This window comes from Apteryx mantelli, chromosome 9 (assembly GCF_036417845.1).
Source record: "Apteryx mantelli isolate bAptMan1 chromosome 9, bAptMan1.hap1, whole genome shotgun sequence".
Taxonomy (NCBI): Eukaryota; Metazoa; Chordata; class Aves; order Apterygiformes; family Apterygidae; genus Apteryx; species Apteryx mantelli.
Window position 1 is genome coordinate 9,363,510 of NC_089986.1, and position 209,380 is coordinate 9,572,889.

Sequence of the window (209,380 nt, forward strand, 5' to 3'; positions counted from 1 at the left end):
AGCTAATATTCTCCATTGTGCAAGAAAAGTCCTGGTTACATCTCTGTTTACTTATGTTTCCCACACTGGACAGTGGTGGGATAACTGGGGCTTTTCCTTCAATATATGCTGCAGAGGGGTTAATAAGTAAGATTGAGAGCCCTCTCCAGAAGTAACTCAGGCACCCTCCATCTCCTTTAAACACTTCCATCTTTAAATGAATGCTAATAGTCTCATTGCGGTCCAGAGTTCCCCATCTTAGCTCTACAGGTCAGTTGCTGGCAGTCCTCGAAAACCCTCTGGCAACATGGCACTAGATACACTTTCGTTCACCTGTTCACTGCATCAGAAGAAGCAAAGAATACATAGATTAAAAAGTTACTTTTCCACGTGGACAATTGCTATCCTTTCCAGGAGGATCTTGCTATTGATTGATCAAGGAAGGAGAGGGAGGGGGCAAGGTATAAAGGACTGGGATCTAACCGGAAAGATTCTTAGTTCCTCCACGAATTTCCTATGTGACCTACAGTAAGCAACATATTTACTTAACTGTACTCTGATGTTATGAAATGCAATAGTTTAAAAAAATGGCAGATGCTTAAATATTGCAAACGTAACATAGGCTGGCTTTAGGATCAGAGAAAATAGTGGCAGCCTGAATTTTCATGGATGAGGACAGAAGCTTCTGGAGGATAATGTCTCTTTTAGAAGAGGAAGGACATTATGAGAAAAGTCTGAGTGCCCAAGTCCTCAGTAGTTTTTTATACTAAGGCATAGGAGATTTATAACAGCCCCATGCACTTGGGTTTAGATCATTTAGTCTGTTTTGCTAGCAAATATCACCATGTGCTGATAAGCTAAATTTCAGCAAACCTTGGATACAGTCAGCAGGGAATGAGGTTTGTTCTGTGTCTTAACTTCATCAAAGCTCATTCTTTCTTTCCTTTTTTTTTTTTTTGACTGAAGTACTGCAAATATTTCTGATCACAATCTGAATAAATAATCTTGCACAGCAAACACAATCTGCAGTCCCCGGTAGCTGCATTGCACCTTCCTGCATCCCACTTGTCTAGTAGTTTGGTGGAGTCATGATGACACATCAATCATTGCACAGGGCAAATTCTCTTTGTACCTCCTCAATATCTACATCAATTCCTTGATGTACTGCACACAGAGCAGAGTAAACCCGACACTATTACGCACCAGCTTTCCAAGCCACAGCATCTGAGCCAGTTATCATTCATTCCCATGTGCTGTAATTGCCCTTAGAAACCTGCACATCTTAATTTCTGGGCCCTAGCCCAGCTCTTGGTGGAAGTTCATTGCATGCCAAGGTCACTACAGCCCTTGGCAATCCAGCTCAAAAGGAAAAAGGAGGAAAGACTCCCTTTTCTGTGGATAAAATCACATTTCTGACACTTTCAAGTTATTTGTTTGATTGAAATAGGGCAATTAAACAGCCCCACTCTGGACTCAGCAGCCAATTCACTGAGCTTAGCTGCTGCAGCACAGCTGTGCTGGATCTGTTGTTTCAGGAGAGCCTCCTCCTCCTCCTCCTCCTCCTTCACCAGCATTTCAGAGAGTCTTTGATTTTCAATAGATACAGACCAAAATCCTGAGGTTTGGCTCCAGCTCCATATCCCACCCGGCTTCTGCAGATCGTGCTCACCTTAAAGAACTGAAGCAAACAATGATACAAGAGCACGACCATTCTGCACCTAATTGATAGTAATGTTAAGAGACTGATAGTAATTTGAACACTAATTAAGGAAGATAGTTATTGACTTCAATGGGAGACAAATCAGGCTTTTGCGCTTCTACTAAATAATGAGAAAGCACTGAGGATGCTGTCAGTGCAGGAGAAATTATCACAATAATAATGTGTTGAGAAAAATGCAGCTTCCTCTTGCTAAACGTACTGCACTTAACAGCATCAAGAACTTCACTAAAGGAGCAAGAACTTTATGCTGACAGTCCCAGAAAGTTAACTCATTTTTTTCTGTATGATTTACTGTTGTATTAATAGAACTTACAAGCCCCAGTAAACAGCAAATACAGGTTCATTAGGATGCCACAAACCACTAAATTGTATGGGTAACAGACACTTTTAAGATGCTTATATAAAATGTCATTCTCCCCCCCACCAGCTCATGACACCCTAAATTCTTTACCCCCAGAGCATTTGAGTAGAGACTAGTAGTTTTTAGTGCGAGTTAGTGTCAGCCCTCCTCTGATAGTACTACCTAATGCCCCAACACTTGGCAAAAAAAGTAAAGACTGTGCTTTGAGGAAGTTAAAACACAGGGCCCCCATTTCCTCCCATCTGTTTTGAGGATCACGACCTACCATCCCAGGTGCTGTGCAAATACAGCATAAAGGAAGGTCACAGCCCAGGTGAACTTGCACTCAAAGCAGGACATGAGACTACTGTCAGATGTAGCAAAAAAAAGAAGAAAAGGGGGAGTAGGCTGAGAGAAAACAGTACGACTGTGTATTTATTCAGAGACCCCATGATTTGATATATCATGTATAGATACATGATTTGGGAATGGTTTAACCCAAGTACCAGCCAGCCCTCCCAGCTTGGCAGAGCCCTTCAGTTGATCAGAGGAGCGAGTTGATGAAAGGGGTAAGTGGCTTAGCTGACTAGCTGAAGAGTATACAAGGTCTTAGAAAGGCTATCAGCACAATTGCTTTTTTAAGGACAAGCAGACAAACAAGCAGTTTTTAAGCAGACAAGCAACAATTAAACAAGTAGCCTGATTCTCCATTCATCCATGCTCTTCCTGCATGCAAACTAAGAGTACACCAAGAGGGAAATGTCGCTGTTACCACAGCGTTTCCCCTTGGAAACTAGCCAGAGTATTTTTGTAAAACAGGCCTGGAGGCAATCATCATGTTGATAGAGATGTAACATGCACAGCAGCCACCTCCCTGCTCTATAGCTCGCTGGTCTTGGGATGGGGGGTTACAGCCCCTTGCTCCCCTAGATAAATTCAGGGATCTAAAGTATGTATTTCTGAAGACATGGAAAGTTTAGTCCCTCTGAATATGGTTCAGAGGATTCTCAATCTGTGTTCTGTGTTTGAGGGAACTCAGCTAAATATTGTGTTTACAAATATCCTTCCCAATCATTTAATACCATGAGATTTCTCTTGACTGTTATTTTTACCTCGCTCAATACATATTTGATCCCTTTCTTAACAGAAGAGGGGAGGGAAAGGAGGGAAGAAGATGTTCAAATTCCATTCTATCAGGGTCCTCACAGTGTTACAAGAGCTCAAAAATCCATAAAATAGGCCATCATCTTTCAGCTGCAAAATCCATGTCACATGTCAAGTATTACTACAACAGTACAAACCTTTCCATCTTTATTGCCATGGAGCATATTGATTCACTGTTTCCTGGTAGCATTTATAACATTATGCACATGACTCTGAACATTGAGCAGAAAGCATGGAAATATTCACACCACTTTTTTGACTGAATGAGATTTTCAGCTGAATCATTGGGGCTGTACTTGTTTTCAGTGCTAGTGCTGTCATTTGTACAATAGTGGCTTTGGCTTATTAACAGAGTATAGTGAAAGCAGCTTATTGTTTTTCCTCCTTCTCTTCATTCTGCTATATTAAGGGGCATTTATTACTTGTCAATAAAAGATGTGTGCCCTTCCCTTATGAGAGGAACATTGAAGCAGGACTAAATGACTTCTGCCTTTGTGTACCGTCTCTAAAGTAACCAGGGAAGGGCAGGAACTGGAGTGTAATCATTCAATAATGCAACAAAATACAGGACTGAAAAAAAAGACTTAGATTAAATAATTCTTCGATGTCCCTTAAGTCTTCATCTATTTCTCAAAAGGCATTATGTACAAACCAAAAAACAGTATTACTTTTTGTATTAATAGAAGAGATGAATCATCTAATGCCATTCAACAGTTGAAACTAATATCAAGGTCCAAATTTCACAGCCGGCTGTAAAAAAAGCCAGAAAAAAAAATCACCCAGATCAGAAGTTGTTCATATTTTGGGAAAGATCCATGTTCAGATCCAAGGGTTGTGACTTCCTCCTCTCTCTCATTAGTAGCCAAAAAGAGAAGCTCCCCCTTTAAAGTCTTTGAACTTAATTCTTGGTGTTCTGATCTCTAAACAGTGAAATAGAGCCTTTTCATGGTATGCAAGATCAGTGTGTTTTGATGTCTTCTGCAGATCAGAGTTTATGTCAACACTCACCTGAACAGGTGAGCTCCACCTGATCCCTACATGCCCCCAAACCCTGGGCTTATTGCTACATAGCCAACCTGCACTTCGATTTAGTTCATGCTGCCAATAAACTTTTTGAAGGATGAGGGCAGGGTTCTTCTAGACAGAAGTCTAGAGCATCTTGTAGGACCAGCATCAATGTCACAGCATCAGTACAAGGCTGTAGGAAAACAGACAGGTCATTTGCCAAGGGTGAAAGACCCACCAGCACAGCATATGCTGGGGCCTGGCAGTCTGCTCCATGGTGCTGAAGGCCACCACCCATAGCCCATCAGGATCCAGGGACATATCAGGGTCTCCGTTCACCTCTGTGATCTTTGGAAGAAGCCCACTATGAAAACTGACTCTGGAGCAAGGCACAAATAGGTCCACTAATAATGTCAAATTTCTTTTCCATAAATCTGTGATTTTGGGGATATTCACTCAGTAGTACGGATGGATTAAAGACTGAGATGGCTTTTCCCCAGGAACCTTCCCTCACATCTCCTATAGGCTGCCCTCTCCCCTACCTCCACTCCTTGCAGCAGGGGGGTCTGAACGACCACATGAAGTGGCACCAAAGTGTTGGTACCCGTTTCAGTTTGTCCTAATGTTAAACTGTAAAGTACATTGAAACAGGAGCTCTTTTTCATGAGCAGTTCAGTTGTTTCTCCTGCAGAGGTAACAACCTAGGTAGAAACTGCTACTGCCACCTGGGTTTAATCCATCTGTGTAATCAGTGTTTTTGGAAAAGCATGGTTCCAAGCCTGTTAGCCCAGGACGTTATGACTAATCATGAGCGGGGAAATAAAGGTAACGGCACACATTAGGAGTATGAGTAGTACAGTCTCCAGAGCAAGGGGAATTAATTGTCTGGATCCTAATTCTTTGCAAGTTGCTGAAGTCATGAGAGGGAAAGTTGCCCACATCTTGCAGAATGAAGGTATGTAAAGTCAGGGTCACCTTTCACGGCAAAACTTCATAGGAATTAGATGACAGCCCAGCCGTGCTAGGAGTTTCTCCACATCACAGGTTTTGAACTGCAGCAGAATAATTCCAGCATCTGTAATTAGCACTTCCATTAAATTCTTGTTGCTCTTGTATTAATTTTGGGAGCCTGGAACTGTCAGAAGTTTTTTTTTCTTTTTAAAGGGGTGCTATCCTTATCAAGAGCTGCAAATAAAAGTTGATCTCCCGATTGAAAGTTTAGGGCAGCCCTCACTATTTTCTGCATCAGAAGACCAGTCTTTTTGAGTTAGCCTTTCAGTCAGTACTGTTTCATTGCCAAGGGTCTCTAATTGTTTCTGCCTCAGAGCTATTTAAAAAACACTTCACTTTTCACATGCTCCTCATTGAAGTCAAATACAAACATGCCCCTGTTTGTTTTCAGAGCCAGAGAGGCACAGTGACCCTAGAAAGGAGCTGGAAGGAATCACTATTGGATTTTTCCAAATTACCTTCTGATTGGACTAACGAATGCCCTGGGAGGTGTAAGTCCGATGTGGATATTGAGCCTTCCCCGATCTCAATATCAAAAGGCACCACTTGTCTTGCTTACCATTTTGCTCTGCTAGTAGAGGTAACACAGTGCAGTGCCCCTCGCCCCCCCCACCCCTTTCCACCCTTCCTCCACGTGCAGTTTGGTCCCACGGGGAATAGATTAACCATGCCTCTCCTAAAGCATCTCATACAAGGATGCCTGTTTCCATGTGAATTAATATGAGTATATTGATTTTAAAATATAACCAGGTTCCTCACTTTTGATCTAGCTGCGCATGCAGCACTGCCCCAGCCATGGGGGACCTGGGGGGGGAGGCGGGGGGGGGGGGGTCCTTGCATGTGGAACAGGCATCGTGCGGCAAACCAAATAGGGGAAATTTCTTGTGCAAAGACTGGCCACCTTGTGTTACAGTGATGAGGGCAGGCTCTCCTGTCTATATGCAGTCCATATACATTGAAATATAAATACACAACACGGATGGGGATGCCTGCTGATATTGCTCTTGCCTGAATTGTGGCTATTCAGGGCTAGAATCAGGTTCACGTCTGCAGGGCCACCAGGGGGTCAGATGGTAGCACGAGAGCAGGGGAAAGGTTTTCAGCTGAACATTTGCCAGGAAATCAAGAGTCAAACAGACTTAACCTAGTGATAAACCTATGTCAAACTTGTGCAATTATTTTTATTGGAAAAAGAAGCTTTAAAAATTAAAAAGTCACAAAATGCCTTATTTTGGATTCAAAGAAAGAATTCACTTCAGAAGGATGATTCGTTTCAGAATGTATGTATTCATTTTTAATTTATTTTTGTAAATATCTCTAAATAAAAGATTTACATTTAGAGGGCTGAATAACATTTTGTTAAATCTGTTTTTTCCATATTTTTCTAAATATATTTTTCCATATGTATTGAGTGACAATTCACAGCAATTGTTTTTTTAAGTTTGGGCAGTAAACAAAGAAATCAGCTATAAATCCAGTGAGGTGCTGAATGTTTTTTTATTCTGCCTGATGCTCAACATCTCTGAAGATCGGGTTCTATATTCCCTTGGTTACTTTTTAATTACATTGCAATAAAATTGCAAAGAATCTAATTTTGCCAGATGAAGCCCAAGGGCTCTGTGGAAGGTGATGGGGTCTAGCTATTTTATACACTAATTACACTAGCACAGGTCCTGGAATACTGTGCTATTTTTGTTCATTCATGAAAAAAAAGTGCCCTTTCATCTAGATCTGAGTGACTGCTATTTCATTCTCAAAAATACAGTCAGTGCACAGTTCATTTCTCAAAAAGCAGCTGCCCTCTTCTGTTTCTAGGGAATATTACCAGCTTTTGAAATCCTAATGTGTGTGATGTTGAAATGAAAATAAAATACCATCACTTCAGCTACCTCACAACAACTAACCAATATCAATAAAGCACAGACACCTTTCAAAAAAAACTCTGAAGATGAAGCAATATTAAATAAGAACTTGAAATAGGGGTTTAAGAAGGAGATTGTTCTGAATTTCTAAAAGTGTGTCTACACTGCCATCAGGAGGTGCGATCAGAGCATGTATAAGCTTGCTTGAGCTAAGGTTGAACTATCTAGCGCAGGCAGCGTGCCCAGCGAGGGTCCTGCCAAAGACAGGACAGGCTGACCGTCGTGCGTGGATGCCAGGCTGGGCATCCTGCACTCGTCGCACCAGGCACAACTGCAGCTAGGCAGCTAAGGGCACCTTTGATAGCTAGCGAAAGCTACATCCGCTTCTGCAACCCCATTTCCAGTTGCAGCTGGGACTTCAAATCCTCAACCCTGCTGAAGACTGATGGGACTTCCACACTCAAAAGACTGACTCCAACACTTCTGCAAATTTTACTCTGATAGCCTGGTTTTCAGTATCCACGCAGGAAACCATTGACCTGTATCTGTAGTGGGTCAGAGGCTGGTTGGTACTTACCAGACAGCACATCAAAGCCCACAGCAGAGTTATGGGACCAGCAGGCAGGTGGAAAAACAGAGCCCTGGGAATTAATACTGACTAGAAACACCCGAGAGCTGGAAGAGGAATCTGGATAATGTGCAGCTGTTGTCCTGCAGCATGACACACTTTGGAAGCAGAACAGTAAAGGGCAACTTGACACCAACTGAGAAATATAAGCTTGTTTTTTTTTATAGGTTACAGGACCTGACCCAGATCCCACTGAAATCAATGGAACTTTTCTCACTGCCATCAGAAAGTTTTGTATCAAATCCATACAGGTTTTCTAAACTGTTTTATTAAAATATTTGCAAGGATTTAAATGTATAGAATGTTTTTCCTTCATTTTTTAATAACATCTCTCAATTCTGTTGAAGGGTCTCAAAACCTTAGTAATAGGAGATGGACACTACCTAGGCTTATAAAAGTTATTTTGGAGTTATGAATTATGGTGTCCCATTTCCTCCAGAACTGGTCTCAGTTCTATGTTATTCTTGATTTTTCAGTCACTACAGCCTTTCCTCCAGGGAAAAAAGATTAAACACTTGTTAAAGCATCTTAGGAAAGTGACTTGTGAACTCACAACACGATCATTCATTGTCTCCATCTACTCATAAAACGGGTCAAAAAAATGTCTGATTTTCCCAGTGAAAGCCCTTAGAAGGATCAAGTGTGTCACTGCATATACGTGAGTATTCAGCATGGTAAGATTTGCCACTCGTGTATTGCACCTTGTATACGAGTTCAATTCTTATAAAATATCAATGAATGCAGTCACACCGCCCCTTCCCTTTCCCCAGACAGGTGGGCAAGATTGCCCTGAGGCAGAGAAATGTCTTGACTTGAGCAGAGTCACACGAAAAAAAGGTGGCGACTAGAATAGGTTAGGACTGAACAAGCAGTCATTCCCAATTCTCTGCTCCACCTGATCAGTAACTGACTTTCACAAGCTTTATTAATATCATAGACAGAGCAATGAGAATTAATGTTCTGAGAAGGAAGACTGAGGTTGTGTTATATTAGCAAATTAAATTCACAGAAAAGTTATGACTTTTTCCATTAGCAAAATCCATTCTTTTTGAGTACGGATTTGATGTGTGTTTTCCATCCCCATTTCTGAAGCAAACTGTGAACTAATAAAAACGTGCTCACCAGATTTTAGAAGAGCAGAGGAAAAAATAGTAGTATATCTGCATTACAGATCTGTGTCTCCATACAGACCTGTATCTTGAGGTAACTCTGAGCCTCCAGGACTTGGTGGTCAGGCACAGCCTCATGTCTAGCCCCCTTCATTCAAGGATTTGTGCCAGCCAGGAATATCTCTGCTAGGAGCTAGGCTCCCTCAAGCATTTTTTGACAGGAGATTTAACTGCACAGGGAGAAAGCCATTACCTGAGCAGAAGTCTGGGGCAGAAAAGAGGTGGAAACTGCAATCACCAGAGGAGAAGAAAAGCCCCGTCAGCACCTGAGCTTCAAAATACAGTGGGTGCAGAGGGGAGCTGCTCAGAAAGAAGGCTTTGCACAAGAATGCTGATTAAAACTAGCCTTGTGCTTTGAATGCAGAAAGCACTTCTGGATAACAAAATCTGCCCAGGCTCAGGGAAACTGGCTTTGTACATATTCTGCAAATAAACAAGATTGCTCCAAAGAAATATTTGATTTCCTCACCAATTTAACTTTGTAGCAAAACCATCCCACAAGAACCTACACTGTGGCTGGAGACTCAGGTTGAAAAAAGACAACAATATAAAGGTGGCAAAAAGAGGAGTGAAACTAGCTGGACATACCTCCTCCTCAGCTCAGCTCTGGACCAGCGCTCTCCTGGCAGCACAGCTCTCGCACCTCACAGTTCTCATTTTGCCTTTTCTGCCCCAAGCTCTCTGCGTGTACCCGTTAACTTTCTCAACATCTGCCTGCAGTCTCAGGGATACATTTCCACTCTGAGAAAAAGGGAGGCTGGTTGGAAATGGGCTCAGGGCACACAGGTGAAGCAGATGAAGTGCTAACATGTTTAGCCCTTCAAAGGCTTGATTTCTGTAAAGAGACAGTTTGCTTCTGTCATGCAGCAGCTCTACAAAAGCAAAATGCTGAAGCCGTGATGTTTCCACAGTGCTGTAGGTGGCACTAGATATATTGGCTTAAAGGCAGCACTTCGAACATAGATAAGTCCTTTCTAATAAACAGAAATTGGAAAAGCCCCCAGCATGAAAACAGTATCAGAGATTGAATCCTTGTGGGAAAGACGTGCAGTATTTGTCTGGCAAAATTGTTGCCAGCCATCCGACACTGCAATTGTAGAACATTAAGTTTTATCCCAAATGCCAAGCAGAAACGATGCTCCTCTGTGATGTGACACAGCTTCCTTTCCTTCTGGAGGAAATCTAGATCATCTTCGGCAGTTTCAGCTGAACAGGGAGTGACCCCAGTCTGTCTCCAAGGACACCTTCAAATATTTATAATTTGACTGTGTAACTACAGCACTGAGATGACATGTTTCTATATGGAACACCTAACCTGAGACAGGAACCTATGTCCCATTCAAGCAGAGAGAAGGGACTCTAGGCTGTCATTTGGATGTAGGCAGTTCAGGCAATCCCAGCTCTGTGCACAGAATGGTCCTGGATAACTCTGGCAAGGCTTAAAGGCTACAACTGCACCCATTGCAGTCCTGCAATCATATGCTAACAACTTTCCTTGTAGGATTGAATTTTGTAAAAGACTAACTCACTTAGGTTTCTAAGCCTTACTTTCAAAGAAGACTTAGGCACTTGCAGTCAGATTTATAGAAAGGCTATAGCAATTAAAAATGTCTGCTGAGATTTATGAAGACACTCAAGCAGATTAAGGTGCCAAATGCTTTTAAATGTTACTCATTACCTAAGGTTGTGTCCTAAGGTTGGAAGGATCACACCGGGGAACTTTAAATTTTCTGTCTCTTTGTTTCTATTCTCATTTCTTCCACTGATTATTATTTTTCTCTCTGGGATGTGTAAATTATATTCCAAGTACTACAGTCTATGATTCAGGCCCAAGATACATCTTTGGATCCTGATATTTTGGAGAGGCATGCTCCGATTTGGAAGCCCTGGGCAGAATCCATTGTGGGAATATTGCTTTGTATGCCAATGACAATAAATATTGGCTTGCATTTTGTAACCTCAAAGCTCTCATGAAGCATTTCAGACAGCCTGGCTGCTCATCCATCTGCCATTCAGTTTGTTGAACGGGCAGCCCAAAAGTTACAGTAATATGGCTTCACTTTCTCAAAAGTGTTTAAGGACAGCATTTCTTAAGTCAGACATTGCTTTTGAATTTGGTGAGAGGAGGAAGCAATGCTGGCTTTGTTACTGCAATTAGAAATGCAAGCTAAAAGTGTACATGCCCATTGTCAAGGCTGTTGCTGTAAAATTAGCATATATACTCTGCACCCAAATTAAGGACAAGAACTCCCTTGGAAGCTTATTATGTTCTAATACATACCCAACATATATACACATATAGCTATGGCCTGATCCATCCATGAACTTAACAGCTGTGTGAAGGCATGTAAACATCAGTGCTAATCTAGACTGACAAAGTTTCTTCAGAATCTGTCTCACATATTATATGCTAGGCAATACCCAAAAGGACTCTGGCCCAATATAAGTGTCTCTATATCAAGAAACCTGTTAACAGGAGAAAGACAACTCCAAGTGTCCACATCCAGCCTGAACTTTAGTGCCTCTCTTCACACTCTCCTCACCTGCAACCTCTGATGCTTTCTCCAAAGTTTTAAGTATTTGGCTACATCTTACATTTTACCAATTCTTGGCATGCCTTCTGTGCAAGTGCTTGCTGATATCTGACTAACACACAGCCCACTCTGAGGACTTGGGCTTAACCTAGCCTTGCTGAATTTTGCCTTTGTGGGAAGAGAGTAAAAGGGAAGACCCAGTCTGTTCAGCTATGCATAATGACCCCTGAGCCTTCTGTGCCCTGCCTGCTGCCCTAGACTGCAGTAGATCAACCTCAAGGCTAATACGAATGGTTATGAGTGTAGCTGGGAATTTATCAAACATTTTTTCAAGAACATAATTGCAAAAATGGTAGCTGAATGTCCAGCGTGTACATTGGGACTGTGGGATAGGCAATAGACTGGAGCTATTCACTGCTGCTTCGCATCTCCTCGTCCTCAGTTTTGTGTACTGCTGCCTACCTCCTGGGGTCATTGCAACCTTGAAACATCTCTCATATTTTTATTTATATCCTCCTGTGGCGCTTTTCTTTCTGCTTTACAATAACATTCATTAAAAATTATTGGCTTTTTGCTTAATGATAATCTGTGCTTCACCCAAGTAAACAAACTTTGAATCAATCCAAGAAGTTAAACAAACATTATTAATTATGTTTATATGATTGTGCGATTTTGCGACAATGTGAAGCAGAAATAGACTAGTCAAAAAAAAAAACCTTAAAGGCACAGCCATAGGGGCTAAGCATGAGTGTAGGCATGAGACATACGCAGTTCTCATGCTTGGATATCAAAGTGCTAACTACCAGACAGACCAGCAGAATGTACAGCAGGCCATATGCCAATAAATAAATAACTATATAAATAAATCCAAAAAAAATCCAATAAATCCAAATCCATAAATGAATAAAATATATAAATAAATGCAATATGCTGGAGACGAACTGCATTGTTCCTCTGTCTGACTTTGGACTTCATAATCCAAATATGCTGTATTGCTGACTGCTACTTGGGTAGCAAGTGCTCACCAGCTTTTATGAACAGAAGACACTTGTCTAAGACCACCAGGTATTCAATAGTTTGGCCATTTCCTAATTAAGCCCAACACGCTGCTGCCAAGATACTACAAACAGTAACAGAGGTAGTTGCAATAAGTAGCTACAGGAAAAGGATCTCTTCTGGACAGTGGATAATACCAGAGAGGAAGAGTCCCTCAAGGGATTGTTTCACACACACACACGCACGCACACACACACTTACACATGGCAGGCCAAAGGAGAGAAGAGCAAATCCCATAGACTGCTGAGGCTACAGCCAGCCCTGCTCCACAAAATCACTTCCAGTCTTGGCTGAAATAATCCCTAACTATACAAGTTCACGCAAAGTAAAAATGAGCCATTGTCATAAATAAAGATATCTCAATTTGCTCTCAAACTTTCTGGTCAGCTGCAATCAAAGATTTTGGCACCATGTTGTTGTTTTTACAAGTCTCTTAAGTCTGAAGTATTTTTACAGCCTCCTGAACCACCAGGAACTAACCCTCACATTTTCATCTCTTCTGGGAGATGGGGATTTTGCCATTTGACTTTCCACAGGTTTTAAATACCTACATTTCATCTTTTAAAATCCAGGGTAATAAACAGGCTAATGTAATGTTTTTCACACTATTAGTCTAATTGCATTTAGTTAAGTACATAGGCTGGCTTCTTCAGATAAATATTTTATTCTTATTTTATACTCCACAGACACATCAAACACAGCCTATTTAGTTTATTATGCAACAATGTTCATTTTTTTCTTGTAAACCTACACCTTGTTCTTTCATTCACACTATCTCTTTGTAAAAATGGGCCCTAATACTGAGAAACAAGGCTTAGGCTAATACTTTTTAACATCCTTATACACGCAGCAAACACCTGCTAAAGACACTCTCTAGTCCCGGATAATATACTCTGAATAATCTTCCTATCTCTCTTTACACTTGTGTAATTCCACTGACTTTAAATAGATCTGCTCTTGTTTCATACTGGTAGGAGAAGCGAAGCAAGCCCAGTGGAATAAGGCCAATTGAAAGAGTGTCATTCAATGAAGGATTAGGCCAACTAAATTCTAGGTATTATCTCTTTCAACAGTTTATTAGTACTTCAAAACAGACATGCAGTCCCTTCCCTTCCCTTCCCTTCCCTTCCCTTCCCTTCCCTTCCCTTCCCTTCCCTTCCCTTCCTTTCCCTTCCATTTGAAACTTCAAGAATACATTAGATGAATTACTGCTTTGTCCCTCATGGTAAAAGAGTAAAAATACTGGCTAGAGTCAGCAGAAGAGAGGCAAGGAGGCTCTGCATGTTCCTCCCAAACAGATCAGCCATTGTTTCTCAAATTTTAAATCCTAATGGTCTTTAATCATTTAATTCCTGCCACAAACCAGCTCTACCGTTCAGCTTAAATCCTGACTTCCAAAACCCACCTTTGTCATCTTGGCAAGCAAAATATATTTAGAAGAAGGACGTACATCTAGTTGTGGACCTATTCTTCTACATCTTCTCCCACACAGTGGGCATTCAGCCATGGAGGAATTGGGCTTGATCATCAGCTACTGTAAATCAGCATCTGTTATCACAGCAATAGTGCTGGAAGGGACTTGGAGAGATCATCCGGTTCATGCTCTGCACCATGGCCATTCCAAGTGTTTCTCCAAACTCCTTTATCTAACCTGCTTGAATATCTTCCAGATATGGAAAAGAGTTTATTACCTTCTTACTGTTACAACTATGACATACGTCTCATCTCCAGTTTGTCTTTAAGTTTCTACTGCTGTTGCACCATTGTGTCCCCCTCTCTGTTCAACTTTAATCTACCCACGGACGCAGAAATTTACTATGCAGCAGACCTTTTTCACCGGTACTTGTTGTGATACAAAAGAATGCATTCTTGGAAGAATTATTACTACTAGGTGCGATTAACTTTCCAGTGGGAGTTTTGCCATTATCTCAAGGGGATTTGGCCCTTTACTCATTTAGCAGAAACAGCATATGTATGTGGCTTTCAAGCAGACAGGTATGAGAGAGAAAACCACAAACAATATTGAAAATAAAACTGGCCTGATAATGCCAGGGCACAGATTGAAAAAAAGCAGAGCGTATATTTTACAGAGAGCGCAGTACATTTACAGAGAGAGTGTTTTACAGTCTGAGCTTGCAGGGAACTATCAGCTTGCTTTTGGGACCCCTGATAGGATGCATGCTAGAGGAAATTCCTATTTTCTGGTGTTATTCACATTTCAGAGACTGAGGAAGGAAATATGCATGTCATGTCCTCCTACAGTGATGACACAATGAATTTTTGATCATGCACCTCTTCTCCCTGGGGAACCTTAGAACAGCTCCTCGAGCTGAATGTACAGCAGGGAAGCAGACTGAAAAAGAGCCAGGCACCTATTCCTTCCCAGACTTTTGGCAGAGCTAATGAAAGATGCAATGTGACAAGAAGTGTCATATGCAATCAGATAGCCCTCTACGATGTCACGCCTGCCTGACTCACCATCAAATCCCTCATTAGGATCATGAGAACCAAGCACTCTCTCATACATCTGCTAGAATTGAAGCAAACTAGAACCTAGGCTCTTAACTTCCCATGACCAGCTACCTCCACATCAGCCCTGATCAGCCTCTCCGTAAGACGGGGGAAGGAAAAAAAAAAACCTCTTCATCCTACCAGTAAATAAAGACAGAATGTACAAATATAGCTAAAGAAAATAACTGTCTGTTCCTAACTATTCTCTCTTGTTGAAGCCACCTAATGATCTGCATATTATACCAAATTCTTCTTCCTCATTACATTTAGAAGTTTAAAAATCAGAAAACTGATTTCATTGTTTTGCCCACTTCTCATAAAAAATGCACGCACAATAAAGTATATACATCCATCTCAAGATGAAGAGGAATTGATGTATATTAATAGGGCTGGACATCTCTAGATGTCCTTGCCTAGCGACACGTCTGGAAACCGGTAGTCCTCGCGGCCTCTCGGTACGGACAACAGTCAATGTCGAGAGTCGGCGGCGCGTGCCCAGAGCAAAATCGCTGCCAGAACAAAAGCTATAGATGCCCCTCACAATCGAGAGCGATCAGTGCCTATCGATAGGGATCGATCTCAATAGGTATCTATACCTATCGATCCCTATTGAGATTGATCCCTATCGATAGGTGTGGAATTGCATGGGCTTCGATGCCGCTCGATCTCCAGAGGTATCGAGGTCAATAGTGGTCGATGCCTGCCGCAGCGAAGACCGCGCCCAGAGCAAAATTGAGAGCGGCCCCTCGACATTGAGAGGGAGCGATGCCTATCGATAGGGATCGGTATCGATAGGTGTCACAGTTCAATAGCTATGAGAGTGATCGGTATCAATCCCTATCGATAGGTCTGGCAATTGATAGGCTTCGATGCCTCTCGAACTCCAGAGGTATCCATGTCGACAGTGGTCGATGCCTGCCGCCGGGAAAATCGCGCCCTGATGAAAACCGAGAGCAGCCCCTCGATGTCGAGAGGTCGCGATGCCTATCGAAAGGGCTGGACATCTCTAGATGTCCTTGCCTAGCGATACGTCCCGAAATCCAGACTTGTCAAGGCCTCTCAATATTGACGGCAGTCAGTGTTGATAGGCTCCGGCGTGTCCCGAGAGCAAACCTGGTCCGAGAACGAACGCTCTGGACGCCTGTCGAGAGCCAGAGTTCTTGACGGCTATCGCCACAGATTGATATCGGTAGTTTTCCATAGCTCTTGATACCTATCGATATCGATCCCTCCCCCTGGTCCGGCAATCGATAGGCATCGCTGCCGGTCGAGTTCAGGAGGTATCGATGCCTATCGATGGGGCTGGACATCTCTAGATGTCCTTGCCTAGCAACGCGTCTGGAAACCGGTAGTCCTCGCGGCCTCTCGATACAGACAACAGTCAATGTCGAGGGTTGGTGGCACGTGCCCAGAGCAAAATCGTTGCCAGAACAAAAGCTATAGATGTACTTCAACACTTGAAAGATATCTTCAGAATAACACAGTGGAGTGGGGGAGGCATGCTGAAATCCCAATAAAATGTCCAACGTGTTAGACTATCTCCTAAACCTATATAATAATTGCTTTTACTTTAATATTTACTCTGCTTATTCTTTTTTTATCCTTTTTCTAAAAGGTAATGGCACAAGCAACGTCTGTTAAGCTAATATTTTTTGGGTATGATTTTGAGGTCTTCTAAATCAGAAATTCACCACTTTAGCCTGATTGCAAAATGAGGTCCCAAAAGATCTTAACATTGTTATTACGCCTCTTTTGTCATTCTCTGTTAATGTTGTCATCTCCCAATTGATTTTTCCTTGACAAATTGAAAAGAAATTGAAGATAAATATAAATATCACTGGGAAAAAAGGACAAAGGGAAGTGTAAGGAAACATACATCATATGTAGACAAATATCCTCCCACATAATAACTGCACATCATCACTGTACTGCTTACTTTTTTATTACTAAAACATCTTTCAAAGGAAATGCATCTGCTTGTGTTCTAGAAAGCATACTTGCCTGTTCTGGTGGTGTGGAATAAGGGAATATCAAAATCCTAGGGACAAAAATGCTCTCTCTTCTAGGAGTCTTAACTTCTGTCAAAAGTTTTGAACGCAGAATGCTTGTTATTAAACAAAATGTGTTAGCAAAGAAATATTACTGAATCTGTATTGGTTAAAAAAAGGAAGAATGAAAACTTGCAAGAAAGGCAGTTACTTTCTACAAAGAAATGAGTTCGGTTCAACTTTCAATGGAAATATTTTTGAACATGAAGTTTTCAGCTAGCCTTAGTTGTTACAGCTCTCCAGAATCAATATTATGATCAAGGGTATAAAAAAAACTTTTTAAGTGAGTGCTGCCTCCTCCCTCCAAATTTGCTCTATATGCATGCTTCCTTTTGGGCCAAGGATAGTAAAATCTTTCCAGTTGGCTCAGATCCTGCTCAAAAACATATATATGCCACCTGAGCCATTGCTATGATGCAGCCATTGTGATTCTCTGTATGTTGCCTTATCCTGCAATATACTTAGAGATCCCCCAGATTTTTTTGAATATAAAACATACTGCACAATGCCACAGAACCTTTCAAAAATACAAGAGGCCATTACAAGTCTGGAGAATACTTGATGTGACTGAAGCATGCAAACCTTAGTGATACACAGCTATGTAAAGCTGTCATTATTTTATCTAAGCCAGTGAATTATGATGCCAGTTCAAGACCCGTTCTTATATCTCTGAGAGCCTGATCCAGCCCCCATGGGAGTCCCTGAGAATATGCCTGCCCTGCAATTTAATGCCGTTAGCCTATTCTTATGCACTATCCATGCAGGTATGTGCTCAGAAATATCTATAGGCAGAGCTCCAACGCCCAGTATTCACTAACAGACAAGAGGGAAGCCCTGTATTTATTAATAGATATCCTAAGCTCAATGCAGGTGCATTGCCCATGTCCCGCTCCTGCAGGATCTTCCTCTATCCTGAGCTCAGGGAAGACGAGGGGAGACCTGCCTGGAATCACCGCCATGAGCCACAGTCACACCTTGCCTCCCGCGCCAGCAGACCCCAAGCACATCTCTTTGGTTCAGTTTAAAAAAAGTTTGGGTTTTTTGTAGTCTTTGCTACCAAGGAGTGGATCTAGAAGAATGCTTTCCACCTTTTCTGATTGTGGAACCCAACACATTTTGTATAGTTACTGACCCCTGCAGGATGTTGCAAAGAGGAATTGCTGAGAAATGTACATACATTTGCCTTTCTGAGTCATCTTGGGTGTGAAAGCCATACTGAATTGTCTTAAACTTTCCCAATGTTACTGGAATATTTCCTTTAATATCCAAGTAATGTTCCACTGTGTGTTTTTCATGCACTATCCAGGCAGCCAGATGAATACTAGAGCCGACACCTTTAGCACAAAACCCATAAACAGTCAGAGGAATTGCTGTAACATCACAGTAACCTGGAAGTTTTCCTCTGAAGCGCAGAATGGTTACTCAGTGTCACTACAGGAAACATAATATGTTATTATTTTGGTGTATTTAAAACACTATGATTTATCCTTGAGTGCAGGGTGGAAAAATTTTAATATATACACCATTTCGCTCTCCTCAAAATAAATATTACTCAACATGTGTTCTCTCTATTTGCATCCCTAACAGAAAACTCACTCATCCAATCAGCACTGAAAGTGGATTAAGATAAGATACCTCCTGCACTGCCAATATTGGCAAAATAGGTCTCCCCATGGCCAATATTGCACTCCCATCTTTTCTGAATGGTCTTTTCTTTCATGTTTGCTTTTTATCGAAATACCAACTGTGATTTAAAAATAAAGCAATTTACACTGTGTTTTCCATTTGCTCTTCTGGATTTAGCTGAAGTAGAAAACCTTGCCCAAGTGTGATTCAAAAGCTCTGGTTCTGAACACTAATCTGGCAGAAAAAAATAAGACCACCACCCCCCCCCCCCAAAAAAAAAAAAAAGCTTTGCCAAAGTGTTTCCATGAAGTGAAATGAAAGAACCTGTGAGACTGCTCATGATTAGGAACATCTGACAGGAGGCTGGCAGGGGTCTGGTAAAACCTGACTGAGGTCCACGAGTCCCTCAGGGAGCTGTGGGTGCCCGGGTGTAGGCAATCCGAAGGAAACTAAGAGTGGGACGAAGCAGGAAATTTTGGCAGAAAACCCTGAGGCATCTCAGAGCAATCAGTATCAATGTTTGGGAGGGAAAAGGTGAAGTACCTCAGGAGGCAGAGCCAGCATTTTGGAAGGAAACGCTGAGGTACCTCTGAGGGGATAGTGAGGGTGTTCTAGTGGGAAAAGCTGAGGTAACTTAGAGGGGACAGGGTGAATATTTTTGAGGGAAAAGCTGAGGTAATTCAGAGGAGAGAGGGCGAGGCTTTTGGCGGGAAAAGCTCAGGTAACTTGGAGGGGAGAGGGCAAGGATTTGGGGGGATATGCTGAGGTCCCCCCCAGCTCCTCTGGCTTCTGGCCTGGCGGAGCTGCAGCGGGCCGTGTGTAACCCAAGCGGTGCCAGCATGTCAGCGAAGCCCTGCAAGCTTCAGTCTTACTGAATTCAAGAGAAAGTGTAACAGCTGCCGAAAACTGAGCTGGCGCTTTTCTTCTTTTTTTTTTTTTTTTGCAAAGGCTAATGAACTCCTCTCTGTTCAGAGCTGACAGGCGCAGAAGTTCCCCTTTGCCTTTTTTTCCCCCCAAATTCAACACAAGGGTCCTGTCAAGAGATGGTGTTGAGAGTTATCAGCCTAATCTCTTGCAAATAATCAGCCTAATACTTCCAACCTCAATTCTTATCATTTTATGTTCATATCACTAAAGTTCAGAATGATGCTAGAGCTTGTCTGAACTAAGCATGAAGAAGTGCACACCACCCATATGCCTGGTGCTGAAAAATGATGCAACAGCTGCCTTTTGGAGACCTTGGAGCATTTTGAAGCGCTTGCTCACCTTCTCTTGTAGTTTAAGATAATGAAGCCTCTCTGCTCAGGAAGTCTCTGTCCTGTTTGTACCTACACCAAAAGAAATGAAATAAAGTTGTGTTTTTACTGTCCTGCTTCTGCTAACCACAAGCAGTCAAAAAAAAGCTGTGGTTTTAACCTCTCTGTATAGCTGCAGTTGCACTGACTCAGGGCTGGGGGAGTCCTGGCCTGGGGGCGGGGCCTGGGAGCGGGGCCTGGGGGCGGGGGCGGGGCCTGGGAGCCCCTGCCGTGCCGCACCGCACCGAGGGTCGGCGCCTGCACGCTCCGGGTCCTGGTGGGCTTCTGTAGCCTGTTAGAAAATGAAAGAGTTAGTGAACTTGCAGTGCTTTCTGACGCTTAGTTCTCTCAAACGGTGCTGAGACCGAAGCAAATTAAACTGAATTAATAGCACGTCAAAAAAAAATGCAGTCTAAAATACATTTTAAGTTGGAATATCCAGAAGATAGTAGCAACCACTAAAAATAATTTTTGCACCATGAATCTGGCTTAGCTAGGCAGGAGGGTGATTTGTTAGGTGAAAATGGAGAGATTACCTATGTGGTCCTTGGGGCAGCCAGTGTGGCTGTTAGAAGGAGGTGAAGCTAGTTTAAATGCAAAGTATGATCTATTTTTGTCTCACGGTTTAAAATTCATCTTTTGGATATGGACTGTTTAAAAAAAAAAAATCTACCCAGCTGTCCTCCCAGGCAGCCCTTTCACTCGGTGACAGCCTCAAAGGGGCTTTGAGGGTCAGCAGTAACTTTCACACCCGGATCCATTCGGTAGGAGAAATGGAGTATTAAGTGACTGTGGCTCTGATTTTTTCCATTTCCTGCGGAGTCGCATTGCGGAGGGGTTGTGGGCTGCCCCCAAAATGGCAAACCCTGCTGATTGTCCGTTGGTGCCCCTCTTCCTTGCAGTGGCCCAATCCCATGAAAAACTGGTGACGTGGGAGTTCGGGGACACAGCTCCTGTCCACACGGTCGCATCCATGCTCGGGGCTGTGCCTCAGCAGCTGCTGGCATCGCATGTCCTGCAGTGCCACAGCTGTACCACCCCGATCCCCTCCGTCGCCCTGGCTTGCAGCCAACATGCCCTGCACTGCACTGCGTGGCTGCAGTGCCGAGGAAGGCCACTATTCTTCTTGCACCTGAGCTCAACTCGGCAAAACCTGATTTCCTCTGCTTCAAGGCTGCAGCTCAGGATGTCCTTTCTGCTTAGGAAGTCATTTATGGTGCATAAGTATGTGCATGCACCTTCTTCTGGAGCCTCCAGTGATGAAATAGGAAAAAGGCACACTGGCAAAAAGAAACACAAATACACGTATTGGGCTCTGCTTGTCACCGTCATTTTACAGTTAAGGAGCTGCAAGTCCATGGTTGAGCCTGGGGCTGTTACTGAGCTTGTGATATCTGCACTACGGGAAGGTACAGCAGGGAACGGAGTCCTTCCCCATCTCCTGGCTCCCAGCCTGTGAGATGCTGAGCACCTCAACCCCCCTGAAACCAAGACAGCTGAGAGGGAGAACTGAGTCCTCAACTGGCTTTCAGCAATAGTTGAAAGTACCCTGAACCTCTTCCAGACTAACAAATGACACACAGAACTGCAGTCCCTTATCAGTGTTTTAAAACATACTACTCATGCAGTCACACTCAATGCTAAGGTAAAATCAATTCAGTCATGCATAGTCTAGCCATATCACAAGCAGTACAATACCAGACACGAAGGCTGTACAATGGTTAGAGCAAGATGATTTATTATATACTGAAGAAAAATTCATTTTCATCCACTATTCCCTCAGGGGGGTCAGTACAATATAAAGAAAAGAAGGACAAACGTACAAAACCAATCTGACAAGAAGGCTCTAGATGAAATACATTCAAAGCTCTTGCAAATGATGTTGCTGGACAGATGCAGAAGGAAATTAAATCGAGTCCTTCTTTCCCCCCACAAAACACAGACTGAAAAACCTCATATGTTCACATACAATATTTTAGGTCTGATTTATTAAAAAAACTGCACTCCTGCCTTTACCTGCAGATACTTCAGATAAAGATACATATTTTAACTGTGATACATCTTTTAAAGGAGAGATGCCCAAAGATATTGTTGGACCACATTTGTATGAAAGTGGATTTTATTTTCACTTCTAATGTTATGCAGATGGCAAAGAAGCTGGCCCAGCTCAAAACAATGGGAGCTTAGCCACTAACTTCAAAGAAACCAGGTCCATACTTCTCCAGTCTCGGTTAATCCTGGGAATATAAGGACTTTGCAAGACAAGATCATTCCTTTTGGAAACCTTGACATTTGTTTTTCCATAATTGGCAACAGATGTCCTTCTCATCCAGAGCATCCTTGTATATACAGTTGTAAAAAGGAAAAAAAAAAAAAAAAGCATATATGAGAAAATATCAGTATGAAATTCCTGAAGGGTTTAAAGGCTTGCTCCTAATCAACTAAAGACAATGAATTTTAAACTATTTTAGCTGGAGCAAGATCAAATCATTATAGAGCAAGATAAACATTCTTCCAAAAGCAAAACGGTAAGAGTGTTGTAACCGAAACAGGAGTAAGAGATAAATTTTAGCAGTCTACTTTGCCTGGGCCTAGCTAACATATTTAGCTAGGCTATTGCAATTACTCCTGACTTGGGCAAAATTCCCATTGATTAATGAGAGTGCTGCTTAAGCAATGCTGCAAAAGGACTTCATGCATTAGTAAGCCAAAACAGGAATCCGTGCTTACAGAAATACCTTTCCCTTCTAATGCCCGATAATGGGCATATAGAAAAAGAAAAAGACAAGAAGCTTTACAGATAAAAAAAATAAAAATGCATTTTGTTACACTGATGACCATCCTAAGCAACTCCACAGAAGTTTTCAGGGTTTCTTTTGATGTACACCAAAAAAGCAAAAAGTCAAAGAGACCAACGTTAGGCAAGATTATAACACAATTACTGATTAGTGCAGAATGCAAAGTAACAGCTAATGCGTAATACAAACAAAACAGTATCACTTTCAAACTCCTCACAAACACATGGCTTCCACACAGTTTACTTCCTTGCCTTAAAAGAAATGCTTAAAAGTAGTATGAAATTCATGGGTCTTTAAAAATATTGTCCCAAGTTACCACAGGAATCATTGGAGAAAAAAAGTTGAAATGGACATTTAAGAAAGAGCTACAAGGAAATCCCAATTTTGCTCGGTATGGAAAGAAACAAAGAAGATTCACTGGTTGGGTGGGTTTTTTTGCATCAAGGAAGAAAAAACAATACATATATGGGGCAGGAAAACATTTTCACAAATATAATAAATATCTATTCTGATCCAAAAGCAAAGTGCAATGTAGAGTTTTCTATTTAAACAAAAACAACCTATAATATCATGTCTTAAATATTCACAAGTCAATTAGTGGTCAGCACAGTAAAATAAATATGAACACACTGATTTATATTTTGTTTCTAGCAGCAAAGGTCATTAACCGACTGGCCAATGTGAGAGCTTCACAGAAGTCCTATTTCTTGGGTTTGGTATTTCATTTAACTTAAGAACAAGATTCACTGGGTGTGTAAAGTGGTACTACAGCTATACAGCATTCCCCCCAGCGCATCTGTGCCATATAAGGTTATGCCGGATACATTTTCAACACGCATTTTGAATGCCAATTTAGGCGGTGACTCTCACAAAAAAATATAATCAGGATCAGCCCTGTTTCTCTTGCTGAAGGGTTTGAGTTTGGATTGGCCTTAACCCTAACGATATTAGTGAGGTGGCGTGTTTTCTTTGTTACGTGACGCTGAAAAGGGAAAGGCAAGCTTTGGTCACTCGTAGGGAAGGGTCAATGGAGTTTTTGGGCAAAGCAAGTCTCAGCTGCTTCTCCCAGCAATAAATACCTTTACTCCTGCTTCAGAGATCTGTTGCTTCAGTCCCTACTTCATACCTGGGAGCACTTTGAAAATCTCAGGATGACAACATTCAATCCCTGTATTCTTGTGAAGGCAACAAACTGGCTAGATGCCTCCCTGTTCAGGGCAGACTCAGGCCATCCCTCAAAACCGGACTCAACCCCACACAGAGAGCAGTCTGCGAGCGCAACCACCCACTGCTCCCACACGCACTCTCCCGTATGCATTAACACACCAACACGTTGCGGCACGCTTGCACCAGCTGGTGGGGGGCTGCTCAGGGAGGTGGCCACACGGACAGAAGGCGATGGCACACAGAGCAAACTGAGTTTTCGACACTTTCAGCAGCCACGCTTCCAGAGAATATGAGCACAGCCACTGGAAATGCCAAATGAGGAGCAGATTGCTGAGCTGGGAGCCAGAGCAGCAACCCAAGGAGCAGCAACCCAAGGAAGAGGGTTAACTGCTGATTCTGGGACATGCAAAAGCAGAGAAAAATGTCTTGTTGACTGAAGCAACAGGCTAGACAACACCAGTACCTATAATTTCCCAAGCTCTTATTTCACAAAGAGCTGTTTTTCTGCCACTAATTGCAGCCTGTGGGAAATATCATGCTTTAAGTTACAGCAAGAGGAATGTTTAACCACAATGCAGGGATCACTCTGGTGAAACACACTGTGGTAAGGCTCATCCAGCTCCCTGTGTCCCTGCACAGTGGTGCCACACCAGGGAAACCACAAAAGACAGAACACAAGGAGAGAATCAGCCCTTCTTTGACTGCAAAGATGGGGGGAATAAAAGGCTGACAAGAGGTGTTGCAAGGGCAATCTTCAAGGCAGCATAAGGGTGACGGGCCAGCGGCAGAAAAGGAGAAACAGATGTACAAGCTGTCAAAACAGCTCAGTTAGTGCTCCGCAACCTGGGCATCTGTTCTCCTACACTCCGATGAGCTCCAGCGCACAAAGTCTATCTGATCAGGCTTTGCACAAAGGCGGGGAGGGAATCCCATTCAAGAGGACACCCGCTGCCCTGCCTGTATGTACAGGGCAGGGAGCAGCATGGAATGATGCAGGAGGTTGCTTTGGACTACTATGGAAGAGCTCACCCTCCCTGGATTTAGGAGGGCTGAGTTAAGGTTGCAAGGCTGGCTGATGCTCAGGTAGCTAGAGATACAATATTCAGTTTCTGAAGAACAGCTTTTACTTTTGAGCAGCCAAGTGTCACAAGCCTTTCTGAGGTGAACTAGAAAGATGAATAAAAAATATCCTTTTTTGTTTGTTTATTCATTTTTCTGTTTTTAAGGCAAGCAGAAAAGCCTTCTGGAATGCAAGAGGCAGGATCAGAATGGCAAGAAAAAAAAAGGAAAAAAAAAAAGGAAAAAAAAAAAGGAGGGGGGCTGCCTTCAACATCACACATTGGGGCAAATTTATCCCTGGCAAAGTGCTATTGAAATCAATGGAGCTGCATCTAATTCAACCTACTGCCTAAGAGGAGTGGGAGAAAAGCAGTCAAGCTTTCTTTATCCCCTCTCTGCACCTGCCACTGAAGTCAAGGAAGCTATACCAGTGTAGAGCTGTAGCAGCACAGTGGTAAATCAGGTCCAAAGGAGGCTAGCTACATGCTGCACTTGCCGCTGGAGCCAATGTTTTAGAAACATTGTGAATTGGATTCCAATCACAGCTCCTAACACCTACCCAAATGAGTAGAAAAATAAATGGCAGCCCTACTTCTGCTCTTTATCCCCTTTCCACTACTTCTAAGGAAAATCAAAACAGATGCACATCCTTTGGGTTTCTCTACATTTAAAGATTTGTTTAACAAGTCTCATGAATACTTCTGCTTGGCCAAGAAACTGTTACTCAAACAATTGTCACACCCAACAACTACATCCTGCCTAGCTTTGGAGTTTAGGTGGTCCCTGAAACAGTGATGTTCACATCAAGAAATGGAATTAAAACCCAGTCTGAGATGGGGAGAAAAAATGGATTCATTCATATTGGTAGCTCAGGTTCAAGGGAGCATTTCACCTCACCTCTGTAACACCCATTGGGCTTAGTTGCAGGAAATGGCATGGAAGTGGGACACAGCTGGTATCTGCTCCCCAAAGTTCAGGCAGCCCTGCTCTGCTATAGCAATAGAGCTGCAGGCCCAGACCAACACCTGCCCTCTTCTCCATCAGTATGCAAAGAAATTACAGCTGACAGCTCCTTCCAACCCATCCTCAACCCTATAGAGTCTAACGCTGAATCAGGGCAGAGCACACTCAATCTGAGTAGGTTTGCTTTCTGATTCACTTCATTAGACCACTGTGACCCACACAGGCTCTCCTCAGGGAGGTGAACTACACCCATGGTGTATTAAGAAGTCCAGCCAACTACAACACTGAAAATCTTTCTTCTCTGTTTGCTGTTTGGTAGAACAGAGTATTTCTGGATGTGGTTAACCAGCTGATAACTAATGTCAGATCTTAGAATGAAATCTTCATTACAGAAGAAGGAGAAGGAGATAAGACCGTCCAAGGATGAGAGGTGTGTGCAGTCTTTCTACAGGGGTGTGGGAAGAACTTACTGTGGGCTGTAATAGGGGCCACAGCAGCAATTTGTGGACAAGTAAACCATCTAAAAACACATTCACAAGCTCCATTCCTGTCCTTCTCTTCCAAGCTGCCCAGAGATTCACCTTGCTCCAGCGAGACATTCAGGAGCACTGCTCTCTAGCATGCCAAGGGGGGAGTGGGCTTTGCACAAGGTCCACCTGCGTGGCAGAATCACAGAAGTTCCCAGCACTTCTTGGGCTTTGCATATTCATGCAGAAGGCTGAGGAGAAGACAGAGTCCCCCCACTCGATACAATGAAGAGCCTTAGATAACTAGCAAACAAACATCAAAACACTTCATGTCCTGCACAGCGTCATCCTGCCAACTATGATAGAAAAAAAATCTAACCATACCATTAAGTTTGCAGGTGTTACATGTATAGCTCGAGAGCATACTCCTATCAAATGGAGCACAAAGCAGGGCATGTGGCAAACAGCAGGCGAGAGACAAGCTGCTCTATTTGCAAACTACTACCAAGGGTGGCGTGTCATTGTACATAGCCTAGGTTCTCCATCTCGTTCCTATACCGCTGTTCGGACACCTTGCTTTTATGCTGTTTGCTTTCTAAGTGCTGTCTGAACTCCATCTCCTCACTAGCCCCAGCATTGCACATGGAGCAGTAAAACTGGCCGCTGGGGGTGACGCACATGGCCAGATCCCGAGGAATCCTCTGGCGTGAGCGGGGATTGAAGTAGGGACCTGCGGAAACAACAGAAAAGCCTGTTTATAGATAAGACAGAGAAGCTTGAGGCAGCTCAGTGACAACTTCTAAGGCTGACAAACGTTTAAAAAGTGGCCAAAGGTTAGTTTCTTTAACTGATTAGAGTCTGATTCTTATTTTCCCACACAACTTCTCCACTGAGAACCAGACTTACAAAGGGGTAGCACATAGGGGAGTGGTACTTGCTGGTATTTTCTAAAGCACTAGAGTGGACTTAGATTCTTATTAAGAATCAATAGCGCCTTTGAAAATTAGGAGTGTAATCATTTAAGTGATGAGTCAATTCTTTTTTTAAATCCTCTAATTCCGGAATTAGAGCAGTCTTTTGAATGGAATAAGCCTATCGGTTTAAAATTATCACAAGACAATATTTAACAGAATTTTAAAAGATTTATCTTTTCCAAATGACAGTGGTTGGTATGATAGGATTAAACCAAGCTTCAATCAGGAAGCAGGGTTTCAGCTAATACGTGCTTGTAACACAACTTAAAAGAGAAACAGATGCTGATCTGGTCACTATAAAACACACTTTATGTCACAGAAAGGAGGCAAAGTTAGTATCTAACACCTGAGGAAGGATTCCAGGAACAGATGGTCTTAGAGGGAGGCTAACATGCTCTCTCATTCTGGACATGGGAGTGCAAGTACAGGTTGATGTGCTACAGTAGGAGTCAAAGCACCTGGCCACTTGCCAAGAAAAAAAGCAAGCAGGAAAATTGTCACCACTTAGAGCAGCCTTAGAGACAGGCAGATGGTAAATTAAGTTACAAACTGAGAAACCAAACTAACAAGCAGGCTGACAGAACAAAGTAACTTTAGCAGCTGAGAAAATGTAAACATACAGACAAGAAGGGACAGCAGAGCTAGGACCAGCTCCTTTCATGCCCCCTCGCTGCTAAAACAGAGCTTAGACAGAGAAGACAACCAAATTTATTTAGTATTCAGTATTATTCCAACTACAGAATTAAACAAATGAAAGCTCTCAGTTACCTGTGTTGTTTTGAACTGTATACATATTTCTTCTGTTCTGCATCATCTTATATTCATTCCCTTCTTTCCTTGCCCTCCGTTTGCCTAGTTCTGATGCATCCCTGAAGATTAAAGAAATATCATCAGCTGCAATTCAGATTTTTCTGAGGAAAAGCTTGCCAGAGACACTGTCACATGCTTTCAGATCAGCCTGAGCGTGAAGTTGAACAATACCTACGAGAATGAGTTATTCTGTGCTTCTGCAAGACGCAGCCGCTTGGCATGATTTTTCCCTTGGTAATGAGCCTGTGCCACAGCCGGAGAACTAAACGAGGCATCACAAAGCTTGCAGTAATCATTCTCTGTGGCCAAGATCACTCGGCCACCTGGCTTACTGGATCCCATCTAGCAGCAGAGGGAGAGACAGCATGTGAAACACAGAAGGTTAACTCACTGAAATATCTGAATATCTTGGAGGCCTCAAGGCTTGAGGCCAATATTGTCTTTGTCAGTCAATGACATAGCTGGAATTAGAGCACACTGACCAGGATGCTTTGCCCAGTGCTCCCTAAACTACTCTTCAGAGGTGAATTTAGCTTTCCTTGCCTCAGCCTCCCAGAGAATCTGCAAATTCCTCAAGGTCTATGCAAATCCCTGGCTTCAGATGGAGACAAAAGCAATCTAAACAGCCTGTACCTCTGCAATAGCCACACAGGCTTGTGACCTTCTCACCAATGAATTAACTCCTCTACTCTTGATTCCTGGGAGCTGATGAACAGTGACTTTCACACTGAGGGAGACCCAGAGAAATGTAAAGGTGCACCTCTTGCATGTATCCATCACATGCAGTCTTTCCACAGCTCCCTCTCTGTCCATCGTTCCCTGACCACACTAAGAGATAAAAGCAATTGTGGAGCTGCCAAACCTCTGACTCTTACCCTTCGGGTAGGAGGAGATCTGGATCAGCAGACAACCAGCAGCAACCGCTTCTCCTCAGTGTTTGTATATCACCCAGAGAAAAGTGCTTTGTAAACAGTGCAACAGCAGTGATTCATACAGCCGTGTCAGTGCTGCACTTGCCAAGTCCTTTTTTTTTGTGTCTCCTTTGATACTGTACAAGCTTACAAACACACGTTCATTACAACATCAATCCTCATGTGGCCTCAATGCAGCCTCCTTATTGCCATAGACCAGTTCCCTCACAAAGAGGAGCACCTGATACCCCAACTGGTGCAGCACCCATGTCCCACTACCCAGGGCAGGACCTGATGCCCTCTCAGGACTCCAAATCAGTTATGCAAGCCACAAAGTCCTTTTGTGTGGGACTAAGTCTCCCTCTGGTGGCTCTGGCACACATATAACAATCTGCCACTCTTAGGAGGTGCTTTTTGGCTTTTGTATAGACAACAGAGGCTTGTGTTTTTCGAGGTGACAGCCACAGCTTTGATCTCTGCTGCCCAGCTGTGGTTCCTTGTACATTCACACGCAAGAGTCAGGTTAGCCATTAAGCCCCATGACAACCAGAACCCATGAACTCCAGGGGAAGAAAGTAAAAGTCATTTCTTTTGCCTCTAAGATAGAATTAATCTGAATCATGGAGGGAGGGATGCCGCTCACCCTACACACAGGAAGGAGCACTGCAAAAGGAGCTACAAAGGAGGAATTAGCTAACAGCCCTGGGCAATGGGTGTAGAAGTACCGAAGCACTTTTTCCATGTAAGCTTCACTCACACAATTGCAGGATGACTCTGCAGGGTGGATGCCACACCCTCACATCCAAATCCAGCTCTAACAATGCTGTTTTATGCCAACCCTTGGGCAAACGTAATCAGCAGCACATCGGACTTACAAAGGAATCAAAGTATTTGCCATGCAGAAAGAGAACATTTCAAGTCCAATATTCTGCTGTGAAGGCAGATCGATATCTGTTTCTTCAAAGGAAAGCCAACAGCTCACAACAGGCCACTTCCACCATCCTATGCCATCACAAGAAAATTTTTTTCCAAATTCCTGTAGTAATCCTCAAAGCATGAGATCTAGTTATTCTTATTGGGGGTCAGGTCACATATAAGCAGCATGATCTCAATCACCTTCCCATGCCTTACCTGAGCTGGAAGGGAGACAACCTGAGGTGGGGCAGGCTCAACCGAATTACTCATTCTGGCAGGTGCTGGACAGCTATTGGCAGCATAGTAGTTTCGGAGTTTCTTACTATGGTTTTTACCCTGAAAAGAGAACACAAATTAATGTCCTAGTAATAGTATCTTTCCTACACTGAACAGCAAAAGGACTCCAAAGACTGAAATGAAAAAGTGGCCATGAAGATCGCACCTTAGATAAAGGAGGTGTTACTCAGAAAACAGCAACTCTCATCTTGAGAGATACTGGCACCCTCCCTTTTCTTCAACCTGCTTAGCACCTGTCACAATTGGGCCTCATTTTCAACTGATTTCCTCAAATCAGTAGGGCAACAATTAGTTCCTTGATCTGTTTCCATTTCACTTTAAACCAGTATTTTGTATTTTAAACATGAAATGGTAACTGTTCTACATAGGCTTTTGATAAGCCTAAACACACACACACACACTTTTAATGAGGCTGCAAACATGAGGTAAAACATGAGAATGAATTTCTAAAAAATACCTGCTTCATATTTTACTTTCTCTCAGCAAATATATACTATATTTCATTTTGGTGCTTTGAAAACTTGAGAGGTGAATAAGAGCATGTGTATGAACTGTGTATGTATATGAAGCTATATGCATAAATACAAATTACATTTTTTACTATAAATAAATTTTTCCCCCCTCTCACAACAGAAATACTGAAGAAATCAAATGTTAAGCTGTAACAGTAACTCAGTCTATCCCTTACTGGGCAGGATACTCCTTTCTCAGGGCAGACAGCAAACTTGAGGGCTGGGCCTGGTATCCTGAGGATATGGACAGCCACGCTTTTGGATCTGCTGGTGAAGAAAGTTACTGTCTCCACAACTCATGCAAGAATAGCACTAGGCAGAGAGGGTACTCCTAAAATGGGGTAACACAGGAACGTGACGTATTCAGCCTGTCAGCAAAGAAGCATATGCAAGTATTCCCTAACCTATTTCAGACAAGCCAACCAGACCAGCTTGTACAAATTTAATTGCTGATTGGAGCTGGCCCAAGTGATGCTGTCCAAAGCAGATGAAAATTTGCAAAAACGGCCCCACCAGCAGATCTGTGGTATTGGTAACCTCTGGTAGAAGGTTATAATGAACACATGGCAGCATGGCAGTGGCACAGGTGGGTCCAGCAGAAAACATCTATCCAAGTCTTACAAAATCAAGTCTGTGGAATGAGAAGTTCGTTTTTATTGCAAGAGGGTATGGGTGGAGAACAGGTCATGTAAAACAAAGGAAAAATCACAAGCATCTGCCTTTTCAACTGTGCTATCTTGGTACTACTTCTCTGTTCCTGCAGACAAAGTTTTTGCAACATGCTCCAGTGATTGCACTTAAAGCACCTGCAGCACGTCTGGACAACCAGCAAACTCAAGTGAGGTGACGATATGACTCCAGAGCAGTTCCAGCCACAGCTTTGAATCCAGCAAATATAGCAGAGGTAGCTTCAAATGAGCTCTCTCAGATGCTGCTGCTAGCCCACAGCCACCTCAACACAGCACTCAGACTTGAGAAGCTAAGCCAGTCCTCATGCATTAGCCCACATTTAGCTCTGTGCTACCACAGCAACGCTACTGGCAGCGCACGAGCTAGCACAGGTATGTCTGTACCAGCCGCGGTTGCAGCAGCTCTGAAAGCTGTGCCTGCTGCTGCTCTCCTTACCTGATAATGAGCCTGGGCTTGTTGTGCTGAATTCAGAGTGACATTGCAAAGCTTACAGCACAGAGGCTTACATAGTTCCTCCAGCATAGGGTCCTGCTCCACCACCTTTGCAAGCTCTTCTTCTTGTGCGTGATGAAAGGAAGGCCCCAGTCCAACAGATTTTGGTGGGGACAGTGGTGAGCTGGCTCTTGGCCTTGTAGCCACTGACATAGGAAGAGATGAAGGCTTCTCAGGATGAGGAAGAAGTCCGGCTTGCTGTAGAAGAATCATTGGCCAGGAAGACTGTGGGCACGTTACTTTTGAAGGAAGAGCAGTTGTCTTCAGACCTAGACCAGAAAGAACAAATGCTAAAATAAGCATCAATAACAGGAGCATCAACAACCCAGAATGCAGTTTTTAACACTTTGCCTCACAGGACCAGCAGCATTCCAGATAACCAGGACCAGATTTAAAGACAGGCATATAAGATATGGACTGAAGTCTGAAACATGGTTATCAGCACTCTATGGCACCCTCCTGGACACGCAAAAATTCCCAAGAAATCATAGCATCTACCCAGAACCAGATGCAGCCACAGCACACATGCCCAACTGCTCCATGACTGCTAGAGGATGTGACCTACAACACACACAGCACAGAAAGCTGCGTTAAAGGGAAAGAGAAGGATGCAACCATTAGCTGCATCCTCCTTTTAGAGTAAATCCGTATCTGTCCCAACGACAGTAGTTGCCTCTGGACAAGCAACCTAGACAGGCCAAGACCTCCAAGGGTAAGGAAATGTCTTTCTCACATTCAAGGATCACTACACCAGGCCCCCAGCCAGTAACCATTTGACCAGTGCTTCCTTGCTAATCCACACTGCATCGCCTTGCAGTGTTGCTCTCACAGAGACATTGCAATACCAGTCCCTGGAAATGACTCCTTTCCGGACATTCAGAAAAGGATGATTCTTCCCCAAAGAGCTGACAGTCTAAGGACAAGCTCACACTCTAAGACATAAACAAATATCACAGTGTATTTCTACCTGATGACTTAGAAACAGAACCCAAATACTTCAAAGCAGATTTCTTTTATAGAGACAGCTATAAAATACATACACATACCCTCAAACATATCCCCCCAAATACTTATGCAGACCTTCCTCAGGAAAAATATTCTAAAGTTAACTTTTCTTAAGTCAACAAAAAGCAGAAGAGTGGGAAACGACTCGAGCACACCTTGTTGTACGCAGTCAGCTTCCAAGGATTCTCTTCCCAGCTCTTCCATGGTCTTGTTGAATGACCTTGAGCTATTTCTCTGTGCCTCCTTTACTAACTATAATGATGCAACATTTAAAGCTGTATCTTCTTCTTCTGCAAGAATGGAGAGCTTATCCCATATTAACCTTTATTCAATTATTTCTGAGTTAATTCAAGTTCTTAGAAGTACCCCTACATTTCCAGCAAGGGGTTCTAAGGCTTATTTAATTAGTTTATAAATCACATCTAAAGCCTGGGCTGAACATTCCTACAATGATTCATAATATTACTCCTCCGCATTAAGGCATAGCTACTTTTGTTAATGTCATGTTAGCTTCTTATCACAACAGATCCTGTTCACAGTTATACTGGGGTAGAGAGGAGGGTGATCTTGGCCTTCGCAGATCACTTTCAGCTAAGACTGCCTTTGTAGCTACCATGTTTATGCCGCAGGCTTTGTTTGTTTAATTAAATGGTGAGCCACATCCACTTCTGAAAATAAGGGACTTCTAGAACGTTACTGGAAAGGTAAATGAAATTACACCTAGGAACTTTGTTCCTAAGTCGCTTTTGAAAATAGAATTTCACTTCAAAGAAATTTAGGAACCTGGAGGAGCAGATAGCTTTATCTGGGATAACTTTCAGGATTTTCAACGTGCTAAAATTAGCAGGAAACAAATACCTTGCTACATTCACGCTCTGGAAAAATCTGAGTTTATGCTTGCATTTTAAGATAATGCATTACCTTTGAAAGTGTGGACCCAGAAAGGTCTACATTTTATTAAAAAAATCAGTGGGATCAAAGCATCAAAGTGACAAAAGCACTTCTGAAATTTTTACCTCTAAAATTTCTTCTTGCTTTTCAACATCAGGCCCCATTCCCATAAACAGCTCTAGCAAACCTGTTCCCCATGCAAAACTTGAACTTTTTTAACCAAAACCAGCTTTCAAAATAACACAAGATTGAAGGCAATTCAATCATTCCTGATAACTAAAGATAAGAGGGGGGAAAAAAAGAGCGCACATTGTCTTGGGGAAAAGACAACCTTTTAAGCCAGCAATACAGTCACTAGAACTCTTTAGGTTTTTGAATAGCCTTCCCACAGGCAAGGCACTGTGAAATTCAGAGAAAGCTATACCTAAAATGAACCAAAACTTGACCATAAAGCAAAAATAGCCTCATGAAAAATTAACTGAAACAAGATAAAGGGAATCCACCACAGACCATAAAGAAGAAATAAAGGAATGGGATGAAAAAGTAACAATTGGGAGGGCAGAGTTTGTTTTACGAGACAAATTTTGAGAGGAAAAAATAGTTTTAAAAGTAAGCTTAGGGAGGGACTGATGCAAGCATAGAATCTAAGGAGCCAGCAGCGGAACGTCTCTCCTGCTGCTATTAGGAAAGGAAATTCCTCCAAAATATGAGTGCAATAATATTACTGTTAAGTCCCACTTGAATAAAAGAGACCATCAGCAGTATAAATTCTGTAGTTTTACCTAACTGCTCTCCAACTCAGCACAGGCTTTCCTGGTTAAGCACAACCATGAAAAAAAAATTCTTATCTTCAGTCTCCTCAACTAATACTTTGTAGATAGTTCAGTGGGGCTACTGGCAGAACAAGCTCATATTCATTATGGTTAAGCGTATCAAAATGCAGGCCTATCGTGGCAATTTAGATCAACCATACAATTTCAGTGTTTTATTCCACTACCATAATGGGCCTCTTACCTTAGAATGGGAGTAAATTATAGCTAAATACTTCACAGAGCTATATAAAGTGATCTAGAGTAAATGGCAACCGGGATCCACCTGCTTAAGTTCGCCTGAGTGTTTGTTGCATCAAGTCTTCCATACATAGCTGCCACGAATGGATTTGTCATACACAAGATAGGGCATGGCACTTACAGGATCTGCATCTTTCACAGGGGAAAAGGGTTAATTTAACATTCTTTAAGAAACAGTACATGACCTTACAATGAAAGATTCTTTACGTAAACAGCTGTCTGAAGTTAAAATTAAGGCTGCACAGGCAATTTTAAAATTAGAATTTCCTGACTTTGTGTATGCAATTTTAATGTTCTTCTAATGGTGATCTTTCATCAATGGAATTGTTCAAATTACATTGATTTCTTTTTCTGGGGTATTACTAAGCAAAAAAACAAATTCAGTTTACTTAAGTATCCCTGTAACACTCCACTCCAATCACTACAGACACCCTGCCCAGGAGAAGTTAATGGGACATCTTCGACTTCTCCTTTCTGTTAGCATGCGAAGCTGCAAAATGTTCACCCTATGGAACAGCAAATGAAGAAGGAACCTCCCTCCTCAAGGACTCCTGTGCATGACAGTTACAGCCCCAGGCAGTTACAGCCTGAGGCAGGTTAAGGACCTGCAGTTCCCCAGGGTGAGCTGAGGAGATGTTCTGCCGCAAGACAGTGTCTTGCAGCTCTCAGTCATGCCTCCTCCCACACACCGTATGGGCTAGGACATACTTCCACTCCGTACCAGGCCTCCCCAGGTGGCTGCAAGGGAGATGGGCATGCAGCTCCCTCCACAGCCTTCAGTTCGGGGTGCCACACAGCCCAAGGACAGTCCTGAGGGAGGAGACTCAGCCCTCTGTGCCCCAAGTACCATGGCGCAATACCACCTAGGTGTTGTCAGTGGCACAGACAGGAAGAGTTATGGCCTGGGCCTTAAATCTGAGCACCATTTGGTTAGGCAGGCACGTGCACAGCATGACCCTCCTTAGCAACAGACAACTCACAGTGAGACCTCCACGTGAAATACGGCATTCCCACAGAAATTTGTTTTTAAACGCTCATAAGTCAGTGGAGACAACTAATAACAGTGATGGAAATTTATATAAATGAAGAAAGAGTTGCTTTATTCAAGACAAGAAACATTTCTTCTCAAGTCAACTTGTATCTCAGAATACTGACATCACCGAATGTAACTTTCCTAGAAAGTTTACCTCTGGCCAAAGGCTAATCCTCTTGAACTTCACCCTGAAAGGCAGGGTCATCATATAAGACCACAGGACTGAAGACAGCTGCATTAAAACAAGTGTATATCACGCACCGGGGCCCACTAACCTGCCCTGGCCGGGGACACCTGCTGGGTACCCCAGAAACAGGGGGCTTTTGCTACCTCTTACGTCACGGGGGTATCGGGAACCAGGGTGCCAAACCTGCCGCCCCAGCACGCACTGACGCAAAGCTGCGACCCTCGCGGTCTCCCTGGCAGAGCCTGCGGGGGGAGGGAGGGGGACTAAAACCAATAATAATTGAAAAAAAATTGCACCCGACTACCCAGAATAAACGCAATTTGAACAAGAAATGGAGGCACCGGCGTGTACGCGCACACACGACACCCCTGACGCTTACCGCACACCGCCGCCGGCCCCAGACCCACCGCCGCTGCCCGCGGCCGCCGGAGCGCGGGGCCGCCGGAAGCCGACGGCGGCCGCCGCAGGAAGTGACGGCAGCGCGGCGGCCGGCGGGGGCGGGGCCTCCTGGGGGCGGTGCTGGATCCTTTCCCCCCTCCCTCTCCCCCCCCCGGCTTCGCAGGGAGCCGCGTCCCGCAGCGGCCGGGCGCCGCTCGGCAGCCCCTTAATCTGTCTCCTTTTTTTTTTTTTTCCGCACAACTTCATCTAAAACTGAGGGTTTCCAGTGGTTTCCCCTGTTTTTCCCCCAGTCGCCGGTAGTCGCGGTTTGACCCCGCTTCTGTTGAAGCAACCTCAGCGAGGCGCCCGGCCCCTCAAACGCGCCCGTCGGCATCACGAGCTGAAATGCAGCGCTCGTAAAGAAGCTCAAAAGTAGCTTCAAATCCTGCTTAACTGCTCAGTCAAATCCCGCCTCATGAGTGCACAAGCTGCTTTGATCTTTTTTGCTTCTGCATCTTCTGTTTCCAGCAGCAGAAATTACAGTTCACCTGAATTTGTATATATAAACACCTTCAGTTTGTACTATTCATAGTACTCACAGCCAAATCGAGCTCTTTTCCCTCAGAGCCACCCAGGGCGGCAAGGCAGGCCTCACGTTTGCAGATGGGCCCTCCTGTTCCAAAGCATTACGGTTTGTATCAATTTTCTCCCGTTTCTGTGGGATGGGAGGCAATAGGAAAGAGCAGAGGCGTCACCACAGTTGTACTGTCTTTGAAGCCGCGGCCAAGACTTCAGGGTTTGTGGTAGAGATCATCCAGCCCACTTGGGAATTCATCAGTTAGCCACACCAGTTGTTGGGATTTTTTCATAAGATCTTAAAAAAAAAACCAAAACAGTGTGTGTTTTGCAGACACATCACTGAAGATCTGATTCACAAACTGTGGCAATTTATAGCAGAAGCAGCAAACGGGCAGTTTACAGCCAGGTGCATTATGCACCACGGCATGTTTTGTTATGGCCTGTGGCGGCTCAGGGTTAGCTGCAGCAGCTAAACCCCACCAAGCTTGTGAATCAGACCCCGGTGCTGGGGCTGTGCACAGCACCATGAGGAGGAGACCGCCTTGGTGCCATCACCACATCCAAATCTGGCCCCAGAACTTGCTTATGCTATCTTTCCTCTTAAGAGGAGGATAAATATCACCAACAAAACAGTGAATGAATCATCCAGATACCTTACTGATTAATCATGCAGTTTCTCCCTGTCACCTCCTTCCTGTTATCATCTCAATATACTCGCTTGTTGTGTCTTGACTGTCTTATTAAGCTGAACAGCCCAACACTCATCTTTCAGACACCGAGAAATCAAAACAGTCGACAGCACACGTTTTAAGTATTAAATTATCTTTGTTTTCTCATTCATAAGGGTATTCATTTGGTAGGCTTACTCTTTTTTTTTTTTTAACAAAGTATTAGATTCTCACACAGCGGCTTCACTCCATCCGCAGCTCGGCTTTTACAGAAAACCTCAAATACGATCAAACCGGGAGAGCGGACCGCACCGTGCCGAACGACATCAAACCGGCCCCCTCGCGCGCTGTGCCTAGCACCATGCTGAGCCCAGAGGAGCGACACAGAGCGCCCTGATCAACGGGGCAGGAGTACCGCCGTCCGAGCCCGCGGCGCGCCTCACGGCTCGCGGACGGTTAGGCCGGGGGAAAACCGGGCCGTGACGTCACGCGCCGCCCGCGCGCCGCCCGCCCCAACGGCTCCCGGCCGCGCGTGCGCGCTGCTCGCCGCCCCCTCCCCTCCCCCGCGCGCCTCCCTTCCACTTCCGGCCGCTGGCGCCATCCCCATCCGGGGTCAGGCTCCGCTCCCTTCCTGTTATTGCCGTGCGGGAGGCGGCTCTCGCGGGGAGTGGCGGGGCCGCGCAGCGCAGCGCAGCGCCGGCGGCGCCGCCGCTGCTGCTGCTTCCGCCCGCGCCCAGGGGGACGCGGCCACCCGCGCGAGGGGGGCGCAGCGGCGGCCGGCGGGGCGCCCGGGGGGCGGCGAGCGCCGCTGGGCGCCGCCCGGCGGGGCGGCGGCTGGGGCCGGCGGAGCCCGCGGCAGGGCCGCGCCCGGCGGGGCCCGGCGCGGCGGCGGAGGTGAGTGCGGCGAGGCGGCTGCCCCGGGGCGTCCCCCGGCCGGGATCGGGCCGCTTGGCGGGGCGGCGGAGGGCAGCCGGGGCCGGCCCCCGGGCTCCTCTCCCGCCGGGGCTCCGGGGGGGAGGGGGCGCGGCCGGGGCCTCCCGGGGGAGCGCTCGGGCCGGGGCTGCCGAGCGCCCTGACCGGCTCCCCCGAGCGAGGCGTGCTCGGGCCGCTCATCCTCGAGGTCTGGGCTCGCAGGTCCCTCCTCGTAGAGAGGCGACCTGGGAAAAAGGGAAAAACGACCCGAGCGGTTTGTTGCTTTCAGGCATGTTTTTTGTTTTATTTTTTTTTCTCACACATATGTGTGTTGCTCTTTATTTGTTTTATGATAGCAACTAATGGCCAGTGGGGTGGAAATACTTTGAAGGGGAGGAGGAAGTGGAAAAAAAATAACTGCATACTCTCTTTCTTGATCTAAGAATTGCAGAAGGCATGCTCTGATTTCTGTGAGAAAGTGTGTTATTTTTCAAGTGCAGAAATGTAGACATTCTCTCTAAAAATGTCTTCACGCTTCTCCTAATAAAGTGTGTGGGCTCACGGATGAGGTAGTTAATGACATCGATGGAAGAACCTCTTCCAGCGCAGTGTCGGTGTGGGTTAGTGGCTTTCTGATCTCCTGTTTCCACTTGCAGTGGACTTACAGTAGCGTCATCGCAGTTATGCTACCTGTGAAACTGGGACAATACTTCTTGCCTATTTCATACTGTCTTAAGATGTTCCTTTTATTGCTCTTAAATGTGAAATTGCTATTTCTTACCAGCACTTACATACTTTGTTAACATTCAGCCTACTAGAAATCTTTGACCAAATTAATACAAATGGCATGTTGTTTTTTTTTTTTTTTGCTGCTTTCAATATTCCTAAAGTTATTAAGCTATCAGAACTATTACTTTTGTTGTTTTAATGGTACTTATTTCCCTGTGACTTTTCTTAGTGTGATTTCTTGTTGACTTTAACAATGTGATGGAACAGGTTGTTTTATAAGCAGTGCGCGTTAAGCTTAAGGAAAGTGTGTGTTTAAAAGTGAAAAATTCTGGTTCTGCAAATTTGCTTGAGTTACTTCTACAGTTTTAAGCATTCTGCAGGGAACTTGTAGAGGAGCAATAAACTGAATTCTGGACCTGGATTTCCTAACAATTAATAGGCAAAAAAATGAATTCAAGATTGTGTTCTGTTACCTACTTGTATTCTTTCATCTGAGCTTCAAGCTGTAGCAAGCTTTCAAGTTGTTCATGCTGGCTAATGATGTGGAAGTTCCAAACTTTTATCCCTCCCAAAACCCCACATCAACTTTCAGTGATGTCCTGGTAGTTGTTGTTTCATTTGCTTCGATACTGCAATTCTGTAATACAGTATTATAATCAAAGTCCACCCCTTGTTGTGCATAAACATCATTAGTTCCCAGGAATATTCCAGTACCCGGGGTGATGGGATTTAATGGCTTGTCCACTGCAGGGGAACTGACTAGATGATATTCCCATGGGATTTTATTTCAGAACAGCTCAAGTTTCACAATAAATAACTTTATTTTGAAACAATAACCCCAGCAAGTTGTTCCAGAGTAGTTACTTGGAAACATATTTTAGCCAATGCCTCCATGTAGACAAACCCCACATCAACTAAGCTCATAGCGGTTACAGAAGAATTTATGAAACCACACATTTTTGTGTGTGTGTGATCCATGAGATATTCTGCTTTTTCATTCAGACAATAAATATAGCAGCTCCAGAACTGCAATTGAAGTTCCTCTATTGGAGTAGATGTCCTGTATCTTATATGTCTTAACTTGATGTCCTTCTTAGCAACTTGGAGGCAGTGTTTCATGTTTTTCAAAGAGAGCTGTAAGTGCTGAGTTGAGCACACAAATCCCTGCCTAAATGTTTATCTGTTCTGTCACTTCAAACCGTTGTTCTGTTAATGGCAAAATTGTTTTGCTTCTTGTTACTGCTTACTTCCACCGATAATGAAACTGAAATTTTTGTGGGGAGTATTCTTTGGGAGAAGTGGTGTAGCTGAGCTGTTTACAAAGCAGTTGTGCTTTATTGGAAGTCATAAAACAGTCCAGGACTTAGTTAACTGTTTCTCTGACAGTCAGACTATTACTACTTTTGAAAGCAGATGGGAAGTAGTTTTTTCCTGCATAGCTGATTCTAAAATTTGCTGGAAGCTTTAGAATAGTAATTTCTGTGCAAGGCAAGGTTTTGATACTTAACCATCACGCTGTCTCTTTTACAAGGTTGTGGATCATAAGAGGTGTCCAGCTGTTGGAGGAAAATCACACCTTTAAAGAGTGTTGTGGGGGAAGAACAAACTTCCTGATCACAGTTGCTTCTCAGATTCAGATATGTAATGTGTGTGTTTTGTTTTTTTTTTTAATAGCTTGGTTGTGTATAATACAATTTTGAGCAACCTTGATGATTATCATAGTTTTAACTCAGACAATGAGGTTTAAGTTTCTTATAAATGGCTAGACAACGTGCTTAAGGCTGACATTTAATCTGCACAAACTTCTTCCTAAAAACTTTTCTATATAGAAAGGCAATTTATTATCTAAGCTTCTGAGCTTCTGGTGTGGATTCTCTGGTTATCAAATATCTGAACGTCTTTCAGATATTGGTCATCTTCAAATACAAAACTGTTGCCATTGCTTTTTGCTTGTTTTGGGGGAAGGGAAATTGGGATGTGAGTGGATTAGTTCCAAATCATGTAAGAAATATCAGCATCTGGTACAGCTAGGAATCAGATATAGATTTGCTATATCTAGTTCAGTGCATTATAACCTTTCTTAACCTTCTTAATTAACAGGATATATGAAAAATGTTGATTTTTGCTTGGGTGGGGGGAAGCTAGGTTTCTTTAGCTTTGATACTGATGAGGAAACACTCAGAACTGATTGTTATGACTTGTAACTGGAGCAGGAATAGTACTGCAAAGTTAGTCTTTCCAGTTTAGTCTTAAAATCCCATCTAAAACTGAGCTTTGTCTTATTACTTATGGTTTTATAATTACTGGAAGAACTCTGAGATGTAGTGAATCTCACAGTTGAGAAAAATATGCTATGTGTATGTTTTTAATATGTGTGATTGAGTTGGAAGAGGAGCATTAGGGAGAGAATAAGTTTATTTGTACTTTGGCAAAATGAAAAAAAAAGACTCACAGCTTGAAGTGTATGCTGAGGTAGATTAATGTTTGTTTGTTTGGTTGTTTTTTTTAACCTTCCTCAGAATTTTATGCACTGCATTGCTTACTTCTTAGTTTTGTCTGTTCTTTTTAAAAAGCCAGACATAAAGTTGCTCCAAGTCATGGTGCATGTCTGAAGCTGTATCTATGACTAGAAGAGGCAACAAAAATATTTATGCTGAAACTGGACCTTTAGGTTGAATCTGTCATGTCAAAGAGTTGTTACAAGTTTTTCTTTGTAGTATCCAAATTTGAGCAGCAGAGAGAAAATAATTTGTTTTTCTTGATATTTATTTGGACAGCAAACATATTTGAAGTGTTTGGAGTGCGGGGTTGGTCTGGATCACCTCCAGAGATTCCTTTCAACCTAAATTATTCTGTAATTCTATTTCTGAATAGTTAATGGCATGTTAAATGAAACAGAAATAATATCCTGATGTGTTAACTGTTTTTTCAGTTATATTCCTTTTTTTTTTTAACTCAGGGGATAAGGGAAAATTGAAACTGCAAAAAAAAAAATCCTTTTTTTGTATTGTGTTTTCATAAATTCTGTAAGCAAATTTGTAGACAAATGGAAATACTCCAGACTTAGTAATATCTGTATAACTCTGGATCTGTCTTCTCAGTCTAAGCAGTACTTAACTGTCCTGCAAGCGATGTAACTTTTTATTTTCTACAGCATGCTTCTCATCTAGAAAAGTAATGTTCTAGTTAATTCTGGATACAAACTTTATGAAAGATAGTCTAACAATTCTATGTATTTCAAACCAAAAATGTGAGGGACAGCGGAATACGTCATTTGTGTTCTCAGTTAATAACATCTCTCAAAGCTAGTAAACAGAGGGGAATAAAAACACTTGGCATGCATGATTGACCAAGTACACTTACTGAGAATGTTTATACTCTGTTTTTGAAAAATTAAATTCCAGTATCTGACCCCTGGGAATGTGAAAGAAATGTAAAGAAACTGGCTTACATTCACAAAGTTGAAGGAGAGAGAATGATGGAAGATTTGTGGGGCTCTGGTATATTGCTACCTTGCAACAATAAAAGTAAATTATTAGTTTTATAGTCTAGTTCATTAGTTTAAAACAGTTGGGTCAAACATAGAATTCCAGGTTCAACCATCTCTTTCATGTCCCTTTACTTTTTACCAGTAGAAGGTTAGGTATACCACAAAGAAGTGGTGTAGTTTTGGTCTACTGATAAGATGTTTTCTTTAACTTACATCCTCATTAATTTAATGTAGGGAGACTATTTTTCTCTGGCAGTTTTGCTTACAGCTTTTGATTAAAGAAATACTTTATAAATACTTATAAATGTAACTTCTGAGGGTTGTGAACCGCCACTTCAGCATGTTTGTCAGATACAGGAGACTTACTAAATCAGCTCAGACTTACTGTAAAGTTCACTGCAACTTTGAGACAGCTGAGTCACATTATTGGCTGTACATTATGATCCTCTTCTAAGGCAAAGAAATGTAGAGAAACATCCCTTTGGCGCTTTTCAAAGTCCAAAGCGAAGAGGAAGGGAAGAGAACTGGAAGGTTGCCTCCTAGATTGTACAACATGTCTAAAAATTTACCTGTGGTTAAGACTTAACTGATCTTGTTATTTACATACTAATTATTAAAGGGGCAAGCTAGTCAACTCTCACATAGCTGACTTACCAGTGCCACATGTACAAAAACACTGGTATTATTCAAAATGCAGTATCTCAGCCTTAGTCTTGGCTGTTCCTGTTGGGGACATCTAGAGGGAGGTATTAACAAATGAGAAATGCAAAAGTGAAATCTGTGCAGTTCAGGTGGAATTTTGTCTTTCTCTGTGCAAAGGCATCTGCAGATGAGCTTACTGTCAAAGATGGGGTTATGGAAAATCTTTGTCTGCTTTTTTAAACTAGCTATTTCTAGCATTTCAGAATAAAAGTATGCACTGTCCTTATTCAGCCCATAAAATAATGATATTGATGTTTCAGAAGAATGAGAAGTCTTTTGCCGGTACTTAATGTGGTAGTGAATGCCTCTTATTCAGTGGCTTCCAAGACTGTTCCTCATCATAACTCTTGCTGTTAACTTGCGTCATGGTTCTTCCAGAAGCATAGATTAAGCATAGACCTGATCAGGTTGCAGCCGTTATCTGAGAAAACGGTGTCTTAATCAATTGTTTAGCCCTGAGTCCTTGTGGAGGACATTCTCTGCTTTATATATATATATATATATATATATATATGTATAAATATATGTGCGTGCACACACATGAAAAAATTATTCATTGTTGCAGCCTAATTCCTTCTTTCAGCTATTAGTAGTCAACAAAGAAAAAAGCAGTTCTTGAACATCTTCAAAATGCAAGAAGCCTTGCGTGGTACTGAGAGAAGAAGAAAATGCTCAAGATTCAGCACTTCATCTGAGACTAATCAGCCATAAGCAGAAATACCTGTCTGTTCTGTGATCAGAACCTAATAGTTTGAACAGGATTTCCTGTACCTTGAGACTTTCTGACCTCTCACTTTCTAGAAAAATGAGACCAATCACTGCATAGATGCAAGTGAACTAAGCACTGAAAATACAATACTGCAGGCACAAATAAAGTAAGAATGAGCAGAGAGTAAAGACTGGTTACCAAGCAAACAGAGTAGAGATGAATTGTTTCTTTCTCAAACTTAGCTGCTACATCTTGTGCGGTGTGGTATGCTATTATCAAACTTAGATGCTTGTGCCATTTATTTAACTTTTCATTAAGGCCAGAAAACACTAACTGGACTCCTGACAGCAAACGTGGTTTTGACAGTTAAAGTTAATAGCACTAACATAAGGAAAAGTTTCTAGGTATACTTTCCTTTGGGATAGGGGAATAAAAAACTTTCATTCCAAATAATACTGTAAAATATGATTTTCGTGGTCATTAAACGGCTTTGGTTATGTAACATATCACTCATTCCTCTCTACAAACTGTGTTCATATTCCCAGCTATGACCACAATAATCGGCAAATGCTATGGCTGAATTATAAGAGTGGAGGTGATACTAATGAACCTGAAAATTTCTCTTCTGACAGGTTCTAGAAGGTTTATATGGACGTTGAGCAACCATTTGCACTTATCAGTTTATCAAGGCAGTCTCCACTGGTGGGAGGAAAGTGCTTAATACAATGTATGTCATCTTCTTGCAATTATATGCTGTCACCTCTGTGAAATCTCCTTCAGTTTTGCCATGAAGTAGAAGAGCACTTGTCCCAAGAAAACCTCTAGCATTTAAGTGGAAGAGCTAATTTTTAGCAAGACCCAGACAGCTTGAGTAGTCTTGATTGTGGTGTGTAATTGAGGATGTGTCCAGACAGAGTGCCTGTGAGTGGCATTTCTTAGCCTAGCAAGTCTGTTACAAAGATTGATTCTTTTTTTTTTAATAATAAATTATGTTTGTGCTTTGTGGTGTAAAATAGTAGCATGTGTAATTGAGATGCTCTCGTTGTAGAGAGTATGCTTAACCAGTTATGAGAACTTCTTAATGTGTGGGAGATACTTCTAAAGTAGATCTTAACGTTTAAATTGAGAAGTTTATGTTTGGCTGCTCACTGGGGTTGTGGTCAGTAAAAGTCTAACAGCTTGCCTTCCCCTTCAACTTGCTCTGAATTGGAGGATAAAGCACTGATGTAGCTATCATTGCTGAGCAGCCCTCCATTGATCTCTGATATCTCCCACTTTGGAATGTTTTGACCGTAGAGGAAGACTACAACTGTTACAAAAAGATTAAGGAAGAAAATGGGAGCCAATGAACAGTGACATTGCATAGTTTATACATGAAGAAAAGGAGAACAAAAGCTATTCCTTACTTTGGAAACTCTGCTTAAATGTATTGGCAAATTACTTTGCGATCCAGCTCTTCAACTCTTCTTTCATCACCCCTTTTCCAAGCCCTTCATTGTACATGAGCAGGCAGGATAGTATCTCAAGGAACTGCAAGGTGATATGAGAAGTATAACCATGATTACAGCTTCTAATCTTTCTTTCTTGTTGTCCTAGTATGTGGGCAAGTTCTTATATATATATATTTATATATATTTTTTTAATATATATTTATATATAAAAAAATAAAGTTGTGATATATCCGCTCTTCCCTAATTGGTGGTTTTTATAGATTGAAATTAAATCCATGCCATTTAGGCTTTCATAATCTTCTGTTCTATCCCAAGGTTAAAGTTCACCAGGCAGAAAATGTCTTTTTGAATATACACATCTACAGTAACATTAACAAACTGTTCCCAGAGAACCTTGTATTGAAAGTACTTCCTTGTTTGTGCAGATGTATAAAATTATTTTAATAGCGGTGACTGACAACCAACAGTATCTGTGTGTGTGTTTTTTCTTCTTAAAGAAAATTCAGTCCTTTTAAATTTGCCCATCACTACAGTTGCCTTTACAGGAATTGCAGTGATAGACTACATGTGCCATGGTCTCAAAGCATTTTACTTTGTACAGATATGAAAGTGACTTTTCAAGCAGGGAAGCTTAGAAACCTTTAAATTACTGTGTAGATGTTGCTAATGCTCATTGTATAAATACCTATGAGCTTATGTCACTTTCTTCTTTGGAAAGTTCATGTTGCTTGTAAATATTTTCTATTTAGGCAAATATTAGCAGTTTCTTTCAGATATAGTAAGCACAAATTGCTGGTATCCTGACCTCATCAGAGAAACAACTTGGGCAACAGTTTAAAATAAAGAAAAAGAGATGCACCATTAACAAGCTTAATGTCTCAGCAGCCCACACTTGCAGTAGTGCTTTAGCATTTGCAGAACATGGTTTGCAAAACAAATGCTTCTAACAGACATATACAGAAATGATAAACATTTGATTAAACAGGTGGAAGAACTGTTTGTCACAGTTTACCATAACTATTTTTTTTATATCTCAGGCTGAAACATGCAGGGCATAATGACATACGTAGCTGCAATGAGTGATGTTTGTTTGCACTGCTTGAAGGCGCATCTTGCAGATATGTTAGTGACTCAAAAGTCAAATTGTCGCTTTGGAGTTTAACCTGCAAATGCAGAGAAAAGTGCTATTCAAGGAGAGCTGAGTTGGGTCACCACATACAACAACAGTAAAAAAAACTTCTTGAAGTTTCAGGGAAAGTAGTAGAAAGATGTAGCAGTCAAGTTTGCTTACAAAATCGCTAATTATAATTTGTCAACAGTATTGTCCCTCATAGAAGACCCAATCTCCTGAGGTGCTTAGGTGCAACACCTCTAAAAAAAACCCGTGCCCTTTAGCAGGTAAAGTCCCGTAGGAGCATGTATTGGTGCTAAATGCTTTGTGTCTCTGCAGCATCCTGTTGTGCCCCTCACACAGTGCACAAGGGTGAGCAGTATAGTCTCGACCTGCTGATGTAGTCGGTAAGGGCTTGTTAATACTCTTTATGGAAAACTGTTAGTGCTCACCTTCCAGCAAGTTTATCATATATTGCTAAATAAATACCTAATTCAAGACCACTGAATGACTTTGTATCACAAACAAATCTACTGGGGGTCGTACTTCATTATTTTTAACTGACTTCTGTAAAGCCACTGACCTTCCCTGTGGTGATTATAGGTTGTGTAGAAGTAGGCAACTACCAGTGAGGAGCCAAGCTACTCGCAAAGAACTGGAGTCGCTTGCCTGCTGTCTTATTTTACATCTGCATAGGACACTTTGCTGAATTATTCGTTTTGGCCATTCATAGTTCAAGAAGGTATAGCCAGCAGAATCTAAATTTTTCACCTAGGTAATTCTACCTTTATATTAACTCTATCACAAGCTGCCTTCTCTCAACAGATAATTTTAAAAAGTGAATTAAGAAATACCTCAATGAAAAACATATTCCATTTTTTTTTAACTTGGAAGCTTAAAACAAAGAAAAAACTACTTCTGTGCCTCTTGCTGAGGTATGTGGATCCTTACAAGTGTTCTGTCAAAAGTAAAGTTGCATCCTCTGTTTCCTAGTAAATAAAACATAATGTTTTTTGTTAAGGGGATCCAGTAAGTCCCTTCAAACTAGACCCATATTTTCACATATACTGTTTGGCTATAGGAGTTAGGGAAGATAGAATTAATGGAAAGCCAATTTATATTTGGATTACAGAACAAAATTCTCTCTTCCACTTCACTGTTCTCTATGCTTGACATTAAAAAAATTGCAAAAATACTACTACTTACTGCCATCACAAAATAAAGTTTTTACATGTCGGATGCTTTAAGGACCTGGAGTAGTTCCTTCAGTATAGAAAAGTTCTTTTATCTCCATTTAAAGTTGCTCTCAGACTTCGTTCTAAGAAATGTTTCATGGGAAGTACACAGTGTGCTGCAAACCAAAATCTGTTGAGCTTGAGGATTTTTTGGGCTTCCCTTTGTAGTAAAGGAAAGGCTTGCAGGGTGGGTCTTTTGAGTGAAGTTAAATATAAGTTAGTAAGCAGAAGTTGGCCTAATCTCAGTCCAGTTTTCTTCTGAACATGTGCATTTCTCTCAGTGCCCTTCATCCATATGAGCTGGTGAGATGGACATTGTAGATTGAACCCTGTTGATAGTTTTGGTAGGCATGTTGACCTCGCTTTCTTGTAGTACATAGGCAAGCTAAGCTGTTTGAGGACTGCAATAACTCCAGTGTTTTACTGCAGTTCTTTCCCTGCCCTTCTAGGTATGGGTCACGGTAGAGGAAATTTTCTTTTTTAAGTAGAACTAGCGGCTCATCTTATTGCAGCAGAGAGAAGTGCTTCTGTAAGCCAAGGCGACGTGCCTGGGGGAGATCAGCACCAGGAATGTCCCGCTAACTGAGTTCTAGCTCTGCTGCCCGCTTGTTTGCATTAGGTAAAGATGCAGACGAGGCCAGAAAGCAGAGCACCTGGATTCTCTCTGCTCTGACTTCTTGTCCTTGTCTGTGTGCCAGCACTTCCTGTTTTTGAAGATCCTGTTTACTGTCTGGGTTCCAAATATCCCAGGAAGGTGGGAGGATGGGAAGAAACATAGAAAGAAGAGTAAACAGCATTATTTAAGGTGGAGATGCTTTTTTTTTTTCTAGCATTTGTTACCTGCCTAATCTAGTTTCATGAAAAACTCTAGAATAATCTTTTGTTTTTGTTGTCTTGTACCAATTTCCAAAAGCAGTATAGAGGATTTTTACATGACAAAAAATGAAATTGAAGCCGTGTGCTTTTACTTCACGTTCTCTCTGATGTTCATATAGTAAATGTTTGTCACCCGTATAAAACAGAGTATTAAAGAAAGATATGTAATCAGAGGAAAACCTTATAACTTATTTCTAATGGTAAAAAATAAGTTGTTGCTCAGATTTTGTTGCTTGTCTTTAAGGCTTTTGACTTCAGCAGCTTGAAGGAGTTTGAGTGCAGGTCACCGAGCTTTGGAGCGCACACCTAGCTATGGTGGAACAGCTCCAGCCAGAACACAGTCCGATGGGAGAATAACTTTCATCCCGCTACATGGCGAGCCAAACTAATGGTTTAAATAGTATGAGTGAGCAGAAATGTGAAATGTTGAGAGAAGATATTGGCTTTCAAATTCTTCGTGGTGCTTTATGACTACTATTTTCTGTGAATACAAAATCTGTCCCATTGCAGTAAAGCTAGAAGTGGAATTATTGAATGATTTTGGACTAAAAAATAAATAATTATTTCTAGGCTTCCCTTTGTTTACAAAAATAAAAAAAAAATCCGTTTTTAACTGGAAGAAAATGTTCTAGGACAGACATTCTGCTCTTCGTGTGTCATAGGATCCCTAGAGGAAAAGTACAATTATAGTGGGAGTTGTAGAGGTCACCAGCAACTTGCAAATGCTTCTTTCTCGTGATCCTGTGTTCATGGCTCCCAGATAGTGAGTGAAGTTATAAACAATATGCCTGCATCGATGGGGGAGGGTGAGCAAGAGGATTTGAACATAATCCAGTGTCAAAACCCTAGAATTTAGAAAGATGTTTTGTTTTTCTTAAATTTCAGGATCCAACAACAGTAAATTTGGGGGCTTTGAGAAGTCTCTTTTTTAAACTGTTCAATCTGTTTTCGTTTCAGATGTTTGATATTAAAATTTTTCAGTAACATACTTCCTCTCAGACAATACTTTATAGTGAGTTCTCTTTTCAGGATGATCTCCCCTTTGATTTTACTCATGGTATCTAAAATTCACTACGACCAGAATACAAGAATATTGTAGTCTGGAATGAAACAAATATCTCCATGTAAGATAAATATTATAAAGACACAACTCTGAAGCACAGTCAGACCATGTTCTCATATGTAACTAAACTAAAACTTAGTTTTGCTAATTTCTGACAAAATTTCATTATGCAGGAAAAAACAATGTTGTATTTCTGCTGTACTGCAAATTCTAAAGATGCTTCTACAGAGACTGCAATTGTAATTCTGTCTAGAACACAGCAAAGATGTTCAGCACTATTAAAAAAAAAAAGAAAAGCTGTAGGTAACTATAAATAAAACTGGTAGTGTTTGAAAATGCTTGCCTGTCTGTTTTAGAAAGAAACAAAATCCTAGGAAGATGTATTTTGGACAGCGTTAAATCCCTCTATTTGTTTCCTTTGAGCTGCTGTTCATGATCAGATAAGTAATCTGCATATCTGCTCCTTTTCTGTGAAATAATGAAGATGAAAATAATATGCAAGAAATACAAAGACATAACTAAAATATAATCATCTTATCCTGCTTTCTATTATAAGCAAAGCAGTACTGCTACTGTTTAAATCTGTGCATAGTGTTATAATAGAGGACAATTTCAGATGTTTTTGTGCTAGTCTTCTGGATTTTGGAAAAATCCCAGCTTGGCAAGCAGGAAGAACAAAAGGACAGTACTGAAAATATCTAGTCCAAAACAGTTTTACTGCTTCGCCACACAGCAGGTTTGGACAGACAGGCAACTCTGGCCAGTTCTCTTTATGGTGAGTTTTGAAGGGGCTGACACGTCTGAAGATGAGAATAAAACATTTTGTTCTCTAAAAAGTTTAGAATTTGGGGGCCAAAATGGAATATAAACTTTGCATTCTGAAAAGTATTGTTCTTGCCCCTGGAAAATTGTTTAGGGCTTTTTTTTTCATTATTTTGGGGGACTCCACAGAAATAAAGTATATCAGGGAAATATCTGTAGTTGATACTTCTGGCAGTTTGATGGAGAACCAAGCAAATGGTATAACCCGTGTGTGAGTGCACAGTAAACTGAACTGGAACACATAAACACAGTTGGAATGTTTAATGAGTAGAAGGCTTTTTTCTTTAGAAGAAAATGATAATAGTCTAGAGGAAATTTGTAACCAGAAAAGAAATCAAATCTACACACAAATCCTAACGAGCAGCTCTTTGATACAGAAGATACCACAGAATATTACAAGTCACTGTTATATCCTGTCTTTGAAAGCAATGTAATGAAATTTCTTACAATTGGAAAAGCTAATGGGCTTCAGTTAAGTATGAAAGTCTATTGAATGTCTAATTCAGTTTCAAGTATAGACTAATAAAGTTGTATCAAGTATTTAATCTGTCCTTTTGAATTGATTTTGAAACTTTAGCTGATTTTTATAGCAATGCAAGATTACACAGTTCTCTTTCAATTTTTAGGATGTGGTACTTTTTTGCATAAGCATCCACATTTAATATATTTAATACAGTGGTTCAGCACAGTTTATTTCTACTTCTTGCTTCCCTTTATATTTGGTAGATTTTTACTAGTTGGTACCTAATAGGTGGAAGAATTTCCTTCTTGTAAAGGCTGAAGAATAATTGAAGGTTCTTATGCTGCTGACAAACTAAGATAAGTCTCCTAAAGTGAACAAAATGATGTTTTTCCCCTAGACTGGCCCGTAGACTTGGGCAGTGGGTCTACAGCCTGCTTTATAAAATGGATGTATTACTATTAAATGGAGCATCCTTCTTTCCAGAACCTGCCCACAGATAATTTCCAAACAGAAAAAAGCCTTATCAGTTGACCATAGTATTTATATCTTAATTGCCAAATATTGACATCTGCTTGGAATTGGTAGAATGTTTGTGAGTAATCTCTAGATAGTGCAAGTCAACTCACTTCATCTAATCTGCAGAGTATCTGTAAAAATGAGTGTCCTCTTCTTAGGAAGGAATGGTTCTGCACATTTGCTAACAGAGAAATTCATAAAAGTTCATTTCTGTATGCTTGCTTGCTTGATTTTATAAGCTAGATTCCATATACACTGAAGGATAACAGTCCTTTCTTTTTTTGCAAGATATGCAAAACTTAGATCAGCAGCACTCTTGTTTCTGAGAGTCTTCTGGCCAAAATGTTGTGTACAGAGAATGCTTAACAGTGGGGAAAATACTGCCAAGGTGTTTCACTGAGCTATAGATGCACAGGGCTCTGGTGTGTAAGAGTACGGCAGAAGTGGCTACAACAGCCTCAGTTGTCTGTAGGAGAAAGTATATGTGGACTTTAGACTCAAGTTCATTTGTTTTTTGGGGGGGGGCTTTTTTTAGAGGAAAAATAGAATTTTTCTCTTTTTTATTTTTGTAAAATAGAAGTCCATTGTGTTGTAGCCCATATATTAGCAATGCTTCTCAATCAGTAGGTATAAATGCTGTTGTATTTAGTTTGATGGATTTGCCAGTAAGTAATATGTCACCGTTAAATTTTAGCCTGGGATATATTAATAGGATAATGTAAACAGGACTGTATGAGTGATGAGAGGGAGGAAGAATAACCATGCTCGCATGCACACAGCCCATCTGCTCTGTATTTGCATTATTCATGTTTGCTTGTGCAAGTGTGCTGTGGTACTGTAGGCTGTTGAGTCTGTTGTTGTGTACCAGCACCTTCTTTTCTTTAAAGCAAGACCTTCTGGGCACAGTTTGATCAGTGAGTGGCTTTGAGTTTGGCCTTTGTGGACGTCTGTGGTATCCCAAAACTTTTTGCAGGGAAAAAGGTTTAAGATATTTTTGGAAGGTCAGGGATTGCAGGTGTGATTATAGTGTTCATTTGAAGTGTTTGCATTTTCCCTCAATTGCATCTAAATAACATCTCTCCAGAATTCTCTTAAAATTATACTTTTTTTTACTGTCGAAGAACATAATTGATTCTATTTATTCCAGGCAGCCTTCCAGATTTGAAAGCGTGCAGAAACACAAGCTGCCAACGGTACTTCAAAACTGTTTCTGTTTACATTTTTGCTTTCCAAATCCAAACCCTGGAGGCGTGCTTACATGTACAAGCAAAATGAATGTGCACACAGAATGACTATATACACAGTTCCAGCAAATGTCTGTTTTCCAATTTAAAACGAAAACTGCTGCTTTGGTGCAGTTGCTCTAAAAGGAGTGATTTGTAGATTGGAGTGGCCTTTGGCCTATTTGTAGCAGTCTTTAAAGAAATAGTTGGCTTTTAACACTTGAATTTTTTTAAAAAGACATGGATTAAAATTTATTTTGAAAGGACACCTATCTGAAAGGACTTAGTTCATGTCTCCTCCACCCCGTCTCCATTTCTTTGTTAGTAATTGTTAGTGGGGAGGGAGAAAAAATTTGCTCTGGAAACACAGTTTTTGGACTGGCTCAGCTGTGCTGCAGTCCTGCTCCATCCCCTCTGTAGACCCTAGTGTTCACCCGACTCCATGGTGAACTCAATAAGACAGCTGAAACAGGAGAAGCTAACCCAGGGAAAGAAGAAATGAGTGGTTTTCTTTCAGTTTAATCCGTCTGACCCTTTAATGAGCTGGTTCAGGGAGCACCAGTGCCAGCATGGTGAAGAAAGAAAACCCCTGCTTTGGGCAGGGAGAAGATGGGATCTTACAATCACCAATTCAGAGAAGCCTAAACAGGATTGTAGAACTGCACTTAAAAACTGCTGGAATAAACTCAGTCTGTACTGTGAATATTTAATTTGATTGTGGTCCATTTATATTATCATTGTCTGTCTGGACAGAAAAGTTCTTATTTTGTTTGTTTGTTTTTTACTCTAGTTTATACCTTAACAGTAATGTGTTTCTGCCTATGCTCATAATTAAGAAATGTAAATATAAGCATGTGATTCAGCTTTATGGGGAGGGACTCTTTTTCATGCTTTGGCTGATCAGAAAGATGCTATTTAACCTTCTGTCTGTTTCTTTTTATCTGTAAACCGAAAACAGTTATCAGTAATTCAGAATTCTCCAAGTTACTCTGAATGGTGTTATTTTAGTTCATTTGTAAGGTTTTGTAATTGTAAGCTTTCCAAGTTTGCCTCTTTATATATGCTGAATGTGCTTAGAACTTTCCATTTCAGCATCTGCTCACTGAAACTATTGCAATGATGAGGAAAGTAAAATAGCTTCTATAGAGTCTAAGCTCTTTTTAAAAAGAAGTCAGTCCTTTATAGTAGCAAAACCACTTCTAAATATGCATGAGGTGTGAGTGGAAGAGCATTTTTCTAAACCAGCAGTGGCACTTTAGAGCACTGTTGCTATTTTGAATTCGTTAGGAAGCAATGGATTTGGGAAAATATCACTGTCATTCTAATGCTTCTTAAGAACTGAAGTGTGGCAAAAACAAGTACTGGAGATATTAGGATGAAAACTTTTCCTTTAAATAAATACAGAGAATAGAAGCCTGGAGCTGAGAGTCATGACTTCTTTCCCCCCATTGCTGAGCAAAGGGCAAGCATAGCATCCTTTCTTCCCCACAGTCAGAGCATTTGGAAAGCTCTGATGAGACAGAAGGGGCTGTGAAGTTAGATTTTTCTTTTTTCTTTTCCATTATTAGAGAAAAGAAACTAAGATAGAGGGGCATTTATAAGAGGATTTTTTAAGCAGATGACTAAGAATGATTTTCAAGTAGTAGCCTGATAGTTATCCTAGCTCTCTGCTTAAAGAACACTTGGTTGATGAAGGAGGTGTGATGGACTGCTCTCTAGATGTCAGTTGATATTACCCTCTCTGATATTGTAAATGTTGAATTTAAGGAAATTATGGGCTAAGTGTAAGTAATGCACTATTCAAGCTTTGCATAATGTATGATGGCCTCTGAGGTAACTTACTACTCTAGAATAAGAACTTAGGTCTCTGATATATCGTTCAGTGAAAATGTCTTAATGCTCTGTGGCAATCAGAAAAGCAAATTTAATAGGAATAATTAGGAAAGCAACAGAAAACCTTATTATGTCACTGTGTAAATGCATGCTCCATTTGCACCTTGAGTATGCTGTGAAGCTATGGTGGTTCCCCCTTCACCTTGCAAAGAGGATCTGGTAAAGCTGGAAGAGGTACAAAGAGGTACAAAGACGGTGGCAAAGATTATCAAAAACATCGAGTGACTTGAGCAGAGAAGGACGAAGTAGTCTAGGACTATTGTGGAAAAGAGGTTGTAGGGAGCAGCTGATAGTGCTCTGTAAAATTAAGAGCGATGGACACAGAAGAGAAGGAAGAAGAGTTTCGTTACAAGAAATCCAGGGCATCTGGAGAAGGTAGCAGGTCTCAGAACAAAGAAAAGAACACATCTTTTAATATGCAGCTAAAATTATAAGAGGTGTTTGAACAGTTTTATCTAAAATTCCTTGTGATGTTTGTAGTTTAAATTTTAATGTTTAAATTTCTTGTTTTCACTTAGGTTTATTCATCATACAAATTACTACTTGAAAATTTTCCATTATAAAGTTATCAAAAGTCTAAAAAATGCCTCCACGACCATCATCTGGTGAACTATGGGGCATCCACTTGATGCCACCAAGGATCCTTGTGGAGTGTCTTCTACCAAATGGAATGATAGTGACTCTAGAATGCCTCCGTGAGGCCACATTACTAACTATTAAACATGAACTCTTTAAAGAAGCAAGAAAATACCCTCTCTATCAGCTCCTTCAAGATGAATCGTCTTACATTTTTGTAAGTGTTACCCAAGAAGCAGAAAGAGAAGAATTTTTTGATGAAACACGGAGACTTTGTGACCTGCGGCTCTTTCAGCCTTTTCTAAAAGTCATTGAACCAGTAGGTAACAGAGAAGAAAAGATTCTTAATAGAGAAATAGGTGAGATAATCTGTATTTACACATAGTTAATCTATTTAACTGGTTTCTCCTCTTCAAAATACAAACCAAAGAATTAAAACAGGTTGTATTTGTCAGTTCTTGCATCTGTATTTGTCAGAGCTTGCATTCTGTAGGCACCAGTTGTTGCATCAAATGTCCGAGATGCTGTTGACCCTAAAGCCTGCATTTGTAAAATGTGAATCAATTTTTTTGCTATTCTAGTTTTCGTTCACTTATGAATTCTTTGCTTTTTGCAAATTTATAGTTCCGTATGGATTGGAGGATATTTTTTGCTTGTTTCCTATTATCAGGATTTCATAGTATTACAGAGCAAAAGCTCATTGTACCTGTTTTATTGTTTGGGAACTCAATCTTAATTTTTCTTGAACTTTACAGAATTGTGATAGCTAAGGGAAAGTACAAGAGGATTTAATTACAAGTCTTAAATCACAGTTGCAGTAGCACAGGTTTTACTACTGCTTTATCTTGCTCAGAAAGTAAGATATCGGAAATGAGGTGATGTTTTCCACTTTGCTACGAAAAGAGCTTTGGGGAAAAAAACCCTTGAGGTGCGAGGGAAGGGAGACAGGTTGTAATGTTTTGAATTGTCTCTGGAGAAGCTTATCGCTCTCCATTATCTATAGAGAAAACATAGGGAGACTAGTGTTGTATGTGTCAGTATCTATGTTAAGTGTCTAAATTCAGATACTACAAATGCACCCCTTCCCTCTTAGTTGCTAGCAGATGTATGTTGCCGTGGTAAAGACTTGTCAACTAGAAATACTTGTTCTGGGTGCTTCTAATTGTTAAATCATTTAATTGTTATGAATGTGTCATAGGTAAACTTTTTCTGTTTTGTAAAACTTAACCTGTTCAAGAACTTAAAGAGAATAAGGGTAGCTAACCATGTATCAGGACAATTAAAATTCCATTTGGCAGGCAATATTCATGCACAAAAAGCTGAATTAATATCTCTTGGGTTCTTGTCACGCTTTTAAATAATGTTGTTTGTCAAAAAAAATGAAGAACTGACATACAGTTGTAAGCAAGGATGATCATGGTTCTAATAACTATCAATAATTTGGCCTCTTTTGGAGAGACTTGGACACCACAGCTTCTCTGGCCCACTTAAGACACTTTATGTACCGGCTTCAAAGGGAGCTTTAACTGGTCCTTTCCTTCCAGGAGGGATGTTAGCGGTGACAATAGTGATATAAGGCTCCCGGGATTTTTAGTGAATGTACAGCCATTTTCTAACCCTTTTTGGGAATGCTGAGTGCACGTAGCTTCAGAACTCTGTTCTTTGAACAAAATAAAGCAATATAAATATACAAGTGGAAGCCAATGATGAATACAAAAATATTTTAGGTTTCATTTGTATGTTTGTGTTTTGCTTAAAGCATTTCTGTTATTGATGGAAAAAATCTTTAGCTTTAATTTAATTATCAGTTACAATTATTTCCTGTTGCTTCTTCAATATTGTAGGTTTTGCTATTGGCATGCCTGTCTGTGAATTTGACATGGTTAAGGATCCAGAAGTACAAGATTTCAGAAGAAATATTCTCAATGTTTGTAAAGAAGCAGTGGATCTTCGAGATGCCAATGCACCGCATAGTAGAGCATTATATGTCTGTCCTCCAAATGTAGAGTCTTCGCCTGAACTACCCAAACACATATACAATAAACTAGATAAAGGTAACATAAATATTTGCTGTAGAAACATAATGCTTTTTCAGTGGTTGATATCAAAGAGTACAGCTGGTGACTTAAGTAAATCACTGTTTTATGTAGTGTATTTAGTATACTGTATCAACATCTTGCACCTTGAGTTATTCTTACTTAAGATAGTTTAAAAGTTTATAGGTTCAAAAGAAAAACAGCAAAATTTATAATTACATCTTTTTGGTATTCTAGTAATGTCTTTAAATATTGAAATGTAATTTGGTAAATCAAGTTTTTTTTATGGGCAGAAGCAGCTTGTTAGCCTTTCATTTTTCTTTGCATAAAAAATACTTTCTCTGCTGGAAGGGGTAAGAGGTCGAATTTACACTTGAATCAAAAATAAGTAGAATGTACATAGTTCCTTCCAGAAGTTGTTATTCCACTCTGCCAGTTTGGGCTATTCGAGCTACTTTTGGGCTACTTCTTTCAGTAGTATTGCAAAAGCAATTTTCTGTCTTTTTGAAACTGTGTGCCGAAAATGTTATACTTAAAACATTTTCGTATTTATTCTAGGGCAAATTATAGTGGTAATATGGGTAATAGTCTCACCAAACAATGATAAGCAGAAATACACCTTAAAAATCAATCATGACTGTGTGCCTGAGCAAGTTATCGCTGAAGCAATTAGGAAGAAAACACGAAGTATGTTGCTGTCATCTGAACAACTGAAACTCTGCGTCTTGGAGTACCAGGGCAAGTATATTTTAAAAGTGTGCGGCTGTGATGAGTACTTGCTAGAAAAATACCCGCTGAGCCAGTATAAGGTGAGTAAAATAATGGATTTCCTTTGAAGCACACTAAAATAATTGAAATTTGTGAGAGAGGAAAATGATTAATTTTCATTGGCTTGCTGTTTCATTAAACTGATCTAAAAGGTAGAAACTAAGTGTATTTGCCTTTAAACTAGTTGGCTAATCCCTGTGCATATTTGTTGCTGTATGTACTTTAAAAAAAAAAAAGGTAATGTAAACTAGCCCAGTGTAATTTTTCTCCTTGGAATGAAGTAGAAGTTTATCTCTAACATTAGACCTAAAACAGTGGCAGATGCTTTCAGAGACATCCTAGACTTCTAACAGCAATAGATGAGTTATGATGCTTGAATGGGGCTGCTGTAATGCAAAAGGAGCTTTGATCAGATGTTAAATTATGAAGCAATCATTGTTACTATAAACCTTCTCTCTTCCCCCTTTAGGGGTGGGAAAAAAATGACAAACTCTTTGTTTTCCTGGTGCTTACCTCAGTAAACTTTTTGACCTTATTTCAGCAGTAGTAAACTTCCAGCACTGCTTAAATCGTTGTTAAATCTTTCTAGTGGCTGTCTTTCCTTCAGTGCTTGGTTTTGTTAGTGCTGTGACTTTGACACAGAACTGCTGACAGAAGAGCATCTGAGCAGCTCCGCGGCAGTAGGCGACAATGTTACCCTGTAGGTTTCCTGGCAGATGGCTGTTGCTTCCTCTTTGAGGAATGTATTGTTGTAATAAACAGCTTCCACTCCTTGATCTAAAATGGTTGACAATCTACTCTCCAAAGCAGTGAGAAAGAGGAGGGGGATGGGGTACCCTGAATAATGGGGAAAGAAACTGTGGGAGCTGGGGAACAAGTGCAGACATACATGACTAGCTTTGCACAGTCATCTTGGGATCAGGCACTAGACCTATCTGATCTAGCATGGTTTCTTCAGAAGTATCCAGTATACCTGTACTGTACCATGTTGCAGAAGAGCTTACTAATTACAATGCAGAGCTGGACTAGTCTTAACACATTGTATTTTGTAGTACTGTTGCCAACTAAAAGCTCTCAGGACTCAGTCCTGAATGGGCACCATACAGGCTTAAGGAGCTAGCTTGAGTCCGTCAAGATCAGTGCTGAGCTGAAGCCAATAAGTGCAACTGAACCAAAAATGAGTATCACTGTCCCTTGCCTTATGCTCTCTACATGTCACTAGGAGTATCAGACACCTGTGCTAGATCTGCACGGTAGACTAGTTCAGCAGCATACTATGCAAAAATAGCTAAACTGCTCCCAGAAACAGCTCTAATCAGGAAGCAGTCTGTTTTGTTTGAGCTGCGCTGTACCTGAGCGAAGAAGCCCTACCAGAAACCTGGCTTGCCATTCTGCATTGATTCCTTTCTGTGGCACAGCTAATTCATGGTGCAGATAAACAGATAACAGAGTCAACTCAGTTCTGTCTCCAGTTCAGTTTTCCATTGCTGTAGACGTTATTCATATCTCAACATCTGTATAAAGTGCTACTGTATGATCCTATCCAGCAAAATATTTAAACTGTTGGATGTTATAACTGAAAATGTTGTAAAGGGTGTTCACAAAGGGACAGCTTTAATAAGCTCTTTGAATATGCTTTTACATATTTTCCTGAACACTTTTTGGCATGGTTTACCAAGAGCGTACAATTAAAACAGACTAAATTTAGTCTTTGTTTTCTTGCAGTATATAAGAAGCTGTATAATGCTTGGTCGCATGCCTAATTTGATGCTGATGGCTAAAGAGAGCCTATATACCCAGCTGCCACTGGATACCTTTACAATGCCATCTTATTCCAGGCGCATTTCTACAGCTACACCCTATATGAATGGAGAAGCTACAGCCAAATCCCTCTGGTCTATAAATAGTGCTCTCAGAATAAGAATCCTCTGTGCAACCTATGTAAATGTGAACATCCGAGACATTGACAAGGTGAGGCAAATACTGTATGGCATCATACATCGTTTTCAGCCGCTCATGGGTCCCCTCCCGAGTTTTCTGTTCCATATGTATGTATAAAAAGATGTGTTATTTAACATGTTAGAAAATTAGGCCATTTAGTTATTTAAATTTAAGCACTCAATTCTGAAAAATATAGCCATGTTTTAGTATCTGAAAACTTCCATGTACTACTTAAAAATGTGTGAGTCTTGGTATTCAGCCAAATACTTGCTGTCTGATGGAGCAAAACTCAGTTTGTGTAGTTCACTTCAACTGAGTACGTAATAGAAAAAACAAAGTCCCTGTTATCTTGCATATTCTGTATAAGGATTTTGTTTAAAAATGTATTACAATAACTAGGAACGCTTTTGTTCAAGGGGTGCTGGATAGTGTGCTTGCTTTTGAAAAGGGAGGGTTGGGGGGGGGATCAAGGGGAAAAGGCAAATCGGGTCTAACCCCATCGAAGTCAAACTGCAACCCTGACTGTAACTTTCTCAGAATGTGTCTATTTGGTCATTTCTTTCCTTACAGTTTGACACAGGAAGAATTGAGAATAAATTCCAGTTTGTTTAGAAGTTCATTTTAAGTTGTTTATTGTATTTTTAAGAACTAGTTTTGCAATCCTAATGAAGAAAAAGACCAAAATATCTTTTCTAGAAGGGTAGGCTTATATTCTATGCTTCACACCTTGCAGAGAATGAATGGATTTGGGTTTGGGGGAAGAGGGCTGGGTTTTTTTGTTGTTGCTTTGGGGGTTTTTACTTGATAGAAATGTAAGGCTAATATGTTTTAGTCATTAGTATATGTTGATTGAAATGAAAACTTTGTTTGCAGCAACGTTTGTAAGATAGTACTAATACCAGCATGTTATTTTCAGATCTATGTTCGAACAGGTATCTACCATGGAGGGGAGCCTTTGTGTGACAATGTGAATACTCAGAGAGTACCTTGTTCTAATCCCAGGTAAACAAAGAATGACTAGAGAAAACCTGACTTCTAGGGCATCCTAAACGATAGTACTGAAGAAGTATAGGCTATGGTTAGCATTATTAAGGTAGAGCTCCTTGCTGGGAATTCCTTGCCTTAAGTTTTGTTAAGAACATTTTTACATGTCGCCACATTTATAAATAGAATTCATTAAATTCAAACACAAGTATTTCGTCTTGTAATATTATATGTAATAGATTGATCTCTTTACTGAACAGATCTGTTTCACACATGTATTCATAGTTGCCTCTGAACCCCCAATATAATTACTAGTTAATACTGTGAAATCAGCATAGCTGTGGGAGACTGAGTTCTTCTTTTGACTGTGGCTCAATAGCAAGTGTTCCAATTGCAGGTTCATATTCCGCCTTCAGCATGAAGCAATTTAATGTAGTGTAATCTTCAAATTTGTTCCAATGAGTTTGCACAGCATATCCTAAAGCAAAGCTATGGAGTGTGGAGAGATGGGAACTATTCATTAACATGGATGTCACTGCCAGCACTGGGCTGACTGTATTCAGTAAATGTGACTTACCATCAGTAAATTTGACCTACCATGAATTTTATCTGGAAAAATAAATCATGTGAACTTAAAAGTGCCTTTAAAGTGTAGAAAGAAGTTTTATATGAGCATATGAAACATATTTAGAACAAGTATCTAAAAGGTGTTGACTTTCTGCACTTACCTGACTAACGGGAAGCTGTGAAATTTCAGCATCTGCTAGGATTAGATGCAAAATATTTGTTCAGAAATAATTCTTGGCTTGCATTTTCTGTCAGACTTAGTGTCTTTGAAAGTTTCAAATGCTTTTTTTTGCCTGTAGATACCTACATTTTCAGTGAATGTGATTAGGTGTTACTAATTAGTGGGCCTAACAATATATGTCATTACTGAAAAATACCTTTCCCTCCTAGTTGCCCCATAGATAGCTAAGCTAGGAGTTAAACATAACTGTATTAGAGGGAAAGTCTTCTTGGAAAGGTGGTGAAGGGTATGGCTTGAAAACATGGATATAATCGCACGGGTCTGTATTATATGAAATGAACACATAAGAAAAGTGAATTTAAGTTTGTTATCTGCCAATTTCTTTATTCTTAGAGAAGGGCTTAAGGCAGTTATTTGCTTGTAAAATGCTGCTTTTAGCATTGGTTGTAGTAGTTACAGACACCATGGAAAATTAATGCTGTCCTTGGGAGCTACTGCCTCTTCCAACTTTGGAAGTTCCTCTTCAGAAGCACAGTTCTGCCAATTGAGAGATTAAGTCTACTTTTAAGATTTAAAAAACAATAAAATGTATATTCCCGCAGAATCAGTCAGTGTTCTCTTATTACTGTGGTAAATGGAACAACATCTGAGTTATTTCAGCAGTGCAATTCTAGAGTTCTAACAGGCATAACTGAGAGCAGACTGAATCCATTTGTTTCGCTTTATTATGGTTCAAGCTACTTGAATTAATGATAATGGAGAGATTATAAAGTAATGACAAATGAGGAAACAGTGGCTATGCACAAGGCTCCAGAATGCTTGAGGAGTTACCAAAATGAAAATGCCTATGTTCTTTATGGACTACCATTTTTCTACTATGCTAGAATCTCATGGGAAATCAAACCTACCATTCTGCAAACAGAGGATTTGAAGAAGCCCTTACTTTCACAAATAAATGACACTGTGTAATATAACACTATTACAATTCAGTCACTTAGAGGTAACATTTACCATGTTTCAGCCTTCACTGTGATTTTGCTTTAGTTAATAGATATCACATACCGCATTGCTGAAGCAGTTCCTTTCATCTTAATTGTTAATTGCTTCCTGTTCCAGTTACTTCTCTGCAGTTTAACAGCAACATAGAGTTAAGCATTTATTTGGAAAGTGTCCTGTTGTTGCCACCAGTTTTGTTTTTTCTTTCTTTATGAAGCTGTAGAAATATCATTTTGTATCATTATTGTTGAGGAATCTCATAATGTTTTAGTGTTGATACTTAACCAGTCCCCAATGTTTCAAGTTTGACTGTAAGTTAGTTTCAGTCTTTTTTATGTCACAGAACTGGCAAGATGTATTGTAGGCAACAAAACTTGAAGATGACAATCCATACATTCAATGATTCTCCTCAAATTTAGAAAAAAGGTTTGGAAGATTTTTTTTTTGTCTGTTTGTTTAGCTCTCTAAACCTCAGTTACAAAAGACTTTTCTCCAATCAAGTTCTACGTATATCAAACACTTAAAATATTTAGCAAAAACAAGTTGAAAGTCTGTACATTGTTCAGTAAGTGTAAAAATGGTGTTGCAGGACATTAGCAATATTGCTTTTGATTTCTGTATTAAGTTTCCAGCTAGGAAATATCTTTTTACTTTCTAGTATTTCTAACTTAGTTGGGTTCTGAAAGCTACGCCATGTTTTTTTCCCCATTTGCTTTTTTTCCCTGAAGTGAAAAATATTTCACAAGCTAAACTTAACATTAGTAAAACATAAGCAAATCCATTGTCTTTAGGTTATACCTACATTGACAGTTGCAGCTAGAGGGCTTGCAGGAGTGAAAGTGAATTAAGCGAATATACTTGTTACTAAGTTTTTGTTACTAAGAACTGAACTTAGCATGACTGTTCAAACAGTATTGGTGCTAGAAGGCTAATCAGGGAAGTTTTCATTCCCCAAGACAACAAATGTGGTCAAAGGCATATCGGAGGACCCTTCTTCAGTACGAAGGCATCCTCTTTAGATAGAGTTCAGGTAGAAATGTAACATGCTTTTTAGTGTAACTGTTGATTGCTTCCTAGTATCTTCAATGCTCTCTTTTAACCTGTTTTTTTCTGCTTTTTAAATGTTACAGGTGGAATGAATGGCTATCGTATGACATGTACATTCCTGATCTTCCACGTGCTGCTCGACTCTGCCTTTCAATCTGTTCTGTTAAAGGCCGGAAGGGTGCTAAAGAGGTAAAATACTTCATAGCTTTATCACAGTAACAAGCAAAACTACTTAAGTCAAGTTTGGGAAGATAGTTGGTAAACGCTGTCCTAGAAATGGGTCTTAGTGACATGTTGGATTTAGATCTGATTAAAGTAGTGATTTTTTTTTTTCTTTTATACTGTTCTGACTACCATTTTTTTGTGGTCAGAAATTAAAAAGCACTGAAAAAACCTTACCTGTTCAACACTAAATCATGTCTGTACTATATCGCTGGACAAAATGATCAAAGTTAAGTCTCTTGAAGTGTGAATTTAAGTTCCTAAAACCAAAAGTTACTTACCTATTGATTTAAAAACAACAATATTTATACTCAGATTTAGAGTTGCTTTTAAAGTAAGCAGAATTTGTGCTGCTCCAACATTTGAGGCAAGTTCCCAAACAGTTATTTTAAGTATCTAAATATAAAGCTTAATTTTAGCCACCAGCATGTTTAAATTCTGGGTTTGTGTGTAATACATACTATCTAGTTTTTGTCTATAACCAGGTTTTGCAGCAATAAATTTACAAATCTTGAGTTACTTGGGCATGGTGAAAATGCTAGCAGATATTTGTAAGTGTTTTGATATCATTCTGCAAAATGACTGGCATAACATATGGTGGCACAGAGGTTAGGTGATGGGGTAATAGTGAATGAGAAGAAGAGTTGAAGAGAAAAATATGGTACAACTTCCACAATACTGTTTTCTGCTAATCTGGGTATCTAATAACTCACTCTTGCATAAAAGTATTAGTTCTCCTGGCTCACCAGAAGGAGTTTAATATCAGAGATTGAGTTTCACAGCTTCAGATGCCTTAGAACAGTAAATTCCAATATGTTAAGGTATATTTGATATGTGAAGTATCACAGAAAAGTGGACCTAAACAAGTGTTACCAAAAGGAACCCAACAGAACTTCTGATATAACCCTACTTCTCTAATTATTTGCTCTCTTTGCCAACTTAAATTGATCAACTGATGTGGTATTAATAATAGCAAGATTATTTACTGTGCTGTTTTCCTGAATCCAATTGCTGCTTCTTCCCTCCCCATCCCAAGACTGCTTGAAAAAGTAGCAAGAGTTCATTCAGAACACACCTGTCACTTTAATTTTATGGTTAGACTGGCTTGTTTTTTATTAGCTAGAGTTTAAATGTAGGGAAAACAGCAGCTGTTTAATTTACCAAATCAAGAGTCTGATTTATCTCTCTACCAGATAGAACTTTGAACTACCATGAATATATATTTACGTTTTTAAAAATGTTTAATCTGCTTCTTATTTGAAATTGTACTACTGTGCTATAATTAATGGGTGAAACTGAGATATGATCGTTTAATCTCTTTAAGGAACACTGTCCATTGGCTTGGGGAAATATAAACATGTTTGATTACACAGACACTCTTGTATCTGGGAAAATGGCTTTGAATCTTTGGGCAGTACCTCATGGGCTGGAGGATTTGTTGAATCCTATTGGTGTTACTGGATCAAATCCAAATAAGGTAAATACTTGCATGCAAGCTTCTTCCTTAGGAGTTCCTATTCAAAATACGCTATATTCTGAATTGTATCATTCCACAGAAAAAGTAATGTAAATTTCCTTTACATAGGAAACTCCATGTTTAGAGCTGGAATTTGATTGGTTTAGCAATCCTGTAAAGTTTCCAGATATGACAGTGATTGAAGAACACGCCAATTGGACTATATCACGTGAACTAGGGTTTAACTACAGCTATGCGGGGCTGGTAAGGCAAACTCACTTTCCAAGATTAACTACTAAAATTTGAAAGTATTTTCATTTTTTAAAGTCTGTTAGTAATAAAGAAAACTTTTTCATGTATCCTGATTTATTGTAATAGAAGAAATCAAATTTTTGTCTGCTGTTTAGCAAAGTGAGTACTATGTTCTCTTTCCTTTATAGTACCAATAAAATGTATTAATGTTTCACTGGTCAACCAAAGCACATTAAAGAGAACTGTCTTACCATGCAAACTGTTAGGGACTTTTTGGCATAATTAAATTAATTCAGATGTATTTGCTTGAACTTCGCAAAAGTTGTGATTCTCCTTCAATGATACTGGTTTTTGTAGTTGCAGTTTGATGTTTGTAGGTAGGCTTTCTTGTGTAACCTAAATGTGCTTGTAACTTTTTACTTGCTGGTCTACTTTTTACTGACTAGTTAGGTCCATAAGTACTGTAAAGAACTAAAGACAGATTTTTTTTTTTCTATTTTTTTCTCGATACTCTAAGGGAAGTCCATCACAGTCAGGTATCTGCTTATGGTAGATATTGTGGCTGAGGAGTGCTGCAAGGCTCGTAACAAGTTTTTAAGGGCAGCTGGTTTCTTGGCACACTGCTGTAACTCAGATGAGAACGTAAACCATTTGAAAACTCAAAGCTAGATCTTTGTTCATTGGAACTGGACAGCAGAGAGTTGAAGGCATTGAAAAGCAATCTTTTGAATATCGGCCTCAAAGAAGAACTGAACACACCTTAATTTTTGAGTTGACTAATTATAAATATGTGCTCTTAAGTAGCACTGTAATTGCAAGTTTGTAAGAGATTTTCTTGTGTTTATGAGTGTAATATCAGTTTTTGACCAGATATGCCTTTGTTCTTGAGGTACTGAGCAACTTGTAGCGAACCCAGAGCTTCTGTTGGTCTTGTATCAGAGTGTCTGACAATTTAGTTATGTAAATACAGGATAGACTTCTAAGGTAGTATAAAAAGAGAGATACTATAGTTTGCTGGTACTGTAGGTGTGGAGGAAAAAAAAAACAGTAAAAGAAGAGTGCAACATTATTATCTGTGGTTTGGAATGGAGAACAAAAGCAAAGTAAGAAAACTATTACTGAGTTAAGTTTGAGGAAGCAGAGGAGAGGTACACATCAGAATATATAGTAAAAAATGGTGCAGTGCGCAGTTTGTACTGCTTTTTTGAAGACCTGTAATCACAAATGCAGATGAAGTTTTCAAATAGGAGTGGAACAGATATGCAGATAAATGATTAGGGGGTCTGTCTGAGTATTGGTAAACTTATCCTGACTGTCTCAGGCTGAGAACTAAAGTTGTGGGGGGTTGGGGGGTTTTTTTGTTTTTTGGGGGTGGTTTTGGTTTTTGGGGGGTAAAGTAGCTCCCTCACTACCTAGACTTATATACACTTGTTGTTTTGTTCTATCTGTAGTCAAAAATAGAAAATGGTGAGGAGAATAAGCTCTGACTTCAGTGGCAAAGTAATGATCAACTTACACTTTGAATTAAAAAAAAAAAATAAAAAAATAAAGTCTCAAAGTATTGCCGTTCCTTTTTTGTGGTAATCTTCACCATACTGTAGAAGGAGGTCATGGTGGTTAAATGTGGAGAAAGCGTATTTGCATCAATTACTAAGTTGGCAGGGAAACAGAGAAACTGGATATCACTGCTTTGTTCTCTTTCTCCTTATTCATACTGTTTTTCTTTCAGCCCTCCATGTTGTCTGCCAAACATCCTCTTACAACTCATCCTCTCTTAAGTCATTTTTCATTAAATGCTTAGTAAGTCTTCGTATCACTGGTGATCTCTTACTATTGTATTTGTTCCCTTTATTATCTTCTTTTAATGTGTGGTATCTTCAGGTCTGGAGCCAAACTTTCTATATTCAAGTACTGTGTGAATTTATGGCTGTTTGTTACATTAACTATATTTAGGGAGATAGAAGACAATGTGTTACACATCCAAAATCAAATACTAGATTACTGTGTAACAACTGCCATATTTGAAAGAGGAAAAAACGCTTGTCCAAAATAGTCAAAATCATTGAGGCAGTCACTGAAGTATGATTTCTACTTAAATATTTTCATTATGATACAAACACCATAACTATATTTTCCATTTCACCTTGAAATACATTACACTGCATTAAAAAATCAATTAATACATACTTATAAGAGATTGTTTATAGATCCATAAATATTTCAAATATGAAAGAAGAATTTTGAAATATTAGATCTAATTTACTGTCCCACAATTCATAGAATTTCAGTTTTTTCATGTTGAACACAACAGAATAAATGCATTTTCCTAGTGGGCTTCACATAAACTATGATCTTTATGATCCTCTATGCAGGTAATTTTTATACTTTTTTGACTTTCACTTACTATTTAGGATGACTCTTTCAGAATGAAGATAAATATGTACAATTTATCACTTGTTCAATATTAACTATTTAATCTTATATCAGGAGTAGAGTGATTATAAGTCATTTATCTATTAACTTCCTGCCATACTGACTTTGGCATTATTTTTTGCATTGTGTCCATTACCATAACATTTAGGAACATATTCTAGAATTTTTCCTATGCCTGCATAATGAGTAGTCCTGAAGAATTTTCCCCCACTTAAGTCCAGTCTGTGTGCTTCAGAACAGTAATCAAAAACCTGTTGGTGCACTAAGATATCACACTACTATCAGGGCGAGATATTGAAAATCCTTCCAATGGGTAGATTCATAACTTAATTTTGGGAGATGTAAGCTTGAAGGCCAGAATATTCTTGTCCCACATAATAGTAGTGAACCCATTGTGTGAATGCATAGTTCTTGCAGTTAAAGTAGAATACTTTCAGTCTTAAATATATATCATGTGGTGTCATCTGTCAACTGTTTTTACATTTATGTGCATTCTTAGAAATAACACCAATTCACCTTCTAAAGGGTGCCTTGATCCCCTACCTGGAAATCTTGGGTTGTTCCTTTCTCCAAAAAAAATTTTTTTTTGAACTCTAGACATACTGGAAAAACTCCTTCTATCAAAGATGTATGGATATTTCTGTTCCAAAGTATTACTTGAACCAGTTGAAATTTTCCATCAACAAAACTGCTAGGCAAAGCTCGGTTCATTTTTTGCCTAGTATCTTGTTTAATGTACTAAGTAAAAATTGTCTAGGGAAAGAGTAGAAGAACAAGTGCTATGGTAATTCTCCCAGTATGATTTCCCAGTCCCTGAAGTTTTACAGTTTAAGCATTTTGAACCATTCATTTTCTTCTGTATCATAAAGATGTCAAAATGTGAGTTCATTTTGAAAACATTGTCCAACCCAAGTAAAATCTTTTACACAGCTTCATCTTAAGCATCAAACTTGTTTATTACAGTTGTATTAAAAGGAATAATACAGATTCTTTAAGATTCCTGTTTTTTTGCAGTGTCTATTGGTTCTGTAGTTGAAACACTAGAAATTGCATCATTTAATATGTTGCTTTGTAAAACAAACACATGAACTCAGAGATGGAAGTTATAGGAGAAAAACTGAACTTGGCACACAGGCTATGAAAAATCAAGTAGATTTAGTTTTAATCTCTGCCATAGGTTTAAGCTGCTTCTAATAAATGAAGTCTAAGATAAATTTAATTGCAGGGTGTACCAGTTCCCTTGGCTGTGCTTTTGGGGGAATATCTTAAGCTAATTCTGGGTAATGTTTTCCAGTCTTCATCTGTGTTTAAGCTTTCCTGCAGTTTTCTACCTTTCACTCACCTACCTTTTCCCCCTCATACTTCGCTTTACCAGTTCTGACCCTTTTTCACCCCTTTCAGCAAATCTCAGCAATGTCAAAACTGGAGACAGAAGTAACCTGTTTCACTTTGTGCTATGCTAGGTGTTGTTATTCATTAGATGTCAACTGCTGCTATTTCTCCACACAGCTGATTCAGTTGAAATATATCTCTTCTTGTCCCAGTAGTGACTAAAAGTGGTAGTAGAAATCAAATCCCTATAAAATAGTCTTTCATCTCTCTTTTTCTTTTTTTAATATTGCAAGTCCTCACATGTACAGAGGAAATAGCAAGATAACATTGCATGACATAGGCTATAAATGTTGCTATGATGTTAAAATATATTACTTCATGTAGGTTGTATGACAACAGAATGCAATGTGTGGAGGCTAATGTACCTCTTTCTCTCTACAGAGTAACAGAATAGCTAGAGATAATGAATTAAGAGAAAGCGACAAGGAGCAACTGCGAGCTATATGTACCCGAGATCCTCTGTCTGAAATCACTGAGCAAGAGAAGGACTTTCTTTGGAGCCACAGGTATTTAAAAAAAATAAAAAATAAAAAATAAAAATAAACCTTACCATCACAGTGAAACTTCACTCCAAATTTGTCATGATTGTCTTGAGTTCTGCTTCCTTTTGTTTGTTCTCTACTGTTGGGGTTAGTGCTTTAGAAAAGGCACTTGAAGCATGCAGTATTGTATGAGTTAGTTCACAAGCCCATGGAGACAAGTTGTTGAAGTAATTTACGTTTTCCCCGTTGCTGTAGTCTTACTTTCCTACATGTATCCATGTACCACCTTATGATTTTAATGGGACTCTGCAGACAAAGGAAGAAAAAGATGCAAGACTGAACGGATGTAGTAGGTAGCTATCAAAGCAAAATGACAGTTTGTACATCTAAACTTTCCTTTTCTTTTACAGACACTATTGTGTAAATACCCCAGAAATTCTACCCAAATTGCTTTTATCTGTTAAATGGAATTCCAGAGATGAAGTAGCCCAGGTAACACACAGCACTAAAGAAGTTTTAAGTTTGAAGAAGCTTTAAAATACATTATTTTAAAGAAAACTTTTGGAACTTAAGGATAAATTATGTGTGTATGATATGTTGACTGATAATTTAGATGATTCAAGTTGCCACTGTAACTGGCTTATCAGTCTGTTTTTGTATGAAATCTTTTGTGTCTGATCCAGAGAAGATCTTTAGTTCTTGTTCTTAAGCTCAGTCTGAGTCTCACATTTTTCTCTTGGTGGTATTACTTGAATCCTTATTGTATTGCTGATTAGTCAATTACAATTAAATGTGAGGTTTTGTTTTTATTCTTTTTATAGTGGATAAAATAACAAAGTCAACTTGCAGCTAATACCAAGTTGTTTTAGAGGGGACTGGGAAGAAAGCTGCTTCTACTCAGAAGCAGTTTCTGTGTCTGGTGATACCTTTTAATGGGTCTGTATTACAGCTTATTCCTAATCAATGTAAGCGTATGACACGTGCCTGAACTTTCTTGTCTACAGATGTACTGTTTGGTAAAAGACTGGCCTCCAATCAAGCCAGAGCAAGCAATGGAGCTTTTGGACTGTAATTATCCAGATCCAATGGTGCGAGCCTTTGCGGTTCGGTGTCTAGAGAAGTACTTGACAGATGACAAACTTTCACAATACTTAATCCAGCTAGTACAGGTAATCTTAACATACTTCAGTAAATTTGATGTCTTAGATATATCTGATAACAACAGAGGTTTAGAAAATAAAGTAAAAGCCAAGATGTAATGAAAAAGAGGTCATGAAAAGTATCTGCAAAACGTACTTGCACTACAGATAATATAGCAGGAGGAGCTCTGAACGATGCAACCGAGTTCAGTTCAGTTTTGTAGTTCTGTGGTTTTTGTTGTAGATACCAGAAATGCTAAAATTCTGCAGAGATGCGGAACTGCTCTACTAACTGGAACAGCAGCTATTCCAGCTGTCCTAACGTATAGCAGAATATGAGCAGAAGCATCTTTTTAAAACTTTGAGCAAGTTGAGGCTAAAATACTTGGTATCAGTAAAGGAAGCATCAGATGCTAAGTTTCTGAAACACAAGCAACCTATGCACTCTGTTAGCAGATATTGTTCAAATCCTAACACATGTAAATATTAAAATACCAAAGTTGGTCATTCTGGATTAGAAAATTCTGTTTAAAACATAAGTTGTATTTTATTTAATTGTCTTAATTTGTATATTGTTCATAGAAACAATAACATCTGTGGCTGTTTTTTTTATTATTATTTCTTTTTATCCTTGACTAGGTTCTGAAATATGAACAGTATTTAGATAATCAACTTGTGAGATTTTTACTCAAGAAGGCACTGACCAATCAAAGGATAGGACACTTCTTCTTTTGGCATTTAAAGTAAGCTTAATGTCTTTTAAGTGGTGGTGGGATTCCTATAAGCTGTAAATGATAAATTGCTATAAAAGCTTGAAATATTAAATATCCCTTTTTCTGAAAATATTACCCCTTAAGCAATATAAAACAAACTTTCTTTTAAGAGTTTGAATGCATAGTTTGGTAGTACAAGGCACCCCTTGCAGTTGCAAAAAATAATAATAATAAGAGATAATTAACCTTGTACCTTGGATTTTTCTGTAATGGTGATTATGCTAAAAGCAGGGAGTCCAACTAAGATACCTAGAAGCTTCCTGTGTTGTTAGCTATTTATATCTTTGACAAATTACTGCTGTTTGGACTTTATTTTTTATGCCAGGTCTCCCGCCAGTCTTTTTTAGAAAATTATTGCCAAAATTTCAGCTGTTTCTGAAATTAAGCCAAAAAAATATTGGAAAATACATGTTTAAAAAAATGCCCATCTCTGCAGACTTCTCTGTAGAAGGCTCTATCACCTTAATGCTTTGCAAACAGCTGAGGCCTACAGAAAGCCACCCAATTTGTCCAGGTGATAAGCATTTGAAAAATTACAGTTCATACATGCTTATTAAAGACTTAATAGAGCTTGATAGGTATAATATGTCATGGTTCCTTCCTTACCAAGTATAACTTGGCTTTTTAAAGTTCCTGGTGTTGACAAGGCTGAGCATAAATCAGCCTCCACCTTACTGGATTGTATCTAGTCTCATCTAAAAATGCTGCTCTAAGCTGAGGTGTGGTCAGGCACAGAAATGGAAGCAAAGAATCTATGTTGTGTTTTCAGTTTTCTACTTTTGTTGGTACTTGTCAAGGGTAATAGAAGAAGCTACCTGATTAACGTGCATGAGGGGATGAACTTTAGGACTGTAGAAAGACTTGAAGTAGGTAAGAACAAGGAAGCTAAACGGACCACAGACTGGGATTAGCTGAATGAGAAAAGGATAAAATGAGAGAATTGAGCCTTGCTCTCAGCAAGAAACCTTGAGCTTGAACTGAAAGCTTGAGGCCAAGTATGGAGTCTCTGAGAAGCACAGTAGTAGAGAAGGACAGGATGAAGCAAGAAGGAATGGGATGGGCAGTAGAAGGAAAAAAGCCTGCGAACTGTACTGAATGAGTTGGAAGCCTGAAGTGTTAGAAGCCTGAAGCCTGGTTAGTCCAGTTAAAATAAGGTGAGTTGCAGGAAGTCAACATGAGTTACTTACGTGAGAAGAAGGACCCATAAGCAACCTTCAGAAAGAGGTTACAGGTATAGCTTCATTCTGGCACCTGTAAGTGGTCTTGTCTTTAAGCTATAACTGTTCTTCCTCTCTGTGTAGGTCTGAAATGCACAATAAAACTGTAAGTCAGAGGTTTGGTTTACTTCTGGAGTCCTATTGTCGAGCGTGTGGAATGTACCTAAAGCATCTGAGCAGGCAGGTGGAGGCTATGGAGAAGTTGATTAACCTCACAGATATTCTCAAGCAGGAAAAAAAAGATGAGACCCAGAAGGTATTATAAGCTGTCCACATACCAAAACTGTTGCTCTTGAGTAGTAGGAATTACCAAAACTGTTTTATTTGGTTAACTAGAGCAGTACTAATACTGTTCTCTTCAGTAGATAGTATGTTATCTTAGTATGATATCTTAGAAGCTGTAACATTTTCTGTGTGCACTGCCGTTGTCTACTTAAGGCAATAGAACTAAAGTTAATGGTTTCAATTTGAGTAATATGTGGCTAAGTGGAGTTGCTTATGTTGGCACTGCACAAAACCGTGCTTTAACCAAAGCTGAAATCTAATACTTACCTTCACTTGCATGTAACCAGTGTTCTCAAAACCTGAATGTGATTATTTATCAGGTGCAAATGAAGTTTCTTGTTGAACAAATGAGGCGACCAGATTTTATGGATGCTTTACAAGGCTTTATCTCTCCTCTTAATCCTGCTCATCAACTGGGAAATCTTCGGTATGGTCATCTTTTTGAAATTTGTTCAGATATTTAAGTAAATACTGTCAGTACATTCAAAGTTAACTGAATAAAATTTGTAGCAGATTAATTTGTAAAGAGTGAAGCAGTTTCAGTGTAATGCCTTAACAGACTAGAGAGCAATACTGTTTTTCTGTAAGGTGACACGAACTGTAGTCCTTTTTCCATTTGTAAAGAACCCACAGTGCCAAAGGAAAATTTAAGCCAGGTCTTCTACTGGGTTTAGCAAATGAGTAGCGTTGCACTTACCATTTTAAATTTCAGGTTGAAAATAAAAGCTCTCGATTGCGGGTTACTCGTGCATCCATAATTTGATACTAGTTCAAAGAGTTGGAAGGAAACAGGGAGAATATAGTCCTATTACAGAAACATGGTATGAGAATGAAATTATGCTTATTTCATACAAATCTTATCTCTTTTGGTAGGCTTGAGGAGTGCAGGATAATGTCATCTGCAAAAAGGCCCCTGTGGTTGAACTGGGAAAACCCAGATATTATGTCTGAATTGTTATTTCAGAACAACGAGATAATCTTTAAAAATGGAGATGGTAAGGAAAAAGAAGTGTATTCCAAATGCTGCATGTTTCTTTCAACACTTATTTTCCTATCTTACTGTCTAGTATTTTTTCTGAGCATATGAAATACATTTATTGAAGAAATTTTAAAAAATCATCTGAGCAAAGTGATTTTATTTTCCAGAGAAATTAAGCATGAACAAATAAATATTTGTCTCAAAGGCATGTAGAAATTGTGTATGTTCCAAGATGGTTTTTGTGGGTTTTGTTGGCTTTTTTTACCTTTTTAAAATCTGTTTTCCATATGCTATTTTTCATATGAAAAGTATGTAAATTTTCACTTGCCTAATTTTTTTGTAAGATCAGTTTATGGAGCTGGGACATGATATTTTTTAATACTTTTTTCCATATATGAAAATATCTTCAAGATACTGGAGTTGTATAATAATATAGCTGGTTGACATGACAATTCCACTGTCATGTTTTTAGTATATATTTTTAAACAACCTCAAAAACACTACTACAAATTTATATTCATTCTCAACTATTTAAAAGCTGTTTTTCTTTCTTATTTGTTGAGAGAACAAAACCTACACTAAATTAGGCAAGCCTCGTTTTCTTTAGAAGTACCTTGTGGGGAGGAAATAAAATATGATGTTACAAAGTGTTATTGTTCTGATGTTATGAAACTTGCAATCTCTTTTTGTATTTGACTATTCTAGACTTACGTCAGGACATGCTGACACTTCAGATAATTAGAATTATGGAAAACATCTGGCAAAATCAGGGTCTTGATCTTCGGTAAGCATTTTAAAGTAATGCTGTTCTTAATGTTTTTTGCATTGTTTTGTTACTAGAGATTACTTCTGTTCTCCCAAGGATAATAAATGTAATGCAACAAATAGGTATGTTTGTACACATTAAAGCAATTTTTAGAACCTTCAGATAGCAAAACTCCTGGTTTCTGTAAAGTGAAGGTCCTATTTGAAAAACACTTCAGTGTCATTCAAGTCATATAACGTGGGGATCTGTATACCAGGAATGGCTACAAGAGCTAACACTTAGTAGCCACTCTATCAGCTGCTGACCATATCTCTAGGATTTGCTTCGGACATATCGCTACACTCACAACCCTGCTGTTGAGCGGTGCCTAGCATAATTCTGCTCCCTCTTGTCCTGAGGCCCATCTTAAACATACAGCTCTTTCATGCCCTGTTGTCTCTAATAAACCCTGTAAACTTAAGCAAGCTTCATCCATTGTACTTTAGTTCTTTTACTATCTCCTTCTTGTAAACTAGCTGTGCCCTCAGTTAAAGTTTTAGGACTGGTGAGAGATCTTCAGGTTTGTAGAAAGATGCCCTTGTAGTTGGGATCTTCGTTTCGGTAAGCAAAGTAGGCACTCTCCAGTCTGATATGCATGAAGTTTCTCCACCTCAAAATAGTCTGTGGATATAGCAGCTGCTGCTGAATACCATTCAGTATAAACTAGTCCACTTTTGGAAGACTGAGGCTGACTAGGTGATGCTTCCAAATGTGTTTGCTGTACGGTCATTTTTTTTGGAGGAGGAGGTGGGGTAACAAAGCTGCCTCTGCACTGTGGAACCAGGCATGTTCTACAGTGCACCCAACAGTTCTCATCCCCTGATCATCTAGACCAAAGGCCCCACTGGCCTGCATCATCTCTTCTGCATCTGAGTGACTGCTTCATCTCTAATATTGTGATGAGTGGCATAATTCTGGCTTTGTCCAAGAACATGGTTTGCAGAGTCAGATTGCACAGCGCCCCTCTGTCTTGAAAAACAGCCAGCTGTTCTAATCTGCAAAATTACATCCTCTCTTACCTCTGGCCACCATTGTTTTTAAAGAGGCAGCATGGATATTGAGAAAAGAAGCTGAATAGGTATGGTGTAAGTGACAGGCTGATTAATGAAAAACAAAAAGTAAACAAAAAGTACCATCTCCCAGCTGTCCCTCTGCTAAACTGAAATGAGCATGCAGATGAGGCAGCTGGGAGAATCTGAATCTGGAGCAACCTACAGATTAACAGTGGAAAAAAGAAAATGAAGATCTAGAAATTGTGCCTCTTCCCACTAGCAATCTCTCTTTGCTAAGGCCACTGAACTGTCTGTCTCGGCTCTTGTTAGGGTACAGAAAGTCTGTTTGCTAACAGTCCAAAGTTGATGCTACATCCTTAAGAACACAGACTGCGTTCACTGTTTTTCTTTGACCTCCAAATCAGACCTTTATCCCAAAATGTAATGGCAGGTAGATATAAATGTACTTTTAGCACTTGAAAATTAACTGTTGTTACACCAAGGTGGAGAAGACCATGTCCATGGCAACATTAGCAATTGGCCCTGCCACAAGTTACTCACTGCGCTGATGTTCCATAGATTCTTAGGTCTAATACAAAGCCTCAATAGGTTTTTCTACCTTGGTATCACAGACAACTTGGATATTCCAGCATACCTAGACAGGTGTTTTCCTCTGTAGGGATGACACTTTCAGCCTAAAAAGGAAACTTCTTTTCTACAAGACTAATGATAATACACCTATAAAATATTAAAACAGGTTTTCTTATCCCAAAATCAGTAATGGATAGCACTGGATTATCTGATATGGATTATTAAACATGCCTGTTCCATGCTATTAACATGCTGGCTGTCTTAAAACCTGCTCTATAAAAATTAACTTTCTCTTTCAGGATGTTGCCTTATGGTTGTTTATCTATTGGTGACTGCGTGGGACTTATTGAGGTAGTGAGGAGCTCTCATACAATCATGCAGATTCAGTGTAAAGGAGGCTTAAAGGGTGCGTTGCAGTTCAACAGCCATACATTACATCAGTGGCTCAAGGACAAGAACAAAGGAGAAATGTGAGATTCTCTGTTGTTTGTCTTCCTGTTCATTTACTGGTTTTGATGGAAACTTCAAGAGAACTAAAGTTCATCAAGTGGGAAATTATGTCCAGCTGTATTTTTACTTGCTGTCTTCTTGGTCTAGTGCTCCTGCTTGTAGCTCTTTTAACAAGTTTGTGTTTGTTGCATGACTTCTTAGTAAAGCTGTAGTTGGAGGTAGAGGAATTATTAAGATCTAGCTTAAGTCTGTATTTTAGCAGTAGCTCATCAAAATGAAAACTCCTGCCTGTCTTCAAAAGACAGACAGTTTCTTTAATGGCTAGTTGGCTGTTCTGTGATCTAACTGTAAATACTTCTGTTTTTACAGCATGCTGAATTTCTTCCTCACTTTGTGTGATTCAGTGATAAAGCTTAGAAACTCTTTACCTCATTGAGCAAAAATAGTCGAAGTTGGTCCCTCCCTAAAAAGATGTTCTTTCTGCACTTTGGTAGTATTAGAATATCTGTAGGAAAATATCTCCTTTTTTTGTTTTCAATAGGTATGATGCAGCTATTGACTTGTTTACACGTTCTTGTGCCGGCTACTGTGTTGCTACCTTTATACTGGGCATTGGTGATCGCCACAATAGTAACATCATGGTGAAAGATGATGGACAAGTAAGATACTTTTTTGCAAGAGCATAGGTTAATGTCATTTCTCACTGATAAGAATTTATTTAAAAGATCCACCCAAATTAAAGCTAAATGAGCAAATTTTACTGTGATATTGTTTAAACAAGGGATTATTAATTTTAATATACCCTTCTGTCTTTCCAAGCTGTTTCACATTGATTTTGGGCACTTCCTTGATCACAAGAAGAAAAAATTTGGTTATAAAAGAGAACGTGTGCCATTTGTCTTAACACAAGACTTTTTAATAGTGATTAGTAAAGGAGCCCAAGAATGTACCAAAACAAGGGAGTTTGAAAGGTGAGTCTTTTTTTATTAAGCATCTAACTTCCAGAGTATTTTGTACCTCAGATGCACTTTGCTACTGGTGACCTTTAATAATTAGACCCTTCAACTGAAAAGTATTATTTGAATTGGGTTGTGATGGTTATGTTGTAATTCTTTAGTTGAAGATCAGCGATTCACTTGTAAATCAGCAGGTGATCTTTATATAATGTCATAGCACTTACACAGCCTCCGTTTCATAAGGTCTATCTCACTTCAGCTTTGCAGGGTCGGCACACATATGAATAAAGATATATTTTAAAAAGGCTGAACTTTTTTGTATTCGTGCTTGAAACAAAATCCCCTTGGGATAGCGTAACTGCACAAATTGAGAAATTTTAAGTGTCAGGCGGGCTCACTGATGGTGCTGCATGCCAGGGAGCCTTGTTGGTCGCTCAATGATGCTTCTCTTTCCTGTGGCCCCTGTGATATCAGCTTTCCAGCTGGCCTGTGTAGTTTGTGACATTCTGCAGAATGTGCTAAGAAAGGAGAGCTGAAAACATTTTCCATTGCTTTAGTCTTTTCTATTACCTGTCTTTCTAGAGATCGGCTTTGAGACATTCCAGCTTTAATCTTAAATTCATTAGGTTGTATGGAAAAAAGGAAAGACAGTTTTTAAAATATTTTAATTATGTTGTCTGTCTGAATGCTGCAACAAAGCTTTATTTGCATTTTTGCCTTAAATTGACTAAAAATGTCTAACTTTCTAGGTCTGGTTGCCTTAAAACTTTTTTTTTGGAGGTGAAAAAGAAATACACATCTAATACGACAGTAAACTGAGTCAATTCTTCTTTCTCTTATAGGTTTCAGGAGATGTGTTATAAGGCTTATCTAGCAATTCGGCAACATGCCAATCTCTTCATAAATCTATTCTCCATGATGCTTGGCTCAGGAATGCCAGAACTGCAGTCTTTTGATGATATTGCATACATTCGAAAGACTCTTGCATTGGACAAAACCGAGCAGGAAGCTCTTGAGTACTTCATGAAGCAAATGAATGATGCTCACCATGGTGGCTGGACAACAAAAATGGACTGGATCTTCCACACAATAAAGCAACATGCCTTGAACTGAAATGAAAGCAAAGAAAACAAGAACTGATAGCCCACTTTGGGGATACTGCACTGTTAAAACCTGTTAGCAGCAAAGACTGGTTGCATAGGAATTGCACAAACCACGAATGACATTAGAATTGACAGCAAGAAAAGAGTTGAACTGTTCAGACAATTGTCAAAAAATAATGTAAAACAGGGTTTCAGGTAGCACTAAAATTGTACACTTCAAAAATTAAGCTTTAGTATGATGTGTGACTTCATGTTATGCCTTAAGCCCAAAAAGGTAAACTTGAAAGAATGTTTCCTTTTTTCATTTGATAGGATAAATTAGAAGGAAAAAGAAAATAGTGCTAGCATGAAAAAGAGTCCATCATATATTACCTTAGATCTGGTACAACAGGTAAAGACTATGCTGGATTGAGAAGAGTGGAAAGCGAACTCAAGTGACAGTGAACATTTTTTAGATGCAGCATAGTTTAAAGGGAAGGAGTTTTAAGCTCAAAGATCTAAAAATAATAGTGAGGGGACAGTGCCTTTTAAATGTGCTTGGAGGCATTAACATATATGGGGTTTAGATGACCCTTTGATTTCTGGGTCTGTCATCTGCACAGTTTCTGAAAGCAGTAGGAAATAGGCCCATTCAATATGGTGTTTCTTCTGCTCAGTATTTCTAGGGGTGCAATTCATACCTTCACAAAGAAACTCTCGTCCCCATCCTCCCAAAAAACTGACTAACCTGGAAATTGAACGGTCAGAATTGGGTTTAGTGCAACAAAGAGTTGTAGTGTTCATCTTAGGTTTGCTTTAATCTAACTTGAACTGAATAGATTTTTTTCATACATCTTTTCCAGAGCCTAAAGAAAGGTGAGTTGTTAAAATTATTGAAAGATTATTTTTTTATAAAGGCTATTTATATAATAGGAACTATTATTAATATATATTCTTTATTTACATGATTTGTCCCATATTCACTCTTTTAATTTTGCAGCCCAGTTCTCTCTGTCCAAGACTCCCGTTTCCATTAATGTCACTGAAGGTGACCAGATATACTCCTAGGACCAAATTCAACCCTAATGAAAGAGGACACAAGTACCATTGAAGTAGTGGGAGAGACACCCACTAATGCCAGGGATGGCATTGGCCTAATTCTCTTCAAAAATTTTTGGGCAATACTCTTCACATTACTGAAGTTATATGCTGGCTATTCGAGGAATGTATGTTTAAACCCTCAGTCTTTGGGTCCACCATTTCTCCTCTTTCTTCCTCCTTTGGAAGTGGTTGTTTAATCCAGTAACTAATGCATCGGAAATAGTTGTTTAGATTTTCAGTATGATCAATAAGCAGTTCAACATATGGCAAATACGTTGGCTAGCTCACAGCATGTGGAGTTACCTAACATTTTATAGCTTTGTCTGTTGTGTGTGTGTGTGTGTGTGTGTATAATATATATTTGTAAATTTAGTCGTTGTCCTCTAACACAATATGATGTGTGCAATCAATTAAATTGGCACCACTTTTTGAAACTATCCAGAGTACCGAGGATTTCAGATTGCCCTTATGCACAACTTCAGGTATGACTGTTTTCCTAATTATTAAACCGTTTTTTTTTTTTTATTAGTGAAACCCATGATTCTGAGGGTGATGTTTACCCCAACATTTTAAACTTGCTAGATCTGCAGCACTTGGAGTGAATTCCAAAGGTCCGGAGCTTTTGGGGGTTCAGCTTATTCACTTGCAAACACACACAGGTGCCACTCAGTAAGTGCAATACCACATGTAATATAAAATATGCTGACAGCTGGTGTTAGATTAGCATATAAGTATATAAACAAACTGTACTTTGTGCAGGCTGTACTGATGAGGTAATGACTGGTTGGCTTCATTTAGCAAAATGTAATATATTTAAAAAATGTGCAATCAATTACATTATGAAAGACTTTGGGGATTCTAAAGCCAAGACTTTGGTCTTTCAAGACACTTTCATAGTCAAGATCCTGCAGTTAATTACTGTACACACAAATACTTGACAGTGTTGGAGAGGGGGGAACCTGCTTTTGTGAAAATTACAGAAGTTCCAAGAATAGTATGGGGAATGTGAAGTTTTATTTCCTTAGTTCTACTAAACATTTTGGAGTAGTCCAACAGACTTCCCATTACTCTTTATTGACTGTTACATATGCCTTTTTGTTCATATGAATTTTTTTCACTCCTGCTGACCTTGGTCATAGTTCCTAGAACACAGTTACCCTTGTATGTACTACTTTGCCATCAACACACACTAATGTTTTAGCTCTTTTAAAACATGGCTTAGTTTCAGTTAGTTTAAATTCTGTTTAGTTCAAAATCTGAAACCCTGTTGGCTGTAACTCTTTAATTTAACAGTAAAATTGTTACACAAATGCCACATCAAGTGCTATATTATCCTTATTTATCTGGTATTGAAACAACATTTTACTTTTTTTATGTAAGAGACAGTCTTTTTCAATCTGGACAGAAGGATCCTCTCAAATTTATTGGATCTTATGAGCCCAACTTTTTTTGTACTCAGCCCTTTCCTAGCCATTTATTCTGTAAGTGTGGGTATAAGTGTCTTTCAGTTCAAGCGTATAGTGTTTTGCACCCTTTTTGCACAAACTGAAAGGTATGAGGAATCAGGCTCTGTTTCTAAAAGTCACTGCAACTAAATGCTGTGCACAAGCTGTAGAAGAAAGGAAACTTCATAGTGATGTAGACGTTATGTGATTTGGGGTAATTATAGTGTTAAAAACAGTATGAGAATATCATGGGCTTTAAGCAACTGTTCTCAGCATAACCAAGATGGGCATTTGAAAAATATAATGTTTCAGTAGAAAAAAAATCCTTTTTTTCAGAAAGGAAAACAAGGCATTTAACCCTAAATACATTCTTCTGTTACACCAGTTTTGTGCTGACGTAACTTCCCTGAAGATAGCGGAGTTACTACTGACTTATATTGGTGTAAATGAGAGGATGTCATCTCTTCTTGGTTTCAGACGTAAGATCTGCTTGCAGACTGTGAAAGCACCTGTAACTGAGCTGTAGAGTTTTATAGAGATTGCTTGGAATTTAAATTTCTAATAATTTTTTAAAACTATTGACACTTAAAGGAGATTTGAAAATACTCCCTTTATTCTGAGAATCAGCTGCACAAAACACTAAGTTTATTTTGAGTTTGAATTGAAACTGAATACTTTCCTCCTGCAAAACTTTACAGGAGGCCTGCAAAAGCAAGGAGCCCAGGACTGGGCCATACATTTTATTACAAAGCCATTAGGTAATGGTGATTTAGTGAAATACAACTTTTAAAACAGTAACTTTTTCAACTGTGAAGCTATGTTTGATTTAATGACGAAACAGGCTGCTGCTGCTGCTTAGTTTTTCATGAAAATATTCTTTGCTTTCCTAAAGGTGGCAGAAAAGGTGCCTGTATTGACTTACATATGCACACTTTTCTGTTCTGAAGGAGTGCATTAGTAGTTTCTTCATAGGTTAAACACACTTTCAATATAATTTAAAAGAAGATTAAAGCATTTAAATAAAACCAAAATTGTTAGTAGTTTGGCATCTTGTGGAGGAGATATAAGCCTGCATATTAAGGGCAATATAGAAATTACCAAGCATGTAGAAAACTTTGTATGTGATGACCCTGCTGTTGGTGTTTTGGAGTTGTTGTTTTTTTTTTTTTCCCCAACTTTCCTTTTTATGTAAAATGTTGAAAGCCCTATAGTGGTCAGTAGCCCATGTTTGTTAACAATTTGAAGGTATTTTCTTTGCTTTGTCATTTTATAACTAGCATGTTCCAGTGTTTATGCTGAATAATTGTGAATTCCTCCTGTTCTGCATGTCTGTACAGGTTGCAGACCTGGGCTGGACCCATTCAAAAAACAAAAATCAAAAAAGCCACTTGAAATTATTATTTTGTTGATGTCTTTGACATCTTAACAATACTTCAATTTAATGAAAATGGTGTGTTATTACAGAGGAAATTGTAATTTGCTGCTTGTAAGATTTTTTTTTTTCTTAACTTCCATGTTTCTTTTGTTTTAGTTTTACTTGAATGGAAGAACCACCACACTTCTTTTGTTTTTCTTTTTTTTTTTTAATATTATATAGCTATGGACATTGTGTTGCAGATTGTTGAATCCCAATTTAATTTTGCAATACACCTTTCGTACAAATAATGAATTTGTATCTTTTTTCATGGTGAAAGTTGCCTCAGTTTAGGTAAGGCTCTATCTGTCCAAAATGTTGTGTAGCTCACTACACCTGCAGTTGATCATTTGGGTTTTTTACATCTATGTTAATTAAGGAAGTCAACTGGAACCTGGATATAAGAGATTTTTTTGCCTGTGTACAATAACCAATCTATAGGTGCTCAGAAATTCTGATTTCATTTATGCTGATATAACACTGACTTCATTAGCATTACTCGGAATTCACAACAGCATATGAAATCAGAATTAGACTACACTTATATTAAAAGTCCCAGATTGTTTATTCATATGATTCAGTATAAAAGCTGTTCTCTTGCCAAGAAGAATGTTTACTAGCTGCCCCATTAAACACTTGACAATTTAATTTGAAATCTTTCTTTATTAACTAGCATTTTCAGCTTTCTAATTCAGGATTACTGTGATCTTGTCTATAGTTACTTTTGTTTTTAAGACTTCCAGGACTTCTGTTGCTTGCTAGATTAAAGAAAGCTCTGTCCTCTTAAACTCTTTCATAGTATAAAGACTTGTGAAACCCACACTCAGGAAAGTTGTTCTCAATACAGTATTTGCAGTACAGTATTCTTTTTGACTTCTGAGCTTTATGGGACACACTTTTAAAAATGTGAGGTCTTCCTGTATTAGCACTCCTAACTCAGATCCAGAATTGTATCCCTCTGTCCCTATTTCTTCCCTCACCCCACCCACAAAGGGACATGCCTGTAAGATAAGAACGACATAAAGTATTTGTCAGAGAGGATTAACTGAAGCAATGCTCTGCCCGTACTTTGAAGTTAGCTTCATAGTTGGTTTGTATAAACATGTGTCTTAAGTTTAAGTGTCCTTATTGTCACTTCTGTATGTGATGCAATATTCATTCAGCATAAAGAAGGCCAAAAATACACCATTATATCTTGACTCCCTCTGACATTCTGGTGCTGATTCCCCAGTAGGTATAAGCTGGTTTAGGAACTATTTTGTTCAGTGTAGCTGTATAAATTTAGTTAGGAACCTGTTCCAGTATTTGAATTAATTATGGTCAAGCCTGACCTAATTCTATTACTAAAGTTATAGAGAGCCTAGTGAAGTAGAAGCTGTATTTCCTAAGAAACTCACATCTGCTATCGTTCAGTTAATCCATGAGGGCCAAAACATGGATATTCATAGCTGCAATCTCATTCTGCTTTGCTTTTTTGGTTTCAAGTATATTTAATTTCTTTATTAAAAGTGTTATATTTCCTGAATTATCAGCTGTCCCAGGTTGTAGAAAGTTGTCTTACTGTTTCATTTGTGGAGGGGGGAAGAAGAAAGGAGGAATAGATGAGTTCTCTTTTTGCCTTACAGCCACTATGGTCCAAATTTGTCGTGTTTTGTTGTGAAAATAAATGTACAATTCAACATCTAGCTGTATCATCCTTTCCCTTTCCCCCTCCCACTCCTGCAAGTTTTAAATGTGAGTATTCAATATACAGTATTGAAATCCACTTGCATTCTAAGAAATTCAGTATATGATAATGGTAGAGAAAAGGATTCTGAAAATAATGTAGGGCTGCGTTCTGATTTCCCAGATTCTCATGCTTGAAGTTTTGAACATATTTCTGTCATTGCAACTGGTACCACAATTGCAAGAATTTTCACAGAATCACAGAATTGTTGAGGTTGGAAAGCACCTGTGGAGATCGGCTGGTCCAACCTCCCTGCTCAAAGCAGCATCTACAGCAGGTTCCTCAGGGCTGAGTCTAGTCAAGTTTTGAGTATCTCTAGAAAGGAGAGTTCACAACCGCTCTGGGCAACCTGTTCCAATGTTTGACCACACTCGGTACAAAAATTTTTTCTTAATGTTTGAATGGAATTTCCTCTATTTCATTTCCTCTTGTCCTTTCACTGGGCACCACTGAGAAGAGTCCTGTTCTGTTGTCTTTGCTCCCCACCATCAGGTGTTTATACACAATGATAAGTTCCCTCTGAGCCTTCTCTTCTCCATGCTGAATGGTCACGGCGCTCTCAGCCTCTCTTCGTATGTCAGATGTTTCAGTCCCTTAATCATCTTCATGGCCCTTCACTGGACTTGCTCCAGTAGTGCCACGTCTCTCTTGTACTGGGGAGCCCAGAACTGGACCCCTCACTCCAGATGGGTCTCACCAGTCCTGAGGAGAGGGGAAGGATCACCTCCCTCGACCTGCTGGTGACGCTCTTCCTAATGCAGCCCAGGATGCAGTTGGCATTTTGGATAAATAGAGCCCAGGAGGGTATCTTCTCTTGATGCCTGTGTGTTATTTTGTTGAGGCTAGTGGCAGTTACATGTCTGCATCAAGAAGGGGGTAAACACCCACAAGTACCTGAAACATCTTTTTAAAATGAGACAATTATCTTGAGATAACCACTAACTAGAGGGGGGGGAAATGTTGCCATGTTTAGTTTGTGTCACTCTATGATAAAGTTCCTGTGGTATAATAGTTAGAAAGCAAGACATTTTTAGTAATAATGGGCCAAAAAAGTATTTAAGATACAGCAAGATGCATGTGTTGTCGTATTGATTATAGTCTTGCAGTATCCTTTAAAAAAAAAAAAAAAGAAAAAAAAAGAAAAACTGTGTATCTTCTTTCCCTTCTGCTATGCTACTCAAGTAACAAGAAAAGTTTGGCCTATATCCTATGACACTTTTTGTAGTTCATGTTCATCAGAAACTGTAAAAAAGTCTGCTTTTTATTTAACTTTGCAGTCTGTATCACATGCTGTTTATTAAAAAACTACTTTTGTTTGTTTTTATCACACTTTTGAGTGTTAATGTATATACTAACAAGTAAATTAAAATAATATGGTTGGTACACTTGTGAATTCTGAAGTGAGAATTTAAAGAGTCTTCAGTCTTGGAGTGATTTGGTGTTACAGCTCTGCTTTCCAAAAGGTTAAAGAAAGGAGATAGAAATTGCATACATCAGTTATTTGAGGTGGAAAAAAAAATAAGATAGAAATAGGATTTGCATTATTTATGGGTTATAGTTAAACGGGAAGTCTTAGATGCATGTGGTGTTCATTCTTGTACATGCTAATCCTCAAAATAAGTAACTTATTTTAGATGCGGTCTGTAAAAGCTGTGATAAAAAGGCAGATATTCTTGAAGAGTTTCAGCTGAATGATTCAGCAGAGGCTTTAAAATCAATCTGTTTTGTTCTTGAAAAATATCCTTCATGCTTTCATCACAAAAATTATATTAAAAAACTGGGTTTTGTTTGCAAGGCTACTTTTGAAAAAATAAGAAACATACTTTGGAAATTGTTCATTGGCAAATATAAGACCGTGTGGTTGCAGTGGAAATGCCCAAGTCTTTCAGGGGACTTGTTAGACTCCTTTGGACTTTAACTGCTAACAAATTGTTATCATGGGAGGGATCATCATCAGATGCTTCATTTTGGTAGTTGTTTTGTTTTGTTTTGCTTTTTACATTTTGGGGAGCTACTTGGCAGTTACTGCTGCTGCTAGAAAGACTTGGTGTGCGACTAGGATTGTAACCACGGTAAGTTCTTGCAGGAGCTCATTCCGCAGCTTTGAACTGGTCCTCAAGGAAAAAAAAAATCTACCTCCTGTTCAGAGGGGAGCTTGGATGTCCTGCAGAGAGCAGTTACGCTAACATACATCATGAAATGCCAGCTGTTCTAGGCACAAGCTATGGAAATTTTGGCAAACAAGGACTAATATAGTGAACTTTTCTGAAGCTTGGGGGAAGCTTGCAAGTGATCTAGTCTGGTGTGCTTGTGGTGGTAGTTTGCGTAACCGAAGAGACATTCTGTGTGTCTCTACTCTTGCTGGAACTTCCTAATCGGGGAGGGCGCCCAACCTGGGTGGCATAGTGCTGCTGTCATCCAGCTGTGAGCAGAGGTAATGTGAATAGTTGTGGCTGATACCAGGTGTAGCCTACTAGCCAACCAGTGATGAAGCATTACTCACGGATACTATAATGACAGAATTTACCCTCTGTAAGGAATACAATCTGACTGCACTAATTTGTTACCCTGATGCCTAAGCGGTGTTGAACTTCTACAGATGATTAGGAAAATAAGAAGAAATGTCTCCTCTACTGTCAGAAGTCAAATGTCACATTACACAGCATGTAAGAGATTCTCTGTTTTAAGAGCAAGACAGGAGCTCATGTAAAAGAGATGTTTTGTCACATGTAAGCCACAACTGGGTCATAAGCCTCAAGAGTGTGAAAAACAGGATGAACTATATTTATTTGCTGTGTTGTTCCTACACTTTGTTTAAAAGGTGTGAAAATGTATGAGCTAAGCTCTGCATCTAGGCAGTGAATTGAATTAACAAGATTCAAAGCAGTTAAGACCTGCGGTTACAAGAAAATATAAAGAAAACTTCTTGAGATAGTCCAGTTACAGAAGACAATGTCCAGAGCCATCAAGTAATTTTGTTACATGTTTTGTGATCAAATTAAGTTGTTCCCCCCCCCCCCCCCCCCCAGAAAGGGTGGTATAAATATGCTTACAAAATAGCTTCTTCAAAGCTCCCGAGTCACAGTTTTCAAAGCAACCTCTGCTTGGCATTTATGATAGCGTGATTCCCTATTCCTTTGTGGCATGTGATCATCCATTTCCCAGTTCAGCAATTTTCAATCAAAAACATTCCCCAAAATCTCTCCATTACTTTTTCCCAGGTTCCAGTTCCTGAACTCCTCCTCTCATCCTTCATGTCCATCCTGCCAGTTTATTTCTGTTCCAGTTCTTTCAGGATCTACCCATCCTCCCACTCTTTCTCTACATCCTCGTGTATCTGATGCTTGTTTCATATTGTTCAGCCCTTTGATCCCTATTTTGTTATTACATGACCTAACAATCTACTTTCTCTTCTTTTCCCTACCCAAGAACAGAAGAATCAGGTTTGTATTCAGAAGACATTTACTGATACAAAAGCAGGTGTGGACAGGAGCAGTACACCTCCAAAAATATTTTCCCCTTTGGGAGGGGGGAGAAAGGGAAGGGGGAGGGAACATTATACAAGAAGTACCTGAGAGATGCTGCATGCAGCTGGAACAATTTGCAGCTTCTTGGTTCTGAATCCAGCGTAAGGACAGCCTTGGCGTACAGGAACATGGGAGACTGAGCACTGTACATGTGATGAGGACATGCAAAACAAGCATATTGGACATAGACATTTACTAAATGACCCATCATACTATGACTTTTGCATGTGCGAGAAACAGATACTTGGTATTACTGTGTATTCTTGTATAACACTGTGTTTGAACAGACATATTCTGTATTGGCAAGGATTAGCACTTGCAAGTAGCCATGACCTCAACAGAATGCTATTTGCGCTAGGCTTTCCTAGGAGAATGCATAGCAAAATCAAACCCTCGGGCAAAGGGTCAGAGATGCTCTAGCAGCAAAACTTAAGTGGTTTGAAAGAACATTTGAAAGCAACAGTTATGCAAAATGATACTAAACTTTGCTGTCAGGCCAGAAAACAGATTCCAGATTTGGTAATAATGCTACAGAACATATTTCTGTCATGAGTGAGCTCTTGTCTCCCTTTCCTTCTCTTTCTTGCTGTATTTTTTATCTTCCAGTATCCAGTGAAGACAATGTGAAAAAGAGGTGGTGCAAACAATGCGTAGGATGTAACTTGTGTGTTTAGAAGGACTTAAAAGTATGTGCCTAATGCGCACAAGGGTTTACACAGAATTTCTGTTCCCTTGATAAAATTAACCAGATTGCAAGTTTATATGCATATAATCTAACGATTTGACTATTTCTACTGTTGTTCTGTTGTATATAAGCACCAGCAATAGGGACTGCTGATTGTAGAAATAATGTGCCAGTCAAACTCCTGTGAAATGTTTCACATTGCAAAACTAGAACAGGTGATGAAACAGCCATTGAGTCTAGCCAAAAAATAATTGTCAGAAAATCAATGAGGGAAAACATGTTGAAGCTAAAGCACTGACTCACTAGAGAGTTTGGTCCACAAACGTCTATGTGATTCTTTTTGCAATGCTGTTCCTATGTGCTTTCCACCTGTGTGACTCATGTTTCTGTGTGCAAATCCTCCTTAACAGGTAAACAGAATGTGAGGTTCTCTTTGAACAGAGCAGCAGCTGCTATTACAAAATACTAATTAATTTCAATTACTTCAATGATCTGATGTGCTCTGAAAGGATAACCAGATGGATTGGATGCTCTGTTTACTCATTTTTTCATTGCTGTCTATTTCTAACTCAGTGCTAGACAGAAATTGCATATTAGGAGATTACTAGTGATTGTTCCGTCTTTTCTTCACAAAGTATCTTACCTGAGGTTTTGTCCTCAGTTGCCTTCAGATACTGCATTAGGAGGATTGTGTCTGACAGATGAACCCACCATCATACTTGGCTGAAATGTGCAAGTCTTTGGCGATATGTGTATATACAAATACTGTTTTTACAGAGTAAGCTAGAGGTACTGCTGCCTGTGCCTTACTGCTGCTTTTGGGTTGTGTTGGAGAAAAGCAGGTTCAGACTCCACAGGACACCAGGCAAAGGGTGCTACAAGCTTTCAGTCATGTGGGCCTCCTGTGCATCTAACCAGTTCTTGTTCTTCCCAGGATAACTATCCTCATTCGCAGGACAGTTTCCCCTATACAGCCGTAAGTAAACTGCGGAGGCAGAAAAAGGCTGCAGTTCCTTCCCTAGGAGATGTGCCAGCACCAGAGGCCTTTGTTAACGCCTCTGCCTTGCAGAGAAACCATCAAGGCTGGATGACAGAATGAACCAATGGATTAACTGCAGTGGGATATTTCTGGACTTTGTATTTTTTAAGCAATGGTGCTGACTCATTTCTTATTACAGAAGAATAATTCTCTGGGCCTCATTCATTGCATGAAAAACTGTTTGCAAAGATGATCAGGTCTATCAGGTTAAATTTCTGTTTATCACAGTGTAAGGTGAGTCTTATCCTTTCTATTAACTCTGAAGTGGTTACAGGTGGTCACTACCTTGTTTAAAATGGACAGGATGGTTCAGGGAAAGGACATAATCAGTCTTATTCAGATGGAACTTTTAGACTTTGCTGCCATTATCAGGGCATGATTTTGTGATAATTTTAGGTCTTAATCCCTAAAGCATCAAGAAAATTATGGAAAACTTGTAAAATAATGCTGGTAAAACAGGAAAAAAAATGATTTTCTATGGGGATGGTTTCCTTCAGAACAGGAATTTCAGTGAGCCCTCCTGATTTTATGCTCAGAAATCAGTCTGCAGTCCAAACTGCATCAGAGGTAGTTCATCTGAAACCATTTTACAAAACAGCTAGAAAACTGATGCTAGACAACATACAACAACCTCAGATAATCTCCTATAGGTCCTTTTAAACACTAATAAATCCACTTTCATCAAAGGTCATTATCATGAGCTACACTTCCTGCTTTCATTTGAAGAAAAACTATACCCCATTCTTTTATTTCAGGAAGGATACATCCTTCCTAACTGAAATGAGCATAACCTGTTTTGCCAATTCAAATTACAAGGTGAAGACAACATTAATAAACCGTAGGCTTTTTTATATTTCTTGTTGGAATAGGTTCTGAGGGATTAAAACCTGACCCAAGTTTGTTTGAACATCCTAAGCATGTGGTGGTTTTGAAAGTGAGATTAATTTAGACTTTTCTCTCTAAAGTATTGATGCTACTGTTTGATGCCTGTGACTTTGAACTGGATCTATGGCTTCAAAGGCGATCCTCCTCAGACATTTCTTTCTTTCACTCGGAGTCTCACCTTATTAACTGACGTATGTGTTGTTGGGCTCTACTGCTTTGCGTAGAGAAGAAAACAGTCAAAAGGTACAGACTAGGTATTATGCTTAATGCGAAAGCGATTTGGTTAGTCTGATTTTGTCTCACTGAGCAGGATACTGAATCTAAATGAAATTTTCTCTTTTCTCCGTTGGCAAATTATGGATTGTAAATTCCCATTACTGCCCTCTGCTGAGAGGTAGGAAAGTGGTGGGGGTTCCCCACCTTCCCCCCTTTTTCAAGTATTTATGAAGAAAACTTTTTGGTAAATAGAGGGAGAAATATGTGGGCAACCACCCATTTGGATGGCTAAAGCCAGTTTACAAGAATTTTAACAAAAGCTGTCTTGGAGAAACACCAGATCCTATGGCTGGAATATGCTGGGATGCTGGTATCTTGTTTGACTAGTACTTCAGCTCAGGAGACAATGGGTACATCATATTTCTTTAATTTCTAAGGGCTCAGTCAATGTGTCTTTAATAGGATAGCTTCATATTCATACTGCTTACCATCAAAATTTCTGCATGGTCATATGAAGCTCTCTCTACATGGTACTAACCAAATCAGATCACCCTAAAGACATGTTTTCCAACTTTCAGGACAAAGGGTAAAGGTAGGATTTTATAAACAGCACAAGTTTCAACTTCCAGCTAATGAGTTAAACTGAGACCAGAAACAAAGTGTAACTTTATATTAATCATTGGAGCAACAGTATTAGGGATGTTGCATATTCTCTATTTAATTGAAAGCTTGATTTCAAAATTAGGTAACTTCAGGCTAAGCCAGAGCATAATAGCTCAATAAATGAATCACATGGTAAAATTCCATGATCTGTTTGAAGTCATCAAATTGAATGACTGTAATAGTCTCCTTTGTAAATAATAAACAAAGAACCATAAATAATGGCTTTTTATTTCTCAAATCAAAAAGGTGCTATTTTAAATATTATGCTTTGTGAGGAAATATATCACACATGATTTTTTACTTTTTCCCCACTGTGGCATAAAAAAGAGAAGAGGAAGTGAGCAAAAGGGGGAAAAAAGGTAGGGGTTTTTTTTGATTATAAGTTTGAAAAATCTTGAAAATGGGAAAGCTGCCTATTTTAATTTTTTAATGTATATATTCCTTCTTTCCTATACAGCAGCTTTAATGGGCAGCTTCTACATTGGCACAAGAAGGTTTTTTTACGAGCTTCTCACTCTTCCTATTGCATAAAATACAGACGATGCCTCCTCTGTGTGATGGCGGCACCCACCTGCCCTATCAAAGATGCGGTTATACGCTGCCAGATGCTTTACAAGCCTTTGACAACGTCTGCAATAAGGAAACGTGCCGGGAAGGTAAGTGGACACTTCACATGGAAGGAACATCCGTATGAGCGGTCTGCAAGGGCGAGATGGCGAGGCGGTGTGTGAGTAAACCTCTTCGGTACGTTAGCGCTGGCGCTCGGAACGGCCGGGGAGCGGGGGCTGCCTTGTGCCCCCCGCTTTGTAGCGAGGGAGGTGAGGCAGGGCTGCGCAGCGGGCGCTTCGGGCGGCCGGGAGCGGGGGGAGACGGCGTCCGGCCCCGCCATCTCCCACAGGAGCCTTTCCCTGCCGTGGCAGCGCAGCTGTGTGAAGAGCTGGGCCTTTGGTTTGGGTTTGTTTCTTGGTTTTTTTCCATTTGTTTGGTTTCTTTAGCCCAGGGTGAATTTAAAACGCCCTTTTGCTGCCGCTTCCCCTGCCTCTAGGCAGCCTGCGGGAGCTGGGCCCCTTCCTTGCTCGGCTCTGCCCCACCGCAGGGCCAAACGCGTGTGCTCAGCCGCGGGGGGGGGGGCTTTCCCGAGCCCTCTCCTGGTGCCTTACCTGCAGGAACAGCTGCCTCTGGCGCCAAGGGAGGCCGTTTCAGGAGGCGGCGGGGAAAAGGCAACGGCGATGAGGGGAGACGGCGGCAGCGCGGCGGGGGGCTGCTGGTGGCCGAGGCAGGCTGCTTCACCGCCCCCCCCCCCCCGGCTGTAATAGGGTTTTTGTGCCGCCGAGACCACACTCGTCTCCCGTTCCCGCCTGGAAAGTGACAGGGAGCCCCGCTCCTTCCGGGCTGCGCTCACAGCGCCGGTTTTAAACCTCCCGGGGGGGGGGGGGGAGAGGAGAGGCAGGCAGGCAGGGAGAGGGAAGGTGTTCCCCCTGCTGCTTTGGGGTCAAAAACGGGGCAGAAAGCGGAGAGGCGGCCGCCCCGCCATGGCGGCGGGCGGCGGCCTGGCGCGACGCGGCGCGGCGCTGCCGCCAGAGGGCGCCATGGCGTCGCCCGCCGCGCGCCCCGGCGCGGCCCGGCCTGGCCCGCCCCTTCCCCCGCGGCGAGCGCCGCGTCCGGAGGCGGCTGCGCCCCGGCGCCGGGCGCGGAGCGGAAGGTGAGTCCCGGCGGCGAGGCGGGCGGGGAGCGGCCGGCAGCGTCGCCCGCAGGCCCGGGGAGCCCCGCGGCTCCGCCAGCGCCCGCCTCCCTGCGGCCTCGCACGCCGCCGGCCGCCTCCCCTCCCGCCCCCATTTTGCCCCTCGGGCCGGCGCCATTTGACGTGCGGCGCGCCCCGGGCCGCCCTGAGGCGGAGGCGCTGCGGCGGCCCCCTCGGCCCTCGCCTGGGCTGCGGCTCTCCGAAGGGGCGGCCCTGGCCGCGGCGGGGCCCTTCTCGCGTCGTTCCCTCCCCCCCCCCCCCCCCCGAGAACAGTGACAGGTCGCCCCCGCGCCGGCGGTGCTCTTGCGGCCGGCTCCGCGCTCGGCCCTCTTCCCGCCGCCCTCACGGAGCGCGGGGAGGCGGCGGCCGCGCCTCGCCCCTGCCCCCAGCGGCGCCTCCCTCTCCCGCCGCCGTGCGCGGCCCGCGGGCGGCAGGGCGAGGCCTGGGGGCTCCTGGCAGCGCTGCCGCGGCCCCTGCCGTGCCCAGCCCGGAGGGACTCGCTGGTGCAAAACGTTGCTGCAGGACAACGTCCTAAGTGTTACTGATGCTTTGGCCCGTTCACGGGCAAAAGGTTGAGCCGCATTAATCGGCGTGGAAGTTGCTGCCTCGGTACGTTATGAAGCTGTTCCCTGGCAAGCAAAACCGCGATGGGACTATTGAATATATCTAAATTATGATGTGCTATTAAAGAACTGTTTCTCTGTGTTATTCTCCCGTTAAAATCAAATTATGGTGCAAACAAATTACTTTACCTCTTGAGAACAGCTTTTATCTGATGAGGGCATCTTTTTCCTGCCCTCAGTGCAGACGGATAGCGTTAGCTTTGCGAGATCCTGGGTCCCATCAGTGCCCTACTGTTACAGTAAACAACATTTTGATTTGCTGTCCATACTTCTTCACAACCATCTGGGCTAATATATGGCTTAAGCATTCTTGGTGTTGTCTCCATCTATGTATTTCTGTTGTGAGGAGCTACCGAGTGCAGCAAGAGCCAATTAGCCTGGGACAGAAGGAAAATAAGTATTCCAGTGTGTGTACCTTATGAATTGTGGTGCTCTAAAACAAAGCTAGTGTTAGTTTCTTCTGTTATTTTCTGGCTTCAGTTTCCGTAACTTTAGTGTTTGTAATATTTCTGCTCTTGATTCTGGTATGTTTTTTATTTTGCACTCAAGGTTTAAAGTGTTTTTAAAATGCTGCGACTCCACAGTTGATCTTCTCTTGCTGATGTTTTCACTACGGTTGGAAGCTGCACAGGCATCAGCTTCTTAGCTGCTGTTCTTCTTGCTGATACTGAAGAGTCTAGGGATTTTGGTAAGATGGGTACCATGACTTCTGTTAGTGTTTCTGACATTAAAATTTTGTCTGAAGTTCGCTGCCTTTTGGGTGATCCCTGGCAAAGGGCAATAGGATGCAGGAAAACTGCTTTGTCGGTCATGCTTGACTATTTGAGTGACAAGAGTTTCTGACCTGGCTGTGTTTATGAGTGAATCCCATTACTCGTGTTCTACGTCAGGAATATGAAATGAGAATTCAGTACTTGTGTGCACTTAGTGTGTTTGTAACACCGTAACAAAATTGGCTGTGGGGAGAAAGGGGAGTAGAAAAAAATCTTTTGTGTAATGTTAGGGTTTTCAAAATGTTTCTATTGTTTCCTAAAGTCGTGAAGGATAAACCTGCTGCAAACAAGTCTAACCACTTACTTGGATATTTTCACTTTTTAATTAATTTAGACTGATTCAAAATGAACGAACATCCTAAAAAGAGGAAAAGGAAGACTCTACATCCTTCTCGATATTCAGGTTGGTCCAGAGCTTGAATTATGCACACTTTAATAAGATTAATTTTTCTCAAAGTAATTACTTTGTTATGAGAACAGTCTGCATGTGATAATGTATGGAAAAGCAGTAACATAAAGAGTGGGATAAGATGCCTTGGCCTGAATATGTAGAGTATCTGCTCTGAACACTTGGGGGTAAAGTCACTTTTAGTCAATTTTGGTCTGTACTCCCTGCAAGTTGGGAAACTAGCTCAAGCTATAAAATGAAGATGTTTCTACTAACAGGCAGTGGGAGGAAATTATTGAAAGATTAGGGGGGAATATCAAAAATGTTCAGCACTGAACTAACTGTGCTTCTGCTGTCTTCAGTAGGAGCAGAGTTTTGACTGATAACAACTATATCTGATAGCTTGAACTTCGTGGGCAGCAATTGAAAGCTGTAGATCATTACAGGAGCGTTATCTGGCCAGCAGAGAGTTTTCACGCATTCTCACAACACAAGAAATAAAAATGTGGCCAGTGAGGAGAATTTTGATGAATGTTAAATACATATGCAGCTGTGTCAATTTGCTGGTATAAAAACTCTCTTATTTTTTTTGTATCTAGATTCTTCAGGTGTAAGCAAATACATAGACAATAGTGGAATTTTTTCTGACCACTGTTACAGCGTCTGCTCTATGAAACAGCCAGATATCAAGTTTTCTGATAACAGAGGTAAGAGTTACATTTTAGGGTCTTGGTACAATCCTTTACTAAGTGCATGAGACTGCTGTTCAGAAAAGTAAATGGGGAATACAAAATGTGCAGCAGGTGACTTTGAGCATCAGTCTGATCTGATATTCCTTAGACTGATGGAATGTTGTTTAATCATTATAACTGAAATACAATTTTCAAAGTAAAAAAAAACAACAAACAGTGACAACAAAAAGATCTTTCAGTTTTACAATATTTAGAAAGACTGTTAGACTTATTTAGCTAAATATTCATTAGATGAGTGATGTCAAGCTGACTGAACCAAGAGTTCAGATTAAATTTACCAGTAATTTCATTAAACTGTACTTAAGGAAAACAAAACACCTTTTTATACAGCATCCACTAGTTGATATAAAGTTCAGCATACCGGGCAGAGCAAATACAAGGATGGATTTTTATTGTGGTTTTTTTTTCCTTTCACTCTAATAAAATTAGCAGCAGGTTTCGAGAAGTCTTACAAAGTAAGACTTTAAAGACTTTAAAATATGATGACCAGAAAAGATTTGAGATAAGAAATATTTACATTTTTTGCTTCTTTCAAATTCAAAGGTTTCATTTAAGGCTTTTAACTTTTTTCCAGTATAATCAGTTGACTGTTTTTAGCTAAAATTATAGAGACAGAGTTGCTACCTTTTGAATTTTTTTGTTGACTTCTATATGTATGGAAGTAATTTCTACAGAACATATTGTTACTTTCTTTAATGTAGGTTATGATGCTATTTAGTATATAAATTTATGCAACTGGAGTAAGTGGTAAGTAAGATCTAGGGTTGAATTAAAGAAATGATAATGATAGAACAGATAAATAATGGCAAGAAAATCCTTATTTTATCTTTATAGGTAGATTCCACAGTCCTGTGCAAAGTCTAGATACTGATGATGATGGGAGTCCAGTGCACGCTGGGACTTCTCAGTGGAGTGGATCACATTCAAATGTTGTGGGGATGCACTATACAGACCCCAAAAAGAAAGACAAAGGTAAATGTAAATGTGTATTTGCAGGAGCAGCCCCTCCTTAGCTGCTGGGAAGCTGGAGAATACAGATGTTGGCTTTTAATGTAGTTATGTGTTCCTTTTTTGCTTTGACAGAAGAGATGAAGGATTCATAGTTTATGCTATTTATTTGCTAATTAAACAGAAAACTTACTCTGGCTAGTTAAAAATAACTGCTTTTTGCATTCGTAAGCTGATACAGCTAGTTGAAAAGTTAAATACAAACCTAGTTTTTTTGCAGAGTTTTTTAATCTTTTGCTTTTATTGTCTATTTCCTCTTTCAGAAAAAGCTGCTAATAATGGAATGTGCAAAGATATATGCGATTCACCTATATTCAGTGACAGCCCTACAGAAGAAGAGAAACCCCTTGATATTCAAACCGTAGAAATTTCTACAACAGAGGTTAATGCTGTAGAAGTTCATGATATAGAAACACAAACTGTTTCACCTGAGAAGCTAGAGGCTGAGGACCTAGAGGAAATCCCTGTTGAAACCTGTAAAATCTTTGAGAAGAACCAGGCTTTGAATATCACAGCTCAACAGAAATGGCCTTTGCTGAGGGCCAACAGCAGTGGCTTATATAAGTGTGAGCTCTGTGAGTTTAATAGCAAGTACTTTTCTGATTTAAAGCAGCACATGATCCTGAAGCATAAAACATGTACAGACACTCATGTCTGTAAAGTTTGTAAAGAGAGTTTCTCCAGCAAAGTGCAGCTTATTGAACATGTAAAACTACATGAGGAGGATCCGTACATCTGTAAATACTGTGATTACAAAACAGTAATATTTGAGAATCTAAGTCAGCACATAGCAGACACTCACTTCAATGACCACCTTTACTGGTGTGAGCAGTGTGATATGCAGTTCTCTTCAAGTAGCGAGTTGTACCTGCACTTCCAGGAGCACAGCTGTGACGAGCAGTATTTGTGTCAGTTCTGTGAGCATGAAACAAATGATCCAGAAGATTTGCATAGCCATGTGGTGAATGAACATGCATGTCGACTGATAGAGTTAAGCGACAGCTATAATAATAAAGAGCGTGGACAGTATAGTCTCATAAACAAAATCAGCTTTGACAAATGCAAAAACTTCTTTGTATGCCAAGTGTGTGGCTTTAGGAGCAGGCTGCACACTAATGTCAACAGGCATGTAGCTATTGAACACACCAAAATATTCCCTCATGTTTGTGATGACTGTGGGAAGGGCTTTTCAGGTATGTTGGAATATTGCAAGCATTTAAGCTCTCACTTATCTGAAGGGATTTATTTGTGTCAATACTGTGAATATTCAACAGGACAGATTGAAGACCTTAAAACTCATTTGGATTTTAGGCATTCAGCAGATTTACCTCATAAATGTACCGATTGTTTAATGAGGTTTGGAAATGAAAAAGATCTTTTAAGTCACCTTCAGATACATGACACAGCTTAATTAATGTTCTTTCCCTGTAATCGATTTGTTAGAATTGGAATTATTTCCAGTCAGTCACTAAAATGTGAAATTAAATACAACTTAACAGCAATTGTACAATGGAAAATACTAATGTTTTGCTCTTTATATCAACAAAACACGTATAACAACTTGGTGTTGTGAATTTTCTTACTTAGGGGTTTCTGTAGGAATAATCACATTTACAGTGTGATGGATCAGATACTGGGGGGAGGGATGGTGGGAGTAGTTGCATGTTGTAATAGCAGTTCTGAAGGTCATCCTGTATTTTCATGTTTAATGTGCAAGAGCAGCGCTCTCAAGAGTTTAAAAAGGGACAAAGAGAAAGCCAACATCTAGTTTCATGCTTCAGTAACTGTACTTACCATAGTGTTCTCACTTGCATACTGAACTCATGTTACCCTCCGCAGCAGCAGGTCAGCGTTCTTATGTTTAGCAAATTGCACTGACCTGCCAAAGATAAACATGTTCTAAAAATTCTCAGGCATGCAAGTCTCCAAATTCATATGTCAGCCTGCATTTCCCACCCCTACTTTTGATAAGCTTTCAAAATTGACCTTTTTTCTTGGAGTACCTATCCTACCTCATCATTCACTTCCTGTCTTTCTCTGTTCAATGTTTAATTTCAACTCCTATCTGTGGAACCACCCAGCAGTACTCTAGTTCCTCATGAACTCTCCCACATTTACTACAGACTTCCCACATTGTTTTTGTCTCCTTTAGTTACCTTCAGCTCCTCTCTTTCTTTTGATGCACTAGTGAGACGTGTTGCCTGTGTGTAGATTGGATCGATGTAAGCAATTGTAAGGGAATTTGCCAGGTGGTCCAGCTGAGAATGTACAAAGAGGGCGATCTTCATATGTAAAATCTTAACTTAGCTCTAACTAAAAGGGTGTGTGTGTCACCAACCTCATTTAGAGCAAGACTCTATTAGTTTATAATTATAATAATTCTGTAACTTTGTAATTAGCTTTCCACCACTGATAATTGGAGGACAGTTATTTTAATTCTGTAAATTTTAAACTTCTCCCATGTACTGGTTTAAAGCACTGGCACAGTACATAAATCCTATTAACTTTAATCATTTTCAAGTGATTTCGCACATCACATTCAATAGTGTTGTCTTTATAATATCTTTAAAAGTGAATTTTTAAGCTTTATTCGGTAGCCGTATTTCTGAGTGACTGATGCTTGGGCCGATAATAAGGACGAGATTGTTTAGATTGTGCTAGTTATTGGGGTGAAATTACCCCTAAATAAGTGGTGGAGTTTACATTTCTCTCTGTATTGATTGTAAATTTGTAATGTAAGATTGTCTAATGCAAGCTTCGTGTAAATATAATTCATGTATAAAACATTTCTTGAACAATGAGATTTAGTGTTAGTAGCAGTAAGGTGTGCACGAGTGTTTGCCCTGGATTTTTAAAGCTAAGGATAAAAATTGGCTGAATACAGTCAGCTTATGGAAGTTCAGTTTCTAGAGAAGTGTTTCTAGAGTCTAATATGAGCCAGTTAGCATATGTTGCTTTGCAGGAGGCAAGACCATTTCCATCCTTTTTAAATGCTGGGTTACAACTAAATCTGTGTAGTCATTGAGAAGAACAACTTGATCATATCATGATTGTATTTTATTAATTCATTTATAGACAGTGACAATGTCTGTAGCAGAATTGCTGACTTCCTATTTTGAACATGTTTATCCTAGCTGGCTTAATATGGTAGCAATAACATAGTTAACATAAAGTAATAATAAGAATTCTTTTAGATAGGAAAGTTAATTTTGCTCATATTGGTATAATTGAGGGGGGAGAATGCTTGTCCTTCTCTTACAAGCTGCTCCTGGTGACATGCAGGTGGAAGGGCACTGATAAATGCCGGAGAGAAAGCCACTTTTTGGGAGACTGACAGTAAGATGGGGCAGCACTGTGGAAGGCATAAGAGAACAGTGGGCTTGAGTGTGTCCCAGCCAGGAAATGTAGTTTTGTAAGCCCATGGAGCACTGACACCAAAAACTTGGTTGACTCCTGAATAACTTCATGTCTCTGATCTTTGACTTGTGTCCATTTCTCATCTGTTGAATGGGAATTAAAAGAATACATCATAGGAATGTTACGAAGACAACTCATTCATTGCAAAAATACGCATCACAGTGTCTGATTAGGAAGTATATTGAAGTTTGTCTTGGATTGAATTTTATAAATAAGGGAATAATGTTAGGGGTTTTTTTAATATCTATCAGAAGGTAAATGGAAGTCAACATGAGCAGGTGGACTCATTTCACCTTAGCAAGAACAGAAATAGGATATTTGCTTCCAAATGATTAGCATGCTAAAACATGCAAGTATATTAAGTAGTAGAAAAAATAAATAATAGAGTTAAGTCTGTTGAGTTGGGAGGCCAACTGTTGTACATGTCAAGGACTATATGTTGTTCCCGATTGAAGGAGTCTACAAGGTAGTTGTGAATTAAAGAGGAGAGTTTGGCTTATTTACATGAAACGCGTAAGTGAAAGGACAGTGTTCTGAGATTGCTGCATTGAGGTGAATTGAGAAGACTTGAATGCTGCTGGTCTGATACTGCCAGAGACTTGCGTTGTCTTTATCCCTATAGCTTGAGTAATTCTCCTTGGTCTTGAATTAGAGAAATTACCAATAGGAGTCAGAAGGGAATTATGCCAATATATTCTTTCTCTGAAACAGTAAATAAGGGGGTTAAATACAATTTTTTATTACAGTGAAACCTGCAAGGTGCACCTGTTTCAATAACAGCATTCAATCTGGAAGCTTTACAGAATCACAGACTGGCTTCAGAAATAATTTGTATTTGTTTTTTTGTCTTCAGGATTTTGAGCCTTTAGGTTAAATGTTTGTTGTGTATTTGAGCTTCCTGGATCATGTTTGTTACTGAACAAGAGAAGTTTTTATATGAAAGATTCTGCTGACTTCTAAACAAAATGAAAAACCAACTAATTATTGCAGGTACTTAAAATATAGTAAATTAGTAATTCTAAAATTATGTGTTCTCCATAATGATTATTAAGTGCTGTAGATTTTCCTTGTTGTTTGTGGTTGTTTTCATTTTTCTATGCTCTTTCATGGTGATGTATCAAATGTATAAATTAGCAGTGCTTTTGAACTCTTTAAACTATTTTAGCATTTGTCATTTGAGTTAACGGCTGACTTTGATTAAACTATGGTGCTGACAGTATTGAGGAATCCAAAGTCATGCTTCATTTTTTTTTAGATTTTTATGAAAATTTTCAAGGCCTTGGAAGCTGAGCATTTACAATCTCCAGTATGAACTAGGAGACAGCACAAAGCTTATGAGCGGTGCAAGATACTGTGTTAAGTACAAAGGACTTCGCTGAGGCTACAGCCTTACATTGCATTATGCAGAGCCTTCGAAAAGCCAGAAATATGCGTGCCCAGCTCTTACAGTTGTTTGGTAATTTATGCTGCTTCTCCTCTTCTGATTCTTTGTTAATTAAAACAGAAGTGTCAGCTCTACCCACTGGATTGCACCTAAGCAAAGAGCAAGGCCTGAAACGAAGCTGCAATCGCAGCAGACTACCAGCCTAGTGCGAGCCAGCATCGGGGCGCTCTGACCAAGGGGCCGAGCCTCCCGACGAGTGTGGAGGGTTAAGAGTTTAAGACAGTTTCATCTTTTTCCATGGTCCCGCTTGTAATTTCTTGAAGGGCTGAGGAGGTCCCCGAGCTGGGCTAGAGGTGAAGCGACGGCGGGCGACGTTGGGCTGCAGCTGCAGCCTTCCCCGCCGCGGAGCGAGGGGCGGCCCGAGCGCCCGGCAGGGCCCCCCCAGCGGGGCTGGGGCGGGCGGCGGGGGGTCTCTGCCCCCCCAGACGAGCCCCGTCTCCATTTCACAAGCAGCCACTGCGCCGCTGTCCGCGCCCAAGATGGCGGCTCCCTTCTGCCTCGCGCACTTCCGGCCCGCCGCGCCCCCGCCCGAAATGGCGGCGGAGCCGGGAGAAAGGCGAGGAGCCGGAAGCGGAAACGCGGCCCGCCCCCGTCCCGGTGGCGGCGGCGCGGCGGTTGCCGGGTGACGGAGGAGCGTGCGGCCAGCGGGGCGCTCCGTAAGTGACCTGCGGGCCGAGGGGCGAGGAGCGAGGGGCCCCGGGCTCCCCCAGCCCCGCCGGCAGCGGCGGCGCCGCCGCCGCGACCGAGCCGCCGCGCGTCCCGGCCTGGCGGCTGCTGCGGCCCCGGACCGGCCTGCCCTGCCCTCGCCGGGCGGAGCCGCTGCCGGGCCTCCCCTTTCCGTGAGGGGAGCCCGCGACCTCCGCAGAGGTGTGAGGCCGCGGCCGGCTTTTAGCGGGCGGGGCGCGAGGCTAAAAGGAGACGAGGCCGTTGGAGGACGTACACGGGGGGGACATAAGTGACGATGTACTTGACTGGAGAAGGCGAAGACGTGTCCCCGTCCCCCCCCCCCCCCCCAATGGGGCGTTGTGTGGACACCAGGCTGAAAACCGAGTCCGGGTGCTGGGCTTTAAATAGAGCCCCAGCTGGATGTTTTCCTAGCTGAGCTCGTGTTTGAAGGTTGGCTGTAACCAGACAAGGGATTTGAAGTGCTTTGGCCAATATCTTTCAGTATTGAAGTTTATATCAACAAGGGCAGTAGGGTGTTCTTGGTGATGTGAGAAATCAGAGAAGAAAGCTTAGTCTTTGCAAACTTTTTTTTTTTTTTTAATCCATTACCCCCCCCCCCCGATAACTAGGGGAAAGGTAAGAGTTTGTCAGGATAATAAAACCAGTGTAAATTAACTTTTATTAGCATTCATTGTATTTATTTCTTAGAATTTTACTGGGTGAGAACTCGTGTGGCTTTTCACTTGTGTTGGTGTCCTGAGCGTGTTAGTCACTTTTATGTAACTTTCCTTATAGTTGCATGATGGCAGAACCTACTGTCTCTCCACTCAAACACTTTGTGCTAGCTAAAAAGACCATTACTGCTATCTTTGACCAGCTGCTGGACTACGTCACTGAAGGAGCAACTTTTGTTGAAGGTTAGTTTTCATCTTAAACGCAAGGACCTTGTCTGTTGCTTTGAATTTGCTTTATGGTAACTCAGTGTGCGTTATGATATACGTTAATATGCTGTACATGTCAATGTATGCGTTCAAGAATAATCACTTTTTTTTTTTTCATTTGAGTGTGACATTTTCAACTTAGGCTAGAAGGAATTTTTAGGGTGTTTCCATATACAAAAGGCTGATTGAATTATTTGGGCTGGTAACCCAGCCTCCTTTCAGCAAGGGTGAAAGCTTAACAACTTCAGTATTAGCAATCTTGCAGTTTCTTTTGCACAGACAAGAGGCTAAACAAGTTCTCCCAATGTTCGGTATGAAAGTAGGTCAGCTCGACAGAGCACAGAGGAGCACTGGTTACACCCTCAAAAGTTTGGTAATGCAGAGGAGCATGTGTTGCTGAGCAGACTTGGCCGCTCATCACCCGGGTTAATTCTGACGGGAGGAGACAGCCCGGCCTGGCTACCATACCTGAGAGGTCCTGGCTTTCCTCTCCGAAGGAGGCAGGTGCCACCAAAGTGGGACAAAACAATAAACCCTGGAACGCAGCTCAGTCCAATGAAGAGAGTCATTCAAATTCTGAAAGTATTTCATGCTGCTTAAATGTTGATAGGTTTTAAAACCAACAGTTTTGCACTGTTGATTCATCTACAGTGAATTATGTCATGGTTTTATAAGTGCTTGCCTGGACCTGTCAAACGACAAGGGCTAATATCAGGGTCTGTAGTGGGTTTTTTTTGTGTTTCATTTTTTTACAGCTGTATAATTAAAATTCAGACAGGTCCATGTTGGCATGTGAAGTACTGATAATCTGTATCTTGTATCCTGGAGCATGTACTGTGTACATGATTGTTTTTGTGCTATTCTTTTTCTATGTCTAGCAACATACAGGAACCCAGAGCTTGAACACGTAGCAACAGAAGATGAGCTATCAAAAATACAGGCATATAAAAATAAGTTAGCAGTCATTGGTGAGGTGCTTTCACGGAGACACATGAAAGTGGCATTTTTTGGCAGGTAATGAACAAAATTACCAAATTTTAATTTCTTTTTTTTTTTCCTGTCATTTGGGACTTAGTGTCCATATTTCTAGGTTCTGGATTTAGTGTTCCATCATAAAGTTATTTTCTTAAATATTAATATATTAAAACACGTTCTCTTGTCTAATTGGAGCTAAATCTTTCTTTGATGCCGTCTGGTTCCATCACTGTATCTTGATTATGTACATCATGTTACATGTTTGTCATTGATAATCTGTATAAAATAATTATTCTGCATAGATGTACCATTTGACTAAGGAAGGTCTGAGATTGTTGTCATCTTCTCCAGAATGTTTTTGGGTTTTTTTTAACTCAATGGTTTTGTTTGTTTTAGTATTTTTGTTTTGCTGGCCTTTTGTTTATAAGAACTTTGGTTTGTGTTTGATCACGAGCAACTGTGGAAAAACTACTTCTTGAGCTGCTTTTGTTTCCACCTATAAGCAACTGAAGAAAGAACAGGATAACAAAGTTAGAGAAGCTTGCCTTATTAATCATTAGTTTGCTGTATCTATGTGATGATTATTAGGGATGATGTATTTATTATTGGCTTAAAAATAAATCTGAACAAAGTTACCAAGCTACGAAGTTATGCTTTTCTGAATCACTGATTAGGAAAAGTTCTAGTTCAGTCCTTGGTGGTGTTACCACAGACTATTGTATCTTTTGTATATTTAAGTAATATTTCCAAAGTTCTGAGTGTTTTAAATTCTCTTCTGTTCCAAAAAAGATATTTTCAGAATTAGAAAATTTTTAACTGTGGTTAGCTTTGGGTCATCTAATCTCTCTCTATATGTATTTATTGTACGTGGCAGGAAAATGGTGTTGAAAAGTAAGGTATTTGTTGCACCCAAAAATATGCTACTACATAAAAAATTAAATATTTTAAAGAGGTGCTGTGCCTCTTTGGTTGTAGTTATATTGTCCTTTAGTTTTCAGTCTGATCTTGATGGAACAGTTTTAAGCTTTCAAAGAGACACATTAGTTGGGTTTTAACGTTTGCAATTAATGTCTGCAGTCCAAACATTGTGCTCTGATGTTCTTATAAAATTTGGAGGCTGTAGAAATAGACTGGAAATTCGGATTACTAAATGCAAAGTGAGATACCGAATTATTAAGTCCTTCCAAAAGACTAAGGTTCCAGTGTTTTCAGATGCTTATGTGCCTGGTTAGTCCAGTTTGCTCTGGGAAGATTTCTATGCCTTTTTTTTTTTTTTAAACATGTTTTTCTCCAATATGGATCTCCATGTTTTAATTTTAAAAATTCCTTAATAGTACTAAGGAAATGTGTACAACAATAATCTCATTACCTTCACTTTGCTAACGGTAGTTCAACTATTAAAAATATACAGTAAAAGGACCTGGGATAAAGGAAGGGATTATATCTGAGCCTTGACATTTCACGGAGTTGAAAGAAAAATGCATTTACACCTATGATTCCTAGTAAAAGTTGCTTTTGCAAAGGGCAGGGGTTCAGCACAGGGGAAAAAGAATTAATTAAACTTTAACTTGGAGATGTGTCCTCAGAACAATCCAGAGTTTTTGAGAGAGACATTTGGAATATGTCTGTAAACTGTTGTACAGTGAGCACTTAACTGTTCTTCCAGGAGAAGTAGCTCGAAAAAACAAATTACAGTCTATGTTCACTGCACCCTGTTGTGTTAAGCCGTGAATCTTTATGGGTGAGGGGTAAAAGGTTAGTGCAAAGTAGCATATTGCTGAGGATGAACTTCAAATTCTTGCAAAATTTTGAGTTGGAGAACAGTGCCATTTAATCAATGGGTTTTAGTTAATTTAGCTACCTTTTCCCTCTAAAATGAGGATAAGACTAAGTCTCCTGATTGAAGAGAGCATTTACATTATGAGGATTATGTACAAGAAATAAATTTGAATGTTTTTTGTACACTGTTTCACGTCTTACGGTGGAAATCTTCATTCAGTTGAGGATATTGTCCATTGACTTGGTCTGAGTTGTCATCGTTGGCAGTGATGAGAATTCCCAGACAGCAGTGCTTTGCGATGTAGCTGAAGGCATTACTAACCGTGCTCCTTTTGCACCACATCTAATGCCTGGAAGACTGAATCAGAAGTAGTGGTTCTTTTGTGGCTGGAAGAGATCAAACAATGTTTCTCTGAAAAGAGTGGGCTAAGTGACTTGAGGTGGTAGTTTCATGATCGCTTAAGCAGCCTAAGTATTGACTGCCACCCCAGAGGGTAGTCCTGCTCTGCCCCAGGCGTGCAGACTTCTCCTCACATCCTCTTCTGGCATCCCTAAATTTCCTTTAGCTTTGTCGTTGGCAGGAACGTGGAACTGTTACCTGATCAAAAACAATTCTGACCAAAATGTTATGTATGTTTTCAGTCAGCTCTTTTCAAGGGAACACTAGGGTTGGCACAAAGAAGAGGGCAGGCTGCCCCTTTATGCGGGACATTCTGCAGTTAAATTGCAGTTTAACCATTCCTTTAAGTTGATCTGAGGCATCATTTTACACTAGATGCTTTTTTCTGCTGTAGCAGCTTTTTTCTGCTGTAGTCTGTGTGAGATGCTTCCCATATTTACACGTTATGTAGATGTGTGATGCCAATTGAAATGTATCAGAAAACTTCAAATATACCAGATAAAAGCATTCTTGCCAATACAGGTTTTGCTCATTGAGCCAGTATGTGTTACACAGATGAAAATGGGCTTTCTTGGTTGGATAGCCTATGTTGGCATTAAGAAAGGTTTTTGGAATTGTTATTCAAATGAACTTTTCTTGCATTCCCTCTTATTTCTGGCAAGCTATAGCTTGAAGCTATACCACCCAAAACAACTTGTATGATGTGGGCCTGATGCAGTTAAATGGGGTGCATTCATTTTAAAATAAAGGTATATTTAATTTTGCTATGCTTTGCTTGAAGTGATTTTATTTTCTTTCCCTTTAGAACGAGCAGTGGAAAAAGTTCGGTCATTAATGCAATGCTATGGGATAAGGTACTTCCTAGTGGGATTGGCCATACGACTAACTGCTTTCTCAGCGTGGAAGGAACGGATGGAGATAAGGCTTATCTTATGACGGAAGGATCAGATGAAAAAAAGAGTGTCAAGGTATGGTTTCTAAATGATTAATGCTGCTTTTCACAACTTTTATTTTCCAGGTCTCAAAAGGTCTGTCTTTTAACAATGATTTCAAGTCTTACTAAAATATAAGAGTAACTCATTCTGCATGTTTATGCTGTTCTTGTTCAGGAATGAATAACTGAATAAACAGAAATAATCCACCTCAAAATTTTCCCTGGATATTTCAGGGAAACAACTGATGTGTGTCTCATTGTAGGATGGCATACATTAAGTGATTGAGTTTTATAGGACTGACAGTAAGTTCTGTTACTTGTTAAAGATTTGCAGTGTGCCTCTAGTTTGGCCCTACAAGGTTTAGTTTATTTAACTGCTCGTATTTACGTGTATAAATGCTGATGGATATAAGAGGCAAGAAAATGATTCACAAATATTCACCAGAAAGAAATATGAACTTTAGTATCCTATTTAAGAAATATAAATGGATTATTAAGTGATAGGTTTGCCTGAGAAACAAATTAGGCTGGTTTACAGGCTTGTTCATGGTGCATACGCATGTTTGTTTTCTCTCTCATTAGACTGTTAACCAGCTTGCCCATGCACTTCACATGGATAAAGATTTGAAAGCTGGCTGTCTTGTCCATGTCTTTTGGCCCAAGTCAAAGTGCGCCCTCCTGAGAGATGACTTGGTTTTAGTGGACAGGTATGCCTACTGTTTTATTAAATGTTTTCTCGAATAAATTAGCCATGATAATATTTAAATAAGATACCAGTTAACTAACTGTGTTTCTCTTTTGGTTATTAGGTTATGAAATTATTATGAGGTCTTTCTTTTTTTTGAGAGTGCAGAGTTTGTTCTTTTGTATATACTGCTGCCTGTCATCACTCAGCGGATTTTGGCCTCGTAACAGTTGGAACAAACAAGTGTCCTGTGACTGAGCTGAATAAGGGACTAGCTTTTGGCTGAGTTTTACTTCCTCCTTTAAAACAAAGAATATGGAAATGCTGATAGGGTTGTTGCAGCAACTGTAACCCTTTGGCCTGTCCCCTGTCCTTCAGACTCTTCAGACTGATCAGGTGAAGTGTAAGGAGTCTGGACTTCATATTTAAAAGCTTCTGATAAGAGTTTCTATGCCTAGATTCCAAAGTAATGGTTGCTTTTGAAACGTAATTGTCAGTATGTGGGTTATGTTTGCCTGTGTGTTGGAACGTTTTTCCATAGTTATGTATTTAAAGGATTCTGAAAGGTGTTGCCCTTGCCTAAGTCAAATGTCAGTGTTCATGGCCACTCTGATGTATAAACTAGTAATATTTTTTCAAACTCTTAAGTGATCTATGCCTAAGGTAGGAATCTAGTATAGATTCTATTCTTATGAGTGAATTTGTAAATACGGTTTCTTCATAGCCAGCAAAATAAGTTCCAGAATGTATTCTGATAAATAGTAGTGCTTTTTGTCATGTCTGTGATCTTGCACCTTTGAAATCAGTGGGAGCTTGTCATTATTTTCTTGGGTGCAAACTTAGGGCTCATATTAGTTTTAGTAACTGGAGGAAACCAGCCCAGTTGGCAAAAGAAGATAGTATGTTTGATGAACTTCAAAGCTTATGCAGTTGTGCTGTCTTCTCGGGGACATCTGCATAACACAAGCCTCCTGGAAGCCCAGAAGTGATCCTTGCATGGGTATAATATAAAGCATGATTTGATCTGCACGGTTTTGCTTGCTAAAGGTGAAATGTAAAGGGAAAAGAAAACAGCTTGGAATCTGAGAAAACTGTGAAGCTGGTACTTGTGAGGAGAAAACCATCTTTTTACTGTTAAATGGAACAAATCTGAACTGGAAATAATTGAGCTGTGGCAAGCATGAGACACAGTGCTCTTACTTCTAATTTGTGATTTCCTTATTCACTAATTTGTGAAAAACTGACAGAACACTACAGTCTTAAATTCATTTTGATTATGTTGTTATGTTATGCAAACTGTGCATAGACCTAAAACTTATAGATAGGTCCATTTAAAAAGAAAAGAGAAAATTTATTTTATGAAGAACTGGCCTTCTCATTTGAAATTTAAAACTTGGGAGATGGGGAGGAGGACCATTCTGTGAGACTGTCTGGATTATGTCACTTTTCATGACTATATCAATCCATATATTTATTTATTTGAAGCTGCATTTTGGAGAGAATAGATGGTCTAATGAATGAGCAATGTTGAATAGTGGTTGGTTTGTGTTATGCCTGCCTTAAACTTGAGGTGAACATCAGCTTCAAGTTATAAAGCTTCATATCTTATTACAGGACCCTTAGGAAATCCCCCTGTATTTTTATCAGTTTCTAAAACTTAAGTATTCCTTTGCTGGATAATACTTCTTTTTACTATTTTCTTCAACAGCCCTGGCACAGATGTCACCACAGAGTTAGACAGCTGGATTGACAAATTCTGCTTAGATGCTGATGTTTTTGTCTTGGTTGCCAATTCAGAATCAACCCTCATGAATACGGTATGATGTGCAATGATTTTTAAGTTAGATCTTCATTTAAATATTCAGTGTTCCTTAATTGCTTCCAGTAGTCCTTCAGCAAAGCTTCCTTGAATTGCTGCCTTTAGATCTTGTGAACAGAATTGGGGGGGGGGGGGGGGGGTGGTAATCCCTTGTTATGGAAATAAGAACCTAGTTTCTTACCAGTTTTGCTTGCTCGGACTTGAGCATAGACTTTATCTTTTCTGTCTTAGTTTCTCTTTTGAGAAACTGCGGAAATGCTTGTCTGGCTTTCCAGTTTATTCATATTTGTGTCCTGAGGACATATTTTTATCATCAAGAAAATAAACTGCGAAATACTTCATATCCGGAAGTTCAGTAAAATATGCAAAGTATGTGAAGAAAACTGAATTTCTGTCCTGTTCCTTGTGTGCTCTTGCCTCAGAAGAGCATGAATTTCCGTGCTGTGTCTTGTGTTGAGGACTAGTGCTACAATTTGCTATCGATGGTCTTTGTTTTTCTTCCTGTGAAGGTGCTAGCAATGAGCAGTCTTTTTGCGCAATTCTGTCCTGCTTGAATGTGGAGAACTGAAGATATTTTAACACCTTTATTTTATAAAGCCTAGTTTCAAGAGAGAGAAGACTTCTATATACCTTGCAGCCTGAAAATTGTATGATTCCTAGAAGGGGAACATGCAAGGTAGCCAAGGGAGCTGTTGTGATGCTCAAACGACACGACCAGAGATTCGCCTTAATATTGTAGTGATCCCAGGTTTTGACTGAACTAAATACTACGAATGCAGATAATGTCAACATAAAGTTTCTGTGCTGTTGGAAGTTTGACTGCCAGAATGTCATACAATGCTATTGGGAAATCCCTTGCAGATTTTTATTAAGTAAGCCTGCTGTGAACAAATAAAATGCTCATGATTGTTTTGAGCATAGTTCTAATGTGCAAAGTGATGTTTCTTGTTGAGGCAGTTGTTAATATGATAAAGATCTGAATGTAAGAAGCCAATATTTCCTTGCATTCCAGCCAATTAGAATGTTTGAGTAGAAATCTGAGAAGAAGAAAAAATGAGTTTAAAAACACTGCATTGTGTTTTCTGATCTGAATCCACAAAGACTCCAATACAAAAGGCATCTGATTTAAAAAAAAAAAAAAAAGACTGCATCCAAGTCAGAGAGGATTTGGCACAACTGTAGCTTATCTTCTCCATTATCTCACATGAAGGACACTTTGAATTTTAGCATGGAGGAAGTCTAGTAGTTTGCTGTAGTTTAAATAAATAATTAAAAAAAAAAAATTAGGTTTTAGTGAGCATTCCACTACTATGTAGAAACATGGAAACAATAGGGACCTGCATGCCAGATAAAATTCAGTTTGGTGTAGTAAAGGAACAGAGATAAAGCCAAAGTCGATTTGGTTCTCCCATTTGCTCATGAAAATGGACCATTAAAAATAATCTGACTGAGATGATAAATATGCAGGAAATGTATGGATTGTAGGTCTGCTGGAAAATTCTGTTAATTTTATACTTGTCTGATCCTTAACATCCAGTCACATAAGTGGTTTTGCGCCTTTTTTTATTGTGACTTTGGCCAATTTTTTCTTTCCTTGCCAGACACAACTGAAAATTACAAAAGATAAAAATAGGTTAGTCTTGCAATTTGTCTGAAGTATAAAACTGCTGAGTTTTTTGGATTGCCATACCTATAAATCCTTACTTAATACTGAGCACCTTGTATTCAGTAGAATCCAGAGATAACCAGCGTTCAGGGTATATATTGGAGGGGAAGGAAGGAAGATCTTAGTTGTGATTGAGGCTTTGTCTTGGTAAACAGCTGTTTTAATGTTTCTCCCTTATTTAAAAAGAAAAAAATTCTTCAGCTTGGTAGACATAATTGAAGTTGCCTTTAACAATTGCGTAACTGCTCTAAAGCATTTGCAATTTGCTTTGCATTGTGGCAAACGCTAATTTTTTTTCTACATCTGCACAGGTTTTTCCTTCAGGTGAAGCACAAAGTAACTGTATTCTTGTCCTGCTTGGACATTAGCTTTACTTCTTACTATAACGTGTTTGAGAATATTTGGCAGCTGCTACAAAACCATAGACTTTAGCATAAACATGATTTTTCCAATAATCCCTCATAAATTTTCTTTAGACATGATTCTTATTTCTGCAGTGGTAAGCTTGTTTACGCCTACTTACTCCCTGAACGGTGGAGACTAACATGTTTCCAACGTTGTGTCCGGAATGTATGTTGGTGTCCTGCTGTAGATTCAAGAACCATATGGCAGCAAAGAGAGATTTTGTGTTTGAGCTGTGTTGAACAGGGGTTCACTCCATCGTGGTTCATCCATTATGACTGCGCTGATGGATGGGAGGTACAGGAAAGGGGCCTAAATATGTTTTCAGGAACATACATGTCTTATTTTTAATGTTAAAACATTCAGCAATTGTTTGGGGTGGTGTTATTTTCCTTTGGCTCAAGCCATATGTGCTCAGACAGCAAATATAACTTATTTGTAGTTCAAGCTAACATTATCCAGTTGAAGAATATAGTTGGATGGGAGTTTTTCTAGATATTAAACCAAATTTGGCAGGATGGACAAGAGTATCATTCAAATAAGGAAGACTTCACAGTTTTAGCCAGACATCTTTTTTAAAAAACAAAATGAGCAGATACAGTCATAATTTGTTATGTTGTCTTTTTCTGTTCCTCTCTTCCCCAACAGTATTTTGGATGTCACACAACTGCAAACAAATTTAATGGAGGGCTAGAACTATCAAAGAAGAGTAATTTTTGTGATAAGAAGTGTGTAAGCGCAAAAAAAGAGATTTATAGAAAAAACAAATTTTCTGTTTCAGTGTTTTCTAAACTATTTGTTTTGAAAGTGTTATTACTTTGTATCTATTTTAGAGAAGTTTGCAGCATCTTTGATTTTTAGTATTGGCATCAATTTTAAGACATTTGATCACTTTTGAACTATCATAAGCTGTTTTTGTGTTGGATATTTGTGGTTTTTAATACTAATGAATTATTTTTAATACAAAACTTTAACAAAGGTTGTTCAGCTTTAGAATCTATTACAGAAGAATATTTGACTGGTTTGGATGTCTGAGGAGTGTTCTGTTTGTGTTTTAATTCTTAGGAGAAGCATTTTTTCCATAAAGTGAACGAACGACTTTCCAAGCCAAACATCTTCATCTTGAATAATAGATGGGATGCTTCTGCATCGGAACCAGAATATATGGAGGATGTGAGTGACTTGATGGCGCTTGTTGTTTTCAGTCAGATTTCTGTAACTGAGAACATTGCTTTTTTTGTGTGTACATGTGTGTGTATATGTGTGTGTATGTACATATATGTACACGTATATATGTGTGTGTATATATACACGTGTCTGTATGTGTATATATGTGTATGTATACACACACACACACACAAACTTCCAGATGCATGTGAGCATGCTAATTTGCCTAGATAATACAGAGAACGCCAGGTTTGTCCTATTAATAAATGGTAAGGTACTTGATCAGAATATGGAAATAACTGTTATTGCTTGTTAGAAGCAAAAAGCAACCTGCAAATGAAATTAGGATATATGCAGTCACATAATACAATGCAAAGCTTGTTTAGAACCTTTTTCTTCCCCAGTAGGCTCATTTTAAATCCTCTTTGTATTACCTTTTAGTTCTGTAATGCCATCTGAGGATACAGATTATGCATGTTAAAGCACAGAGTAACTGTCAAACAGATCTTTCCAACTGCAACTTGCCTGCAATAATACCCAGTAGCCTGTGTATAGGGAATGAAGTGGTTACCTCAGTAACTGAGATATCTGACTGGTGTAAATAAAGGCAATTGTAGAAGAAAATATTTTTGCTTCCAGAGCAGTTTAAATGGTTATGGACAGCTGCTGCATCAGTAGGATTAGACGGCATCTGCTGTCTAAGGGTTCGTCGGCATCTGCTGCACTCTGTTTCTTACTCTGTTCTGATTTGATGGTGGCTCAATTTGTGACTTTTTCTCATGAGCTTTTTCCTTTTTCCTCAGGTGCGTAGGCAGCACATGGAGCGCTGCCTCACTTTTCTAGTTGATGAGCTCAAAGTTATTGATCCTATAGAAGCGAGGAATCGCATCTTTTTTGTCTCAGCAAAAGAAGTTCTGAGTGCCCGGAGACAGAAGGCCCAAGGAATGCCAGCGGGTGGTATGCAGGGATTCTTGCTTTTCCTCAAACATGGAAAAATATCGTAAAGCCTGATAAAGAGAAATGTTTAAGATACAATTACTGCTGTGAGGTGGTGTTCTCTCTCTTAAGTTCTCTTATGTTTTGCAGGAGAAGCACTTGCTGAAGGATTTCAAACGAGATTCCAGGAATTTCAAAATTTTGAACAGATATTTGAGGTATTTATGACGGACTTTTTAGAGTGTCTCTTTTCTTGGTGCGAAGGTAACTTTTGTTCATGCTTAGTTTCATTTTACTGAACATTACCTGTGTCAAGAAGTGGAGGAGTGTAAGGTATTCAAACCGTGTGACAATTTTGCCTTATCTTTGGTCTCTGTTCATCTGTTCTCACCTTGACTAGCATGTGGTTGTTAGAAGGAAGCGTTGTCCTGTGAGGGAAGGAATCAAAACTGGAATTTTAGCTTGTGTTTTAAGATCTTAACACCAATATAGTCAAAAAAATACAAAAAGAGATGATACTCCTAGAAATTAGTGTATTAGTATTATAACCATGAGCTGGTGAAATGTTTGCAGCTTGGTCAGCCTTATTTTGTTCTGAAGCTGTAGCTTTGTAATTAATAACTGTAATTCAGGATACAAACAGTAAGAAATTCTGTTTCACCAATACAAAATTGAATATTTACTTACATCTTTAAAGTCAGAGTTTTGAAATTATCTCCTTTATCTACCTCACAGTTCTGACACTCTGAACGCTAACACTATTTTTGCGTTCTTGCTGCTGTACGGAATCCGTTCTTCACCCCCAGTCCAGCTATATTCATAGCTGGAGTTTACACTTTCTTCAGAAGTAGGATTGTCTAGGCAATTGATTTTCTTTTGGCAGAATCTATTTATCTTGCTGAATTTGATAACTCTAATATTAAAGCCATTCCTGTGTATCTTAAGGAGACATCTTGGATATGCCTTTACTTTTTGGTGTGATATATATTAGCCTATTTCATGTAACATGAGTCTGAACAATGTGGATGACAGCAAATGCTCAAGGCTGCTTTTACATGCCTCAACTAGCAATTCTTTGTTCCATATATTTAAAAAGATCAAACTGCCTCTGAAAAATATTTTTCTCATGTTACAAATAAGCCTGTTTGACCTAAGGAGAACCGTATTATGTAATGATGCATATATATCAAAACTGTGTGAAAATAATAGCTTAATTCAGTCCTGCAAAAGCAAAAGCAAGAAGGTCTACAGTTTGAATTTAATCCTTAACTGCACTCTTGTGATAGATGACTGAGTTGTTGAAATGACTGGTTCAGACACCTGCAGGGCTTAAGTTCATGGGGCGTGACATTTCTTGCTCATGTTCCTAGCCATAGTCAAACATGCATTTTGTTTGTAATTTTTTGTCCTTAGCTTTATAATAGGAAGCTCTCAACCAGCAGGAAAAAAGTGGTAACTAAGCTTCTAAATTAATCATTATTCTTTAACATATTTTCCCATGTGCTGTACCTAAAGTTTGTTTTACAAAAACTCTTAAAATTACAATTAAGCACTCAACAGGATATTCCAAAAATTACAATGGCCTTACGATTTATTAAATTATTTGATACTATCAGCAGTCAGCACGTCTACAAATCAGATTCCACAGTCTCATGCCAGCCACCAAGATGAGAAGTGTCCCTGACAGGGTTACAACCATGAAAAATGTCTTTGGCAGAGGCAGGGACAGAGAACAATTCTGTGACAATGCTCAGTGGCCTAAAACATCATCTTTTCTTCGTTCAAGTTATCTATTTCATTTGCCGCACCCCTCCTGACTCTGACAGCGAGGGGAGGATTCTGTCATGTTTTTCCCTGTGCAGTCCTGTTTCTTCCACGGCCATTCACACTGATGACAGGATAACTGTGTGATCACATCACTTGATTTAGCACATGTTGTCACATTCTAAGGTTGCCCAAGCAATTTAAATTTTGAGTATTCGGTGTTGCGGCTAATGTCACAGCCTTGAATTCAGGTTTTGTGGGCAATTTCCTAAGTTCTAATAGCGTTTTATTTGCTTGTTAAAGCCAGGCTGATACTTACGGTTCACTGGGTCTGAAGTCTTCAGACCTAAAATTCAAATTACTGTCACTTGAGCTAATACAGTGACTGATAGCAGTAGTATGCCAACATAAGCTATGTTGGCTACTATTAGGGACACCTTTTAGCAGAGTATATTAACGAGGAATAGTGTATGTGAAGTAGAATTTTGTGTGATCGGTCTGGGAATAAAATCCTAATTGATACCATGCTTTATGCACTGGTAGACCAAATTTGGGTGTTATATGGCTGTTAGTAGCGTCTAAGCACTTCTGGGGGATGGGCTAAGGCACTTTGGATTTGTGTGACTCTGGATTGTACTTCAGTCTGTGAAAGGGGATGTACAGAGCACGGACGCTTCCGCCTGTTCAGGCACCCCGCTCGGTCTTTCCAAGTGTCGTGTGCATTATTTCATCTGGTTCCCATCTCCAGACTGTCTCCTCACCTCATCTATATAAGTGTCCGTGACTTCCATGTTCCCACTGGCTGCGTCTGCTGGTTTTGTTGCTTCTGTCACCTCGCTTTGGTCTCCACTGCATTAAAATTGGGCAGCTTCCTCCTCTTTACTTCCTGGCCTGAGAGGAGGAACTGTTACCTCTCCAATGCTTTCGCATTCCCGACTTTAGTATCAGTACCCTGTGGCTAAGGGCCCCAGTTTTGGGGGAAAGCCTGTTCATCCCAGGTCTGGTATGAGCTCAGTTCAGCTGGAATCTTTAGCGAATCTAGAAACAACCCTTCAGTGCTAATCTGTTGTGGTATGTGAAAAACTTGTAGCATTTTTGAAAGGCTTGTAACTCTGCATTTATGTGGAGTTTTGTTTCAGCGCAAAAGACGTTCCAAATATAGCTATAACATGTTCTTCTCCAAAGCACAGTGTTGTTAAAGTTACTGGCCAGACTTTAATATGTCTGGAAACACTGGAACCACTTGTTGTAAGCAGTGGTGAAATTAAGGTTTTAGAGGTGCATTTAGCAGCTTTAACAAGTGATGTTACTATATAGGTCAGCTGTATAACAGCAGGGAAAAAGGTATGCAGTCTATAGGACCCTTGGGTCAGGTTAGTGGATTGTGAATTTTTATCTTACGGAATAATGACAAATAATGTGTGTGTGTTTTCTGAAATTTTAGAATGAGATACACAGAAATACCTTATCAGAATGACGAAGAAGTGCGTGCGTAGCGAGCTGTGTGCAGTAGTTCTCGGTGGATATTCTATATAGAAACAAAAGCCATCCTGCCTCAGGTCACGGTGTTTGCCAAGTCACTTCATAAAGCTGGGAACGGAAGTGGGGTGGGGGGAGTGGAAGAGGGAGGCAGAGCAGAAGAGGAATTCTGGCTACCAGTTGAAACAAATAACACAGCCCGAATTAGTACACTATTGCGGAGTCTTCTGACAGTACTTGGGAATGTAATAAGCTGTGCTCTTACAGATTATCTTGCGGTACTGAGCGTGGGCTGCAAGGTAACTGATTTTGGTTAGGCCGTTGAAGCATAGCTTTTATCTTTGTTTTGATAAATGTTTATTTATAAACTAATAGCAAATGTGCAGCTGTCCTCCTCTTACCTTTTCCAGTCATATAACTAACCTTTGTGTTTTTCCTAGTGCTCTAACTTGGATTTTCTGATTGTGTTGTGAGTGACTGTCATCCTTTTATCTACTGCATACTAATGTTTGCGAAGACTCTCTCCTCTGTGTCCAGTCTAGCTCTAACAATGTGCTGACATTTATGAAGCTCTGGCCTTTCATTGCTGATTTCTAGATCTGCTTCATCGAGGAACAGGGGATATAGTTAACCCATCTTGTTTATTTTGTTTTGATCTATCATTTATAGATGGTTAAAATTTGTTATTACAAAGCATATTAAGGTGATAGGCAAGTCTTTTGAAAGCCACCTAAATGCTGTTTGTGCTATGAAAGGTGCCCCCACAGCCTAAAAACAAATAAAAACCTCCAGCTCTAGTATAAGGAAACTAGATGCTTACTTTCTTTCCCTTGAACACACCCACACACAAGCTATTGCTAGTATGTGGTGACTTAGTGCAGTGTGAACACCTGCACTGTTTAACTGGCAACATAACTCATTGTGGGCAGTTGCTTAAAAAAACCTTAAGTCTTAATTTATGGTTTATCACAATCAATTTGCTTTTGCCCAAACTGAACAGTTAGATATCTTTTCAGTGTCCTGTAACTTCTGAACCACTGTCCAATACTTAAGATTGCAGATTGATTAGAAATGATATCTTTAAAGTATTCTCTGCTAGTACATTTAACACTTCAATAATCTACGAATGAGTTAATATTTTAAGAACTACTTAGCAACTGTTATATCCTGTGAGATGATCCTTGTTTCTTATTCCTAATTGTATATTTTTTTCCTGGATGGTCAATATTGACTTGAGCATATCAAATTGTATTGATAAACTACTTCTTGAAACTAAGAATATATATTGCAACAAAGCAAGCTGAAGTTAAGCAATCCTGCCAGCATTAATATTAGATAGTCTGTAATTCCAAAGAGATCATTTGGAAATTTTTCTGAAGAGCTAGACTTATCTTAGGCATCTGAGTTTGTTTTTTTCTTTACACTATTAATTTATTTTAAAAACCTATGCACATTACTGTGAATGAACATGAAGGTACAGTTTTGCTGCTATGGATCCATTTGAAATTTCAGTTCTGTTGCCTTTTGATTTTGTGTTCTTTCTCCCTTTTTATTTCCTGTTGGTTTAAGTTAATGATAATAGCAGCAAGTGCTTTCTGGCAGTGAAATTCCTGAAAGTGTTGATATGGAATTGCAGTAATGTGTTGTGGCTTGGGCCCCTCGCAGGAGTGTATCTCGCAGTCAGCCGTGAAAACCAAGTTTGAACAGCACACTATCAGAGCTAAACAGATAATAGATACTGTGAAAAACATTATGGACGCCATAAACGTAGCAGCAGCAGAGAAAAGGTAGGTTGGCTGGAGGGCTGCTTGGTTTTGGTTTATCCAGATCCTCCAAAGAGCCATTTCTGTGGTGGTGACTTTCTTGGGCTATTATGGACTGTAAAATTCACTCTTCTCAACTGGTAAGAAATAAAGAATTTCCATGGTTTGTCAGTCTTACTACTATTCACTTGCACCACTCAGTCTTGTCCTTGGTCTGTGATTTTTTTATTATTATTATTTTTTAATGGGGATCTTAGTTTATTTTTATTTTTCATTATTGACTTACAGTTACAAAGGCAGTCTGAGGGTTTTAAAATTAGGGTTTTTTTCGAAACTGTTCCAAATTGTAAGTTTTTCTAGCCATAGCCAAGACTTTAGAAATGATGTTTGGGCCTGCTTTACCTATAGTTTTTTGTTAACAGTAATGCTGAGAAACTACATGGGAGGATGTAGACACTTTAATTTGCAAATGATTAGAATACCCAAAGGGATGAGAAGAGCTCATGTCAAGTTTGGCTTGGCCTGTGGTCCGTTTCAGATTGTATCCTTACGTATTTTTCTTCTCTCTTTGCTCACATAATCCTTTTATGACTAATAATAGTAGCTCATTTTGTCTCTCTGATAGTTTCATATGTGCTTCGAGATTTGTTTATGGATGTTTTTCCTCGCTTTTGTTGCTACCTTTGTCTCTCTTGTACCCAAGTATCTTGCTGTTGTCTTTAATCCTTTCCATCCACCTTCTTTTTGCCTCTGATAATCTTATGTATCTTTATGTTCTGACAGACTCCACTGTACTTGTCAAACATATTCACCTTCCTGAATATATGAGCTTTTACCAACTCTGTATTTACGTACTAACTTGTCTCACTTTGTCAGATCCTGTGAAAACATGCTGTGAAATCTGTTTGAGGTTATTCTGATACCTACTTCTTTCTGTCAGTTGACCTGTCAAAATCTGTCCTGTGACCCCTGTTAATCTGAATTGCCATTTTGATGTTTCCGCTGGCCCTTCAAGATCTAACAGCTTCAGGTTTTAAACAGTTTTTACTTAAATGATAGGTCCAGGACTTCTGAAGAGTTGTCTCTGACAAGGTTAGTTTCCACAGCCCCCCCCCTTACTTTGCGGGGTCATCGGACTGTCACTGTTAAGGAGTAGTTGAGTGGTGCTGGTGAGCAGCAGTAGGACAGTTTGATCTGTTTGTTCTCCCTCCCTTCCTCCCTCTTTTTTTTTTTTTTTTTAAATCAGGATAAGTTATACGTTGAGTATTAAAGGTCATAAGGTTCCCTCCCCCTGTTCTTTAGTGGTAACTAAAGTACATGTTACAACGGTAACAATTCCAATTCCAAATGCTCCTTTTGTAAATGTATTAAAACCCAGTAGTGTGAGCTGTATTTGATCAATGAAACCTTTAAATGCACCTGTAAATTTAATATCAATATCGCACTCATTCTGAAGGAGTGCTTCTGCTTTGTTCAGCCAGTGTCACGTTGGGTTCTTTTTGGCTGCTCAGTAAACCATAAGTGAGATGGGTCATGCTGGATTATACTTGGTTGTTTCACTGTTGAGAGAATACCTGCTGGTGACGGTGGTTTCCTTTCTGCTATTTTAGAGTCCATTCAATGGAAGAGCGAGAAGATCAGAAGGATAGGCTGGACTTTGTTCGAAATCAGTTAAACATTTTGACAGAAGATACTAAGGAAAAAATCAAACGTGTCACTGAGGAGGTAGAAAATAAAGTAAGTAACACAAAGAGGGTAGTTTTTTAGTAAAACAAGAAAGAGGTTATTTTCCCATCTTTAAATTCAGATTTAACTGGTAACAGGTTGGCAGGGCAGATGCTTTCCAGAAGAGGAGTGAATTATATACCAGGTCTTCTATTAATGCTAATCAAATTTGTATACTTGAAATCACAGACTGGGTGATTCTGGTCTTAACTCTTTCTTTCAAAGTTTCCAAGCATTCTTGTCTTCCAGGTACAAGAGTGCTAGGCAAGTTGGCAAATAAATTGGTGAGTCTGTCAGCAATTAAATGTTGAGCTACCAATTACTTTTTTTAAAAATTACTGTAAACGTTAGCAAAATGGCTAGCCACAGACAGTCTGAGCTTCAGGAAAGTTTGATCTGAAATTCCTTACTGTCTATAAAGAGATATGAAGCAAAAGTTCAGTTTGAAGAGTATGAAATGATTTGAGTAGGCCCATTTCAAGTGATAGGTAGCATATTTTGGGGGCCTGTTTCTTTCCTGAATTTGGGGATAAAATACACATACAGGGAGGTGCTTTGTGGAAGTGTGCAAGTGAATGTAGACTGCTCTGTCGGATTATTGTCAGTCTAGGCAGCTTTACTGGATTAAATACCAGAGTATTTGATAAATAAGACATTGTTTTAATTCAGACTAACGGTACTATTTTATATGCCCCTGCAAGAGATTGCTCGCCTATTATCTACTTTTTGTGCATGTATTCTGAGCATACGAGAGAGAAACCCTTTGCATTCCCAGTGTGTGCTGGGGCGTATCTGTGCTACCCGTGGCCTCCAGCATCCTGTGGCAGCTGCTGTACTGTTCTTTTGAACTGTCTGCAATTGTATGGGAAACCCTACAGGTTTTCTCTCTGGGCGTTGAGTTTTTTTGTTGTTCTTTAATAAGTTGATGGAAATTTTCTGGTTGGCTGGTATATGTAGTTTTACTCCTAAATTTGTTCCCGCAAAAACGAAGCGGGAAGAGTTTATTGAGACCTGGAAATGCCCTGACACTAACAGGATGTGGCAGGGTGAAAATCTCCCAGATTCAAGTGTTTCCGCTTCTGTAAAGCAATTTCTTCTGGTGACAGATGCATTTATGTGCCCCCCTGTGTTCATGAAGAACATGTTTGAAATGTCTAGAATGTTCATTTTCCAGAGAAGACTCAAATGACAGTCCTACCTGAATGCCATGTAATTGGATAATTTATTATAGCAGTTAGTGGAGTAGCCTGTCTTCGCTCTGGCTGGGAAAGGTAGGAAAAACTTTTTATGCATTTATCGAATTCTTCCAGGTCTCCTCTGCCATGACTGATGAGATTTGTCGGCTTTCGGTTTTGGTTGATGAATTTTATTCAGATTTTCACCCTTCTCCGCAAGTGTTGAAGCTCTACAAGACAGTAAGTTTTTGTGCATGGTTTCATACCAGGATCTGTCTTTTCTTTAATTTCAACTTCTAGGTTTTCATAATTTGTGTACCTGTTCTTGCAACATTTCACTTAAACTTTACAGGATTTTTCTTTCTGATATATGCATATCTCTTTATCGAAAAACTAGAAATGGTTGTAAATACACTTAGTGTTTGCAAAGAGATGAGTTTAATTGTTCCAACCCATCTATTTAACAGACTGGTTACTGAAACTTTGTCACTCAAATCAGATTTGTAGTCTTTTGTTTGTAGTAAATAAAGATCTTACGTAAACAGTTTTGACTACTCCTAAAATAAGATAGATCCAAAAATAAAGTGAGCCTGCAAACACCCAGAGCTTTGAAGTAGGTTGTTTTTTCAAAATAACTTTTTTTTTTAAGTCAATTTTTATTAAATCTCTACAAATTACACCTCAAAGTTATTATATTTTAAAAAAAGCATACACCTATAAGTTTCATCTTTTACCTCTTATGTTCAGGCTTTGTTGTTAATGAATGTCCGTCAAAACTCCCACCTGTTTCAGTCTTGTTGTTCAGATGAGAACACTGTGCTTTCAGGACAGTCTGCTCTACTCTGGCTCTGCAAATGTCTGTAGCAGACCTACATGGGAGTTGATGAGTTTAGTTTATCTTTGTGCAGACCAGTGAAGTTGGCTCCTGTCAAATGATAATAGTATTAAGTGTTTGCAGGGCAGTATGGTAGCATTCTGCTCTCGGTGTCACAGTTGTATTGAAAACACAGACTTTTTTGTATGTTTTTAATGATTACAGTCCTGGAGAAATCCTCTTGTGTCATTTTAATTAGGTAAACAATAATGCATTGCATTTAACATATCTCAGAACTGTATAATCTAACTGATTAGCTAACCAGGAATTTATGAGTGTGTTTTCTTTATGAAACTTCAGGAACTCAACAAACATATAGAAGATGGTTTGGGAAAAAACTTGGCTGATCGTTGCTCCAGTGAAGTCAATCAGTCAATGCATCAGTCGCAGCAGGAGATAATTGGTAATATGAAAAAGGAAAAACGTTAAGATTTGGGGGCTTTTTGTCTCCACTCCTAGCGGTCAGAACAAGGTGCATTGTAGTGCAGCAGTACACCGTTAAAGTGTGTGTTCTGCCCAAGACAGTGTTAATCCAGGTGTTGCCCTCACAACTGCTCCCAGGATGCCAGGCCTATCTGTGACTGGGCTGTAATGGGCCATAATGACAGCTCTCATCTAAGGAAATCTGCGTTTACAACCTCCTAAGTGTTCTGATATGCTCAGAAGAATTTTTAGTAGTCAGTTACCTTGGGAAGTAGGTAGAAATAATGATCATTCTCATCTGAAGAAAGCAGAGAGGGTGAATGACTTAGCTGGCATCACACACTGAGTCCATGGAACTGAAATTAAACTCAAGATTTCCCAGCTCATTCTAGAGTTGCTGCCTGTTTCCTTATCTTCTGTAAAAGCTTGCATATGGCTGGCTTAGAGGAGGACAAATTTAAAAAATTGCTTTTAAAAGAATTTTCTTTCTGATCATGATTTAACATTAACTGTACAAAGTGGTAAAGGAAAAGCCATCCTAGATCAAGAGTGAGCATCTGTCTAGCTCAAATAGCCTGTCTCTGATAGTAACCAGTAATAGATGCTTGGGGAAAAGAAAAATGAGCCAGGGTAGATATACTGATCCATCCCCAGCTTCCAGAAATTAGCATTTTAGGGACTTCTGAGACAAGATACTGCATCTGGATTAATGGTTTAAACATGTAATAAAGGACCTGTCCTCTGGGAGCTTGTCTAATCCTTTTATAAACCCATTTATACTTCTGGCTTCCACAACAGGTGTATGAAATATGCTGATTGTCAGATAATGTTTCTGCAGCATAATCTTCTCCCCAGGCCCTTTGAGATTATGAGTTCAAAACAGGATAGTGTCACAAGGCTTCTGTGGCAGGGTCCTGCTTTAGCACTCCCTAATTTTTTATGGTTATTTCATTGCATATTCACCTGTCTCCCCTGCTCTGTTCTGATTCTGGTAATAAAATATTCAGAGCAAAATCGTGGAATTACTTGAAGCCTTTTGTGATTTTCTTCAGTAATGTAGCCTTTTTTGTTTGGTGCCACAGAACTGCTGGAAACACGAACTTGTTCTTAGTCCATCCTGATCTTAGGACCGTTGTTAGAGGTCTTTCAGTTAGGTTGACCGTTTTTCCAGTGGTGCCTTCTCTACAACTTGATTTTGTTTGCCTGTTTTCTTTTGTCAGAGCAAGGAATTGTCTGTTCTGTTAGGATCAATGCTGCTGAAATGCCTACTGATTTAAAAAATAATAAAACCAAAACTGATCTGCCGGTCAATTTAGATGCGGGTAGTCCACAAAGCTGGACAACAGTGCAAGGGTGCCTGCCACATGTGAATATGCTGTAAAGGTTCTAATACCTCATCTTTACTATTCTATTTATTTCTAGAAAATCTGAAACCATTGTTGCCTTCTGGTGCTCAGAATCAGCTCCACTTGCTAATTCCATGCAGGAAGTTTGACCTTAGCTATGATCTAAATTGTCATAGTTTGTGTGCGGATTTTCAAGAGGATATCATGTTCCACTTTTCCTTGGGATGGACTTCGCTTGTAAACCGTTTCTTGGGTCCTAAGCATGCTCAGAGAGTACTGTTAGGACTAGCAGATCCAAACTTACAAGTGAGTGCTTCAGAGATCAGGCTGATATTGTATTAAGTACACTGTTCTGCCTTGGTGAGAACGCAGTGATTTACTGCAGTTGTTCCTACTGCTCACCTGCTTGCTGCTGCTTTCCCCTAGTCCCTTTGTACAAGAACATGTTTTGGTGAGGATTGTTTTTATTGAATTATATTCAGGGCTACTGGTTCTATCCGGGTTAAAATGAAACCAAAAAAAACTTTTCTTAAACTTTCTGTAGCTATTTTCTGCGTTTTGTTTTCCTTTGAATTGAACCTTTTGGTAACCTTTTCATGTGGATCCTCACAGCAGAGTAGAATTACTCATTCTGATTTAGTAGAAAAGAACCTCCACTGCTTATTGCGAGCCTTGTTCCGACTTCGGTGCTGCAGCTGCTTTTGAATAAAACCCTGAATATATGAAAATAAAATAGATAAAACTGGTCTGCGATATAGTTCCATGATGCTTTTTACTCAGGCTGCCATATTCCACTCTTCTAGATCCCTCGTCCTTTACCTACAACCCCGTCTGCTGCCAGCCTTCCTGCCATAACTCCAGAGAACGTATCAGATGATGAATTTATGGTTTCTTTGATAACGAGTTTAGCTTCACTCACATCACGGACCTCTATGAGCATCATCATTGTTGGCGGAGTGGCAAGTAGCGTTAGCAACATTCACTGCGCTAGAAGTGATGGCAAAGATTAAGCCAATCTTCCCTGTTCGGTATTCCATATCGCGTAGCATGAAGCGCATTTACTAACCCTGGGCCAGATGAGCATGCATAGTAAACTAGATAGGAGCGGTCAGTTTGTAGTTAAAACATTACTGCGAGTGTAGCTGACATATTCTCTATTCCATATATGTGTGTTCAGTTTCTGAATTAAAGGGTGATTTCATGTTACCTTGTTCAGTTTGAAGTTGGTGGGAAATTTGTTTTGTTCTTCCTCCCTTGTTAAAAGCGGTGAGGGTTCTGTAGCCTCCTGCGTATTCTGCCTGCCACCTGGGGTACCAGCTCATTTTGATATAGCTGTATTTTCTTTAACCAGATTGGTTTAAGGGCCATGAGGATGACAAAAAAAAAAAAATGCGTGGAATTGCATTTCTTTATACGCTTAATTCTGACTGCATTCCATATGGCAGCTCTTACTTAAGCTAATGAAGAATCCTCTTTTTCAGATTTGGAGAACAGTAGGCTGGAAACTCATCTCTCTGTCCTTAAGTATGTATGGGTTATTATATCTGTATGAGAGACTAACTTGGACCACTAAAGCGAAAGAGCGAGCCTTTAAAGAGCAGTTCGTAAACTATGCTACTGAAAAGCTGCAGATGATCGTCAGCTTTACAAGTGCAAATTGTAGCCATCAGGTGCAACAGTAAGTATTACACCGGCACTTATAGTCACTGAGACAGGAAATCCATTCCAGTACATAATCATGTATGTGGTTTTTTACTATTTGGTATTGAGAGGAGTTATAAAATAGTAGTAATACGTGAAGACTTAAGGTTCTTAGCCTCCTTTAAGTCTAGTCAGTTTGAAGAAGAGAACAAAAAACAGACCTGAAATGGAGAAATAATCCATTTTACCCTTTTGTGGAGCTTGTCCTGTTTGTAGTGTAAAAACTTGAACGTGTAGGATCTGTGTTGTACCGGGAGTGGGGACTGACTGTACGTGAAATGGGAAGACAGTAGCCTGTTCCTGCAGTCGTCGTGTCCCTTGGCATTTATTGTATAATATTGTATAATAATTAGAGGAGGAAGGAGAAGGAAACAGCTAAGAGAAGCTTGCTGGTAGTTCATTCTTCATGTTTGTTTTTAGTCAGGGACTAGTTTTGCATAAAACGGGAGAACTCTGGTCTTTGGCGCTGTAGTTCTGCTACTGATAGGGGCAGTTGTTGGAGAAATGAAGGCTCAAGCTTGACCTGACCATGAATTGCTGCTGTTTAAGAAGCGGTTACCACAGTGCTTTCTCAGTATCTAAGCTCTTCAGTTATATAATTTTCATTACTGCTTCAAGGTAAAGAATACTCGGAGCCTTTATGAAGAGATGAAAATAAGGCTCTTTCTCTTCCTGTCATCCTGAGGCATTTTGACCTGCTGCTGAAATGCTGCTTAAATGAGTTGTAGTCAGGGATGTTGAGAAACAGATTTGAACTGTAATAGTTAAAGCTTTATGTTTCACGCTTAAGATTCCACTTTGGACAGTCTGCTCCCCACTGAATAAATGAGGGAGTTTAAAAAAGCATGAAATTTGTACCTAAAAAGGTTATTCCGTACACCTCAGTGCATATGCATTTGAGAATAGGTCTTAAGCTGTAGCGTCTTTGTCCAAAACCTTCCTATGAAAACATGGAAGTTAGTGCAGCTCCTAGTGGAGGCTGAGTGTGTCTGTGTTTAGAGTAACATTTGTTCACTTCAGACCTTGAGCCCCAAGTCAGTTTAACTGTGAGCATTTGCTCTGTTTTCTGCCTTAAGAGTTGGTATGGTCAGACTTTTGTAAACCATGATTACAAACCTGTTTTCCTTTAGGGAAATGGCCACTACCTTTGCTCGGCTCTGCCAGCAGGTGGATATTACCCAGAAAAACCTGGAAGAAGAAATTGCTAGGCTTTCCAAAGAAATAGATCAGTTGGAGAACATACAGAGCAACTCCAAGCAACTACGGTAAGTCTGGGTGTGACTGGCTGAGAGCAAATTCCCAGCCCTGCTGAGTTCGGTGAGACCAATGTTTGCTGTGACTTTCCAGCTGAAATGAGGCAGGTAATTCTAACGCAGGAGTGCAGAAGGGTGTGCAGCAATACCTATTTTCTTCAGCCTAACATCAACTCTAACCAAAGAGCCATTCGGTTATGATAAAATAGATGCGTGCTCCTGTCCAGGTGAAAGAGAAGAGCTCCCAAAATACTATCTCCTAGATCATGTTTTGTCCGAGTCTCTCTTGCATGGGGGAGATGGCTTTCTGGAGAATGTTTGAGGATGTCTTCCATAGGTAAAATGGGGTGGCACCCCCCCGAAGAACCCCTCCCAACAAGAGAGCACTGGAGCAGTTGTACTGTGTTGAGACAAGAGTCATTCAGTCTAATAATGTTTTTTTTTTAGTACTAGTAATAGGTGTTTACAAAAGAGCACCCTCTAGCAGTTAATGGTTTAGGGACTTTGGAGCCATATGTTGCATCTGAGCCTCATGCTCGTTTCTGCCTGCTGTTAGCCTGCTCTTGCTGTGTGCTGGTTCTTGATCTTGGACGTTCAAGACCAAAATCAGATGAATGTTTAGCTGCGTCGTGTGCACCCCATGGCATCCTGTGCTACAAGAACATGCCTGAACGGGGTGGGTGGTGTGAGGAGCTGTGCTGAATGCCCGTTATCGGGGGGAAGCTGAAGGATGGCAGCTGCAGAGCCTCTCTTAACATTGAGGAGGAGGAAAACCAGCGCCAGGAAAGTCCTAGAGGGACCTGGCACAAGACCTTTGGGGAAATGGCAAGGTGTCTTAGATGGCTCGTGGCCTGCCTCTGCCTAGCCGGTGTCCTGCAGGTACAATATCCAAGGCTCCGATCAGAGCAGGCACTTAGATTTTTCTAGTGCTCTGGGTTTCACTAATAGAGGAACAAAAAGCAAACGCTGATGTTGATTCTCGCTACTTTGCGTTGTAGTAAATCCGTTGTTTTTGTTTGTTTTACAGAAATAAAGCCATTCACCTTGAGAACGAACTAGATCGCTTTACAAGACACTTTCTTCAAAAGAGTAAATAAAACTTCACTGCTAATTTTCCTGATGATCCTTTGTAGGACAAAGTAGAAATTTTACAGATGATACTTCTCCTCTGTGGAGTCACATGAAATGAATTATATTTTTAATGTTACTTTGATTACACTTGTTAATTAATTACTGTAAAACTTGGGTTGGACTCTGACAGCAAACCAAATTGAAGAGCTGTGGCACCCAGAATATTATATGCATTTTGTTAGTTTGAAAATTTTGATTTAAAAAGTATATTTAAACACTAAATTTCTTTGGATGCTTAACAATAAAAACCCAAATCCATACTGGTTTGTATTAGTATTTAGCAGTGGCAAGCCTCGCTTCCTGGCATCCAGGAGTTCATGCAGGGAGGGAGAGCTTCTCGCAGTTACTCCAGTTTTCAATTGACAAGGAAGAGCCAGTGGTGAAGAACGCTGCTTTTTCCTATTTTTTTTTTTTAATGAAGGGAAGTATTATTTCTAGCAGGGGGAAAGGACTCTCGATTGTTTTGAAAGCAAGTGAAATTTTTTTGGGCGGCAGTTCCTCTTGTCCTTGTATGGAAGTGAAAGATAGTAAATTGTAGAGCATTCACTAATGAAATGCAGTAGGTGCTACTACACTCTGGCTACCTTGTTTAGACAACATGGCATTGCTGAAGTCAAAATGAACTTACTACTTAAGTGTCTCAGCTGTCTGTGGGAAAGCCAAAAAGCTTGTTAAGGGGTGAAATGGTCATTCGGCCCCTGAGAACACCACTGCCACCCACGGTCAGGTGAGTTCTAGGTGCATGTGGTTACTACGCCAGCATGAAGGCAAAGGAGAATTTTTTGAATAGATGTTCTTGGCACTCAATTTTTTGCATGTTAGGTAAGGAAGCTTAAGGTGTCAAACTGGAGCTTGAGAAGGAAGCTTAAGGTGTGAAACGGGAGCTTGAGCTCCTGCTACTGCTTTCAAAAAGCTGATTGATAGAGGCTGTTTCAGAGATTTAGCTCATGCAATATCCTGCACAGGTCCATGGTTCTGTTGTGGGACAGGTCTCTTCCAGGTGGGATTTAAGACAAGTACGTTTGACTATTTTACCTTTGCTCAGCTCCAGCAGGTCAAAAATCTTTTTTTATTTAAAAAAAAAGTTTTTTTGCTGCTGACATCTGTACTCTTACACCTACGTTTTATAAGCAGACTTTGTAAAAATAACTTATTTTGAAGGAAAAAGCCTTTTCAGAATATTTATATATTTTTTATGGACATGTTTAACATGACTAAACAAAGTATTCGAACTTAAACCTAAAAGGTAGGGAGTTGCTATTTTCCAGTAAATAAGGGCTATCATAAAAGGAAATAGGTTTAAAAAAAATCTAATGCTAGGGGTAATTAACTATTTGAAAGCAGACAACTTTGTTTTGACTGTAAAGTATTTCAGTGTTTGTTCTTATTTGACGATGCTAGCAGAAGCATGGCTCTTTCAAAACTTTCATTAGCATCTCATGTTTTGAGAAAAATTATGAACTATGAAAATGAGTAACTAACTGCCTAGCTTTCTTGTACATGAAGTTACAGATGTGTACTGATGCTCGTTTCTGAAGCATTTTTATGGACATTGTATCAAGCTGAACCTTTACATGCATGTATACATTTATTAAAAAAATAGTATCTCTGTGCTCTAGTAAAGTTATTTGCCAGCTGTATAGAAGATATGAACACCTTAAATGTTTCTATTGTACATATGCAATGGCTGTCCACTACAGAATATAAACTTAGCACACAGCAATATTCATCCATTAGATGCTGTGTTTTTGAAGAAAATCATTTATCTTAAGGAAAAGGCCAATCCAAAAGGAAAGGCTGAAGGTAACTGCCACATAAACAAGCCACATTTCATAACAGGAATGTTGCTGTTAAGAATGAATGAATGAAGCAGAATCAAGGTGGGATTGTTTGTTTGGGTTTTTTTTCCCCCCAATCCAGGGTAAGTAAGTGGCTAATTTCTGGCCTTTTTTGCTATAGTATTAACATGCCTCTGAATTTATTCAGCCCCGGTTTCTCAGAGAGAAAAATGTCTAAAACCACATGGCTTTGTATCAAAAAAAAAGTTCACATTAATTATTTGTTCATAAGGACTTTCTTAATATTGTCTGTTTAACATGCATACAAAAAAATTCAGTTCATTGGGACAAGATAACCAACAGCAAGAAAGAATCATTGTAGTTACTGCAGGTTCACACTCAGAGCCACGGAAAGAATCTTAATCTTTAGAAGAGGCACAGTTGCAATTATGGTTTTAATAAAGCTTTCACATGTGACACAGTCTGGTTAAAAGCACTTGTTTATTGGTTACAATATCAACTCATGGCAACATCTTTCACTGAGCCACTGTACAAATACAAAGAAAAGATCCATCGTGGAAAAAAAAAAAAGCTATAAACAGAGTTCATAGCAAATGATTTTTTTTCACAGGGAAGTCTTTTTACAACAGCACTGTTAAAGAACAAATGGCACAAGTCCCTGGTTTTTTTAATAGCTTAAATAAAAGCTTTAAGACTGTTTCTGAATACATACACAATCCAAAGGCAGTGCAGAATCACTTCATAATTGGTAACATTACTGAAGTTTTCCAAAGTAGTCAGCAACAAGTATAAAAAAAAAAACTGATGAGAAATGCTGGAAACTAAAGGCAAAGTAAAATCAAGCATGTTTAGAAGCAATTTGTTTGGGACTCCTTTGGATGTAATATGTACTACAAGTGTTCAGATGCTTTTATTTAAAAAAAAAAAAGAGGAGTAAAACACAAATAGAGCACCATTGTGTAAGTAAAACAAAGGCTTGAAATATCTAAGACTATTCCACTGAAGTCCATATTAGTTAAAACCTAAACATACTGTGTGGTATAAGAATGTCAGGCACATGTAATCTGTTATCAGTTATATCAATTAGTAACACTGTTCACACATTTACCATAACAACACTGCATTAACATTCTGCATGTATTTTACATAACCAGCAATTGGATAAAAAGGCTCGTGGTGCCTCTGAAGTGTAGGAAGTAGTTTTACCAGCATGCATGCCAGGTTACTGTATACAAAGTGCACCATCAACCCATGCTTAATTACTTTTACAGGAAATGCTATCTCAAAAAAATCAGTCATTCTGCTACACAACCATTTATACCAACTATTTGAATTAGCCAATACTTACTCTCACCAACATCTTAAAGCACAGCACTAAACCTAGTGGAGGTGACAGTGTCCTCAAAGAGGAAAGACTAAGCACTCTTGGAATGTTTTCACAATGTTTTCATTCCACCTTAACATAATGTGAACTTCATTGTGGGACAAGCGGTTACACTAACTGAATTAAAGAGTTAACTATTTCCAATCCATGCATTACAAGTAAGCACACTAGGACCAGCTGTTACGTCAATTCAGCTTTGCCAAGTCAGGGTCAGGCCCTCTCCTTAGGCAGGGGGAAAAGCCTATTTAATCCATGTTCCTATTTCAAATGGTATATTGAACTATCAGATCTGCCAGAACCATTAAGCATCTGCAGTTTAGCACGAGGCAGATGATAGCAATGTTTGGAAGAAAAAAAGAGTCTGGACACGATGGAAACAGGCCCACGTTACTCTACTAAAAGTGAGTATACATTAGCAAGATGCCATATAGGAGCTTTTTGTGGTTTCCCCGAATCTCAACCAATAGCTCTAACAATAAATAGAAGGCTGAGTGTACGTGAGAACGTGCCCAGAAGTTGGGTGCTTGCCTCATTAGTATTTTCTATTACAGAAGTTAAATCAACATAAGAAAATTCTGACAAAAAAAAACTGTACCTGAATAAAATAAGTCTTGTTATACAAAGCATGCAGTTCCCCTTCCCAAGCTATAACTGATTTACTTTTGTAAGAGAGGCTGGGAAGAGTTATTTTGCCACCAATTGCTTTGGCACGATAGTCATATAGTTACTCTAGTTCTGTAATTACATAAGTTATTTGAAATTCAGGTAATGCTGTAGTCTGGCAACAAAGATTTTAGGACAGTTTAAGATGTACTTACTAGTGCTGCAAAATCCTCTATATATGAAATGAGTTTGCTGTCATAGTGACCAGTTAGAAACCACACTAAGCTGCACGCTTAAGCCTACATTAAACTGTAGGCATATACCCTTTTCTTTCAGATGCAAAGCTGGGATGAAACCTTTCAAGTGCAACCTAAAAAGGGTGATTTTTAGTAGTATCTTCATAATAGAAAGAGGGAGTTGGAGCTTTCACCGTTAAACCGCATCCATTTTAGTGAGTGCATCAAAGTTCACGGAAAGCTGTTTAAAACAAGAAAATACACAGCCTTTGCAAGTTCATTATTTGCCCTCTTATATAATAACAATGTGTTGCAATAATTCCATTGTTTTTTTTTTTTTTTTTATAAAAATGTGTTTTCTGAACTATTTACAGGCCAGTAACTAAACAGCAAATATCACCTTGGCAGGATCTGTCACAAGCTTTCTGCAAGTTCCTCAGAAGCATCAGGTGCTATGTCCACAGCTGGACTTCTTGGACGTCTCCTTGTGCCCAACACAAAGGAGCCACCTCAGGACCTGCAGCACTACAAAAACTGGTCACCAAATGGCAAAAGCTGGCAGATACTCGCATGGCGCTTTTGGAAACCTCATTAGCAAGTAGATGGCATTCCTTATTAGTTATTTTAAAAGCAGCTGAATCCAACAGACAATTGCCCATCAAACGATGATAGTGAAATTATCTGCAATACCACCTGTATGAGAGGCATTACCATGTTTACGGTCTACCTGAACTTTTAAGAAAAGAAGTTATATACATTTGTAAAATTGTTTTTGGAGTTTCACAAGTAGAAACTAGTTTTAATATCAGAGTGTAAAAAGGGCAACCTGTCTTTGCAACAGCGTTGACTAGGAAATTGGTTCAAAACACACTTTTATGGAAAAAGATATATATATTTTTTTTCTTTTTAGAAAAGAACATTTTCTTAAAATTCCTTAGTAACAAATTTTCAGAATGATTCACTCAAGGCAGCTGTGAAGTTAAAAAAAGGAAAAAAAAAAATCAAGTGTACCACTAAAAAACAAACAAATCTGCAAGATCCCAAAGAGCTTGCTCACTTGAAAGAGTAGCAAGTATTACTTACATAAATAGTTCTGTTAATGCAGACAGATCATAAAACAAGCAAGATGCTGAGGAATTCCTGTGACATACAATACTGTGCGATTTTGGTCCTACACCACAGTCTGCTGTTAGTAAATGTATACTTGTCTAGCACAAGATGTGCTTTAAAAAAAAAAAAGTGAATTTACTGCGATTGGTACATTTATTGGCACCTTAACCATTGTAGACATGGCAAGTTTACAGGCACAGTCTGGAAGTACTGAAATTTAAGATTACAAATGTCAAAAACTTGACAAATAGTGGTCTCGGCAACAAATCTGTTTTGGTATATTACAAAATACTGGGCACTTATATTTATTACCTGACCCAAAGATACCCAGACTCCCCATACTTTTAGATGGCAGCAGATTAACATTATCTTCCAACCTGATAATTTAAAATACACATATTTAAAATAAGTCACTTCAGAGAAGCCAATAGACTTAATTCCCCTTTCCAAAAACACCACAGACTTTCCGATTCCCGAGAGAACATCCATTGCAAGCACGGGCATGCTGCCAGGCACCAAAGAGTTAAGCCATCTCCCTGGGTGGTGTGAAATGGCAAGAATCACTCGATTTTTCCTATATCTGCACTCAAGTGTACCCAACCAGAACCTATCATTTATAAGCAACTGACATCAAAATCAGAAGAAGTGAGGACCAGGAGAGGAAATGGCTATTTACAGTGTCAGAATGCAGAACGATTAGCGTCTAACAAGCTGCCATGGCACAGACTACTGTGACCATAAAAGAACAAGCACATCACTAAGAGTATAGTACAAAATTTATAAGGGTCACACAGGTAAGTAAAGTTATTTGGTTCACTGTAAGTTACACAATTTCTTTTATAATTCACACTGCTCAGAACTGACAACAAGCACGTTTGGTTGTGGTATGCTTCGGCAGCCCCCCAGTTTTGAAGGGGATTATACGTAATTAACTGCACATTTTAAATCTCTAAGATTTTTAAGTGAAGTCCTCCTGAATGTCTCAATTTATTGTGGTAATTGCAGAGCAAGCTTTGCAAATACACTGCTTTCTGCGCACTAAATATCATGGCAAATCATTGTGTTAGTGCAAATCAGCTAGAGTTAGTGATGGGCCAAAACTACCTCATTTAGAGCTGAATTGTCAAAAGGAAAAGCACTCAGCCACTTAATGACAGCGATGCAGGTCACTTGGCTTCCAGACCCAAGGACTGTACGGATTAACTTCTGTGAAAGGCTGCAGCAAGGAAGCTAATACTTCTGGAACCGGACTTTTTTTTTTTTTTTTGCCCGCTGTTGTTGCAAATCTGCCTGGCATTAACTCCTTGGTGTTTGGAGGCCACGACTGCCAATGGATGAACCAGGAACCACTGGCTGGAAGGAATAACCCCCATGATTAAATAGGCAAGCAGGTCAAGAAGTGAGTGAATAAGGCGCTAGGTCTTAACTGGGAGTCTCTCCAGGGCCTTTAAAAAAAAAAAAAATTCAAATGCCTTCCATTATAAAAACACATACATACCATTGGCTTCACTTTATCTACAGTAAATTCACAAAAACATTTAAAACAGCAAGCTAGTTCATCCACTACAAAACTCAGAAGTGACATCTCAGGTTAAAAGCAAAGCTATAAATGTAGTTCCTTAAAAAATGCAAACATATTTCTTTACATACAGACAAATGTTACATGATTGGCTGCTATAATGTGTATATTCTGTTATGTACAAAAAAAGTACAGGATTAGCAGACTCTGAGCACAAGCAAAAACCCTTCAAGGACAATCTAACCAAACCACCAAAAACAAAAAGACTGGCTCTTAGTTTGTCGGTCACCATGATTATGTGTGCTGGCCCCTTTTAAAAAGTCAGTGATTTCTTCCCCCCTCCCCTATTTCTTCACTTGAATTTTTTATAGTTTACAGAAAGCCTTTTTGTGTAATAATCAGTGAATAGAAAAACTTCACCTGCAAATACAAGGTAGAAATGTTATTTCACAGCTATAGGCTGCAGCATTGATCTCTCCAGATCTCAAATGGAGAATGTACATGTTTGGCTCCCAGTTAATTCCAGATTCTGAGAAAACTGTCCCAAGACCCTGTAGCTACAGCCATGCCGTCATCAGTAACACCTAAACAGCTGACACGGTTGTCATGGCCAGCAAGGACACCTGGAAAAGAAGAAGTAAGGAAAGTTAAAATTCACAACTTCAAGGCAAGGACTTCAGCTGTTAGGCTGCTCTCCTAGATCAGTCTTCAGGCATTCTAAAAAAGATGTAATACCAAAGCTGATCGTACTCTTTTTATTTAGCCTGAAGAACCAGACATCATAACAGCTCTCTCAGGAAACTAATTTCACAACAAACAGGTTTTTAAAGACGTGTATGTACACACACACACACTTTTGTCTCCATTTTTTTTCCTGCCTTAGACTTTTCCTCCTTTTTCACCCCAAAGACCTCCTTATCCCTAATCAGGCTCTCTGCTGTTTTTTCCCCCCATTTTCAGCAACCCTGTCTACAATTTTGTCCATCAAGCACTTACAAAAATCAAATATGATGTTTTGTGACAGTGCCCTGAACACAGAACTACCTTACCGTTTCTCAAGTTTTGCAAAACCTAAGGATTAACAATCCCCTATATATCGTATTAGAAAAGCAACACTGTACACTACCTCTTCACTTTATTTTTTTCTTCTACCCTTTCTTGCACTTGTCCATCTCCCTGCCCGATGTTAGTGTATCCAGCTTTATTAAAACTTAGCCTGTACGCCCCTTATGGAAAAGGATGTATTTTAATAGCAGAATTAAGGCTCAAAACCGAACCAGGCCCCCATGGTTTAAGCTATTGTACAAGCTTAAACTGTACTGTACAAGCTTCAGGTGTATTGTGTCGAGAAATAAATACATCTATGCTATACCATAAACATCTCTTGCCTATCCTGACAGAGGTGATTAATTCAAGGATTACAAGCGTCTTCCTCCCGTCCCTCTCAACGGCAGGAAATTACGGTCCCCAAAGCAAAAAGATTACTGTAAATGACTCCCATCTGAAGACAACTTTTATGCTGCCGAAAGCATTACTTTCTGTGGCACATGCAAAAGTCAATGCAAATGTTTAACTTTGTAATACTTAATTCCATACATTTCAGTGACACACCATTTTTTTTTGAAGATATAATTTAATTCTGTAGGCTGTTCCTTAGCCTCGAGAGCTGGTTATCTTCCAGCATAGAGATATACAATGGTCAATGCCCCAGAACAGCAGCATCTCACTGACAGGAGCAGTTATTATATTATTTATTATACATCATAAAGATGAAAAAGTAACACAGTGTAACAACTGGAAGATATGATCAAATGCAATATAATAAAGGATACCATTCTAGAGGAAAACAGAGTCAGGAAGAAAGCAGATTCCACCACAACAGCAGTGGCACTGACAGTGAACTAGCTCTGCATTTCACATAGGTTTTGACTATCCATTTTTTGCTAAGGAAACGGAAAACTTCAGCTCATTTCAGTTACATGTACCCACCTGCTCTTTCCCCTTTCAGAGTATCCCACACATTGCAGTTGAAGTCATCGTAACCTGCTAGCAAAAGGCGACCACTTTTTGAGAAGGCTACAGAAGTGATTCCACAGATGATGTTGTCATGCGAATACATCATTAGTTCCTGATCCGCACGTAGGTCAAAGAGTCGGCAAGTGGCATCATCGGAACCAGTGGCGAATGCATGTCCATTAGGGAAAAACTGAAAGTTTTAATTAAGAGACAGGAGTTTGACGCCAGAAAAATACATTGTTCGTGCATTATTTCAACAACCTAACAGGTTTATTTCACCACGGTGACCCGATAAGGGCTTAATAATACATTAAAAATAAACAAGCAAACAAAAAAAAAAAAACCCATCAATCTGGACGTTAAAAAGAAAATACTGCATATACGCAGCTATGCAACAAACACTTCTGGAATAGTACTGACTACGCTTGAATGACTGGAATTTTATCTAGCCAGTTCCTGCATGCGGTATAACAGAAATCAAAGGGGATGTAACTAACTCCTATAAAACGAAGCAGAACGCAACTATTTGTGTGCTGGCGGAGGGCCGCAAAGACCCGTGTGAAGCGGTGCACAATGTTCCATCTTGAGCTGGTCAGGCAGCTTGGCTCAGTCAAGATAGAAGATTGCAAGCAAGAAATTCAATTTCCAAAATCTACTCCAAATCAAAGCCCATCTTGCAATAACCATATTGATTGAAATAGGAATGAAAGGAGCTCAACACATCTCAGGATTCTCGTCTAAGTATAGGAACTGCATTTTTTCTACTGGTCATGCTTTTGGTATTTTCTCAGCCTTAATAATTTTTCATGTTTATCAAAAACAGATGTAGTTGAGACTTAGGTTTCATTCCCTATTTATCAGGGCTTGTATCTTGCAGATCAGAACATAGTGTTACTATGACAGAGGAAATATAATCCAGTTTATAAATATTACAAAATGACTTCAAGGATGAATATTCAACCTAAGTACTGATTTTAACTTTGCCTTGCAGAACATTTTGCTGAAAGCTCTTCTCAATGGAAGAAATCAAGTACAGTTTTATAAAACAAAAAAGTTTAAGATGGGGATGCTTGGCTATTTTATTCCCTCGCGGCAGATCACATTAACAAGAATTTTCAGTTTTAACATGTTGTCACAGTGAACAAAGTTTCCCTCCATTCTGTGCTTCTTAAAAAAAAAAAAAAAAAAAAATTGCTGCACTTAAGGTCTCAGTTGTTGATCAAGAACATCGCTGAAACTATTTCAAGAACATTTCAATGCATCACAGATAATAGTAACAATAATTGTTATAAATTAGATCACAAGTTATTAGAAAGTCTTTTTTTCTAACATTAAAGACCCTATCGCTTTCTACGAAGAAGTGTTCATTATATACAATTTAACAGTCTCTTCCCTATCAAAGATACCCGATTTAAAAACAAGGTAACACAGTAGACTATAAGCTGAATTTATGCAACTATAGCTTTTATCCCCCCCGCCGCCCTTCCCATGGGGAAATACGAACGATCACTTACGCAAACTGCATTAATGTCTGACACGTGCCCTGTGAACGACTGCCTGCACATTCCATCCCGAATATCCCAAAGCTTGGAGGAGGCATCGCAGGCACCCGAAACAAAAGTCCTCATATCCGGACTTAGAGAGAGACTCATCACATCGCCAGTATGCCCAGTGAACGTGGTGGTCTGTTGACCAGTTTCAATATCCCACAGAGCGCTGCAGATAAAGCGAGAGCATTAACACAATGTAATGGGTTACTGGAGAGTTTCAGTTTTAAATACAAATTAAGGTATTGAGGGAAAAAGGAAAAAAAAAAGCCAAGAGCTCAAAAACTAACCAAGTGGTGTCTCCTGAGCTGGTGACAATTTGGTTGTCATCTAGAAAGCGACAACAGGACAAGTATCCTAAAAACAAAACAGTTATGTTAGTTTTACACCCAACAGCAATGACTAAAGTTTAAGACCCCAAAGTAGTAATTAAGGTTTTCCTGTATCTAGTGTGTAAACCAACAAAACTATTTCACAACACATCTCAAAGTGGGCCTGTTCCATTTAATGTAATAGAAAATTTGAAGTTGAAACAAAAATATGGCTGACCTGTATGCCCCGGCAGCTCTCGGCTCACTCTCACGTTGCCCTCTCTGGTTTTTAAGTTGTATATGGAACAGATGTTGTCCAATCCACCACAAGCGACATAGTTGCCAGAAGGTGCATACGCGCAAGTCATCACCCAGGAGGATCTCAAAGGAATGGCGTGCATCTTCAGACAGACAGAGCTCGTTAGTGCTACAGCACATCGTAGCATCCACCTTTACTTAAGTCTTTCACATCTGCTTATGAATTGTAGCAAACGCACCAAACAGATTCTCTATCATAAATTTCAGTATCTTGATTTTAAAACATATTACAACCTATATTCATATTTACATATGGCAAGTTTTCATATTTACATAATAACAAAACTATTCCAAATCTAAACATTTACAGCATTTGCTTTTTCTACCTAAATTTCTTTGTTCAGTTCTTCTACATCTCTGAGCTACATGTTATAAATATATGGAGACTGGACAGTTTACAGCAGCAGATCACCTCTCCACACTCTACTTAACTTTACTCATCTGACAGGGTTTTTTGCTTTCTCTAACCCAAAAAGCAAAGTATTCTTGTAAATTCTGAGGTTGTATGTTTCTACAATTTAAAATAAACCAAAATCATTGATTTCAGAAGCAGCAATATACATGCAGAAAATAAAAGCTATAAGCTACCATACTAGCAAACTGCAGTGAAGACACTTAGTACTATACAGAATTAATTCTGAGATGCAAAACTGACACACATCTTCAGTAATCAACTAGTCACAAAAGGAAAAAAAAAAAGTCTTAAATTAGAAAAAAAATGCTTTATCAATTTTTGACTTGCAAACATGGGAAAACAGACAGAAAACCGCTTAAACAGACAAATTATGCATGAATTATTGCTATGGATTATAAATAACTCTACCTTATTTGTTGTATAACTATCCCAAATAATTAATTTTCCATCTTGAGAAGCACTGACTAGTAGCCTAAATAGAAACACAAAAAAAATTAATGTAAGATAAATGAAAAAATTAGTTCTCAGAATAGATATATGTCATGCATGATTACCAAGTGATTCAGAAAGACTTTCAGTATCTCCCATTACTTATTTTTTAAAATTTTTAAGGCCACCATTTGTTGGAAAATCTGCAAAGAGCTGTATATTACCTGACAGATGAATCCCCCCTGTCCACAGGGACTCGTGATTAACAACAGACAAGAACAAACAACTCACCTCAAAACACATATTTTATAAACTCTCCCCCAAAGCAGCTTTTATCTTTCATATACTAATATTTTAACTATAGAGCTACACAATGACGAACACTAAAATTAGGGGAAAAAATCTTGAGGGCAGATTTTGGAAATATTTCTTTTTGGATGATATGAGGGAGAACACAACACAAGGCTCTATCAATATCTGACCACTAGTTGCTTAAAAACAAACAAACAACCCACCCCACATTCGCAAGGGGGCACAGCAAAGCCCCTTCCTACTAGGTACTAGGTCACTTTACTTGCTACACACACACACAAAAATCTTTTTCAATGAAACAAGTTTTGTTCTTAACGTTCTCAAAATTCTGTTATTAGAGATGTTATATAATTATTCAACATTTTGGAAATTACAATACCCATCATTCCAAAAACATGCCCCATCAGATACCCTCCACTTAAGTGGATTCAAAGAACTTAGTTTAAACTAAAAGAAGGAAAAGGCAAAATGTCTGTGGTACGAACAAGCAATTTCCTCTCCCATCCCTCAAGCCTTTTCTTTTACTACTACGCAATCCCCACTGGCTTTAAAAAAGCAAAATGTAATTAAAAGCAAACAAAAAGCCTCCAGTCATGATGCCCCTGTGAGGGTACCAAGACAACACGGCTCCCAGAACCGACATTAATTCTTACGCAGAGGATCCTACTTCCAACCCTTGAACAGTAGGTTTAAGGATCACTTGCACAAACCTTGAGTCAGATCCCCAGTGCATAGCATAGATTTTGGCTAAGTGACCTCTAAGCGTACGCCTTGTTCGCATTTGAATTCGACCCACTGAGTCCAGACTTGTTGTGATCTGAAAACAAATAAAATAAAACCCTGAGACGCTGAGGACTATCTTTAAAATACAAAATAACTAAATACATTTGAACACTGATAGAAAATAAGCTATCTTGGCATGCAATGTTAAAAAAAAATACTGGTGAACCACCCAGCATTATTTCCATGCAACACTGAGGAAAACAGATTTTGCAGAAGACACAGTAACATACTTCGGAACAGCTGTAACTGAAACTTCAGAAAGTCATTGAAGATAATATCTAATACAGAGGCCATTTCTGATTATCAAATCAGAAATTTTTCAAGCAATAGCCATGGAAGAAAACCCTCAAATATTTACCGTACTGTCATTTTTTAAAGCATGGTGGCTGCCATTTGAAATTTCAAAGCAGAACTTTTGTTTATTTGTTTATTTTAGTATCAAGGAACAGCCTATACACAGAATCAAGAACGTACCTGAGCAAGAGTTGTGTCACTACATGCTTTCCTTGCATCCTGAAACAGAGAATAGAGCAATCTGAGTCTAAAATGCAACACTGAGCATCAACTGAAAAAAGCGACTAATGGAAAAATAACTTTAAGCTAGGCTTCACCAATTTTTAAAATACAAAAAGCCCAAAGCCAACAACTTACATGGCAATATACCTTCTGTCACCCTAACACGTTTTACTGCCTAGGGAATCTAAAGCACTGGCACACGAGCGGGGTAGGGAGGAGGGCATCAGGAATGGGTCATGCCCTGGCCGCCTTTGAGCCTCACTTTCTAGAGAATACATGATTTGCAGGCATTTGAAGCCCACTTAAAGTCCCAGCCCCTTCACCCTTCCCCTTCCGTGGCAATGCATTCAGTCACCCAAGGGAGGAACTCATCCAGCTGAAAAAGAACTTTTCATACGTGATAACGCAAGAGCCTCAGTAGCACAAAACTTGCTAAACTCACCTTGCCATCACAGGTGCGACAACGCTAGTTACAAGAGGCAAAACGGGAATTAAACAGCCGTTATTTAGGGTGCGGGACAGACCACAAGCTTACAGTAACTTAAGCTACTGATGTACTTCATACAAAATGAAGAAAAAAAAACCCACAAAACCAAATAAACCCACTGTACATTTGCATTTACACCACAAACAAAGGGCTGCTAGAAGATTAGCATAAGACAGTTTACAGGCTAGATTTGACTTTGTCTTGGCTGAAAGCAAATGCTATCACTCAGAAATGAAGTGCAGAACAGAAAATCAGGAATCAGAAGAGTTAGATCTTATCTCATCGCTGAGAAATACTACAGTGGAAGGACAAAGAAAATACCATCTTTGACCCCAAACTAGGCTGGCAAAGAACAGAAGAGGAACAGGTAGGAACATGAAAGCCAGATTCTCCTATACTATCCTGCATCCTAGTGACTGATGACTCAGTTTTCCTGCAAGGAAACTATGAAACTAGAACAGTTTGGCACTCATATCTCCAGCTCAACTCCCCTTTCCAGAAGAAATGGATACGGGGTCAAACACTCCAGATCTGTTTAAAGAGAACTGTATGTACAAAGAACTCTGTCTTAAAATTAAGGTTTCCACATAAAACATCTGCTTATCTAAACAAGACAATCCTAGTTATCCTAACTGTAACCGCTTCATTCAGGATGGTGCTTCCCTGCCCTATGGTTTGGTACACACAACCTCCCCCTCTTCACAGCCGCTGCTCTTCATCTTCCTGGCAAACCTCAGATGTCTGAACAGTAGCTACTGCCCGTACTGCTTAGGTAGAAAAACTATTCCTAGGACAGAACAAGTTCCTCCATCCCTTGTTTAATCAGAGGGTTTTGAGACATTTCTAATATATACTTATTGCCAGGACAAGTAACAATTAAGATTGCCTAAAAACTCCACTATGAAAATCCACTTTCAAATATTTAATTACACGGAACTAAGCAGGCACCAAAGGGAGACAGGCACACAGAATACAAGAAGGTAACACGCTAGGAAGATATACTGGGTGAATAAGTGGGGGGATAAAAGAACTAGAACTAAACAAACATGGAAGCTAGACCGTGGACAAGTTAACAAAAGAAAAGCCAGGAGCAGAAGAAGAACATGACAACAGGTATCCATATGTCCACTTATACGGACATTTGAAGAAGACTGCGCCTACTGGAACACAGGCTGGAAGTTTTCCAAGTCTCTTCACTCTTCTGTTATCACCAAATATCTATGGAGCCTACAGGCATGGAGTTCCCCCATTAAAGGGCTGCAAAGCCAGTGCCAACAACTGCTCAGCTCAAGTGGCAGCAGTCTGTGCTGCGATCCATTGATTGAATGGGTTCAAATTGAATTTTGAATGACATGGCTGTCCGCTAGGATGATCATACATCTGCGATTTTCCACTCTATTTCTGAAGGGGAGGGAGAGAGGAGAGGAGTGGGGAAAAAAAAAAAAAAAAAAAACACAAAAAGAGAAGAACACACCACCACATTAATAAGAACACAGTCAGCACTCCAAAGTTTGAAGCTGACAAGATTAAGGTAGCTGCATATACATTACAGCACTTTAAAATCTTCAGTCTGGAAGGGACATCACCAGCCCATCTCTCAACATCCGTGTAGGTTGTCCTGTTAACGCAGATGTTACTCTACCCTGTTCTTTAACACCTCCATTGACGGAAGCTTCATCTGAGGAGAACCTGATAATTTATTCTAATGGTTTAATATCCAAGGTGCAGCAAAGTAACTGACACCCAAAAATTTTTGCTGCATCTTAAACCAGTTTCTTCTAGATTTGACTGTCCTGGACATTCAGAATAGCTATTGTTGGCAGAAGCCTTTCGTGGATTGGAAGACATGCTCTCCATGAATCTTCTCTTCTCTGGGTAAGGAACTGAATTCAGTCTTGCTTTGCAATATTGACATGTTACTTTTCTACAAGCACCTGCCTAATTCGGTTCATGGAATGACTGGTGCTCCGGTCTCCTTCCAGGTATTTCTGCTTTTTTCTTTATTTCAGACTGTATGGTCCTATGACTTATTTTCTGCACATTATTTTCACAACAACTCTTGGAGATAAAAAAAAAAAATCTTCCATTTTTCATTTGTATAATAAGAGTAGTAGATTGGACACCTTAAACAAGTGAGCACTTCTGAGCCTAATTTGCAACACTCAGACTTTGCAACACCTGATTTCAGTTGCAACTGCGAATAAACAGCACTCCTGCAACTCAGACTCCAGGCTTCAAAACAACCAAAACTAGGCACTCAGTCAGCAATCACATATGAGAAGCACGGTTTTAAAATAACTGGCTTAGAATTACACCAGAAACTATAGCACAAATAATTATAAAACTACCAGCAGTAATATTGAATTATCAGCCACAAAACCCTCTCTATTTTCCTGCAATTTCTCAGAATACCTTCTGACTTCTGTAACCAATGAAGACATCGAACAAATGATGTATGGCCTCCTTTACCACTAATTTGTGTGTCCCCTCTGCCCCAAGAAGGTGTTCAATATGCGCACTAATGACAGTGTCCCCTTTGAGAGAAGGAAAGGAAACATTCCTCATGCGTTTTAGAACTGCATCACTGTATTCAGAATAGGTCTGAATGAAAGACAACACCTTAAAATTCTTAACATCTTGCTTAAGAGTTATTTGACATTTCAGCTTTAAAAATCTTCTGATGTATGCTTATTTTGACCACCCTTTATAGCTTTCCTCACAGAAAGCAAGCCTGAGAGCATATTAAGTCATCCCATCTTTATTTTTATTTATTTAAAAGAAAGAGCTATTACCAACATCTATACCTGAGGCTGTCCAATACTTGCCATATGACTGGCATAGTTGCAGGCAAAACAAAGTTTAACGTGCTGTTTTAATTCTCACATTTTAACTGTCATTTCTCCCTGTGCAGCATAACAGAATCTTAACAGCATAATATAAATATGTTCTTCTATATAACTGTAGGTTTTTCCTGTTCATATGGTGGAAAATGCAAATTTTTAAGAAAATGTATTCCCTTGATCAACATGCAGCCCCTACAGTTCCTTAACACACACTCTTAACATTTAATTTTTTTCAAGGAGTTTATATAATATTTTATATAGTATCTTATTTGTTCAAAACTTCATTCAATTTCAGATGCAACTGGGCAGAGTGTCCAAAACTTCTGCAAATCATATGCTGAATTTCAATCTCAAAGTGAGGACAAGCATCACATGGGAACTTTATTATAGACAGAAATAGGAATCAACTTTAGTTATAAAGCCATCCTTTATATCCTGCTATCTAACACTTCATCTCTCACTGACGTTTCAAACTTCTTGCACTAAAATTCATGTGATCTTATTTTATCCAGCCAGCATACTGTATTTGTGTACAGAATAGAGCAACAACTCTAAGAACTGCATGTGGAGGTGAAGGTAAACACATCAGCTAGATATTGTATTAAAAAAATATATCTTTAAATATTTGTAAAACATTACAGACTATGAAAAGTCTGTTGGGAAATTGGCAGCTACACACTGCAGTTTATAAACAAGTTTATTAAACAAGACTTGCAAGTAACTAAGACAGCAAACTGTTACTTAAATAGAAAACATCAAAAGCTGTTAGCTATCCCACATCTTTTCTAGGATTGCATCAAACAATAATTCTGAAAATTACCAACCCACTAGATAATATGTAGACTTAAATAAACTGTGTGTGGGGGGGGTTGTTTTGTATTTTTAGATTCTGTATCTAGCCTCTTACTCTTCCCCCATCCAGAACAAAACAGCTATTTAGAAAGAAAACTGTGTGCTGATTTAATAAACAAGATAAATGGTTATCTATACAAATAAGAGATTGAATTACTTAGAAAGTTTCTTGAAAAATGATTAAGTCATTGGGTGCATTTTTTTAATTCCATGTTAATCTGAAATTCAAATTAAGCATAAGGCATCTTCTGTGATCATATCCAAAGATGCACGTTGCCAATGCAGAGCCCATAGGCTCCAATGGAAATAGCCCTGGTTACTCAGCTACACCTGTCTAAATCCAGTTTCAAGTTTGGGTGGTAAGTTTAACAAGTGAAATATTAATTTGATCTAAAAACCACAAAATGAAGTCCTTATACACAGAGACAATCAGATTTTTATGCTACAAAATTAAAAAAAACAAACATTCCTGCAAAACAGTCTAGCTCTCTTACTTGCTCCATCCTCACACAACCCCATTTCTCATAAAACCAGGCTGATTAGTAAGACTGAATTACAAAGGCACAGACTGGCTCACCTCTACATAACCTGATGAGAAAGTCTTCACACATCAGGTAGAGGAAGAACTGAAAAATTACATACACCTGATATTTTCGCAATATTGTAATAAAGCTTAAATGTAAGAAAAAATAATTTAAACTAAAATTTATTTGCATTCTTCTGCAGAGTTGCTTGGAGGGGTACTTAGTGCTGGAACACTGACTGACCTCTGGCTTGGCTTTCATCAAGGTACTGAGTTAAACAGCAACCACAGGACACAGATCTCTGCTTGGATGATACTTCATGTGGTGAGGATTGTGTATGGGCAAACGTTGCTTTCATGGTTGTTCAGTCAGTATGTGTATCGCACAGCTGATACTGAAAAGCAGCCTAATGTCCAGTGCACTAAAGCAGCAGATCATCACAAAATAATTGGTGCCAGCAGATGCTACACACACACACACACAAAAAAAAGGCAGTGTATATGGAATAGATTCCTAAGGAATCTGTAGGTCCTAATTGATTGGACTATGTGTGCAAATAAAGCATTTCCATAGAAATCACACGAATTTATAAATGCTTCATGTTCCCTGGTCAATTGACTTGGTGCATGGCAGCTAATGCTCAGTTATCTACAACAAGTATTTTCAACAAAAAAGTAGTGCATGTGGGAGGATCCACACATTAAAAATAAATTCATCATGAAACAAAGAAATGGGGCCTGTAGAAGTGATACCTACTCTGGAAAGTTTTCCCTCACACTGTGCTTTAATCTGCATGCTTAGGAAGAGTGACAATATAGTGGTCCGTTTCAGCACAGAAATAAGCTTTCCTAATACCCTTGATCTCATCTCGCTGTGCCTCAGTCCTAGCAGTTTGCTCCTTTTTTTTTTTTTTAATCCGAAATAAAAAATTTGCATGAACACACACACACACACCCCTGGAATGACAAAGTATACTAAACCTCAAGAGGAAATAAAACATTTTATCCATAAATATTATGAATGGAGTTTCAAAGGCTTCCTCTTATTCAAACAGCAGCATGTGATTAATATGGTCTTTACGCTTTATTCTTTTAAAGTAGGAACTCTGTCACAAAGAATAAGGAAGTAGCAATTCTTACTCTGATTTGATTTCGCAGCTGCTCTGCCTCCTGCCGTAACTGTTCCAGCTCACTCATCTTCTTCAATCTGTGTTTCTCACACTGCACTGGTGAAGAAAACCTGCTAATGAGAGGGAAGAAAAATAAGTTTGAATATCACTTGCCCCTTTTTTCTTTCTTTCTTTTTTACTTTTTTAGCTCTATACATAAGTTGATTCTGCCCTTAAAAAGGCTTCCAAATAGATATTCCCTTTAGTAGATTGTCTAAAAAATTTAGCAAGACCTAAGTTATTTATATTCCTGGATTACCATGAAAAACATGGTTAAATGGAGTATATTTTGAATATTGAAGCAACTGTCAACAGAAACACCTGCTGTACTATAAATAAAGTATTAGTGACTGCATTTGTAGCACCGCTCCCTGCTGTCAACCTCTAAGAACATCAGATTTCTCCCCAAGATGGCAACAGAGAGCAAAGACTGCAAGGCCTGCCTTAAGCATTTAACTTTAAGCTCAATAGTGCTATGATGCAAGCACCTTTGTACAAGACATCCATAGAAGGCTTCTGTTTAATTCGAGGTGGAAAGCTTTAATCCTAGACTACAGATGAAATAGCAGGTTTCCTACAATACCCATATTTTCTTTGGGCAAGTCACAATGATTGCATCTCAAAAGCACCCATACAGTGAGAAGGAGTAGCAAAGATGAAGACACCCATAAAAGCATCCTCATGGCGGTGCAGCCCACAGCAGTCTAAAGCTGTTCTTTTCTGAACAAGGACTCAGAGCAATCTCAATAAAAAGGTCAACGAACAGCAAAAGTTTTCATTATTTGTCAAACAGTCTTCTCAGAGCAATTTTCCTTTATCTTTAATAGAGTAGTGCAGTCAAGTAACAGTAAAGAGACCTTTCAATTCTATTCACCCATGTCTAGAGTTCAATATCCTCCTAGCTAAAGCAAAATAAGCCAGTATCTTGTTCAAGAACAAGCCAGGCACTTGCTTGTTCTATCATGAAAAATACAAACACACCAGGAACATTTGTATTTTTTCTTCTCTTACGTCATCTAAAAACCCCAAAACATGTCTGGCTTATAGAAGAAAGAAGAAATTCAAAATACTATTTATAAAATGAAAATTAAGAGAAAAAAGGAAAGAAGAAGCAGGGAGAAGAGGCTATTAAAATACATGCTAAATATTCAATTTAAACATGAGAGCCAATACAGTAATGCCCACCCAATTTAGTCCACCAAAAATGGCCAAAAAATAGGGGGAAAAAATGACTACAGAGGTGTCTGCTAAGTCATAGCTCTGTAGGCAAATCCCTCTGTTTGGTCTAGCTATCAGTTCTTTGCACTTCAGTGCTGACATTTTCCACAGAACAGATTCTGGAAGGGGTTTTTGCATCTATAAAGCATGACATTTTACAAAGATGTTAAGAGTGAAAGCTTTTGGTTCAAAGTAACTTACTAGAAAGATAATCACCCTGGACTGCCTTACAGCTTACACAAGTGTTTGAGAGCTATGAAACTTCTTGCTATTCAAGAAGGGTTTTTCTCCCCCCTCTCTAATCTGGATCTCTGTGCTTTCACCAGATAGCACAAAGTCCATTTAACAATAAACCCAGAAACGTACACAAACTGGATCAACTCTGAATCAAAATACGTCATAATTGGCAAGAGCACAACGGTGACTAGACGATCTAACCAGTATTTTCCACTATGCACACGCAAACTGTAAAGTTCACAGCTTTGCCTTCCTTAAACCTATGCTCTGTTCAACTACAAAGACATTACAACCCATGAGCATATTCTAGGAGGCTACTTTATTTGCCATCGACTTCCTAATTCAGAAGTCCAGACTATTTAATACTGCTTACTGTAGAGCAGGCATAAAAAGTAATCAATACTAATGTCCGACTGCAAAAATAGAGTATTAAAAACTGTAATCACTTTAGCACGCAAGCTAATCACATGCCTTTATAGCCTTTGAAGTTTAATTACAATTCTAATACACTTGATTGGAATACTATACCTCTATGAAATATAGAGCCACTTGCGGTCCTGACAGTTTCAAATGACCCTCTTTTTCAAATGTTTCCCCTTCTTTCATTCTAGAACCCACACAAAGGTAACACAGACAAAACAACGGGTTCAAACGTGCACAGCAAGCAAGCCAAGACACCTGCCAAAGTTACATGCATGCTATTTTCAACAGCAGATAAAAAGATTCTTAACAGAAAAGCTGAAATCTCTCTAATCTTCAGAGCAGGGAACTCAGCTTCTGCCCTACAATGTGCCATGTACTTCAGTGCTCTGTAAACGGTGACTTCAAAGCAGAAAATAACGTCAGAAAAAAGCGCCGTAGCTATTAAACTGGAAGCAGGCACTGCTGGTCACAAGTGGTTACAGTCGGGGTAGCTTCCCTCTGGTAGGTAAAACTGAGCCTATTACTTAACAGCTGTGACATGACACTGGCACTCTAATGCTGATGGCCTTCCTACACTTGGACCATAAAGTCAGTGTTAATGACATCATTAATATCAGTGCTGCTCATCATTAATGCCATTTCTGTGCGAGCCAGCTGCACCAGCAGCTAAACAGCTGTTGAACTTCACAGCTTTAAATTGTGTTAAACCTCTACAAATTCCTGCATGGACATAATCCAGCTTCAGAAGCCTCCCCACCCACCCACCCTCATCTTAAAAATCAATTCCTAAACAAATTAAAGGACAATGAGTAACCACCTGATCTTCATAATTTTTTGAAAATCACTGCTTTAGCCAAAAAGTCCTAGCAACTTCACTATAATTTAAAATTCACAAGGTCGTTACAGTGGTACTACTCAGCAGAAAGGCATCAGTGTTTCAAGGTCAGTCTATAGCTCAATGAATACAAGAGCTTCCAAGTCATCACAGGGTTCTACAAAATAATCCAGATTATTATTACACTGAATTATTCTAGTTTTAAGCATTAAAATATACTCCCAGTTTGCAGCAGTTAAACAACAAACTCTTAAGCTATATATAAACGCAAGGATACTACAGTAAACAAATTAAGTGCACAGTTTAACTATAAAACTGAAGCGTGTCCAAAACTCTTTGCTCTACTCGCTTGATGTAGTTCTCACTACAACCACTCAGATGTTGAAATGATCATCCACCATAAAGTATATACCAGTACACTGGGCCAGATACTTCCATTTGGGACTTTTAATTAAAAAAATAATAATAATAATAGGAAGATGCCCACAGGAAATTAAAGAAAGTGAAAGGCTAGGGAGTAGACTCTCATGGTTTGGTTTCCTCACACACAATAACTCAGCAAGCAGTGCGTCTGAACTACTATCAAACTACAGTAAGAACCTCTTACTGAGTGCCATGATCATGACAGCAACGCAGAAGATAAACCCGCACTTGGGATTTGTGCACACGAATAGAGCTGTGTCGGCTATTTTAATGCTTCTGATGCTACAGTGATGCAATTAAATAGAGAAAAAAGAGAGGAAGCCATTGCCAAGAAGTAGTTATATGTGTAGACCATTACCGAGATCAGATTTACTTGTTGTAATATTGCTTCTAAGCAGACCAGTGAAGCGACCAGCGAAGCCCAGCAAGAACACAGGACTGAGATGACAGCAGCAATGGCAAGTCAGAGGCAACATCCTATCAATCTGTCTTCAGTGTGGAGGAGCATATCATCACCACAACCTTGAAGTGTGCCACTTCCAAATGCTACCGGACAGTTAAAAACAATTTGATTTGTCAGCTTAATTGCTGGGACCGCTTTCTGAGGGCTTATAGGGATTGCAAAGAGCAGAGGCGATCTCTGTGTCACAAAGTTTTCTCACACAACAAATTACTTAAAACTTCACTTGTATTCAACTCTGACCTGTACTAGGGTTATACAGAACACATGCCTCTTTTTTTTTCCCTTCCAGGAAGGTCAAAATACTAGCAATAAGGAGCATTTCTCCACAGCCTGGAAAACTCTTAATTACAACCATGTGGACTTCTGCTTGAGCCCGGTTCTGCAATACTCAGAACTCAGATGCATGCACAAGGCAGGCATTTGCTCCCATGCCGCTATGGGTAGTAATGAAGTCAGGATTCCTCTTGTCATCTCAGGAGACAGAAGGTAAAATAACATATACTTTTCTGACCTGTTAATCTTTTTAATAAATATTTAGATAGAGGGGAAAAAATTTTTTTACCTTACCCTAAGTGAAGAATATCAATGCAACCTGCTTTTCAACAGTTGCAGCTAGAAATCCTTGCAGAAAAGCCAGATGCCTCTCCTCAAGTGCATTTCACGATGTGTATGATACGTGATTAATAATATCATCTGCAATAGCAAAGAGGCCTGGAGGTAGAGGGCAACAGGAAGTGGAAGAACTTTTTAATAATATTCATAGCCAGGGGGTGCACTACTGCAAAATATCCAGGCAATTAGGAAATGGGGTCAAGGACACAACATGCTTCCCTTTAGAGGCAACAACACAGGGAGCTAGTTGTGAGTAATAACTCTTGTGTAACCAAGAAGGCCCATCTTTGCCCTCATAACAGCAATGTCATTTACAGGCTGAACTGTACCTCCGTAGAATTTTTCTCAGCAGATTTGTACTCAAGTGAATTTACTGATACCAAAATAAACTGCCTCCTGAGGCAAAATAATTAACTAAGTAGGATTCCGCAGCATATCTAGTGTCAAGAATGCCACTGGCAGGCTCAAGCGCTCCACAGATAATTATCCCTTATACTACTCCTGATTCACTAGTTGCTAACAGGCTAATTCTTCATTATATGGGAAGGTAGTGGCAAATTACCACAGGTTCTTGTCTCAAAAGTACATTCTCTGTAACGCTAAGACATTCTGACTGGAACACCACTCTTCTCATTTGCTCTGAGCTTCACGTTCAAGAAACTCATTACAAATAGGACTGAGGATCCCCTGTGAAAAGAATCACCAAGTCCAGCACCTCTAAAATAATCTGCCCTGAAGCACAAGAGGACGTAGTGTCTACACAAGTTGGGTGGCAGGGAGTTCATATGCTAGAAAGGGAACTCCTGCCTACCCTTAACTTTGAAATGGAAAGCTGACTCGGGGGGGCAAAGAGCAGACTCAGCTCTGGAAAGCCAGGAAATGGGCTGATATTTGGCAAATTGCTAGAAACAGAATAGTCAGATATGTAATGCTAGGAACCTTAAGTTCTAAGAAGTACAGCTATTTCTGGTCCAGAGAAGATTACAGTTTACAAACTAAAATGGTAAGTAATTTGGTTTCTTAAAAAAATAAAAAAAATAAAACAAACACGTGTTTTCACTTGCCACAGCAAGCTAAGTTTATTCCCACATAACAGCTCCATACAGACAGGAGAATAAACTAACACGCTAGAGAAGGGTAAATACACCCCTCCCCACAAGAAAGCATTGCTATTTTTGTACCCTCTATAGAGACTAACAAGACTGCAAAAGAATACTCCGTCTGACTGAATTCTTAAAAGCTACCCACCAAAGAACTATTCAGGCAATAACTTTATTTTATATAAAAAAAATAGCCCTGGAAATTCAAAAAAGTGCTTACCTATACATATCAGCTCTAAATTTTTAAACGCATGAAATAAGATCTCACAAGCAATAAACGCAGAGCAGCAGAAAGACAGACATGAGGTTTCACATAGCTTTCATGTGATCATTCCCACAAGCGATCACACAGGTGGCTAAACATAAGGAATGCTAACTATAGCACTTTACTAAATATAGGAAAAAGACACCAAGAGATACTCCAGATCTTTTTTAAGTGAGCTATATTGGTAACTCGCTTACACAAACTCAGGCTTCAGTCCAGCAAACCATTATATGCTGAAGTTGCTTGTGTAAAGTTGTCGGCTCATTTTCTGTAACTGATGACAGCAAATGCACGTTTTGCTGTCTAAACAGTGGTAGAAGATGGGGTTCCTGCTACAAAGCTCAACTCTTGCAGCATAAACAGAAGAATAGTTTATATATTCAGACGTGCCAAAAAAAATGACAAAACAGTTCCTCCTTTAGTGGAAACTATTAAAGACTTAGACAGATTTGCCCACTCATTTGTGTCTCCCCAAAGCCATGAATAGAGAAGAAAAACATACTAGAGGTTTTATTTTGTAATAGTCTGAATGGATTTGACATATCCAAGAACACATTCAAACTGTATAAACTTTGACACAATGGTCAAAGCCTTACGTAAAGTAAAATCACTGCCTGCTTTAACAGTTATTTAACATAAACACATTAACGTTGTACTGTAGTTGCATACCTTCATGTATAAAAAAGTACTTTGGTTGGAATTTTATATACTAGATTTACTGTGGTAGAGTAGTTTAAGGACAACACACACACACTCACTGAGGAAAATCACATATTTAATTTCTTTTTTACTGTATCTTAGCCACAAGTTTTCTCCCCTTCATTTCTCAAAGACCTTATCTCCTGCTCAGGTTTCCAAAAATTGTCTGCTCTGAGTGGCAGCAGTATTACACCATTAAGCAAAGAGGACAGAGCAAAGAGCTTTTATACAGATCAATTAATACAGTTACCAAATCCAAACAGACAAAGGTGTAAGTTCAAATAACACTACATAAAGGCCATAATTGTGCCCACATGTGCCTTTCTCTCCTTCTACAAACTTCCCCAGTGTATCTCTTTCCTTATACCCCTAACATATAACATACTTTTGAGAGGTGCCACTTCATATTAGTTGCAGAGCAACATCTTAGACATTACATTAAAGAAACAGAAAATGGTTTACCCTTTAGAAAACAAGTTTGAAAGTCCTAAACTGAATCTTTTCCCTAAGGCTTAGTTTTTAAATTTGGGGTTTGTAACTTCAAACACATTATCGCTCAGATTTCAGAGCACAGCCATTCATGTAAACGCAAGTTCTCCAATATTTGACGAGCCTTCGGTTTCCCCAAGAACATAACAGGAAACGAGCCTGGGTGCGACCTTGCTCTCTGAGGTCACTGCTATTGTTGCACTTCTGCACATTTTGGAAGTGTTTTAAAGTGATATGTCTCCATTATAGCTTTGGTACAAAAACAGGAAATAATCAACCAACGCCTCTCAAGAGGAAGGGTATTAGCAGAACTTATTTAAATATCCATTTCTCTTATAGATATATATACACACAGAGTTTTAAGGAACTGTTGAAGGTACGTGCACGAGATTTAAAGCATGGCCAGAAAGGACAGGTTGCAAAAGAGATGGATGAGCAAACAAGAAGGTAGCAGGATATGAACACAGTGTTGCCTCTTGGTGTGCCAGCTCCCGCACGCACGGTGCAGTTACATCACCAGCGCAACCCCACCCGCTAGCGAGGTGGAAGAGGCAGTTTTAAGTCAACAAGATTGCTCTCTCCCTCCTCCCCCAAAACACTTTGGTCCCCTGCACTTCCTATATGCCTTTTTACACACACAGATACATAGTTACTTAGCTTGAGATTTTAATATAACATTGAAACAAAGCCTGCCACAAAAAATGTTTGCATTTACTGCAGTAACTACTTGGAGGTGCTAACAGAAGTAATTGAGTCAGATAAATATAAATATCTGAATTCACTTCAGTACTGAAAGTATCCATTCTAGTGTTTTTTTTTTTTTCCACTAACCTAGGAGCGCAGAGGAAACAGCGCTCTAACCCGTCTTGAGGCAGCGCTGTTAGATTTCGAAGTCAACGCCGTTTTAACGGCACTGCTGGCACCGCGCATGCCCAGCCTGCACACGAGAAACCAAATCCACACACCGATCAGTTCTGACAGATTACACCGCTCATCTCCACATTTGATCATTGGTTTGATTAATGTTTCCGTGGAAGACAAATAGAGTGACAAATACTAAATTTGTGAGAGCGGTCACAAAATAGCCAAAGGAAATTGCAGTTGAGAAATTAGAGTGAAGTAATTCTTATTAAGTTTACCACTAAAAAGTTATCAGTGACTTAGTAAGACTTTTACCCTTCCTTCATACAGTAAATTGACAGTTTACTGGACTGGTATCTTAAGCTCAGATATATAAGAGAGTATTTCTAAAACAGCTTAGAATCTAAACCAAGTACATTCATAGAACATGCACAGAAAGTCCCTACTCCTCCTCGCCAACACACCCCAGATTCTAGAAAGAGGTAACCAAAAAAAAAAAAAGAAGGCATTAAACGCAAAGCTGAAAAAAGCATAGAAAGGAATTTAAGGAAGTCACCAATATTTTATTTCATAGTCCGAAAAAGTTGTTTTTCTAAAAGTAACATTCTTGCATCTTATATTTGTTACCTCCACTTCCAGGTCAAAACTTCTCAGTACATAAATATATATATATATTTTTTTAAATCACACTCCCTGCAAAGAGAACTTTTTGTGAAATCCAAGTTACGGTGTCTTCCATGCCTACAGAAACGATTCTCCAGCGAACATTTGGTTCACAGACCACAGGACACTCCATTACTGAACAAATTAATATTGGTTCTGCAATTCAGAATGCCTAAGAAGTGGCAAGAAAGATCTTAATGACACAAGAAGATACAACCCTAAGAAATAAGGCAAACAGAGATGGTACCAGTCTAATTTTTTCCTGGGGGATGAACAGACAAACGCACAGTATTATTTGCATCTACAAATATTCAGCTATACCTAGAAGTTACTCTAGTGATCTTTGCTATCCAAAGCGCACTGCATACAGACTGACAATCCGAAGTGCTTTTTAAAGACCATTTAAATCTACCTCAGAACAAGATTGATTTTTAAAGGGGCTAGTACTTTGGTATTTGCTGAAGTGGCACAGTACGCTTGCGTTTTGAAGGATCAAACAAAATGTTGTGGGACCAAGCAAAATGTTGTGCACAGAAAAGCTCGTCTGGTACCTACAGGCACATAAGCTTATTTAAACAGCCTCCTGTTTTCTAAGTATGAGCAGGCTGCACAGTATGCATAAAATGCACTGTGCAGATAGAAAATTTTAGGTTTAGAGTCAGGGGAGGGGGAGAAGAGACACATTAAGAGAAACTAATACTGTCTACAGAATAAGTGTTTCAAATCCACGAGAAGACTGTTCACTTGATTGAAATAATTTCTGGCTGACAGGTTTTGGGGGGGGTTGTTTTGTTTTTTTTTGAAGTAGAGCATTCTGACACACTCGAAGACCACAAAGCCCAGCAGTACCAGTTACACATACACATTGCTTCCTTTCAAATGTATCAGCCAACTTAGAAAAAAGATGCATCTGATCTATACGTAGTCTTCGGCACCCTTCCCTCCTCCTCACCATTCAGCACCACACACACACTCCCATGGTACCGAAGTTACAGCGAGGCATTATGCAGCTCACATAATTATGCAGCTGTAACATTTAGCATACAGCTGTACTCTTTCATAACAAAACAAGGGAATATAAACATTTGGTTTTTATACAACACTGATTATCCAAAGATCAGATAAAACTACTGCCCTCAGGTTTAGTTTTAATTCTGCCTCTGGTTCACAATACATTTTTGATCAATTATTTGAGATTCTAAGCCACATAACTTAAGTTCTCTCCCAGACTAGACTTCAGGCTACTCAAGTAGGTTTTTCTACACTTTTTTTAAAGAGATATATATTATCTTAGGCTTTTAAAATCTATCAAAAAAACTCAGCTTTACAGAGAGCCACTGAATTATTAGAAAACCTACACCAGAAAGTGAAAATCCTGTTTAAGTACTGTTTCTGACTCCTACTGATGAAGGTACAGGATTAAGAATACGCAGACTGTACAACTACTTCAGGTATCATTTGTGATGAAACACAGTTTGATACATTGAATCCATCCTCTTCAGAATTATTTTAATGTTTCTCATGTAGTATTGCATTTTTTCAAAAGGTCACTTACTACAGAAAAAGAAACTGTGCCAAATACTTAAGCAACATGCTATGCGAAGCAAGATGCTCTCATCTGTTCTTGTGCATCTTCTGCTTTTAAGATTTGGGATACACATACTCCCATTTTTGAGTTTTCCTCACCATTTGTAACTGAAAGATTAGTAAAAATGGCTAAATATTCTTGAATTCCTGGTTTCGGAAGCCGAGGACAAAGCAAAATGCCATCTGACTCAACGCAAAAGCAAACACTAGCACTACCGACGAAACCCTCAAGCAATTTAACTGTTTGCTTAGGACCTTGCCCTTTCAGCTGTCAGAGGTACTACTAAGGTCTACAATTCAAGGCCACAACAGTTCTGTAGAGACAGAGAACAAAAAAATTGCTCAAGCTTCAGAATTAACACTACTAGGAAAAAACTCCATCTCTTCCCTTGTTTAATATGCATGGTTTTGCTCTTGACACCCACCTATCTGCATCTGTAGCAAACTATGACAGATGAGCAAAAACCTGCTCGAATGACTTCCTGTCTCCAGCTACCTGACCCTCCCCAAGTAGCTGCTTTTCAGTGAAGTCTGGGGAAGAGCAACGAAGAGCAGACAGAGTTACGTATTCAACTGTAGTGTTCTTACTTTGAACTTGCATTACGTTTTATCCTGCTGTGATCAAAAACTCCTGCTCCCATTCTTGGGCTGCTTCTTAAATAAAAGAGTTTTCCCTTTTCCTGTCACGTTATCTTAGAGATCAATATTTTGTTTGTAGGACAAAACAGTACAACTACAGCAGTAGTTTTACTTCCTGGCCACTTCATTCTGCGTATTTTGGATTGTTTTTTATTTAGACACCGCGTATCCAAGCTACTAAAAGAATCTAGAAACCACAATGGAGAAGTTTCTTGCCCCATTAGTGTGAGGCAGTAGAGATATTAAAAAAAAAAAAAAAAAAAAGGTGTTTAACGTCAACAGTTCACATAATTCTCCTCAAATGCAAATATAAAGAGGGAGATATATAGATAGATAAATATTATATATATATATATAAGTTTATTTTTAGGAAGTCTGAAGTTTTTCATAAATTCATTTTAAACGAAGCCCAGACACAAGGATAAAATGGAATTGCATTAGTAAATTATTTAGTCAAGATTAAAGTAAATATTGGAATAACAGAAGACATATCAAGGTCTAAGTAACTCAACTTATAAAGTTTTGTTATAACACAGTATACAAAGTTAACACTCTTAAAAAAAAATTCAAATCAGAAGCTTCAAAACTATGATGGCAAACATGAAACTTATATAAAAGATTCCAGGTAAAGTTAATTCCATTCTAATTCTTTGCTATAAAATGCAGCAACACTGCCACATGCACCACTGCTCCTCTGCCCCAATGCTGCTGGGGATCTGACATCCCTGCTGTGTCCTCACTACCTATCCGAAGGCAGAAAAGCTATGCTAACATCACTGTGAGATCCTTCAAATCCCAGAGCATCTAGACCTAATGTCTTTCTGGAAATGTTGCCATGCCATTTGTTGAATCCTGCCTATTTCTCCGAATGTTCAAAGTGCCACAAAACTTGATAATCTCTGCTACTTCCTTTCCTCCCCCCACCAAAAGGTACCTATAAAGGAGTCCAGTTTACATTCTAACACAGCAGTACAAGATAAATACATTTGCTTAAACTGAATTTATAATTTCAGGAAAATTTTTAAAAATAAGATAAGCCTATTTAAAACTTAACTTAGCATACTTATATTAATTGTTTAATTTAACTCTGACATTATATTGCACTGTCAAATCTTTAAGCCAAATAACCAAAGCTGATCAAAGTCACTAGAGGCTCTAAAATTACTGAGTGTTAAATCAGATTTTGACAAAAGTAGCACTTATATATGCCATCTGAATATTTCTTTCAGCTTACTAATGATTAAGTTCAATCTAAATCCAGAATTGAAATAAGGAAAGAAAGTATGTTTTCCTTTTCCAATCTTGGAATAAAATAAGTTTACGTGAACAAACACTTAAAGCATTCAGTCATGAGACAGAAAAATACTGCCTCATTTCAACTATAATTTCTTTTAACAAAATCAATTTTAAATACTAAATATGTTATAACAATATTATGTACTAGTATAAAAATCATTAGTTTTAATGTAAGCCTTTAAACTGTGTACAAATATCACATAAATTGCATTCTAATTCCCATCCAAATAGAAAATGACACTAATACAATTTACATTAGGAGTAATTGCTGCAGTAAAAAATTGATATAGGGCAGCAGAATTCTATATAAAAATTAACCCAACAAGAATCAAATTATCAAGTTATCCTGAAACCGCTTAGGTACTCTGTGCAAGGCAACTCCAGTCTGGAAGCAGTACTGACAAAGCAGGTGAACAAGACTGTATTGCTTCTGGCCCTCAAGACGTTCAAACACTCAGAGATCTCCAAAAAGCCTTCCATAACTCTCACAACATTCCCCAAAGGAACAAATTCTAGGACACTTTGCCAGTCAGGTCCAAGAGAGTATTTCAGGACAAACAGCCACAGAATATGTCCTCTGATACACGCGTGGCAATTATAGATTCTTAGGGCAGTAGCACAGTAAATACAATTTGCTTGGAGGGAGCCCTTGCACACAGACTAGCAAACCGAATGCTAACCAGTTAACTATACTATGAAAACGTCCAACTGTTGGACTCAAGATGTCCAACAGTTCCTGCAGCTTTTTGTGAGGGGCTTACGCGCTCTTTTCAAAGACAGGAAAGAACCACGGCCAGTCATCAGGAGTGGCTCCAAGATCTTCAACCTCTTAAGAAACAAGTTCAATCCCAGGATTTATTTGATCATTTTGGTTTGTTCTTCCCCCCCATTTAAAAATTAAAATCTTACAAAATAATTTAAATCTTAACATTACTCAGCTCTTTTAATACTGTTTCAGAACAGTACCATTCACAATGACTCAAACATTTGGCTTATGCTGAAGGTCCATATGAATAATATTTGTCCAAGATCCAACATAAGGAAGAAGGGAAAACTACAGCTTCTGCAAATTGGCAAAACCAGTCAGCCTCCAAATAACTAATCTTATTTAATAGCTTTAACTTGAAAGCTCTTTTTGCTCTTTATTATAGTCAGGGCACTTCTTTCTCTCCCCTCCTTTCCAACTTAAGTCTTTTCCTGTGGAAACAAATTGCAAGAGTTGTAGTATTTGAATCAGAACCTGTTTTACAATGTCAGCATTTCAAATACTTTTGGAAGCCTAAGAGAAGTGAAACCAGTAATCTCTCTTCACTGAAGAATACAACTGTTTGTTATTACATGTCCATCTATATTATTTAATTCTGTTCTTTATAAACTTTCAGCCCAATTCTCAGTCTTCACCGTATGATACTTCCCCATACTTTAACTATTGTGATTCATCGATATCAGTACATCAAGTGTCATAACTGGCATCCAAGTTGGCATCTATTCAAAACACTAAGAAGTTCATCTCTTGGTCTTTTCCTTCAGGCTTTCTGCAAAGATGGACTGCTTCACTGTTTACACACATTAACACAATCCCAAACAGTGAAGATTTGTTTGTTTGTTTTTTTAAATTAAAGTTGCAGCTCTGTATAACACTACTTCATGTTATCTGGAAAGCCCTGTGAAGCTCTCTGCCCTAGTATCAGATATCAAACCACAACCTTAAGGGAACAGCAAACGTTCATGTTTTTCATGATCATTTGGTTTAGCTCTGTTTAGCATCTTTCACATAAAATCTATTACAAAACACTGGGTTGCAAAATACAGATGTTTCACACAAAAACACAACAATAACAACAAAATTTAATTACACGCTTAAGATGAAGTAAGTGACAGGTCTGTGACCGATTAGAGGAAAGAAAAATTTTTTTTATTAGCAATACTATACATGCTTTCTAAAAAACAAGTTCTAGACACTCAAGAATTGTATTAATCTGTGCATTGATATTCTCAGACAGTAATAAATAAAACCCAAATCTCTGCATCATCGTCCCTCTCGAAGCATCTACATTCCATGATCATGTATTACACGTCAAGCTCAGAGATTTTGGATTTCTTACTAGTCTGATTAGACTCTTTAAAGTGACTCCTGAGATTAGAAACAATAAATCAAATGACCCTGTCTTTAGCAACACACAGTCTTAATTTATGATTCCAGCAGAGAAGACAGTAACTGAGAATGATTTACAATACACTGCATATTGTGTTTTATTTCTTATTTCACCTTCAAGTTCTTATATTCATAAATTTTGTGGCATTTTTAAAAGTTGCATAATATTCTAGGAAAGAACTATGCACAGTTCATAGTCAAAAATATTCTTGCAAGGTTTTCTAAAGAGGTTTTTAAGAGTGCCAGGTTTTTCTTTAGAAATTGTTTGGGAAACTAGAATACTTGGGAAAATTAAGCACCAGATATATTACCACTCAACTAAAGAACATGAAGACATAGTCAAAATTTTCATTGCCCAACATAAATATAGCAGATTACATTTGTACCCAACAGTCTTCTACTTAACACTTAAATGACCTGAGCGCTTAATCAAGACCAACTTTCCAAGCACTCATTTATTGATATCAATTCAAAGAATACAGAAAAGGGCATCCCTGTAACCTGAAGACCAAGTTTTCATGATTTAATGGACAAGAAATATTTATTATATAACTTTCATTCTCAAAATATTAATACTTTGTAACTCATTTACATTATCCACTGTAAAAGCTTCCACTTTTAGAGAAAAAATATATAATCTAATAATGACTATATTTTGCCATATTAGACACACAGCGAGACATTTCCATATATATGATCTCCCTCTTTTTCCTAGCCCCTTCTTCCAACATTAATCAATCTATCCTATGGCAGCACAAGTTAACTTCACCGCAATCTGTCTACACTATCAGGCATAAGAATCACAAACATCACAGAAAAAGCTCAAGAGTCCCATCCCATTAAAAGACTTTCAGTTTTAAGAGTTTGTCAGATGGTTTGTTTCATTTTAATTTCTTGGTATAGATATGATCCTCATTAACGTTACTTCACAGTTTCCCAACTTTAACCAATAGTTCTATCTAATATATCTGTCACTTGATTGTCAGATTAGTTACCATCTTTTCAGATCACTTTCAATACTTATAGCAGAATTCAGAAGTGCAGGCTTCCTAAGGTCTCCCCCCTGCACGCTCAAGTAACTCTGCAGGCACATGCCTCCAGGTATTTCCACTGCTACCCCAACAGCCACCTACTCCCAAGAGAACTACCAAAAGCTCTGGATCTTCTATTTTTACTCAGTGAAGTATACTACATTCTGGAAAGCACATCAGATGCTCTTGCAGTAAACATGTAAGCGAAACAAGGAAACCCCTACAAACCAGAATGAATTTGTGCTGACAACTGGCAAAGGAGGAAAAACACCCAGCTACCACAGGGGAACCATTTTTCACAGAGAAATCGCTCTGATCTCTCAGTTCAGAGTCTCAGTAGAAAACATGAAACGTTCATCAAAGAAAAGACTGAACTAGAATACAGAACTCCACTGGATATAAGAAACCCCCTGACTCAGAAGATTGTTTTCATCTCTCCCAATACTTTTACAGTGAACTTGCAGAGGTTTAGTTACCTGTCTCTTCCCTCTAGAAGATTTGACACCCTTTTCCCTTCTTTCCTAATACTCTCTCTACCTCCCAGAGAACAGCTATTATTCTTACTATCCTTTCAAAATTTGATTATATAAATAATCATATTAAGTTCTATGCATTTTCTTTTCCTCAACTCATATTTAGCTTTGAAGCCTACTGCGTCCCTATTTCAGGAACAAAAATGGGCCTGACTGCCTGAAAAAACAACTATTTTCCAACCTAAAATAATCGGCCTAATAAAAGACAACACATTTATCCTCAAACTGCATATAATTAGCACAAGGGAACTGATAAGAAGCTTATTTTGGATTAGTTCATGTAATATTACAGCATAAACTAAACTTGTTGACTATGAGATATAGGCAACTCAGACGCTTTTCAGTATTTCTGATGAAGGTGAATAATAAGGTAAAAACTGAAGAACTTGATAACCTCAGTGATAAGCGCAAATAACAGCAGCGGGTTTTGTTAAAAAAAAAAAGAAAAAGAAAAGGCTGCAGAAAGCCACAATACACCTATGAAGCATGTCACAAAAAGCATCTAATGACTTTGCACTTTTCCTGAAGACGGCGAGTACCTTCAAATTTATCCTTGTCCTAACAGGCACGGGCGCACGCACGTATGTCTTAACTCCACTAGCACGAAACGATTTTACTGAATGCCAAAAACCAAAACAGAAATTTTAGCTGAGAGAAGGGAAAATAAATAAATAAATAAATATTTTTTTAAAAAAGGAGAATTTCCCTCCGTATTGCCTGAACCCGGCAGCTGACCGTTGCTGGCGGCCGTGTAAAAGGACCCTCCACCCCCGAGGTCCGGTCGGGCCGCCCGCGGGGCCGGGGGGGCCGCTGAGGGCGGTTGCTCGGCGGCCGGGCCACCCCCCCCCGCCCCCCCGCTGCAATGGCGCTGCTCTCGGCCGGGGCTGACAGGGGGCTTCCCGGGCCGCGCCGGTTTCCAGCTCTTTCCAGGCCTCCTCGGAGAACCCGCCGGCCGGCGGCAGCCCCCGCCCGGCCCCGCAGAGCCTCTTCGGCCTCCCGCGCCGCGCAGGCCCGGCCGCGGGGGGGCCCTGCCCGGCCAACACCCTTCCCCGCGGCCGCTCGGCAGGGCAGGGCCGGGCCGGGCCGGCGGAGCCGCCCCCCCGTCGCAGCCCCGCGCCGGGAAGCGAGGCCGCGGTACCTGCTGGCGGGCGGCGCTGCCGGCCTGGCCGGGCCGCTCCTCGCCCGCCTCCGCGCTCACCCCCGCTGCGGCTGGGCTCTCCCCGCCGAACGCCGCCGCCCCCGCCCCCCCGGCGCTGCGGCGCGGTGGTACCGCCCAGCCTGCCTGCTTCTCTCCCCCCCCCCCCAGCCTTCCCCGCCCGCGGGAATGGTACCGCCCGCGCGGCGCGGGGCGGGGCCGGCTCGGGGGTGCCCGCGCGCCGCCGGCGGGCTGCGGCCGCCGCCCCGGCCGCGCCCGCCGCCCTGGTCCTGGCCTCGGCCCCGGCTCCGGCCGCGCCCGGCCGCACCGCGCACGCAGCGCGGCCGCGGGCTTCCCGCCCCTGCCTGGAGGGGGGCAGCGGCCGGCAGGGACCGGCCGCGCCGGCAAGGCCAGCCCCGAGCCCCCCCTCCCCCCGCTCGTGCCTGTGCGGTGCCGCGGGCAGCCGCCGCGGGGGCTTCCTCGGGGCCCCCCGCCCCCGGAGCGCTGCCCGCCGCCGGGACGCCCCGTCCTCCCGCTGCGGGGGCGGCCGGCGCTCCCGCCGCACCAGGAAGCGAGGCCCGGGGCCCCCGAGGGGCCGCGCTGTGCCTCGCCGAGGCGCCGAGGCGGGGGGAAGGGGGGGAGAGAGGGGGCGCCGCCGCCCCGCGCGAGGAGCCGCCGCCCCGAGGCGGCCCGCGGAGCCCCGCGGGACGGGCACGGACACGGGCACGGCCGCCCGCCGCCGGGTCTCCCGCCCGGGCCTCGGGGCCGCGCTCGCCCGTCGCCTCCCGGGCCGCCCTCAGCCCCGCCGCGGCCCGGGCGGGAAATACCTGCCGCGTCCTCGCCGCCGCCGCGTAACGGTCCGCGCAGGGTGTCACCGCGCCGCCGCGTCCATGGCGCTCGGTCACGGCGGGAGGAGCTCCTCCCCCTCCCGCATGGACCCAGCCAACGTGACGGGCCGTTGCCATGGCGGCGCAGCGCTGACGTCAGCGCTCTTAAAGAGACAGCGCCCCGCGGCGCCGGGGAGGTCCCGCCGCCCGGGGAGGGGGGCGGCGCGGGACCCGCGGCGGCAGGGCGAGGCCCGGCCCGGCCCTCGGCCGCGGCAAGCGGGGAGCCCGGGGGCGAGACATCGCCCGGGCCGCCCCCGGGGACGGGCCGCGTCGAGGGGCTCTGCCCCCGCGTTACTGCTCCCGTGCGGGGCTGCCCGAGGCCTGCCCGCGCCGCTCCGGCTCCTGTGCGGGGCGCTGAGGGGGCCCGGCCCAAAGGAGCAGAAACAAGGGTGCTGAACACGGGCGTGCCGGGCTGCGGCACGTCGGCGCATCGCTAAGCCGACCGCGGCCGCCACCGCTGCTAACCGGCGCCTTCTTCTACGCCCTGCTGGGGAAACCCGGCTTCCGCCGTGCGCGGGGCCCGCGGTGCAGGCAGCGCCCCGCCGCGTTGCGCCCAGGCTGCGCCCCCGCGGAGAGCGAGCGGATGCTCGGCTCTACTGCATTCCCTGCAAAGCCGTGCTTCTCTGGCCCTTGACAGTGAATTCGTCCTTATCCCGGCACAGGGAAAGCGCAAAGGCCAGCGGGGACAGACCTGCCGGGGTCACGCCGGGCCCAGGGCCGATCCGCCTGCTCGCCGGTGTCCGATGCTAGAAGTGACAAATTACGATCACAGCCAGCGTGAGACCGGGCACTGAACAGCTAACTGGGGGGACGCGCCGGCCACGTCGTCCCTGGGCCTCACCTGCCCCGCCGCCCCGATGGGACGGGCACCGCTGTGGGACGCGTTGCACCAGCACAGCCAGCGTAAGGCAGCCTCGCTCCGGACTCTAACAAGATGGGACAACTGCACCTTCCATCTTCTCCGTATGGGTCTGCCACATCAGCAGCACCACTAAGTCTCAGGATTTTTGTTAAAGATTTTACCTAAGTATCATAACTAGCGTAGGTAAAGCAATCTTTGAGATATCAGTGAATTACTGATAAATGGCTCAGTGCTAATGGTAGTACACACTATATATTACAGTATGTATACTGTATATTCCAGTATGTACCATAATGAAACAGCCCATTGCCTACCTTAAACTGTTTTAACAAAAACATTTATGCACATCCCTTGACTGACTCAGCTATCAAACCTGTTATTTTAATATCTTTGTCCTGGTTGCAAAGTCTACGTTCTGCTTTCCCTGGTGCAATACATCTATCCTCCATTTATCCAAAGGACAGATGTCATTCAGGAATATGTTTACTTTGCATTTAATGGGTGATCACGTAGCAAAAATCAACACAGAATGGGCTTGATTTTGTTTTACTACAGCTGAAGAGGAAAAAAGCCTTTGAGTCACCATATGGCTGTAGAAGTTGCTTAACAACTAAGCGAGAAATCGGCACAAAGATAGTTCTTCCTTAAACCAAGCTGGTTCCCTTATGTTTTTCTTAATTCAGTGTTTGGATTTCTGAGTAGTGATTACTGACAAGATGTGGTCCCAAAATGAACACATCTTCTCTCATCTTTTCTTTTGAAACAGCTCTGGAAAATCATAGGCAGTAAATAAAACCCCCGGAAAAGTTCAGCTGATATTCAGGTAGTTCCACATTGTGAAATTATCAGTCTTTGTCCTGCCAGTGGAGCAAATTAAACATTTTATAAAAATTACATAATTTATCCTCATGACTCATTTGGAAGACGGAGAAGTTTCTTCATTAGCAGACTGGGAAAATGAAGCACACAGGGCATGGTTCTCAGCAGGAGAACTCATCTTGCAGGAGTGGCATTGCTGCAGCTGCGATGGTCCAAGGCTAACAGCAAGGCAAGGTTTGCGAGGAGAGGAATATCTTCTATTAGACTAATAGAAACAAATAAAAGAAATTGCCTCTCCCTACAAAACTCATCTATTGTGCAGTCTGTTTAGTCATTTATTACACAGAGAAGTTGTGTATTCCTAATAAAACAGAAATCTCCAGTCCTTATAGCATCAGTATTTTACAACCAGTTTTTATCCATTTCTGTATATGATCACTGGTTTCAGACACCAAACTCTGCTTAGCAAAATCAGTGCTACCACTAATGGAGCCTTTCTTATTCCAGTTCAGGAATATGTTCGGTGTAATTTTAAAACTCATCTAATGAATCAACTTACACCGCAGAAGAGCAATGCTGAGATACAGTGCCATATGATTTTTTAAAAACAGTATCTAGATCAGTTTCTTTAACATGTTCTCAAGTAGACAAGGCTTTGAATTACGAGTTAGCATAGCCAACACTGCAGCTTCCATTTCTGATACACTGAACGCTACTGGAGGTCCCCAGTGCTTGGACCCCTGCCAGATGAGTCTAAAACATCCCTGATGGGAAGGTAGAGAAAAGGAACCTGTTTGGAGATCGTGCTGATTCGGCTGCAACTGAGAACCTCAGCCAACATAGCTCCAGCAGCACCCTAAAAACACCCTTTTGATGGAAATTTTGTGAAACACTGACTAGCTGAACAGCTACTAGGAAGCAATGAAGCATTTTCTAAAAAAGCTCTCCAGTCTTGGCAGGGTCTGAGACCAAACGACATAAAGATAGCCAGGCACACATATAATCTAAACAGCTAAAAATACCACTGAAGCCTATGCACATTTCTTTCCTCAGTCCCAGGGAAATGCAGAGTTCATTATCAGCTTGGTACTTTCCATGTTCCAGAAAGGTCCCACATTTCATCAGCCCATTATCTAATTCCTTCCCAAAACATTTCAGGCCATACATGATGTAATCATGTTTGTTCAGGAGACAAGTTACAGCAAGAAACCCAGACAACTAAGAGACAAAGATCCAGAGGGAATCCCCTCCACTGGTGTGACTTGAATCACACAGCCCTTTTGAGTGACTTTAGGAAAGCAAAAGAAGAAATAAATTGCTCATTCAGACTTCAGAATTAATTTCTCAGTGTGGCAATCCACTTCCTTCACATCTCCATAACGGCAACATTGGTTTCTTTTCATCACTGTTTTTTTCACTAGTTAAATCAGGACTCTACGGCAGTATGTACACTTCTTTCCTTTTGTTTTGTCCTCATTCTTTGTTTAACTCTGACACCACTTCCTACTACAGCAATCCAGGCAGTTATTCAGGTGGGATGTGCCAATCCACATCTTTTTCCCTTTACATTTCCATCTTTCCCTTCAGACTGATGAATTAAAATAGTGCTTAACCCCTTATTAGCAAGTGAGCCATCTCATGTCATTCCTTATTCAAGTCTTATGAAGAACCAGAGATTTAAAAGCTCACTTGTTATATTTTAATTACTGTGTTAAACAGGATTACACATATTATCTTTATATTCTATATACATGACAGGAAAACATGTGGTCCACCTTCAGGTAACCCTTCCTCTATTTCTTCCTAGATATGAAAGCAAACATTTTACTGCTTTACCTTCAATCTCTTGTTTTTATTCTTATGTCTAACATTCCCATTTCAAGGACCCTTCACGGGCTCAGCTGCACAACTGAAGCATGACAGATCGTCTTTTGTCATTCTGTCAGCAGCTCTGCTTACATATGGGTGACCTTTCACAGTACCGAGGAACGGTGCTCTCTCAGCACACCAGCTGATGCTCTACGTGAAATGCGTCTGAGGTGGCAGTTTAGTTCACACCGTGCAAGTGTCCCACCGCAGAAGCACCGAAGCACCACAGAAGGACATATCCAGAAAGTCACCTGGTAAGCTTTTTGCCAGCCTCTCTAGAAGTCAAAGAAAGAACGTGTATGGAGACTGTTACCTCTTGACCACCAGCTCTGATCTTTGGATCGCTGTTTAATTGGGCTGGTGGAGGACAGTGTCCCTTCTGTGTTTTACTAGTGTCCTTGTGCTACTAAGAAAGAGTGAACTTCAGGTCCTAGAGCTGTCAATCCAACATAATTCAGCTTTTATATCCACATGGTTATTCTCTAGTATCTAATTTAATTAAAAAATCAAGGAAAAAGAAAGTAAGGAGAAACAGCAACAATATTTTCCTTGCTGTTAAGGAGACTGAAGAAACAGTGGATGACAGAGATTTGGATTACTTTCTGAGGTCCAGTAAAATAGCTGATAAAGTGACACAGTTGGATCATCTGGAGCTGTGGTTTGGAGTCTAGATTCCTGACTCTGGATTGAGCCAGGTGACTCATCCTTTAAGGAGAACAACTGAACAATCACTGAACAGTACGTAAATGGAAGAAAGGAGAGTGGATATGTATGTGTAGGTGCTTTATGTATGGTCCTATATGTATGTGTGTACTTACGAACAGTATCTATTAGTATTTCTTTCAGACAAAATGATAAAGGATATTTGTGGAAACACTGAAAGCGCTCATCATAAAAGAAGAGCAAAAAAAGTCAAATGGGCTGAAAAAGCCATTTGAGCTATACTGTTCTTTTCTAAGATAGACCAGTTGCAACACTGAGAGATGACTACTGAGAGATCATTACTGTAATTTGCTGGGTATTTTGCTGATGTTTAAAATGACTAAGTGAGGCAAAGGGCAATGCTCACATTAATCACAGTGCTTCTGCACTTTCCTTGATGCAGCAATCCAACCTACTTGTAACAATGGCACACGAGGGCTGAGAAAACAATAAAGCATCTTTGGGAATTTCTCTTGATTTCTTCTTGGAGGGGCAAAGACAGGAAAGGAAAAAAAAACCCTACACAGAAAATTTTGCGAGTCTGCCTACAAACCCCAGACCCAGGGGATCAAGGCTCACATCAGCTGCATCTCTCTAGCAGCAACTTCTCTTGAAACGGCCAGGGAGAGGACTCCACTCGACCAAGGGTGTGGGTGTGGAATGGTAATAGACACTTCCATAAACTGCTGTCTACTCAAATGTCATGACGTTGGCTTTCTGCCCCATTTTCAGCTGCAGAGAAACAGCAGTTGGGAGGGGCAGAAGCAACAACATCCCTTTTTAACTCTCAGTTTGAAAAATTTCTCAAACCTATTCAGCCAAACAGATCTCCTAACTATTACGAGCAGTATTTTCTAGATTCTGCTTTGGAAACTACATTCACTTTACCTTATACCTAACATGATCGTAAATCCCAAGGATTTAACAGTATGTGCAATAGGGAGCAAACAAGAGCTAGTTAGTTACACATGGAACAGCAAGTGATCGCTTTTCGTGAGTTTTCACTCACTTCTTCACCAAGTGAACAGCGTAATGTACATTAATGTCATGTTCCAGGTATAAAGTGGAATGAATGGAGACAAAAGAGAAAATCTGAACAGTCACAAAAGGAGCTTAAGAGAGCATTCAATAACTAACATGGGCAGAGATGTAAAGAACGGTGAAATTGGGAACAAAAAGAGTACAATTTTGCTCAGTCTGTTCAGAGATTGGTCTTTTTGTGGAAGAAGACAGGAAGCCCACTGAAGAAGCATGATCGTGTTCATTAATTATCTTCAGAAATTCCTGTAAATATAGCTAGTTTCCAGTCACTACAAAATCAAATTACTTTTCACTTTTTTAATGGAAGACTCTTGCATGTCACTGTTACCCACTATTTTAGAAAATAATAGGTATAATATTTATCAGTATATGTATTAACATACTGCCAGAAACAAATTAACATATTTACACAGCCAAACTCTACTGCACATAAATACAATATTGTCCAACTGAACACAGTTCCTAATTGTAGGAATTTCAAACTATAAGGTGTTACAGAGGCAAATGCTTTGGTGAAGTTCAGTAAATGAGACTAAATATCTAAATCAACGAGTTGCAGTTGCGTTAAGATAAAGATGACAAAGGCTATTTAGTCTCGGGTTTTGAGATATAAGATAAATTCCAGGTGTAGTGCAGCAATAAATTTTCCCTGCAGTTAAGTGTTGCATATCAGACTCATTACAGATGTATTTCACCTTCCTATGAACTAAGAGTCTGAGCTGGTATTGAGCTATCAGGAGTATTACTTAATCTTGCAATTCTTAAGTTTTGCCATTTAACTTACAGAATTTTTGGTACCTGTAGAGCTTTATGGTCATGAAAGAGGAAATCTGATAAAAGAGGTCGGGTTTCCAGGCCTACAGAGAAACAGAGACCATTTTTAATTAGCTTTCCAGCAGACTGCTGCTACTGTCTCTTAACCTGCGCCTGCATCAGCACTGTTGCTATGACCCTCGCCATTCCCAAGGAAAAAGGGCTTCGGTTACAGTGAATTAATGATGCTGCAAATGGCAATGTGGCCTAGACAGAGAAAATACACTATTGTATTGTGACCTGCAACACTTTTAAAAGAAGACCGTAAGCAATAAAAAATATACTATTACTGTGCCCTATTGGACACTTTACCCAAAATAAGCTGGGGGGAGAAAAGTTAGTGGGAACACTGAAGTTTAGGGAGAGAGCAATACGTATTCTCTGCAGCACTGGTTCGGTTCAGTACTGTAACAGTGTCCCACTAGGTACTGGGAGTTGCTACTTGCATATCACATCTGCTAAATGGGTTGAATAATCTAGATCTTTTCAGATTTGTGGAAATTTCAAGGCTGAGATGTCTGTAGCAGTTTGGATGTGGACATCAGTGATGACTCAACATTTAGGCCTAATTCAGGAAAGGCAAATGGTGAATAGAGGCTTATTGGGTTATTAATCAACTCAGATACACTTTAAGGAGCAGGCAAAATAAAAAACTTTTTTTATTTGTGTTTTTCTTTAGTAAATATTACTAGTAGATTCTCAGTTCTTTTTAGTCAAAGCTTTCAAACTGTTCTTCAACTATGAGTTTCTTTCTGTGGGAAAGTAAGACATGGAGTGGCATAAACAGCTTGCCAAGGAAGCAGTGGCAGAGCCAAAATCAGAATTCAGATTGCCTGCCCACCTCCCCTCCTTCTCCCCTTGCCACTGAGTAAATTAACCAACATGTGAGCTTTACAGATCGCAGGAGAAACAAGCAAACAAAAGAGTGAAATGAAACATAAGCGAAGCGAAACTGACCAGTATGAGACTCCAGATAAGCAAAATGCAAAAAGAAACAGTAAAAGCATTATAAAATAAGACTAGAGAATACAGTAAAGAAGTAATTTCCATCTTAATGCACGACTGCTTACTGCGTGTTAATGATTTGCCTCATATATACAAGGCTTCTGTCCAAAACTCGGAATGAAACCATTCATGCTCTTCGGTGCATCTTTTACCAGAAGATACCAGTGTTTCTTAGCCAAGGTGTTCCTTATTTCTGTTCATTTTGCTCACCTGTTTCCAGCACGTGTCATTTCAGCGCTGGTGAAAGCACCAGCCTGGCAGCCCTGCAGGCTCGCGCTCTCCCTTTACAGCGAAGGGAAGGAAAGATGTGCAGCAGGGCGGCGGAGGAAGCTTGCTACACCGGCACGCAGCAGCGCGCCCCGGGCAGCTCTGCCCCGCACAAACCCGCCACCACGGGTCCGGCCCTCTTTGCTAGCAAGAGCATCAGCTAGGGATGACTGCAGTACTGGTTTCTGTGATGCTTTTTCTGCTAGAAACGGGGCTCGGGCACAGCTCGCATCATCCATCAGACTGCATTAACGTGGTAACGGTTCCTAGTCGCCAGTGACCTGGGCTGGCTTTGACTGGGCAACAGGCCATAGACAAGAAAGCCCCCCATAACCATTACCAGCTCCTCCGAACCATTCAAACCTCCGTAACGTTGGCAAAAAAGAGGCATTTTTTAAAATAAAGCTTCTCACAACTGACAGAGAAGCGGTCGCCCACACACACACCTTATTCACTCGCTGTACTGAACTGGCATTCCTTCGAGTGCTGGGAAGGACCCAGAGCTGCTGATTCAAAGACATCTGGAATGAGAACTCAAAAATGGAAGGGTTTTCTCCCTTTCTGGCTTCTTTCCTTAGCCCACTCTGCCTGCCGATACCGAATGTCAATCAGCAGAGCAGTAGCACCTTTGCAAAAAGTCCAAAGCATCTCGGCAAAGACGTCAACAAGCATGTGAAAAAGCAAGGTTTCTGTGACTCCAGAGAAGAAGGTTTAGGATAGTGGAGGCTGAGTGGCAGACAGGGACAGAGGACCAGAAAGGGATGGAGTTATATGATGTTGTCTAAACCATAGCACACACAGGTATCTTTTGCAGAAGGGATTTCTAAATAATCCTAGCAGTGCGTCCATAGCCAATTTTCAGAGGCATTTGCTTACATCAAATACCCTTGGAAACATTCCCATAGGAAAACTGCCAGAATCAATTGCTATCTGCACTTACAGAGAATTGTATCTTCTGTCAAAGTGTTTTTAGCAAACCCGAAGCATTTCTCAAAAAAGGCAGTTGTACTTTTATTGAAGTCTCTGCCATCTTAATATTGACAACTATTTGATGTTCAGTGCCATCCTGGAATGAGAAACAGCTCACAAGTTTATTAGGAAGCAGTTACCTGTGGTTCAGACTATAGTAGCCTAAGTGAGCAAATAGGAAAAAGGAGATTTGAATTTAACAGGTTGTCCCCCCCTCTTTGATGGTCTGAGGAACCTGGATCATCTTAATCCTTTATAAATACTGCATAGCTGGGAATCTTTTTCTTTTACAACCTGTCAGTTTGACAGCTACATTAAAAAAAAAAAGAAGCTGTTTTTCCTGATGATTACCGTATGAAGCACTAAATGACTGAGCTTCTAATCTTTTTTATTTTAGCAAGCAAACATCATATTTACAATGTTTAATAACATTTTCAGGATCAGTATAACAGAATATTTATACCCTAGAATTGTTTAAATTATCAGTATATCATTTTGAACCTTAAAAATACATACATCAGTTTGAAGATACTAGGTCAAATTCTGCTTTCAGGTATATTGATTAAAATCCTAAACAATTTCACTTGCTTCACGAAATTTATTGCAGCTTTAAGCACATACAACAAGGAACAAATTCACCTAATTTCTTGCATTGCTAAAACAGAAAGAGAGAACAAGAGCACCCAGCAGTGCTAACATGAACCCCAACATTATCTTCACTGAGATGAGGCATACTGCAGTAAAAAGATATTTAAACTTTTGAGACTAAATCTTGCTCATCTATTCCTGCTACACAGGCAGGACAGGCCTCTGACAGTAAATACGAGAAGGGGTTTGGCTGTTCTTTGGATTTCTTCAAGTTCCCCGCTAGATCCCACCACAACAGGAAGCTGGGGAGTTGAGCAATAGACCTGGCACAATAACCTCATTGATCTCTCAATTCTTTCTGCTAAAAGAATGAAAAATAAATATAGCAAAAGCTGTTGGATAAGTCAGAATATGCTGGCTTGCATGTGCCTTGTAGAAACGATTAGCTAAGGCAGAGGGAAAGAACATCGAATGGGATAATGTCCCTGCATGATTAGCTTCAGACTACTCTGATTAGTGACAAATAGGAGAGCCCTGGAGATCTATACAAATGTCATTAGACCAAGGATTGTAATGTGATTTAGTGACGTGGCTACAGTGATAGCTGGTTCCCTCAACACAGCAAAACAAATGATACTTTAGCATTCTTGGTTCACTATTGTGCTAAAAAGCAACCATCCAACATAAATGTTTTTCTGTACAAGGAGACAAGCAAGTGATTGATGCTTTTCTTATTTGCATCACTGTGTATTAAACTGGCATAAGGAGAGCCAGGTCCTAAGACAAAAGGTACTTCAAAACACTGGTACAGTGCATTGCAGTTTGATCCCATAATAAAAGTTATTTCCTTTTCCCACTATTCCCTTTTCTGTTTTTCTTTCTTTCTTTCTCATTCACCTTGCTTTGTCTTGGACTTTCACAGCTTTGTTTCGGGCCGGGCTGTCACTGGCTTCTCTAGGAAGCACTTCCCAAGGAGGCTTTCTGCAGCAGCAGCAGCAGCAGCAGCAGCAGCAGCTTTGGCTGCACAGTTTTGGTTCAGGGGATCACTAGTCACAGTCACGCTGGCTGAGCTCCAGCTGGCCATGCTAGTTCACAGATTGCTTTTTCTAGCTATCTGTTGGGCAGCCCTCATTCCATAAAAGAACATTTTTTAACCCCTCCCTCAAGGGAAATGGAAATAAACTCTAACTTTGGAAGGGCTAACAAGGGATAATGCTGCTTACAAACCCATATAACATGGGCGGGAGGGGGGATGTATTCTGAATTATGTCCTAATTAATTCAATGCAGTGGTCTGTGTGATATAGCAGCTTCTCATCTACTTCAGGGCAGCATAACAGGAGAGACAGAAAAAAATCTGTAGGAATTTGCCTCAGCCCTTTTCTATTCTTCAGCCAGTTAAGAATGGCAGAGATCCTCTTCAATGACTGGAGGACAGGAGTCTAGTTATGTTGAGTGCAGCAACCTAAATTCATTCATAAGCAAATGGATTTTTATTATTTAATGACAGAGTTTTATGAATAACTGAATCTCAACATAATTATTTCCAGCCAAGTTCCATCCATCAGCAAAATCACCACAAAAAGACATTCTTAATAAGTACATAGGACAGAATCAAGTTAACTATTTGCAGTCTTGGTCGTCAAATTCACATTGGTGATTAGGTTCTTCATAGAATAATTGCAGCTGATCTCATTTTTAGCATTTTACAATATGTCTGTCATCATCAATCCAAAAAACATATGAATACAATTTTCTGGTTTACAACCTTGATTTAATTCCATTTGTAAATGCTAGGAAACAAATTTAGCAGCATTGTGCAACTGATAAGCAAGGCCCTGAAGTACAGTTCACAAAAATATATTCCTTCTAACTTCTATCCATCTTCTGGAGGGCATAATGCAGTTATTGTTCGCCTTCCTTCATGGTCATATTGTTCATATCACTGGGAGGATGTTCCCTCATGACATATGACCGGCAAAATGTCAGTGTGCATTGAAAACAGATACCCTGCAACAGTCTTCAGACACTCGGCATCTAGCACAGATTAATGGAATGAAAATAGTCTCAGCCTAAGATAGGAAAAGGGGGGAGATGGTGCACAGGCTTCAGCACTTCACTGAAGGCCTTCATGACATAAATAGTAAATTATGTACCTGATACCCTTGAACCCATTGATAAAGCAAAGAATCGAGATCTTCAGCACTAATTTTGAACAATCATTGAACACAGCACTACTCCTGTGATCACTGTGCTTTCCTATGCTATTAGTAAACTCACAAAGGAAGGAAAGAGTTCATGTACAGAAGACGGTACTGTGCTTTCTGTTTATTCTGGACATAAAGTAGTACCCAGAGCTTCCTCTAAAAGCCGGCTGAGAACATAAACTAAAAGAAAGCCTCCAAGAGGAAGTGCTGAAGAGTAAATAGTCACTGCAAGCAACACTAATGACACTTACTGCAAAAAGTCAGTCAGTGTGTCAGAGTTTTGGTTAGTACCCTGAATGTAAGCCTGGGAGACAGAAATTGTCATATAATTCGTTCTGCAGCCTATAATTACATTCTTAACCTCTTTGTCTCTTTTCCTTTCTGATAAAGGGGAAATAATTCATTTCCAGGAATATAAGTGGCTTTAATTCACTTGGATCAAGCTTTTTTTTTTTTTTCTTTTTTTCTTTTTCCTGATTCAGTGCCTGACTCAGAACCATCATTCTTATTGCTGCTGTCAGACTATTCCACATTTCCCGGTGGTTTTCACTACTGCAGTTTGGAAGCACTCTTTGTTCTTACAGTCCCAGTGCCTGCTAAGGCTTTTCTTTTCATGTTCTTTGACGTTTATTCCCAAGGAGCCGGATCCTTCTGTCCCTACATGTGAGTCAAATCTCCCAATGAATTTGCAGATGTGCAGGATCAGCAACTTAAAAAGTTTATTTGTTCTTCAGAGTTCCCTGTGTTCACAGGAAAAAGGACGCCTGTAGGCAAACACTGCATCACTAGGTTTCATCTTCACAAAAAGGAAGCTTAGAGAGGAAGGAAGGCACAAGAGTGCAAAGTTAACGTTTAAAAAACAAAAAATAACCCTCTCAAGTTTTTCCTGTAAGGCTGGTGGTTACGGACACAGTTACAGGACACCGAACTTACATGTTTCTTGAAATATAGCAAAAGACTCCCTTGCTGGGTTGGCACAGTGTCAGTAGTAATTGCTGATTCCAGCATGTTGTCAGAATAATATATCTCTTCGGATATATTTTTTAAGACATTTTTCAAATATGGACATCTATACTACATTTACATTTAGGTACCTGAAATTTTTAATGGCCTGACAGCTCGGGCTGGAAAGCACTGCCTGCTCCCATTCACTTCAGCTTTGGTATCTGCGTCAGAAGACGCTGGCCTGGCGTGTTAGAAAACGTAATGTATTCAATTTATGGCCTACATAAAAGTTGAGATCAGCAAAAAGGACTAGATTCAATTTGCAGCTTTAATTCACACAAACAGCAATGCTGACAAAACTACTTTTGTGGAAAAGGACTCTGGCTCACAAACTTACAAATTAGACAATCTTCGAATTTCATTTGAACGTGGATGTCCTCCTTCTGATGTCAGAAATTTTATGGCATGTAGTCCCAGTGATGAGCCAAGATTTGACACTATTAACTATCTAATCATGCGAAAATTGGTGGTGAGACAGTTCCACTAACATCTTGTTCTGCAGTAGAACGAAAGCCTTCTCCCGTTCTCTGTCTGCTGCGCGTGCAGGACAGAGCTAGGGCTACAGATTCCTGTAGCTTTCAGCCAGACAGGCAATGCTCATCTTTTTAGTCTGACATTTTTGCAGCAACCCAGTCAACCATATTCACTAAGCAGTTCCTACAATGGAACTATTAGCCATTAACCATTGGAACTATTAACCATATTAACTATTGGAACGATTAACCATTAACTTGTCAATGTTAGTTAATTTGAATTACATGTCCTGTGTGGTCTCATGCAGACAAATCCTCAATTTACTGTTTATATGAAATATCTCACGTTTCTTGTCTAGATATTCTAATGATTAATGTCCCATGCTAATACATGCATGTGCCTCATTTCCAGTATGAATCTACCTGGGTTCAGCTTTCAGCTACTGGATTTTAGTATTTCCCACAAACAATTCTGTTGAATTGTCCATCAATTCAGCATGGTCTAGCTCGGGATATGCAAAACCGATGAATATGAACTTCCACAGGAATTTTACAAAGATTTACTTTTGTCTTAAATTTTTATATGATTTAGGTCTTTCATCCTTAGATTTTGTACAAAAAACAGGTAAATGTTCACACTCATTTACATAGTTCAGTTTTCTATATTGCTTCTATACAAACTGAAATAACTCCCCATATATATCAGATCCATTTGCACACAGAAAACATAGCTCAAGGGGTCAAATGTTCAGCTAAACTCAGGTCTAAGACCCAGGTAGTTTTACCTCTTGCTGAGAGTGTTTTGTGCATTTCTTTGAAAACAGAACATGCAAGACAGTGCCATCATCTATACAGTATATGCCATCACCTATACAGTAAGTATATGCCATATCAACACTACTTTGCCAGTGTTCCAACAGGAGATTACATTTTCTAAAGGATATTTTATTCTACTGATATCATTATCAGCATCAAGGCTGTCAAAGTCACTGGTGAAAGTGTTAAGCAGCCAAGAAGCCTGCCAGAAGATCTTCATTTTGTGCCACTGCATGTGCCTTTAGCCCTGCCAGTGTCCCCCAAACCAAGAGAGAATAATCTTTTTGTGATTAAAATTACTATAGATTCAGATAAATGCATGCTGGAGAGGTGAGATGCTCCGGAATACTGAAACAGCTTGTGAATGGAAAAATCTTTTGCTAGCAGAAAATAAGGGCGTTGCTGCATTGTCTGCAGGAGATAGCAACATTCAGCCTTCTGGGAAATACAGCAAGGAAAATTCAGTGCAACAGGAAATCATTCTAAACGAGAAATCAGACACCTGCTCAGAAAATATATTTTATGTCATAAAAACCTCCCTGCACTTCTATTTCTTATTATCTTTCTCTTTCAGACCCTTCTCTTTCAGGCAGTTTTAAGTAGTCACCTAAATTAGTCCCCTTCCAAAAAAAAAAAAAACCTCACAAACTCATGCAGAGGAATAATTCTTCAATAAGGTTTTTCTATTATTATTTTATTTTACCCCTCTAACCACCACCACTGAATATATAATTTGTTCCATCTTTTTTCTCTGTTTGCAGACACAGTAAAATGATTGTATATCAGTTTGCATTCAGAACACTACACTTGCAACTAAAAGGGATAGAATATTATACCATTAAAAATAAGATACAGCATAATGGTAAAAATTTTGTGGCTGACAGAGAAGCAGCACTTTGAGTCATAAATTCTCATTTTTAAAGGACGAAAGGGACTATCACAATCATGGTCTGAATTGCTATGTAGCAGAGACAATGTAATTTCACATGATAATTCAAACGTCAATCCCCTGCCTTCTGATCCCTAACAGCGAGAAAGTTCTACTTTACATGTCACACCGAGCAAGCCAAAGACTCAGGCATTCTTCAGTTTTATCCAATGATAATTATCAAACAGATTTACAAAAATATTATCAGCAACAAGGCAGAATCAAAATCCTGGCTCTAAATAATCTCCAACCCAGATGAATCAGCACAAGGAAATAATGACAGGATGGGAATATCTTTTAGAGACATCATCATTTACAGGATGAGCACAGGGTAAAATCAAACTATTTTATACTTCACAAAGTTCATGTAATTGGATCTTGCAAAATGACTAAATACTGTAATGGATCTGTTGTTTCATTAGCATGCACTCTGATAACCCGCACTACAACATCCATCAAGCTCTTCACTCCCTCTGGGGAAGGCTGCTGCGAGTGGTTGGCAGAGACATGAGTCAGGCTCCGTAGGATCAGCAGACTTGTGATTTCAGCCTGTGCGCTGGCTGCAAAGAGAAGCCCAGGTAGTTTGGGGGCCAGGGTACAAAAGCCGGATTGAAAACAGGTTGCTTTTGATAAAGCGACCAGTGCTAGTTACAAGTGGATTCTGATGTTTGCAAATCCCTGGGAAGCTGTGGGAGGTGACTCCAAACAAGACTGAGAAAAGGATTATACTTTGGCCAAGGAAGTTACAGGCCCATGGGTTAACGTATGCAACCTGGAACGAGAACCTCTGGTGTTTGGCTGGAAGAGTCACAGCTTCGTGCTTCTAACCCTGTCTGCCCTTAGACAGTAAGTCAAGAAGTGCAGAAAGAGCTGTGATGAGCAGCTCAGGTTAGAAACATCTTCTAACAGCACAGATAAATCTAGAAATCATGGCCTAATTAGTATCAAAACTCCAGAACAGGATTTTCAAAGGTTGTGAGACACCCAGTCCCCCTTTAATCTTAACTTTCATGTTATATTGCTTCTGTATTTATATGCACTTTTTTCATTTGGGCAGCTTTAATTTGGAACAGCGCAAACGTTATTTTATCTGAAACAGCTTGCTAGTACCGCAGAAACATTAAACAGAAGTCTCTATTACAAAACTGAAATGATGTGAAAGCTTGAAAACGTGATATCTGTCTTCAGACCTAACCTATCTCGTAGATCTGTAATCAAGACATAAATGTCACAGGTTGTGCTGCAGTCTGCAAAAGAACTTACACTGAATAGCCCCAGAACACACACTGAACAGGATATTTTCCTGCGCTTGGAAACTCGAGGCACCACCTAAGCCTGCATATAGTTTATACCTTATGTTATTTCTTAACCTCTGAACACTTCATTTCATAATATTAATATTGCTTTCTGTTTTATTTTTGCATACAACTGTGATTAGATTGGCAGTAACAGTGACATCATTGTAGCGCTATGAATCCCATAGCTACACTTTTCATTAAGAAGAGCATAACACAGATTACTCAGATCAGATAACCTAACCAGTGGGAAATAACACAAAAAGCTCACTTACCATTACAGTTCTGGAATTGCACCGGGGATGAACTTGTCCCTATGGGCTCTCCCACCTCGCAAGTCCTAAACCACTGTCTACAACATTTACCAGGATTGCAGTCCAGCGTCACTGCCCCCACGTTTAAATAAAAAGCCCATCAGCTGAGCTGTATCTCTTTACCTTCCCATTCACTACTGGTTTAAGCAGACATTTGATTTTTCTATTCTGTGTTTGCCTGTAACTATTTTTAGCAGCTAATAACTGACACCCTAGGGAGCATGATGTCATCACTCTTCGCACTTACGGAGCTCTCGAAAGTCAAAACCAGACAGCAGCAGCTGTCATCATGGTGAGCTGGCTCATTAGGCAGGGACAAGGGAGTGACAGTACCAGAGCTGAGTTCAAAAGACCAAACAGGAGGAAGTTCAGTAAGATCTCAAATAAAGGACAGTTCTCTTCTGTCTTTTCTAATTAATTTGCAGCCAAAATTTGAAAATTGTATCTGTTTTTAAGACTGCTGAATACTTTTTATAGTACTAACAAAAATATAACCTCACTGGCAATCCTCTTGTCTGTCACATGCAGAAGTTTCGTGGTCTCCTGGAATTTGCATCAGGCAACTATCCACATCACACAGGAAACCTACTGAAACAACAGGCAGCAAGGGCAGCTCTGTTAGGGATCTCAGCAGAGAGGCTAAGGACTGAGTGAGCATGGAAACTGAACTTATCCATGTATCCGTATTTGCTCCCAGCATATTTAAAGATTCATCTCCCTAGCAACCTCCATTTGGTAGGGTATATGAAGTATTTCTAATTTCCCTTCAAAAGATGGGGGTCCATTCCCTTACTCATCCTGGGAGCTCTTCTTTGCACCTCTGACAGTTTAGGTTCATTCATCTGAATACAGCTAAACAGAACTGTAGAAAAACTTGAAAGAAGTTAATGGTTCCTGTAAGATGGTACCAATATTTCCTTCTCTGTTAAAAAGTTGTCACCTTCCAGGACTGCATTATCTTTCCTTCCATACCTACATTACATTGTCTAATCACACTCGTACTTACAAGTATACTCAGATTTGTTTCCTTCTCTGTTACTTGCAGTTCATAAACCCTCAGTTTACAGATTAAGTTATTATTGAACTCAAAGCACACAACTTTGCACTGTATGCTATTTAGTTACATCGCCTTACTTTCAAGTTAGTCAAAAAGTTAGTCTAATTCTTTTTGAATGTCAACCCCGTCTTCCTCAGCACTGGCAATACCTCCCAACTTTGTCTTATTTCACCTTAACATACCTGTGAATATACTAAATACAACAGGTCCCAAGACTAACCCCAAAGAAGCACCACTGGTAACCTTCATCCAGCCTAATCACTTTCTTTGGAATATCATGTTTTGTTAGCAATTTATCCATCACACAATTCTTACTCTCAGCACCATCATGTCCCTGTTCAAGAATAACTTCCCGTGCGATATTAGTTACTGGAATCCAAGTGGATTAAGTCCACTTTTATTACTCCTAAGAAATCAATTACCATATTAAAAACTATTGAGTGTTATGATCTACCTTTGATAAAACGATATTGTAATTTATTTCAAAATAGGTCCAAGCTTGCTTTTTTCCAGTCGTAGCAAAAAAACTCCCCCCCCAAAAAACAACAAAATTAAACAAAAAACCCAGATTCACTACAAATCCACATTACTACATTACTTCATTACTTCAGCATTCTGGAAATCATCTGGATCACCTAAATTTGTCTTTCCAGTAAAGTAACCTTTGCTTCCATCCCAGAATCTTTAATTTCCAGTGCATCATACTTTTAATCTGTATGACAGAATTATCACTACCTTCATCAACTTAATGATAACAGAGGCAAAACGTTCATTCGATATATGGGTCGCACCTAGTAAACTGTAAATCTCTATTCCAGCCTCCATGTAAGGTGCCCCACTTTCTTCTTATTTTTTACACAATATAAATTTTAGATACAGTACAATAAACTTTGTTTTGTATGTGCATACAAATTGTAACTTATGCTAAACTTGCTTATCGCAAACTTGTTGCTTATGTAAATAACAAGTATTAATACAATGACCTAGACAGGTGTGCAATTACTGAAGAAATTCTCTATACAATATTTTCATTCATGAATATCCCCTTATTAACAGTTTTCCTTTTTCCCCTTGGAGAAGCTGGCATCTCACAAATGGCTGAAATTCATGTGAAATATTTTTTCTCCATGAACAATTAAGCAGTTGGAATTTCTCTTGGATTTTGTTCATTCTTAATTATCAGTCAGTAATCTCCTGGGGCAAAAATCTACACAGGAATGTTATAAATCTCCTTAGTATCTTGGGCACACAATCTCTCCAAACCCAAGATGAAAAGGTCCCTTTCAACTATCAAAGATGATGTCCCCTAGAGAACCACGCTGTGCTTCCCCTGCCCACTGCTTTGAAAGGCTGCATCAGGACCCCTCCTGTTAGCAGTCACATGAAAAACACCAAACACTCCCCAAAGCTGAGCTGATGTCAAAGAGAGACTTTTAAAAGGTCTGCCTAGGCGCAGCTGAAAGGCCAGTTGCAAGCCACAGCGTAGGAGCACCCACATCAGACAAGCACAGAGGAATCGCTGGCACCAGAAGTAAAGAGATGACACAGTAGCAGGCCCAGGGATGTGGGAACATGCTGCTCACCAAGAGTTTTGCCTAGAGAAGCACGTTTGTAACTTTGATTACTTACTCTCTACTCACAGTCAAAATGGACATCAGATGAGACTGGAAAGAACAGTGAAGCTTAACAATGGTGTAATTAATAGATTTATATGTGTACGTACTTTGCTTGGCATTAGAAGAATTTAGCACCAACACAGATGCAGGTTGCATGTATTTTAAAGGATTGGATTAAATTATTGTTCATGAATAAGCATCAGCGAGAGAAATTTTCTCTCCACAAGTCTGCATACATGAACAGCGTTAGCATATTTTTCCATTGAATTGGTGACATTTCTCAACCACAGGGTTGAGAATAATTTGTGTCTCTATGTATAACTTTCCAAAGTCATTTATTACAAGAGTTATATTTGGAAGTTAAAGTCTACTTGCTTGAATTTTAAAATGCATTTCCCTTTAGCTGCCTTTGCTACCACTTTGCCCACTTTTTACAAATGTTTGAGTGGCCCACTGAACACATCTTGCTTTATATATTTAAACCATTTCCTGGTATTCACTTGTTCTTATGCTGCTGCCTTTGAGATTTTCTTTTAACCCGTTCTTTTTTTTACACATATTTGTCCTTATTTACATACACTAGAAAATAATATTCAGATTCCTAAACAGCATCTTGGATTCCTTCTGTTTTTTGGCATCTCCAAGACTGAATTGCTATACTGCATAAACACCTGTTTCCCTTTCTCAATTCCCAGTTTCTCAGTTTCTGGGGTATATACTCACCATGACTTTGATATTCCGTATTGAGTATGAGGGATTTAATTTCCTCTTTTTTTTGGCTGAGAGCATCTCTGCCCAGTATTTCTATTTTTTTAAATGAAATTATTTCTCTCTCCTCTGCATTATGGAGTCTTTAAGACCATAGACTTCTTGGTTAATCAATGGAGCTTGCCACTAAAGCTGCCAGTGAAAAAGGACTTGTTCACACAAGAACTAAAAATGAAATCAAACAAAATTATAGACCAGAATTAACACATTCCTATTTCATACTCCTGCTAATGTGAAAATGTTCCTTAACATATATTATGTTATACTTTCTGCTTTGTAACATAAACATCCCAGGGAACTGGACTTTCGCTAAGTCATGCTAGAGAGTCAATCTAGCAACTGGGTTTCAGGAGAGTTTTGTGGCAGTACCATGGCAAACTGCCATTTTTTTCTTCTGCAACAGTATTTACACTGCCAACCTAATTTTAAATATTACACATACTTCTTGCTGGCATTATCAGCTAAATTTGATCTTCTGTGTACATACGGTCACCTGGCAGGAGAAGGAAGTTTCTTCTTACCAATTCATTTAGGTATGGTGAATCTTATGCAAGAACTGAATGTCAGCCAAAAAGGAAGAAATCCTTTCTTTTGCACCATGAAACATACTCATGGCATTGTCCCTATGCTTCATTTAAGTTAAAAATAGGTTTCTTATTAATATTATGTTAAATCAGACCAGGCATTTTTTTAATGGAGCTATATACAGGGGGAAAAAAAAGAAACTGGTGCCAATATTTGAATTAAAGTCCCAGTTGCAAAGGTGATCGACTTGTAAAATATACAGTGAATATCAGGACCAAATCATAGCACCTGTCTGCCAAGACGTGTTGGTATAGAGCTGTCTTGCCGGCACAGCTCTGTGTGCGGTAATAAGCAAGACAAACGAACAAAGACACAAGAGAAGTGCTATTAGTGCTGCAAGTCAGATGCAGAGGGGCAGATGATCCTTTGAAGCTACATCTTGGATGCAAAATTCTCAATAACAATGTTTGAAAAAAAGTATTTTTACTATAAATTAAAAATTTTAATCCTCTTTGAGTTAAAAATTTTTCAGCCATTTTGATGAAAAGCCAGGTTTTACTTATATTCCTTTTCAAATAAATACTGCTTTCTTATTAAATCAGATACAGCACTAACACTATTGATCTTGTTTTGATTATGATCTTTGCTCTGTTTTTCATAGATCTTGTTCAACTAAACAGTATAATTTATGATGTTGTCAGAGACTATTACAGAAGCCAACCCTGAATACAAAAATAACCTTCCATCTCTGGGAAGGAATCTAGAAGGAGAATCCTTGAATCTATCCTACTTTAGGTTCTGTTACAAACATACAGGACTAAGGTATTCTCTACCACTGGCTTTTTCTTTCTTTTCTTTCTGTTTCAGACAAACCAATCAGCTTCCACACATGGGATCTAAATGTCATATAGAGACCAGAAAGGGAAATTCGAGGGGAAAATGTAGTTTTCCTACGGTGATGGCGTAGGAGGAAAGAACATTGCCAATATCAGATTTGTAGTCCTACCTATGAGGTTGCCTTTGCAGTGACACTACAGGGACTGGGTTTTACATTGCCTAAATTTAATACCTAACTCGGGTGCTTAAGGTAGGCAGTTAATTTAACAAAGTATCCTGTATAGTCAGTGAAGAGCCTCAGGCTCCCCTAGAAGTGATTCAGAGCAGGAGCCATACTTGTGGATTCTGAATTACTTTCTGAAAGAACTTTCTGTGCAGTTAATCTCTCAGGAAAATTGTCTTCCTCATTTAGGCACCAAGTTAGACAGATAAGCTTAAGCAGTTAGAGAGATGCTCAGAGGTCGAGAGATGTAACTGCCTTACACATCTTTCCCTGCGTTTCTGCACCCTGTTTCTATGACTTTCATAAATGCTGCTGAAGCTAAACGTAGCAGATCTTATCAATGTACTTACTGGTTCAACCACACTCTTTCCTGCTATGATACTTCTGGTTGTTTGCATGTCTAAACAGCGTCTCAATCTTTGATACCCTCTAGTGAGCATGTGCTCCTAAATCTGACTACTCTTAGTACTTCATCTATGACCATCTTCTCCAAGATGAAAGATGTCCCTATCACCTATAACATGCGATAATGATGCCTGCATATGTTTATGAACTGCTTACATATTGATGTGTGAAAATCCGTACACAGGCATAGCATATTGCATTTTTATAATTAATCAGATACGCAGTATGACTGTTACAGTCTCCCATATTTCACCTGAATATCAATTCATTTGCTTCTTGTAATTTGTCACACTTTGATAAAATCAATTTCCCATTTCTGAGTAGAGAGTTTTATAAAACCCCCAGTCTACTGTACATCCTCCTGTGACTTGAGGGCATGGAAAGTATTGATGCATTTTCTTTGCTGAGCTACAAAGCGTAACAACAAGTGACATGGACACAGAAGGCTTATGGCTTAAACTTTTTGAAATCCTTAAGCACAAAAATTGTAATGAAATTCTTACGGAAGACCCAGTATTTTAAACATGTGATTCCCTGCCAATGAAAACAGTAACACAGGCTGTATAGATAGGCAGCAAAGAGTGGAAGCCATGACTGTAATCACTGTTTTGGGATCAGACACAGAGAAACAAGTCGGGAGGCTCCAGCAGCTTGGGCCCCTCTCTCTCAGAGACCTTACTGGATGCATCAGGTTCAGATTCAACCTGCACATTATAGTATGGACCACTACCAAGTCTCTTAAAGACACAATTCACCAGTAACCCAGGCAGAGCGGCTGGTAGCAACCCAGAGGAGAAAAGGCATAAGCAGAGGGAAGCCAGGCTTGCTTTGTTATGGAGCAAATGTCAGTACCTCTCAGGGAGGTCAGAGAGATGTAAACGGCTGCGGAAAACATTCCCAGCAGGCAGTATACAAGGGAGAGATGTGGAGTCCACCATGCTAAGGATTTATAGAAGTGTCAAGACACACGATATGCAGCAGAATACTACACATGCAAGAACATGCAAATCTCAGTTCCTCTGATGACAAAGTGAAGAATTTGCAGGGGTACTAAGCAGGTCCTAGCAGGCTGCTAATGAAACCCTGGGGATAGTCTATCCAGCCATCCTACTTCATAGGAATTTTTGTCACTCTTAGCAGTGCAGTACCTGAATGCTTGCTCTGATAACTTATGCCTCTGGGACAAGAATCTGTCTGGACATTTAGGTAAGAATTTTGTAGGAAATTACAAGGTAGGAAAATTTGAGCCCAGGTGTGTGTATATATGTGTATATATATATATATTTTATGTCTGGATTTTAATATCATGACCATCTGAAACACTATCAGCAATTCAAGTCCAAGACATGATGAAGTTTGTTTCAGATCCACAGATGAAAATTTAAGTACTGCTTTGATTTGATAGGTGGGGAGAGCATGAGAAGTAGACCTGGGTTACAAGATTTGGGTCTATTCCTGGCTCTATCACCAGTCTGCTGGTTGATCTTAGGCATTCGCTTCACTTTTCTGTGCTTCTGTTTCTGTAAAATAAGGCCACGATATTGACCTTCATTATAAAACGCTTTGAGTACTATGGATGAAAAGTACTAAATAAGAACTAATTTTTGTTTTGGATCCAACATAATGATAATAAAGTCGTCGGTTTTCTAGTTCAGTCTCACATGTGACTATAATTATAAACTCATCAAAGGAGTTCGGCCTAAAATGGTAGAAATCTCCTAAAAATAATTCGAAGTATCTTAATGCTGTTCTTCTGGAACCCCTAGCTTTGCTTCAAACTCGTATCTCAAAGTCTAGCTTTACCTAAGCCTCATCTGCATGTCACCATCATTCTCCACAGCTGCATTCTGCTATTAAGAGTGAAAAAGACTGAAGACAGAATTCCTATTTGCTCTCAAAACAATTGTTTTTCCCTTTACTACAAACTGAATGAAAACAAAGCAAATACAAATGGACATTTATCATTTAAGGCTGCTTAGATTTCATACAGTCATTCAGCAAATTAGTTAAAGTATATCCTGTGTTGCTTTAAGAACAAGAACGTTACCCCGGATTCCGTAAGCTTTCAGCTTTTTCTTGACAACTCCACTGCTCCTTTTCGATGGCTTTTAATCTTTTTTTAAACCTCTTTTTAATAGGCAAACTGAATCCTGCCTCCTGACAGCATATCAACATACCTAAAACAAGAAAGGATAATGAGTGCTGAATGTTTCTTTTACTATAAGCTTCAGATCAAGCCTTTGATGAGAAAAACATGTTCTCTCTATAAAGTTCAAACATTTCAACAAATACTGGTGCTACTTTATAATAAAGAAAATCCTTTTTTTTAGAAAGGACTCCAAATTAAAATTCCCAATCTAAACTGCACTTCAGAGTCTGAATTTCCTAGTCTGCTAGCACTATTAAAATTACCTCCCAGAGACTAAATTAATTCTGGTTTATCCATCCAGTAGAGAATTAGGGAAACCCCTTAGAAGAGCCTGACTGCTCTAACAGCTTCTACACTAACTCCCATATTGCCTCCATGTACAAAGTGGCCAGAGAAAAGAGCATTCCTCAAAAACAAATGCTTCAGAGGAAGTTGAAAGAATCCTCACCCAAAGTGGGCAATTCAGGAATTTAGCTCTAGAAGATATTTTTTAACCTCCATTAAACCTAAAGGATTATAACTCTTAATTTCTAACTTGTTTTATGATGTTCTTACTACATTACATCATGCTTCTCTGTGTATAAAAACAATGGAATGAAAGCCTTTAATTTGAGCTGTCAGAAGTTAAAGAATAAATGGCAGCAGAAGCTTTCACTTATAAATGCAGGATTTTAGGTAGCTGCAGAAAAAGTTACCCTTTCTGTATTCGAACAACCATTTAATCAAAATTTTAGAGACTAAAAAAGTTGTGTGTGCCAGAGGGTGTTTAAGAGTTAATGGTGAAGGTGTCACCATGCTCAGAAATAGAGCTGAGTTTCCATGTCACATTCTGCTTATTAATAACCCAATTATTTCTGTCGCAATGGCACATGTCTCTCTTGGCTTTTTGTTATTGTTATGCAACTAGAATAGCTTTCAGAATCATTTTTGACTGAGCTTGAACAGGTAAACTATAAAATTCAGCTAGAATCAAGGTTTTATGCTGAAATACTATTGAAATTCAATAGATGACTGTTGAGTGACACAGAGCATGCAATTATGCGAGAAGACTGTTTGCAACAAGCCATCTTGGAAGTACTTCCATTTGTGAGCGGATTTTTTCATATTCTGAATCTGAATACATTAAAAAGCCTGTAATCAGCTAATAGAATGAAATCTGCAATTCTTAGTTCTGAATATCTTCTGTAACGAGATGAGGTTCTCAATTCTTGTGATTAACTTACTAACAAAGCCAAATATCAAGAAGCTGGTTCAGAAAAATCAATGCAGGGAATCAGTGCCAGTTTTCTCATAAATATTTCTCCCTTAGAAACCACTGAAATTTATTCTCTCTTTATCATGTGTTGTACAGGGCTATATGCAATTACAGCACCTTCTACATAAAAAAATACTGATCTGGGTAAGAACTTGCATAAATGTATATAAAAATAAAATGCGAGATCCTGACAAACTGCCAAAGTGGCCCTTACACTTACAAAATAGCGTATAAACCTAATCTAATCTCTGTGTGTACATAGGTATGACAATACTGCCATAAAGCTGCTTTGTTTAGCAGTGTATTTTAATGACCTTGAAACTCAGGATAATGCATTTTTTCTTCTATTCAGTATCTTCACACAAGGGTATCTACAATCATTATAAAAAAATCTACAGTTAGAGCGGGGGGGGGGGGAAAGGACTTCAACTGCTCAGTTTCTAAATTAAGCTACATGTGAAGTTAAAAATAGCCTTTCCGCCTGAAGATGCTACGCTGTTTGAATTTAAATGGCCTGTTTCTTTCTCTGACAGATAACATTTATTGTGCTCTCTGCAGCAAAAAATTGCCTTCTATGAGCAGATTACTTTTTTTCAGTTCAATTTCACTTCACCAAAGACAGAATTGAATAAACACAGTCACTGTTCTAGCCACTACATGTATCAATTTTCCCATACACAGGTATATTTCTTAAATTTTACTACTTAGACCTAAAATATGCATGTGTATATGTATGATTTTCCTAACTCTCCCTGCAGATGTTTCTGGGAAGATTTTAGATAGTAAGATTTTATTACCCAAAATGCAATCAGTTTTCTGCAATACATTTCCTAAAAGTGCTTATGCCCATCCCTACCAACCTCTATTGTTCTCATTCATTTTCATATCTATTTCTAAAATATATCTTAACATAATTTCTAGATATTTCATTGCATTTAATACTTTTTTTTTTTAATCTAAAACCAGCAATTTCACATACTATACATGAAGATGTTTACTCACTGCTTTTCCCCAAAGCACTGAATGGAAGAGAGTAGTAACCGCATCCTGTTTCTCCCTGCTGCTAGCATAGAGGCAGCGTAAAGATTTCTGTCCTATTCATATTCCTTCTGTGAGCAGAGGCTGAGCGGTCAGAATTATGTGCAAAAGCTACTCTAGATCTGCTTGTGCTACTCATGTAGAGTAACTCAGGCACTGGCTGTAAAGCCAGTGTTTGCAGAAGTATTGTGTTACAGGCAGATTGGAAAGGTAAAAATTCTGTTAGGATATCCGGCATCTCTTCTTGCCAAAGCAGGGTAGTTCTTTTTGTTAAATGCCCTGGTGCTCCACTGCATGTAGTTTTAAAGTTTCAAGAAGTGTATCCATGGTTGCCCCTGGGAAACCGTTAATTTTTCTCAGTATTCATTGTAAATGTACTGCGCCTTAATTTCACCTTTCTATGAGAATTAAAATTAATCAGACTCACTTCTACATTTTAGGCAAGAAAAGAAGAAAGCCATACTTCTAACAAAAATGAAACTTGAATCATGCTCTATTGAGACAACTCTCCTTTCCCCTCCTGCCCCGTTAAATTGCATGTTTTATACAAGCCCTCCCAAAGGAATAACACTGCAAGACTCAGGAATAAGTAAATGAAAGATGAGATGGATATAAGTGCTCCTCTTACCCCCAAGCAAGACTTTCACATTGCAGTCAATTTGTGGACTAAAAGCCTGAAAGATCCCTGAAAGCTTTATAACCATCAATATTTGCAGTGATGTAAGCCAAAGGCAGTGATCTAAAGTCTGCAGTCCCTAATTGAATTTAACACCCATCGAAGTCGATAGGAATTGCAATCAATTAAGCTGTACAGTGTTTCAGGCCTACAGCATTTCACATAATGTTACTATACGGTACTTATGAGTGGGTTTATTTGTATGAGGCAATGTTTGCAAGATATAAGGTTCTGTGAAAGTAGGCAGGACTGGAACGCTCCATATTTAGTTCAGCTGTTTAGCTTCAGTTAAACTGAACTGCAGTCAATCAACAATAACTGCCCAAGTATAACACCATAAAGGAAAGCGTTCTCATCACGTTAAAGTAGGATGCCCATTCCCCTGTCCAGGGGAAGCTCTAAGGCTCTGTTGATTTGTAGGCCTGACAGAGTAAGGTCAGACATGTTACAGTGGGACTGAATTTGATTCAAATTTTAGATAAACCAGGAAATAAAATTAAATCCTTGTGAAATTTCATGTGCCTGACCATAGACCATAATCATAACAATTACCAGAGTAATATAATTTCTCCAAACATGTTAACCCAAGCTACAGTCTCAGCTGTTAAACACTAATGAATAAATAGGTGCATGTGTGGCAGAGTCCTATCAGATTGCAATATGGTTTATATAAGGTAACCCAGTGACTGGATATAAGGTCTCTGGGACTACAGCAATTGTTACAGCCCTTAGCTGTTACACACTTACTCAGCTTTATTCCTAAGCATGTGAAAGACAGCTGTGTGCACTGTCTTTGAGGAATCGGAGGGGGAACGGGAGTCAGTCTGCAGCACTGGCACTGCAGTCGGTTTGAGATCGCTTCTGGGCAAGACGGGGTCATGGCTACCAGAAACTGCTCACAGCGTGCTGCGCCGGAGAACTTCGCAAGAGCCTGTAATAACGTACGTGATGAACCTCCAGTATCACGTTTGTGAGGCTGGCGAATGTTTCTCTTTCCAAATGTGAACTACTGAGTCATCCTGCTCGTTCCCTCAGACAGACTGTATTCTCTTCCCGGAGAGCCCCTTTGAATCACTGCTATCACCAGATAGCAGATGTTGCTCTCCAGGAAAGTTTTTCATACAAGCTCTCATAATCATACAGATTATTTCAACTTGACCTTGTAACTGCAATAGAAAAACAAGATGAACGGGGGATCTCTGAGGGCTGTGTGTTGTAATACTTTGCATATCTAAGGAACCAGGCCCTGAACATCATCAGTACTCAAAACACTACACAGAGAGTAATAGTCCATACTCTCACAATGTAAATACTACTTATCCCCAGTCTACATTTGGGGGAGAAGCAAGCGCTGAAGTGTTTAACTGTCTTCTCCGACATCACACAGTAAATATATAGTAGTTTAGGAGTAACTGAACTTACTTTCAGTGACACTCAGGTTAAATCATTTCAAAATAGGACTAAGACTACAAATTGGAAGCTTTCAGTAAAATGCTAAAATGTTCATCTCTGACAACTGCTCCTGTTTTAAACCACAACACTTTTTCTATAATTACTTGTTCAAAGTGACCCTTAACATGCACTTTAAGAGAGATGTTGAAAAGTACTGTAATATATACTAAATTTCAAAATTTCCTAACTATGCATTCTTCTGATCAAATAATAGTAACTTTCCTTCTACATGTCTTTATTGTACCTGTGTAAGAACATGTTCCTGGACTGCAACTTTGTATGATAAAGCACATTTTCACCACCCTTTTTCAAAAATGCCAGTAAGTGGCAATTTAAAATCTGATATTTTTATTTTAGCTATTCCTGTGCTTTCTGGTGCCTCTTTAACTAAGTTCACGGAATTAAATTATTTCTCTAATGCCCTGAATACATGTATTTCATGATTTCACATCAGAGCTTTTGGAGTTATGTCACCAGATCCCAGAAGTAACAGAGCTATGCTTATTCATATCAGTAGACATTCAAGCCCAGGTAATGCAATTACAGCTTAGGTTCCAAACAACAACAACAAAATCCAGAACCACTTGGCTTTCGCTAGATAAAAATGAATTAGTAAACTTTTCATTAGATGGTCTCATTAATCACTACAATCACTACTTAAGCCTCACCGTACTCCTTTAAGAGAGATACTGTTCATTTAGCCAAAAAAAAAGGGGGAGTGGGGGCAAATCCCAGGTCATGGATAGATGCTGTCTACCGGCTAAAATAACTTAACAAATCTCAAGATAATTAACCTCTAACAGCAAAGGCTACAGTTTAGGCTGGGCTGTCCAGTGCAGCGATAGTATTAATACTATTATTAATAATGATTTGTATTGATGTACGCTATGTTTAGAAACTATAGTTCACTCAACAGTTATTCACCACCATTTCTTTCCTTCCTTATGTTTTTCATGGGATCAGAAGTTTGTGTTACTGGCTGTTTTCAGATCTTGTACTTAATCAGCATCTCAAACTTTCTGGATAAGCGCTGCTTCTCTTTTGCCATCCTAACTTGCTTTCCCATTCATACGTATCTCCTCATTCTCTAGCCTGTACCATGCTCTTCCATTCTGATCTGAAGCCTTTCAGCAGTGGAGCAATTTGTGCCATTCGTTCTTCCTCACTTTTTTCTCAGTATTCAAAAGTAGAAGATAAGGAAAAAAGACTGGAATTCAGCACTCCAAAATTGCCAGCAACAGACATTGCATTAAAAGGGTCTAATATTGCTCGATAGTGCTTATATTGTGTGGTGGGTAGAAGCTGCTAAATAGAAGTGCCTACTCAAGTAATTGTACTGCTTCCATAGAAAAAGTGTTCTTGCACTGGATTTTACTGTACCCCAAGCTTTAGTGTCTGTCTCTGTCCAGCCTATCCTCCCCTACTTCCCACGCCAAACCCTGCAGACCAGCTTTATCAAGATGCTCCAGGAACTCTCTCTCTCTCCTTCGGCTGCTCCCTGGAGCTCTTTACTACTTGGCTAGTTTACTGCACTCCCACTCAGAGCACCCCTAAAACCACTTAGTTCCACCTACCCATACGGCTTTTCTTCATTACTCCCAGTCCCTTTGCCTCCTGCTTTGAGACTTGTCACTGGAGAGTTACCTATCTCCTACATCACTCAACTCCTCCGAGCCATAAATACCTTGCAGCCTTTAACCCCTTCTCTTCTCTCCACCTTCTCTCTCTCTCTGTCCCCCCATCTCAAAGTAAATGCTACTCTCTACATAATACAGTCAAGAGCACTTTAAAGAGAAAAGGCAGATAGACAGGAAAAAGGTGAACAGAAAGACAAAGACAGGATGCATTTTTCCTGGGGTTTCCTACCCACCATCTTCTCCAAGAAGGTTTACCTTTGTATCCTTCATTTGAAAAACCACTTTACTAATAAGCATGCCCTATTTAGCTGTCATCATGTTATTTTTCTGTCATAAGGTAACACCTAGAACAATACAAAATGATCCTTTTTGGTTTTGTTCCCCAAATTACTAAAAAAAGCATGGAGTCATGAAATGCAGATAAACTAGGAATATAGATAGTGCTAAATTTTCTTTGAACTACACTGATTTTTCCCCCTCTAAGCTAACCACTTAGCTATAATGCATACCTCAAACTGCTTAAATGCGATATCAAGAACACAGATGTCAAACACCAGCAACAATTTTTAAACAGAGGAAACAGGTCTACTTTCTGAACAAACATTTTCTTTATAGCCTGATGAAAAGACCATTTTCATCTCAAACTAAACTGGTCACTTGTAATTTTTTTTTCTTTCTCATATACACACATCCACACTCACTGCTGTGCTCCAGCTGTTTTGATAATGTAAAGCTATCATAAACATCTGAACACACAGCAGCATCTAAAAATTTGCCAACTGGAACTTAACACGCTAAATGAGATGCCCTAAATGTGAATTTCCATGGGGGAAAAATGTGAGTCAAACATTTGCTCTGGATATATTTGTGATAAGCACAAAATAAGAGTGAAATAGATATATGTGCTGTATTCTCATTAATACATATGTCATGCCCATCACGATATGTAAGATTTCCAGGATGTGAAGCACATGGAAGCTTTGTGTGGGTGCAAAATACATTAAGCAGTAAATGGTAATTTTGGTAAGACAGCTACTATTTTAAACATTGATACCCTGGATATTCTACAAAAAAGCAATACAACAACCTCTTCAATTGCTCCTTTTTCCCAGGCAGCAGGCATACAAACACACGCCCCTTTACCAACAAACACACACTTGACCCCAAATAATTCCAAAGTAGATCATTTAAAAAAAACAAAAACAACCACTTTAGTCATATGTATCATAACCCAGATCACACACAAATACTTCATAGAAGCTTCTGAGGTCACTGAGCACTTCCGAACAGACCTTTTTTCTTCTTCTTTTAGTAAGTATTATTTAGGTGCCCTCACATGCAAAAGAACAAAATTTGGGTCCATTCTGTGAGGCACTTAACACCTTCATCTCCCACTGGCAGGATCAGGTCCAGAAAAAAACTGCAGCCTGGAGGCTCTATTTTCTTATTGCCCACAGGTGAGCAAAGAGTTAGCCTATGAGCCTGCAAGTGTCTCTTTAATAGACAAAATTTAAAGACAATGGGAGTTGAACATCCTCAACACCTTATAGGATAGGGCTCAACTTCAGATTTTCAGCTTTCCACTTGATGTGGCCTGTTGTATACATACAGTACGATGAAGACTATTCAGAAATTCCCAGTTGCCTTAGAAGCAACCATAGTTAGTGTTCTGCAATCTGCATTACAGTACATCGTGGTTTTCTGTTTTTAATTAATTCTGAAAATATTTTTGGGATGAGTGGATGTATTTGGTGAATGCAGTCGTGGGAAAGGCTGCGGGATTCATAATTAGAAAGAGAACAAAATCCTGACCTGTTGTATACACAGCATTACTAAGGCTTCATTGTTCAAAGGAGGCACAACCCCTTTGCTATTATTAACTTCAAGGTCAGTTACACGTATAGCAAAAAAAATTTATAATGATGCTCAGCATTTTGAATAAATCCAGACAGAGCTGTTAATAAAACAGAAGAAAAGAAAAATCCTCACTTACCTCAATAGTTGTAAGTTGTTATTTCATACTCTGTAAACTTTCACTCCCTACTAACTAAATGAAAGTTCTGCAATCTTGATGCTAGAATAGCTCTCAAATACATACTGCAGAATACCAAAAAAGAGAAAGCCTATGTTGTCCTTACTAGCAGGCATCTCTCCAGGGATGATTGGTCATTACCCTGGCAACCCTCACAAATGGCAAATGACGTAAAGAGAGTGGGAAAAAAGCCACTGAGAGCAGAAAGCACTATATGCATTATAGATAGTTCTGAGAATCCATGCTCATATATGCATTAAATAGCTTCAGAAGAGCACAAGGGACCTTCCATTTTGCAGAGATGCCTGTCGAGGTGAATAAGAAACTTTCTAATTTTTTCTTAATTAAAGCATTAGGAGGATCCTCAAGTGTTTAATTGAAGCAAATTGGTTTCTGTTGATTTCAGTAATTCAAATGCTGGTTTTTATTCTCTCCTTTTTCAATTCTATTAAAAATTCCCAGTAAAATAGCTCACGCTGGAATTCAGACAAGAGTGGATGTATCTTGCAGGCTTCCGTTTCACTTCATTGTTTTGTAAAGTTATTTATTACTATATTTATTCACATTAGCTCTCATACCTTAATTTTTCCCTAACGATGTATCTGTAGCAAAATGTACAAGAGGTGACGTGTTTGTCATCACAAATAAAAACATCAGCAGTTGTATTTAACGTTATTAGTAGTTGTACTTAGTGTTACTGATAACTATACTCTGCCTAAAGAAGATACGCTTCTGATTCCAGTCAAACATTAGAAAACAAATGATAAAGCATTTTGTTATTTTTGCACAGAATGATCACAGTGAACTTAACCATGTTACACATCATAGAGCTAGAGATATTAGGGTGTGGCTAGTTTTTCCAGAAGTAGATGGAAAACAAATCACAAGTAGGATAAACACAGGAATTTGCTTTGAGATTGGTTAGCATCTGCACCAGTCTTCTTTGCACTTATTACTTTGCACTTAAATAAAACCCTGAAGAAATTCTGGGTACAAAACCCAAGATGAGCCTCTTCCACCCCTGCTTAAATATCCTACACGTTACAATTCAGGATCAGGCATCCTTTTGCTTGCTCTTCTTTGGACTTCAAGATTTCTGTATTCCTAAATGCACATAACCTATCTTCCAAAGAGTGCATTGGAAAGCATTAGCACTCAGATCATTTTATAACCTAAAGGTGAGGGTACACTTCCTCAGAAATGGAATAAGAACAGCTGAGGAAGAAACTGAACTCAGGTAGCTGCTCAAACCACTTAGCTATTATACAAAAATTGGATGGGAATGGCTCTACTATGACAACTGAGTTTTGTGCTGAACTCCTAAAGAAAACATGGGGGGTATTGTTTGAACTCTGCCCCACTTCAAACCTGAAATGAAATAGAAGTCTAAGTGCCCAGCAGCTGCAACTAGGATATTTCTGTACTTGGCTGCTCTAATTCAATCAGTTAAAACTTTCTGGAGTGAAATCTAGTGCTCCTTGAAATTCAGATGTCTTCAAGTGTAGGTGTCCTTGAAGGAGAGGACAGACAGTCTTTACAAGCCCAGCTTGTTTGCACAAGAATAACAGAAAGAAACTTTACCATCACCAATGATAAAATATTCCAACTTTACATCCAGGTCCTTCAAGAGTAAACAAACTATTAAAGATAGGAAGAATCAGCATATCAAGCAAATTGAGTTGCACAGTGTACCCATTTTTACCAAAGAAATCCTTTTACCAAATGTGATCTTTTAAGTGCAGGAGAAGGAAGAATCTGACCTGATACATGTACAGATAAGCACATATGCTACACCATCAAATAATGAAGTCGATGTAAAAGTAACAAATCTTTATCAGAACAATTGCTCTGAAATAGTGAGATTTCTTTACAGTTCCAGCAACACTCACTCTCTTCATTTTCGGGGTGTGGCAAAGGCATGACATTGCTACACCTTTGCTGTTGTCTTCAGAAACAGACTACTCTTGCTAAGCGTAAATTAGTCTCATCCTCTGTTGCCGTTGTAGATTTGGAGATTTGACTGAATCTTGTTCAGCTCCACAATTTGAAGCGGGGAGTCAACAGGGAAGATGAATATCTTCACTCTTTCTTCTTCCACTTGTTCCTAACCAGAGTAAGTGTTAGTGCTATACAGATTCTCCATCTAACTGGCAGAAAGCGAGACTAGATCAGAGACAGGGCCCCTGATTGCCCTGATGAGCAGGGTAGTGAACAAAGATTTAAGAGGACTCGAGTTAAATTCTCAGATCTGCTACTGGCTTTTGGACGAGTCCTCACAAAGTATTTGCCTATCTGTGCAATGTGAGTAAAGATACTAACTCCTTTAGAAAGTGCTTTCAGTGGTATCACTGAAAAGCTTTATATAAGAAATGGCTTCATTTTTATTGTCTTCAAAATCGACTATGCCCCTGCAATCAAGAAGGCGGGAGTACACTTGTACCCTGACAGTTTTCACAGAAGGCAGAATGAGCCATTGCTAAAGACTGAATTTTATGACAAAGCAAGTAATGAACAGAAAGGACATACAAAAGATGATAATGCTCCATTAGATGTACTTTATTTATTTGCTGAACACAACTCATTTTTAATTATTTACAACTCTAGCAACATCATAGTAGCAAATGTTCTGCTGAGTTGTAACTTACAGAAATATCTTGGTCTGAGCAAAGTGAAACCTCAGTATAACATTACCTTTCCTATTACATCTTTCCTGACAAGAGGACAGAAAGCACTATTTTGTGGTTATAAACCACAGAAGACAAAGTCCACCAATATGCAGGCGGCCAAGGCATGCTCTATGCTTCCCATAAATCCTCTTTTGGATGGTCCAAATCCAAACTTCCCACTTTTTCCACAATTACCCTTTGCAAAAATTTAGTTCAAACTGCAAACTTTGCAACAGCCTTTCACTCATTACTGCAGACTGAAAAAAATCCTACCTTCAGTGTCCCCAAACTTGCCTTTTTAATAACAAATGCATTCTGTCATGGACATATTTTCTATGAAATATTATAAAAATACTTTTTGGTTTTATACCTAATATGTATAAAACTTCCTGTGTTTGCAAAAAGTGGGTCTTAAAAACTTCATTTTTGTTAATCATAGCTTTTTCCTCAGCATGTGAGATTGACTCATGTGACTGTGCTGGGCAGCACTACGGGAACAAATCCAGTCAGTGAATGGGAAGAAGGGGAAGGCACTGGTGCTGAGCCACCGCCAGGGAACATGGTGTCTAATGGAGGCAACATGACAGAACCTTTTACCCATTTCATGATATTATTTGTCAGCTGAGCTGCTGGGTCTAACATACAGAGCACCCGACAGAAAATTGGGTTGCCAACCCTTAAATATTCCTTTCCATACACTTATAAAATTCATTGAAATTGGCCAATACATTAAAAAAAGATTGGAGATAGAAATAATCAGATAAATTTAGTCGTCCCCCCCCCAAAAATCAGAAATTTCTACTGATTTTATTCTAAAGGGCTCATCCCAGGAAATGATCAGCTCCCTCAAGTCAATGGGAGTTCAAGTCTTCAGCATTTTTCAGGGCCAGATATTTAAATACTTGTGAAGTGCATCATGTTGCTGAATCAAGCCACTTTAACGTGTCTGTAGGGTTAACTGTTGTAAAAGACAATCATACATGGTCTTCTCCATGCCTTTGAAGTTCTGTCCTTCCTCTTATGCTTGCCTACTCTGATCTGATTTTTATTTGGAGAAAATTAGCTCATGTAATATCATGCATTTCAGCAGGCCCAATGCACTGTTTCCTAGAGGGTTACAGAAAATCAAAAATCTATCAGAACATACTACTATTTCTATAAAGGCCCTTACGCTGCTGTGTCACGTAAACATCAAAAAGGGATGATTGATGATTTTCATTTCCTGAGCTATGAATATGATTCTGAACAATTCACTGTTGAGTAAGCAAAATAAAATCTTTTCTCCTTCTCTGTCCTTCTAGGGACAGATGTGTGCCTTGTCAGATCATTCCAAACCCATTATTAGTGTCCTTGCACTTCCCCATTAGCCATATTGCAGCTGGACTAGCTGATGTCAAGGATGTCCGTGTTGAAAAATAACATTCCTCAGTAGCAGAAACTATTGGCTTTCAACATTCTCATGGTTTCCCATGATTTGGCTTCAACTGGGAATATTATTACAATGAAACACAGAGATAGAACTAAAGAATATAAAGTAATAACACTGGGAAAATGCAAACATCCGAATACTCACACATCACTTTTCGCACCCATTAGTATTCAGTTTTAATGAAATTCGCAGACAAAGTCTGTCCTTTAACACCGAAGCATCCAAACCAGGCAATTCATTACTCTCACTGTATCTTTTTTTCCAGTTCCACCATTTGTAGTCTAGCACTTTTGCCACTCAGATCCAGCCCTGCTGACCCCATAACCTATGTGCCAAAATCTTTCAATAGCTGAGGACCACATAAGCTGGGCAACCCTGGGGAAGGAAAACTCTGGAGTAGTTCAGACAAGAGAAGACAGTGGCTGTCTGCAAGTCCAGTCATTCCAGCACAAAATACAGCAAGACCATAAGGCCATCAGTGATGCTGGCATCTGCAGCCTCTGCTGACTCACTCTCTTTCCGAGTTGGTAGTTCAGACTAACCATTAGCCACCCTGTCAAACCAGCTGCATTTCTGGCCACATGACATAGCCTTGGCATTTGTACAGCACTTGAAATTCTAGTAAATAGCATACATCTCCAGTGCCTAGGACTGGTTACTCCTGTACTTGCACCAGTGGGCATAAAGCAGTAGTACGGACTGTAAGAAATTGTGCTTACAACTTTGTTTAAGGCAGACCTAAATGACCTATTGCAAACTAGCAGCTACTGAGCAATACTACTTACAAGCCTGGTTTCCTACAGTTGTGTGTTTCATGTTTGGATCCTTCCATGTGTCTCAGAAAGCACAATATCTAATCAAAGCTGTTACTAGAACTGAGATAATCATATAGTCTGTGCTCTACATGGATTATCTGTTGTCAACTAATATAATATAGCTTATGCTGCAACCTTATCCTCTGTGGAAGCATTGTCTCTCCCCTCCTGATAGCCCGTTTTCATGAAACTTCTAACTTAGCACCTTTGAGAGGACTCTAGCTCTCTGTCATATTTGGTTGCAAATGACGATAGGTTCAAAAACAGTCAGTGGGATAGAGACCTCAATACAAAAAGGTAATATAAACCCAGTTTCCTAAAAACGCTAATTTAAAAATACCTGAGACTTGCCTACATTAGTTCTCCCCCACCATGAGCATCCCCAGACACACTTTTCTATCTCTAGTTTCCTTGACTGTTAATAGAAAACAAGTATCATGAGCAATGATAAAGCTCTTTTTCCCCCTAAAATCCTTCTGTAGTTAAAAGGTTCAAAAAATGAATAAATACAAAATACCAAGACTGATGCGGGGTGGTGCTTTTATATGCTGCTTATATCCTATTAGAAATAACATCCCTGACCACCCTCCCAGCCTGTATGCCGACACCACAGCTAATTTTCATATAAAAGAGTAAATACTGAAGATTATCCACAGGCATAATGTAACATGTCAGGACTCAAGGAAAGCTCACCACCTGCAGTTCTTGTCAAGTTCTGCACTATACCACACCTTTTCCTGACAACATTTGGAAACACTGATTCCTCACAGTTTCACTTGCAAAGAAGATGTCTTGGGTCTGATGTGCCTCTTGGTTACAGTTCCGCTGCACTGAAATAAAAGACACCATACCAGTGTAAAAGTGGCGAGAGAGGAGACTCAGACTTCACAATAACTGTCTAAATGGAAAAAAAGGACTAAGAATGTGCATGTGATACAAAATCAGGATTCTCATGACAGTTATTAAAAATGCCATGAACTTATTTGTTCCAGCAATTTCAAAGAACAGCATCATATAATGCAAAGATCTCATCTAACACCCCAAAGACTTTTTAAAATGGAGCATATTAATACAGATGTGTGTCAATGCTGTAATTGAGCAGCTGATACTTTTGAACAGCAGGAGCGTGATTGCCCTAGAATACTGATTTTCTGTGAATAAATATTCAGATAGTGCATTACAACCCTAAACTTCCCTGTATAAATCGGTGTCTCTGAAAAAAGCATATCCTCTTTGGCATCAGACTTCTTGCTGCAGTGCAATTGCATAGCTCTGCGTACTCATTTGGGATGACTGGTACAACAAAGTATATATTTGTCTTAGTAACGACCTGAATGAATTCAGGAAAAATGTGATAATCTCTTTGCATACATGCCCATCCAGCAAATACATGACTCTCTTTCCTCAGTGACACTTCATTTAATAATTAAGTTTATAATCATCTCTCTTTTGTGATACAGTAATAAATAAATCTAGCAAATGAAACCAGTATCTTGTTTTTTGAAGCCCAATAGAAATAATGCTACTCTAGTTTGTATTCTAAACCTGCTACATTGATGCTGATCTCCAAAGTCTTTGCCCCCTGCTTTGCCTATGCCCTCTCCTGGTGGTAGAACAAATACCAACAGAGAGACACACTTGGTTACATCACAACTTCCCCTTCAAAAGACACATTTCCAGATGTCAAGTAAAAACAGCTTTCTGTGGTAGAACAGGCCAAGAATTCGAGCCTAATTTGGTTCCAAAAAGATAACGTTAAAAAGTAGCATGACTGTAAAATCACCGATCAGCATCACAGCCCTACTCACAGGGCTGTATTACTTCACCCAGTAAAAAAAAAAAAGCATAAGCAGAAATAGGGACTTATGGCTCTTCTCTCTCAGAGGAGTCGGTTAACCAGCAGACCCTCCTTCTGGGCTCCTTACCTCTGGCTACACAGAGCCATAATTCTTAGCTGCAGGGTATCACAGTTCAAAACTGCTAGTGAGAAAACACAGCACCCCCCTGGGAAGTTGGCGATAAGAATTTGAACCTTGTGAGACTGAAGACAGAGCATCTGCTCAAGAAACAAGAGACCTGTGCTCCATGCTACCTCCTCAGCTATTATACTCATGTCTCCAGTCTAGCAATGGGGAAAGCAGGGGATCAAAATGCCCTATATAATGGTAAGGCTCAGGTGATACAAGATCTACTGTTTATCAACATAAGCTGGCTCCACAACTGTAGGTGGCTTTGTCTGTGCAGTACTTGTTATGAGATACAGCGAGCCAGCTCCAGGTTTGGCCCAGCTGCCAAGCTAATACGCCCTGCAAGAATCCAAAGAGACTGCAGAACAAGCACTAAGCCTGAAACAGTAAGTGCTGTCAGACCTGAGCCAAATGAGATATCTGTACACAAGGGACTCATTTGAGGAGATACAGGCACACTTAAGAGGTTCTGGCCAGAGCTGGCTTAGCCGGGCACATCTATTACCTCAGGATCAGTTCCATGCAAGTATTCCTCTAACATCTTCAAACCTAAGCTGGCTCTGTGAGTTTGCACTGTGTTTGAGCTAAACAGGAAAGTGGTCCAGAGTCCTCCAAGCTGGTTTCACAGGAACCTGCTCAGGTTCAGAACAATATAGCAGTATTTACATTATGTGGGTTTTTTCCATTCTCCAGAGTATCCTTGCCCATATTATTCCAACCAGAGTCAGCTGGAACCTCTGCATGCAAGGCCTTTTTTTTCTCCTGAAAACTAGTCAGGCTCTCTATCAGTGATGGAAAGTATATTATATATCAATATGATATATATTATATATACTAATGGCAAGAACCATCACCTTGTCCTTCAATCATGTTCTAAAATGAGAGTGAGTCAGGGGCCTTTTACAAAAGGACAAGTTAGACACCAGCTCCAAAAGAGGATTCTGGGACATATGTTCCTATGACTCTCGGCTAGAATCGCAGACAGATTTCAGACATACCTCCTCTCTTCAGTATTTTTTACCACTAAGCCCAAATATCCTGTGGAGTGATTTTCCTGTTGCAAATCCAGTTTTAAGGTGCCTGCCTCTCTTCTATTTTGTATGAAACAGAACCTGAATTCATATCTTTGAGCAAGGCACCTAAAGGCCAGGTGTGGTAATGTTGAGGCCCCTTAGTGAGACTTAGCATTTACTTTGTGTTCTAGTTCTTTCTCTGTAAAATGAGGATGATAGTGTATTTATTCTCACAACAACCCTGTAAGAAAAGGAAGTATTAAAGTTGAAAAATACCCAAATACTTTAGCAATGAAAGTGAGAAGTTGAGAGATCATAAAAAGTTATTGGGTGAATGAATATTAATGATTGTTTGGCTTTTTCATCTACAGACGCTTTTATAGTTCACATAAACATCTAAGACCTCTTCTGAAAATTAGAAAAATAAAACCTTTAACATGCATTTTGCAATCAAGAAACAAGGATGAAGACAGACATTATGAATAACCCATTGCCACAGTCACTCTGCTACCACAATCTAAAACCTGGCACTGCTGTCTGGGAGATTGACTGGCAGTTGTATGGCACTGTTCAAAAAGAACAGGCCACTGGCAACCCAATAGGGACGAGTGGCTTGCTGAGAAACAAAAAAAAAAAATCATTTTGTTCAATTTTGGCTTGAAATATACAACATTTTATACATTGCTTTACATTACCAGAAAGGTTCAAGCGCATGCTTGAAACAATTACATCTTAATGAAGTTGAAAATTTCAAGGCAATAATCAGGAAGCTCCAAATTCTCTTGACTACTGCTGATGAAATTAACTTTTGATTACTAGCAAGCATCATCATTTGGTGCCTTGATTCATGCCCCACTTCTAAAATGATCATTCTGTTTATTCCTGCATGCCAATTTATGTTAGTCTCTGACTCCAAAGTTATTATATACAATGTCACATACAGTAAATCAGTATTCGGTATTACCATGGAAAGCAAATAGTTTGTATCATACCTACACCTACAACTACTGCTGAGATGCTATAGCCATTTGTACCAATATGGAAACCTAGATAAAATACATTCAATGTTTCTATCTAGTGTCATTCTATAATCCTTGCTTCTGAGAAAACTAAGCAAAAAAAAAAAAAATATATATATATATATATATATATATATAAAGAATATTTAGGTACATTATAGTCAGCAGTGGCAAAAATCTAGGTTTTACCTACTCTTATGCAAACATAGGATAACCTGAAGGAATTCACCGAAATAATCCCAGATGTATATCTGTTTAAGCAAGACCAGACTCTACTGAAAGATGCCTAAAATCTATTTCTCTATTGCAGCTATTCACACTGTTGTAAAGCAAATGCAGTCACCATAAAAAATTTATCAAACCACAGTGATGGTGTTCTATGCACTCTTTCCACTGATGTAAATGCCTACAAAAGTGCGAGGCAGTGAGAAGTCAGACCTAGACAATTACTGCCTAAATATCCCTTCCCCAATCGTTCTGGCTTCTTGAAGATTACACAGATTTGGTTTCATATCCTTGTGCTCTTCAAATCCGGAGGCTTGCAGATATCAGCAGGATCTCCAGTGCACATTGCTTGCTGCTAACAGTCCTCAGCAGCCACTGAACCGGGGACTGTTAGCGGCAAAGATGAGTCAAGCACGGGCACGGCCTCTCTCCCCCCCCACCACACACTGCCACGTGCCTCTTTATTCCGCCGCGCATTTTCTGCTGGCATCACCAAGAATTCTTCTATGTTGAAGAAATACTGGAGAAAAGGAAAGAAGAACAATACTGCCTTTGTTTCTGGCCTGAAGATCAATCATCAGTAGCTCTTGTGCAGAGCAAGATCTGGCCCAAAGTGTCAATTATCATATGAATACTATGAACATTACTACAACAATAACCAAAGTACAAGCACAAGCTAAAGGAAGATCCTCTGGTATTTAATTCCGAATTTTCTGAACCGATTTCCCCAACAGCAATTACTTCCTCCTCCTCAAACAACTCTGCCTTGGGTATTAGTGCCACATACTGGAAATAATGATAATACATTAACATTAAAAGATTTTATAACACCAGTTTGGGGTGCACTGGCTTTTTCTGGTACAGTTAGTGCAAAAGCAGGATTTATATCCTTCTTCCTAACACTAGCATCTATGTTTTTCAGTTTTATGATATTGTAAGTTATGTCAAAACTACAAATTTCTTAATGACATGATAAAATTATGAATTTTGTTCATTAAAGAAACAGAATCAAACTGTGTGTCAAATTAAATTACTTACCCTTGAGAGCTATTATTATGTCTAACCATCTCCTGATTTTCTTATAATTGCATTAAAAAAACACAAAAACTTGTTGCCCCTTACTGTTGGATTTCAGTATTTCTGTTGCATTTTGGTTCAAGAAGAGGCTTAAAGGAAGACTGTTAGTCAGCACCCTACCTTTAACTGCAGCAGGTTGGGAGGTGGAGTAAAACACACACACATTTAGCCTGCTTTTCTCCTTCACTAGCATAAAGTTTGCTGAAATCTGTAATAATCTGTTCTACTCACAACAGCTTTAAGTACTAGGTGTACCAAATGGAAGTTTTATACTTCTCATTTCACTAATTAAAATTGAAAACAAGCAGTGTAAATAAAGAGCTACAGTGGAGACTCAAGTCACAACTTTAAAAAACCCCAAAGCTTTGTAAGAAGTACCAAACTACCTATCAAAATAATGCTAAGCAGGATTCATAGCACTTTTTTTGCTTAAAGTGAAAATACAAGAAACACATTTTTTCATATTTATAGTCCAGTAATTGTTACTGTGATTACTCATGCTATGCAACACTTTATAAGTAAATGTAAACATAATAAATCAAATGCCGCTCTGTTATTTTGATTGAACATAATCATGCCATCTAAGTTCAGCATCCTTGCTGCAGAATTCAGAAATGAACTATACATCCTATGTGAATTTGAAAAGATCATCCATGATTATAAAGTATTGTGTGTAATGCATACACACAAAAAGACCAGCCCCCTCCAAAATAACCAATTCAAAAAAGTGCACACCAGGAAAGCTTGTATTTTAAGCTGACTTCCCTACTCTTTAGCTTTTAGCCTTCTCTAATACTAACCTCTGGTTATACCTCAGGTCACTTTATTAACTTCCTGCAATTCCTAAAACTTTCCAGTTTCCCCTCTCTGGTCCTACTGGCCAAACGCCACGTTTGGCCGAACACTTTGATGCCGAACAAGGCAATCGCTGCTCCTAATTACAGGCCCAGCTACTTCACAGGCAGCCGAGCTAGAAAACCGAAACGGTTCAGCTGGCCGGACAACCAACCTTAGGGGCCAAGCTGAGGGCGCAAAGGAGTGCCTCGGGCAGGAGAGGAAGAGCGCGCTTCATTCGCGCTTGAGGAGCCCCCAGGAGCAGCGACCGGAGCCCGGCGGCAGCGGAGGGGGGGGGGGAAGGGGCCCTGCCGCAGCGACCGTTGCGCCCTTCCACCGCCGGCCCCCTCCCCGCGCACCCTCTACTCACCCCACTGCCCCCCACCACCCAACCCCTCGTGGGCAGCGCGCCCGCGCCGCGAGTCCTCGGTGCTCCCAGCCCCCTTCCCCGCCTCACCGACCCTAGCAGCCCTCTCCTCGCACCCCCGCGCGGCGGGCGGGCGGGCGG

At 39.8% G+C, this 209,380-nt stretch overlaps 5 protein-coding genes across 20 annotated transcripts; 3 read left to right on the forward strand and 2 right to left on the reverse strand.

Annotated features, from left to right (window-relative positions):
• Nucleotides 1-25,206: 25,206 nt before the first annotated feature.
• ZMAT3 (zinc finger matrin-type 3) lies at nucleotides 25,207-93,873 on the reverse strand. Of its 9 annotated transcripts, XM_067301632.1 has the most exons (9): nucleotides 93,473-93,873; nucleotides 88,869-88,967; nucleotides 73,442-73,557; nucleotides 70,411-70,648; nucleotides 31,947-32,272; nucleotides 30,229-30,348; nucleotides 28,362-28,528; nucleotides 28,145-28,245; nucleotides 25,207-27,132 (listed from the first exon to the last, which is right to left on the reverse strand). In XM_067301632.1, exons 5-9 carry the CDS (start codon nucleotides 32,214-32,216, stop codon nucleotides 26,921-26,923), a joined length of 870 nt encoding a protein of 289 aa, XP_067157733.1. In that variant the 5' UTR covers nucleotides 32,217-32,272; nucleotides 70,411-70,648; nucleotides 73,442-73,557; nucleotides 88,869-88,967; nucleotides 93,473-93,873; the 3' UTR covers nucleotides 25,207-26,920. The 9 variants fall into 9 exon arrangements, 3 of the variants coding, with proteins under 3 accessions (XP_067157733.1, XP_067157732.1, XP_067157734.1); XM_067301631.1 differs by lacking the exons at nucleotides 88,869-88,967; nucleotides 93,473-93,873 and adding an exon at nucleotides 79,577-79,631; XR_010885002.1 differs by lacking the exons at nucleotides 25,207-27,132; nucleotides 28,145-28,245; nucleotides 28,362-28,528; nucleotides 30,229-30,348; nucleotides 31,947-32,272 and adding exons at nucleotides 45,492-45,886; nucleotides 46,874-46,970; nucleotides 79,577-79,638.
• On the forward strand, nucleotides 38,659-83,320 carry PIK3CA (phosphatidylinositol-4,5-bisphosphate 3-kinase catalytic subunit alpha). 3 transcript variants are annotated; one of them, XM_067301626.1, is made up of 21 exons: nucleotides 38,659-38,708; nucleotides 55,528-55,944; nucleotides 57,430-57,639; nucleotides 58,180-58,430; nucleotides 60,115-60,360; nucleotides 61,247-61,332; nucleotides 64,189-64,294; nucleotides 65,652-65,804; nucleotides 65,913-66,047; nucleotides 70,242-70,366; nucleotides 70,753-70,834; nucleotides 71,347-71,511; nucleotides 72,121-72,224; nucleotides 73,556-73,727; nucleotides 74,077-74,183; nucleotides 74,630-74,751; nucleotides 75,441-75,519; nucleotides 77,423-77,593; nucleotides 78,115-78,232; nucleotides 78,393-78,544; nucleotides 79,372-83,320. In XM_067301626.1, exons 2-21 carry the CDS (start codon nucleotides 55,593-55,595, stop codon nucleotides 79,640-79,642), a joined length of 3,207 nt encoding a protein of 1,068 aa, XP_067157727.1. In that variant the 5' UTR covers nucleotides 38,659-38,708; nucleotides 55,528-55,592; the 3' UTR covers nucleotides 79,643-83,320. The 3 variants fall into 3 exon arrangements, with proteins under 3 accessions (XP_067157727.1, XP_067157728.1, XP_067157729.1); XM_067301627.1 differs by lacking the exon at nucleotides 65,913-66,047; XM_067301628.1 differs by lacking the exon at nucleotides 38,659-38,708 and having other exon boundaries at nucleotides 55,776-55,802.
• On the forward strand, nucleotides 92,784-102,233 carry ZNF639 (zinc finger protein 639). Of its 5 annotated transcripts, none has more exons than XM_013939784.2 (6): nucleotides 93,251-93,266; nucleotides 95,226-95,364; nucleotides 95,784-95,852; nucleotides 96,437-96,544; nucleotides 97,424-97,561; nucleotides 97,861-102,233. In XM_013939784.2, the coding sequence occupies exons 3-6, from the start codon at nucleotides 95,795-95,797 to the stop codon at nucleotides 99,006-99,008; spliced, it is 1,452 nt and encodes a 483-aa protein (XP_013795238.1). In that variant the 5' UTR covers nucleotides 93,251-93,266; nucleotides 95,226-95,364; nucleotides 95,784-95,794; the 3' UTR covers nucleotides 99,009-102,233. The 5 variants fall into 5 exon arrangements, with proteins under 5 accessions (XP_067157731.1, XP_013795239.1, XP_013795238.1 ...); XM_067301629.1 differs by lacking the exon at nucleotides 93,251-93,266 and adding an exon at nucleotides 93,946-94,014; XM_013939782.2 differs by lacking the exon at nucleotides 93,251-93,266 and adding an exon at nucleotides 94,519-94,662.
• An 815-nt stretch (nucleotides 102,234-103,048) lies between these two features.
• MFN1 (mitofusin 1) lies at nucleotides 103,049-131,085 on the forward strand. Of its 2 annotated transcripts, none has more exons than XM_067301634.1 (18): nucleotides 103,049-103,114; nucleotides 103,920-104,041; nucleotides 104,944-105,079; nucleotides 108,025-108,187; nucleotides 108,736-108,860; nucleotides 110,547-110,655; nucleotides 113,791-113,898; nucleotides 114,696-114,849; nucleotides 114,979-115,046; nucleotides 119,737-119,858; nucleotides 121,445-121,571; nucleotides 122,870-122,974; nucleotides 123,909-124,011; nucleotides 125,454-125,683; nucleotides 126,181-126,336; nucleotides 126,859-127,055; nucleotides 128,209-128,343; nucleotides 129,359-131,085. In XM_067301634.1, exons 2-18 carry the CDS (start codon nucleotides 103,924-103,926, stop codon nucleotides 129,426-129,428), a joined length of 2,226 nt encoding a protein of 741 aa, XP_067157735.1. In that variant the 5' UTR covers nucleotides 103,049-103,114; nucleotides 103,920-103,923; the 3' UTR covers nucleotides 129,429-131,085. The 2 variants fall into 2 exon arrangements, with proteins under 2 accessions (XP_067157735.1, XP_067157736.1); XM_067301635.1 differs by lacking the exon at nucleotides 103,049-103,114 and adding an exon at nucleotides 103,310-103,325.
• A 637-nt stretch (nucleotides 131,086-131,722) lies between these two features.
• On the reverse strand, nucleotides 131,723-166,203 carry GNB4 (G protein subunit beta 4). Its single transcript, XM_067301636.1, has 10 exons — nucleotides 166,126-166,203; nucleotides 148,606-148,708; nucleotides 142,719-142,757; nucleotides 142,172-142,278; nucleotides 141,129-141,192; nucleotides 140,226-140,388; nucleotides 139,967-140,033; nucleotides 139,644-139,845; nucleotides 138,103-138,319; nucleotides 131,723-136,736 (listed from the first exon to the last, which is right to left on the reverse strand). Exons 2-10 carry the CDS (start codon nucleotides 148,660-148,662, stop codon nucleotides 136,630-136,632), a joined length of 1,023 nt encoding a protein of 340 aa, XP_067157737.1. The 5' UTR covers nucleotides 148,663-148,708; nucleotides 166,126-166,203; the 3' UTR covers nucleotides 131,723-136,629.
• Between the last annotated feature and the right edge of the window lie 43,177 nt (nucleotides 166,204-209,380).

Excerpts from the sequence above, each read along its gene's own strand:
- ZNF639 (XM_067301630.1), top strand. The coding sequence starts at position 95,795 with ATGAACGAACATCCTAAAAAGAGGAAAAGGAAGACTCTACATCCTTCT. Across the intron at positions 96,545-97,423 it reads CAAGTTTTCTGATAACAGAG|GTAGATTCCACAGTCCTGTG; the intron begins GTAAGAGTTACA and ends TTATCTTTATAG. Across the intron at positions 97,562-97,860 it reads CCCCAAAAAGAAAGACAAAG|AAAAAGCTGCTAATAATGGA; the intron begins GTAAATGTAAAT and ends TTCCTCTTTCAG.
- ZMAT3 (XM_067301632.1), bottom strand. The coding sequence starts at position 32,216 with ATGATTCTTCTACAGCAAGCCGGACTTCTTCCTCATCCTGAGAAGCCT. Across the intron at positions 28,529-30,228 it reads TTGTCTCCCTTCCAGCTCAG|ATGGGATCCAGTAAGCCAGG; the intron begins GTAAGGCATGGG and ends CTCTGCTGCTAG. Across the intron at positions 27,133-28,144 it reads TACAGTTCAAAACAACACAG|GTCCCTACTTCAATCCCCGC; the intron begins GTAACTGAGAGC and ends TTGTTTCCGCAG.
- MFN1 (XM_067301634.1), top strand. The coding sequence starts at position 103,924 with ATGATGGCAGAACCTACTGTCTCTCCACTCAAACACTTTGTGCTAGCT. Across the intron at positions 119,859-121,444 it reads GTAGCAGCAGCAGAGAAAAG|AGTCCATTCAATGGAAGAGC; the intron begins GTAGGTTGGCTG and ends CTGCTATTTTAG. Across the intron at positions 127,056-128,208 it reads TGTAGCCATCAGGTGCAACA|GGAAATGGCCACTACCTTTG; the intron begins GTAAGTATTACA and ends GTTTTCCTTTAG.
- PIK3CA (XM_067301626.1), top strand. The coding sequence starts at position 55,593 with ATGCCTCCACGACCATCATCTGGTGAACTATGGGGCATCCACTTGATG. Across the intron at positions 77,594-78,114 it reads GACAAGAACAAAGGAGAAAT|GTATGATGCAGCTATTGACT; the intron begins GTGAGATTCTCT and ends TGTTTTCAATAG. Across the intron at positions 78,233-78,392 it reads TGGTGAAAGATGATGGACAA|CTGTTTCACATTGATTTTGG; the intron begins GTAAGATACTTT and ends TGTCTTTCCAAG.
- GNB4 (XM_067301636.1), bottom strand. The coding sequence starts at position 148,662 with ATGAGTGAGCTGGAACAGTTACGGCAGGAGGCAGAGCAGCTGCGAAAT. Across the intron at positions 140,034-140,225 it reads AGAGCTGCCGGGGCATACAG|GATACTTGTCCTGTTGTCGC; the intron begins GTCAGCCATATT and ends TTTTGTTTTTAG. Across the intron at positions 138,320-139,643 it reads CAGACATTAATGCAGTTTGC|TTTTTCCCTAATGGACATGC; the intron begins GTAAGTGATCGT and ends TAAAACTTTCAG.